The 217,249-nt window shown below is 41.8% G+C and overlaps 3 protein-coding genes across 22 annotated transcripts in view; 2 read left to right on the top strand and 1 right to left on the bottom strand.

The window, feature by feature from the left end:
* Positions 1-10,466, top strand: part of gtf2f1 (general transcription factor IIF, polypeptide 1) — a 12,364-nt gene extending 1,898 nt beyond the window's left edge. The window contains exons 3-15 of the mRNA XM_072694473.1: positions 78-146; positions 578-624; positions 1,838-1,910; positions 2,008-2,201; positions 2,917-3,087; positions 4,015-4,223; positions 5,250-5,406; positions 6,480-6,538; positions 6,908-7,039; positions 7,284-7,357; positions 7,885-8,026; positions 8,525-8,657; positions 9,126-10,466. Coding sequence (XP_072550574.1) covers positions 135-146; positions 578-624; positions 1,838-1,910; positions 2,008-2,201; positions 2,917-3,087; positions 4,015-4,223; positions 5,250-5,406; positions 6,480-6,538; positions 6,908-7,039; positions 7,284-7,357; positions 7,885-8,026; positions 8,525-8,657; positions 9,126-9,330 — 1,608 coding nt within the window. The 5' untranslated portion in view covers positions 78-134 and the 3' untranslated portion in view covers positions 9,331-10,466. The remainder of the gene's footprint in view (positions 1-77; positions 147-577; positions 625-1,837; positions 1,911-2,007; positions 2,202-2,916; positions 3,088-4,014; positions 4,224-5,249; positions 5,407-6,479; positions 6,539-6,907; positions 7,040-7,283; positions 7,358-7,884; positions 8,027-8,524; positions 8,658-9,125) is intronic.
* Positions 10,467-11,542: 1,076 nt separating this feature from the next.
* On the bottom strand, positions 11,543-16,904 carry alkbh7 (alkB homolog 7). The gene is made up of 4 exons (XM_072693666.1): positions 16,490-16,904; positions 15,200-15,373; positions 14,780-14,904; positions 11,543-13,333 (listed from the first exon to the last, which is right to left on the bottom strand). Exons 1-4 carry the CDS (start codon positions 16,817-16,819, stop codon positions 13,213-13,215), a joined length of 750 nt encoding a protein of 249 aa, XP_072549767.1. The 5' UTR covers positions 16,820-16,904; the 3' UTR covers positions 11,543-13,212.
* A 23,243-nt stretch (positions 16,905-40,147) lies between these two features.
* Positions 40,148-212,550, top strand: cacna1aa (calcium channel, voltage-dependent, P/Q type, alpha 1A subunit, a). 20 transcript variants are annotated; one of them, XM_072694455.1, is made up of 49 exons: positions 40,148-41,569; positions 71,323-71,428; positions 72,535-72,674; positions 87,076-87,167; positions 87,461-87,613; positions 89,118-89,305; positions 93,946-94,049; positions 94,813-94,928; positions 95,985-96,038; positions 97,479-97,559; positions 97,695-97,901; positions 99,270-99,382; positions 100,138-100,250; positions 101,940-102,071; positions 102,902-102,974; positions 103,212-103,329; positions 103,640-103,707; positions 105,175-105,281; positions 107,657-107,707; positions 108,482-108,623; positions 109,887-110,374; positions 110,541-110,890; positions 112,387-112,525; positions 114,813-114,942; positions 116,215-116,274; positions 116,596-116,702; positions 131,132-131,231; positions 133,340-133,500; positions 134,215-134,355; positions 134,585-134,786; positions 135,842-136,006; positions 136,624-136,734; positions 138,430-138,513; positions 145,329-145,445; positions 145,791-145,856; positions 146,183-146,280; positions 147,726-147,876; positions 148,910-149,037; positions 153,590-153,686; positions 163,438-163,552; positions 169,315-169,422; positions 173,352-173,455; positions 179,492-179,601; positions 181,749-181,884; positions 187,091-187,204; positions 193,436-193,477; positions 200,691-200,889; positions 202,234-202,484; positions 204,701-212,550. In XM_072694455.1, exons 1-49 carry the CDS (start codon positions 41,223-41,225, stop codon positions 205,310-205,312), a joined length of 7,191 nt encoding a protein of 2,396 aa, XP_072550556.1. In that variant the 5' UTR covers positions 40,148-41,222; the 3' UTR covers positions 205,313-212,550. The 20 variants fall into 20 exon arrangements, with proteins under 20 accessions (XP_072550556.1, XP_072550560.1, XP_072550558.1 ...); XM_072694459.1 differs by having other exon boundaries at positions 95,982-96,038; positions 163,438-163,543; positions 173,355-173,455; XM_072694457.1 differs by having other exon boundaries at positions 95,982-96,038; positions 163,438-163,543.
* The last annotated feature ends 4,699 nt before the right edge of the window (positions 212,551-217,249 follow it).

The raw sequence follows: 217,249 nt of genomic DNA, 5'->3' as shown, positions 1-217,249 counted from the left end.
CTGAATTTGTGAACATTTTAATCAGTGATTCCATACCTTCAAACACTGTAAAATTAAAAAGTTTTGTCTTCCCTCAGCTGTAGGTTACGGACAGCGCTTGCATTTAAGGGAACAACAACAGGAGACCTACAGCTATGACTTCACTGGTAACGTGGAACTTATTATTATTATTATTATTATTATTCAACTTGCGTTGTTGTGAAGTGATGCACTTCTTTACAGTGGCGGTGACGGAAACCAGGGGCCACAATGTCTACAGCACAAACCGAAGCCTTTTTAATTACTGTTTAGAACAGTTATGTGTAATAACTTGTGAGGGACCTTGAAAAGTCATTGGGTTTGAGGTCAAAACTGTAAACTCAATGACCGTCTCAAAGCTAGAAATACTAATTCTTGCATAATACAGTTGTTTTTTTGTTTTGTTTTTTAATAAAAGCGTAGCTTTTCAGGTTTTGTAGGTCACTTCTCTCAGTTTCTCTTCTTTTGTATGTTGGCAAGACGTTGGAAGTTGTTCACTACCTCTTTATACATCTGATTTCGTAATAATCATTGTGTGTGTTTGTATTGCGTATTTTAGGGGAACAGCAGTTCCTCTGGAACGGAATACACTGTCAGAGTTCCCAAGTAAGTTTCTAAGACCCTAAACCTGGCATCCATATGTCCAAATGTTTGTGGGGCAAAGTTGTCAAAAGTATTCCCAAACATTACTCTACATTCTCTCAACTCTACATTACTCTACATTTTACTCATGGAATGTACTGGTTTCAAAACTACTCAAAGTATAAAGTAAAAGTAATCACGTGTCTATAGTGCACTAAAAATATATTTTTCTAAAAGCCATAATAACTATAATGTTCTATTAAAATATTCATGTTGAAAAACGTTGGGATGACCTAGGCTTTGGCATAGACATGTAAACAGTGTACAGATGGAATTTATAGGATGATAGATTTCTAAGGAAGGGCTTCAGGCAAGTTCCTTCTCCCAAAATTCAGTTACTATTTCCTAACACCACTTTGCTAGTTCGGGGCATGCCTTCAGCCTATGATGATTTGGGAGAACACTGTAAAAGAAGGGTAGGAACTGTAGTGAAGAACTTTAGGCTGTAGATCAGGTGGCTTTTGCTTCCAAGGAACAGTTCTGAGGTCTTGGCACATCAGGATTGTACTGTGACCTAAATGTTCATAGGCTGTGAGACATACTGCTTTGACTGAGCACAACGAGGACAGTCTCTACTAGGAAGAGAATTTGACATGAGAGTTGGAGCCCATGTGGTTCGGGAGTAAAATGTCTGGTGAAGGAGAGGTGCATTAGATGAAGGGGCTTGACTAAGTTGGACGGCAATGTGATGGACAAGTTATCTGAGTAGAGAAAGTATTGCCAGTGGAATAGGATTTTCTGGAGGAGATGAACATGAACCTATTGTCACCATGCCTAACGCCAGGTGTTGACTTGAGGGGTATAAAGCCCCCCAGCATTGAGCAGTGGAATGGTGTTCTCTGAAATTACGGTGCTCCGTCCGATATTTTTGGGATGAGTTGGGGTGGTGATTCTCAAACACCCTGACCTCACTCATTGCAATCAAATCCTCACAGCAATGTAGAAAGCCGCCTTCCCTGTACAGTAGAGGCAATTAATCCAACAAAATACTTTTGATTTCAGAAGAGACCCTGAATGAGCCGGTGTCCCAATACTTTTGTCCATTTAGCATATTATTATTATTATTACGTGTCACACGGAGGTCTTACAGCTGGACGGTGATTAAGGCTTTAAGGATAGCCTAACTGCCATCTGATGTGAAGCTGAGAGTGACCCTTCCTTCTTTCTTACTCAACAGGAACACAAGTAAGAGGTACAGCATAATGGCTTTCAATGCAGGAGATAAAGTCAACTGCTCCACATGGACTCAGGTGAGCAGGTTTGGTTTGCTTGGATTGCTTCTGCTTTCGTCTTTACGGCCAACTGTCTCCATGTCTACTGCACTGACACTGGACTTGCCACGGTTAGGCGCGCATGGAGCGAGACATGAGTAACCGGCGGATGTATGGGGAGGAGGAGACCCCTGATGGAGCAGCTGGCAGCGAGTTTGGAAAGAAACAGAGGGAGGAGGCGCGTAGGAAGAAGTTTGGCATCATTACCAAGGAGTTCAAGGTTGAAGACCAGCCTTGGATCCTCAAGGTCAATGGCAAAGCTGGTAGAAGGTACTATCCTTTACTAATGGTTAAGAAAATCAGCCAGAAGGTCTAATTGGGTATCTTGAAAGGGAGGCAGGCCTTATGAATATTATAATAAATATAATAAAACAATTAAACACACAGGAGTAGCTATACAGGTAGACATAATTATATCAGTCATAGCAATTTGGCAGGTAATTGCTTCAGCAGACCAGACCTGACCTTCTCAAGTGTGTTTAGCCCCAGTTTGGTTCAGCTGAGGGAGAAGAGCTGGGAAAAGCTAGCGTCAGCTAGCATTAGCTTTTAGCCTAGTGGGTACCTTTACCTACCCTTCTGCAGACACTGGTATGGGAAACTGTGGTCACAAGGTCTGGTTCCCATAGTATGTCCCTATTCACATAGCTAGCAGAACTACCAGAGACCGGGACTTTCTCTGGTGGGCTTGGGGGTGAACATGTAACTAGTCAGGACAGTTTTGGGGCTTTAGAATTGGCTGAAACAGTTTCGGTTCTGCTGGAGTTTCATATTGAAGGAGAAACCATGTTTGAGGTCTGCAGTTTGTCATGTCCATGTTTCGCACTTTCATTGTTATATATCAAGATAAATACATTTTGAATTCCAGGTGTCTCTTTAAATTACATTTATAACCAGTATTAGTTGAGGACCCGCGCAGACAGCCTGGTAATATAGCAATTTGCTGTGTTGTGTGGACCCTTTCTTGACACTGCTTCTCTGTCTTCAGGTTCAAGGGCTTGAAGAAAGGAGGAGTAACAGAAAATGCTTCCTACTACATCTTTACCCAGTGTGCCGACGGGGCCTTCGAGGCTTTTCCAGTGCACGGCTGGTACAACTTCACACCACAGGCTAAGCACCGCACCCTTACCGCAGAAGAAGCCGAGGAAGAATGGGGCAGGTGAGTACCACTGTTACTCTTTAGCATTATTATTAAGACATTTTCAATAATATGAAATGTACAGTTTACATACAGCTAGACTACAAAAATAAAAAAGGGTTTTCTACAACATTTCTAAAATCATTCATCTCTCCATACCTTTATTTTGGTCATTCGGGGCATCTACTTGTTGATAAAAAATTGGGCCTAAAGTTTACACACATTACTCGTTTTAAAGAATGACAGATTTCAGAAATGGATGCAAAGACTTTTAGAAGCCTCTGGTTGGCCAAATTAATGCACCTCTGATTTTGACCCTGATTTTAAGGACCTACCTTAACAGTCAGAGACTATTCACTCCTAATACAGTGATCAAATCCAATGAACTCGTTCAATACCTTATTGACATCCATAAGTCTGGTTCTTCCTTAAGAGCTTTTTGGAGGAGTATTCTCTTTTACTATAATGATCAGCAGTATGTTTGAAGGAAAAAGTGGTAAGGCTCAAATGCAAAAAACTCTTTTGTAACTGTGAAGCATGGGGGTGACAGCATCATGTTGTGGAGTTGTTTAGCTGGAAAAGACACTGGTGCACTTATAAAGATGGAGGTTTATGAAGTGAAAATACTGAAGTTGAAAGGTCCCACTGTACCAGTGTCTTTTGTATCTAGAATATTCAAGAAACCTAGGACCATTTAGTTACCCTGTTCAGTAATTATTGTTGTATTCAGTTAGATAATGTAGAATTAGTTATAATAATTGACATAACTGCACTATAACTTTTTTTTTTTTTCCTTAATCATTTTTAAAAACTATAAGAGAAAATGTTTGATTTCTGGTCGTTATACATCCTATATGTACAACATAAATTTTGGTATTACTCTTTAAATGGTCTCAGATTTCACGATGCCTTCCCATAACTCAAACACTTTCCTTATGTTATGTTTAGGCGGAATAAAGTAGTGAACCACTTCAGTATCATGCTCCAGCGGCGCCTGAGGGAGCAGGAGCATGGAGAGGAGGACGAGGAGGGAGCAGGAGAGAAGGGCGGGAAGAAAAAGAAAAAGAAAGGAGGCAAAGGAGGAGACCTGCGCATTCACGACCTGGAGGACGATCTGGAGATGAGCAGCGATGAGAGCGACAGCAGCGGAGGAGAGGGTGAGCTCAGATTGAAAGAAATCACAGGCACTAACATATTTGAAATGTTTACCCTACTGAAGTAACAAGGATGAGGATTTTAGTATAGTGTAGTTTTTATAGCTTGACGGTAGAGCTGGGCAATATGACAATGTTATTGTATTGTGATATGTTTTGTTATGATAACAATATGCTTTTCTAAGTATGTCGGATACTGTTAGTGCTTAAACACTAACAGTAATTAGCACTGACACACAGTAATTAGACTGGTTTAATAAGATGAAGTGCAGCAGATGTTGAATATAAATCACTGTATTCAGTACAGGAGAGTCTCTGGATAGTAGTTTATAGGAATCTGTTGCTACTGATGTGTTTAGTTTGTGATTGCATGTATTGTGATGAATATTGTGTATTGCGAAACAAGTCTTTAAATATTGTAATATTTAAGTATTTTTACCATATCGCCCAGTCCTACTTGACGGTAATATTTGGGCTGTGATGACATCTAACTTACCTTTTGATAGCCTGATGGTCGTAATTGTGTCACTTACATCCAGTATGAATTTATAGTGTTTGGAGTTGTTGTAGCTTGGCAGTAATAAATAGGGGGAATTTTAATCCAGTGTGAATCTGCTGGGTGGAGTTTTTAAAGAATGATGTTAATAATTGGGGAATTCTTTATATCCAGTATGAATTTACAGTGATTGAAGTTATTGCTTGACACTAATAATTAGGGAGGTGTTTTGATCCAGTGTGAATGTGCAGTGTGGTGTTTTTAAAGCCTACGAGTCATAACTAGGGAATCATTTGCATCCAGTATAAATTTGCAGTGTGTGGAATTTTAATGGCCTTTACAGTCATAATTGGGAAAGCAACTTGCATCCAGTATGAATTTAGTGTTTGGAGTTGTTATAGCTTGACAATAATAATAGCTTGATAATTGTGGTGGGTGATCTAGTGTGAATCTGCCGGAGGGTGGATGGTCATTGATTGGAGGGGGGTGGTGGTGGTGCTCTGCAAATTGCTATTTTTGTTTCCCGTGTGCAGATGGAGAAGGCAAGTCAAAGAGTAAAAAGGACACAAGTTCGAAGGGCAAGGGTAAAAAGAAGAAGAAGAAGAAGGGAAGTGATCAGGAGGGCCTGGAAGACAGTGATGATGGGGACTTTGAGGGGCTGGAGGTGGACTACATGTCGGATGAAAGCAGGTAACATCACGGCACTCCACATTGAGGATCATGTGGTGATTTTGGGACAGTGTTTTTTACTCACTACTGCAGTATTTACATATTCTACTGTTTATGCTTTTTAACTAATGGCTGATTTCCACTATAATTTTTTCTAATGTTAGCATCATCACATGTTCTAGATGAGTTTGAGACTTTATCATTTGGGTTAACAGAGCTTTTAATGGCTCAAACAGGTTTAAAATAACGCTGGTCGATATTTAATCATATCACCAGGAGTTCACTTGTGTTTAAATGTATAACATGGATGCAAATATATATAATATATATTTATATATAATATATATAAATATATATAAAATGGATGCAGTTTGATATTTTGGACATATAATACAGCTCTGTTGAATATTAATGGAATACAGGCCCTATATTGAGCTAAACTGTCTGAATTATTTCTCCTGGAATACACCATTTCAGTTGCTAGAGTAATAATTTCTTCCATTTGTAGATTTGTTAGTTTCATTGTTCTCTTCTATTTTGAGGGTTTAGCATTAAAAACATCATTAAAATGGACCATTTTGGGAAGCAAGTTGGACAACTAGGTTATTTTTCTCATAAACTCAACAATACTGTCTTAATAATGTCTTAATTCAGTTGACATTGTATATGCAAAGGTAAATAGCAAAACCACAGTATTACAGATACTTCAGTTTAAAAAAATAAACAAATAAAATGATTTATTCATCTACACACTGTCTCACACATACTCCTCGTAGCATTTTGTTAAAAGAAGTTAAAAAAAATTACACTTACTGTTCCAAACCTGGCTAGTGCACCCCAAGTGGTTAAAAATCAAGCTCTGCTACATCTTTTACATGGCAAATGCTACTCTAGAAGCAGAAAAGCCTCTGATTGGCTCCCTTCTGCCCTGTCACATGCTTATCAACCCAAATGTGAAGAGAGGCAGTAGATCGGATGAACTCTTAAGAGTTACCAACTTTTTAAATCTAGTGATCCACAGTTTCTCAGTCCAGTAGTTATGTGTATTTAATTCTCAGACTTTAACTTGGTCCTCTTCATTGATTTTGTTTCAGTTCTGAGGAGGAGGAGCCAGAGAAGGCGAAACCTAACAAAGGCGAAGATGTTCCAAAAGGTTTGGAGTCTCTCTCTTATATAAATGTGTGTGTGTTCACTAAATAATAAATGTCTGTGAACACCCCTTCTAATGAATGCAGTCACCTGCTTTAAGTTGCACTTGTTGCTCACACAGATGTGCATATGCGTGCACACACACACAGCTTGTCTAGTCCCTTTATAGAGGTAATGCCAATACAATAGCACTCTCTGGAGCAGGTAAATCTAAATGCACAGGCACCATGACTAATTCCAGGCCTGGACCCTTGCATTTGGAAGAAACAGTAAATGAGCAGGTGTCCCAATACTTTTGTCCATATAGTGAATATGAAAGCAAATACTTGTGTTCATAAATACACAAGCCTCAGTGATCCTCTGTTCTGTTTAGGGATTGACGAGGCCTCAGAAAGTGAAGAGGAGAGCGAAGAAGAGAACAAGAATGAAGAGGAAACCAAAGAGGAAGAGGAGGAGGATGATGGAAAGAAGACACCGGTGCAAGCAGAGAAAAAGAAAAAGAAAGGTGCAGATTGCTGTGGCTTTGTGGTTGCTTTTATAGGCATTTAACTTTATAGGAGCAGTGAAAACATCATGGCATTCTTGACTTCACTTGTAATTTTATGGTCCCTATATCAAGAAATGCTTATGTAATGTAACAGGCTGGTTACTATGGTGTAGATTAGTATGGGAAGAGGCAAAAAATTAATTAATTAATTAATACATTTTTTGTATTAAATGCTGTACCTGTTCTGTTCCTCTTGTTACAGATAGCAGTGGAGAATCTGACACCTCTGAGGACAGTGACATTGAGGGAGAGACGGCTTCTGCACTTTTCATGGCGGTAGTTATCTTAAGGGGCTGTGATTTGGGCATTTAGACAGTAAAGCAAATGTTCAGGCTTAACTGTAGAAAGGATATTGAGTTTAATATTGACATTAAATATAGTGCCTTTAAAGCAACATCATGTGGCATTTTTACATTAAGATGACAGCTTCAAAATAGTTGTGATGCTCCACTAACTTGTAAAAGGCAGAATAGCGTCTATCGTTGCTACTCCAGGCTCAGCGCTTTAGAGGAGCAGTCAGGAAAATGCTTGAGAGAACTACATAATACTGCATCATCATGTTATGTTAGAGCAATATTACAGGATTGTACGCAAGTTTGACTCAATCACTTCAGTCCACATGCTTCTTTTACTTTCAGTGTTGGTTCTGGACCTCAAAAGCTGAGGGGAGCCTAGGAGCAAGAAATACCAAATTTTGCATAATGCTGCTCTAATTGTCTGACATTTCCAGTGTAAAGCAAGACTACAGCACAGTCAGGCTAAGACTAAAGTGTGTGCCATTTTGTTTCCTTTGGTTATTTCAGCAGAAAAAGCGTACCCCACCTAAGCGAGGAGGCCGAGGGTCCACCGGAAGTTCCAGAACAGGAAGTCGCCCTGGAACTCCTTCTATTGACAATGCTGCCACCTCCAACACACTGCGTGCTGCTGCCAGCAAACTGGAGCAAGGTACACCAGCACACAGATTATGCACAAGCTTATGTATGGAGCTGATGAGATCCACCGTGGTGCCTCTACTGTTGTAGTGATACTGAATCCATAAGTAGTATTGATAAGAGTAATAACAAAATAAATTAGCAAAGGTGATTACACTATGATCTGAGGATTGCTGAATCCTGGGTAATACTGCTTGCCATCAGCAGCCGGAGCCTGAGAGCACAATTGGCCATGCTCCTCACATCACCTCCACTGTGATGCTGGCCAGTACAGGCTGGCCTGTTGGCTGATGTATCTAAGCTTAGTGATGATGCATCAGCAGCAGTTGGAAAAGAGGCGGTGGCTGACTGCACATGTATCGGACGACACTTAAGCTAGTCGTCTCCCTCCCAGTGCTGGAGCATTGCATCTAAACTGGGGAGGGAAATTGGGGTCTGAACGTTTTCTACCTATACCACAATTTATCTTCCAAGTTGAACCACTCCTCTCCTGTGTGTTTTGATGCCTCAGGTAAGCGGCAGGCGACAGTGTCCAGTTCAGACACTCCAGCTGCCAAAAGACTGAAGATGGACCCCAGCTCTCAGAGTCCTTCGGGGAAGAGCACTCCTCAGCCAGCATCTGGCAAATCTACGCCCAGCTCCAGGTAGGTCTGAGTGATAAAACGGTCATTATCTAAACGTCTAGACTCAAAGTCTAGCCGTTCACTCGCTACAGCACAAGCCAGAAGACCAGTCAGGATAAACCATAGCAAGCTAGCTATTTTATTTGCACCAGTGAGTGAAAACATTAATAGCATTCATAGATGAAGCAGATAACGTTGATCTGACATGTCAAGGCCTGGGATGTATGTTGGACAGTAACGGAACAGTTGGTTCTAGTCATCTCTGTTGGATGCCAGAAAAATGGTTAGTTGTGAAAGGGCCAAATTATTATGTCTTGGAGCATCTCTGGAACTGCAAAGCTTTTTGGGTACTCCTGGTGAGTTGAGGTGGTAACTAGGGCAAGAGATCCTCCAAGACCAGGGTTGGGAACCTCTGAGGTGTTTTGGCTTATTGGTCAGAAAAGTCTTACACTAAGTAACTGTGTCTCCTTTTGTTTCACAATCTCTCAGTGATGTGCAGCTGACGGAGGATGCGGTGCGACGGTACCTGATCAGGAAACCTATGACCACAAAAGACCTGCTGAAGAAGTTCCAGACCAAGCGCACAGGCCTGAGCAGCGAGCAGACCGTCAATGTGCTTGCCCAGATCCTCAAGAAGCTCAACCCAGAGAGAAAGAACATCAATGACAAAATGCACTTCTACCTCACGGAGTAATGCAGTTTCACAAAGCCGGATTTCTCAGTTAGCCAGAGGACTTGAGCTCCAATGCCAGTCTTCACGTTGGGCTACAATCATCCAGCTTAACTGAGAAATCCTGCGTTGTGAAATGCACTGCAGAGCACTGACCTGATGTTCTCAAACAACGTAAAAACGAAACCGAACGTTGGGTTAGTGTGCTGTATCTGTGTGTGACTGTTCGGTATGCTGTATGCTAAGATATCCCCCCCCCTCCCCCGTTCCCACTACTCTCCTTTTTCCACTGATCCATCTGACATTCTGGGACAGTATCCACCTAAACACTCGGGTCATCATAAGCCAAATGTGGATAAGGAGGATCATTCTAGAACAGGGTAAATGGGGAAGGGTATTCTAGATCTTCTAGAAGGGCTAATGGGGAGGGGTGTTCTTGAACAGTGGGTGGGTATTCTAGATGTTCTCGTGGTTAAGGGGAGAGGGATCCTAGAACAGTGTGTACGGGTCATTCTAAACCTAGAACAGGGTATTCTAGATCGTCTAGATGAGGGCAAATGGGAAGGGCGTTCTAGATCTGCTTGCATTCTAGATCTTCTAGAAGAAGGCAAATGGGAGGGACATTAGAGAACAGGGTGAATGGACAGGACAGAGGGGTACTCTAGAACATTCTCTCTGCCATGCTTTGCACTCTGTTCTAGACACTCAAATCACACAGGAATATCACACCCAACCCAACGTTTGAGTTTGTCGCAGAACCTTATTCTGGCCTTTAGATCCGCTCTTGCTTTAGTGTTCGTTCACCTACTGATTGAACTGGTCATAAAGGTCCAAGTGGAGAAATGCTAGAGGAGGTTCTGAGAGAAGAATTGGGGGGGGGGGCAGGAGGCAACATGTGTGTTTTTTCAAATGTATGTTGTTTCCATTGAATATTGGTGCATTTCTGGTCCTGAAAGTATCTTTATTAATAGGTGAAGTGTGTTGGGCAGGCCTGTAGAGTGCTGAGATTGACTGAACACAGCAGCTGGAAGGTTTTGGGTTTTTGTTTTATAGGTTTAAACCGGATGCATTTTTAAGCTGATTTGACTGCATTTTTAGTTAAATTGTTTCACAGATACATTTTCACCACACTGTAATAAAATCCTCATTGTTTGAGTGTACATGCTCTTGTCTTGGCTTTGCATTAGAGCTCCCATAGACATGCATTCATTCCGTATATAAAGTAGTTTAATGTATTAATAGTAAGTATGTAACTTACCAACTGGTTGGGGTGGGGAAAAAAGCTTACATGCAGTTTTACAAGACTCTTCACCACCCTGTTATTTCACAAAGAAACACACATTTTGCTGTTATGGAGGACTCCTGGGCAAACCAGGATAAGCTCTGAGGTTTTGTTTACATCTCATTTTATAAGACATGTTTTGTTGTTATTCAGGATGAGACGGCCATATTCACCATTTGTGTTGGACACATGGAATTTGGCTTCCGCTTTTTAAACTGGTGATTTCCCGCAGTCGTCGCTGGGTTTAGCCACAAACAGCATTTCTAACAGTTTGAGGTTTTGGAACTGTACCATTTGTTTTACCTGGGTTTTACTTTTGAAAGAGACACAAGCGTTTGAGGTTTGTCACCTCCATTTACCGTGACTGTGAGCACACATACCCAGAGCGATGCGCAGTCATTGCACAGGCTGTCCAGGAAGCAGAGAGGGCGAAGGGCCTTTGTCAAGGGCCCAAGGGCAGCTTGCTGAGCCTGAGTATTGAACCCACTACCCCGCCATCAATAGCCCAGCACTCTAATCGGAGTCCTCCTGGTGTCCAGTCAGCACAGTGTGCAGTTAGCTAACTAAAGACCTTGCAGTAGGATCTGAAGGGGGTCGCTAGCTTTTAGCCTAGCACATTTGGCTAAAGGTCATCCTGGCCATCTCTGGGCAGCTGTTTAATGGAGAGACACCAAAATACTGAAAACTGAAGCTCACATAACCTCATGAATAGTTTGTAGCTTTTGACTCAAAACTGTCTGAAAAACAGGGGCAGTGGTGGCTTAGCAATTAGAGCTCTGGGCTATTGATGACAGGGTTGTGGGTTCGATACCCAGGCTCAGCAAGCTACCTTATTTGGGCCCTTGAGCAAGGCCCTTTAATGGCTGCCCACCTTCTTCTGCTTGTGACGTAAGTCTCTGATTGCACTTCCCTTATTAAACTATGCTGAGATAAACGCAGTAAATCATTCCAGGATATTCCAGGACTAAGCCACTCTATAGTCCTGAGTCATGAGCTTTTATTTAAATATGTACAGACAAGTACAGATTTGTCTCACAGAAACAAGCGAAACACGTCCCAGCGGCCATTGACTGAAGAGCAACAACTACGCCCCCTTGTGGACACAGTGCACAAATCCTCTCCTTAAGTTAAGGTCAAATATTATTACACTGGAATATCGTTCACAAAAAACCTGCATCAAAACCTTAACCTTTATTGAAAGTAAATTTAAGCAAAGGATATTTTATTATTTTAAACATATTTTAAAGTCATTTTATACCATTTCTGTGGGCCTGATCATCATAAAATGTGTATACAACATGAAGAATAACTTCCAGATTCAAATTATGTCAGAAAAAGAAAAAATGACAAAAAGATTTTTGTGTGATAGTGGGGATATATGGATATCAGAACAGAACAGACCACAGCAGAAAGGGCATCCAGAGTAATTCCAATTCAGCCCTGTAACAAATCTCAAACCTATCTTTAAACAGCACACACTCCCACTGCTGTCGGGTAGCGGAGTGTTTGAGTAGTCTGACCATGATCCATTCAATCCAACAATTTTAGATGCTTATCTAAAGTTAAGTGCTTCAGTTATTAAAATAAGTAGTTCTTACCAAGACCTAGTTCTTAGGTCTTGGTGATGCTTGTTGATATCTGTATCAGTTTAGGAAAAAAGTACCATGCTAATTTTAAGAAATACCATTAATTAAATAGCTCAAGCTGTGTTTCTACTTAGTGACAACCCAAAGTATTGATCCTTTGCTGTATTTAAGTATCAAAAGTAAAAACAGATCTTCAGAGATCAGCAGTCTCTAAAGATCTGAAGTGACCTGTATAGCTGACCACAGTTTTCCACTGCACTCCAGGGTGGAGATTTCTGAAAACTCACTTAGCTTTCCATGTTTTGAGGACACGCAAAAGCGCTGCTTCTTGAAAACACTGAGGTCACTGAGTTTACTCTTCTATTAGATGGCGACAAGAACGCCTGCCTGATCAGGACTGTGTGTGCAAATCAAAGACAGTGGTGTCATCATGGCAACATAAAATACAGAATGAGTTTTTAGCTTGTGGAGGAGATGTTGGATTAAACACCTTGGTCAGCAAGTCCATTCTGACCATATTTTGGCTTTTTGGACATTGTCTTCTAAAAGAATTTAATTGACATCATATTTTGGGAGGTGTTAGCGCCCCCTGCTGGGCTGACATAGTCACACAAGCATTTGAGAGGGCTGTTTGTTGACCAGGGGATTTTCAGGAACGCTGCTGAAGACCTATGAAAGACCTATGTTCTCAAAAATATATAGACACATGTACTGTTGTATTTTATAATATTTTAGAAATACAGCCTGATGACTTCTGCTCTTACTGAAGTCAAATTTTCTCAAACAAGTTACCTACTTCTACTAGTAAAAGTTTTTTATACTTCACCGCTGACTAGTACTTCTCACACATTCAGAAATGTCAACATGACAATGTTTCTGTGAGTGTGTGCTGCCCTGTCATCAAGCATAGCAAATAAAGTGAGAATTTAGCAGCTACATCTGAAACAACTCCCAAACTTCTACACACAAAAGCCAGAGGCTGGGTTTTTGCCGTTCATTCAATATCATCTGAAGTGGTGCAGTCCTCCACCTCGTCATCTAAACAGGAAGGTTCCTGCAAATAACAGAGATGCGTCGATGGCGAGGCACCCTCTGTCCCGAGAAACAAGAATCTGCGTCCTTCAGGATCTCGTGTGTGAACTTAAACCGTGTTTCGTCCCTGTGAGGGTGAGGAGGGAAAATACAACATTCAGAATACGTTTTACGCACTACACACAGTTTAGACCGGTCATCTCCTAAATTTGTAAAAAGTAGTAAAACACAAATGATAAAATATCAAAAATTTTCAGACAGCTTTCAAAGTGGCCTCCAGGATATGTGAACACATGGATAGGCATAATCTTAGAATGCAGTTATCTGATTGGCTCAAAACCGCAGGAAATATGTAATAACAAACACAATACTTGTTTAAGATAACAAGTAAGATTACATACTATTTATTTATAGTAATTTGAGCTCAAAGAAGCTTGAACGTGTGCTTAATGGGTACATGTATTCTACACTTACGTAAAAGGACCCAGATCATGATAAACTGAAGGTTTTGGGGGGGGGTTTGTTTTGGATAGTTAATGTAGTATGTAAACACTGTTACTGTTAAAGCTCAGAAAATATAACTCCTGAGTAGCGGTAAAGAGGAGAAGTTCAGAAACCGAACCCCTGCAGCACATTACCTGTGTACTATTGGAGCCTGAATAGCTCAAAGTGCTTGGACCCCAAATATCGCTCAAACTCTCATCGTGAAATGATCTATCTAACAATCAGCATTTACACAATTTAACAACTTATTTTTTGCTCTTTGTTATTGAGGAAACAAGTGTAATATGAGGAAATTTATGTATTGTATTCAATTATTTTAGTTCAGATTGGCCCATAAAAAAATGAATGAGATATATGCAAGACGGCAGAAGACCCCATCTCCTTGCCAAAATGAAATACTCCTCAAATCTACACAATTCATATGAATTGCTTAGTTATTGTTTAAAATAGAAGGTTCTGCAAAAAGGTGATGAGTTTGCATGTATGAAAGTTTTACATATGTATCAGCCATACAGTTTATATTTAAACAAAGCTGAGTTCCACAACGGCCTGCATGGAAACCACTGTTTCTCTGTTTTTAAACCAGCACTGAGGAGCCCATTCAGAATCGAGTGGAGGCTAACACTAACTCTAATGCTAACACACACACACACACATGCTATAGAAACCCAATCACAGCACATTCACCCACTATAAATCAGTTATTTCACACCAGTAGACCAACAGCAACAGATATCAGTCCAGAGTGTGGACCACTACCCACAGGAAGTGATTAGACTGCAGTTTGGAAAAGGAGCTGGGAGCTGATTGGTTAGCGAGGAGAGTAAACAGTCAATTCAAGAAAAGTCTCGACTAAACTAAATCAATCAGTCCAGAACGTCTGATTATAGAAACTGATACTAAAAGTAAAGGGTAAAGCTCATCTGATCTAAACTGTATGGCTGTGTTACATAAAACACGAAGATCAGATCAGATCAGATAGGTGTAGCTGATTCTCAGCTTTAAGAGACTTGGATTCGATCGGGGGGGGGGGGGACAACTTGGTCGGGACAGGAAGAGTGGTGTTCACCTCAGTATGTAGAGAGAGCGGCGACTTAGAAGCAAATCCACCCAATCTGCTGAGTTATCTTCCAAGACCAACCGCATAACACTGTCAGATAAAAGGCTGAGCCCGGCGATGGTGCTTCCACAAAACTGGAAAGAGATAAATGAGGTGGAAGAAATGTACTGATAAACACCCACACTCCTCGATTGGTTCCTGGCTTGACAATTCTGTAGCACTTCTAGGGTATAAAACACAAGTGGGCAAACTTTCTGTTGTGTGGGGACCAAAATGAAATGTCTGAGGTGGTCTGGAAGTAAAGAGGATACTTTAAATACAAATTTGAGAGGAAAATAAGAATCCTCCATTGGATTGGGTTAGGGGAACCTTTGAAAGGTTCTTCACACTTCTCTTTTTGCCACAGTTGTAGGAGGTTTAGGGGCACACCTTTATACTGTCCACATGAGGTTTGATGTAGCCGGCTTTGTCGAGGTCCAGGACATGCACTGGCCCCAGCAGGGGGCTTCCTTCTGGAAAAGCGACGGCTCTAACACGGCCCAAGACACCAGTGCACACACTCCCCCACTGCAGTCGCTCCGTCTCTCTGTAGCCATGAATGGCCTGAGTGGACAGTTAAAGCAAAGGCATTATTACTAATATTGTATAATAGCATGTTTTTATGATTATTATGATTTAGAAGTATGTTATGATAATAGTCTCAGATTAAGCCTAAGACATATTCCATGCAGGTGGCATGAAGACTGGGCGTGAAGACCAGAGAAAGTCAAGTGCTATGGACATACTAGGCAACCGGCATGACCGGCTTGACCAAACTCGTCCACCAGTATAACCAGCTTTGCCAAACTAGTCAACAAGTATGACCAAACTGACCATACTGGTCCACCAGTAAGACCAGCTTTGCCAAACTAGTCAACCAGTATGAACAGCTTGACCATGCTGATCCACCAGTATGACCAGCTTGACCAAACTAGTCAACCAATATGACCAGCCTGACCATGCTGATCCACCGGTATGACCCGCTGAACCAAACTGGTCAGTCAGCTTTACCAGTCTAGTCAACCCATATGATCAGCCTGACCATGCTGGTCCACCAGTATGACCAGCTTTGCCAAACTAGTCAACCAGTATGACCAGCCTGACCATGCTGGTTCACCAGTATAACCAGCTTGACCAAACTGGTCAACCAGCTTTACGAGCCTGACTACGCTGGTCGATCAGTACCAAACCAGTGAACCAGTATGACCAGCTTGACAACCAACTTGATGACCAGCTCTGGTCATGCTGATGGACCAGCTGGTCCACCAAACTCAACTGAATGCATTCTCTAGGACTGTTAAGAGCTGAGCTGGTCAGGCAGCTTAACCAGGTGGCTTGATTTTAACTGGATGACCAGCTTTTCAGCCAGCTTTGCCAAACTAGTCAACCAGTATGACCAGCATGACCAAACTAGTGAACCAGTATGACCAGCATGACCAAACTAGTCAACCAGTATGACCAGCATGACCAAACTAGTCAACCAGTATGACCAGCTTGACAAGCCTGACTACACTGATCAATCAGTATGACCAGCATGACCAAACTAGTGAACCAGTATGACCAGCATGACCAAACTAGTGAACCAGTATGACCAGCATGACCAAACTAGTCAACCAGTATGACCAGCATGACCATGCTGGTCCACCAGTATAACCAGCTTCACTGTGGTGAAGTACGTACGTCATCCCAGTGGTCAAACTCGTATCTCTTTTTCTTCAGCCCAGGCTCGAGCTCCTGAAGAAGGGCGCTCTCCTCTTCCTCAGTGATGAAGTTCTCCTTCACTTCAACGTGCCCCCGTACTGTCTCTAAAACAGCTGCAGAGGAACCACACAGCCAGCTGTGCTCTCCTTCAACCCCCTTCACAACCCCCTGAACATCAGAGCGCAGAGGGGAACTGTCCGACACTGACCTGACCCAAACTACTGGACCGAGCCGAGGCTTACCCTCAGCCTGTCTCAGGACTCTGGATACCAGCCTGATTCCTCCGCGCACTGACGAAACAACAGCCATGTTTCTGTAGTAAATATGAAGCTACTGAACATCTGCTTTCCTTGCTCTTCTATGAGGCATTTTCCACTATGGTCGGCGCCATACTGGAACTGCTGCGCACTCTGGGAAATGTAGTTCCAGCGTCTCGTTAACGTTGGCGTCTCCACGGAGCGCCCCCTGTGGTGCTGGGGAGGACATGGTCATCTTAATCTTTTGCACGCTTCGTTGTGTGGTTGTACACTCTACGTTATCACACACCTGCTCATCCACGACACTGATAGGCTGACCGCCCACCCAAGTGCTAGAGCAAACAGAGTAGACCCCCATGGGTGACCACCTGGGTGAGCAGCATGGAAATCAGCAGGGCCCTTGGCTGCAGCCTACTCTTTTGGGAATGCCTCACACCTCTATGTATGTATGTATAGATGTATGTATCTGTGTACATTGATGTGAGGATCTGATTGCATTCAGCCACAATAACTTTAGATGATTATCTAATAACCATGACCTGTCGGCTGCTCACTATGGCGTGGAAGCACTAGAGGGCGCTGTTGACTCGTCACAAGCCTGGACAAGGCACTTGCAGGACAATACAGAGCCTCTACGGTGACAAGGTGGGTGTTTTTAGAAAGGTGTGGCCATTAGAAAATATGTTGAGGCCATTAATGAAACTTCTCGTGGGCACAAAATAATATGTTGAGGCCTTGAGATAATATATTAAGGTGATATATTATGTTGTGTTATCAATTTGTTATCTTGAGGCGTCAATATTTCCCCACTGTGGGACTTATCTTATCTTAAATATATATCTTCATGTCCTCAATATAGTATTTCACGGCCTCAAAATATTATCTTGTGTCCTCAAATTATAATTTCATGGGCCTCTTTATATTTTCTCGTGCCTCAATATATTGTCTTGTGTTCTCAATATATAATCTCAAGGCCTCAAAATACTATTTTGCGGACTAAAAATATTATTTAATGGGCCTCACTATATTTTCTCGTGGCCTCAATATATATTTTCATGGCCTAAAAACAATATTTTTAATGGGCCTTAATACATTATCTTGTGGCCTAAAGATATTATTTAATGGGCTTCAATATAATTTACTGTGCCTCAATATAATTTACTGTGCCTCAATATATTATCTTGTGACTTAATTATAACGTATTATCTCATGGCCTCAATATATTATTCTCCCACCAAAAAATATTTTTAATGGGCCTCAATATATTATCTTGTGGCCTAAACATAGTATTTAACAGGCTTCAATGTAATTGATAATTGATATTATCTTGTGTCCCAATGCATTATCTTATGGTCTTAAATTATTATTTCATGGGCCTCAATATAGTTTTTTGTGGCATCAATATATTATTTTGCCACCTAAAAATGTATAGGTATATATATTATTTTGCCATAATAATATTATTTCTTGCCTCAATATATTATCTTGTGGTGTCAATAGATTGTCTCGTGGCCTAAAATATCATCTCATGGTCTCAATATATTATCTAGAGGCCTCAAATGATTATTTCATGGGCCTCCATATACTATCTCATGCCCTCAATATATGATTTAGTTGCCTCTATTTATTATTTTGTGACATCCATATATATTATTTCGTAGCCTGGATACTTTATCTTGTGGCCTCAATATATTATTTTGTTGCCATGAGAAACTTAATTTGTGACTTCAGTATATTAGCTTGAGGTCATGCCGTATTAACAACCACGTGTCATGTTAGGGGCTACACAGGTCTATTGGACAACATAGTTTCTACAACAGTGACCAATTAGTCTACAGGAATAATAAAGAGACTTAGACCAAAGCTTTAGACCAAGCATAGTGAGACAGTAAATCACAATCAATATCACTTCATAAAATCCACTGTTGCCTGTTAGATTGCAGCCCAGTATGACGTCATCTTAGTCATCAAATTTGAGAATTTAGCGAGTTGTCATGACAGTTACACTTATGTTATTTAGCTGACGCTCTTATCCAGAGCGACTTGTTCGTATTACAGAGGTGGGCCAATGTAGTGTTAGGAGTCTTGCCCTGCAGAGCCAAACAGACCAGGAATCGAACCCCAGTCTCCTAGATAGTGTGCCAGCTCACTGCCAGGGAATATGCAATATATAAATAGTGTGAGCTGTGTGCTGCACCAACCACTTAATATAAACAAATATGTACATATGTATACATATATATATATATATATATATATATATATATATATATATATATATACACACACAGACACGCACTATTTCATCTGTGTATATATATTTGTATATTTGTATTTTGTTTTTTTTTTGCTTATATTTCTATATTTCTATATTTTCATTTTTTTATATTTTATTTTTTAACTTAAATGTAACTTATTCTATTTTTATTTATTTTATTTTATTTTTCTTTTGCACTTTTGCACTTTACTTCATTAAGTTAAGGTTTAGTTAAGTTTAAATGTAGATTTTTATTGTATAGCTTGATGTGGGCAGACTGTCATAAAAGCATTTCACTGCAAGTTATACTGTGTATGACTATGTATGTGACAAATAAAATTTAATTTGATTTGAATTTGTTTTGATTTAATACAGCAGCATCATGTTAGCATTGCCAGTAACTGTCAGGGCAGATACTGTAATGTTTGAAAAAATGCCACTAACCCGGCATGTGAAATAAACTGCCATGATATATTTATAGACATAATCAGTTACGCTCTGTTAGTCATGATTAAGGTGTTTTTGTATTTTTGATGTACTCAGAAATGAGGCCGTGAGAAACTACAGGGGTTATATAAATCAACAGCCCCCTCTACGGGTGACCTGCGGCACAATTCAAAACATTGGCCAACCTAATAAACTACACTCCGAAAAATAATGGCGCTTCAAATGGACCTTTGAGTGATGCCATACAAGAACATTTAAGGTCTAAAGAATCATCACTTGATGCGAAGGTTTCTTTACCAATTTTAAGGCTCTTCACACCCACAAATCTCTTTTACAAATAGGGTTCTTTTTTGAAAGCCAGCCAACCATTTTGTTTCCATTTGTTTGTGTCAAAAATACAGAGAAAACTGAACCCTAACAACCATGCAAGACCAGGTAGACCACCAATCCTGCCTCCATCAACATCACTTTGATAAAGAGAAGAACCTCAGTATTCACTCATGCACCAGATCTGAAAACATCTGCAGGTGTCTCTGTCCATGCTGTTACTGTGAGAAGATGTAAAGTTATGTGGAGCTGATTGAGAAGCTCTAACTGAAATAAGATCTTACAGACCAAAAAAGATCATTTGACCAAACTTAAATGACTGAAGCTTCTGGTGTTTTCAGAACAATGGAATGACCACCTCACGGTCTAGACCTTAACATCATTGAATGTGTTTGGGGTGACTTGAACGGTGAGAAGCAGAAAACACTCCAACAGTACTCTACATGTTTTTTACATGTGGAATTGTTTTGTGGCCTCAATATATTATCTTGTGGCCTCAATTAATCATTTTGTGGCCTCAATATATTATCTTGTGGAATATATTATTTTGTGGCTTTAATATATTATCTTGTGGGCTCAATGTATTATATTGTGGCCTCTATATTTTTTGCGGTCTCAATATATTATTTTGTGACCATGCTATATTATCCTGTGGCCTCAATATGTTATCTTGTGGCCTCAATATATTATTTTGTGGCTTTTATATATTATCTTGTGGGCTCAATATATTAGCTCATAGTCTCAGTTTATTAGCTTGTGGCCTTTATATATTTTTGTGTGGCCTCTATACTGTTGTGGCCTCAAAATATATTATCTTGTGGCCTCTATATATTATTTTATTGCTTCAATACATTACCTTGTGGCCTCAATATATTATCTTGTGGCCTCAAAATATATTATCGTGTGGCCTCTATATATTATTTTATAGCTTCAATACATTACCTTGTGGCCTGGATATATTATCTTGTGGCCTCTATATATTATTTTATTGCTTCAATACATTACCTTGTGGCCTTGATATATTATCTTGTGGCCTCAAAATATATTATCTTGTGGCCTCTATATATTATTTTATTTCTTCAATACATTACCTTGTGGCCTTGATATATTATCTTGTGGCCTCTATATATTATTTTATTTCTTCAATACATTACCTTGTGGCCTTGATATATTATCTTGTGGCCTCAAAATATATTATCTTGTGGCCTCTATATATTATTTTATTTCTTCAATACATTACCTTGTGGCCTCTATATATTATCTTGTGGCCTCAAAATATATTATCTTGTGGCCTCTATATATTATTTTATTTCTTCAATACATTACCTTGTGGCCTCTATATATTATCTTGTGGCCTCAAAATATATTATCTTGTGGCCTCTATATATTATTTTATTTCTTCAATACATTACCTTGTGGCCTTGATATATTATCTTGTGGCCTCAAAATATATTATCTTGTGGCCTCTATATATTATTTTATTTCCTCAATACATTACCTTGTGGCCTCGATATATTTTCTTGTGGCCTCAAAATATATTACCTTGTGGCCTCTATATATTATTTTATTGCTTCAATACATTACATTGTGGCCTCTATATATTATTTTATTGCTTCAATACATTACATTGTGGCCTCTATATAATATCTTGTGGCCTCAAAATATATTATCTTGTGGCCTCTATATATTATTTTATTGCTTCAATACATTACCTTGTGGCCTCGATATATTATCTTGTGGCCTCGAAATATATTACCTTGTGGCCTCTATATATTATATTGTGGCCTCATATAAATATGCCACGATTTGAATATATTATTTTGTAGCTACCATATCTTATTTCATGGCCTCCATATATTCTTTTGCCTCAATATATTATTTTTTGTCCTTGGTATACTTTCTCTTCACTTTCCTCACGAGCCCCAGCCAAGCTGCTCTCGACTTTCTGCTTAGCTTAAGAACAAGTAGCTCAAAGGTGTCTACTGTTGCAGTATCAGAAAGTACTTTCTGTCAGCTGAGTGACTGACAGGTGATTCACGACTGGCTGCTTAGCAGCGAACAAACACACACAAGCACAGACTCCACATTGACTGGTTTTCCTCATCAATTAAGGCAACTGGCTGTAATGACTGTAATCACCCTTAATTGTAATGGTCAGACAGGGCTGTTTATAGCAGTAAGAGGGCATTAGGCAGTCTGTAACTCTGAGATTTACAGCCGCTGGAGGCTGAATGCTGACACAGTACAAGGTGCCGGAGAGAGTATATCTAGCCTTGCTTCTTCTTCTGTCTATCCCATCTTCTAACCCACCGGGCCTTGGAGTATACGCCCTGTGGTGTGGCTTGTTGGTTAGGGACGTCGGCCAGTGTTCTGACTCATTTTGATATTCAAGAATCTGATCTGTATCTGATCTGTATCTGAGTTCCTCTGCTTTCGGTGTAACCAGCAAGTTGATTGGCTCCTTTTGTTGAAAGGCTCCTGTTCATATTTCAACCAGTGTCTCTGGGGAAACCAAGGGAGGCTGCCTCTTCAGATGAGCTAATCGGCTAACCATGGGATACAAACTGGATCAATATCGGATGCTGATTTTGAAGTCTAATCCTTCTCCTCAGTGGACAATGTACTAACAAGTCTACACACCAAGCTTGTGACAGAAATACAGCCAGGTTCATAAGTATTTGGACAGTTATTTCTAGACTGTTTTTTTTCACAAGTGATAAAAGTAATTGGACAGGCATAATTAAAATTATACTTGAATATTCAAATCTTTTGCAGCCGATGGTCACCTATAGTCTGGAACCCTAAGACATCACCAAATGCTACGTTTACCTTGAGATACTTTATTAGGCCTTGTTTGTGGGTCTTTGTCTCTTCAGTAAGTCAAAAGCTTCTCAGTTGGGTTGAGGTCAGATTACTGATTCGGCCCTTCGTCTCTTTGCCTTAAGAAGCTCTGTTTTGGGTCATTATCCATATGTTCTGTGAAGCACTGTCCTATCAGTATTGCTGCATTTGACTGAATCCAAGCAGGAAGTAGTGCTCTATACACTTCAGAATTCATCCTGCTACTTCTATCAACTGTCACATCATCAAGTGATGCAATTTTATTGGCAGCATACATGCCCATGCTCACGTAACAGTGCCTCCACCATGTTTGACAGATGATGGAATTCTTAGGCTAATAAGCCCGTTCTTTTCTTCTCCATACCCAAGATAATCTTGGTTTCAGCAGAAAGGGGCAGACTTTTAGGCATTTTCTAAGCAAAGTCTAATCTAACGTTACCATTGGATTCACAATCATGAAGGCATCTCTTGATCTTAGACTTTGACAATGATACTCCTACCTCCATCGAAGTGTTCTTGACTTGACTGTGAATGGCTTTTTCTTTACCAAGGAAAGAATTCTGCTATCATCTGCTTTAGCTGTCTTCCAGTCCTTATTACTACTATTAATTATTTGGCCACGCCTAAAGACGTCCACCCTCATTTGCATCCGGACCACTTTGGACCACATATAGAATATCCATGGAAAACTACCAAATGCAAAATCAATACTTGGAATCAACATCAGACCTTTTACCTCCTTAATTTGTCCTGAAATAATGAGGGAACAGGCCACATTCAGGAACAGGTCAATTATCCAATTACTTCGGAGCCTACAGAGATGGAGGGACTATGTAAAAAAACACAAATTAATGTATTCAGCTATTTTGAGTTGCACCCATTGCTGACACAGATGTGTAAATGCACGTCCAAAGCTTGTCTAGTGCCTGTAGAGAAGAAGTACTGCCAATAGAATAGGACTCAACATGAACGTATTGGCATTGTGCCTATTGCCAGGTGTGAGAATTGTGTTCTCTGGAATTATGGTGCTCCATCCATTTCTTGCAATCAAACCCTCACAACAATGCTCCTCCAAAATCTAGTAGAAAGCCTTTGTCCCTGGACAGTAGAGGCAGTTACTTCTACAAAAGTAGGATACACTTTTGCACTTTTTTAATAGCCTTGATTTTGGAAGAAAGAATGAATGAGCAGGTGTCCCAATACTTCTGTCCATATGGTGTAGGCAAACGGATTTAATTAATCTAATAATAGTCGATTATCATTCTTTATCACAGCTTTACCTGAAAGGGTTAAAAGGGCACGAGTTTCTCTTTGCACACTCATACATGAGAGGGCCTTTTCCCAGTAGAGCTGAAAGACAGCAGCTGCTCTGTGGAACACAGGAAATCACTGGAGCTCCAAGACCGCACGTGTTAGTCATGTGACTGCACCCTGCTGTATTGATTGTAATATAAGTAAAGCTCAGTGTATGATTTCCCACCCCCACTTAGGAGATAACTCGTTCGAAGGGAGTTTTTCTATCTAATCTCCACCAACTGCATCTGTCGCATGCGATCAGCCAGAACATTAAAACCACCTGCCTGACACTGTCTCAAGACGTTAGCAGCAGAACCTTCAAGTCCTGTAATTTGTGAGGTGAGGCCTCCATGGATCTCATCAATGAGACTTGAGCCCCCATGACCTGTCGCCAGTCCACCATTTGTCCTTCCTTGGAGCAAGTACCTTCCTTGGTAGGTACTCACCACTGCATGGCAGGAAGCTAAAATGACCAGAGCCACCAATTGGTCATGGCATTATGGCAGGTTCCTGAATTACTCGTCCAATCATCCAGGCCCAGTGCAACGCTAGGCTCGGGTAATCTTCAGGTATCGGGTAAATCTTCCACAGCATGACTTTTATCTTAGTATGACTTCACCCAGTCGTCTAGCCATCACAATCTGACCCCTGTCAAATTGGCTCAGATCCTAGCTGAACCTAGAAGGTCCTACAGCAACTTTCCAGACCCTACAATACCTCCATGGGAAAACCACTTAATGTGCATAGAAGCTAACATACATTTGCTCTGACCAGCCATAACATTAAAACCACCTGCCTAATATTTTGTGCCAGCAAAACAGCGTTGATCCAACAAGGCATGGTCTCCACAAGGCCTCTGAAGGTATCCTGTGGTATCTGGCACCAAGACGACCAAGACTGAAAATGAACAGAAGGTTATAGAGCACTTTGAAAATCGTTAGTGAGAAATATGCTAAATGAGCAATCTCTGTCATTTGGACTGCAGTGTATTCTGGTGACTGTATACTCTCTCTCTTTCTCTCTCTAGCAAAAAGGCTGGCCTATTTAACTTGGAGAAGATGTTTGCTACAGTTTTCTTTTTTTTTTTTTACCATCCTCAGCATCTCATTCTGTCAGGAGACAGAAGGCAAAGTGGCTCTTATTTTGTAAAAGAGGCTGTATGCTAAGGTTCCTAGCATTTTATTTAGATATTTGTCCATGTATGGCTACGTTTGACCAACATAATTAGGTTGTACATTATAATTGCTGTAACTTTGCCTTTAAGACCAATATACATGCCCATTAAAACTGATCTGATTGGATGTTTTGTACTGTGCCTCATTCAAAAGGTAGTTGAGACTCAAACACTGCTTATATTTTCAGTGAGAATGGGCAGAAATAAACTGCTGTAGGCTTAACAGGCGGGCTTATGTGTAAATAAGTGTGTGTTTTCCCCATCACATGTCCAAAATGGTCCAGATGCCCCGTCTAATTATTCAGTTGAACCAATTTAAGGTGTTTCCATGCTGACACTCCGTGCATACATACAGCATTTCCAATAGATGCTATAGATGCTGGATCCGGGATGCTGTAGAGCTTCCACACGTGGTCCAAGGGCACCATGTCCAGTGCCAAGTGTTGGTTAGGAGGGTGTAAATCTCCCCACATTGGGCGGTGGAGCAGCGTGAGTACTGAGTTCTCAAGAGAGATGGAGCGGAGTTTGGGATCCGGAACTAACCGTCCAACACCAGTACATGACCTCATGTCCTCAATCAAGTCTTCACAGCAATGTTCCAACACTTGGTATAAAGCTTAAATGTTGTAGAGCCCAAGAGTAAAAGCTTTTACTGCAGCAATAGTGGGTCCATTTTTCCAAGAAACGCTGGATGAGCAGGTGTCTATAAACATATGGACACATGGTGTATATGGACTGTAAGCACCATATGTTTTTTGGTCTGTTTGTGCTTCTGTGCCTTTCTTATTGCCTGAATGCGTTCTTTATGGGTAAAGGACTGCATGAGACGGGGCAGAAAAACGACAGGCTTGGAGACAGGTGCAGTGAGGCTGAAGGCTGAATGGTGGCTTTCTTAGCAGCGCTTGGCCTGCTTTGGGGCTCTGAGCGATTCTGTGCTGTTTAAAAATGCATTGTGCTGCGCTTGCATCAGCCCGACCGCTCTAGCTGCCGAGCGAACAGGCCACGTGGCCTTTCCCCAAATAAACTACTCCACACGAAGAGAAATGGCCCAGTTCCCCCTCCTACACACTCACCCTATACACACACACATCAGCCATACTGATACACAGAGTTGGCAACATATTCTCAGTTTAAGACACCAAGGAATGCATGTATAGCCTATTTACCACCCTGTTATGTTGTCTAAAAAATAAAAACATTTATTAACATTTTATGGTTAAGCTGTGAAAAAAAAGAGAAGCTGCTTTATTGGATGGTTTACGTCATCGCAAGGGCCCACAGCAGCATAGTTTAGCTTAGCCTAGCATAGATTAGCACTGTAAGATTACAAAAAACATCGTCATTTTTGTAATTATACACTTTTTGTAATTATTTCGGATAGTGTTGATGTTCTTTTGAAGTCTTAAAGACTCGCTTGCCTCCCCGTTCAACCCTCCGCCCTTCTCCGGTCGACCTAGCATTAGCTTTTAGCCTAGCACCTGCTTGGTTCCACACCTTTCTTGGATCGGCCCTTTTGCAATCTTCAGTCAGCCTTTCAGCCTAACACCCTCTTGCTTTCGTGGCTTCCTCTGATCAGCCCTTCTGCTTTCACCAGTCAGTCTAGTGTTAGCATTTAGCCTTTTAGTCTTTTTAGCCGCTCTTTCAGCTTCCATGTTGTGGTAGCCACAGCAATGCTTTCTCCAGTCGGCCCTTCTCCCTTTTGAGGTTAGCCTAGCATTAGGTTTTAGCCTATTTTGCCTATTTGCATTTGTTTTCTCCTGAAGTAGCTGTTGCATTTAGCCTTGAAAGGCTATTGCTAGCTTAGCCTAGCTTAGCACTGTACCAAGAACAATGAATCTTACCAGATTGTGTCACTGTCTCTTAGGTGTAACCGTGGCACAGTTTGCGGTTATCTAGCTAAAAAGATTGTAGGCAGTCAGCTAGGTTAGTTTTTGGGATACCACTCTCTTGCTTCCTAAGCTTTTCCGGTTCGACCCTTCTGCCTTCTCCACTCAGCCTAGCGTTAGCTTGTATCTGCCTTGCACTCGCTAGCTTCCACAGCTTCTACTTTGTCCAGTCGTTAGCTAGTGTTAGCTTTTAGCCTCCATCCTGGCTTCCCGTGGTGGTGCTTCCTTCAGTCAGCTCGTCTCCCATCACTGGTCGGCCTAGCTTCAGCTTATAGCCATTATATAGCCTCGCTTTCATATTCTCACAAAGTAGCTATTGCATTTAGCCTCAAAAGGCTTTCGCTAGTGGGCTGGGTGTATGTAAATTTGGAGGATCTAAATAAAATGAGTTAAGACAGTTACGTAACAGTTTTGAGGTTTTAGAATTGGCCGTTCCACAGCTCTGTTTTGGGTATGCCAGACAACAGTGGTTTGGGGGAATACGTTTGCATGGCACTGTATATACAGGCACATTTTTTAATGTAATATCAGACCCCAGTAGCCCATCTGTTTTTGCTCAATTTATCAGCTTACTTCCACCCTTGTCAATCAATAAAAAGAGGCCACCGCAGGACCACTGCTGATCAGATTCTATCTGGGCATGGGGCCGCTCTCAGCACAGTGCACACTAGTGACGTCTTTGCTTGTATGTGGCGCTAGTGCAAGTGTATCAGGCACCATATGGGTTCCACCTTTGGCTGGACGTTTTTAGATGGTGGACCCACCCTTAATTTTAGCAGTGACACTACAAGAGTCTCATACTCCCGTAGCAGTAATACTGTATCTGGTCTGCAGTGTTACTATGGTGGTCCCTTTCCGTTGATGGACAGTATAGAGGGTGGGCTGATATACTGTGCAGCAATAGATGTAACTGTAGCTCTAGCTGTGTACAAAGCATATCGATATGGACGGGGTTTCTGATCAAATGGCCAGCGAGTGTAGGTACAAGGTAGGTGGACCTAATGCCGTTATAAGAGCAGTAGGAGTTAAAGAAGATGGCAGAGAGAGGTTAAGTAAGGAGTGCAGAACTCAGTGTGTGTGCTGTTTATGAATTATTCATCTTCATGATTCATTGAGTTGGGCTGCTGCAGCGCTACACAGCTACATAATCTTATTCTTTAAACCGTGTGTTTTCTTTATGGCCATTAGTGTGGCAGCATTACATGCCGTCACCGAGCCAGGATTTCGTAATGCTGCTGTAAGCTTTGATTGAGTGGTGAAGGAACCATCAATTTCGGTAACCCGCCCTCCCCTCTCATATGTACACACACACACACATATGTACATACAGATATATATATATACACTAACACATGACACCTACATGAGTTTTTATGGCATCCCGTATTAAATCCATAGGCATTAATATGGAGTTGGTCCCCCCTTGGCAGCTCTAACAGCAGGTTTGGAAATCCGCATTATTGAGGCAGCAGAGCGCAGGCCACTTTTCTGCACTATGGGCCTCAGCACTCGACGATCCCGCTCTGTAACACTTCAGGGCTGAGTTGCTGTGGTTCCTAAACACTCCCACTTTTCAATAATAACACTCCCAATTGATGGTGGAATATCTAGCTGGGAAGAAATCTTGTTGTTGTAACGATGTCTCCTATAACAGGACCATGCTGAAATTCAGTGAACTCTTTCAGAACCACCTTTTATTTCACTAATGAGGATGTGAAGGCAGGCTGCATGGCTAGGTGCTTAACTGTATACATTTGTGGCAATGAGACTGAATGAAACACCTGAGTCCATTGATTAAAAGGTATGTCCTGATACTTTTGTCCATACAGTATATACACATATTATCTATACAGACTCTTGAAACAGCAGGGCCAATTCAGGTTATATTCAATACAATAAAAGCATTTGGGTTTAAGACCAAGTATGACAATGAGACAGTAGATCACAATGTCATTTTTACAACTAAATGTGTTAATCCACACAGCGGCATCTGTCAGAACCCACTCATTTTTGAAGTTAGCTCAAAAAGTTGGAACTTGGCTGACAGGAGTGCTTTGTCAGAGCTTTAAAAAGCCAATAGCTCTCAATGTCTGCTCTTGGTTTGTTCAATCACTTGTTTCCTAGAGAAAATCCATTTTCAAGCCATTTTCAAGCTGAGAAAGCTGTACAAGATTCACAAGAGCATTCGGTATAGCCGATATAACACATTTAACTGGAGCACTAAAACCCAGATAACGTACTGGTCAACCAAGGAAAACAAATATGTCCTCACCAACAACCTCCACAGTGCAGGGGTGAGATAATCCCCATCCACTCTTGGACTACGACTGTAGAGTGCATCCAATTGAGGCTCTGACTGGTTCAGTGGACTAAGGTGCTGCCACTATGACCAGAGGATCGCTGGTTGAATCCCGGGTCATTCTGCCTGCCATCAGCAGCCGGAGTCTTAGAGAGCACAATTGGACTTGCTCTCTCTCTCTCTCTCTCTCTCCCCACATCACTTCAGTGTGATGTTGGCTGGGACAGGCATCTGCTAGTGCATTGGTTGCCTGATGAGGTTGCATTGGCAGCAGTTCGAAAAGAAGGGGGATGTGTCAGAGGAGGCGTGTGTCAGTCCTCACCACCTGTGTGCCAGAAGCATTACATATGATAGGGTGTACAAACGAGTGAGTTGGGTAACTGGCTAAAAATTGGGGAGGAAAGACAATAATCCAAAGCACATCAAAGTTCTGTTATAGGCTATTGGCCTTCTTCAATGGCCAGAGTGTGGTCATTCACCCTGTATTAGGTCAGGATCGTTTGTTCTCATTCTCTCTCTCTCTCTCTCTCTCTCTTTCTTTCTTTCTTTGGCTTTCTTTTCTTCTCTTTCTTTCTATCTCTATGTATGTGTGTGTGTCTGTGTGTGTGTGCTGCTGTTTAGATTAGTGCTGCTTGCTGTAATGATGTGCTAGGAGAGGGATTTTATTGGTGTAAGGGGGGGGGGGGGGGTTGGGGGGATTTGGCATCCCGGTGCGACTGCCTGCTGAACTCCGGCTGTGTGACAAGGCTGAACACACCAGGACATACACACACCCACCCACACACACACCCATCACACACACACACGCACACCAGCAAGCCTGTGCATGTAGCTTCACTGCACGTTTCACATTCATCAGCACTGCTACAGCAATTTGAACCTTTACCCTGAGTCTGGAGTTACTGCTTTCTTCTAATATTAATAATAACTAATAATTACTAATAATTGTCATGCTCATGTTCATTAAAGTGTTTTCTTTGGTGTGAAGAACTGGTTTTGTCTAAACAGTGGATAAGTGCATGTGTTGAAACCCTTTTTGATCTGCTGAAATTTTGAATCGGCACATGCGGTTGCATGGCTGCCAACCTGTGGATGACAGCTGATGAACTCTAGGCTTTCTACTACATTTTGAAGTAGCACTGCTGTGAGAATTTGGTTGCATTCAGCGACAAGAGCGTTAGTGAGGTGAGGATGTTAGATGATCACCACCCCAACTCATCCCCAACTCTCCAACTCTTCCCAAAAGTACTGGATGGAGCACCTGGTACTTGGTGTGAATAGGCCTTTAATCTACAAGCCGTTAGCCAGCCAGTAACACTTTGCATGGATTTGCATGGTATTGTGGGAACTGTAGTGGATTTACGAGGATTGCTACTGTAAATGTGTGTGGTGCATCTAATCAAACATTCTGTAAATCCGTAATTTGCGTTACGTAAAGCTCGGCCAACCTCACAACAGTAGCTCTTGTGAAAGAGGACATTTGTGGGTGGAGCCTGGAGAGCACTGAGAACTGATCCCATCAGCATTATTGGCTGATAGCCTTGGTTATTTTTAGCTCCTGGTTTTGATAGTGGTCACAAAATGTTCATATGTTCATATATATAAGGTCCAACTATGACTCACCATCATCACCATCATCATCATCCTCTCTCTCTCTCTCTGTAGGGGTTTGTGGTTATTTGGGCAGTGGATCTGTCACCAGATGGGAAACGAAAAATTCCTGCTATTTAGAAAACATTCCAAAATCTGTTTGTGACACATGAGTGCGCACACACACACACCAACACACACACACACACACACACTGCACTGAAGATCTGATGGCAAGTGTGTGTTGCGTGTGTTTTCCCCCATCCTCTGGGGTTTGATTAATGAATTTAGGCCACTGTTTGGAATTCCAGTCTGCTCCTCCTCAAGGTTTTTCATTTGGAAGGGCGAGAGATAATTTCACACATCATCACACTCTGGCATGCACACACACACACACACACACATGCTTTGAGAGGATCACACTATCACACTGCACAGACAACAACACACTGCTTGTTACAGCACAGGCAAACATGCGTGTACAGATCTGCAGGAGCTCCGTTCTCATCCATACACACATGCAAACATCACGCAGAATCTTTGCATCACAGCGTCACACATCGTTACTGAACAACACGATGGAATTAATTAACTATTTATTAATATTAATGTCTGATTGAATCTGACTGGATTATGCCAAATGGCATTTCGTCATTCATTTAATATGTGAAGGTTCTTGCAACCTCCATCAGCTAATACAGACTTCAGGACCTTTGACAGCTACCCACCACAGCTCCCAGGGTTTCAGTGGACATAGTTCAACATTGTAAGCCAAGCAGTAAGTAAGCTCCACTGAATGATTTACGAAGAGTTGGACTTTTGAAGCTCCATTAACCTCCTTTGAGATAAGTCGAAGCCATGAAGGCTTCCATTGGCATGATTTAGTGAGGAGGCTCCATTGAGGAGCTGATAAAGCTTTACTAAACACCTTTGGGATCAGGTGGAGTGATGAAGCTCCATTAAACACCTATGGGATGAGTTAAAGCGATTAAGCTCTATTGAGCACTTTTGGGAAAAGTTAGACCTTTGAAGCTTCACTGACCTTCAATGATCTTATTTTGTGAATAGTTAAAGCTACAAATGTATACTGAACACCTTTGATATGAGTTACTGAAGAAGCATCATTGGCATCATTTAGGAGGAGTTGGAGTGATGAAGCTTCATCCAACACTTTTGGGATGAGTTTTGGGAGTGATCAAGCTCTACTATACTTAGAATGAGTTTGAGCAATAGTAAAAGGAAATTGGAAAGACAAAGCTCTGGAACGATTTGGAGTGATTAAGCTTCATTTAATACATTTAGGATTTGTTTGTGAGTGATGAATCGCCACTGGACACCTTTGGGATTAGTCGGGATGAGCTAGAGCGATGAAACTTCTCTGAATACCTTTGGGATGAGTTGGAGCAATGAAACTGAGTTGATCAGAGGATCACCTTAATGATGAGCTAGAGTGGTGAGACTCCATTCAACACCTTTGGGATGAGTTAGAGTGATGAAGCTCCGTTAAACACCTTTGGGATAAGTCAGACCTATGGGGCTTCACTTACCTCCTATAATTAAAGCTATAAAGCTATACTGAACACCTTTGATATGAGTTAGTGAAGAAGCACTACTGGCATCCTTTAGGAGGAGTTGGAGTGATGAAGCTTCACCAAACACTTTTGGGAGTGATCAAGCTCTACTGGACTCATTCAGAATGAGTGATAAGTTAGAGTGATGAAACTCCTCTGGACATCTTTTGGATGAGGTGGAGCCATGAAGCTGAGTTGACCTCTTTTGAAATGGGTTGGGGTGATGATGCCCCATTGATCACCTTTAGGATGAGTTGGAGTGATGAAACTCCTCTGACCTCCTTTGGGATGAGTTAGAGTAATGAAGATCCATTTAATACCTTTGGAATGGGTTGGAGTGAGGAAGCTCTATCGATCACTGTTAGGATGAGTTGGAGGAATGGAGCTCCATTAACCTCCTTTGGGATTAGTTGGAGTGACTGAGCTCCACTGACCTCTTTTAGTTTAAGTTGGAGTAATAAAGCTCTATTGATCACCTTTAGGATAGGTAGACAGAAAGGGGCTCTATTGACCTCCGTTAGGATGAGTTGGAGCGATAGTGGTTGAGCTCTATCAATCTTCTTTGGGATTAGTTGAAGTCAGGAAGTTCCATTGACCATTCTTGGACAGAGTTGGCGTGATAGTGATGAAGCTTCAGTGAATTACTTTTGGATCATCCAAATTGATGAAGTGCTACTAAACACCTTTTGAGATCAGCTGGAGTGATGAAAATCATCTGAACATATTTGGGATGAGTTGGAGTGATGAGATCCATAGACATCCTTTGGGATGAGCTGGAATGATGAATCTTGACGGCTAATTGCTTTTGAGATGGGCTGACGTGACGAGGATCCATTAAATACTTTGGTTGAGGTTTGTGATCCATGCCTCAACTTTCAAGCTTATGTGAATACCTTTCAATGGAGCTTCAACTGTAGTGATCAAGCTTGGCTGAGGTTTGTGATCCATGCTCTAACATCTACACTCACTAAGGCCACTGGGTGGTTCTTGGCCTGGAGGTCTTTCTAGAAAAAAACTTTAGTAGAACCATTACATCATGTGGAAATTTCTTTAAACTTTAAAAAGATGTTTAAAGCGTAGCCCATCCAATTAAGTAAATTGTGCTTCTGCTAGCGCTTCTCCTAGCCAATAATCCTTTTTGGCACATTTACTTCTAAGGCTGTAGCGAAAAGCCTTTTCAGAAGAGCAGAGGCTGTTAGTGCCGCAAAGTGGCCCAGTACCCATTATGCACCCCTGATTTGGGAAGAAAAGTTATACGAGCAGGTGCCTGGATACCTTTAAACACATGGAGCAAGAAAATGAGCCCAGTAAGTGGCAGGTATCTTGCAATGATGTGTGTTCTTAAAAAACCTGTATCACAGTGACAGAACCTCTCCTCATTCAGGGTTTCTGCAGATGCTGAGTCAATGAGGCACGTTTTGAGAATGGAATTAGTCAGCATTGGTGGACAGAGAGAAAGAAAGACAGACAGAGAGAAAGAGAGAGAGAGATAGAGAGAGAGAAGGAAGGGGCAGACACTGATGGGAAATCTCTATCCATTAATTTTGTGTCTGCTGCTAAAAATAGCACGTAACAGCAACCAAGAAAAGCAACCAAATCGTTAACACGCTCTGCTGTCAGGGTACACCAGGTTTTCATGACACCTTGGCCTGAAACACACACATACACACACGTGTTTGGGGTGTTAAGTTAGGATGACCATATATTACCATAGTTTTCAAAAAAAGAGGACACTGGGGACACAGGGGTGTGCATAGTGGTTAGGATGTTATGGCTGGGGGGCTTCAGGTAGGCCTAGTAAGTTGTAGAACTGTGGCAGTGTGTGTGTGTGAGGGTAGGAGGTAGTTAAAATCAATCTCTAAAATCATGCAACCATGTGAATGAGCATAGTTTATATTAAACCCCCCCACCCCCCACCCCAACCCCCTGCAACACAGGCGATGCCCCCAACACCAGTGATGGTGGACCAACACACGCCCCCTCCAAGGCCTGCACAGTCAAGCCTCTCAGTCTCTCATGACAAAAATGATAATATAATAATAGATAAATGATTTTTTAATGGACAACAACGATATGTTAATATTATTATGGTCTTTAATAGAAACCAAGAGCTAATATTAAGCAATTCATGAGCATTTTAAATTATATGAAGATGTCATGGGAGCTAATCTCTATATCTCTATAATGACAAAACAGAAGGGATTTGAATAGGGTGGAAATGAGGTTCACATTTTAGGTTTAATTGTTAGTAGGGAGAATTGTGTTGATCATTGAAATTACAAGAAAGTACAAGAAATCCAAGCTGAACTTGATCAGAGAAAAGTCTCTAACTATAAAACTAGAATTCAACTGATTAAAACATAAAAATATCTTGGTGACAGTATTTCATCCAAAAGAAAAATGTAATTCGAAATGACATTAAAATGTGTGTACGGTTTATCTGGGCTATTAACAAGAAAGTCATAAAGGTAGTGTTTGAAACTCAAAAACCCCGTTTACACCTGGTCACTTCCTGCGTCTTGAGTATCAGGATTTTATCTGAATAAGGTCGAGCCACATATAATGCAAGTGTAAACACACCCAACAGACTAATCCAATCACTCACTCTGATTCACGTTATCGCAGTGGAAACACAACTGTCTCTCACCAGCATATTAGCATATTCCATCCCACACAACGATCAGATTCCAGTCTGACTAACTGGAGACGCATTAGACTACCAGGTGTAAACACATGTGGCTTAAATCTTCTCAGGATACAATCCAGATACTAGTCACATGAAGTGAGCAGGTGTAAACGGGGTGAAAATGACATATTGCAAAATGGTCGCACATACACTAAAGAAGAACAGGAAGGAAAAAGAAAGGGAAGGGTAGATGACATGTCTCAGAAAGTGTTGTATGGTTATCTCAAAATGTTATCATTTACATAGAGATTGGTCTATTAGATAAAATGAAATTATTTCTAAGATTATACGTTTAAAAATTATAGAGGGTTTTATTAAACAAATATTTTACTGAAACAGAAAGTAAAAGATTAGACATTAAAAACAAACTGTCTAAAGATACTTCAGAAAATGTAGGAGATGTAAGGTGGTTGATAAGCGTGGGTAGGTTAGCACTGAGGTATGTAGTGAAATGGAGTTGTTATGTAACCAAAAAATGATGTCCTTTTCTGGGACGTCAAGAAGATAAAACAATACAGCTATAGATATTGATTGGCTGTCCTAGGTCTGTCGAAGTTTGGAAAAGACTTAAACATGTTGGCAAAACCTTTGACATAAATGTCAGTAATGTCTTGTATGGTATTTTAATACGTTTAAATATTTATTAAAAATTAAATCAACGATTTAAACATGATCAAACACGAATATCTGACAAAAGTACTTTAAAACAAATGTCCTGTGAACACAATTAGGAATTTTGGAATTATCATAATCTATATTTGGTTAGTTTGAAGTATTTAAGTATTAAGGATTATCCTTGATATTTTTTATGTTTTCTATTATGTATTTATGTTTATGTCTTTATAAATAATCTTTAAAAAAAGACAAAAAATTTTGGAAAACTTTCCATTTCGGATGCATTAAGCATGCTAATTTAAGCTAACTGTTATGATAAACAGTAAAAACACAAAGTTAAAAGAACTTAAATACCCGATACTGGCAAGAGCAAACTGCTGAGCCTCCAGTCACAGCAAAACAGCGTCGGTTAGCTTTGTGCTAACTTAGCAATTAGTAGGCCCGACTAACTCAGCTACCATAAACAATAACACCCAAACGTGAACCTAATTCTGCCAGTTCATTATAAATTCACTAATTCATTGTTTTAATAACCATGTATTACAGCTGTGTTTGGCGGCAGTGGAGGGTTTATGTTAAAGTATTTTCCACTCAGCTGAGGAGCTAACTAGCTAACTAGCATGCTAGCTAGCTAACTCAGTTACCACAAAGAATAACAAACAAAACAAACGTGAACATAACCCAATTATACCAGATAACGACATATATAACATATATAACATAAATATGACGACATATATGGTTTGTGTTAGGTATTCTCAACTGAGAAGGTCACTTAGCGGTAAGCATGCTGCTAACTCAGCTACAATAGACAGTAAAATCTCAGAAAGATATGATATGATAAAATACAGTCTCCTATATTTTGTGTTAGGTGGTTTAGAGCCAGTGGGGAAGAAATTCCTCAACATTAGACATGGCTAACATTAGACATGACTAACATTAGACATGACTAACATTAGACGTGGCTAACATTAGACATGGCTAACATTAGACGTGACTAACATTAGACATGACTAACATTAGACGTGGCTAACATTAGACGTGGCTAACATTAGACATGACTAACATTAGACATGGCTAACATTAGACGTGACTAACATTAGACGTGGCTAACATTAGACATGGCTAACATTAGACGTGACTAACATTAGACGTGACTAACATTAGACGTGGCTAACATTAGACGTGACTAACATTAGACGTGGCTAACATTAGACGTGGCTAACATTAGACGTGGCTAACATTAGACGTGGCTAACATTAGACATGACTAACATTAGACATGGCTAACATTAGACATGACTAACATTAGACATGACTAACATTAGACATGGCTAACAGACATGACTAACATTAGACATGACTAACATTAGACATGGCTAACATTAGACGTGACTAACATTAGACATGGCTAACATTAGACATGACTAACATTAGACATGGCTAACATTAGACATGGTTAACATTAGACATGACTAACATTAGACATGGCTAACATTAGACATGACTAACATTAGACATGACTAACATTAGACATGGCTAACATTTGACATGACTAACATTAGACGTGACTAACATTAGACGTGGCTAACATTAGACGTGACTAACATTAGACGTGGCTAACATTAGACGTGACTAACATTAGACGTGGCTAACATTAGACGTGACTAACATTAGACGTGGCTAACATTAGACGTGACTAACATTAGACGTGACTAACATTAGACGTGGCTAACATTAGACGTGGCTAACATTAGACGTGACTAACATTAGACGTGGCTAACATTAGACGTGACTAACATTAGACATGGCTAACATTAGACGTGACTAACATTAGACATGGCTAACATTAGACATGACTAACATTAGCCTTCATCACGCTAGGCTTCTGTCTGAGAAAGTTCACCTCGACTTCAGTGTTTCAGTTGCTGTGATTTCGCCTCTGTTGTGTTAAGTGTAATGTCTGCGACCACTGACACGCAGCTAAAATATATATTTTTTTAACCTCAGCGTCATCTGACAACATTTTTCGTACACACGTTTTAAAGACGTGGAGCGGGATGTTTCTGTGGGGCTGTACTGGTAACTGTCTTGTATGGTAAGCAGCCAATGTTGCCAAAAGTTGCTACATTTGTCACCAGGTTTGTCGCTAACTAAACGCGTCTCAAAAAGCTGCTAAATCTAGTAATAAAGTTGCTAAGTTGTGATGAAGCTGTGATAAACAGTGATAATTGTGTGATAATATGATAAATATGATGATGCGTTGCATTTGAACAGGGATTTTAACTGGAACACCCCACAGATTTCCTACTTGGAAACATCAACAGTAGGAACAATGGCGTCCCCAATGTCGGCCACATCCGTGTATTGCACGTTTCTGCTCTCTCTCTTTGCCAATCGCTTGGATGAAATTCAAAAGACATAAGCTTCCACTTTAGAGAGACAGTTTACTTAATTCTTGCAAAAAAAAAATCATATCTGAAAAACAATTAAACATCGCTTAAAACGGCGTAATCTTGCCCATCTAGAGCGGGAATGCGCAATACATGAAAATGGCGATGACCGTTGTTAGGGGACTAACCTTGGACATACGGTACTGTCCAAACTGTGGACGTGTTTCCATGCTGTTTGATCATGAAAAATACTGTATAATGCACCGTTATCAACCGGTAACGCTAACAATGCTAACAATGCTAACAACGCTAACAACGCTAACCATAAAAAGTGGGACATATTTCGGTTAGATTCGCCACAAAACACCACTCAAAGACTGTCAACCCAGTTGTGGTCATCTCTGAAGTCCTCAGCTACTGTTTTTTGTTAATAGTGTTGGATTATTGGAATGGTAAACTGGAACGTGGTCAACTCAGGTGTGCCGTCATTCCCAGCTCCGACTTCTGAGGTAAGCGGAACACAGCATTAATCCCTCCCTTAAAAAGGATTCTGGCTACAGAGTCAACAATTCGGGACAGTGAAAACCCTGTAAGACCCCTGAGATGGTTTCAGATGGTCTAAGCTGGTCTCTGATGGTCAAGGTGGTTGAAAAGCTCATCATTAGGGCAGAAACACACCCTGTACCCTGGTAAACCAGCTGGATCATGTAGGTTACCAGTTCAGCTCCTGACCAGTATGTGGTCATTAGAATTTGATGGACTAGCTGGACGTCAGGCTGGTCAAACTAGTTGACTAGTTTGGAAAAGCTGGTTGACCAGATTGGTCAGGCTGGTCATAATGGTCTACCAGTGTGGTCATACTGGGTAATGAGCTTGGTCAAACTGGTTGACCAGGTCGGTCAGGCTGGTCAACCAATATGGTCATGCTGGTCAACAAGCTTGGTCATACTGGTGGACCAGGTCGGTCAGGCTGGTCATGCTGGTCTACCAGTGTGGTCATACTGGGTAACGAGCTTGGTCATACTGGTGGACCAGGTCGGTCAGGCTGGTCATGCTGGTCTACCAGTGTGGTCATACTGGGTAACGAGCTTGGTCATACTGGTGGACCAGGTCGGTCAGGCTGGTCATGCTGGTCAACCAATATGGTCATGCTGGTCAACAAGCTTGGTCATACTGGTGGACCAGGTCGGTCAGGCTGGTCATGCTGGTCTACCAATATGGTCATGCTGGTCAACAAGCTTGGTCATACTGGTGGACCAGGTCGGTCAGGCTGGTCATGCTGGTCTACCAGTGTGGTCATACTGGGTAACGAGCTTGGTCAAACTGGTGGACCAGGTCGGTCAGGCTGGTCATGCTGGTCTACCAGTGTGGTCATGCTGGTCAACAAGCTTGGTCACACTGGTGGACCAGTGTGTCATATGTAGACCAGAGCGGTTAAACCAGCGTCACCAGTAGGGTGTAATTCCCAATAGGCTATGTGATGCTAATCGGTGTACATGCACTTCCATTACTTGTTAGCAACATTAGCTCCAGTGCAAAACTCTTGGCTGGTGTGCTACATTTGGGGCAGGTGGGAACGTGGTCGTGCCTGTGATTTTGGTTACCCCACGTCGAAGGTGGCGCGTGCGTGTGTGTGTTTTAGAGAGAGAGAGTGGGGAGTGAGAGTGAGGATCCACGAATCGGTGTCGCTCGCGCGCGTCACGTGCTCCGAAGCCTCCGATTCGGGCACGGCACTCGCGCGGTGCTCAGATATCCCCTTCGTCTCCTTCACCGGAGTTGGACCTAACCTTCATCCTCACCTCCTCCATCCTCCACCTCCTCCTCCTCCTCTTCTTCTTCCTCCTCCTCCTCGCGCAGAATAGAGGAATACCGCGCGAGGGGGATCTAAAGAGACGAGTGTAACCAAAAGGGTCGCCTGTGCACGCGGGGTGTCGGGGGGGGGGGGGGACGACGACGACGACGACTTGAAGGTGTGTGTGTGGGGAGGGAATCTGAGAGGACACGCGCGCACACGCGCGCACGCACGCACGCGCTCTTGCACATACACACACACACACACACACGCAAGCACTCCCTCGCTAGCTCGCTCGCTCTCTCTCTAGCTCTCTAGCTCGCAGCCCCGGTGCACGGGGAGGGGGGAAGAAAGCGCGAGCTGCTGCGATGGGAGGCCAGAACACCTTCGACACCTCCGGAATGGCGCCGAACCGGTGAGGAAAACAACAGGAGACACAACATAGAAAAACAAACAACAATAAGAAGAAAATAAGGCGCGTCCAACTATGTTTTCATCGGAGGAGAGATCTCTTTATTTTTTACTATCCATCCATCTCCGGAGGAAGGGGACTAATAATGCGGGGCGCGCGCGGAAGCCACACCGTCCACACCGTACCCAATATTGCGGATGTTTTGGGGGAAATAAATAAATAAATCGATTTTTTTTTTCTCTCTCAGATTTTTGGCTTGGTATAGGGAAAAAAAACAGGACACGGCACGTGAGTGTTTATTAAAAATGATTTGTTAAAAAAAAATTTTTTTGGTCGTAAAAATGGTGTGAAAGACAACCGTTAGGATTTTGATTGGCTGTAAGGAAGGAAAAGAGAGAGAGAGAGAAAGAGAGAGAGAGAGATATTGAGGAGGAACGGACGGTTAAGATGGAGCTGGAGACGTGAAGGAGGACCTGCTGTAGGAATGGTGAGGATGATGATGATGCTGGGACACGATGCAGCGGGACCGAGAGCTGAGGTGAGGACGGACTGACTGGGTGTGTATAGCGCGAGCGCGAGCGCGGGGACACGAGAATCATCACGCGCTGTTCATTTATATTTATATATATTTTTGGACATTCGTTTGTGTTTTTTATTTTGAACGTTATGGAGACGTGAACGCGCCCCCTCCCTCACTTCCTCTCTCCCTTTCCCCCCCATTAATAACGGGAATGTGATGTGGTTGTGGTGGCGCGGCGAAGCCTCTTTCTTCTTCTTCTCCTCCTCCTCCTCCTCTTCCTCCTTTTTCTTCTTCTTCTTCATCTTCTTCTTCTTCTTCTTGGCCTCTCCACCTCTCGCGCACGGCACGGAATGGCGCGCTTCACGGACGAGCTGCCGTCCCGCTACGGCGGCGCCGGGGGCGGCGGCGGCGGCGTGCACGCGCACGCGCACGGCCATGGGCACGGACACGGGCACGCGCAGGGTGGCCCCGCGCGCGGCGGCGGCGGCGGCCTTGGCGGAGGTGGGCCTGGAAGGCAAGGGGGCCCTCCCGGGGCCCACCGGGTCTACAAGCAGTCCATGGCGCAGCGCGCCCGAACCATGGCCCTCTACAACCCCATCCCGGTTCGGCAGAACTGCTTCACCGTCAACCGCTCGCTGTTCATCTTCAGTGAGGACAACTTCGTGAGGAAGTACGCCAAAAAGATCACCGAGTGGCCATATCCTTTCCCCACCAGACCGCCTGGGCCACTTGGGTATGAGTTGTCTCAAAGCACCTACGCTGGGTCGTGTCTCGAATGCATGCAAGCTCCCTTGCTCCCTACGTAGTAGACTTGGAGGGCAGCATTGTAGAGCAAGCTCTTCTCGCACTCTGCCCAGGTCCGGTTTAGCCTGTCCACCTCAGCCGACAGCATCGCTACGGCTTTTTGCCGTGGCGTAGATTAGCCAAGATGGCCGATCACAGCTAATCTAGCTAGCCGGCTACAATTGCCACCAGATGCTCCGAAGTCTGGTGAAGAAACCAGTGACCCAGGCTACGACAGTGACTAGCACTAGCTGGCTAAGTCATTAAATTGCTTGTTCAGTGTCAGTCACTAGCTTGGCAATGGCACTGTTTTGTCTAGCTAACAGCACCTAGCTAATAACGATCATAGAAAAGTATCTAGCACTAGCTAGCTAGCTATCTGAACCTACCACCATATGCTTATAACTTTGGCTGGTCACCCAAGAATCCAGGGGGCGGCAATGAGCATATTAGCTCACTCAGTGAATTCCTTGTCAGTCATAAGATCAGGACTAGCTAACAAGCTAGATATATAGCTGTTATGACAGTTGCTCATAACACAGCTATCACGGTCCAGGTGACTAGCTAGCTAGCTAAGCCTTGTCAAGTCTAGCAAAGCTTTCCTAGCTAATGACGCTCAAGAGGCTTCTTAGCAATGACCTAGCTTTAGCTCATTAAGCTAACAGAGGCCGTAGAGGTTGCTAGCATGCTAATCTATCAATTTTTGCAATGTTGTAAGAACAGAGAACCCTGATGGGTTCAAGATGGGTCCGCCATCTTGAATTCGGGTTGTTGCCTGTGAGGATTAGGAAGGTAGAACCTAGGGGGCGACGACACAGCTGCCTATGAGGACATGTGGTTCGTACCGTCCGGATGCTGCGAGTGGCCGTGATGCTGCCCTTTGGGGTACGGCTGGATGTGGTGCTGGGTGTGAACCAGGCAGCAGTGCTGTGGGTTTCCCGGTTGCGGCCTCCATGGCATATACGGTAGAACCATTTCATGTTACTTGACCCCTAACCCTTCAAGAACCCATGGTGTACACTCCAAGCAAAAAAGTGTTCTAGATAGTACACACTATCTCAATGCTGGAGACGCTACTTCTACTTTTAAACCTTTAAAAAATGTTTATATAACAGGGTGTTATAACGAAGGACCATTTAACCAGCAGGGTTCTTTCAAAGAAACGTACGTTTTTGGTACTATATAAAAATACATACATAGAACCTTTTTGAAAGGTTCTTCACAGAACCATGTAACCATATACAGCAGATTCTACAACATGGTAGCATTCAAATGGCCCTTGAGTTAATTTTGCTAAGGAACCCTTGAAGAACCTGGTATGTAAGGGTGTAGGGTTTAGATGTCCGTGTAGAAGTGTGTGTGTGTGTGTGTGTGTGTGTGTGTGTGTGTGTGTGTGTGTGTGTGTGTGGGCTTTAGCCGTGCTTTATTAAAGTAAGCTGTACTGTCCACTATAGAAAATGTCCACTATAGAAAATGTCCACTATAGAAAAGGCCCTTGTAGCAGTTAGCAGCTAGGCTGCTAATTACTATACAGATTGGGTTGGTCACTTCTTTTAAACTAGTAATAGAGTGTGTGTGTGTGTGTGTGTGTGTGTGTGTGTAGGCTTTAGCTGTGTTTCATTAACGTAAACTATACCGTTAGAAATGTCCTCTGTAGAAGCCAATCAAGCCTGCTAATTACTATAGGGCTGGTGTTGGCCAACTAGGAATGGTGTGTGTGTGTGTGTGTGTGTGTGTGTGTGTACACATGTGTACATGTATGTGAATGTAGGCTTTCGCTGCGTTTTATTGATGGAAACTGTACCGTTAAAGTGACCTCTACAGGAAAAGCGCATGTAGCAATTAGCAGCTAGGCTGCTAAATACTATAGGGACGGTGTTAGTGATTCTTTTAAACTAGGAATGGTGTGTGTGAGTGTGTGTGTGAGTGTGTGCATGTGTGTATGTTGGCTTTAGCTGTGTATTATTGACGGAAACTGTATTGTTAATATGTCCTCTATAGGAAAAAGCCATGGTTACAATTAGCAGCTAGGCTGCTAATCACTAAAGTGACCGTGTTGGTCGGTCAATTCTTTTACACTAGGAATGGTGTGTGTGTGTGTGTGTATGTACATGTGTGTGTATGTCGGCTTTAGCTGTGTATTATTAACGGAAACTGTACCATTGAAAATGTCCTCTATAGGAAAAAGCCCCTTTTTTAGCAGTTAGCAGCTAGGCTGCTAATTACTGTAGGGATGGTTTTGTTCACCTTGCATTGGTGTGTGTGTGTGTGGGAGGGTGTGGAAGTGTGTGTGTGTGGGAGTGTTTCTGTGCCTATGCATGTAACACATTACGCTCTGTACCGCCGCCGCTGCTGCTCTGCTTTGCCTTGCTGATGTCAGCAAGTGCTATCTGTAACTCAGGTCGAAAACGGAGAAGGAGGGAGGAGAACGGAGGAGAGGGAAAAAAAGGAGGGGGATGGGGGGAACAGGCTGCAGCCACCATTTCCTTTCTCTTTCTTTTTTTCCGGCCTTTCTTTCCTTTTTTTTTGAAATCCCGGAGAGAGAGAAAGAGGGGTGGAATGTGTGGCCTGGTCCTTCATACCTTTGAAAGGACAGAGGGGTTATTTAACACTGCAGGGAAATACGGACCTTCAACCTTCACGTTTTTCTCCCCCTCCCAGCCGTATACGGGTTTGTCATACCCCAATCATATTCGCTATCGTTTCTATGCTGCGGTTATTGTTCTGCTGGGTGCTCCTCGGTGTGTCACGGTTCCGTACGGCATCTTATCCGCTCATAAGGGGTCCAGAAATGCTGAAGCAATGTAAAGGTTGTGCGCCTCACAAAGAAGTGTTTTGCCTAAAATGTTTGTGGACACCCCTTCCAATAAATCCATTCAGGTACTTTAAGTTGCACCCATTGCTGACACAGGTGTGCAAATGCACATACAAACACAGCCTGTGTAGTCCCTGTAGAGAAGAACTGTCAGTAGAGTCGGACTCTGTGGAGCATATTCCAGGGGTGGGCTGGAGGGGTATGAAGCCCCCTAGCATTGAGCAGCAGTGGAGCAGTGGAACTGTGCTCACTGGAATGATGGTTGGTGCTCCTTTCAATGCATTTGAGATGAGTCTGGAAGTTGGAGATGAGGTGGGGTGGCGATCATCAAACATCCTGTCCTTTCTAACACTTTTGTCACTGAATGCAATCAATTCCTCACAGCAATGCCTTCTTCCTTCGAAAGTAGAGACAGCTACTCCAACAAAAAGCAGGATCAATTTTTTTTAAAACCCTGGATTTCGGAAGAAACCATGGATGAGCAGGTGTCCCAAAACTTTTGTCCATATAGTGTAGTTCTTTTCAAAATGGTTTTGTACTATTGTTACAAGTTGGAGAACTCTGACTTGAGTGTACTAAAAACGGAGTGTACCAAAAGAGGTTCAAAAAGGGTTCTGTGTAAGGGTTCTTCAAACGTTCCTTATTAAAGCAGTAGTATTTACGTTATATAGAAACGCAATAGAACTTCTAAACGTTCTTCTCTACACTCTTAACCAAAAAGGGTTCTATGTAGTATTAAAAATTAGGGAAAACTGTTCTAAGAGTGTACCAAGAAATGGCTTATTGACTTACGTGGTTCTAGATAGTACACCTTTTTAAAAGTGGTTCTTCAAGAGTTATTTATATATATATATATATATATATATATGAGAACTGAGAACCCTTTCGGTGTTCATCATGGAACTGGAAAAGTTCTTTATACTACTGAAAAGGTTTTGTTTGATAGTGGAACCCTTTTTGGGTGCTGTTTTATTTAAAATATCACAGAAAGAGAACCCCTAAAGAACCATTTTTAGTAAACATTTGTTAAAGAACCATTTACAACTGGGTCCGAAAATGGGTTCCACTGTTTTTTTTTTTTTTGTGACACTATACACACACACAACACTTTTGCTAAGAGTGTAGCAAAAAAGGGTTCCTTGCCTTATCAGTAGTTTTATGGTTCTACATAGAACCATTTTGAAATCGTTTTGTGCAACGGATTCAACAACATGCCAGAAAACCGTTAAGCTTTGACGTGTTTCTTTAAGTTGTTGTGGCTTTCTATTAAACCATTGCTTTTGTTAAAGAGCCCTTGAAGAACCTTTTGGTTAAAGGAGCTTTATGCGGTTTCAGTCCAGAAAAATCCATTCGTTCGTACTCAGCCCTGGCTCTGTAAATAAGAAACACTATTACTACTAGAACACTATTCCAGCCAATCAGCAACAGGGGGTGTTCCTGCACATGCACAGGATGGGGCAAGGGGAGGGACAAAGTTGACTGTGTATCTGGCACGTGCCACGTGTTGAACTAAACACACTGTCAAGGAGAGACGGCCGAGAAACAGCCAAAAAGGAAAAGATCTGATGAACCAAAACTTGAGCAGATTCTTGGACCAGGCAAGGACGAAGACACGTTTGGACAGCGGAGAAGTGGAGAATGAAAAGGGACGGGAATGTTGGATAGGTGGGTGACGTATTTTTGCTGTTTCACAAAAATAGCTCTGTATAGTTTTGCCCTTTGGGATCGCTAACTCACAACCTAGCTAAAGCTAATTACGCGCCATGACATTATTCTCTCTATATTACAGCATCAGCAAAGCGTTTTCTAGCCATGAAAACAGGGGTGGAGGGGGCTTCTGAAGGAGCACTGAATGGAGGAGGTTGTTTTGCTGTTGAGTTCAGATATCAGCAGTCGTTCTCCAGAATCGCATACAGCTCCTTTAAGGGTATAGGGCTCAGACGTCTGAGTGTGTGTATGCCCACAGGCTTGTTTACACCTGTTCATCCAATATTTCGTAAATCCTCCTAAATCAAGGCTTCTTTCCACTCAATCAAGGCTAACCCCTAAATCAAGGTTTTCCTCGAGATTCTGCACCATTGCTGTGATGATTTGACTGCATTCATTCACGACAACATCAGTGAGGTCAAGTACTGACCTCCCACTCCAGCTCATCCTAAAGGCACTGGATAGAGCTCACTTACTCCAACAATTGCAGTTTTGCCCCCCCCCCCTCCCTCCCCATGGGAAATACTATAAGGTCACTGTAAGGTTCACTGTAAGGCACTTTATACCCCTCAAGCCTACGCTTGCTAACTGGGCATGGCGACCTGAGATTATATATAAGTGCTGTGTCTGCATTTGAACACCGGTGTCAGCAGTTGGTGCAGCTTAAGTAGCTGGGTGTCCACAGATTTCTGGACATTTTGTGAGTGCACAGATGGGAAAACTCACTTTCTCCTTTATGGTTGACATTGGTGTAAACATGGCAACCCAGACAACCTCAAGCCCGCAGACCTTTTTTCTTTCATTTTGTTAAGCTTTTATTTTCGGACAGAAGGCGGACTTTACTACGTAATCCGGTATCTCACTAAAGATGTGTCTAAAAGTGAAGGTAGCTGCCTTGATGCCTTCCTGGCCATGCTGTCTCGTCTGAGTTCAGTGTTTTTTTAGCAGTGTTAGCCTACAAAATATATTTTGGATTGATTGGCTACAGCTATCTATTTCTTTTATTTAAATAAGGGTTCTTTTTGGGTCCTTCAGGAAAGATTTGTGGTTTTATGTAGAACCATGACAGCTCAAAGAACCATCTGGATGCTTAAATGGTTCTTTATCTGCAACCTGCTGAAGGCTGCCTTTCCTTTAGCTTATCAGTCCATCGCTGAAGCCTCATCTAATTGCTTTGTGTACTGTAGGCGGCCGACCACTGTAATAGCGGACTGGGATTTAAATGTAGAGCCTGTTGAACATGAGGCCAGCGTAACTTCTTACTTACAGTGCAATTAATATTACTTTACTGTATTTTTAATATTAATTTCATAGTAATCGTACAGTATGTGTGAGGGAATAAGGTCAATACAAAAGGAGGGTTAATCCAAACCTGTCTTTCCATGTGATCTAGAACGAAATCGGTATTAAAGTGTAAATTAGGACTGTTTCTGAACTTTACATCAAAAGAAGGTTCTTTAGAGCTTAAAAAAGGTTCTTCACATTCTCATTTCCTTTTAACAAACATGGTTACCATGGAACCAAAAGTGGTTCCTCTGTGGCATTCACTCAAAGAACCCTTTGAATCAGCCAAGACACGTTTGGAATCTGAAATTTGTTTCTTTCTTGTAGAACGGGGGACGCTATGCTAACGTTGCTAACATAGACTGAATCTCATTTCTGTGAATACACGCCCCCCAAAATGTTTCTCAGCCCACTTGGTGACAATCCAGATCCAGTGTTTGTTAGCAATGTTAGCCTGGCATCTTCTGCTCTAAACTAAAGAAGCAAACGTCAGACACCAAACATGTCTCGGCTGATCGACTCCATCTAGAGTAAAGTATTAAATCACGTACCTTCAATTTTGACTGAACTACTCCTTTAATCTGCCTCCCTGGCTGGAGCTAAGCCTCTGCATGGTGGTAAGTTTCCAGTAGCAGGGTCCAAAACCCCTGCTGCAAACATAAATTCTGAGTGTTTAGTGGATGCAGAATTGGGACCTGTGGGCCTTTTGATGTGCCCGTGGCCTGTGAGGACAAGGAAGCACTTGGTTAATCATCCCATCTGCACATCAGAGCCAAAGCACTAAGCCAGCAGGCATTAGAACATTGTATACTGAATTAGGTGGTCCGCGTTTGAGGCGGGAGAACAAAAGGACGGCGAGGGAAATGAGTCGCGAGGCAGAGAGAGGTAGAAGTGAAGAGAAAGTGAACACCAGAGGGAGACAGGAGACGACCGAAGAGTGATCCGAGTCGTGAGTCCGTCCAGTGTTTCTTTTTTTTTTTCCTTCTGTGTACAGTGTTCTACATCTATCTGCAGAACCTCAATTATTTATCCTCTTCGGCCCGTCTAGCCTTACGTCTTACCAGCGAAAATAGGGGTTTGGCTACCTTCTTAAGCTGCTTAGCTATTTCTTCATTTCTTCATCTCTTTTTTTGTTGTTCTTTAGGATGGGTTCCACTGTTTTGGAGAATTTGCTCCTCTTGCACTGTCGCCTCTGGGTTGTTCGCTTGGGGCTTGGACCCGGTTCTCTGTAAAGATCTTGGTTTTGTGAGAACGACCGTTGTTGAAAGCGCTATATAAATAGAACTTGACTCAACATCAGTGCATGTTCTATGGACGGCTGATGCATGTGGTATTCCTGGGTATCCTAGTTTTAGGCCTACTGAATCCCTTTCGCTCCCAGATTGCATCTCTCATTTTGCATTTTTGTGTGAAAGAGACATAAAAACAGTCATTTTGGAGCATTTCTATTGGTGCATTTATCATGAAATATTGCTTAACTATATCAAAAAGTGAAAAACACAGCAAAATGGAGATACAAGGTTTTTGGAAAACAACAGTACATTACAGTATACTGTAAACTGAAGCCCTAATGCCCAAAGACAAAGAGCACACCCTACTTTGCTGGATATTCGTCCAAAAACATTTTTAGCAACGTACACCCTCCCTTTGACATTAAAACCACCTGACTATTGTCCAAGTCCTCCTTGTGCTACTAGAACAACACCACAGCAACCACCTAGCAACACACTAGCAGCACAATAGCAATCAACTGAAATAGTATAAGAACTTCTGCAACACAATACAACACACCTACTGACCACTCAGGAATACCATAGCATCCACTTGGGATACCATCAGAACCACCTAGTAACACTAAGCAGTACCATAGGGACCAACAGAAATACTTGAGCACCCACCCTGCAACACTATAGCATCTAGCAACCACTTAGCAACTGCCTAGCAACCATCTGGCAACACATTTGCAACCACCTTGCAACACTGCAACATCTATAGCTAACATTTGCCACTATGAAACACCCTATCAACCAACAGAAATACCATATCAACCACCCTGCAACACTATAGCACCCATCCAACAACCACTTAGCAACACATTAGCAACCACCTATGGGGTGGGGTGGTGGTGCTGCTGGTGTTTTTTTTTAGCATCTTCCTTGCAATCAGAGTCAGCTGCTAATCTGCTGTTGTACACAATTGGTCAACCACCCTCCATCCTATTCATCGTTGGTCAGTCTCTGACCACAGGACTACTGTTAACTCGATATTATATGGCTAGTGGGCCTTTCTCAGGTACAGTAGGGCCATATCACCATTAGTGTATCGGGCAAGTCACTGTTAATGCTCGGCTGGGAGTCCATCATTTAAAAATGTCCAGGGACGACCAGTGAGCTGTGTGGTCAGAAACTGCCCGTTGATGCTAGCCGACACAAACCGTGCATCTCTGCTGTGCTGCTGTACTCCGCACCAGTAAGGGCGAGCTACCCGGGGAGAGCAGCGGGTCAGCAAATGTATACATGTACTGTATATAGCAAATCTAACCTTCGTGGAACTGCATCCAGTTTACCCTTGTAATCAGAGACACACTCCCATCCTCTCTCCGTCCTGCTCTCCTCCTCTCCTGACTCACCCCTCCACCCCCCTCCATTCCAGTCAGGTCTGCTGTACTCTAGCGCTTTCTGTGGGTCCCGTCGGCCTAAAAATAACAGCGGACTGAGAGACCTCTTCTCAATGGCATCTCCTCCTTCTTTCTCTCTCCCTCCCTCCCTCCCTTGCTCCTTGGGCTCCGTTTCCTGCTGTATGAAAGCCACGGGACCAAGGCAGTGTGTTCTGACGCAGGCCTTCATAAGGAGGAGGGTGGTGGGGGGGGTACTGTGAGAGGAGGGAAGCTTACGTAAGAGGGCTGTGGAGAGCACGGTGTTCGAGCCAATGTTTTCTGAAAAGTCGAAAAATGTATGAAATGTATTTACATTTATGTAAAGTCTCACAGAAAGCTTATTAATGCTCGCAATTCCGAAATGGAATAATTTTATGTAGCATGTCGTAAGCAGTATATTGTCATAGGCAAAAACCTTGTACCTCCATTTTTTGCCATTTTTCCTTTTTTTTTTGATTATATGAATCTATTCTTCAGAATTTCTGTCAGAATTTCATTACAAATGGACCAATAGAGATTCTCCAAAATAACAACTGCTTGGGATACCATAGAAAACCATAGCAACACAATAGCAACCACTAAACAACTCCACAGCAAACACCTTGCGTGTCGCACATAGCAACACCATAGCAAATACTAGCAACATCATCATTGCAACCACTTAGCAACACCATAGCAACCACCTAGTAAAAATAGTGATACCTGAGTGACCGCATAGAAACAGCCAAGCAACTGCCTTGAAGTAAGAGCCATTGTGCAGTTGCATGACAACTCAGTAATTCCTTCCGGATTTGAGTACCATAAAGTCTATACTTATATATTTATATATGAATCATTTAAACCTGAATTAATCATTTAAGAATTACAGCCAATTTAGTCTCTGCATAGTCTCTCTGTTTTCACAGGTTCGAAAGTAATTGGACAATTAATTGATAAGCAGTTCCATGTTGATCTAGTAGCTGTACATGGGAACTCTCAATATGCGGGCCAGAGAGGTGTCATTGCAAGTGAAGGAGGCCATCATTAGACTGTGAAAACAGAAGAACCCTATCAGAGAGAAAGCAGAGATCCCCAGATATACTATTTGGTACGACGAAAAGAACAACACAAAAAAAAAAAAAATAAATAAAAAAAAAACCTGGAAGACAGCTACAGTAGATGATCACAGATGATTCTCCTTGGGAAAAAAGATTCTAGTTAACTTAAGAACACTCTCAAGATGCTTCTTCATAAATTAAAATACGGAGGGTTTACTCAAGCCGCAAATCAATGGTAACACTCAAGAACAGAAATTAGACTGATAGAAACCATCTAAAAGAACTTGATCACTTCTGGAACTAGATTCTTTGGGCAGATGAAACTTGATTATGGAGAAGGAAAGGGAAAGGTTGTGACTCAAAGCGTACAACTTCATCTGTCAAGCATGGTGGAGGCACTGTTGTGGCATGGACATGTATGGCTGCCAGTGGGACTGAGTCGCTGGTGTTTATTGATGATGTGACTGCTGATAGATGAAGCAGGATGAGTTCTGAAGTGTTCATAGCTCTACTCTACAGAAAAAGCAAGCCCAGGAGCTTCTTAAGGCAAAACCGAAGGCAGACAGACAAGCAGCCACCGAAGAGGCCAGGCAAAGCATCTGAGGGTAGGATACTCAGCATACAAGTAATGGGAGTGATACTTTTATGGATTTTAGCTTGTCCAGTTACTTTTGAGCCTGTGATAAAGCTGAAAGTCCACACTATACTTTATTGAGGTGGTGTACACAGACAAATTGTGAAGTCTTGACCACTTTGGTCACTGTTTGGTTATGCTTTATACAAGTGGATAGCGGCCAAAATGCACGCAATCCTGTAAATGCTACCATTTAGCATTGCATTCTTCTTAAAGTAGGTTGCTTGCTTAGAAAGCATGCAGTTTGGAGGAGGAGGAGGTGGAGCAGATCAGATCCAGCTTTCATTCTCCCAAACTAGTGACCCTAGAGAGGCTTCCTCCACTGGGGAAAACTCTATGCCAGCTGTGCTCTCAGCCTGTTTTGAGGTGACAAACACTAGACGGTACGGGAGAGTGATGCACAAGCAGACGAGGTGACAGTGGAAGTGTAAACCTGGGAGTCAAATCTGTGAAGCCTGGCTGATGTCTGATGTTATCGACGAGGTCCGTATACATACATCACCAAGGTTTCCAGAAGGTTTTAAATACTAATGAGCACACTGTATTGGTTTGCAGTAATAAAAAGGTGCCAAATCCGATATTTGGGAATTTGGTTTTCACAACCATTTTTTCCAACCTGTATTTTTCCATTAGAAATAAACAGACTATTTATGTTACTGTTGCTGTAAACACAGTATTTTTTGTAGGCTGTATTACTTGTCTATATAACTTAAAGGTGCCAATTCCGACATTCCGATATTTGGGAATTTGGTTTCCACAATCCTTTTTTCCAACCTGTATTTTTCCATTAGAATTAAACAGACTATTTATGTTACTGTTGCTGTAAAAAGGGACCAATTCCGACATTCCAACATTTGGAAACCCGCTTTTTCTAAACTTTTTTCTAGCCTCTCTTTTTTTTCTTTCTGTTACTGTTGCTTTAAACAGACATTTGGGAATTTTGGTTTCCACAAACATTTTTCCAACCTCTGTATTTTTTCCTTTAGAATACAACAGGCTAACAATCCCCAGCATGAATTCCATACTTCTATGGTTTATGCTGCCTTTTTTTTTGGCTTTGTGCTGGTTTTGCTAGTCATGTCCAAATACGTCAATGCTGTTTGGCCAACACACCACAATGTCCAAAACACAACATATGCTGTTTTTACTGGTGATTAGCATACTATGTTATGCTTCCCATGTTGCTGACCACCATACCAGCATCCCAAACACAACATATGCTGGTTTTGCTGAGTGACCATGCTGATTTTTCTAGCAGGCATATTGGAGGCATTTGAGTGATACAGTGGGAGTTTCGCGTAATTTATTCAGCCTGCTTTGCTGGGGGCATACAAACAAACAGATTGGCTTTAATTGGAGAAATTAAAATCAGACAAAAACCCAGTTAAACACCCATAGCTAAGAACTGGTTAACTGATTTTATCCGGGTTTGCTAACTGAGTTGAAATGCTAACTGCACATTAATGTGAACCAACACGCTACTACAAGCTTTGGCCCCAACCCCAAGCTAACATCCTAATCAGAAAGACTGCGATATCTTGTTGTTCTGCGATATGTATTGCAATATTAAAACTTCAATTGTCCAACATGTCATGATATTAGTAATGCACTTAGTGTATCGAAGATTGGACTGAAATAAATTAATGATGTCTGTTCTCTTGTGGATATGTCACTTAAAATGAGACTAGTGCAAATTTATAATGTCCAATTACTTTTGAGCCTATGATAATGGAGGGACTATTTAAAAACGTCTGATGCAGAAGTTTTAGTCAATCCCCTTAAATTAAAGCTGAAAGTCCAAAGTAACAGGAATTGTGCAGTATTGACCACTTTGGTCACTGTTTTGTTAAAGCTTTTTTATATATATATCTTTTTTGCGATATGTATTGCGATGTTAAAAATACATGAATTTTTAATGAACGGGTTTAATGATCCAACATGTCATGATATGAATCTTTAATACGCTCAGTGGACTCATATTGGACTGAAGTAAATGATATTGGGCAAATATAATCTGCCGCTCGTAGATATGTCACTTAAAATTAGAATAGTGCAAATTTATTTAAAATTATCTTATGCCGTCAAATTACTTTTCAGCCTGCAATGAGTACAAAATACAGGAATTTTCAATTCCTACAGAAAAAAACAGCTTAAACCAACATGAATTCCAATAGGGCTGCGATATTTTCTTGTTCTGTGATATGTATTGCAATATTAAAACTGTCATGATATTAATAACGCACTCAGTGTATCGAAGATTGGACTGAAGTAAATGATATTGGGCAAATTTCCCTTCTGTATGAAGCAATGTGATATGAAATAATTTGCCTTACGTGACATTGCACATCCTGCCATGTAACCATTGCCCGTTATACACATTGCGGTGACGTTGCTGAAAGATGTACTGTGCAGCCCTACTTACCACAAGATCATTCGCTAGCCTAGAATGAACATAAATGAATCTCTGAGAAAAACCAGGTGAACATGAATGATCATTGGCCCCAGATGCAGTCGGCCAGCAAAGTGACTCTTTAGTTAGTAAACGGGAGATGCTAAGGCTAACATTACTAATCGTGTGGCAATAACCACCTCTAAAATTGTGTTTGGAGCTTACCTTACTTTGCTACAGACAAAGTATTCCGAAATGCACCACAGAGCGCCACAGGAGGTCATTCCTACCTGTGGCCATACAACTGTATAACTCCTCCCTCAATGTGTGACACTCTGGTTCATCTGTGCAATAATTAAGTTATACTGTTATACTGTAATGTGCAATAATAATAGCACTGTAATTCAGTTTAATATGTGTGCAATAACTTTGGTGCAATAATTTCACATATTTATGATCTCAGGTATTACCATTATGCCACTTTACTATATTCATATAAATTATATACATGTACATATTTCATACTCTCTTTTTTAAATGTATTGTTGAGTGTTTGTTTTAAATGAGTGTTTATTCTTACACAAAAAACCCCAAAAATGTAACTTTTAGTAACTGTTGCAATTCTAGCTTAAATTATTTAAAAAAAAACACATTTCATGCTGTTTAATGAAATTGAAAATTGAAAATAATGAAATTTTTAAGGCAATTTATATTCTCATTAGATTTGGAGAAGAAAAGCTTCTCAATGAAGGATTTTGAGATTTTGACTAGTGAACTTGCACAGGGTTTGTTGCTGCGTTAGCCTAGCATCTCCCATTGTAAACTAAAGAAGCAAACATCACGTATTAAACATGTCTTGGCTGATTGAGAACATCTGGTATAAGTGATAAATTATGGTAATTTGATTTTCTAAATTTGATTGAAGATCTCAGATGATGCAGTATAATACTCTCAGTGTTTACCTCAACACTCAATAATGTGTTAAGCACTGATGTCTCAAACACCATGGATGCAAATTGGCCCGACCAGCATACTAGTATACAGCTGTAGAGCGAAAATTCACATTTTAAAATGAGCAAAGTGTAACCGAACCTTTGACAGAGTGTTAAGCACCTCATTTATTCGGAAAAACAGAAAGCCTAAAAAGGGAAAGGGGAAGATAGAAGGTGTAAACTCTGTATGAAGAAACAGGGAGGATATTAGGAGCCTCTGGAGGGCCGGGGTTTGTCTCATCATTTCACTGGAAGGTTTGAGACGCTCCAGTCGAGTAAGCTGTCACTGCAATGGCAGATATGCACCAGCAGCCAAATTCCAGCAGCCAATTATGCTTCATCCCATAGATAACATCCTGACGCAATTCTGCTGCCTGGCTGCTGCCGTCTTTCCTGTGTTGGAATTGCGGTTTCAAGTGTTGGCTTGTTTTATATATCCGTAAATTAGCCAGTAAACCGCCCTGAATCTCGCAAGCTTTCACTCCAGTCCCGCTCTCGCTAATTCAGTCCAGCACTGTGGAGCAGAGTGGAACATTTGTAAATGTGGGTGACACCAGCGAGCAAGTTAATCAAACTCCTAGCCAATCCAGATGGGAAAAGAGCTGATTTTTTTTTCTGTTATGCCTTCCAGTTCTGATATAACGGAGCTCTGGCATTGGTATGGTTTCTCCCTGGATTTCTGCACCCTTCTCCATTTTCAACATTTGCAGCCCAGTACGCTAGAGCTGGGCAATATGACGATATTTTATGGTGTTGTGATACGTTTTGTTATTGTGAAAACAATATGCTTTTCTGAGCATATCAAGGATACTGTTAGTGTTTAATAAACACTGATCAGCTCCAGGTTTCATTATAATCAGTGTAATTAGACTGCTTTAATTAGATGTTGAATAAAAAAAATCACTGTATTCAGTACGGGAGAGTATCTGAAAAGTAGTTTTTAGAATCTGTTGCTTCTGAATCTGTCGTTTTTCATCTGTAATAAATATTGCGCATCACAAAAAAGTCTTTTAATATTGTGATATAGTATTTTAACTATATCACCCAGCCCTACAGTACACTATTAAAAATAAAAAGTGCCATAGAATAACTATTTTTGGTTCCATAAAGAACCATTTTTTAAAAGAAATGTATGTGTGAAGAACCTAAAGGTTTCAAGAAGTGGATGTAAAGGGTTTTGGCGAGGCATGTCCCGATCTGATCCAGGCATTTTTGACGGATCAGGTATCAGCTTTCCAGGTTCCAATCCACTTCCGATCCTCAGGTTTGCTGTAGCACGGTGCAATCTGCCTTCCTCTAGACGCCATTAATAGACATGATCCTCAGCTGCTGCAGATGAACCTTTGATTTTCATTTGGGAAGATCTAACGTTGCTCCCAGCCCGCCTAAAAATGCTCTGTTCTACCAGCGGGAGAACCACACTCCTGTCTTTGGTTCTAAACCAGCTCTGAGCGGCGTGTTCATAACCGAGGACAAGGCTAATGCTAATGCTAATGCACACACACACACACACACACACACACACACTAAGTGATTAGATTGCAGAGCTGTAAAGGAACTGGGGGCTGAATGGTCAGGTGGGTCAGTCACACTGGACTGTAAGATATTAAACACTATAGAGTTTAAAACAGTCGTTTAAAAAGCTGTTCCAAATAAAGTAGATCAGATTAGAATTTAGTCTGATTACAGAAACTGCTACTAAAAATACAGTGATTTTACTGCTGTTTACTAGCGTGAATTAGCACAGCTTACCTAGTGCTGTATTATTTACCGAAACACAAAGATCAGACTGGATCGGTATCGGCAAATCATCCGCATTAAGAGGATCGGATCAGTTAAAAGGTTCTTCACACCAACATCTCTTTTATAAAAAATGGTTCTTTATGGAACCGGAAATGGTTCTGCTATGGCATCGTTAAAAGACCCATTTGTTGCAGCTTAATTTTTAACAGTATCGGTATCGGCTCAGATACTGGAGATGACACACGGTATCGGTATCGGCAATAGAGAGCACCGAAACCATGAAGCTTATTGACGGCCTACTATTACATTTTTTTACATGGAACATTTTTGTTTGCTTTCTTCATTATAAAACTAAACGTTTAAACAACCACTAAAAGCCAGTCATAAATAGTTATTACCATTAAAAAAAAAAAAAAAACATTTAATGCAACTTTTACATTTTTTTTTACACTATTATGTTACCATGTGTTGCTTGAAACCAAAAGTTGAGTTTCAGCAGCTTGGTTAAAGGAAACACACTGAAGTGTTTCTGCATTGTGGCCATTTACATTTTTTCATAGCTCTGAAACTTTGTCAAATGTGCAGTGATTTGGAATCAGATCTAAAAAAGTACAACCTATAAAAAAGTGGAACACTATAAATATCAGGATTTATAGCCATCTATCCGGTAGGTAAGTCAGGTATCGGTATCGGTACCTGGTATCGGCAAATACTTGAAAATCTGGTATCAGAAAGGTAGCGTATCGGTGCATCCCTAATGAATGTGGTTGTCAGAATTAATGTTCTGGGTACAGGATCTCAGCTTCTCTACCCTAGTTAGCTTAGTGTGTACTGAGAGGTCACGTAGCCCCGCCATTGGTCGTCTTGTGCTGTTGTGCTCAAGTATCCCAGTGATCCCAGTGAGTCAAAATGGGCTGGATACAATCTGAGAGAGTGTGTTTGAGAGTGTAAAAAAAGGCCAAGCCATTTTCTTTTTGCATTGCGCTGCAAAAATCTACAGTTAAGAGACATTTCTGAGCAGGTATTAGCAAAGATGAGATTGGTGACCTTCAAAGTCCTGTGTCTGAGGATGTGTTAGCCTAGCATCTCCTCATCCATACCTTTACAAAGTAGCTCAATTAGAAGGGGGTGTCCGCTTACTTTTGGACATGTTTAACCTAAAGCACACAGTTTTAGGACTACAATCCTGAGGGTCTGAGAGCGTAAATGAAGCCGAAGCAGTTATGTTGTGTGTTGCGCTGCAGGATTGTGCGGTCTGGACAGGTATTAGCGGAGGTAAGATTGGTGACAGCCTAAGTCCAGCATTTGCTAGCAATGTTAGCCTAGCATCTCCTGCTCTGAGCCAAAGAAGGAAACATCAGATACTAAACACATCTTGGCTGATGAAAGCATCTCGGATAAGCGATAAATTCTGCTACTCTGATTTTGTACTGAACAACCCCTTTAAAGTACAGCATATGGACAAAAGTATTGGGACACTTGCTCGTTCAATGTTTCTTTCAAAATTAAGAGTATTAAAAAAGAGTTGATCCTGCTTTGGTTGCAGTAACTGTCTCTGCTGTCCAGGGCAGAAGGCTTTCTACTGGATTTTGAAGCATTGCTGTGAGGATTTGATTGCATTCAGCGACAAGAGTGTTAGTTCAGACTGGAGTATGAACAAAGCTAAAGCAGTGTTCTTGCATATGGATTGTATGGTGGAAGGGTTTTGCCATTTCTTGCAGTCTCTCTCTCTCTCTCTCTCTCTCTCTCTGTCTCTCTCTCTCTCTCTCTCTCTCATCCCTCTTCTCCGTCTGTCTCTCTCTTTGTGTCTTTTTCTGTCTGATAGGATGTGAAAGGCTGTCCCTTCTTCTCACATCCTCCCCTCCCTCTGGGTAACAGGGAGTCCAAACCAGCACATCCTGCACTCATTCACACAACTCTCTCGCTCCTCTCCTCTCTTCTTTTTCTGTGTGTGTGTGTGTGTGTGTGTGTGTGTGGTTTTATACCTGGTAATATCTGCCTCTAAATGAGTGTGTAGTGGTGTGTAATGTTGCAGCCTCACACACAGCTCAGCTGCTGCCGCAGACCCAGTCAACAAAACACACCCGTCAGCAGTCTCTTGTGTCTCACACACACAGCAAGAGAGCGAATGTACACTATTTGGACAAAAGTATTGGGACACCTGCTCTTTCCTTTTTCCTTTTGAAATCAAAGGTAAGAATTAAGAGTTTCTCCTGCTTTTGTTGGAGTAACTGTCCAGGCAAGAAGGCTTTCTGCTAAATTGTGGAGCATTGCTGTGAGGATTTGATTGCATTCAGGGACAAAAGTCTTGGGTGAGGTCAGGATGTTGGATGTTCACCATCCCACCACATCCCCAACTCCCCAACTCATCCCAAAAATATTATATGAAGCACCAGTGAACACAGTGCCACAGCTCCTCAGCTCTGGGGGGCTTTATACCCTTATAGCCCATGCCTGGTGTTAGGCAGCATGATCCCAATACGTTCATGTTTATCTGCTCCAGAGAGTCTTATTCTATTGGCAGTACTTCACTACAGGTACTAGACAATCTGTATGTGCATTCGCACATCTGTGTCAGCTATGGGTTAAACTTCATCAGAAGGGGTGTCCAAAAACTTTTGGACATACAGTGTATTTAGCTGTTGCTGTAGGATAGGATGGATGGCCAATGCTGGCTGGTTAGCTGGGACCAGTTCTGCTATATGTGTGATAGTAATGCGGTCAGTGAAAGCAGCGCAGCTTGGCAGACTGTGTGTGTGTGTGTGTGTGTGTTTAGTGAATTTTCTGCTCTGTCTGTCTGTCTGTCTCTCTCTCTCTTTCTGTCTCTCTCTCTCTTAATTTTTTATATCTCTCGTCCACTCTTTCTTATTCTTCTTATTTACTTTGTTCATCTCTCTCTCTCTTTCTCTCTCTCTCGCTCTCTCTCTCTCTTCTCGCATGTACTTTCTGTATGTCCGCCTGTCTGTCTGTCTCTCTCTCTCCCTTTCTCTTTTATGTATCTCACTTTCACTGTCTCTCTCTCTCCCTCTCTATCTCTCGGCCACTCACTTATTCTTTTCATGTACCTTCTGTATGTCTGTCTGTCTCTCTCTCTCTCTCACCCTCTCTTCCACTTTTTTCCGTGTCACTCTCTCATTTTCTCATCCTTTTCTGATTGTGTCTCATCCTCTCTCTTTCTCTCACTTTCCATCTTTCTCACTTTCTCTCTCTCTTTCTTTCTCTCTCTCTCTCTCTTTCTCCTCTGTCTCTCTGTCTGTCTGTCTTGCATTCTTGTGAATTATTCAGCTCTGGTGGCTGGCTGGGTGGAGTGTGTGTGTGTGTGTGTGTGTGTGTGTGTGTGATGCTGACGTGGGAGAAGGTTATTTTTAGTGTATAGAGTGTGGGGAGAGTGTGTGATGGATTGATTTTTCATGCTCGTGTTCCTGAAGTCACATGCTGCTGTTCCTGCTGCTGCCTTTGCCACCACCAAACCTCTACCTGCCCTAAAACACACACACACACACACACACACACACACACATAGACAGAAAGACACTGCATCCTCGGCCAAACCCCCAACCTGCCACCAGCTGTTTACCACCACACATAGGCCAATTGTCCTGTTCAGGCTCCGCCCACAAATGTGCTCATTCAGAGCTTCTACTGTGAGGTTTTTAGAGATGGCAGCTACAACCTCATTCAGCCTAATGAGAAACTGAGGCAAGATAGACTAGTCAAATTGGAACCCTACAGACGTAGAAGCTTTGAAGAACCCTTACACTGGTAAAGAACCTTTACAGCAAGTTGTGGTGTCCTCACACTCTCTTCACGCATCTCTACTGCAAACATGGTTCTTTAAGGAACCAAAAGTGGTTCTTCTATGGCATCGCTCAAACAACCATTTGAAGGGCCTTTTTTATTTTCAGAGCGTGGTTTGAAGTGCTGTGCTCCTGAGGGGGACTGTGTTGTTGTTATTTAGGCTAAAACTGGAGTGTTTACTCAGGATTGCTGCCTCGCCATTCAGCTCTGCAGAGGGTTTATTTTCGAGAGAGTTTACAGACTAAAGTACGTCACCGCTTCGGTTTGTCTCTGCAAGACCAGGGAAGATCTGGACGCAGGCAGATCAGATATTCAGAGATGTTGCTGTACTTCTGTTGACTGAGATAAGATTGGTGACAGTCTAATTTACAGAGCAACTTACAAGATTACTTGTATTACAGAGCTGGGCCAATGTAGAGTTAGGAGTCTTGCCCAAGGACTCTTATTGGTGTAGCGCAGCAGCAAAGCCACCCAGACTGGGAATCGAACCCCAGTCTCCCAAGTGATGTGGTAGCACACTGGTAGACAGGTAGTGCTGTTATCTCTTGCGCCACACAAACCACGTTCACATAACACTGCGAGTGTAAACACACCCAAGACAAATTTAAAACAGATGCAAATCCGGTCCCTCGAACCTCTTCAGGAGGTGGTCTGATATGAGGTGCATTTGAGCCACATAGCACCATCTACCCACCCTGGAACGAGCAAGGCCTCCTCTCCTCTGATCATAGTGACAGCACCTTAGCCAACTGGCAAACTGCTAACTGCTGTCTGACATGTCTGAGAGAGTGAAGTCGAGTGACTGGTGTTGAAGTGACAGAAAGTTGAAATGCTATAGGTTATGTCGTGTTTGGACACTGAATGGACAAAATTATTGGGACACCTACACATTACACCCACAGGAGCTTTTATTTTACTTAATATGAAGCCGCTTTCTACAAGATTTAGGAGTGTGTCTTTGGGAAGTCTTCCCCTGATTGATCCTGAAGAGCGTTTGTGAAGTCAGACAGTGATGTTGGGCGAGGGAGCCCTGGCTCACAATCTCCGTTCTAGTTTATCCCAGAGGAGTTCGATGGGGTTGAGGTCAGGGCTGTGTGCGAGCCACTAGTTCTTCCATACCAAACTCACCCAATCTCAGCTTTATGTCTTTATGCCTTCACTGGGACTAAGGTGCCTATTGGCCAACTTCTGAAAAACAACCCCATAGCATTATCCCTCCTCCACCAAACTTGGTACAGTTGACACTGTCAGGAGGGTAACGTTCTCCTGGAATTCGCCAAACCCAGACTCGTCCATCAGACTGCCAGATAGAGAAGCGTGATTCTTCACTGCCACTGTCTGTGTGCTCTACACCACTCTATCCGACACTTGGCTCTGTGTTTGATGACGTAAGGCTGGCATGCAGCTGCTCAGCTGCCATATAGCTCCTGGCGCACAGTTTTTGTGCTGAGCACTCGACGATCCTGCTCTGTAACTTTTTACGTGATCTGACACTTCGCGGCTGCGTGGCAGTGCCTTCTTAACACTTCCACATTTCAGTGACACGACTCACACTTAATGGTGGAATATCTAAGAGGGAAGAAATTTCAGCCACGCCTCCTATTACCGGACCACGCTGGAGTTCAGTGAGCTCTTTAGGACCACCCATTCTTTAACTAGTGTGTGAAAGGCCGACTGCGTGGCTAGGGGCTAGATTTGATACACTTGTGGCAATGAGGCTGAATGAAACACCTTAAGTAAATGACTAGAGGTTTGTCCCAATACTTTTGTCCATATAGTGTAAGTTAGCTAGCAGGGTAAACACCACATTACAGACGGTGCTCCAGCTAACCGAGGTTCAAATCACAGAAGTTCAGAGGATGAAACCTCTCGAGTGAGTGATACTGATACGGTCGCTGACCGGTGGCTCGTACCTTAACTAGCATTAGTTTAGCCAGCACAGCGTGGCCATGGGCACCATGTAGGGATAGAGGGTGCAAAGCTTGGGTGCCAGACATGTATTGGCTGATTGACTGTATTTGGAATAAGAAGAGAAAATGTAGAAATTTCCTTCCCAATATCCTTTAAAAAGCTTAATGAGGGTGGCTCGTTTACTGGGTGTAGTCACTGAGATAAAATTGGGCGTGCAGTGAAGTACATGCAAAGAGACAAAGAGAGAGAGAGAGAGAGAGAGAGAGGGAGCAAATTAAAGAAATTATGCTCCTCATGTCATGAGTAAGTAACAGTTGAGAAGTATCAGGCGAGAATACACACACATACACACACACACACTTCTGTGAGTTCTGTCTTTTCTCTTACAGTATACACCATCTGGACAACAGAAAGGCAGACTGCATGGCTAGGTGGCTACATTTACACTGGGGGCCCAGAGGAGCTAGATTCACTTCATTAGAAAGAACGCTCAGATTTAGGTTTCCAGGGGCTTTAAGCAGTAATAAATGTTTGGAGTTTCAGTTTGAAACTTCGGTGGAACTTTCAAGAAGATGAAAAAGTCTCCTTAAGGTTCGTCAAAGCACCTTAAGAGGTTCCTCCACAGTTTCCAACCAAAGATCCTCCAAAAGGTCCTCAAGGATCTTATATATGAAGCCGCCCCACCCTTGCAGCTGTAATAGCGTCCTCTCTTTTGGGAAGGCTTTCTACAAGATTTAGAAGTATGTCTGTGGGAAGTGTCCCCCTGATTGATCCTGAAGAGCGTTTGTGAAGTCAGACAGTGATGTTGGGCGAGGGAGCCCTGGCTCGCAATCTCCGTTCTAGTTTATCCCAGAGGAGTTCGATGGGGTTGAGGTCAGGGCTGTGTGTGGGCCAAACTAGTTCTTCCATACCAAACTCACCCAATCTCAGCTTTATGTCTTTATGCCTTCACTGGAACTAAGGGGCCTATAGGCCAACTTCTGAAAAACAACCCCATAGCATTATCCCTCCTCCACCAAACTTGGTACAGTTGACACTGTCAGGAGGGTAACGTTCTCCTGGAATTCGCCAAACCCAGACTCGTCCATCAGACTGCCAGATAGAGAAGCGTGATTCTTCACTGCCACTGTCTGTGTGTTCTACACCACTCCATCCGACACATGGCTCTGTGTTTGATGACGTAAAAAGGCTCCTTGGAGGTTCGTCAAAGCACCTTAAGAGGTTCCTCCACAGTTTCCAACCAAAGATCCTCCAAAAGGTCCTCAAGGACCTTATACTTTTAACAGTGTACATAAGGGCTGGGTGGTCCAGCGGATCTGATCTACTGTGATCTGAGGATCGCTGGTTCGTATCCCGATCACGCTGCTAGCCTTCAGCAGTCAGGGCCTCGAGAGAGCACAATTGGCCTTGCTCTCTCTAGGGTGGGTAGATGGCGCTATCCCCTCACATCACTCTAGTGCGGTGCTGTCTGTCACTGGCGTCTGCTAGCCAGTGCGTCAGAGCCAGGGATACAGCGTTTTTCTCCAGACACGTTGGTCGCCTGGTGACGTTGCATGGAAAGCAGTCGAAAAAGTTGTTGTGTGTGAGGGGGGGTAAGGTTTCCCATACATGTTGGCTTCGGAACATCAATTATTTGCACCACTGGTGCCACCAGGGGCACTAACGTCTTTCTTTTCAGAAAGTTTTGCAATGCTCAATGTTTCCAAACGGCCGAGGGCCAACGATATTGAGTCGTTCATACAAAAGTTTCCAGTTAAGAGTTAAACTTGAAGAGACTGTTCTGACAAGCAAATTAACCTACCACGTTCTCCCATCACGCCCCCCGAAATATCCCTCAGAGTTAATCCTATCACAGGACGGAATGAACGCTAGAACGAGAAGAGCGAGGCGATATCCAGAGCGTAATGGAGTTTTCGAGTGGAGGCGTTCATTTAGAAGAAGTGGAGAGAAGGAGGAGGAGGAGGGAAGGAAAAAAAATTAAAGTGGGCTCTATCTGGAGTTCATTAATAATGCAGGCCCCTGCTCCAGAATGATGCGGATAGTATTAGGAAAGCAAACAGCCTGGGACCTTAAAGCAAGATGAGGAAATCGATACATATTTACATTCCAGCACAAAGGCCTCTTAGGTCAGCTCGGCCGTCTGCTGCTAATTACGCGCCGGCTGATTTACGCACACTGCGTTACACGGCACACCGAAAGATATAGTTCAGAAAACAAAGCGAATTTACCACGTTTTTTACCCTCTTACCTCAAATGCAGTCCGTCAGCCAGGTCTGTAGTTTGCTTGAACTGCAACTATGAGATGGATGTAGCTAAACAGCAGGGCTGTGTTTTGGCAAGAACCTGCCTACAGAATTAGTCATGCACCAATCCAATACTAAGATCGGATATCAGTCCTGATACTGACAAAATGAGCTGGGTCGAGTATCAGATCAGACCGATCAGAGTAGCATACAGGGTCCTATTTTACACTATGCTCATTGCTATCTTACACCCCACCAACAGTCTATCAACGCCTTCCACCTGCATCGTTTAAATAGCGACTCTGCTTGTGAATATATCTACACTGATGGGCGTGGTGGTCTCAAAATGAGGGGTGTTCAGGTCAATTTCTGGTGTATTGCTGTCTTTGCAACGGAAAACACAGGAGCTCCACTGACTGAAATCTGAAAACCTAGGCAGACGTCAACAGTCAGACGTTCCTTGCTATCTTGGCAGTGAATTGTCAACACAGGCGCGTGCAGCCCAACGCTTGTACCCCCCCCCCACACACTTTACACCACTGAAATAGCAATCCACAAAAGTCAGACCACACCTGGCTCTTAAAGGGAACGGCGAGTGACAAGCTGATTGGTTTATTTTTGCACGTTGCGCCCAAAAACACACCCATGATTCATTAAGAGACTCAGTACATGCCGGATCCCTGTTTGCACCCCACCGGCACAGGAAAACCTGCTGCCACAAGGACCTCTAACCTGGAATGCGGTAACTAGTCTGGAGATGATCAGCTGCTCTCCAGTATTAGCAACACCATATTCTCCCGAACTCGCCGTCAGTTCGCCAGCTTTGACCAGCGCTTTCGTTAGTGGACTGGGTGTATGTTTTTTCCCATAGCTGGCTGCTCAGATGTGCAGTGTCTGTGTGCCTGTATTTGTTACTTAGTGGGGACCAGATCCCTCAAGGATCCCTTCGGTATCTCAGAGCAGTGGCTACACACGCCTGTGATGACCATGAGTAATGTAAACCTCAGTCTACAGGCTGTTGCCACTCCCACATACAGTGGCATGCAGAAGTTTGGGCACTCCTGGTCAAAACATGTGTAAATTTGGGGGTGTAAACCTAACAAATGGAGACTGTTACGGGGTTGTTTGGGGGTTTTTGTTTTGGTTCTGCTGGATTTTCCTTTGAATGAAGAGTGGGTTGTGGGTTTTTGCTCTTTTTACCATTTTCTTGTCCTCCATGCCTTCATTCCCCCAGAAGCGCATGTGTGTGTATGTATGTGTGTGTGTGTGTGTATGTGTGTTTCTTGCTGACGGTGCAGACTGTATTCAGCCTAACGGAGCCGGGGCCCATGGCGAGAGATGATTGATGTGCAGGTTGAGCGAGAGAGCTGGAGCGAGGGACGGAGAGGAGAGATGGAGAGATGGAGGGAAACAAGAGAGCTGGCAGAGCGCTTGGAGAGAGAGCAAGAGCGAGAGACGGAGAGCGAGAGAGGGCGTGCAAGAGAGAGAGATAGAGAGAGTTATGAGGGTTAGTCATCAGAACACAGTCAGAATACATTAGTCAAGCGCTCTCTCTCCTCATGTCATTCTTTTCTGCTGTCATTCGTCTCTCACTCTCTCTTCTGTGTCGCCTCGCTCCTGTGTCTGTTCTCCGATGGCTGGCTGCTCAGAAGTGCCATGTTTGTGTGCCGGTATTTGTTACTCTGTGGGGACCGAATCCCTCTAGGATTCCTTTTGGTATCGCAGACCAATTGCTATTGTAATGTAAACCCCAGCCTACCGGCTGTTGCCCATGCCCAATTCCGGTGGCATGCAAACGTTTGGGCACCCTCTGGTAGTTAAGTAGTTGTGTGAGTTGGGTGAGACTATGAACTGACCTCCAAAAAGCATTGTGAAGTTGAAGGGCCTTTCAATCAGTAAGGAACCTTTACATCCACTTCTTTAAACCTTAAAGAGGTTCTTCAAGCTCTCATGTCTTTTACAGTAAAGGTTCTTCATGGAACCACAAAAAAATTATTCTATGCCATCCCTTAAAGAACCTTAACTGAATGAACTCTAGATTTCAAATTGGTTTTGTTTATGATTCTTAAAACCTTGGTACTCTAGTGAAACGGCTCTAATTTTGCACACCAGATCGGAAGCATGGATGCGTTTTCTACAGGGTGCAAACTTGCACAGCGCTGAAAGGAGGAACAGTAGACCACTGCATGCTCTTTGGGAGGGTGTCGCCATTGTTGCTTTCTCTTTCCTCTACAACTTGAGGTGCCCGAGTTTGTCGTCATGCTGCCGTCATGCTAAAAAACCTGTTCTTTGGTTCCAGCTGGGAACGAACCTTTCGGGTTTAGCTAGCTCAGCTAAGAAGAACGTTGCAGATCAAAACTCCTGTCTGTGAAAGTGAAGTCGAGCGACTGGTGTTGGGAGAAACAGAAAGGCGAAATGGGAGACCGGTTCTACTGTGTTTGGACTCGTAGCCGGCCAGCTAGGCTTAGGGAAGCTAGCTAGCAGTCTAAACACCGCAGCACAGACCGTGTTCCAGCTAACTGTGGCTCAAATCCACTCGTTTAGGTTATAAAGCCTCATATCTGAGAGTGCAGAGTCAAGAGAATGGTCTTAGAGGGGTGATTTTCACTGATTTCAGGCACATTTAGCAGACTGCTTCATCCAGGTTTGCTTGCTCTTCCTTTTAATTGAACTCAGCTTGTCGCCAAACTCTCAACTACAGTGGGCTTCAGTGATCAGTGAGCACCCACAGTGCACCCACCCTGTGTCTCTCCTTAATGTACAATGTGGATTGAGCTTATTTGGCCATGGACTAGGTAGACATGTCGTACTGTTGAAATATGGCCCTCATTTTGAGCTACTGTGCACAAGACAAAGGTTTTTAATGTGTGTGTGTGTGGGGGGGGGTGTTTATGTGCGTGTGCTGTATAATGTGGAGATGAGGGAGATTTATAATTGAAGGCTTTCGGCAGATCACAGCAGCGCCCTTTAAGCACACATCTTTCACATCAGTGGAGAGAGGGGTCCTTTCAAAGCACCTCACGGCGGTCACATCACACCACGGCCATATCACACACTGGCAGCCAGCACGGTCAGACCGGACATTCATTCATCCTACCAGGGAGAAGCGCTCCCTCGTTCTTTTCATCTCTCCATCCTGCCAGGCACTTCTGCTGGGAAAAAAACTGAGCTTAGCTTCCGGTCACACAAAAACACACACACACACACACTGTGGAGTGTGTCGGTGGCTTTGTGTGGTGGTTTCAGGGCCTTCTGTTTGACACAGAAACAGGTAACACACCTTTTTGGTTTTTTATACATGTACAAAAGGTCGTACATACTGTATATGCTATAGGGATCATAGGACAGTACACTGTTTGGACAGAAGTATTGGGACACACCTCTTAAGCAATGAATTCAGGGCTTTCATTTAGTCCCTTTGTCCCATGCCACCTAGTCATGCAGTCTGCCTTTCCACACATTGAATTTCAGCGTGGTCCTGTAACAGGAGCCACCGCTGCAACAACAAGAAGTCAGTTGGTAAAATGTATTCCCTCCTAGATATTCCACCAACCATCAACTGTGAGTGGTGGTAACAGTGCTCGTGGTCGGCGAGTGCTGAGGCACATAGTGCATTAAAAGTCTCCAACGCTCTGCTGACTCAATAACTGCAGAGCTCCAAACCTGCTGTTAGAGCTGCAAAGGAGGGGCCAACTCCATTATTAATGCCCACAGCTTTAGAATGGGGTGTCATGAGTAGGCGTCCCAATACTTTTGTCCATGTTGTGTATATATCGTCCCTGTCCTGGAACAGCACCTTCATTTTTCTTTTTATTTGTACTGTTTGACATCATTGTAGCTCCAGACAGCCTTTATACAATTATTTCAAATAGGGATGCACCGATACCACCTTTTCCTTTCCGATACTGATACCAGATTCTCAAGTACCTGCTGATACCGAGTACCGATACCAGCTCTGACTTACCTACTGGATAGATGGCTTTAAATCCTGATATTTATAGTGTTCCACTCTTTTTATAGGTTGATATAACCCGTAAACCTTTTTGGCTCTTTTTGTTGAAGGGTTGGATTTAATCTATAAACAACAAGATGATTGGCTTGTTTTTGTTAAATGCACTGACCATGGATATAAATATCATGACAATATTGGACCTTCAGTGATTTCTTTGAACCGTTGGAGGACAGAACACTGTACCAACTGTTAAGCATGGTGGTGGCAGCGTCGTACTCTGGGTCTGTTTTGTCCCAGAAACCTCAAACCACAAGGTGATCGACTCTCTCAGCATCGAAAATGCTTGCATGAGCATGCTAGCCCTGTATGGGACGACAGTACCTCATAAAGTGAGACATCAAAATACCATGACGAAAAAAGAAGAAAAGAGAGAGGTTTAATCCCAAATTAGACACTGCTTACAAAATTACACACATACTGAAATTATACATCTATACATACCATTATATATCTGTAATAGACCAATATTTACATATATTAATATGTGGAAATCTGAAATCTAGTGCTGTCTGCGTGTAAATGGTGTAATTTTATGACGTAGTTCACTATATAGGGAGTACGGAGGCATTTGAGATACATCAGCCAGAAACATGCACACTCTATTTTCCCCGTCCACACGACTGAAAACCATGCTCTCCAAATTGAAGAGCATTTTTCGAAAAAAGCTTATTTTCAGAAAGAAAAAAATGCGTTTTCATGTGAACAGGTGGCCAAACAGCAGGCATCCAGCCCAAGAACGTCCGGATACGTATAGACGAGGCCTTACAGCAGGCCTCAATATAACACATACACACACACACAGGCCAGGCTGGTAGAGCCTGCGGCATGGCAAACATGTAACCATGCTGAAGTAATGTGTGCATTTGTGCTGTAGGGTACAGTCTGCGCGTGTAGTGTGTGTGTGTGTGTGTGTAGGCGCGTGTGTGTGAAACAACATGAGTCAGACAGTTTCTGCTAGCTTTAAATGGCTCATCATTAGCCACATGCTCCTCGAGTGGTTAGCATGGCTCTAATCGCCAGTGATGCGATGTGTGTGTGTGCGTTAGTGGATGTGTGTGTGTGGCCGGACTCTGGACAAGCCTGGATCTGTATGTGATTCAAACTGACATGCATCTTTGGCTCACTGTACACAAGCACTTGAGGGTGAGTACGCTATGCATATCGACGGCATTAGACGATTCCCCGAGACACTGTTTGCACACATGTACTGTAGCAGCTGTGTGGAGGCCGCCGCTGTAGCTTTCACAGTTTTCCACCTCAAATGTAGCCGATCGGCCAAGGACGTGACCGGGGTCCGAAGAGTCCGATGAGGCTAATTTAGCTAAGAAATGATGTAATGATCCTGTAATAGAAAGCACATGCCTGCACTTGTTGACCAACATGGATATATAGCTGTTCTGGGGGCAGATATTAAAGCAGCATTATGCATGAATTGGCATTTCTTGCTCCTGGGCTCCCCCTACAGCCGGGAGGTGTAATTCGCGCTTTGAGTCATCACTAGAGGACACGCTTTACACATGCATTTCTGGACGAGATGAAACACCCACAATATCATTGACCCCTCGTAACCAGCAAGCAGATTGGCTCTTTTTGTTGAAGGGCGGGACTTTATACATAACCCGTGAGCTAATTGGCTTGTTTTGTTGAAGGCCGGAATTTATCCATAACCTGTGAGCTAACTGTTTTGTTTTGTTTTTTTTTGTTGGAGGCTTGGACTTTATCCATAATCTGTAAGCTGATGGTCTCTTTTTATTGAAGGGTTAGACTTTATCCAAAACTACAGATATTAAAGCAGCATTATACATAAATAGGCTTTTCTTGCTCCTGGACTCCCCCTACTGTTGGGAGGTGTAATTTGAGCTTTGAGTCATGGACAAAAGGAGACACGCAAAACCATCACTAAATTTCCTACAATATCATTGACCCCTTGTATCCAGCAAGCTGGTTGGCTCTTTTTGTTAAAGAGTGGGACTGTATCCATAACCTATGAGCTGATTGGTTCTGTTTGTTGAAGGGTGGGCCTTTATCTGTAATCAGCAAGCTGATTGGCTTTTTGTTGAAAGGTGGGACTTTATTCGTAACCAGCAATTTCATTGGCCCTTTACATTAAAGGGTGGGACTATATCCATAACACGTAAGTTGATTGGCCCTTTTTGTTGAAGGGCTGGAATAAATCTGTAATCAGCAAGCTGATTGGCCCTTTTTATTAAAGGGTGGGGCTTTTTTCCATAACTGAATGGATTGAACAGAAATTAAAATGAGAGAAGCATGTGGACTGAGGCGGTAGAGTAATACTACAGGATTTTACACAACCATATATTGATCAACTATATTCATATGTCAGATGGAATTATGACATTTATTCACGAGACATGTTTGATGGATATGTTTGATGTTTGTGTCGCTGTGTTGCCTTGTGTCTTGTTCCTTAACTTTTGACCCTCACTCCCTTCGAGTACATGATCCTGGCCACCATTATCGCTAACTGCATCGTCCTCGCACTGGAGCAGCATCTGCCTGACGGGGACAAGACACCTATGTCCGAGCGCCTGGTGAGTTCTGCGTATAAGTGTGTGTTTGTGTGGATGTGAGTGAGTGTGTGTGTGTGTGTGTTGGGGGGGTATATATATGCTGAGAATGCTATTTTCCCCATTGTTAGCTAACTCTGTCACATCTCTCTGTCAGCATTTCATTCATCTATTGTGTCCTGTAAGACAAAGCTTCGGTCTATTATTGGATGTTGTAAATGGATGGCAGGAATCAAGAAATCTGCATTCGATTGAGCTCAATCTACATCTTTAACTTTCTACTCTCTCTCTTTTATTCATATTCTTCTGGTGCCGTTTAACCCTATAAGGCTCTTTCATGTTAAATGTTACATAAATATATGGACGCAGTCTTATTTTCATACTTTGTGTTCATTTCGTCCATTTTTGTGCACGTTCTCTGAATTTGTGCCGAGCATTTTAGCCAATAGTTCAAGCAACTAGCCTCTTTTTCCTAACTGCCGTTAATGTAATGTCACCAGGCAACCAATGCGGATTGTGTCCCCAGCTCCGAAGTATCGGATAGCAGGCGCCAGTGTGTGCCAGCATTTCACTGGAGTGATGTGGGAAAAAAGTGCAGTCTAGGTTGGAAGGAAGGAGGTTGGAAAATGGTTGTGTAAAAAAATGAATTATGGTATGACATAAAAAAGAGACATCAGAAAAAAGGACATCAAAGAAAAATCTAAAATACAAGGCAAACTGACATATGCGCAACCAGCCACCACCTCTTTTAGAACTGCCGGCCAGCACCACACTGTTGAATGATGTGGAGAGAGAGAACCCTCTACCCACCCGGAGAGAGCAAGGCCAGTTGTGCTCTCTCTGTCTCCAGCTGCTGATGGCAGGCAGCATGACCCGAGAATCGAACCAGCAGTTCTCCAGTCATAGTGGCAGAGACTTAGTCTGCTGGACCACTCATAGTCTTCAATGGTCTTCCCAATTCTTAAATGCTTTTGGGAAACTGGGCCTACTGGTCAGCAGAGTTAACAGTGGTTGAGCAAGTTTTGTAGAAGTTATTGAAGATTAGTAAGTGAATTATGACTTAGTTTGGAATGATGAGTTATGGTCAACCTCTCTCTCTCTCTCTCTCTCTCTCTCTCTTTCTCTTTCAGGATGACACAGAACCCTATTTCATTGGCATTTTTTGCTTCGAGTCTGGCATTAAGATCCTGGCTCTAGGCTTTGCTTTTCATAAGGGCTCCTACCTCCGCAACGGCTGGAACGTGATGGACTTTGTAGTGGTGCTTACTGGGTGAGTCTGAAATAAACATTTTTACATACATTTGTCCAGGATGAACTTCAGTGTATGTGATAAACTGACTGTAACATAAAACAATGAATATACACTATATGGACAAAAGTATTGGGACACCTGCTCGTCCTCTGTTTCTTTTGAAATCAGGAGTATTAAAAAAGAGATTATCCTGCTTTTTCGGAGTAACTGTCTCTACTGTCCAGGGAAGGCTATCTACTACATTCTGGAGCATAGATTTCTGTAAGGATTTGATTGCATTCAGTGACAAGAGCGTTAGTGAGGTCAGGATGTTGGATGATCACCACCCCACCTCATCATCCCCAACTCCTCAACTAATCCCAATTAGATGGAGCACCATCTATCATTCTAGAGAACATAGTAGTTCCACTGCTCCACAGCTCAATGCTGGGGGCTTTATACCCTTATAGCCCACACCTGGCATTGGGAGGCATGGTGCCAATAGGTTCATGTTTATCTGCTCCAGAGAGTCCTGTTCTATTGGTAATACTTCTCTACAAGGACTAGGCAGACTGTGTGTGTGTGTGTGTGTGTGTGTGTGTGTGTGCATTTGCATCTGTCAGCAATGGGTGCAACTTGACATAGCTGAATGCTTTCATTAGAAGGGGTGTCCACAAACATTTGGACACATAGTGGATAATCAGCGGATATCTATACAAAAAATATACAGTAAACATTGACAAGTGATTCAGAACTTGAACAGTAGTGTGTGTGTGTGTACGTTGAGTGTGTTCAGTTCAGTATTGTCACAGTGTTTGTATGTACAGCATGTTAAAGTGTGTGTGTGTGTGTGTGTGTGTCTGTGGTTGCTGTTTTGCCCTAATGAGCTCATGGTGAGGCAGGATCAGAGCAGACAAGAAGCCACAGACAGCACAAATGTCACCAATCTCTCTCTCTCTTACACACACACACACACTCAGATGAGAGGAGGCATGGGGTGGCATGTACAGTTCAGGCAGAGATGTCAGCTGGAGAGCTGTCATGGAGGGTTTTTGAGCGGAAACAGGAGATGGAGAAAGAAGAAAAGAGAAATTGAGAGCGACAGTGTTCACTGGAGCTGCAGTTTCCCCACCAGAACCCCACATAGAGAGCTTTGGAGGAACTTTTCAACCCCTTTAAAAAATTCAGCAGATTTGTCTGGGTCGTCCCAGACTGCCCCAGCAAGCATTTCTGTTGCAAATGTTCAAGCCAAAATCAAAAAGCAGGCCATATGCAGAGTTGTTTCTACATACAATCACTCAATTCAACAAAATATGGCACCCTGTATATCAAAAATAAGCATAGCTGAGCTAATGTGAACCCCACATCGAAATCGACTTACGAGACTGCTCAGACTGTGAGAAGAGTGTTCCTCTGCTCACTCTGCGTTCATTTGCAAACCAATATGCTCTTAAAATAAATGTTCAAAGCCAAAATCAAAAAGCAGGCCATATGCAGAGTTGTATATACATACAATCAACAAAATATGGCACCCTGTATATTAAAAATGAGCATAGCTGAGCTAACGTGTGCGATGCTGTGCACTGACATTCCATGAAAAAGGAGGAAAAGTACATGGACTCACAAGTGGCAGTGAAAACAATACATTTTTCCCATTATGCAGAGAGGTTTTGGAGGTAAACTACAACTTGACCGTGTGTGTGTGTGTAAGGGTGTCAAAAACATTTTCAACTCGTTTTGTGTACTCTGTGACTCACGGATGGATTTGGTCAACCTTAAAATGAAATATTTTGGGATTCATTTGTATGGAACTGTCTGTAAGCAATACAGTCTACAACATGCAGCTTCGAAATTGACTCATGAGACTGCTCAGACTGTGAGAAGAGTGTCCAAAATTTCTGAGTGTACCTCTGCTCACTCTGCGTTCATTTGGGCAGTTAACCGTCAGTCAATTGAGCTAAAATTCAGAATTCAGTCGTCTACGACCAAATCGGGCTGACATATTTGTAGAATGAATAAAACTAAAACAGCAATAATAAACCTTCGCCCGAGAAGCAGATTAAAGACTTTTAACACCACTAACCAGATACGCACTGAGAGTACATCACTCAGCCCTGTAAGTATGAACAGAGCTAGCAAAGGTAGCTAACGGCTCTTGGAGCTCAACGTTTCAGTTCTGCATGGGAGTTCACAGGCTCTCGCAGCATTTTTATTGCAGTTTAAATCCCAAAAAGTGAAGTACATTTCATTTCGAGAGACAGCGAACGGATGCACGATGAAGCGTTACCAAGCAATGCCTGGAAAAGTTCATGTTGCCGATCGCGCTGAAAGAAGATGATCAACTCACCTTGCCAGAAAGATTAATTATGGTCACTTCTGAGCTCAGAATTTCATATCAAGGTCCAGATGTGCTTTGTTGTGTATTGTCCTCAGTAAATGACCTCTTTACACCACTCCCATACAGGCTCTTAATATCACTGACTGGTGTATCTTCCTACCAGTCCCAGCTACTATACTCTGTATGCTGCTTCAAAGTCATTGTTTGTTGCTTTCTTCACAAATCCCCTTCTTGCTGGTATGCTGAAATTTGAGGGACGGGCTTGTGTGATTGATAGAACAGTGATAGTCTAGCACTTAAATATCTCGGAATCTGATAAATGTAGAATCTGGAACTAGGCATTTGATGATTTTTTGAAGAAGGTAAGGCATAACTTTGACCAGTGCCATCAGGTAGGGAGGGGCTGGTGCATTTCTGGCTTTGTATTCCAGCATCAGGGATTTAGGCCAGTGAGGAGAACGCAGCAGATGACTTACACGGCTGAGCGTAGGAAGACTGAATACAAGCTTTGCCGCCACATTATGTATCAGTTGGTATAAGGTACACACATATATGGTATACACAAGAAGACCAGCCAGGAGAGAGTCGCAGTAGTTAAGTCCCTGACTCTCCCCTTCCCTTCCCCTGTACACGGGACCTTTTCCTAACATTGTTTCACGATCCAAGCTTCTTCGTTTGTTGCACATTTACGAAACCAGGGCTGAATGCAAACATCAGACTTCTTTTCCAGTGCATAAGCAAACCAGGGAGTTAGCAACACGCTAGCAAACCGCAAGGATACATTTGCTGTATGGGATTAAAATTGTATACAGCTCCTTTAACAGCGCCATATTCTTCGGAAGCAGCCGAAAGTTGCCTTTAGCCATGTCGCAGCTCTACGTGTTGAAAGGCTCTCACTAATGTGGTGTATGTAAATCTTGACTGCATACATACTGTTGCACCATTGTTTTTTGGGTTTTGGAATCAGCCTGTTTTACAGCGCTGTTTTGGTTCTGCAGGATTTCACAGTTTGTCACTTCCATGTACAGAACTCTCATTACTCAGCTATGCCTGCACGTAAATGTAGTTTTCCATTCCAGGACATATTTATTATAGGCCCATTTTCAGCTGCTGTATCTGCTGTATATGAGTTCTATCTATTTTAACACGAGTAACCAGTATCTAATCCAACCATCCAGTATTTCACATCAGGGCTATCTTGTGCCATCCTAAGTCTGCTTGTTTATGTGTGTGTGTGTGTGTGTGTGTGTAAGTGACATTTTGTGCACACTTGTGGACCGGCGTTTGTGTACTGATGCATTATGCATATGTCTGTGCATTTGTATAGGTATAGCTGCTCCACACATGGGCTCCTGAGCTGTGTGTTTGAGGCTCTGTGTGTGTGTAAGTAGGTCAGGCGATACGTGTGTGTGTGTGTGTGTGTGTGTGTGTGAGCATTGCAGGAGAGAGTAGAGCAGCCTCTGCAGGAGTGCTTAGGCTGCTGCTGCTGCAGCCATTTTCTTCACACTGCCTGGCACAGTGTTAAAGTGTCATTGTGCCATCAGCAACGGCTTCTGATCGTAGCTGGCCAGCGTGGGTACCTGTGATTGAAGGTGTAGAGGAAAGGTTCAGCCTAAAATTCCACATTTGAACACTTACAGCCTTCCCATGTACATTAGACCTGCGTTCATCGGTATAGGAGTCATTCTACAAAACGGGTGCCATTTATGGGATGCATGGGATGTTTCCAAAGCTTATAGACGTTCATTCAAGTTATTTGCATCTGAAATATTAAATAATTATATATATATATGTGTGTTTTTTTTAATTTTTTTTATCACACTTTAATAATTTCAGTATTAAATGAGTCTCAGTTGACATGAGATACATTTGTTTTTTTTTATTTGTGTTTCTCTCTTAGCTTAACTTACCACCCCGTCACAACAACTAGTTTTGTCTGTAAAGAAGGTACTGTTGCTTTTGGTGGACATGGCATCATTTGAGCCTTGTTGCTTCTTTTTTTATTATTATTATACTATTTCTTTGAATTTCCTCCATTTTCTGCCCGATTTGTACCTCTCCCCCATCACACACGATGCCCCCGACACAAGTCAGAGTGAAGACCAACACACGCCCCCTCCGACGCGTGCGCAGTCAAGCCACTCGTTTTTTCCAAACTGCCGCCGATGCAAAATCACCGGAAGGGAACCGCCGCATACGTGGCTCCAGCGCACTGCAGACACCAGTGACGGCCAGAACCGCAGCAAAGCGATGTGGGAGATGTGAGAGAGCGCCATCTACCCACCCTGGAGAGAGCCAGGCCAGTTGTGCTCTCTCTGGCCCCGGCTGCCGATGGCTCGCAGCATGACAGGGATTCGAACCGGCGACCCTCTGATCATAGTGACAGCACCTTATTCCAGTATAAATGAGCCTTTCCTGGGGTAGCAGTTCTTGGACAGCTTCATCAGACGTTGGTTGGAACATGAGGATTTGCTGTGAGGATTTGATTGCATTGAGCCATGAACACAATAGCGAGGCCACGCGCTAATGTCGGGTGATCAGTTCCGCTCCAGCTCGTCTCTGAGGTGTTGGATGGGTATTGGAGGACACCCTGTTTTTTGTACACAAGCCCCTATTTTTGGGCCTGTGATGTGCCCTACATAGGGAGGAGGGAGCCATTTGAGATGCAGCCCATCTAAGTAGCAGCAAAAACTGTTGTGGACGTTATTCGGTAAAGGGTGGAAGGGATGGGAATGTGGGATCTAGGAGCACATATGGAAGATGTGGAAAGTGGCATCTGACAAAGGAGCAGGACGGAAGGACGAGGATATGCTGAAAGACGTACGACTGCACATGCTCAGAGCAGGGACTGGCTGGCTGTGTGTCAATGAGCTTCTTCATCAAACCTGAACGAAGTGGGGCGGGGGGTGGTGGTGGTGGTGCGGGGGGGGGGGGGGTGTTACAGTGTCATTAGTGGGAAAACGGGGACAAAACTGTGTGTGTGTGTGTTGACATGGGTGAGAGGGAAAGAAAGGACGAGAGAGGAAAATCAAGAGTGGAAAGGAAAGAGAAAGCGAGTAGGAGAGAGAGAGAGAGAGAGAGAGAGAGAGAGAGAGATTCAGTGTGTATGTGTTTGGAAGCTGCTCTGGATGATTGATCATCTGCAGCAGTGAGAAACAGGGTTACTGCAGCAGCTCCTGCACACTCATTCGCTTGCTCTGTTTCTCCCCCCCCCCTCTCTCTCTCCCCCTTCTCTCTCATGCCACCATTTTTTCCAACCTATTACTTCTCTAGTTGCATCCAACCCTCTCTCCACCCTCCCTCTTCCTCTCTCTCTCTCCCTCTCTCTCCCCCTCCCTCTCTCTCTCTCTCTCTCTCTCTCTATGCTAAGCCCAAGGGAGGGAGCAGTGAGAGATGCACAGCATCACGCGGCATTTCTCTCCACCATGCACCGCAACCTCTCTCTCTCTCTCTCTCTCTTTCTCTCTCTTACTCTCTCTCTCTTTTTCTTTCTCTGTTTATTTCATTTCTTCCCCCCTCTTGTTCTCCTTTTCTGTGTTTCTCTGTATCTCCCTCTTTTTTCCTATTCTCTCTCGCTCTCACGCTCACTTTCTCTCTCTCTCTTTTCTGTCTCTCTCTAAATCCCCCTCACTTTTTTCTTTCTCACATGCTCTCTCTCTTCCATTCTCTCTCTCTTTTTCTCTGACATTTTCTCTCTCTTTACCTTTTACCTTTACCTTTTTTATCTCTCTCTCTCTCTCTCTCTTTTTCTGTCTTTCTCTGCATCTCTCTCTCTTTTACTTATTCTTTCTCGCATGCGCTCGAAATCTCTCCCTCTTCCACTTTCTCTCTCTCTCTCTCTCTCTCTCTCTCTCTCTCTCTCTTCATTCTCACTCTCTATATGTTGTCTCCCACTCACACACACGCACAGCTTTCCTGTACTGCTCTTTTTGGTGTGTGTGTGTGTGTGTGTGTGCATGTGTGTGAATGGCGGATGCGTCTTTCAGCTTCAGATCTCTTTGAAGATGAAATGATTCTGCTCCCTCTCAACACCTCTGGCCCAGTGCTTTGATAGTGCACACAAACACACACACACACACACACAAACATTAAGAGTGGTATGAAGCATCAGTGTGTGTGTGTGTGTGTGTGTGCGTTGTTAGTTTGTTCCGGGTGTGTATGGTGTTTTATTTTGGTGGTTCAGGTTTTGGCCACCTCGCCGTGTCTGAGTGGAAGCAGGCTGAGGTATTTCGGGAAGCAGATCCGTACAGTGGGAATATTTTGCTGCTGCTTCCAAAACAAAGCGCTATTTTTAGGCTGTGATGTCGTTGTGATGTCACCACTCCGGATCAGGGGTCAGAGATTTGTTCATTTCACTGTAATAAAAACATCTCCCCCCTCCACCCCCTCACCTGTCCAACTCGCACCGAGGAGAAGAACTTTGAAGACACCTGCTTATTTATCTGTGGGGAGTTTGAGAGTGAAGAACTGTTTAAAGGTCTAAAGAACCTTCGTTTGATGTATCGATTCTTTACCAATTGAAAGTCACTCATCTTTATTTAGAACCTGGTTCTTTATGGAACCAAAATATGGTTCTTTAATGGCACTGCTCAAAGAACCATTTGAAGGACCTTTTGAGTAAACACCTCTAGCTCTATGCTAACTGATGTTGGCTAGACGTTAACCACATAGCTAGACGTTAACTACTCTAGCTGACGTTAGTCAGATGTTCACTACTCTAGCTGATGTTGGCTAAATGTTAACTACTCTATTTGATGTTAGCTAGATGTAACTACTCTATCTAATGTTGGCTAAATGTTAACTACTCTATCTGATGTTAGCTAGATGTAACTACTCTAGCTGATGTTGGCTAAATGTTAACTACTCTATTTGATGTTAGCTAGATGTAACTACTCTAGCTGATGTTGGCTAAATGTTAACTACTCTATTTGATGTTAGCTAGATGTAACTACTCTATCTGATGTTAGCTAGATGTTCACTATTCTATCTGATGTTGGCTAGATGTTAACTACTCTGTCTGATGTTGGCTAGATGTTCACTATTCTATCTGATGATGGCTAGATGCTAACTACTCTAACTTATGTTGGCTAGATGTTCATTACTCTATCTGAAGTTGGCTAGATGTTAACTACTCTGTCTGATGTTGGCTAGATGTTCACTATTCTATCTGAAGTTGGCTAGATGCTAACTACTCTAACTTATGTTGGCTAGATGTTCACTATTCTATCTGATGATGGTTAGATGCTAACTACTCTAACTTATGTTGGCTAGATGTTCATTACTCTATCTGATGTTGGCTAGATGTTCACTACTCTATCTGATGTTAGTCAGATATTCACTTCTCTAGCTGATGTTAGCTAAATGTGAACTACTGCTGCTGATGGTAGTTAACTACTGTAGCTGATAATGCCTAGATGTTAACCACTCAATCTTACATTAGCTAGATGTTAACTACTCTAGCTGAGGTTGCTTAGATGTTATCTGCTCTGTTTTGTGGCTGTTAGATGTTAAATAATCTAGATGTTAACTACTCTAAATTATGTTATCTAGATGTTAACTACTCTAGTTTCTCGATGGAAATCAGAATAAAAAGATTTAATACCTTATTAAGTCCTTTTGCAGCATTGCTCTTTATCTGTTCATCCAGAACTTTGGACGCAATATAAAGAACAGCTTCAAGATTTACATTAAGGTTAAAAAATGAACATCAGCGAAAATGGAGATAGAAGGTTTTTGCGGGACAGGTACTCCAGCACCATCTACACATAATACCCCTCTGGAGTTTAGTAAATACACCATCAAGTCAGTGTGTCAATCAGAGCTCATCAGCGGTGGATAATATGACAATAGTTTATCGCGTTGTGATACATTTTGTTGTCGTGATGCACAAAAAGCTTAGAAACTTAGAATCACTGTATGGGAGAGTATTTGGATGGTAGTTTTAAAAAATCTGGAACAACTGAAGCATTGTGTCTGTGATCACATTTATTGTGATGAATATCGTGCATTGTGAAAATGTATTTAAATATCATGCTATAACATATTTACACCATATCGCCCAGCTCTAGATCTCATGTAGGTCAAGCAGTTATCCTCTGCTGGAACCAGTATGATACTGATCCCGCTGTACATCCTTAGCTGTCTTTTTGGAACATGATACATTGACAAATTGATCATGTTCTGATTGGGTGTTTAAAGCTAAAATGAAATGTATGTAGAAATTGAAGTGTCTGAAGGTGGGGTTCCTGCTAATACATAGGATACCTTCCAGTGTGTGTGTGCATACATGCATAAGAATGAGTGTGTGTGTGCCTGTTTGCACGTGACGAGCTCTCTAATTCTGGCGCTGCTCGTTCCGAGTATGTGTTTCGGTGAAGCCTCGATGGATGCACACCGTGACTGTGTCAGTCAGCCTGTTTTATATTTAGTTATTCAGAAGAGGGGGGGGTGCTTTGTGTGTGTGTGTGTGTGTGTGTGGGGGGGGGGGGGTGGTAGTGGATGGTTTAAAGCAATAGATCAATCAGGCCCCTCCCCTTGCCTTGCCGAGTGCAGAGATGCTGAGATTCTATCAATGGAGGAAGACGGCTGTTGCCATGGAAACAGTTATGAATGAGAGCGGGGCCGGTAACCGTAGAAACTGTGTGAATGAGGAACTGCTGGTTGCCATAGCGCTGCAGCGTAAAGGTAGATGGGCCTGCGGTCGGCAGCAGCTGCAGAATCGCCAGCGTCTTTCCTCAAAACAAGCTCTGAGAGTTGTTTGTTGAAGCGCGAAGCAGGGATGGAGGGAGCGCTTGGACATTTTAGGGGAACGCTGGGAAAATCATTCCGTTGTATTGGGAACGGTAACATCCGGTGGCATGCAGTGTGGTTTGGACTCTGGGTTCCTCTAGGATTTGTTTCAGCATCGGCGACCAGGCAGTCCCCTCCACTACCCAGGATCGCATCGTATCGACCGATACCCAAAACCGATCCGATACCTTGACTTAAACATTACTGATTTTATAAAACACACTATATCAGATCAACACAGATATAAACGAACATTTATTTCTGTTTATTTCTTATATAGAAGATGAGCTGGATTACTCGCTGAGAGATGACGACAGGTCGAGGGCACCACACTTGCAGTTTGCTATGATATGTGTATAAGTTCCTCTGATCCTACGTTATAAAGCCTAGAACACCGGCGGTGCAAGAATGTGGTTCCGTAAATGGACCTGTCCATTCCTGTCCGTAAGTGGATCAGACTAATTATCCGATACCCGATCGAGCCAATTTTGTTGGTATTGGGACAGATATCCGATCTTACTATCGGATCAGTGCATCCCTACTCAGAACTGGTTGGTTTTTTAGTGTGCTTACAAAGGGCACTATTATCCCACAATGCAATGCGAAACGGAAAGGGAAGAACTACTCACATCAGAAACAGTTATTTTAAAAAAAGCAGATAACGATGCAAGTGCATGTTGGCGTAGCAAAGCTACATCACTTCCTGTAGTACAAAGCACTACAAAGCAGGAGAAAGCTGGGTGGCTTTAGGTGGCTGTTCCTTTGGTTAATGATGGCGTTGAGAAATGACACTTAGCGGGAACGGTGGAGGTCAAGTTGAGGTCGGCGTGGGACCAATTTTTTAAATCCCGCTCCCCCTTGTTCCTGCTAGAATTCGCCCCGCGCCCACCTGCAACATAGACAACATAGGGGAAAAAAAGTCTTGTTTCCATTATTTTGGCCTTATGTGTATGCATAAGGATGCGTCTGCCTTTGTTTCATTCAGCGCTGCTCTGTTTCTCTGTATATACACATACACACTCACACACACACACACACACACACTCATACTCACTCTCAGCATGTGTCCAGGAGTGTGTGTGAGGTGGATTGGCAGGTGATTCCCAGCTGAGCGCCTCCCTGTAAACGGAGTGTAAACACTGGTGTGAGTGTGTGTGAGAGCTCTGTCTTTACCCCCTAATCTCACTGTGCCGGAGTGTGCTCTCCAGGGTCTGCCACGCTTTCTCTCAGCACAAACCCGGAGGCCTATAGCTAGGCCCAGCTAGGCCCAGCCTTGGGCTGCCAGATTGGGCACTCTTCTGCTATGTTGGGCTGAAAAAAGGATGCCTTGGTGGGTTCAAATGTTCTACCAAGGGGTTTATTTTTATTTTTTTTGTAATGATGCCAAAGAAGAACCACTTTTGGTTCTATGAGGAACCATGTTTTTAAAAAAAGAGACATGTAAATATGAAGAACCTTTTTTTAAGGTTTTAAGAATCTTGATGGAAAGGTTCTTTACATACCTCTGTTACAATGGCAGAGGTCTTTAAATTTGGGCCTCGAATCCAGTTTCCAGTCCTGGACTTTGTAAGCCTCGGTAGGTGTGACACGAAGTGGTCAATCAATCACATTAGCTGTTCCCTTAAACAAAATCCAGGACTGGAAACTGAATTTAGGGTCAAGATTTGAAGACCTGGGTTCTCTGGCATCGCTCAATGTGAAGAGTGTACACTTGAGGCTCAGTTTCTTTGACAACTGCAGACATTTCAGGTCATCATACCTGGGTTTTGGTCAATTTTGGTGTCCACTTCGTCCACGGACTGCGTGCTCCTGCGTTGGTAGAGATTCTGTCACCTTTTTAACCTTCGAGCCCTAAAAATGCTGCGGATACCTCGAGTCATTCAAGTCTGCAGCAAACCTCACTCAAATCCAGAGGACAGGACTGTGGGGGCAGTGGTGGCTCAGTGGTTAGAGGTCTGGGCTATTGATGACAGGGTTGTTGGTTCGATACCCGGGCTCGGCAAGCTGCCGCTGTTGGGCTCTTTGGTGTGCGTGTGTGTGTGCTTCCTGTCCCTAGGACACATTTCGCTGTACATAGTACAGTACCCCCCCCCCCCCCCTCCAGAGGCGCAATGCTGCTGGCAGCTTTAGCCTACATGTGTATTCTGAACATTCAGCTGCTAATTTTCACACTAAAATTTCATGTAGTTCAAAGGATTAGTAGATTATCCCCTGCAATGCCTTAGCAGTGGTCACAGGAAGCAATTTGGAGGCGACGGCAGTTTGTAAATAAGTAGCCACTCCCTTCTTACGCCGAGATTTCTTATCCCGTGTGAATCGGTCGTACATTTTAGGGACGTCATCTAGAAACAGCTGAAGCTGAATTAAGACCTTGCAATCTCATCCTCAGCATCCAGACTTGCAGCACATTTGACAGTGTAGGTATCGTTACACGCTCACTAATGCCTCATTTTGTGTGTGTGTGTGTGTTTTTGTGCAAGTGTGTGGTTCAGCATCACAGCCCCCTTTAGCTCGTTTCCTGCCGATCGATACAACACTACTGTTTATAACTCTGCTTCCTGTCTGTCTCCGCCGGCACCTCAGGGACTGATCCCTGCTGGAATAAACTGCAACTCATGCTGTTCACTACTGTCATCATTAAGTTGATTGTTTTTGTATGAGTGTGTGTGTGTGTGTGTGTGTGTGTGCGCGTGTTAGACAGAGAGAAAGCAAGAGAGAGAGAGTGTGTGAAAGAGTGAGGTACATAATGAGTCAGGTAGAGCTGACGGTGGCGGCAGTGGTGTTGGGACCGCAGCTCTATAAATAGAACAAGGGGAAAGATGGGAATAAAAGCAGCCAGTCAGCATCTTCTGCTCTTTTCCATTCACTCCAACCTCCCTGCCTCCTTCCTGTTGTTTGTTTCTCTCTCGGCCTTGCTCCCTCTGTCTTTCTCTTTCCCCACTTTCGCAACTTGTGTTCCATAGACCAGCATGGAGCAGTTGTGCAGCCTTTTACGTATTTATTGGTTTGCATTTCACTCGTTTTTTGTCCACTGCAGTCCACCCGGCTAGGTCGCGGTCACTGAAGGAAATCTATTTACTGACTTTCACAGCTGCGCTAAAGGTCAATTGAATAAAGACACAGCAAGAAGTATCTCTCTGGTCTCTGATAGTGACCCACCACCACTGTCCAGGCCATCAGTGTCTGTCTGTGAAAACATTTTTCCATGTCATTCGATACTGATCATTATAGGCCTGTATCAGTAGTAGGGATGCGCCGATCTGATACTTGGATCAGAATGACAAAATGAGCTGTATCGGGTATCGGATAATTAGTCTGATCCAAAGGACCCAACCCGATTCTCTCACCGCCAGTGTTCTAGGCTTCATGACCCAGGATCAGAGCAATCTACTGGCATCATACACAGATAATAGCAAACTGCAAGACTCCCCCTGTCTAACCAGCATCGTGGCTTAGACCTGTCATCAACAATCAGCGAGTAATCCTGCTTATCTTCCATATAAGGAAAACCGAGAAGGGAGGAGCTGCTAGCTCTGCTTTAGTCTCACAGAGTTTGAATTTCAGAATAAAAGTCCTGAGCCCAGACAGCACTGTGCCATGGTCCAGTATTAATTTTAGTGACCAATAAACAGAAATGGGGTTATAGTTTGCTTTACAAAGGTAGTAAAGTAATGATTACGCCAATCCTGATATAGGTTTTATTAATTCAACAATGGTATTGGCCGATACGGACAATACGAATTCATGTATCGGTATTATCGCCATATTAGGGGCAGATGCTGATTAGCTGATTTTACACAATGGTTTCCAACCCACTAAATGAGAGCTGTGTTTGAGGTCGCTTTCCATCACAGAAATAGTGTGTACATAGTGTGCGACGTATGGGACCTACAGCTAAGTCGTAGCGTTAAAGGAGTTCAGCCATTTAGCCATTCTGTAATCGCTCACCAGCTGAGAAATATGGAAATTGGTGCAAGGCTTTTTGGAGATTCGGTACTTGAGTACTCTGCAGAAGCTCTTGGATTATTCGTAGATTTGACCAACATAGTTGAGGCGGAACAAGTCGTAACTCTAAGAAGCACATTAAGGTCTGAGGCCTTGGTGAAGGTTACTCAAAGCTCAAATCTCTTGGAGTACCCAAACTTTTGCATGGTGCTCCTTTCTTCCCCCCTCCCCCTCACTCTAAACAAAATGAATACATCCAACCCTAGTATACACAAACTGAGGACCAGCCTTGACGAACGGCTCAGCCCAACCTCAGAAATCCATGTTGGAAAAACTGGAGGTACCTCACGCTTCACCTGGGTTTCATCTGCTTAATGGGTGGTCCACTCCGGGACCCCTTGATCTCTCGCGTCACTGGAAGCCTGAAGTTGGTAAAGAGAATCGCATTGTCGACTTGAGAGAAAATCTCCCCGGACACATCCTATCCCCCAATTGTTCCATTGGTTAAAATTGCTCACGTCAAATTGCTCACGTCATCATTTTTTTTTTATTAGCAAGTTCAACGATACAATATTGTTGTTGATACGCTGGCATATGTAGCTGATACCAACAGGTAAAGCTAGCTATCGTGCCTTTGCTATCCGCTATCAAGCTAGTTCCTTTAGCGTGTGTTAGCTTGCTTACAGATATTAGCAACAGTTATATACATCCTATCCCCCCGACATGTCATCTCTCCTGACTGTTCCATTGTGCCCATTCACAATTAAAATCCTATATTTTTGTTACTGTGCTCTTTTCCTGACAGTGTGGCTGTCAAACCACATATTACCAAATTCAGTTGCTCCGTCTGCAAAATACAGCATTAAGTATGTCCTGATAAGCAGTTGCTTTGGGTCGTTGCTCACTGTAATGTCCTAAATGGTCCTCTGTAAGATGACGTCAGAGGGGATAGGATGTGTCTGGGGGGGATGGTATGTGTCACGACACTGGCAGGACCGGAAAACATGGTATGACCAGAAGGCCTACGCCTACGTGTGTTTGAACCTAGTCGGAAGATCCTTTTGCCACTTCCTACCTCCATCAACAAGCTTCTGGCAAAGTGGCAGGGGCCATATGAGATCCTGAAGAAGCGAGGGCCTGTATCCTTAGAAGTGCTTTACCCTGAAAAGGGAACAAAAAAAATACCAAGTTAATCTCATGGAAGGAGAAGATGTGGTTGAAAGCCTTAATTTGAGCCTTAATGGATCAACAAATGAATCTTGCTTAAAATGTCGACAAGAATCTTTTGGGTACCCAAACTTTTGCATGCCACAGATTCTTTGCATCTGATTGTGTTGGTGCTCAATTTCTTTTTAATTTCCTTTGTAGAATTCTCTCCACGGTGGGCTCCCAGTTTGACCTGAGAACGCTACGGGCCGTGAGAGTGCTGAGGCCGCTTAAGCTGGTCTCAGGGATTCCCAGTAAGTATCCCGCACAAATGGACAGCAGTAGGAAGGACAGAGTTATGAGGCCTATGTACAATCATCCATTGCCTTCAATGTTAGGAAAAAAATGACTTATCTTGCATGTAGCTCTTGGCTAATAACGCAAAAGCAGATACATTACTGTTATATATATTATTATATAAGGATCACTGGACTGTTTTTTTTAGTAGTATAAACTAACTGTGACTTCCCACTTTAAATAACAATGAAAATGCATGGATGCAGTAATTAAAGGAAAGCCACCACTAACCCTGCTGTTTCTCCTCTAGGCTTGCAGGTGGTGCTGAAATCCATCATGAAGGCTATGATCCCACTGCTGCAGATTGGTCTGCTGCTCTTCTTCGCTATCCTCATGTTCGCCATCATTGGCCTGGAGTTTTACATTGGAAAATTCCATACCACTTGCTTTGACGAAATTACTAGTAGGTTCCCTTCCGTTCTTGGTCCTAAAACCTAATCCTAACCCTTACCCTGGTCCTAATTCTAATCTCAACCCAAAACCTAATCCTAACCCTCACCCTGACCATAATTACAACTTTAACTTCATCCCAAAACCTAATGCTAACCCTTATCCTGGACCTAACCCTAAACATTACCTTAACCTTAACTAAAAACTTAATCCTAACCCTCATCTCTGCCCTAACCCCGACCAGTAGCCTTAACACAAAATCTATTCTAACCCTCATCCTGGATCTAACCCTAATCCTAACCCTAACCCACCCTTAACCTCAACACAAAACCTATTCCTAACCCTCATCTCTGCCCTAACCCCGACCATTAGCCTTAACACAAAATCTATTCTAACCCTCATCCTGGATCTAACCCTAATCCCAACCCACCCTTAACCTCAACACAAAACCTATTCCTAACCCTCATTCTGACCTAAACCCTTACCTTAACCTTGACCCAAATCCTAATCTTAAACATCAACCTGGCCCTAACCCTAATCTTAACTTTAACCCAAAGCCTAATCCTAATTCTAATCCTGGCCCTATTCCTTACCTTAACCTCAACCAAAAGCCTAATCCTTACCCTAATCCTGGCCCTATTTCTTAACTTAACATCAACCCAAATCCTAACCTTAACCTCAACCCAAATCCTAATCTTAAACAACAACCTGGCCCAAACCCTAGTCTTAACCTCAACCCAAAGCCTAACCCTAACCCTAATCCTGGCCTTATTCCTTACCTTAACCTCAACCAAAAGCCTAATCCTAACCCTAATCCTGGACCTATTTCTTACCTTAACCTCAACCCAAATCCTAATCTTAACCTCAACCCAAAGCCTAATCCTAACCCTAATCCTGGCCCTATTTCATATCTTAACCTCAACCCAAATCCTAACCTTAACCTCAACCCAAATCCTAATGTTGAACATCATCCTGGCCCTACTCCTAATCTTAATTTCAACCTAGAACCTAATTCTAACCCTCACTCTCAAAGGCCTTAGTTAAAGCCTCATTTACAGGTATAGGTTTATGGTAAAGTTCTGGGGGTGTTTTAAACAGGCTCACATACGTTGTTGGGCGTGTATTTCTGAAGATAAGATTGGTGACAGTCTAAGTCCAGTGTTTGTTAGCGATTTAGCCTAGCATGTCTTTTTTGTAAATGAATAAAGCAAAGTTTAGATACCAAACATTCTTTATGGGCTGCATGATGATATCGGGATCATAAAGAACAGATATGACCGACATTTAAATTATGTAAACAAAAAATACTGTCTAATTAGACATCTTACCCACTTTAAGATGGGTTGGTATACTCATGGATGGATTAAAGGCGGAGGCCAAATTCCATCCTGAAGTGATGGAGCGCAGTCCAATTCAGACATTCGTTTCAGAAGGTGTCCCAAAACTTTTGATGGACGTTGTATGCCACATGGGTTTTGTGGTTTGTGGAGTGATTCTGTGTCTTTTGTCTGTTGTAGATGAAATACGGGAGGAGTTTCCTTGTGGAACTGAGCTGCCATCCCGTCTCTGCCCAAACGGGACCAGGTGTAGGGAGTACTGGGTGGGACCCAATTACGGCATCACCCAGTTCGACAACATCCTGTTCGCCGTGCTCACTGTCTTCCAGTGCATCACCATGGAGGGCTGGACTGACCTGCTTTACTATGTGAGTCAATGGCCCTGTTCACCCCTGGGATAAACGTGCGCTGTGTATCCGAATAGTATCCGGATCTACGTTGACTGGATTCTGTTTACACTTGGCGCTAAAATCCGTTTGCACTGTGACCATATAAGATCCAGTTTTACTTACTCGTAGAAAAAGCTCACCAACGAAAGCTGTATTATAACCTATCAGTTTTTTCGTTTTTTTACTGTAGGAAAGTTAGCCAGCATGCTAATTTGTACGGAACTGACAAACCGATCGCCCACTGCCGCGACCACAGCAGTTATATATACACAGTGTTTATACAGTGTCCTACACTGTAGCACTGCAATTATACATACTCACCAACATGCTAACATGCTAATCGCTAAAGTAGCTCTATTGGCTATAGGTAGTTTTACACTGTACTGTGGTGAATATCTAAATAATGAATGGTACAATTATGTGCATTATGTTATTATTTTGGGTCTCACTGTTTATGGTAGCTGAGTTAGCCAGCCTGCCTGTTGTTAATTTAGCTCCGAGCTGAGCACAGCTCAACACAGAGATCCAACGATGTTCTACAGTTCTACACTGTTTACATCAAGTTATCAGATTATTTCTTTTGTGTCGCCACCAGTACCCAACACAGCATCCGGACAACAGTTCGAATTTAAGGACCAAAAGTTGGGCCGACCAAAAGAGGCGGCCTCTCTCCGGATCAAACTGAGCCGTGGTTTGGTTCCTTAGCAGTGTGAAAATACATTTTTTTGGATGGCTTGGACTTTCGGACCACTTCCAGGAAGTGGAGGCCAGCTGTCGACATTGCAGGACAGAGTCTTGCAGAACTAGTGTGGAGGTCTGTGCTTGAAGCTGGTGCTGCCATAACATCAGCAGTATATGAATCTATGAATTATGTTCTGGGAAAGGCGATCCGACTGAAAACACACTGACGTCCGATGCGCACCCCTCTAACAAACCAGTCAGGTACAGGGAGATGCAGCCCAGCGTAGGTGACGAGTTCAGTCTGAGTGCAAGACAGGCTTACAGCTTTCTGATTCAGGTTACAGATGGTGGTGGACCAATCATCAAGGATTTTAAGATGTTTCTCCGAGTAAGATGAACTTCGTTTGCAGGAAAAGTTCTTACCCGCCCCGATCACTCTTCTTTCCCGCTGACAAGGAAATTTTGAAGCGCTGCCGGTGCGGGTTAAGCCGAGGCCCTGTGAAATATCCACGCTGCTGTAAATATCAACACAAAGCCAGTGAAAGGGAGATAGGCAAATGGAACATCAAATTCCCGTCTTAATCCAAGCGCCGTACGCCTCGGGGAGAGGGAGGTAAGCGAAATCTGCGGCTGCAGGTCTATTCAGGGAGCACCAGTGTGCTGGGGTGCGTGTTCTTATCGCTGAGGGCCAGCCTGCCCACTCCAACTCCCACTCTCTCACACTCAGGTGTGTCCACTGCCACGACCACTGGGCTTTCGGCGGAGGAAAGTAGGGCAGTGATGTCAGCAGCGCTGCATAAGGAGTCTTCCACGTGGACTCCTTACTGCACGGTGAACGCACTGCGGCTAGGCTTTTTCTGCTAATACAGTTGTGGTCAGACGTTGAATATGGTGCTGAAAGTCCCATATGCCTTGGAGCACTTGGCCAAGGCCTCTTAACTTCCTGTTAGTGATCATGATTGGCTACAGCTGGTAGCTACTCTGTACCCACATAAAAAAGGGGTTCGCGTCTGCGCGTCCATCCTGGCACCCAGCCACTACATTCTGTAGGAAAGCGAAGAACGGACGGGCACTGGTTTGGCTTTAGCTTTAGTTCTATAGGTTGCTTGGACTCTGGACTCAAAGCCATGTCAGCCTTGTGATTGGTCAGAAGGATGCTGATGTAAGCGTGACCACTTTTAGGACTGCCTATTCCACATGAAGAAGAGGGCAATACTGGGGAAATACAGCAGATGTTTATTAGACTGTGGGAAGATCTTCATAAGACATACTATACTACATACATACTAAAGGGCAGTGGTGGCTCAGCGGTTAGAGCTCCGGGCTGTTGATAACAGGGTTGTGGGTTCGATTCCCGGGCTCGGCAAGCTGCCACTGTTGGGCCCTTGAGCAAGGCCCTTTACCCTCTCTGCTCCCCGGGCGCTGGAGTTGGCTGCCCACCGCTCTGGGTGTGTGTGTGTACTCACTGCCCCTAACACGTGTGTGTGTGTGTGTGTGTGTGTGTGTGAGTGTGTGTTCACTACCAGATGGGTTAAATGTGGAGGACACATTTCGCTGTACACTGTACAGTGAAAAATACGTGCACCTTTACTATGGGCATTTACGCCACGAGGAGCCAGATTCAGGGGCTTTGTCATGATGGTGGTGGTGGCAGTATTATGCTCTGGGACTGTTTTGCTGCAAGACAATGACCAAGGTACGGTTTACAGTGTGGCATTCTAGACCCCCTGCAAAGTAGGACTTTAACACAGTCTATGAATTTCCAGGCGTCAGATCACGCTCTTTACGGAATTAACGGAATTCCGCGCCGTCTTCTCGCCGTCTTCTCTTTGCTCCTGAATCCTCCTCGTCCCCTTTTCTTCCTGCCCGTCTCTTTTCCGTTCCTTTCCTCTCTTCATTTTTCCGACAGGCCCCGTGGACCGGGGCTCTATATTTATCAGGCCCTGTTCAACGGGAGTGATTCGTACAGCTGCTGAGGAAAAGAACGATGAAAATTTAATGGGCGAAAAAGCTGCAAAAGCTGCAGTACATACAAGTGCTCTCAGACATGCAGAGAGAGAGAGAGAGAGAGAGAGAGCTGGGGGGGGGGTGAGCGAGAGAAAGTGAGACAGATAGAGACAACAAATGAGAGATAGAAATGAGGAGAGACGGGAGAAAGGGAGGGAGGGAGAGAGAAATGGGGGCAGAAAGAAAGAGATAAAGTGAGGGAGATAGGGAGCCGAGGAAAAGAGAAGCGGAATAGCTGGAAAGGAAAAGAGGGAAACAGGAATATTTCGGGTTTTGATGGAGGATGAAGGGGTTGAGAACCCAAGAAAAAGATTGAAAGGATATGAAGAAGAAACAGCAAATTTACTGTTAGCCTATTCTGTTAGCCCGCTGTTAGCCTGTGCGGTTTTCCGGTTAATGATGACTAAGCATTCCTAGACCCTTTCCCAGGCAGTGGCTTCAACACTGTTAACTTCTATGCAGCGCTTACCTGACGGCGGAAACTGAAGCCGGAAACTGGGTGTTCTTAATGCTCCATGGAGCAGTCACAGGAAATTCTGTGTTCTGGATGCGGAGCGCTCTAACAGTCACTGCTAAGGGTTAAAGCAGTCGGTTCCTCTCTGGAATCGGAACCCACCGCTCCAGTTCCAGCAGCTTCTGTTTTCTCTCTGCTGCTCTGGGGCTAGTTTTCCTTTTTTTGTTCTTGTAGCTGAGGCCATCTCTCGCCTCCCCGGGGGCGGCCAGTGGAGCTTTGCCACACAAGATGGCCGACTGCTTGCATTACAGTGCAACTGCAGGTTGCAGCACTTCCACAGATGGCCGTGTTCAAAATTGTACTCTGTTCACTAAAGGCTGTGCACTGTCGTGGCCTCTGTCCAAATCGGTGTCCTGTTCAGTGTCCTATATAGTGCTCTATTTTTGATGCCCTGTTCACGATCTATTGCATTGTTTTAGGCTCTGTCCAAAACGATGCCCTGTTTGCTACCTAGTGCACTGGTTAGTGCCCTGTTCACTAAGTATATATAATATAGTACACCGTTTTAGCATCTGTTCAAAACTATCCACTGTTTACTATAAAGTGCACTATTTTGGGCTCTGTTCACTATTTAGTGCATTGTTTTGGCCCTGTCCCAAAATAATGCACTCTCATAAAACCATGCCCTGTTCACTATACAGTGCACTCTTTTGGGCTCTGTCTGAGCGCTTCTTTGATCCATGCTTAAAACTATTGACTATTTACAATTTAGTACACTGTTTTGAGCCATACTGGAAATGGTTCCAGTAAACTATATAAAGTACTATTTGGGGCTCTGTCCAAAACTATGCCCTGATCACAATGTAGTGCACTATTTTGGGCTCTGCTGGAAATTCTGCCCTATTCTATGTAGTGCACTACTTTGGTCCATGCTGGAAACTCTTCACTATATTGTGCACTATTTTCGGCAATGCTGGAAATGGCTCTCTGTTCACTATACAGTGCTCTATTTTGGGGACTCCAAAACTAGACCCTGATCACTAGAGCACTGTTTATGGGACATCCTGGAAACGGTTCCTGTTCACTATGTAGTGCAGTATTTTGGGCAATGCTGGAAACGGTTCCTGTTAACTATTTTGGCCTCTGTTCAAAACTATGCCCTGTTCACAGTATAGTGCACTATTTTGGGCTCTGCTCTAGTGAATTATGCCCTGATCACTAGAACACTTCTTTGGGCCATGCTTGAAACTACTGACTGTTCACTGTATAGTGCACCGTTTTGGGCCATACTGAAAATTCTGCCCTATTCACTGTAGTGCACACAAGCTATGTTGGAACTATGCCCTGTTCACTATCAAGCTCAACTCAACTCTCTACAGTCTGTTTTGTCAGTAGCCACGTATTAATGCAGTGGAATAGAGAGCTGGCCAGACGGAAGATAGCTGCGACTGACCTCTGTGACCTCTGTGTGTTCCAGAGTAACGATGCATCAGGCAGTGCGTGGAACTGGATGTACTTCATCCCGCTCATCATCATTGGATCATTCTTCATGCTTAACTTGGTCCTGGGTGTGCTGTCCGGGTAAGAGCATGAGCATGGTTCATTTGTGTGCAGGTTTAATTTGAATGGTAGCGTTTTAGCTTGTCAATTAGAACTAGATGGTGTATTGCGTGTGTGTGTTTACAGTGAGAGAGAGAGTGTGTGTTTGTATGGAAGAAAAAGAGAGAGATCACAGATTCAGTCAATCAGCCAGGACAGATTTGGAGGTTTGGTGTCTTGACGTTTCATTCTGTAGTTTCAATTGGGAGATGCTAGGCTAACTTTGCTAATGAACACTAAACTTACACACCCCAGAAAAATGTCTCTCAACCTGCTCAAAATGCATCAAGACCTTGGTCTATCCATGATCTTTACTTTTTTGGCAGATTGTCAGAGCAGATTATTACAAATTATTTAATGAGATGAGATTGGTGACAGTCCAGTGTTTGTTAGCAATGTTAGCCTAGCATATCTCATTCTATATGAAAGTAGCACACATCAGCTATCAGGCATATCTTTACTGATTTGCAGCGTCTGAGAAAAAAAATATTTCAGGCTAATTGTATTTCCTGTCAAACTACTTCTTTAATGCCAAGCCCTCATTTGTGAGTGCTAGTTGTTTTCCTCATAGTTAGAATAAAAACAGTATAATACTGTTTATGATATGATGTGTATATTTGTGTTTTTTTGTGCATAAAATCTTCTACTTTTTTATATATTATACAACTAAGTCGCTTTGGACTCTGTACTCGGCTAAATGCTGCAGATGTAAACATAAAGGTTTGTGTGTATGTGTGTGACACAGGGAGTTTGCCAAAGAGAGAGAGCGAGTGGAGAACAGGAGCGAGTTTCTGAAGCTGAGGCGGCAGCAGCAGATCGAGAGAGAGCTGAACGGATATCTGGAGTGGATCTGTAAAGCAGGTAGGCTTCTCACACATCAGTTTCTTTAGAATTTCATCAAAACCTTGCAGCCTTTTCTCATTTATTTGAAAACAAAGCTCTTTATAGTGTGTGAATATTTGATATTTGAAAATTTGCATTTGAAAAAAAGGTATAATACAAGGCGTGTTCGTAAGTAACGTTAATGATTAGACAAGATCACAGACATGTAAACATGTACAAGTATTGTCCAAATGTTTGTGGACACCCATTCTAATGAATGCGTTCAGCTACTTTAAGTTGCTCCCATTGCTGACACAGATGTGCAAATGCACACAAACACACACACACAGCTTGTCTAGTCCCTGTAGAGAAGTGCTGCCAATAGAATAGGACTCTCTGGGGCAGATACACATGAACCTATTGGCACCATGCTACCTAATGCCAGGCGTGGGCTAGAGGGCTATAAAGCCCCCCCCCAGCATTGAGCTGTGGAGCAGTGGAAGAACTGTGTTCTCTGGAATGATGGTTGGTGCTTCATCCACTACTTTTGGGATGAGTCGGGGAGTTAGGGATGAGGTGTGGAACACTCTTGTCACTGAATGCAATCAAATTCTTGTGGAAAGCCTTCTTTCCTGTACAGTACAGGCGGTTACTTCAACAGAAGCAGGATAAACTCTATTTTAATACCATTGATGTTGAAAGAAACAATGAATGAGCAGGTGTCCCAATACTTTTGTCCATATAGTGTCCATATTTTGAGCACAGTTCCTTGAAATACATGGAGCTCAAACAGTCAATTACAATCAATTTACATTGATTAACACAGATTGCAGGTGTCACCGTGTTTGGGTAGCGTTTTAGGGATGCGCTGGATGTTGTGGGAAGACTAATCAGTGTACAGAATTGGTGAATACATGAATGAATCGTCAGTCCATGAGTGGTACTATACTTGCCAAAGGATTAACTAACATTTATATATACCACATTAATTAATAAACCATAGTATATGAAATCACAGTGCTGTTTTCAGATCAGTTGTATGTCCCATTTGCAGACTGCCTGTGTTTAATTCATCTATTTTGTTCCGTTTAGAAGAAGTGATCCTGGCTGATGAGGACAATGACGGGGATGACCGGATACCCTTTGACGGTATTGTTGTCCGGAAGCCTTCCCCTATGCCTCTTTCTCTCCCTGTCTCTTGTTTTCTGCATGGCAAGGCAGAGACATATCCGTAGCATGTTCGACTTTCGGCTTTGCTGAAGGAGTGATATTTCACACCTCTGTGCCTAGCATGCCTGAGATATGTGCCTACAGTACCATGCTAAACTCTCAGGCTATCTAAGAAAATGATGTGTAAAGCTATTAGTCACCCATGACTAATTATGCTGCTGCTGCCCTAGCTGACCTCTAAAGGGCGGCCCAGCTCTAAAGACCCAATACAGGAAATAGAGGCAGTGCTAATGTTAGCTGCATCTAAGAATGGCCATTTCTTTCTAGCAGTGAATACTATATTACTATACTATATTACTACATATTACTGTCTTTACTTCTTTTATTTTACTGTTTATTATTATTAGTTGTCACCATGCTAATTGCTGCGTCCTTAGCTGACAAGAATTGACAAACAAATCACGCACTGCCATGACCTCAGTAGTTTTATACTGAATCTCAGTGTTTTGTCCATATAGTGTCCATATTTTGAGCACAGTCCCTTGAAATACATGGAGCTCAAACAGTCAATTACAATCAATTACATTGATTAACACAGATTGTAGGTGTCACTGTGTTTTGGTAGCGTTTTAGGGATGCGCTGGATGTTGTGGGAAGACTAATCAGTGTACAGAATTGGTGAATACATGAATGAATCGTCATGTTTGAAACGATATATTACTATATGGACTATATAACTATCTTTACTTCTTTAATTTTACTGTTTATTCTAGTTGTGTTAGCCACCATGCTAATCGCTACCTCCTCAGCTGTCAAGAATTGACAAACAAATCCCCCACTGCCCCGACTTCAGCAGTTTTATACTGAATCTCAGTGTGTCACAGTGTAGTGCGTTTGTCATTTTGTGGCATAATTACTCTTAACCTTTGTGGTTAAGAGTGCACTATTCTTGTGCTTATTAGAGACACAATTTTCAGTACTGGAGATATAAAAACCCAGAATCTTGAGGCACAAAGGTGTTGCAAATATGGAGTCAATTAACGGATCCTTATGTCATCAAGCCCTCCCACAAACGGTTCTGTGGCCCCAAGTACAGTGAGCCAAGTACCAGGCTCAGCCCCAGTTTGTAAGCCCTCCATGCCGAACCGTGTTCGTGTGGAAGAGCCACCAGAATGCTCGGAACCGTCCGGCCCTGTTGTGGAAAAGCAGCCAATATATTTTAAATACCTCTTTTTTGGCCATTCTAGCCCCTTTTTACCACCACATCTTTGTCTCTGTCCATCTTGTAACGTATAATCTCTGAGTGACCGGTCCGAATACTGCTTGGGTGAAATTCCACTCATCTATTTGTGCTTATTAATATACTTGTCTACACCCTGGAAATGATTATTTACTCATGCTGTTGTGTGTGACTTGCAGGATCGAGGCGAAGACCCACCATCAAGAAAAGCAAAAACGACCTGCTAAATCCAGAGGAGGGGGACGGAGACCTCACACTGGGTAAGAAACACTAATTTGGCCAAAAATAGAATTGACAGTTTTCCTGGAATTTAAACGGATGTTTTACACCAGAGTAGACGTCCTGAGCTGTGCACTGTATCTACTCATCTGTATACCCTGTCTTTTAACTCTCAGGGTCTCCGTTTGCACGGGCCAGTTTGAAGAGTTCTAAGCTGGAGGGCTCGTCATTCCATAAGAAAGAACGGCGGTTGCGTTTCTTCATTCGCCACATTGTGAAGACACAGGCCTTCTACTGGACGGTGCTGTGCCTGGTGGGCCTGAACACACTGTGTGTGGCGGTGGTTCATTACGACCAGCCAGAACTACTCTCCGACTTTCTCTGTGAGCGTTTCACTTGTCCTACTTGTCTCTCTCTCCATCCCTCATTGCCTGGATGCATGTTAGTGCAGTGATGTAAAGGCTGTACAATGGCTGATAATTAAGCTTGATAATTAAGCCGAAGCCACTTAACTTCCTGTTAGTGATCATGATTGGCTACAGCTGGTAGCTTCTCTGTGCTGTCCAAAAAAGGAGGCCTTTCTGTTTGAAGGATGTTTGAAGGAGTAAAGGTGAGGCATTCAACCCTAAGAACACTGTGCTAAGCATGGTGGTAGTAGCTTTATGGGACTGGGACTGTTTTTGCTGCCAGTGGAGCTGGGACATTACACAAAGTACATCGAATAATGAATTCTTCAGCATAGCCTCAGATGATCACCAGCTAGATGGTTAAAACTTGGACTCGATTGGGGGTTCCAACTAGAAAGGTTAGTTGTAAGGGCTTTAAGTGGCTCAGTGGTCTAATGTGCTGCTGCTGTGGCCCTGGGGGTCGCGAGTTGAAATCCCGTGCCATGCTGCATTAACCGGAGTCTGAGAGAGCATAATTGTCTGTGCTCTCCCCGGGTGGGTAGATGGCACTCTCGCTCCTCCGGCCCAGGCCTCTGTTAGCTGGTGTGGTGGAGCTAAGGAAACCCGTAGCTTTCCTCAGAGCGTGGCGGCTGCCTGACAATGCCACATTGGTGGCGGATGGCTTTGCCTGAATCACAGGAACATGTGTTAGGTCCTTACCCTCCTAGTGTGGGCAGCATTGCTAGTGCTAGGGGGAGCTATGAACGGGTGGGTTAACTGGCAGTACTATATTGGAAGGAAAAATAAATAATCATCTAAGCTCGAAATTATGTGATTATGTTGATGGCTACCACAAGCGCTAAGGTTAAGGTGCAACTTGCTATGGGACAAAAAAATATATAGATTGAAATTGTCCACAATTTTGGATGTTTAGAGTGTTTTGAACGGAACGGAAATGCCTACCACTAGCAGTGGCAGTGTGTGATCATAAATGGAGCGCTCAGCTGGTGTTGTAATATCAGACCAATAATACAGTAGTAATTAGATTTTCCCATACATTTCCCCTCAGTAATTTATGGTGCGATGCTAATGAATACACTTCCCATCTGCCACTATCTTCTGCATGCCGCATGCCATTCCCTCTAGCATTATACTGTCTGTCCTCTACTGCACTTATGTCTTGTTCCCATGCTGTGGACTCCATGATTAAGCGTTAGAGGTTTTATTATTGTATTGAGTTATTACGGTCAGTTTGTAGCACTATTTAGATGTAATTACCACTAATCAATTAGCAGCAGTCAACTTCCTTACTTACTTACTGTTCTCCACTTCCTCTCTTACCTCTTCTTTCTCTCTCCCTTTCAGATTTTGCGGAGTTCATCTTCTTGGGCATCTTCATGTCTGAGATGTGCATTAAGATATATGGACTGGGGACCAGGCCTTACTTTCACTCCTCTTTCAACTGTTTCGACTGCATCGTAAGTCCCCTGCTGTCCTTTCCCACAGTCCAGTGAGGGATTTCCCTTTAGTGAGTGACCCCAAGTGAAAAGCAAGGAGCGTTTTTAGAAGGTGGAGGTGTTTAATCATTTTTCGACTTTGATCCCTATTTGTTCTATATTTTTAGCGTACAGTCGGTTACAGACCATCATTTCACCCAGTGTAGTGTGAATCACCAGGCACTTGCTGAATTCAGTGGTGGGTAGCCACCCTTGTGCCCAGGGAGCAGTTAAGGGTTAGGACCCAGTAGGTAGTTTTTCTCAACGGCACCTCAGCTGTACTGGTCAAAGGGATTGATCCGTTGACCTTCCACTCCCAAGCCCTCAGCCATGATCTCTTCTCTAACCATTAGGCCATGGTTGCCCCATGTTAGGCCATGGCTGCCCCATAACTAGGCCACATATATTCTACATAACACAAATGCAAAGCTGCAACCATTGTACTTTATAAAATAGAAAGTACCACAGCTGTTTATATGAAGTCTTCTTCCACTCGCCAGTACAGCCAAAAAAGTAGTTCCGGTTACTTTTGCGATCCCTCCATTTTTCTGATAAGGTCAGAGCAAAAGCCTGTGTAAACTCCGCCCCCACACTCTTTGTCAGCGTTTTCTCTTACGACGTTCATGCCCTTTGTTCTTGTTGCTTGCTGTTATTGACAAAGCTTTAAATGTATGTGTTCTGTGTGTGTGTGTGTGTGTGTGTGTGTGTGTGCGTCCCTGTGTGTGTGTGTGTGGCAGGTCATATGTGGCAGCATTTTCGAGGTGCTCTGGGCTATGATCCAGCCTGGGACCTCGTTTGGGATCAGTGTATTGCGAGCTCTCAGGTTATTGAGGATCTTCAAGGTGACCAAGTGAGTCTCTCGCGTCTGGTGTTTGTCTCCAGGTCTTTCCCGTCCCCACATTTGTCCATTTCGCATACCCCTCTGTCCATCACCACTGTACATTGAAAGTATATAAACAGAAAGGTGAAATGCACATGGTTTTCCTTCATACTTTAAATGTAGTCAGTAAGCTAAGACATGTTTGTTTGGCTCAAGTTTGCTTCTGTAGTTTTGCGCTGGAACTACAAGGCTGATGTAGCCTAGAAGTAAAGGAGGCTTATGTACAGCAGTGTTGGTGCACTAGTCTTCAATTGTTAAGGCCAGACAATTTGACCAATGGCTGATTTTCTGGGTAGTTGTGTTTAAAGTAACAGGTAACACAGACATTTTTTACTTGTTGTTTAGACTTTCCAGGCCACGGCTATGGTGACCACACAACTGTGACTAGGTAGTTCTAACAGATGTGCGTGAACTTCAGACAGAGCATTCAAAGCGGACTTTGAGTGGTCCAGTGGATTAAGACGCTGACACTGTGATCCGAGGATTGCTGGTTTGAATCCTGGGTCATGTTGCTTGTCATCAGCAGCAAGAATCAAAGGGAGCACAATTGGCCTTGCTGTCTTAGGGGTGGGTTCAGGGCACTTTTTCCCCCTCCACATCACTCAGAGTGTGATGTTGGTTAGTACAGGCATCTGCCACACTCCGAGCTCCTAGCTAGTTTGAAAAGATGCAGTGGCTGGATTCACATATGTCCTAGTGTTGGGATCATTGCTAGTGATAGGGGATTAGGTAATTGGCCTTCAAAATTTTATAGAAAAGGGGGTAAAATTAGAAATACATTTTTAGAAAAACAGACAAAAAAAAAGACAACAAAACTTTAATAACATTTTTCCTACAGCCTTTACAGTTCTAGTAAGGGTCAGCTTACATTGACCCACCGTGCAATGTAGAAGACAACAACAATAACAGAAAAGGCACGAATATTAATTCACAGATCTGAAACCATTGTAAACACACCCTACAATTTAATTTATTTAGAGCCTGCCAGCTTGAACTACAGGCATCTTCACTAGTATTGCGACAGGACGTTAAGTCAAAAGGGTCTACTGAAGGATTCACTGTAAAACTGTATATGAAGCAAAAATGTACAGCATCTTATACAAGTATAAGCAACCTGATTAAAAAAAATAAAATAAACAAACATAATTTTTTTTTATAAACAACGTATCATCACAGTCACGCAAACTTTACAACTTTACAGAAGAAGGAAAAAACCTTTCAATGGAAGCCAATAGAAAATGATTTTCAATCATTTTTAAGCATATTTATTGGTCCTTCATCATGCAGTTGAATAAAAATCTGAAATAATGCAAAGAACAACTGAGAGATTCACATTATGTCAAAAAGGGAAAAGTGAAAAACGGCACAGTGGCCGCCCTGCTAACTAGCACCAGACCAGGACCAGGACCTAATTTGAGATTACATAGCAACTTGGTTTAGCCGTGCAGTTAGCATGATGCTAACTGGTGTACATAGGTTTTTATTACTAATTACCTACACTGGCTTCATAACACTAAATAATCAAACTTTAGGCACCGGACATGTCTTTGCTGATGGACTGCATTTGGGTAAAGGGGAATGCTGCGTAAATCAGAAGGTTAAACATGTCGTCTTATTAGACTGATGCTCTTTCTGATACTCCTCACTTTTCCCCCTCAGGTACTGGGCCTCTCTAAGGAACCTGGTGGTGTCGCTACTGAACTCCATGAAGTCCATCATCAGCTTGCTTTTCCTCCTCTTTCTCTTCATCGTGGTCTTTGCCCTTCTTGGCATGCAGCTTTTCGGAGGACAGTCAGTAGCACGACTTTATGATCTATTTATCTATTAAGAGATAATAACAAACGCTTAGACTATGTGCAGCTGTTGTTTCTCTTTTTCCCTGAAGTACAGACTTTGGTTTCAGCCACTGACTCCAGTAAAATTCAGCGGTTTGAAGATAGCGTATTTTTTTATTGTACTGTTCAGTTAAGTAAGAAACAATACCTGTAAAGGCGCTGTTAGTGTGAAACCACCATGAGCTAATCCATGAGATATGGATTTGGCCAAAAGATTCCTGAGTATATCGTCACTGTCCATTGACAGCATTTAGAGCATTTCTATTGGCCTGTTCAGTCAGAAGTATTTACACATTTTCCAGAGCAGCTGCAGGGTTTAAACCATGGAGAAAACTAAAACCAGACATCAGCGATATGTACCTTCAGCTCTCCTTATGTTCATAATGATTTGATATGTCTGTTTACCAACATATTGATAAAAGCACATCTTGAAACTCCGTTTTTTGTAAATTAGCAAAAAAAAAAAACCTGCGTTTTAGTGCTACAAACAAGGCCTAGATGTTCCCAAACTTTTGATGGGCTGTATATGTACTAATGGACATTTTCGGTTTGCAACACAGTCGTATAGTTAGTAGGCCTGACTGTGACTGAATTTGTATCAAAGGGAAACGGGCCAGAATTAGCCTGTGGATCAGTGTCTAGGCTAGCAGTCAGCATTGATTGAGCACCGCTGGGACTTCCAGTGGTTGTATCATAGATTTGCATAATGCATGCTGGGTATTGTAGTGAGAGAACGCTGATGAATGCAAACATTAACGCTGTTCATTTTTGTCATTTTTCTTCTAGGTTTAATTTTGAAAGCGGCACACCCCCAACAAACTTTGATACCTTTCCAGCAGCAATAATGACAGTGTTTCAGGTCAGTAAAAATGACTCACATAATAATACAACAGTAGTAACAGACACATGCGTCCAAATGTTTGTGGACACCCCTTCTAATGCATGTGCTCCGCTACTTTAAGTTTCAAAAGTTTTACTTTTAAGTGCACACCCACAACACTCTGTGTGAGAAGTATTGCCAATACAATGGGTCCCCTCTGGAGCAGATAAACATGAACCTATTGGTGCCATGCCTAATGCCATTATTTTTCCACAGATTCTGACAGGGGAAGACTGGAACATGGTGATGTATGATGGGATCGAGTCTCAGGGAGGAGTCAACAAGGGCATGGTCTTCTCCATTTTCTTTATCGTTCTCACGCTGTTTGGCAACTGTATCCAAACTCGCATGAAGACACTTTTGCCTTTTTCCTTTTTTTGACATAATGTGAATCTGGCAGTCCTTTACATTATGTCAAAAGTTCATGATAAATGGACCAACAGAAATGCTCCAAATTTATTTTTACTTTGACTTCCATTGAACGTTAAGAAGTTATTTCTTTGTCTGTAAAGTTCTGGACAGTTCCCAGTTGGTCTGTTTTATATGTTGTGTATGCCTGCGAAACTACACACACACACAGTTGTATTAACTTGTATTCATAAGCTAATGCCTATAGTGAATTTGCCCTAACCCTGCGTGTTCAGACACCTTACTGAATGTATTCTTGGCCATCGCTGTGGACAATCTGGCCAATGCACAGGAGTTGACCAAGGTACTGTATACACACACACACACAAACACACAAATATGTAATCAGAAACCACTGTTTTGTGAGTATATATGTACGTATGTATTTATTTATGTGTAAGCTAATGTTAATAATAGAGTAATTGTAGAAGTATAGGTGCACATTTCTGTCATTTCAGACACAACTCAATTTTGTAAATGAAAAACGTTAAGGTACCAAACAGGGTCTTCAGGGTGAATTTACTGCCATTGTTGTGTAGATGCAGATATATGCAGATGAGGATGTTATAAGAACACAAGATCACATTTTTCTTATCCTATGTTTTAGACACAAAAATGTAGCAAAAAAATAGCTGTCACTGTCAATTGTAAATAATATGTATACTAAGAATTGTCACTGTCAGTTCTACATAAACTAAGAGTTTTCACTGTAAATATGTACACTAAGAATTGTCACTATAAATTCTATGTATACTAAGAATTGTTACTGTTAATTCTACATGAACTAAGATTTTTTACTGTGAATTCTACGTATACTAAGAATTTTCACTGTAAATTATATGTATACTAAGGATTGTCACTGTCAGTTCTACATAAACTAAGAACTTTCACTGTAAACTCTACATATACTAAGAATGTTCACTGTAAATCCTACATATACTAAGAATTCCTGCTATAAATTCTACATAAACTAAGATTTTTTCCTGTGAATACTACATACACTAAGAATTGTCACTGTTAGTTCTAGCGCTACGTATACTAAGAAGTTTCACTGTAAAGGATATGCATACTAAGGATTGTCACTGTCAGTTCTACATAAACTAAGAATGTTCACTGTGAATACTACATACACTAAGAATTTTCTATTTAACGTGTTTTTTTTAGTACAGAACTGGAGAGGCTAAGCTAATGTTGCCAACAAACACTGGCCTGTCACCAGCATCTTAATAAATACATGTTCAGTTGGCTTCTTCAAATGTTTGCCGAAAACAAATTGATGTGGTTTGGAACACTTTACGACTTATTAAATCTCTCCCCATAGCTGCAATAGCTGATCGGCCAATTTTTGAAATTGTTTTAATTACAGATTAAATGTTTAAATTAGGTTTATCCATGAAATTTTACTACATTGTTTTGTACTTGTTTATATTGCTTTTCAGCAGATTTGTTAAGCAAACAAATGACAATTTCTAAATACGTATTTATGGCTGTAAGATTGGTGACAGTCCAGATCCATTGTTTGTTAGCAACATTAGCCTAGCATCTCCTATTCTAAACTCAAGAAGCACACATCAGATTTTTAACATGTCTTGGCTGACTGACTGCATCTTGGGTCCGTGATTAATCATGTTCATGTGAATTTTTGCCAAACTTTTCCTCAACGTTAAACATTGAGATAATGAACTTTAACATTAGCATTGCGACTTTTGGAAAACTTGATGTAGCTTAGCTTTGGTTTTCCTCATTACCTGTTCTTGTTTCTTGCATTTAGGATGAACAGGAGGAAGAGGAGGCGGCCAATCAGAAAATTGCTCTTCAGAAGGCTAAAGAGGTGGCTGAAGTGAGTCCACTGTCCGCAGCCAATCTCTCCATTGCAGCGTGAGTATCTTTCATACTTTCTTTCTTCCTCACACTCATTCTTTCTTTCTCCCTCCCTCTTCCTTTCTCCCTGGCTCTTTCTCCGTTACACAGCAGCAATCTTTGATCTCTGACATTTGCCCACCTTCTGTGAGGACTAGACCTCCTTTGATTCCTCTTCTGTGCGAAAGGGCAAACGCTTCCTGTTCTCCCTCAAGGGAACGCTCTAGGAACTCCACATGCTGCCTAATTTACTCAAAGGCCACCATTCTTCATGTGATCATGTATGGAATTAAAGGGCGGGCATGCGTGTACACACATGCACCCATTCACCCACCCATGCAAGCTAGAGAAAGCACCTGACCTATATCAGCACTTTGTGACTGGTACCAAGAAAAGCTTTAAAGGACCCATATGCTAAATTCTTCATTGAGGTTTACTTACAACGTTTGCACAGCTTTATGTTCCAGGAACGTTCAGAATTCATTAACACAACTGTTTTCCAACCTCTCTTAATTCTGCAGAAATTAACATGTTTCTGTTGCTGCAAATTTAAAACTGGTATAAGATCAGTGAGCTCTGATCTGATTGCCTATCCTGTATTGTGCTTCATTCTAAAAGCACTCAGAGCTGAAATACTCATGTGTACTGCAGTATGAATGGGCGGGGCTAAAATGCAGTAGGATGAATCGTTGTGTTTATTTTGAATAGGCCAAAATTTCTTTGCCAAATCCCACCCACTAGTTACACGCCTAAATTGACTAACATAGCAATGAATTTTAAAAGAGCTTCTTAGAAATGACACCTCCTTTAAATCTTAAATATTGTTTATTTATTATCCATTTAATTCTTATTTAAGAAGCAAAAGATTAACCGTGTTAAAGACAACATATAAAACAAATGCATTACAAATAATATATTAACTTTTATTAATGATTTCAAGTTAATATATTGCTACAATGTAGCTTTTTATATCTGACTATGAAATGTAATCTTTTTATTAAGTTATAATAATGTTATAATAAGTACTTCTAATTTCTTTGCATTTGTGTTTGAACTGAATGGATTGTTGCAGTAAATAATCCAGTAAAGGAGTCTTTATATAAGAGGTTTATTTACAGAGATGAGATTTGTGACAGTCCAGGTCCTGTGTTTGTTAGTAACATTTACCAGGCATCTCCTGTTCTCAAATAAAGAAGCAAACGTTACACATCTTACTTGTCTTGCCTGATCGACTACATCTGTGGTCAGTGATCAATTATGTTCATTTGAAATGTTGCCGAGCTATTCCTTTAACCTCAGTAATTACTGTAGTTACAGAGATGATGATAACAATATTAGAAACAGTTTTTCTTCCAATGAACCCTGACCCCTAAAGCGGATCTGCGAGGAAATACAGTGTCTGGAGCTGGAGTTTTATTTTTGTCTGTTTATTAACGGACATAAATTATTTTTCGGTTACTGGTTACGGGTCTGACAGTAATGATACCGTATTGTCATATTGCACACCTATGGAAAACCGTTTTAGCCTACAATTCTACCAGCGATTCAAGCTGTGACTAAATTTGTATTGTAATATTTATAATCTTTATAAACTTTATAATCCAGTACAAACCTTAACGTAATGAATACTAGTGATCCATTGATTTACATGGAGTATCATGCTTTCTATAATTGCAGTTATTACATTATTACATTTAACTTGGACATTTAACTTATACTATACTATACTATACTACTATAAATGTCATAGTATGTACTTGAAAGTGGATTTTTTTACTAGTAAAATCTCATTCGACTATTTTAACAGTTTCAGTGGTAAAAAATAACTATTGATATGGTTATTGAAGGTTTTATTTGTAAAAATGGAATAATGAATATAAATTACATTAATATGAATATGCTGTTCTGACAGAATGACTTGCCATAATGACTTTATAGATCTGTAGATCTGATATTATTACTAATTAAATGGTCATAGTTCACGTTTGACAGTATAACTTCTGCTAGTAAAAACTCATATCTGGAATTACAATTTTACTGGTAAAAAAAGTACTAGTAGCTATCTTTATTTGGACATTTTACTAGTAAAAATTTAATTATTCATTTAAATCTTCACATTAAGAATATGTTGCCCTGGCAATGTGACTAGTCAGAATGGCTTTATATATGTGTACATATATATATACATATACAAATATAGATTTATACATAAATAATGGAGAAGTTCAACTAGTAAAAAAATTTTCTTTATTAACAAACACTAAGATACGACTCAGATCGCTGGTGGCATTTTAGGCTAAAATGGTAGGCCATGCGCACCCCCATGTGTGTATATGTGTATGTGTGTTAGAGACTCTGCTGTTGCGTCTCTGACGTGCTGTTTCCCTCCTCAGCGTGACCGTTCACTCTGAGCGTCTCAACACTTCCGAACCCTTTCTGGACTGGTATTTATGCACTACTCTTTTTTTATTCTTTTCTTCTGCTCGTCCCCTGTTCCCTTCCCGTCTGCTCCCAGCCTCGGTGCTTTTGGTTGGTGTATGAAAACGCTCTTCCCTGCTAACACCCCCCCCAGCCCCCTGCAGTGTGCCTGAGGGATGGGATGGGTCTTCCACTTCATCCTTCTCCCTCTCCCCTCTCTCTATCTTCTTTGCTTTATCTCTGCCGACTCTCTTTTTCATCATCCTGTCCTGTTTTTTTTTTATTTCCTCCCTTTTGTTCTTACTCACTCACTTGCCCAAAGAAGTGAGCCTGTATCCTGTAGACTCTGTAGATCTTTCTTTCCATCTCTATCTCTCTCTCTCTCTCTCTCTATTTATCTTTATGTATCTCTCTCTCTCTCTCTCTCTCTCTCTCTCTCTCTCTCTCTCTCTCTCTGCTCTGTGGGTGCATTTTTCCCAATCTAGCGCCCTCTTGGTGTCACTGCAGTAGCTGTGTGAGTAGAATAGAGGCTCGATGGCGGAAACCCTTCTACATTCCTCTGTTCACATCCGTCACACCTTCAGAACAATTATTACTCTCTCTCTCTCTCTCTCTCTCTCTCTCTCTCTCTCTCTCTCTCTCTCTTGCTGTCATTCTCCCTTTCTTTCTTTCTTTCTTTCTCTGTTGTCTCTCTTGTCCTCTCTCTCTCATTTCTATCTTGTGTTTTTCTGTATCTTATTTGCTCTCTCTCTCTCTCTCTCTCTCTCTCTCTCTCTCTCTCTCTCTCTCTCTCTCTGCAGTAAGGAGCAGCAAAAGAATCAGAAGAACCACAAGGGTTCCAAGTCAATATGGGAGCAGCGCACCAGTGAGCTACGGAGGCAGACGCTAATGACCAGCAGGGAGGCGCTCTACAACGAGCTGGACCCAGAGGACCGCTGGAAGGCAAGTAGAAGGAAAGCTCGGTTACACTCAGCAATGAATTGCGTATATGTATTTACAGTGGCGTGCAACATGTTGATCAACATTTGTATATTATTATTTGTAATTTTTACATTATTTTAGAGTACAAAACTGAAAGGAGCGCCATGCAAAGTTTGGCCCTTCTTATGAGATTGGAGCTCTCAGATACCTTTTACCAAACTTTCAGATCTTAATTTGCTTGTTAGGGCTGTAAACCAGGAAAACAGTTCCTTATAAGAGAGATCTGCTCATTGCTAAAAAGGCAAATCAGAATCCCCTCTGTACCGCAAAAGGGTCTTCAGGAATATTGTGCAGGAAGACTCTGTCGTTGCGGTTCACTATTTTACTGTGCAGCAACTCTTGCACAAATATGACCGTTATGGAAGAGTCATCTGAAGAAAACCTTTCCTGCTTCCAAATTCAGTGTCAGATGTTTTCAAAGTAACATCTAAACAAGCCCTGATGCATTTCTGAAACAAGTCCAGTGGACTAATGAAGGTAAAATAGGGCTTCAAGTAACTCAGCGGTCTAATGTTCTACCACTATTTAGTCCCCCGACCTAAACATTCTCAGGAATCTGTGGATAGAGGCTCCAAGTTGCTTAGTGGCCTAATGTGCTTCCGCTATGGCCCAGGGGTTGCAGGTTCGAGTCCCCAGCCATGCCGCTTTGACATCAGCGGCCGGAGTCTGAGAGAGCACAGTTTACCATGCTCTCTCTCCGGCTGTGTCTGGGTGCTCTTTCCTCTTCAGTCTTAAGCGATGTTGGCTGGCACAGGTTACTGTTATTTGGTGCTTTCGACCGGTAGATGGCGCTCCGGTAGTCCTCACCCTCCTAGTGTTGGAAGCATTGCTAGTGCTAGTAGGGGCTACAAACAGATGGGTTAAGGTTCCCCAAGCAAGAACTGAGCATGCAGGGACCCCAAACATTTGCTTGTCATTTTGAAAAAAAGAAATAAATAAAGAAATAAATTTTATAAAATTGAATAAAAATTTATATATACATTAAAGAAATTGTTAATTTTGTAACATTTCAACATGAATTTAAATTCAGGTAATCTTTTACTTGTTTAACTATTCAAACAGAAATTTTGACCACGGCTGCCCAAACTTTTGCATTCCAACAGAAGCAAACTTCTGTGCTACAGTTTCTAATTCGGTCAGATGTAAAGCTTGTCCAGCTTAGCAACAGTTGCTACGGAACTTTTCTGTGTGGAATCCCCTTTCTAACTCTTTGCGTCTTGTCAGGTGTCTTATTCCCGCCACATCCGCCCCGACATGAAGACCCACTTGGACAGACCGCTAGTTGTGGACCCTCAGGAGAACCGCAACAACAACACCAACAAAACGCAGCCGGGCGAGACCCAGCGGAGCAGTCAGGAGCTTCTGCACAAACCTCAGGCCTTCCATCCCACTGGGCCCGGACGGCCACTGGAGAGAGGAGAGTCCACCGAGTCTAACCGGAGCCGCAGGGACCCAGACAACCAGACCAGCACCCGAACGTCACCGTGTGGCATCGAGGGGCCGGAGGGAGGCACGAAAGAGCCCCACCGCAGACGAGCGGGCCAGGGCGGACAGAGCGGACGCTCGCGCCAGCACCGCAAGGCGGAGGGAGGGACGGAGTGGGAGCACGGTGACGGGGTGGAGCGCAAGCAGAGGCGGCATCGCCACGGTGACAAGGAGGGGAAGCGGGACAGAGGAGAGCAAGGAGAGAGAGTGCGGCATCGAACCCGAAAGTACGTTGAGCAGAGCGCTTATTTTTTAGATGAAGCCCAGCATGTTTAACATGACATTTCTAGCTGGACACACTTGACCACACTTCTTAAAATGAATAGATGTTTAGTTGAATGTTGGTTAAATGTCTCTCTCTCTCTCTCTCTCTCTCTCTCTCTCTCTCTCCAGGGATGGCCCCACTCTGTCCACCACCCGGCCTATTCAGAAGACTCTGTCCAGGCAGAACAGCCAGTACAGCGAGGATCTGGACAACGTCATGAACAGCAAGCTGGCCACTCAGCCACTGGTGCCCTCGTCCACCCGCAAACACTCCACACCCCACAGCAGCCTGCTGAGCCTGACCAACAGCACCCACGGCACCCTCCTGGGCACAGAGAGCAGCCTCATCCTCACCAACCCAGCCTCCACCACCACAAACCTCGCTAACCTCGCCAACCTCGCTAACCTGGATACCAAGCCGGACTACACCTCCATAGACATGCCGCCCATTTTCCCGTCCACCAACGCCATCCTACAGGGTAGGGAAATTATTCAGTATAGGCTTCTGTAATTCTGTACGGTAATATACTGTGGTTATCTATTCAAAGCTTCTGTTAAATGATTTGATTTGATCATCACTTGGATATTAATGTTATTATTCACTCTTGATGTTCTGCAGCTTTCTCAGTCATTTTAGAATCGTCTACAGCTCCGGTCATCATTCTGGACACAGAACTCCTTACGGCTGTTCTTACTGCTCTGCATTTTCCACAGCTTCCTCTTAAATTTTTAAAGCCTTTAAGAAGTTGTATTAGAATTGTCGGGGATGGGGAGTACTTAGGATACATGTATTTGAAGTACCTCTTTCAAATACAAAATAGGAGGTTGATGGAAAGGGCTTTTTTAGTTTGTATTTTTTAGTTTGTATTTTGGAGTCCTCTATATGGTGACATCATAAAAATACCAAACAGTGCATACAACATGTGATTTACTCAGTATCTACTTAGTAATTTGCCCAAGAGATCAGTCACTGAGATTCAGAAAACTGTTCCAACAAAAAGTGAGAAATGTGGAGGTTGGCAGCTTTCTTATGATTTTTAGCATTAATTGCTACAATTCATAAAGACACCATAGAAGGCAAGTTGTGGTTTAATGTGTAAATAGTAAGTATGTGATTTTAGTCGGGGTGAAAAATGCTCAGATGTTGTGTAACAAGCCTGTTTACCACCCTGTTATTTTACCTCAGAAGGAAACAGGCTAATTTTCCTTTACCAAAACATTGTATTCAGAATTATATCTGAATTATATCAAAAATATATTATATCAGAATTAGTGTGGCTGTCCTCTCTTTGTGTCCTCTCAGTGCTGTTAGCAAACTAAAGAGATTGTAGTCTATTAGCCATCTCCCAAACTCACTTCCCCAGGTCTTACATCTCTTTATGATGTGAGTTTAGCTCCCGTTTGGTTCGGCTGAGGTATTCCAGTTTGTTTAGAGGGAGCGGGAGGACAATGGTAGTGGAGTGATGGTATAAGCTACTATTGACTATTAAGCGTTAGCTTTTAGGCTAGGGCAGATCCCTGTTTGGTAGGGAAGACTGTAAGGGACTACAGAGACAAGCCGTTCGTTAATAGGGAAGACTATAAAGAACTACGGCAACAGTCTGCTTTTTAAAAGGGTAGACTAACAAACTTCTGAAGCAAGCTGCTCTTTGGTAGGGAAAACTGTAAGAAATTTCGCAAACAAGGAGCCTTCCAGAAGGGTTAATGAGCGATTTCTTAAGTTCATGAGTGATACCAAAACTTTGAATGTTGCAGGGCAGAGGCAAGTCTCCTGAGGCTTTTTGATCTCTCCAAAACTAAAGATTGAAACGATGTTCGTACAAAAGGCCAGTATTGCTGTGTCAGTGTAGTCCATATGAAGCGCCTTTGAGGGTCTTGTGCTGAACAATTGTTCCGCAGGTTGGTCTGATGTCCTTTGATGTGTGAAAATCTCTGCCTCAGCTTTTTCCTTTGCCGAAACTTTTCCGTCCCACAGTCAATAAGAATGCCAACACAGAGCCACTGCCGAAGAAGGAGGACACAAAATGTGACGACGACGACGATGAGAAAGATGACGGAGGGCCTAAACCAATGCCTCCTTACAGCTCCATGTTCATCCTGTCCACTACCAACCCGTGAGTTCTCAGTGTTTCCAAATAACCTGTGAATCCATAACCATGTTTACACCTGACTAGTATCTCTGGTGTACTCTGATGAGATTTTAGCCACATACATTTACACTGGGTAGTCAAATGCGTCTCAGGTTAATCAAACTGAAATCCGATTGCTGAGTGGGATGGAATTTGCAAATTTGCCCATTTCACTGCAATTATTATTGGTGGTTAAGTTGTACTGGGAGGAGGTTTTGGTTGGCGATCGAGTCTTGGTGAGACGGATATATTTACACTGCTATACCATGTGTCTCAAATGCACCTCAGACCACCTCCTGAAGTGATCAGACTTGTATCTGGTTTAAAAGGCATCCTTGGTGGGTTTACACTTGCATTGATGTGTGTTTTTCGGCCGTATCCAGATATAATCCTAATATTTAAGATACGCATGAAGTGTCCAGGTACAAACGGGTTCCATGAGAGTGTATCTGCCACGCTAAACAGATTACTCTTGAATTAGAATCGATGCAGAGAATGAGAACAAATCCTGAAAATAAAAATAGTTTACAGGATGTAATTGAAAGCAGGAACAAAGTCAAGTACAAACTTGAGCTACTTTGAAAAGTGCTAAACCAGTCATTTAACCAGAAAGTTGTTGGTTTCTGGTACTGTGACTAGTAGTAAATAGTGAGTACAAGAAACACTGATCCCCAAAAGGCTTAAAGCTAATGATGAAAAAAAAAGAATGTCAGCCACTGCTGCGTTCTCTTCACTGGCTTACTGTAGCTGCCCGAATCAGATTCAAAACCCTGACGCTGGCCTACAAAGCCAAGAACGGACCAGCCTCTCCATACTTGATGGCAATGGTCAAAAGCCGGTCTGCACCTAGAGCCCTTCGAGCTTCAAGTACGGCTCGGCTCGACCCGCCATCCCTCAAAATCCGCGGAAGACAAGCGTCCAGGCTCTTTTCTGTCCTGGCACCAAAGTGGTGGAACGAGCTTCCCCTGGGTGTCCGAACGGCCGAGTCGCTCGCTGTCTTCAAACGCAGACTGAAGACCCACCTCTTCCGAGAGTACTTGGGCGAATAGAGTACTATGGTCGCCTTATTGTCTTGTGTTTAGTAATGTCTAAAGCTTAGAGGTTTCTTTTGAATTATTAGTCTATTCTAACTAGCTAAGGTTTTTTCTTGGGTAAACAACAAAGCACTTTGTAAGTCGCTCTGGATAAGAGCGTCTGCTAAATGCCATAAATGTAAATGTAAATGTAAGAAGATTTGTATTTCGTATTATTTGCGCTTTTGCGCTTTGCACAATTTTAGAGTGGGGAAAAAATAAAGGAAAAGTACACCATGCAAAAGTTTGGGTCCCAGACCTTAATTAGCTTGTTAGGGCTGTAGCTTATTCATAGTCATCATTAGGAAAAGCCCAGTGATGCAAATTTCAAAGCTTCATATTTACTATAAATCCCCCTGATTTTGGTTCCATTGCAAATAATGTTGATATGGATACAAAGCAAACCAGAACTAACATCTTACAGTGTATAATTTTTTTGCTTGGTGTAGACCAGGAGAAGCATCTGCTAAATGCCTTAAATGTAACCGAACTACAAGTATAAACACACTCTAAAAAAATAATGCCCACGAAGCAGGAGAACCCTATAAGAAGAAAGCCTTTTCAGGTAACCAAGAAATGGCAGTTAGCAGGAACGATGGAGGTCATGTTGTGGCCTGGAAGACCAAGAAAACTGTGAGAGAATTGCTTGTAGGATCGCTAGAAATGTCAATCAAAGCCCTTGTTTGACTGCAAAAGACCTTCAGAAGGATGCACGAATATAAACCTGCACAAATATGAGCAGAATGGAAGAGTCCATAATCCTTTCTTGCATCCTCACCACAATATCCAGCATCAGGTGCTTTCAAAGGGACACCTTTCGCAAGGAAGTATGGGTCTAAATTCTAGAAAGACTAGAATTGAAAGACTCCTAGCTAGCTGCAAAAAGTGTTTCCAAGCTGTGATACATGTCAAACGGCGCTTTACTCAACAACTGACCTAAACGCTCACTTCTTTTTCCTGTTATTTCTGTTATTGTGACACTATAAACAGACCAGGGGTGCTTCAATTTTTGCATGACACTGTGTCAGATGCTTTGCACCGCTCTGGGTGTTTTATTACACTTATAAATGCCATTATTATATTATATTATAGCACTGTCTAAGCTCTGTAGTTACTGGAGTGAAGGATTAAAGCATCTATCCATACTGTATAAGAGCTGAACAGTTGTTGTTTGTGTTCCTTCAATGTGTGTGTTGTAGGTTTCGGAGGTTGTGTCACTATGTCGTGACTCTGCGGTACTTCGAGATGTGTATTCTGCTAGTCATTGCTATGAGCAGTATAGCTCTGGCTGCTGAAGACCCCGTGTGGCCCGAATCCCCTCGAAATAATGTGAGCCATACGTCTTATTTCCTAACGCTGTGCTTCTGTAATACCTTCCTATATTCACACAAGTTGTTTAACCTTCCTGGCTATATATAAAGTGGCTAGGTAAGTGAACCCTTCAAGATTACCTGGGTTTACTGGAAGTGCTGTTACTGTCTTTTATTGAGCACACAACTATGAGTAAACAACTATAGTGTAGGCTAGAAAAAGTAAGTGAACCTCTGTGTTAAGGAGGAGAAATGGAAACTGTGGGTTCCACAGGTGCTTTGTCCATTAAATAAAGGCACACAAAGGCAAGGTTACTGAAGAAATATTGGTTAGTGTTAACTAATGCCTTAGTGCTAATATAGCACTAGCACCAGATAGCATTTAGCCACCGATTGCTACGGACTGAAACTGCATCGTCTTTAGCAACAAATCCAGGTTCTGTTTGGGATCCGTCGATGGTCAGGTTTAAGTATGGAGGCTTATCCTTTCACTCTAACCACAAAAACACCAAAACCCTATTCCGGATATAAAGCATTAAGGGTTGGGGTCTGCCTTGCTGCATTAGGGCCCGAATCCCTTGCAATCATTAATGGAACATTGAATTCCAAGGCTTTTCAAAACATTAAATTAAATGAGATTGGAAAGGCAGCAGTTCATGAAATCAAGCTGAAAAGACGCTGGGTAATGCAACAGGACAATGACCCAAAACGCACTTAATCCTATGAAGATACAGGACACATATGGTGGTTATTGCTCCTTGAGGGGATCTGAAGGCTATTAAATTCAAGGGTTTACTTACTTTTTCTAGCCTGCACTGTTGATGTTTACTCAGTGTGGATGTTTACTCAGTATGAACAGTGCGACAGTGTTTGTGTGCTAGTCAGGTTGTGTTTGTCTACTACTGTGACATAATTTATTAATAATCTATTCAGAAATCCAGGAAATTTCAGAGGATTCACATATAATGTGCCTTTACACTTTTTTGCGCGATTTCTTTTCCTATGTGGAATGTTTTACACATAAATTATTACAAATCAAATCCTGATATTTGCATCAGTTCACCCATAGGAAATGTCTGGGCCCTCTAGAATAGCTATTGCATCCGTCCAAGAGAACACTTTGTCAGTCCATCAGTTTTTTCTATCCAGTTGCTTATTCATCCATCAGTCCATCTATCCAGTCCTGTGTTCTATGAATCCATCCAGAATACCCATCCGTCCAGCTATTTTTTCAGTGTGCTTTATCCTCAGCTGTGCTTTACTACAACTCCATGTTCCTTGCTGTCTGCAGGTCCTGCGTTACTTTGACTACGTTTTCACTGGTGTGTTCACCTTTGAGATGCTTATAAAGGTAAGACCTCAGAACCTCACAGATGTTTCATAGTGGAGTTTTACAGATGTTTCTAAGACAGGGGGTGTTATATATTATATTCAAATGTTTATATTATATTATTATATGATATTAAATCATTTTTTGACATTTATCCCTTTTTAGCATAACTTGAAACTGGCAGTGGTCTTTCACATTGTGTCCTAATTTCATGATGAATAGACCAACAGAAATAAATAAATCTTTTAAAATTAACTTTCATTAATATATATGTATATATATGTGTGTGTGTGTGTGTGTGTGTGTGTGTATATTCCCACTCACCTTCTTTCTTCCCCTCAGATGGTAGATCTAGGTCTGGTGCTTCATCAGGGCTCTTATTTCCGTGACCTGTGGAACATTCTGGACTTTATTGTGGTTAGTGGTGCCCTGGTGGCCTTCGCCTTCACGTAAGTGTCCTCCAGGATGACCCCCTCCCCTTCCCTCCCCTTTGCTATACCCATCATTCTCCTAGCCCACCCTTACCCCACCCCACGCCTGCTGCCCTGCCCCTTCACCCCCTACCAGCCAAACGACACAGTGCAGCCAGCATAACCCCCGGCACCCTCGAGCGCCAACCTTTCTGCCTGTCTGTCCCTCTCTTCTACTCATTATCACTCTGTCGCTCTCTTTCTCCCTGTTCCTGCCCACTGTCTTATCTCAGCATTCTTACAAATAAAGAAGAACCATGTGTGAAGAATCTTTTAAGGGCTTAAAGAAGTGTATATAAAGGTTCTTTACACTCATGTTGTACAAAAATGGTTCCTTATGGAGCCAAAACATTTTTCTTCCTATGGAACGCTTTTGCCGCATCATTATTTTTACATTAGTGCACAGCCTAAAAGTATAGAAGCAAGCAAATTCCGTTCAAAAAAATAAATTAGTTAGCCCACAACCAGCATAAGACAGCATATTTATATTCATATTTAGTTTACCAACATTATTCTTAGCACTTTTTAAAAAAATAGATTCTGTTCTCTTGTATTGGTATTCTCCTTGATAACATCCCTTATATTGAGCAGTTGTTAATTCCTCACATGCTCCTGATGTAACACACCTGATTGAGTCGATGAAGGCTTCAGGAGCATCTGAATGGGGGAATCAGATGAATCTAATTAGAGCTACAATAAAAACTCTGCAGGAACTTCAACAGGAGCTAAGCCCATTACCAGTCAGTCACTGCTGACTGTTCCTACCCTTCCTTCTAGCGTTTCTTTTAGCCACACTAATTCTGTACGTTTGGCATCTCCTTCCTTCCTCCCTCTCTTCCTCCCTCCCCTCCTCTTCTTCACCCATGAATGCCAGAGCCTCTGCCTGTTGCCAGACTCCCCTGCCGTAACCCCTTTGCCCTCATTTCCGTGGGGGTGGCGACCCCGGGCACCTTTAACCCTTTAGTGCCCAGGACACCATGAACTTCCCAGAACTGGAACCATACCAGATAGTGAAAATGGACCCAGGGAGGTGGGTGGAGAAGTGGAGAAGGTAGTGAGAGGTAAGGAGAGGAGGACTGCAGGATTCAACGTCATGGAAGCAGGTTAGGAGCACTTTCAAATACTTTTGGCAGTCATGGGCTGCTGTAGACGCTGTGAGAGTGGCAATCGCTGGGGTCCAAGCACTCCTCACCATGGTGGAGCCATGACAATTGTGGGCTGTGGTAGATGCTGGGAAGGCTTAACCATAGTTTGCATGTTAGATGGCAAGTGGCAATCGCTGGGGTCCAAGCACTCCTCACCATTAACTAGTCGCAACAGTCATGGGCTAGTGTAGATGCCATGAGAGCTTGGCCATAGTTTACATATTACCTCGTAAGTGGCAATGTAATGTCGCTGGGGTCTAAGCACTCCTTACCAGTGATTATAGAATGGCCTGTATTTATTAGCAAAGTTGGTTCTCAATAGAAGTTTTTCTAACATTGACTCTTTTTTTGGCCATGTTTTTAACACATAACTTAAAGCATATAAATTTTTAGACATGACTTGTATTTGCTAGTTTATTTACTCAATAAACATATGTGTTTTAGTCTCAGACTGCACTTGAGTGCCCAATAATTTCCATAACCTATAAATAGAATGAGTTTATAATGCTTATACTGTGGAAACAAGCTAGATCCACTACTCAGACATTTAGCTACTTTTTAGATTAACGACTGTAATATATCTTAAATACAGGAATACCAGTAACTAAAAAAAAAAGGCTAAAAAGAGTTTGAATCGTAAAAGCTAGATAATCTGCCTTGATGGATTTGTTCTTGATATAGCAATACAGAATTATGAAGAGCTTCTAATTGCCAAACAAATCCACAGAGAATGCTGACATTCCTGTACATTGATCTTTATTGGGTTAGCAATTGCTTAGTGAAAAAGTTTCCTCCCTTTTCAATATTTCTGAATTTATGGACACTAATTCTGGTGTCTGGCTGCACATGGTGGTAACTGGATTAAAAAGTAGGTTTGCCATCATGGTTAGCATACAGGTGAAGAGCAGAATTAGCAAAGACAAGGCTGCTCCAGACCTCTGACCATCAGGGGTAGAGAAAGAGTGGCCGACGACTCCTCACAGTACAGCAAGTCGCTTTGAGAGCGTGACAGAAAGAGAAACAAAGAGAGACTATCTTCAGAGTATGAAATGAATGCCTGGAAGCCCAGGCTTAATACTCCGATGTGGTTGGACTATAGAGGTGAGAAAGCTGAGCATGTTTACATAATGCTAATGCTAAAAGACCGGAATGGAGAAATGCTATTTATACCTATTTGTTTTTTGTTTTTTTTACTAATTCAGATGACACAGAATCTGAATATGAAAAAGCATTGAATGTATGGTCCTGTGTGAGTACATCCTTTTCAGTCCATGTGAGAAATGAATGCAATGCTGATGGATTTAAACCTCCATGTAATTGAAATTACACTCATTTAAATGCCTTAAATGAAGCTCCAAGGACTGTGAAAGGTGCCCACGGCGAATGCATACATCTGGCTTACAGGTCTAGTCCAGTGTATGTAGACTGATCCTGAGGAGCAATAACTGCATAATGAATGTCTAATATTCTAAGCTTTGAGTGCAAAGCTCAACACATGGCTCACAAATTGCAAGTGATTTAACTACTCAACTCTGCATCTGCCTCCGCATGACCCCTCTACAGAAGGGGTGCCAGTTCCAGAGGGCCTTAGTGCAGCACAGTTGGGTTGTTTCACTCCTCAAATGCAAGCGATGTAACGCAGTTAGTGGGTAGGTTTAGTTGGTATGTTTTAACAGGATAAGGATCAAACTGTGCTGAACTAAATGCCTCCAGTACCAGAGTTGGACACTGATTCCCTTAGAATGACCCCCTTCTTCCTCAGAATGACCCCCTACTCCCTTAGAATGACGTCTACTCCCATGGAGTGACCCCTACTTTGTAGGAGCGTAACAATTCACACAATTCTTGATTCTGGTATATCAAATTCGATATGTTTGGCGTTTCAGTAGGAAAACCCAAAAAGTGCATTGTTGGGTCATTTTTGGTTGGTTTGCACATTGTGTAGATATTGCTAAATAAATACTATACAAAGTATTTCATAAAATAATAATTGCAAAATTTTACAATTATTGCTTTGTGAACAAAACAACTTGCAAAAAGTAAGAAAGTAGAAAATTTGAGCCGATGTAGAAAGTTTTGGGGTGATAGAACAACAAATGACTAATTTACTGTGGCCTGTTTGAATATCTTAAAACTGGTAAAATAATTATTAATTGTATGGTAATTGTATGTAATTTGCATTATGTGATGTAGACTGTTATTCCACAACAGTAGTTTATTAAAAAAGTTTAAATATGGGTACCCAAATTAAGAAAAAAACTCAAGACATTGGACATTTCTAAATTACTTATTCACTATGCATTGAGTTTTTTTCAGTATGATCTTTATTAAGTCTAGCATTAGAGGTCTGTTAAGTGAAACTCATTACTGCAAAACTGCATTATTATAATGCACAAAATACACACTTTAAAACTCTAATATGCAGTTCATTCAGTCCTGATTCGTCTCTAATTAGTAGAAACTTTAGCACCTGAAATTCTAAAGGGAGCAAGCTGGACAAGACAATCAAATACTAATAAACCAAACGTTTGTATAGAATGCATACTGACAACAGGGATTGGGGCGTTTTTTTGCAACCAAAGCACCAAAGTAAGTATGATGCAAAATAATTAATTAAATGTTTAGTCTTGATTAAGTGAGAGGTAGAACCTCCTGTTAGAATCAGTTCACAAATCAGTCGAAGTGCTGAAACACTATTAACTCATACATTTGGGTAATAATTTATGCTCAACCTTTTGCATAACAGGGTGGTAACAAAATGTTGATTGTGCTTTACTACAACAAATAATGCAGACTTTATACATTATTTTGACAAACCAGATCCTTCCACAATGTACTAATAAGAGTTTAAGCTTGTGTGTAGTGAATAATTATACTTAGAAATGTCTAATTTGGGCTTTATTGAATAAAGAACAAGACCATAATAAACTTGTTTAAATATAATGCTGAAATTAAAGTGTTATCCAGTTTCTATTTGTAATAATTGTTGTTTTTTATCAACTGCTCTTGTAAATTGTTTTAGGCTAGACATCTTATTAATGACACGACATGACACGAATGAATCCAAATGCATAGTGAATTCAGGCTTTATTGAACAATCAGCAAGAACTGAATCTTTATGACCGAAATACAAATTTTACACTTTAGGAATACTGACAGTTATTGATATCGTTATTGGCCTTAGTGAAGTGCTAATTATTGATTATTTTATTGACCCTAATATTGTTATTTGTCCAATCCCTGAGCATTTCGAATGGAAATTGTTACAACCCTACTAAGTTGTCCCCTAGCACCCTCTTTCCCATGACCCCTTTTCCCTCGCTCCTTTACACTCAAGTGGGTGTCAGGTTGTCTAGCCTGACAGACCCTCCATTCCTTCTCTCCTACGTCCTCCCTCTCTTTCACCCTCTCTTTCTGTTCATGCTAAAAGAACCCCCGGTGCTCCGGGGTGTCGGTGGTGCCCCCTCCTGGCTGCGAGTGTCCATGACTGTTGTGTGTTTTAATCTCCTCTTGCAGGGTGTCTGTGTTTCTGTGCCCTTCTTTGTGTGTTTATCCGTTCAAGTGTTTGCACTAGCTTAGGTGTCCACATATAAAGACGACGTAGGGAAGGGGTACGCCATCGGGTTCTTGGTGGGATTGTTGATGTGTTTTAATCCTCCTCCTCCGACAAAAAAAGTCCATTCTTTCCCTGTCTCAGTCTCTCTGTGTCTTCTTTCCCTTTTCCCTGTGTCTGTGTTTGTGTCTTTTCTATGTGTGTATGTGTGTCTCTCGCTCTCCGTGTCTCTCTCTCTCTCTCCCTCTCTTACTGGCCTGCACACAGTGGAGGAGGTGGTGGAGGAGGAGGAGAGGGGTAATGTCTCTTTCTCTCTGTCTCTGTCTCTCTCTCTTTCTCTCTCTGTCTCGCTCTCTCTCTTTCATTCTGTCTCTCACGGCTGTCACGATTCATCGATTGAGTTAAGGATTTAACGACTAACCGGTTAAAAAGTACCTTCATGATGAATCGGCAAAGACTAGTTGGCAGTTTGCATGACGATAATGCACCTTTAAATGCACCTGTTGCTCTCCTAGAAACAGTGCTTGATGGACACACCCATTTCTTTGAATATTTAGGCCATTTAACCCTTTGACAGGCATTGTAACTGCACAGTCGCACAGTCTTTTATCACGGTTAAGTTGCTATAACAAAAAACATGCAAAACCCATCTTGACCTTATTCCCCTCATTGATTAGAGTGTGCTGTGCCAATTATGCCCACTGGGTGGTACCCAGAGGAACCTGTATAATTGCCTGAAAGCTGAGAAGAAGAAAAAAACGTAAGCATGTTGGCATGATAGATCTCTTCAGACATTTACTACATTTACTGATATATCTCTTCAGACAAGCTCCACAGCAACACAGCAAGCTACCCCGGCAAGTTACCCCAAAAAGCATGTGACCACCTGGTTGAGTTGCCCAGTTAGTGTAAACAGAATTAGAATGCTAATGTTGGCTCAGCATGAACACTTCACATGATCATATTGATAATTTCCTTGCTAGACTGAGTTGTATGTGTTAAACCATCAAGGATTGGCATACCTTTCTTGGCATATATTCTAAAAGATTATAGCTACAGCTGTCTAGATAAATAGGTAGCTATAAACATTACATTTGACTCTAACGTAACGTATATATGAGACTGTAATTGAAGGGATGGACACATTTGTCCATGTTTTTTCAACACAATAAATTTGATTATATTTTAGTTGTATTGTATTTCAGTGACTGCACAGTAATGCTAGGTCCCTAGAATTACCCTAACTGGGCGAGTCAACCAGCTGGTTGACTTGCATATCCGCTTCGTGAATGGGGTATCGAAAAATGAAATAAAATAGAAAAAGTTGCTAAATGAGGATCTAAGAAAATAATTTTGCCAATACATATTTTTTGGCAAATGTATTTACATGTTACTGTTAAAGGGTTGAAGGTCTTTTGTTTGATCAGTCCTCAAGATATGACTCGATTTCTTATCCAGTGTTGATTGTGACAGCCCTACTGCCTTTCTCTGTCTGTCTTGCTCTTCATGCCTGCCCTGCCTGTCACATGGCTGGCCTCTACTCCTTTTTTTCAACTGACCCCTCTCATAATGCCATGCCTTTGCAAGTTCCCCCACACATAGGACACAAAAAAAACCCAACAAGGCTAAGGCCGGCTCGTTTTTGCTCTCTAGCAGTAGCTAGAGCCAGTGGCCTGGCCGAGCAGTTTTGTTTCACGTTGATAGCTAACGATCCAGCTTATCAACTCTTGGTAAACCCAGCAGTATGTGGACACCTAAATGTGTTAACATACGTATTTGTGTCTATGTGTTTGTGTGTAAGTGTGTATGTGTGTGTGTGTGTGTATTTGTGTGTTTGTTTCTGTCCCAGTGATGGATTGTGGTAGATGATAGATCCCAGGCAACCTGCAAGTGCATCCTAACCTGAAAAAGAGGAAATATAAAGGGAAATTAGTAAAATAATGCATGACAATCACAAATTCAGGTTTTTACAGTTTCATCAGAATGCATGTGATGGTCAGAAGCGGTCAGGGCTGACTGGTAGAATGACTGACACATTCATTTATCAATTTAATAGAGACACCTTGAATTATTTGTATAGGTATAGTTCAGCGAAAGGTCAGATTAAAGTGATTCATTATTTACCTCAGATGCAGAGGTCTGAAGTTGAGGATCATTGCTTCTGTAGTTTAGAATAGGTGACGCTAAGCTAATGTTGCTAGCAAGCACTGGCTGTAGACTGTCACCAGTCTCATCTTAGTAAATATAGGCCCAGAAACATCATAGCTGATCGGTGGCAGCACAATTCTTTGTAGATTCTTCGTAGCTAAAATGTTTAAATAATGCTATTTTACTCAAGAAAAAAGGAAAGGATCATGCAAAGGATTGGGCACCCCAGGAGATTGGAGTTACCATGGTCTCAGACCTTATTTAGCTTGTTAGGACTATGTATTGCTTACGGTCATTATAAGGAAAGGCCAGGTGATGCAAATATCAAAGTTTTGTCGAACCGGCAGCCATGGGCTCCTCTAAGCAGCTGCCATCTCCAAAGATCCTCACCAGAACGTTCAGCATCAGAGGTTTTCAAAGGAGCATCTAATCAAGTACAAACAGAATTTGTTACCATAAATAGTTTCAGTTAGTAGAACATCATTATTTCAATCATCTGTCGGAGCAAATAAAAAAAGATTATGTTGTGTATTTACAGAGACAAAATCTAGTATGTGTTAGCAATGTTAGGCCAGAGTCTCCCGTTCTAAACTAAAGAAGCAAACTTCAGAAATCCAGCAAGTCTGGGCTGGTCAGTAATCAATCATGTGATTCAATTATGTGATCAGATCATTTGATTTGAACTGTCCTTTACATTTTCCAGTTGGTGTTAGATGGTCATTGTTGCTTTTTCGATTGCGCTGAGAAGAGGTTCTGTTAGCATATAACAGCTACTTGCCGTTTAGCTTCAACACTAAATGCCTTATATCATCAAGTCTTCCTTAGTATGAAGAGCAGGTTGTGCCCAGATAATTGTATCAATACTTTTTGGGCTCGGAGTTGTTTTAAACAGCTGCAACTTGTGACATCACAACAAGGGAATACAACCTTTGGACTCTTGATACCATGAGGGGCTAAACATCCCCAGACTTTTGATTCGGCGGTGTACGGCCAGGCCGACAGACAAGACCGATGTGCAGAGAAGCAGGCCAGACTCCAGACTGCATTAAAACACTTCAGGCAAGGCCTAGACCAATGCTCGCAGAGATAACGCCCATAACCTGATTACAGCCAATCCAACTGGCCGCTCAGAGTGACTCTGACCACTGGAGATCCATATCGGCTGCTTCGACAAATGCAGAATCCAATCAGCTGGCCATTTATTGTCTGGGGAAGCGAGCGAAGGACGAATAGCTGCAGATTTGTACGATCAGCAAATGCCAGGAGTGCCTGGGACCACTAGAGCTACCGTTTTGTTCCCATAAAGAAGCCATATTTGTAGAGATGTAGAGATGTGCAAGAGGGAAGAACCTTTAAAGTCATGAAGAACCTTTCCATCAAGCGAACCCAGTCCCTCATCTCTATTACACACAGGGTTCTTTATGGAACCAAATGTGGTTCTTCTATGGCATCACTCAGAAGAACCATTTGAAGCCCCTTTATTTGTAAGAGTTTACATTTTAACAGGCTGTTCTCGTAAGTGTGCCTTTTAGACTGATATATGTAAATGAGTGTGTTCCGATTGGCTGTCCTGCAGCGTGCCCTTTTCAGAAAGCACCCGAATACTTCCCAAGATCTGCCGTTCAAAGTGGGCTAAAGTGCTATGGAAGAGATATGGAAAGTTGTTGAATTGGTTCCCATGACAGTGAGTGTGTTATTACAGTGGGATGGAAATGCTCAGGTTTTGTTAACAGTGGTGTACTGGAGCCTCTGATGAACAGTCACAGTTTGAGAGAACTGTTTGAGGAAGACTGCTGGTCTTTTTGATGTCATGGAATTGTAGAGAATTGTTTAAAGAGACTGTGTGAGTGTGTGAGTGTGTGTGTGTGTGTGTGTGTGTGTGTGTGTGTGTGCACTCCAGAACTGCGTCCAAAACCACATACAGAGAATGCCAGGGGTCGGCAACTGGTGGCTTTCGTTCTTGGTCTGCCCTTTAATTGTAGATATTGTGGCCGCTAATCACATAGCGACGTGGACATTAGGACCTAGCTAGTGGTGATGTCGCAATACCAGAAATTTGGTAGTCACTACCAGTGCCGCTGAAATTCTACGATGCTCAATACCAGTGTTGATACCACAACAAAAAATTCTTCATGTTTTAACATGAAGTCCGACCCAAACAATCAACTTTATGGTGGCGCAGCATTTTTTAGCGTAGTGTCCAGATACCTGAAATAGAAAAAGTAATGCATACAGCCTAGGTGTGATAAATAATAAGACTAAATATTGTATTAGGAAACCCACTTTGGTGCCCAGCCTGGACATTGGAACAGGACGAATCCTGACCTGGTCCCTTGTATCGAGTCTAAAAGCATAGAGGGCCCTGTCTTACATCCTACACAAAGCATGTCGCGATGCTCATTGCTATCTTACACCCTGCCAACAGTCTATTTTCACACTTTCCGCCTGCGTCGTTTAAATAGCAACGGTGCTTGCGACTATATCAACGCAGATGGGCACAGTGGTCTTGAAATGAGGTGTGTTTAGGTCCATTTCTGGCGTATTTCTATCCTGGAAAATACAGGAGCTCCACTGACTGAAAACAACCTAGGCAGACGTCAACAGTCAGACATTCGTTGCTATCTTGGCAGTGAATTGTCAACACAGGCGTGTGCAGCCCATCACTCATACACCCCCACTTTACACCACTGAAACAGCAATCAACGAAAGTCAGACCGCACCTGACTCTTAAAGGGAACGGCGAGCGACACTGATTGGTTTATTATTGCACTGATTGGTTTAAACATTGCCATATAGCTCCCATCGTATGTCATAAACAGCTTCCTGCTTTAAAGACTTTAAAAACTAGGTTTTGACCGCCGAACCGAACAGGTCAAACCAACACAGCGCTTCTAATAGCTAATCACAACGGCCAGATAACCAGAGCTCAGTGCTTCTGGGTAGTCACACAGCCTGCCAACATCAGTGGTCATCACGTTTTAACTGAGGACACCGGCTACTGGTTGAAATACGAATGGGAGGTCAACACATTCGCAACAGTGAATCTGTAGTTTACAGATAACGTCCTGCCTTTCAACAGAAAGAGCCACAGTCAGCTTGCTGGTTGTGTCACGAGCAGCCTTGGTGTGGGAATCTGAGCAAGCACAGTATCCAGTACAAGCCCAAGAATCTGGGTTTTTTATGCGTTATTGAGTCAAAGTAGACTCTATTCCTCCCTCTACCAGTAAAATGTTCTCTGTCCCACTGGCTGCACAGCAAGCTCAAAGCCCAAAATAGATATACTGTACCATGATTTCTTCAGATATACCAAAAAGCTATATAACCAACTAGGGTTCCAACGGTATGAGATTTTCACGGTAGGATCACTGCCTCGGAGAATATCACAGTTTTACGGTAACACAGTATACAGTGTTGTACACAGGCTTTTTTTTTATTTACTATAATTAAAGCTTAAAAGTATTTATTAATAATTATGATCCTTTTAAAAAGAAATAAATAAATAAAGCTGCACATCCAGCCAATCATTCTTTTCATTATGAAGGAATCCACTGATTATTGTCATATTTTTTTCCATTATCCTTGGACCATAGTAATGAATGCACTGGTGCCGACGTTCTACTTTTGACTCAGTAAAAAGTGGAGTATGCGGTTCTGGACGCAGCCAGTTCTCTCCATGTAACATCGTTCAGTGTCACATGACGCTGGAACAGGATGTCACAGCGTGAAAAGGAGGCATGGCTAACTAACTCAAACAGCTCAAGCCAGTGAGAGTGAATTTACATGCGGGATGCAGTGCATGTTCGCATTACTTACCTTACCTCATGCCTTAAAGGAGATAAGTGGGATTGTGTGTGTATGTGTGTTCATGGGTGTGTGTGTGAGTGCGGGTGTATTGTAAAAAGAACTCCACAGTGCTGGTAATGAAAGTGTTGCGGGTGGGTTTCCATGCCCTTGTATATTATATTAATATAATAGCGGGATTAATGTCTTGGTAAGTATGTAAGTGTGTGAGGGAGGGAGTGAGTGTGTGTGTGTGAGGGAGGGAGTGAGTGTGTGTGTGTGTGAGGTATTTCCGCAGGCATGCTTAGGTCAGAACAAATGCAGCCTTGCACCTTTTATTTCTCTCTTTCTGCTGTTTGTGTCTCATATGGATGTTTTTTTTCCTCCTGCAAACCTTTTCTCTCCCCCCCATGTCCCTGTCTCTGTGTCTTTCTATGTGTGTGTGTGTGTGTGTGTGTACATATGTGTGTTTCTGTGTGTGTGTGTGTGTGTGTGTGTGTGTACGTCTCTCTATCTGACTGTCTCTGACCCTATCTCATCTCTCCAACCGGCTACATCTCCAGCGGCGGCAGCGGGTAATGTCTCTCTCTCTGTCTCTCTCTCTCTCTCTCTCTCTACCTCTCTATCTCTTTCCCTCTGTCTCTCTCTCTTTCCCTCTGTCTTTCTTTGCTCTTGATGCTTGTCCTGCCAGTTACACAGCTTTCCTCTCTTTCTTTTTTGAATCTGTCCGTTTGTTTGTCAGTCCGTCCGTCCTTCCGTCCGCCTGCGGGTCACCCATCTTTCCCTTTTTGTTTTCTTTCTCTCTCTCTCTCTCTCTCTCTCTCTCTCTCTCTCTCTCTCTCTCTCTCTCTGTCGTCTGACTATCACTGTCTTTCTCTGCCTAAGAAAGTAGCACCAACAGAATTCAGAGTCAAGGCGCCCTGATAGTTAAAGCGATAAGATCCGACTGAAGCGCACAGTCGTGGTCGGATGTTTACACACACTCTCTGTGGACGTGAATCCTGTGGCAATATTGGGCTTTCAGTGATTACTTTAAGTCACTGTCATTTTTAGGGATTTTCTAGCCCCCAGATTAGACAGAGCGATCAGCATTATATATACATCATACGTAGCAGTTGGTTAAATGTCCCTCAGCATGACCACCATGGAAAAGATGAAATGAACAGGGCTTCTGGTAAAATCCTGGATGAATGATGAAGATGAGGCTACCCCCACCATGCTTAACAGCTGGTATTCATTTCAGCCCAAAAATGCGATTGGACGGTAATTCCACCGATCCTAAGATCTGGTCAGATCATATGATCCACGTTTTGCGAGTTGCTGCAGCTTTACGCAAGGTCACATGACACCACAGTTTCTCATTCAACCACTAGATGGCATTACGGCCCTCCCTCACAGCTACAGAAACGTGTTGAAGCCCATTTTGAAATCTGTGTGTTAAAAGATCCAGCCAGTATGGCATAGTTTGCAAACTTAAGTCAAGCTTAAAGGTGTAAAGCTTGATTTTGGAGCCGGGGCAATGGCGATGACAATTTACTTTACAAATTCAAATGTGTTTATGTAGCCCTGACCCTGTGTTGATTTCAGAAAACCTGCAAAAAGTAGAACCTTTTCATTGATTGGCACTCCTTTTAAGAGCGCTTTGGCACCTCAAGACCTTTAAACATCTGCCGATTATCATCTTTTGGCACTTAACATAGAAGCACAGCATTCCGTACAGTAAATCCTGTTCATGGGCTTACCCTTCAGTCCTTCACCCTCATAAATGCAATGCTCCCATAGTTAACATCAATTAAATTGACCCCAAAATAGAACCCTGTGGGACCAATTTTGTGTGATATTTTCTTTTCATTGATTTACACTCATTTTGCCTCAAACAAAGAACAGTTTAAAGAAGTCATTGAAATCCCAATATTGCCATGCTGTTCATCTCCACGATTGCAACCGTATGCACCCTGTAAACCAGTGTGGTCAAACAGCTTTGGAGTCTGAATTTGTGCACTGGAGCTGCGAGGCTAAAGCAGCTAATAGGTCATGGGGGCTTATACCTCACTTATTCCTCAGTTAGCATCACAGAGACCACATGTCTAAAACCGGCCACTTCAGACTCCAAACCTCCTGGCAGGCTGACTAGAGAAGAAGGAGGCGTAGATGAGCAGGAGAAGTACTGCTACCAATTGCCTTCACCAGGGGAGAGGAGATCAGTGCACTGACCTTTCGGCCTACAGCCCGAGGCTGTTTTGCTGTTCGGTGCGGGTCAGGCGGCCAGTACTCAAACACAGCTAGCGGGTCACCAGCAACACAGCTGGATATTACAGCTGCACATCCAGCTGCTGGAGCTGGGAGTGCAAAACCTGCACTAGCAGGTCAGCTTCCAAGCAATCAGCCTTAACATTAAAACCACTGATTGTAAAGGTTCCCCTTGTGCTTGAAAGAAACCCATTTAGCCATGGGGTCCACAAGACTAGAGCTCCAGTAAGTTGTGGGGCTGGGCCTCCATGGATCGCATCAGTGAGCCCATGGTACTGGCTCACCGGTTGCCCTTTCTTTGAGCACATTTGGTTGGTATTGACCAGTGCATACATGGAACACTCCACAAGACACGCCTGATATATTGGAGATGTTCTAATCCTGTACTCTAGCCTATTTGGCTATTCATAAGGTGTCTCAGATTCCCACCCTTGCCCATTTGTCCAGTTTGTGAGCGTAGAGCTGGTTTTAGTGGCGTCTGGACTGTCAGACAGTCAGGTCATTCACACCACCGTAAACCATAGACAGTTCATTTCTGAAAGCTCTTTACTTTGAGTGAGTGAATGTTTTTTTTCTTTATTTTTAAAGATCCTCCATCACCTTCCCCACATGTTTGCCACCTGTTATTATCATGGATTCAAAAAAAAAAAAAAAAAAAAAAAAAAAGAGGGAAAACCAGAAATGAGATGACGAGAATTTAAAAAAAGAAAAAGAGGCTTGGCTGGGCATTCCTGCACCGGGGATGCCTGAGACTGCAGTCTGCCCTGATTGGTGCAGCTCTCATGCTGTTGCCGTGGCAACCCTATGAAACCAGCAGAAGGGGTGGGGAGGGGAGGGAAAGGAGAAGTATGGTGGTGGAAGCAGCATGGATTGGGATTAGCAGTGGATGTTGCATCCACTGGGCTGAGTTTCAAAAACAGCATGAGCCACGTATGTGTGTGGGGTTAGACGACCGTATAACTGAGTGTGTGTGAAGGTGTGTGTGTGTGTGTGTGTGTGTGTGTGTGTGTGCAAAAAAGTGATGTATTGAATTTGCTTGACTCTAATGTGTCTCGACATGAATAAAATACAGAGATCAATCACATTGAACATTGATTTACTATATTTTATTCAGTCGCACAGATTCAAGTAAATTTGGTTCATCACTTTTGTGTGTGTGTGTGTGTGTGTTTGTGTGTGTGTGTGTGTGTATGTATGTATGTACATGCACCACGAGATGGGCTTGCTAGGCTGACTATAGCAGGCTACACTCTCAGTGTGAGCTGTGAGGATGCAGTGCATTCTGCTGTAACTGAACTGCGGACGAATGCGTAGCAGGCATGTTTACTGACCGGTATGAGCTACTAACACACTTACTGAGTTAGTGCCCGCCTGTGCCAGCCATGGGTGTCTACAACCCTATCAAGTCACCCATGTTGGAATCTGGCACCCTCCACATTGTCCAGCTCCTCACTCTAACCATATGTCTTGTTTATGTGTGTGTGTGTCTGTGTGTGTGTGTGTGTTTCTGTGTTGTGTTGGCCATCCTGCAGTGGAAGCAGTAAGGGGAAAGACATCAGTACCATAAAGTCCCTGCGTGTGCTGAGAGTGCTGCGGCCCCTCAAGACCATCAAACGTCTGCCGAAGCTCAAGGTACCGAAACTCAACGTCACCGTCATTGACCCTAAAATTGAACCCTGTGGGACTCACTAAATAAATAGGCCAAACTGTTACCAAACGATTCCTATCAGTTTATGCATTATGATTAATAACAGAACAGTAAAGCCAGGCTTTAAAGGGTTAAACAACAAAGTACTATCAGATCACACACTAAATATAATATGGTGTCATCGTCGTTGTAAAAACGAGCCAACTGGGTGGTCCGGCAGAATAAGGCACTGTCACTATGACCAGAATCACAGAATCAAACCGGGGCCCAGAGACTGCACAATTGGCCTTGCTCTCTCCAGGGTGGGTAGATGGCACTTTCTCTCCCCACATCACTCCAGTGGGGCGCTGGCCGTCACTGGTGTCTGCTGGACGATGCGTCGGAGCTGGGTGTACGACGATTCCCTCCAGTCGATGCAGTTGGAAAAAGAGGCGTTGGCTGGCTGTGCAAACGTGACGGAGTGCAATGTTGGTCTTCACCCTCACTAATGTAGGGAGCATGCAATGGGGAGAATACGTACGGGCCGTGTAATTGCTGATCCAAATTGGGGAGAAAATGTGTTCGGGATACTGATCAAAATGCCAGATATTCCATAGCTCAACCAATCAGTTGACATACAGCCAACTGTATGACTTTGGGTATTTCCGTAATATCCAGTGAAATACGGACACTACCGAAATCGTGTACAGAATACTGTTCTTCATTAGGTTTCAGGGACTTGGGCAGAAGTTAAAGAGATAGAGTGCACACACACTTTCTCTGATTTAACTCGAGTTAGCCAGCATGCTAACAAGTCACCCACTGCCCCGACCCCAGCAGTTATTCAAACAGTCCTACACTAAAGCTCAGTTCAATAAAGCAAGTATGTAGCGCTAATTATCTGGCGCAATTTTGCTCACTTGTTGGTAACATAGTTAGCTAGCATGCTAGTCACTAAAATTTGGCTCCTCATCTTAGCAGAGCTGAACGTATAAGTTAATGTAAATTCCAAATGTGGCCAACCATGACCGCTATACATAGTTTTATAAAACATATAGCAGTGTTAGCAAGCCTGCTAATAGCTAGGTTCGTTTCAAACTGAGCATAGCTCCACAGCCGTCCGTTCTACATGTTATTTTGTTGCTCTTGACGGTGGATCTGGTTTTCAGCTTTTGTTTGCACATATTTGTGAGAGAAATGCCATTAGTGGGATTCGCCACAATGAACAATTTCGCATTCAGCTTTAGAGAACTTCGGAATTGCCCATGTTAGCTGTGTCTTAGCACGGCCGTGTCTTTACCACCGGCTCAAAAGAAACTAATAAAAGAAAGATGTGCACAAGACTGCACAAACCATCAATCAGCAGACTGCGTATTCCCACTTTCTGTAATTTTACTGTTTGTTAGGTGAGTTAGCCAGAATGCTAAATGCTAAGGTATCGCCTCAGTTGAGAGGAGGTAAATTAAATCACCCCCTGTCATGTATTTCTTCTCTCACTTCTGTGGTAACTAAGCTAGTTAGCATGCTAATTATTCGAGTGGAGCTGAACACATAAGTTAACCACTGCTTTTATACATAGTTTTTCGCTAAAATAATCGGTGTTGGTGGTGAATATACAATGGCATGGTGCGTTAATTATGTTCACTTTCACATTTTTACTGTAAATGGTAGCAGCGTTAGCCAGTCTGCTATTAGCTAAGCTAAGCACAGCTCCACACATATAAGTTCTACACTTTGTTTTGCTCCTGGCAGGAATAGATATTCATTTTGTTATAAAATGATTAATTTAATTATTCAACTATGTCTTTACTATTTACCAACTACACTTTTTTTTTCATGAAACTGCATTTCATGCAAAGAACAACTAGCCAACTGTGAAGCATGCAGGTGGATCTGTCATGCTTTGGGGTTGTGTTACTGCCAGTGGCATTGCAGTGGTAATTGCAAGGTTGGAGGGAGGAACGGATTCCACAAAATACATCTCAAACAGTCTTTTAAACAACTGAGACTTAAAGAGGATGGCTTTTACCCTCATAGTATAATTTAATTTATTTATTTAGTAAAATAAACCTTGATTTTAAGATACACTGTGATTGTTTCTATCTGTCCTCAGGCTGTATTCGACTGTGTGGTGAACTCGCTGAAGAACGTGCTGAACATCCTCATCGTCTACATGCTCTTCATGTTCATTTTCGCCGTGGTGGCAGTGCAGCTCTTCAAGGGCAAATTCTTTTACTGCACGGATGAGTCCAAAGAGTTTGAGCGTGACTGCAGGTCAGAACTTACATGTACAAACTCTAGGGGTGTAACCAATTCACATTTTCAACTGCGCTCTTTAATCTGTCCCTAGCGTTTTCCTGTCCTTTGCGGAACCCTCTCATTGTCATTGTTTAACAAAATGTTGGCATCTGGGAGTGTACTATTAAGTGGGCGTGGAGGAGGAGGGGCTTATGCTGTGCACACATCTTAAATTGATTGGCATGTGTAATAGGTCTGAAACTTGACCACATGGAGAACTGCGGACATTTTAGAATGAAATGTACCACCCCATCGCATACCACCCCGTCACGTTTTATTGTGAATATGGCCCTCGAGTCTGAATAAAAGGTTAATATTAAGATAATATTATTTTTTTAAGGATGAGGATGAACATGTTTTAAATTTTAAAAAAATGTGTTCGTTCTTGATGAAAATGTATTGTTTTGTAAAAAGACACACCTACGCTCAAATGTCTAAAGTCAATTCACTTAGCATTTCTTATTTTTAGATTGTAGTATTTGGGGTTTTGGGAATTTGCGATTTGGGAGATTTTTTGTGTGTTTAATGTTCATATATTTAAAGCGAACAAAAATATCCCAAATAAAATCTAGTCTTGGAATGGAAAATCTCACCAAAGCAAATATTGAAAATAGGCTTGTTGTTACACCCCTAACTCAAACTCCCAGTGTGCTAACGATGTGCTGGATAGTAACTGTGTTTTTTGTTCAGAGGTGAATATCTAGTGTACGAACGGGATAACGAAGTGAAGGCGCAGAAGCGGGAGTGGAAGAAGTACGATTTCCACTACGACAACGTGCTTTGGGCCCTGCTCACCCTCTTCACCGTATCTACCGGAGAGGGGTGGCCGCAGTGAGTACACACTTTACCCTCTACCCGAGTCACACAGCATAGTCTGCCTAGTCACGAAGGAACCCCAAATGTAGTCCGACAGCTAGAACATTGGAAATTTGGCGTTGTTAGCTTAGCGCTGGAGCTGTGAAGTAATAATGAGTAATAATGAGTAATAAAAAGCTTATACCGCACTGATTAGCATCATGCAAATTGAACGAGTACATCTCATGTTTCTGTTTTTTTCTAGGGTACTGAAACACTCAGTCGATGCGACTTATGAGAATCAGGGCCCTAGCCCGGGCTACCGGATGGAAATGTCCATCTTTTACGTGGTGTACTTCGTGGTCTTCCCCTTCTTCTTCGTCAACATCTTCGTGGCTCTCATCATCATAACCTTCCAGGAGCAAGGAGACAAGATGATGGAGGATTACAGTCTGGAAAAGAATGAGGTGACCTAGAGTGTTCCGTAAACACATGGTGTCAAATATTTTACATACTTGCAAACCCGTTGTTTTTCAGTGGAGTCTGCTGCCTGCATCATTGTTACTTGCATAACTGAATCATTATGGGCCAGTTGTACGTTAATGTTCCTGTTATATCGTAAGTGTCAATCATTGGGGTCCAAGCACGGGAACATGCAGTTATTGAATGCGCAGAACACAAAGAGTGGGTAATATTTATGGAACAGCATCTGTTTAATATGAATAGTTGCACGTTATGCTGTCCTCGCTAAAAGTTGTTGCAGGCAACTGATTTTCAGCTAAATGCAATCACCACTAGGTATCACTAAAGATCATAAAAAACAAACACTATGCTGAATCCTATACACACGTTGTGCTTAGACCGCAGTGACTGCTGCTGGCAGTTAATGGCTGTCTTTCTTGCTAAGACTTTTGACCACTGCTTGCCAAAAGATGTTGAGGTAAAAAAAAACTTAATAATAATATTATAATATTACTGCTTACATGTTTTTAGAACCTTACCTTACCACTGGCCTATAATAATGAACTACTTTTAAACTGGAGCTATGAGGGGTAATGTAGCGACCAAACACTAGAAGTCAGTAGTCACACAAATCTTTTCTGTAAATCTCAAGCCACTCAAACTGACATTCCTGGTCTTCCTTAAGGTGTGCACAAACTTGTTGATGTGGTTTAGGACACAGTGTGATGTTCTGAACTGTTAACATTCACAAAACGTCTCTGTGTAGCTGATGGTTGGGGAGGGCCATGTTTTAAACATGGTGGAGGTTTGTTCATATGTGTAGTTCACAGTCATACATAAGTTATACTATGTCCTACACCACATATACAGCTCTGCCACACATTAATGAAGTCCTGAAAGTTGTCTAAGCATGTGTATAGGTCTTCTAGTGTTTGTTAGCCTTTCTTGCTTTATAGCTAATATGTCTTTTTTGAATTTTTAATGTTGTTATGGAATGAAAAGGGCACCTGTCATTTTCAGTCGATGTAAAGCTGTCACCTTTCATATCTTGTGTTTACAGAGAGCCTGTATAGACTTTGCCATCAACGCCAAGCCTCTGACACGTCACATGCCTCAGAACAAGCAAACATTCCAGTACCGCATGTGGGAGTTTGTGGTGTCCCCGCCGTTCGAGTATACTATCATGGCCATGATCGCGCTCAACACCATAGTGCTTATGATGAAGGTGGGCCAGCGGGAACGAAAAGTTCCTTTGTTGAAAGTTTGGAGTGTAATGGTTAAGTCAGTGAATTCTAGGATTTCAGTTTTGCAGGCTGGGTAGCTACCATGTTTTACTGCTTGTTTAAAAGACGAATGAGGCTTCAGTTCTTGTTGGATGCGCAGTATTTTTTTCCTAAGCTTATTCAGAGCGTAGTTTAGATCAATAAGCTTATCGTTATTTGTTTTGTGTAATTGAGTAAGAAAAAACATGAGTAATATGTGACAGATGTGTTCTAACTCATGTCTCAACTCAAAATGATTTTAGACAGTTACAAAATAAAACTCTACGAGCTATAAAACACAATTAAAATGCACAGATCGGACCAGTATTGGACAGTACGTAGTGTTAAGGTACTCAGATCAGATTGGAAGGCGGAAAACCTGCATCGGGACATCTCAAGTCTAAAGCTTAGCTTAATCCAGTAGGGACCACAGTATTTATTACAAACATGCAACCTTGCTAATTCTATTTACTTTTGATAGTACGGAGGGCATGTTAGTAAAAACAGTTGATATTGCATCTCTGGAAGCTGCTGTTATCAGATCTGCTGTGATGATGTTTCTGTGTGTGTGTGTTTTCAGTATTATGGAGCTTCAGATACGTATGAGAACATGCTAGCCAACCTGAACATTGTTTTCACCTCGCTGTTCTCCCTGGAGTGTGTGTTGAAGATCATTGCCTTTGGAGCACTGGTGAGTGATCGTGCCTGTGGCCTGGGTGCATTTGGGTGTACGTTCACCCTCAAGACCACTGTACTGTACAATGTGTGTGCGTATGTAGGGCCCTGTGATGTACAACTGTGTACTGTTTGACTTCAAATGGGAAGCGCTGCTCCTATACAATTCCAGTTACATTTTTTTCTGGTGACTCACTTATTAAGGTCATATTTGTGCATGTGTCGCTGTACACTAGAATAGTGCACCATCTTCCCAAGGGTTTTTTTTGCAGTCAGACTTGGGTTGGGCTTGATTTGCCTTTCTAGCAATCCTAAGAACAGCCTTCCAGGAAAGTTTGCTTCTTCTTCCAGATCTCAGTTTGACCTCTGTTCCTGATAACTGCCATTTCTGAATTACATTATAATCAGAGTGCAGAGGCAGCTGTTTAGAGGTGCCCATAGCTGCTGATTGTTGGGACAAGGTTGGAGGGGTCAGAGTATTTATAAAGCTCCTACAATGCTTGTGAACAAGCTATAGCCATAATAAGCTAATTAAGGCCTGAGACCCTAGTTAAACTCGCCTGAGTGTTCAAATCTCTTGGGCGACCAAAAATCCGCATGGTGCTCCTTTAATCGTTGTTAGATTATGGGAAGAATAAGGGATAAAGAATTTGAAAAGGAGAAAGAAAATGACGTCGGTCAGCACAGGCCAGCCTGGAAAGGACAGAAAAACAGATAAGTTGGTGAAGGACGGAGGACAAGCTCAGGTGATGGAGAGACGGAGGTGGAGAAAATCTGCCTTGTCACTAAAGGGGCGAGGATTAAAGAGAATTAAGGAAGGGAGAAAGTGCACACACACACACACACACACACAGGGGCTGGTATATGAGATTTGGCTGTGCAGAAGCACTTAAAGTTCAGTGCGTGGAAGCCACAGTTTTACTGCATCTGCTAGTTAGAGTGGTCTTAATGCACTCTTTTACTGCAGGCCTTCGCAGGACTGCACAAAAAAGACCCATGCACTCAGCATGTGTGCTGCCAAACCCTCTGGCACCTTGTGAAAGAGATCTCAGGACAAAGAGAAACAAGGCTGTGTACATTTTCGGGATGAAGATGGCTTAACTTTGTGGGGAAAACTGGGCTAACCCCAGGGCTACCTGTCAGTCATTAAAAAAATTCACCTTTTCTGGATATACAGTGATAAGCCCGTCATTCCAGTAGCGTTGGCCATACTGTGAATATAAGGGAAATCTCTTGAAATAAAGTCCAAAGAACATTCTATGTATTTTTATATTAAATTTTATTTTTATTATTATTATTTTTTTTATAATTTCTCTTCATCCTAACATCCCAACAGTGAAACATAGAGGTGGCAGCATCATAAAATGGGGAGATTAAACATTAAACAACCACTTTGATCATGAGTCATTGAGGTGAGAGTAAATTACTGATGATTGGGCCAGACCTCATTTTGCAGTGCTTCATTGTATGTCCAAATGTTTGTGGACACCCCTTTTAATGAATGGATTCAGCTACTTTAGATTGCATCCATTTCTGACTCTGTCTATAGCAAGACCCCACAGATTTGGTCTTCATGGACAAGAATCCCTCCTTTACGGCAAGACTCCAGATTCTGTCCAAAACGCATTGTTCCAGAAGTCCTGGTCTTTGTCCTTCGTAATCCTGCTATATACCTCATATGACCCGGACATTTCTTTCCTTTTACCCACAGAACTACTTCAAAGATGCCTGGAACATCTTCGACTGTGTGACTGTCCTCGGCAGCATCACTGACATTTTAGTCACAGAGCTAGGGGTAAGTGTTTTCTGCAGAGGGGCTACCGAGTGTGTGTCTGTGTGTGTGTGTGTGTGTGTGTGTGTGTGTGAGTGAGCGTGCACATGTGTGTGGGTGTGTGTCAGATACAGACAGAAACTCCACAGGATCTTTCCCTGCTCACTGAAGCGCAAGGCTCCTCTGAAGGTTTTATATAATTGTCCCAGTTGGAGTGTGGAGCAGATCAGTGAGACAGCATTGGGACGTCTGGAGCTCACCCAGCTTTCGCTTACATCACTGTAATCCCCCACTGAAATCAAACACTCTGTGTGTTACCATCGCTTAATTAAAGCAATAGTTTGAAAGAAAGTCCAATTTACCTCAGGTACCTCTTCCAGCACCTGCCTCTGTCTCTCTCTACCATGCAAGCCCACTGTAAAATAAAAAAAGACAAAAAAAATTGGAATGCTGGAAAATACAGGGACTATCATTCAGCAAACCTTGCCTGTGTGAGCTAATTCTTTTATTTAGAGATATTTATGTGAGTGTTGAGAGGCTGTCCTGAAGACAAAGTCCCCATGAAAATTCATTTGAATTTGGTGAGACAGACAGATAGTAAAATATCCTCAGAGTGGAGAAATGAATGTATAGACTAATGATGGCTTAAAGGAAGCAGAGCTAAATCTTGCCATTTAAAGTATGCTGAGACAGAGGCTAGTAGTTGCTGAATCACTTATAGTGGCTGATGAGTCATTTATTAGATCCTGAATCATTTACAGTTGTTACTGAATAATTTACAGTAGTCACTGAATTGTTTTAAGTAGTTACTAATGCATTTATATTAGCTACTGATTAGTTATTTACAGTAGTTACTGGATTATTTTTAATCATTAGGAGTAGTTACCGAATCACTTATTACTTACTGAATAATTTATAGCAGTTACTAAAACATTTATATTAGTTACTGAATCATTTATTAGTTAATAAATCATTTATAGCAGTTACTGAATCATTTACAGTTGTTACTAAAACATTTATTAGTTACTGAATCATTTATAGTAGTTACAGAATTATTTATTAGTTATTGAATCATTTATAGTAGTTACTGAATCATTTATAGTTAGTTACAGAATCATTTATTAGTTACAGAATCATTTATAGCAGTTACTGAATCATTTACAGTAGTTACTGAATCATTTGTAATAGAATCTAAATCTTCGAACCTCTCGCACAAGCTGAAAAAATATCAGATCTGCAATTTAGCTCTGTCAAGACTGGTCAGGCAAATCTAGGTCTAGGTGTGTGCATGAGCGTGAGTGTTTAAGTGTGTGTGTGTGTGTGTGTGTGTGTGTGTGTGCGTGTGTATGTAAGTGTGTCCTGAAGAGCCTTTGTCTTTCAGTAAAGCAGCAGCACCTGGTGGCTGATCACTGTACATCATTTTGACTTTTACTTGCTTTTTTAAAAAAATGCTTGCTATCTCAGACTGGGAGATACAGAAATGTTGCACTTCTGTCTTTTTCTTTCTTCTTCTTCTTTTGAATAGACAAGAAAATCATAAAGCAAACATTTCGAAGCATTTAACCTCTATCTTTTTCAGTATGGTTTCATGCGGCTTTCATTCTGATTTTGGGTATCGTTTTCTGATTTCAGTTCCGCTAATGACGATACGCTGAGCTCATGTTGTAGTGACTTGAATATGGCTTTTGAACTGACTGATGTTTTTTGGACTGAAATGTCTGCATATTGATTATTCATTTCTTGTTTTTATTCTTTTTTTCTGTCCTCTTTTTATTCTTTTGTTGTTGTTGTTTTTTTTCCCAACATGCTTTCTTTAATCGCTGCTATATTGGCGGCTACGCCCTCTGACGAATCCATCCAATCAAAATGCACTGTGAAATCTCATATGTCCATCTGTGACCTGGCCTGGCCGATCACACTGGTTGTTGTTATTATCAACCTCCAAAAACCGCTGCTATAAACCATGCATCTGCAACATCTCCATGTAGATGGTTTGTAATTTTTTTGGAAATCTTAATGCATCTGTTTTCCTTTGTGGCTGATGATGATGATGGTGATGATGATGATGATGGTGATGATGATGGTGATGATGATGCATGTGCTTGAAAAGTAATGGACATTGACCCCTGCTCTGTGTGACACTTCAAGGGTCTCACCCCCCACACACCGTATACACACAGCCAGCCCAGATGTAATTAGGTTGTTGGTTCACATGCCTACACACACTGGCAAAAATTTGTAGCTAGCAGAAGTCAGAAGTGTATGGAGTGTACCTGTAGCTTTAGGACGTTTGCATGCTACCTGTCGTATTGCAATTAATTATAGACGTAAGCTGTGATAATATTAATTATAATAAAAGGGGCTCTTTCACAAAGCAGTGTTTTTTAACAGGCTGAATAACTTCAGGTTCATCACCTACATTTTTAAGGTCCATCTGTAATTATTGGGTTCATGTACCAAGAAAACAGCTGTTTTTCCTTTTACCTGAGCATTTTTCAACCTTTCTTTGTTTCTTATAATCAAACAGACTTTTGTTACTATGCCTTTAAGACTACTGATATATGTAAATGAGCTCTGTTGTAATTGGCTTTCCTGTTTAATGCATCATTCCAAAAGCAGTCCGGGCTGAAACACTTGTTGTCAGTGTGAACGGGCATGTTTAAACTGTGTTTATATATAAACACAGTTTTATATATATTATATATAAAAAAAAACTATATATTTTTGTGTTTTAACTAGAATTTAATATAAATTATATATATATGAATTATATATATATATATATATATATATATATACACACACACACACAATTAGATTTATCACTGATCCCAGATGCCATCTGCCATCTGACATGTGTCTCTTCAGTGTAGAATGGGAGATGCTAGGCTAAAGTTGCTAACAAACACTGAAATTAAACTGTCACCAGTGTAATCTCAGTAAATACATGGCATACCTAAACATGCTCAAAAATCTTTCAAAAAGCTCAGTAAGTCCAGCCGACTAAGGCACTGCCACTGTGACCCGAGGATTGCTGGTTTGAAACCCAGGTGATTTGCTGCCTGCCATCAGCAGCTGGAGCCAGAGAGAGCACAATTAGCCTTGCTCTCTCCGGGTGGGTAGATAGAGGCTGGGCTCGCTCTCTCTCCCCACATAACTTCAGTGTGATGGGCGCCTGCTAGCCGATGCATCAGCCAACCTCTGAGAGCGTTGGTTAGCCCGAGGGTGATGCATGGGCGGCAGATCGAAAAGGGGCGGTGCCAGGCTATGCATGTGTCTGAGGAGGCATAGATCAGTCCTTACCCTCCCAGTGTCGGGAACACTGAGAGTGTTTAAAAAAATTAATTCATTAAGAAAAGCTCAGTAAAACATAATGGATAAACCTTATTTACACACGTTTATGCTAAAATTAGAACAGTTACCCAAAATGCCTCATTATTTGTTATATATTATATATAAGTTGTCCCACCTCCCATGAAGATGAAGTTGTTTTGAGCGAGAAATTAGATGCTTTTGAATGTGCATTTGCAAAGCTAAGATTGATGACAGTCTAATTCCACTGTCCGTCAGCAATGTTAGCCCAGCATCTAAACCGAACTAAAGAAGGCACCACTTGATTGACTGAATCTGGGGTCAGTGGTCATCCACGTCCATATGATTTTACACCAAACTACTCCTTTAACTCTTCTCTTGTTGGACAGAGTTATCTGCTTACCTGAGAAATTCTGCTTTGTGAAATGTCCTTCAGAACAGAGTGTATGTATATAAATATACAAACGCCAAACCACTTCCAATGTACGCCACTAAGGGCACAGATGGAGGCAGAGCTGTCCTCCGCTATGGGAAAATTCTGCAGTGCTATTGGTAGAGAAAAGAGAAAAAGATTTGCATGCGCACACTGCATACTCCTGATTCCAGTCCCTATCCCCCATCCCCTCCTATGTCCAGGTTCTGGGTTTAAAGACATGTAATTTATGCATATTCTGTGCTGACAGCTATCTTTATTACCGCCTGGTGACAGATATCTTTATCTTTAAAGAAATGTCAGTCGGTTTCACACAAATGAAATGTGTTGCATCATCACAGTCCATGCCAAAATAATGAATACAGCAGTTGTCTTCATGTGTTTTATGCACTGACCCACTCGAATCATGCAATTTAGTGGAATGCTAAAAGCGTACATGTCAATTTAATCACAACTTGCTTCTAGATCAGTGGTCTGCAAGTAATTGGGCATTTTGGTGCCCATGGGATGTGCTAGCCATACCTGGAAAGTGAATTATCACATTTCTAGAAAGTTAGATTTACTGTGGCAAATATCTAAACAAATAACCTTGAGGAGAACATTGAGTTAGCTACTTATAGTCTTACCCCATAGCTTAGTGCTCAGTGATTATATTAGCAATGTACATTCATGAAATGCTAAGCCACGTTCAGTGATTAGCAAACTGGTATGTCTGAAAATGACTGGCAAATAGTCATGGCAGGGCACTGACCACATTCAGAGTAGCTCCTCCAGAAGTCAGTGCAATCAATGCAACGTACAGCTCTTGAGTGTTTCCACATTTGCCAAAGACTTACGTCATACGTTTGGTGAGTGGTGTGGCACAACGGATAACACCAATACCTGCCATTGTACTACCACACCATGTCATCTTGTGCTACACCAATAAGAGTCCTTGGGCAAGACTCCTAACACTACATTGGCCCACCTCTGTAATACGAGTTGTCGCTCTGGATAAGAGCCGTATCTAATTATTGATCATTATCGATCTAGTTGCTGTAGCTGTGGAAATATGGCACAAACCACTGTTCTAGATGTAAATGTGGTGAAAATATGTACTTCATATGTGACCTAGGCATCTTTAAGCCCAGAACCTTCGACCTTGGACCCTTGCCGGGGCGCAGTGTGAGTGGTCGTTAGCCGTTAGCTGTGGTGTGTTGGGTTTAGCATGCTGTGGGCCATCAGTGCATTTGGTTGACTTTCACATGAGGTTAAGGTTCTTGCACTTTCTTCCCAAATGGATGAGGATTAGACTCTGTCTTTCTGTATAAGTTGCCCCCCCCCCTTTCCTCTCCCTTTTTCTTTTTGTCCTGCTTTACTCCCTCCCTCGGATATGCCGGGCCTGCTCAGTCTTGCCAGTTTGAATTTTATTTTCTAACATTTTTCTCCCTTCCCTGGTTTGTAACACCCCTCTTTGGTTTGCCTACTAATACACAAAGATAATTTAGTAGTCCATCCCCAACTGATGTTTCAGCTGACATCTATCTATCTATCTGTCTATCTATCTGTACATCCATCTATCTATCTGTCTATCTATCTATCTATCTGTCTATCTATCTGTCTATCTATCTGTACATCCATCTATCTATCTGTCTATCTATCTCTCTCTATATCTATCTATCTATCTATCTATCTGTCTATCTATCTGTCTATCTATCTGTACATCCATCTATCTATCTGTCTATCTATCTCTCTCTATATCTATCTATCTATCTATCTGTCTGTACATCCATCTCTCTGCCTGTCTATCTATCTATCTATCTATCTATCTATCTGTCTATCTATCTGTACATCTATCTATCTATCTATCTATCTATCTATCTGTCTATCTATCTATCTATGTATGTATCTATCTATCTATCTATCTATCTATCTATCTATGTATCTATCTATCTATCTATCTATCTATCTGTCTATCTATCTATCTGTACATCCATCTATCTATCTGTCTATCTATCTGTCTATCTATCTATCTATCTATCTATCTATCTATCTATCTGTCTATCTATCTGTCTATCTATCTGTACATCCATCTATCTATCTGTCTATCTATCTCTCTCTATATCTATCTATCTATCTATCTATCTATCTATCTGTCTATCTATCTGTCTATCTATCTGTACATCCATCTATCTATCTGTCTATCTCTCTCTATATCTATCTATCTATCTATCTATCTATCTATCTATCTATCTGTCTGTACATCCATCTCTCTGCCTGTCTATCTATCTATCTATCTATCTATCTATCTATCTATCTATCTGTCTATCTATCTGTACATCTATCTATCTATCTATCTATCTATCTATCTGTCTATCTATCTGTATCTATCTATCTATCTATCTATCTATCTATCTATCTATCTATCTGTACATCCATCTATCTATCTGTACATCCATTTATCTATCTATCTATCTATCTATCTATCTATCTATCTATCTGTCTGTCTATCTGTACATCCATATATCTATCTATCTATCTATCTATCTATCTATGTATCTATCTATCTATCTATCTATCTATCTATCTATCTATCTGTCTATCTATCTATCTGTACATCCATCTATCTATCTGTACATCCATCTATCTATCTATCTATCTATCTATCTATCTGTCTATCTGTACATCCATATATCTATCTATCTATCTATCTATCTATCTATCTATCTATCTATCTATCTATCTGTCTGTCTATCTGTACATCCATATATCTATCTATCTATCTATCTATCTATCTATCTATCTATCTGTGTATCTATCTATCTATCTGTACATCTTTCTATCTATCTATCTATTTATCTGTACATCTATATATCTATCTATCTGTATATCTATCTATCTGTCTATCTGTACATCCATCTATATATCTATCTTTCTATCTGTACATCTATCTATCTATCTATCTATCTATCTATCTGTACATCTATCTATCAATCCATCTATCTATCTATCTGTACATCCGTCTGTACATCCATCTCTATCTATCTATCTATCTATCTATCTATCTATCTATCTATCTTTTCTCCTCCTTCTCTTCTTCTTTCATTCTCTATAGAATAACTTCATCAATCTCAGTTTCCTGAGACTCTTCAGAGCTGCCCGTCTGATCAAGCTGCTCAGGCAGGGTGAGACTATCCGCATCCTTCTCTGGACCTTTGTGCAGTCCTTTAAGGTAAGACACACATATTGCTTGCTTTGGTGAGAACACAGCTGTATTGACTCATTCCCAACAAACAGTCTGGTCCAGAATTATTTAAACAGGGACACAATTTTTCTAAATTTGCATTTGCACACCAACAGTTTCTTCGCCATCATCTGTCAAACATGGCGAAGGCACTGTTATGGCATGGGCATTTATGGCTGCCACCAGAACTAAACACTGACAGCTTTTTTTTCTTCTTTTAAGGTGTTTTAGTAACAATGCAATAAATGATTTTCCAGAAAAAAGCTTACATTTCAACTGACAGACCTCTCACTGTAATCTGACTGATTTTTCTGTTTGTGTGTTAACGTGTAGGCTTTGCCGTACGTGTGCCTACTCATCGCTATGCTGTTCTTCATCTACGCCATCATCGGCATGCAGGTGAGGCTTCGTCTAGTTCTGCCCATCCACAAGATGGGAAGCAAACATTGGCACAACATAGTGTTGCAGTATCTTGGGTGATAAAATAGTATCGACACCAGAGGACAAATCAAAGCTCTTGGGCAAGACTCCTATCAATACATTAACATTGCCCAGCCGACCAGATTTTGATTATTATATTATTGTGTCTTGGGGCAACTAGTGATTCCCACCCAGAATTACAGCACTGAATTACAGAGCAAGTGTCGTGCAAATAATGATTGCAGAACAGTAACTTTGGAGTCTCAGTGATTAAAGAACTGAAGAACTTGTGTGTTGTCTCACAGCTGTTTGGGAACATCGCAATCGAGGAAGAGGGAGACAGCGCCATCAACCAACACAACAACTTCAGGACCTTCTTCCAGGCTCTAATGCTGCTTTTCAGGTGTGTGGCCATGACTCCACACATGAAAGTTTGTTGATTTGCTCTTGTAATATCAGAGCCTACGACAAGCAAGCAAGCTTTCTACCCAATCACAGTGTGGGGATTGACACAATCAAATGCTGCTCATATTTCACCACATGGTAACTACATTACTCAGCTACATTACTCAACTGTACTTGTATTTTGGAACCTATTACATGGTCCTGAAGACTTTCTAAAGGAATAAGAGAGTAAAGAATTTGCGTTAAGTCATTTCTTTTTGGTATCTAGATATGCTAGCATCAATTTAGCCGGGAAGATAACACTTTTATACTTAATATTTATGGGTGCCTTTGTGAGTCGGATGAAAACAAATGTGGTCCTTACTGTAGAGACTTTACTAATGGCTAGTTTGTGTTGGATTGCTACTATTCTATTAATTGAGCTACTTAGAGTGGCAAGTCTACCTCTGCAAGGGTTACATGTCATGTCTTTGTCCATACTTGACTCGCTTGGAGCCACAAGCAAGCAGGTTCTAAAACAGTACCCAGTTCCAGGTACCAGGTACCTAATCTGCCTAATAGTAAAGCTAAAAAGCAGAGCAGAGTCGAGGAAAGTAATGTAGGTACCATTCAGTGAAAAAGTGCCAAAAGGTACAGCTAATTTTGGTCAAAATAATATTTAACAATTTAACAAGCCAGAATTCACCCATGTCACATCAAGGGGTTCACCATATTGCAAGGCAACCAGCAATTACATTAATGGTGCATTATGTGTCCAAAAGTGTCCAGATATACCTTTCTAATTGCTGAATTCAGCATTCAGCATTCACTACCCATTAACCCAGTTACTTAAGTAAAGATGTCACTACTCAGTTCAAGCCAAACTAGATGAACTAGCAGCACAGGAATACTCCAAAGAATTGCCAGAGGACATTATTTTGGCCTAAATAATACATGGCAGTCTTTAACTACAGCACACCAATGGCTTACCAGAAATGGAATAACATTTACACTACAATCCAACCCCGGGTCATGCTGCCTGCCATCAGCAGGCACAGTTGGCCTTGCTCTTTCCGGGTGGAAAAAGGTCTCTCTCCACATCCCTTCTATGTGATACTGGCTGGCATGGCCCTCTACTAGTCGGTGCATGAGAACTGGGAATCTGGTGCTTTCCTCTGAGCACTGTGGTTGCACGGTGGCGTTGCATCAGCACCAGTTCAAAAAGAGGCAGTGGCTGGTTGCATCCTCCCTGTGTCAGGAGCGTCACATGTGATAGTGGGAAAGTACCGCCCATACAAATTATGCCAAAGGTGAACGGGTTTAATGAGTCCGGACTTAAACGGGGAAGGTGTGAAAACGCCCTGAGACTCCCTGCCACAGATGGCTGTGGCATAAACCGGAGTTGAACTGGCAATCTCCTGAATGTAAATGTCTTTGTCTTTGTTTGTGTGTGTGTGTATGCAGGAGTGCAACAGGAGAGGCGTGGCATGACATCATGCTGTCGTGTTTGGGGTCTAAGGAGTGTGATACCCTCTCGGGGAACAACGAGCCGGAGTGTGGCAGCGAGTTTGCGTACCTTTACTTTGTCTCTTTCATCTTCCTCTGCTCCTTCCTGGTGAGAAATCATACTCTTCCTTTGTCTGATCAGAAATCTTAAAATTCGTTGTTGACTCACAATTTTACACAATTTTAAGCAAAATTAGTGTATTATTGATGTTTTGTACAATTTTATAGACAATTAAAAAAAGTAGCACCATTCCAACGTGTGGGCAGCCTAAGAAATTTGACTTCTCGGCTAACTTTTAGATGGTTAGGGCTATGGCTTGTTCATGGTAATCATTAGGAAAGGCCAGCTGATGTGGATTTTTTTAACAAATACTCTGACTCCTCACTCTCAAGACAGCACAGCATTGTCAGGTAGCTGTTTCCTCAGTGCGTAACATTATTAAGAAACTGCAGTCAGCAGGAAGGGTGGTAGGTATATTACTGCCAGTGGCACAGGAACATTTCATTGGTAGAGGAAAGAATGGATTCAGTTTAATCCAGCAAATGTTGGAAACAGACATCACACCATCTGTAAAAGCAGAAACACCTCAAAATCTACAATGGACTATCTCAAAATATGCACGCTGAAGGTTTTGCCATGGCCCTCACAGTCCCCCAACCTGAATATCACTGGAAATTTGTGGACAGACCTCAAAAGAGCAGTGCAGTGAGACAGCCTGAGAATCCCACAGAAGAAGCTATTTGCAAGGCATGACAAGTAGGGGAAACCCCCCCTAATAAGAACTAAAAAGACTCTTAGCTGCTACAAAAAGGGTTTAGAATTTGCTAAGCACTGACCTGTCATTTTAATTTTTTTGAAACTGTAAAAGATGAAAATTAAGGAAGTAAATGAAATCGTTAACGTTGTCTAACTTTGAAATCCGGTCATCTTTCACCTAAATCTGCCTCCAAATGTGGTATGAATTGACGGTTCAGGATCTGTACTTTCCACAAAATATCTTGGCTTATTTTAATGAGCTGTGAGTGAGGACTAATGAAGCTGAAATTGCAGCATGCTTTTAATACTGCCGGTTTGAAATGATTAAAAGAAGCACCACCTTCGCTCTAGAAGAAAAGACGTTCCCTCTCATTTTTGCTTCCAGATGCTGAATCTGTTTGTGGCCGTCATCATGGATAACTTCGAGTACCTGACACGGGACTCCTCCATCCTGGGACCTCATCACCTGGATGAATATGTGAGGATATGGGCCGAGTACGACCCTGCAGCCTGGTGAGTCTCTGTGTGTACTCATACAGCCATGTTAACACACTCACACATACTTGAAAAGCCATACCCACACTAATACCTACGTGTCGTTGTCTAACTGCTGGCATGTGATACTGAATTACACTGTGAACTAAAAGGCTTCAATATTTTAAATAATAAAAGGATCTTTGCTGCCTTAAAATTGTGAAAATAATAAGCGTGAACCATTAAGGCAGCCAGCTGTCTTTTTTTTTACCGCTGTTCCCACCAACAGCAATCCATATGCGTCAAAGTTGTAAATACATCCAAAATTAACATTGATTTTTTTCAATACAGCACTTTGTGGCAATCACTGAAATGGATCCACTGGCAGAATGTGCAGTGCTTTGTAATGCACTGTTTACAAATGCTGACTATGGCAAAAGTTCTTCGGTTGTTTTTCTTCCTATTTGTTTTTCGCTTAATAAATCAAGCAGCATCAAAGGAACTGTTACAATAATCTGTTAGCCCAGTGCCTCTCAAACCAAGTGTCATTTCCTGCTGTAGGAAAACTCAAAAAATGGCATCATCTGGGCATGTTACAAAAGATGAATTACCCAACTAGTCAGGTGTTGTGGTGCTCCAGGACCAGGACTGAGGATGTGTACATGTGCACCAGAACCATTTACCACACATGCTCCATGTGAATCAACTCAGTATACTCTACAACACTGTTTCTGAACATTGCTCATAGCTGAATGGTCCACATTTCTGCTCTAACGCAACACAGGGATGTACAGAGCCCCACTGGTGATGTCCCACATATTTAAAAAAAAATATATATATATATATATGGTCACAACTAAGCAAGGCATGAGGACGAGATAATTAACTGGTGGCCATAAGTAAGCAATTTGTGGGAACAAGATAATTAAGTGGTGACCATGACTTTTCTTCTTTTCTTTTTTATTAGGGGTGGGAAGAAGATCCTAAGTCAGTTATCTCATTCACACACCTTACTAAGTCATGGTCATGACTTACTTATCTTGTTCCCACCCTTTACTAAGTGGTGGCCATATCTTGTTCCCAAGCCTTACTTTATTTATGTGGGAAGTCACCAGCAGAGTTCCGTCAGGGTATGTAACCATTAATCACACAAACAGGTTCATCATAACCAGGGTTGGACAGCAGCAGCATCGCTACAAGCAGCCAAGCAGTCAGTTTAACTGGATTTCTACTGTGTTGCTAAGCAGCTCTAAAGACCTAACACTGAGGAAATGCTAAGTCTGTATAGTCTGCAGAATTACGAGATAGCTAAGCTAGCTAGCTTTGCCACCTTTACTAGCTTAACACTTAATATAAACCAGCTTTAAACAGAGTCAAGTTCTGTTGTTCGGGAGCCGGGTTCAAGTGTAAATGTGGGCCATCTACTAGGTCAGGTGTTAAGAGCATTGCTCCAAAACACAGTTTCCCACCCCTGGTTCTGGAGTACCCCACACTAAATATTTGTAACACTCTCACTTCCTCTCAGGAACAGCTGATGAGTTCCACCAGGTGTCTTGGGAGCGGGGGAAAACGTTAAAAAACACATCTTTAAAACACACAGAACCTACAGCCCATCTTTCTCTCCTTCTGATGGATGCTGTAATTTTTTTTTTTTTGAGCCACTGGTGTGGAGACCCTCTCCAGCCATGCCCCGGGTCCAACCCAACCGCCCAGGCCGCGATGCCCCTTACTGGAGAGAGGGGATCATGGATCTTCTCTGCGATCCATCCATCCCCACCTCCTCTTTTCGTACCCCCCGTCCTGTGAAACAGTGGAGAACCCCTTCTCACCCCCCTTTCGAACCCCCATCCCCATCCCCATCTCTGGAATACTGCATACTGCCAGCTAAACTTACTGTGCCGATCTCCCCACAACTTCCTCCACGGAACACGCTAAGTTTCTTGGTATCTGCATTCCAGTGCCTGTCACCCGCCTGCTGTAGGAGACCAAGACTAAGACCAAGACAAGGATAGCGGAAAAAAGATTACGATAGAGGTGGACAGAAGACAGAAAGAAGATGTAGAGAGAGTAGAAAAAGCAGATTAGTGTTATTACTGTTGTTTTGCAATACGTTTAAAAAAATAATAATAATAAAGTTAGCACTGACCCCAAATGCAGCCGATCAGTCAAGACACGTTTGATATCTGCCGTTTGCTTCTTTAGTTAACACAGGAGATGCTAAGCTAACTTAGCTTACAATGACTGGACTTAAACTGTCACCGATCTCTTCTTGGCTATATAAGAGCTACATAAACGTAATAGATTTATTTGGCATAGATTGACCTGAGCTCATCTTCATGACATCCTGCTAATTTACTGAAACGAAATTGGTGACAGTCTAAGTCCAGGTTTTCTTAGCGGAGTTAGCCTAGCATCTCCTGTTCTAAGCTTAAACTTCAGATCAAACATGTCTTGGCTGATCAACTGCATGTGGAGTGAATGATGATCATGTTTACTTTCATTATATAATTATTTACACGGTTATGCAATGAGTCACATTCTGTAAGGACAGGTTTGAGGTGCTGACTACTCGTCTTTAAAGGTGCCATAGAATGCATTAATTCAGCATTTTAAGTTGTTATTTGACGTATTAATAGTGAGGAACGGACTTTGTTCGGGGTGAAAATTGCTCAGATTTTCAGTTTTACAAGCCTATTTACCACCCTGTTATTTTACCTCAGAATTAAATGCTTATTCGCCTTTCATGGTGGCTGACTATATAATAAATAATAAGCTTTGCTTTTACTAGTTAGTTTACATCGTGATTGCTCACAAAAGCCACATAGCATAGTCTCACGTAGCTTAGCATAGCTGTGTTTTTGACACTATAACAAAAAAAAATTATTATTAAAAAAAGATCTTATCAGTTAGTGTCGCTGTCCTCTCTGTGTCCTCTCTGTGTCTTCTCAGCATGTTGTGTGGTTAGCTTGCTGAAGACATTGTAGGGCTAGGGTTAGATTTTTAGCCTAGCTTGGTAATTGCTCACTTCCCTGGCTTTTCCCTTGTTTGCATCGTGACTAGCATTTCCTTAACTAGCAGAGTCTGAAGTGATGAACTGCAGTTTTGATCTTGAAAATTGATGAAAAGTATCGAAAACAAGTAGCCTTTGCATTTTATTGCCTCGCCAGCTTTAACTAGGGCTTTCACTCATGGGCTGGGTTTGTGTACATTTTGCAGGGGGGCATAAAAATACCAAGTCAAGGCTGTTCTGAACCGTTTTGGGGGTTTAGGAGGTTTGGAAAAGGCCCGAAACCTCATTATTCAGCTATTCCAAGGTTCAGTTTCGCATTCTATGACACCTTTAAATTCAAATCATTGATAAAATACGTCTATCCTTACAAACACGAAAGCAGAGGCATTTTAAGGCAAATACAGCATACAGCATGGAGGAGCTAACAGGGCTAATAGCCAGTCGCCACCAGCAGCTCCAAAGGGTGACTTGCAGACGAGCTTAATGTGTGTTTTAGTGTGTGTAAATCTTGTTTTTTTCCTGTGTGTAAAATATTGTGCTCTTCTTCCTCTCTGACTGTCTCTGTTTCTGCCTTTGCGTGCTCTAACTTCCCTGTATTCTTCTTGCAGCGGGCGCATTCATTATAAGGATATGTACAGTTTATTGCGAGTAATCGACCCCCCTCTGGGCTTAGGAAAGAAATGTCCTCATAGGGTGGCCTGCAAGGTTTGACTTCCACTAAAAACACCTAATAGCACCTGCTATAAGCATCCAGAATGGAATGAATGCCGCTTTTCTTTCTTTTTCTTTTTTCTTTCTTTTTTTCCAGTTTTTTAGTCCCTTTATTTTTACAGCTTTTTTTTTTGTTGGTTTGTTTTTCGTACACTCACCATTTTGACTTGCATTCTGATATGACAAAGAGAATGTGCAGGACAATGCAGACACTCATGAAAGAAGCATGGGGGATAAACAAGGGGGAACAAATACCATAAATCTTAAAGAAAAAGAAAGAAATCTGCCATTTTTGACTCTTTAATTTCGTTTTTTATTTCCACATTTTCTTGGTTTCGCTTTTGCCAGGCCTAGCCGACATGGTAGCGTGCATTGTTCTGGGGGGAGGGGGACAGAAACTGCATTGACAAAGCGCCCACCGTTACCATCCTGCACTTCTATGCAACCTGACCCCTCCCCAACCTCAAAACCCCACCCCCTTAGCCCCACCCGTTTGCATAGAAACGTCGCTGTAGTGCCGAGATTAGCTAGCTAGCGCTCCTTTTCTCCTCCCGTCTTCCTCTTCTTGTCTCCTTCTGTCACTTGACCTGAGCCAAGACTGCCTCTTTCCTTCACTGGCCCAAATAACCTTCTTTTTTTGTTGTTTTTTTACTTTGATTATTTTTTGTTTATTTTATATGTTGTTTTATTTTTATTTTTTTTTGTTCTCCTCTCCCACACCCTTCCCCCACCTTCTCTTCCCTTTCGATTTGTCATCCAACCCATCCCCAAACCCCACCCCACCCCGCCACATGCATCCAATGTGGTTGTTTTTTTTGTTTTGTTTTGTTTTCATTTACTTTTTTTGTTGTTTTTTTTTCGGTTGCCCAGTGGCAGGATCAGTTACAGGGATATGTATGACATGCTCAGGCAAATGTCGCCACCTTTAGGCCTGGGGAAGAAGTGCCCTGCACGGGTTGCCTACAAGGTAGAGGGTCTAACTCCGAGCGGCCAGCGCTGTGTGTCGTAAACCTGTTGGTGTTTCCTTCCTTCCTCCTTCCTCTTTTTTATTTATTTTTTATTTCCCTCGTCTTCCCACTCTCTTTCTTTCTTTTCACCCTCCTTCGTTCTCTCTGATGTGAGGCAACTGCTGTTGTGATTCGATGGTGGTGGTGGTGGTGATGGTGGTGGTGGGGGGAGGGGGTTGTCAGGTGTTAGCCAGGCCGATCCACAGGGAAGCGGGAACGGACGGGCCTTCTCAGCTCTTTTGCACCGCACGAGGACGTACACACACACACACACACATACAGGCAAACACTTACACACATAGACACATATTGTATGTATGTATATATATATATATATATATATATATTGTCGTTGCTGTCACTCCAGAACCTTGTATCTCTATTTTTGTCTTTTTTTTCACTTTTTGGCATCATTCTACCATGATGTCACCAAATTTCATCAACAGAAATGCGGCAAATCTTTTTACATTGACTTCCATAGAAAGTTGCCATTTTGGAGATGCAAGATCTTTGTGCAACAGCGACGATATACAGTACTGTGCAAAGGTTTAGGTAACTGTGATGAATTAATTGCAAAGAAAAAGCTGCTTATCTGGGCAGTCAGTGTTTATTTCCTTAGTAAAACACTAATATAGAATTAATACAAACAACAATCCCTACAGAAAGTAGTGATTTTCCATCACTGTGTTCATTAAAACATCTCCAAAGATCACGTCAGGGGAGTCTAGTATTATTAATAGGCATAATCCAACACCTGGTTTGGTAAATCAGTGCTTAATGATGGTAAATCAGGTCCTGAAGCCAAGCTTTGTTCTTCAGACTCACAAACTCTCAAGATCTTACCTACTTTCTTCAGTCCTTGTTCCTTTTTACTATATTTATATTTACCTGTATCTGTTCTAATGAAATCTGGAGTTTCTACAAGCGGAGTCTGGAGTTTCTAGAAAGCTGAGGTAAATGGGTTCAAATATGTGCTTAGGTGCCTTAAACCTCTGCAGAGTACTGTACTTATGCAGTCAGTCAATAATTTCATAGAAATGGCTGATAAAACCACAATATTCCCAAGACTACCTATGGTAGTGTTAATGGTATTGGAATTTCAGTTACCCTGCAAAGATTCTCATATCGTAGAATCTCCAGCCCTGTATGTTTAATGCATTAAAGCAAACACCAAAGCTTTAATGTAGTTCAATGGCTCCCAGCAAATAGAGGCAATGGGTCGGAAATACAATTTGGAATTCAAGATCTCGTCATTGCTTCGAATATTGTCGCACTGCAGCGCATTACGTGCCGCTGGAGGATATCAACAAAGTCACACACCTATTCACTATACATACAAAGACTGTACTCACATACCATTACCATGTTCACAGTCGTGTGTGCGTGTGCAGCAGTGGTGGGAAGGCCTAAAGGATTCAGTCCTCCGCGTCCCTCAGCCCTGTGGATGATGCTGTCCGAGGAACTCTGGCCTTTTTTTTTTTTTTGTCGGCGGACCAGCTCTCTGTCTCTCTCCTTTCTTTTTACAGACACACATCCACAGCACACACACGACAAAGCATTCCTCTCACTTCACTGGGCAGATGTAGGTCTCAGGAGTCTTAGCGATAGCCTAGCGTTTCAAATATGGTTGAGTTTTGTGGCCAAAAGTCCAACACGAATCCCAAGACCCGACGTTTTCACTCTTTTCCTTCTGTCAATGCAGTTCTAATCTGTTTCCGGCCCCTCCTCTTTGCATTCTGTTTCGCCCTTTTGCATGGCCCACCACTTGGGGCACTGCCATCCCCTTGTGCCCTTCTGCTCTTCACCCCATACACTCATGCACCCTGGCAGGCTCCATCGAACAGGAGCGTGCCTCACCCTCTGTAACTACTAGGGTCCCAAACCTTCCTCTCTCTCTTGCTCTCTCTTTCGTAGGCCTGTCTCACTGCATCCCGTTTTTGTCCGTCTTATATTCGAACACCCAAATCGGTTCCCTACGGGCCAACCAGCTGTGGCAGAATTATTACACATCCAGGAGATTTCCACATAGTCGGTCCTGCATCCAGTTTTTCTCAACTAAAGGAAAATTCAGCCATTTATCTCATTTATCTCATTTATTTCATTTATGACGACATCTTTTCTATGAAAACAGGTCACTTTGGAAAATGGATTAACTACAGTTCGGCAAGCTATGCTAAAACTTAAGATGTGAGCAAGCTGTGTTTATTTGCTGGATGTAACAAAGGTATGCTAACATGACAAGAGCAAGCTTTCCTGAAACATACAACGTGAGAAAGCTGTGCTAAAGCAAAGATGTGAGCAAGGTTTTAAAGCTTAAAACGTAAGATGGGAGAAAGCTGTGCTAAAAAGCAAGTCGAGAAAAAGCTATGCCAAAGCTTAAGATGTGAGCAAGCTATGATATGAATGGAGATGTGAAAAAGCTAGGCTAAAGTATAAGACACGAGAAAGCTATGCCAAAAAAATAACACGTGAGAAAGCTGCTAAAATGCAAGATGTGAGAAAGCTTAGCCAAAAACAAAATAAGCTAAAGCTGTGCTAAAATGTAAGATATGAGAAAGCTATGCTAAAATGTAAGTTGAGAAAAAGCTGTCAAAACTTGAGATGTGATCAAAATATGACCAAGTAATGCTAAAATGTGACAAACATAGCAAAATGTAAGATATGTGAGAAAGCTATGCTAAAATATAAAATGTGTGCAAGGTTTCTTAAAATATAAATTGTGATCAAACTACACTAAAATATAAGCTGTGAGAAATGATATGATAAAATGTAAGTCGAGAAAAAGCCGTGCCAAAACTTGAGAAAGCTAAATGTGAAAGATATGAACGAGCTATAAGAAAGCTATACTAAAATGTGAGACGCGAGAAAGCTACAATAAATCGCAAGTTGTGAGAACGCCAGAAATATTAAACATGAGAAAGCTATACTAAAACATGCTATCCCCAAACATAAGTTGCGGACAACCCTGTTCTAAAACATGACATGTGAACGAGCAATGCTAAAATATGAGATATGAACAGGTTATGCAAATATATAAGATGGGAGAAAGCTGTGCTAAAAAGCAAGTCGAGAAAAAGCTATGCCAAAGCTTAAGATGTGAGCAAGCTATGATATGAATGGAGATGTGAAAAAGCTAGGCTAAAGTATAAGACACGAGAAAGCTATGCCAAAAAAATAACACGTGAGAAAGCTGCTCTAAAACGTAAGATGTGAGAAAGCTGTGCTAAAATGTAAGATGTGAGAAAGCTGCTCTAAAACGTAAGATGTGAGAAAGCTGCTCTAAAACGTAAGATGTGAGAAAGCTGTGCTAAAATGTAAGATGTGAGAAAGCTGCTCTAAAATGTAAGATGTGAGAAAGCTGCTCTAAAACGTAAGATGTGAGAAAGCTGCTCTAAAATGTAAGATGTGAGAAAGCTGCTCTAAAATGTAAGATGTGAGAAAGCTGCTCTAAAACGTAAAATGTGAGAAAGCTGCTCTAAAATGTAAGATGTGAGAAAGCTGTGCTAAAATGTAAGATGTGAGAAAGCTGTGCTAAAATGTAAGATGTGAGAAAGCTGTGCTAAAATGTAAGCAAAACAATGTAAGCAAAGTAATGCTAAGATGTGACAAACTGTAAGATATGTGAGAAAACTATGCTAAAATATAAGATGTGTGCAAGGTTTCTTAAAATATAAATTGTGATCAAACTACACTAAAATATAAGCTGTGAGAAATGATATGATAAAATGTAAGTCGAGAAAAAGCCGTGCCAAAACTTGAGAAAGCTAAATGTGAAAGATATGAACGAGCTATAAGAAAGCTATGCTAAAATGTGAGACGCGAGAAAGCTACAATAAATCGCAAGTTGTGAGAACGCCAGAAATATTAAACATGAGAAAGCTATGCTAAAACATGCTATCTGAGCAATTTGCCCCAAACAACCCTGTGCTAAAACATGACGTGAACGAGCAATGCTAAAACATGAGATATGAGCAGGTTATGCAAATATATAAGATATGAGAAAGCTATGCTAAAATGTAAGATGTGATGAACATAGCAAAATGTAAGTCTAGAAAAAGCTATGCTAAAACTTGAGAAAGCTAAATGTGAAAGATCTGAACAAGCTTTAAGAAAGTTATGCTAAAACATGCTATCTGAGCCAGCTGCCCTAAACATAAGATGTGGACAACCCTGTGCTAAAACATGACATGTGAACGAGCAATGCTAAAATATGAGATATGAACAAGTTATAATAAAGCTGTTAAAACATGTGATGTGAACAAGCTATGCAAATATATAAGACGTGAGAAAGCTGTGCTAAAACATAAGTAGACGCTTTGTTCACGTCTTGTGACGCTGATCCAGAATCGAATATTGAAAGCAATGGGAGCCATTAACCAAACATTCTGCTAAATTACAAAGTTTATGACAGAAACTAGACTTTATCAGTTAAAAGAAGAACTTTTACATAGTTTCCTTCACAAATCAAATACTCCCTTTCTGTTTCTTTAACTGTTCTGTTGTTTTACTTAGTTTTTTTATTGTTGTTTTTTTATCTTCATTTCAATCATTTACTCCACTTACTAATTTTACGTCATTTTCTTTTCATTTTCGATTTCCTCACTACATTTACTTCTATAAACCTTCAAATCTTAAACCTTAAATCTTCCTAATGGAATCAATCTGACGTATCATCTGACTCACTTATGCCAAATGTAAGATGTGACCAAGCTGTACTAAAACATAAGATGTAAAAAGCTATGCTAAAATGTAAGATTTAAACAAGCAATGCTAAAACATATGTGACCAATCAATGCTAAAATGTAAGACGTAAACAGTATACGCTAAAAAGTAAAATGTAACCAATCAATGCTAAAATGTAAGTTGTCAACAAGCTATGCTAAAACATGTGACCAAACTATGCTAAAACATAAGATATAAACAAGCTATGCTAAAATGTTAAATGTGATCAAATTATGTTAAAACGTAAGATGTAAAAAAGCAATGCTAAAACGTAAAATGTGATCAAACTATGCTTAAACGTAAGATGTAAAAAAAGCAATGCTAAAACGTAAGATGTAAAAAAGCAATGCTAAAACATAAGATATAAACAAACTATGCTAAAACATAAAATGTGATCAAACTATGCTAAAACGTAAGATGTAAAAAAGCTATGCTAAAACATAAGATGTGATCAAACTATGCTAAAACGTAAGATGTAAAAAAGCAATGCTAAAACGTAAGATGTGATCAAACTATGCTTAAACGTAAGATGTAAAAAAGCTATGCTAAAACATATGTGACCAATCAATGCTAAAATGTAAGACGTAAACAGTATATGCTAAAAAGTAAAATGTAACCAATCAATGCTAAAATGTAAGTTGTCAACAAGCTATGCTAAAACATGTGACCAAACTATGCTAAAACATAAGATGTAAAAAAGCAATGCTAAAACATAAGATATAAACAAACTATGCTAAAACATAAAATGTGATCAAACTATGCTTAAACGTAAGATGTAAAAAGCAGTGCTAAAACGTAAGATGTAAAAAAGCAATGCTAAAACGTAAGATGTAAAAAAGCAATGCTAAAACGTAAGATGTAAAAAAGCTATGCTAAAACATAAGATGTAAAAAAGCTATGCTAAAACATAAGATGTGATCAAACTATGCTTAAACGTAAGATGTAAAAAAGCTATGCTAAAACGTAAGATGTAAAAAAGCAATGCAAAAACATAAGATGTGATCAAACTATGCTAAAACGTAAGATGTAAAAAAGCTATGCTAAAACGTAATATGTGATCAAACTATGCCAAAACGTAAGATGTAAAAAAGCAATGCTAAAACGTAAGATGTGATCAAACTATGCTTAAACGTAAGATGTAAAAAAGCTATGCTAAAACGTAATATGTGATCAAACTATGCTAAAACATAAGATGTAAAAAAGCTATGCTAAAACGTAAGGTGTAAAAAAGCAATGCTAAAACATAAGGTGTAAAAAAGCAATGCTAAAACGTAATATGTGAGAATGCTGTAGTAAATTAAGTCTCTTGGCTGACCAGCTATCTTCGTAGTAAGGGGAAAAATCAGTAAACGGGAATCGCTCTTCAGACCCACACTTTTAAACCTAAACGTTCACCTTTCTCGGACCCTTCCCCTTCTCCCAACCAGCGCCGGCATTTTCTCTCATTCAGAAGGTAAAACCCACACAGGAGCTCAGCTCAGTCACAGGCGACTGCAGATAGTCTCTTGCGCTACCTCTTATATTCATTAGAACTCAACCTCAGCCTCAGTCGGCCCTTCTCCCCTTTATTGGTCTCATCGTCTCATACATCCGCCTCATCGTCTTTCTTTTCCTCACGTCTCCACCTTCTCCTTCCTCCCTCGTCCTCTACTTCCTGTTCGATCGCTTCCAGCCCTGCTCTTCCACCACTCGTCCTTTTTCCGTGGGCGGTGGCTCTTGTTCCCGTTTCTTCTAAAACATTCAACCATAGCCCTCCAACTTAATCCAAGTCAACCGGACCCTCAATCTTAGCTCATCCGTCTTCACTGAAGCGACTCACGGAGCATTTTCGTGTTTTTAAGTCCTTGGTTTTGTTTTTAGTTTTTTTCTTCTTCTTCTTTTCTTTTCTGGAGAATGCTGCTCTGACCTAACCCAATAGCCTGCACCCATTCTTTTTTTCTTTCTTTTTTCTGCACTGAGAGACCAGAGAATCTGGATCAAGCTTTTCTTTTACCCAGAAGCCCATCTGATTGAGTCTCAAAGACGAGTACTAAAAACGAAATGAATGAGCTAGAATGAACCGAACGGACAATGCTTTCTGTGTTCGGCTGCACTGCTGCTTGCTGTATACGCATGTTGGACACGCTGCATGTTGCATGCTGGGAAGTTGTGTGGGAGGTGCATGTGTGTGTATTGGTGGGTTGGATTGGGTTGGGTTTTGGGGGGGGGGGGCACTGATGCCTGCATGAAAAACAAATAAATGGTGTAGACCCCAAGAGGCTGTGGTCACTACGCCAGCCGGCCTCTTACACTAACGTCAAGACATTATGTGTGTGTGTGTGTGTGTGTAAGTCAGAGCCTTAGGTGGATGGACCATACATCAAAACACTCCCAAACAGACTCCACTCACTGTTTTAATCGGTTGGTTGATCCACGGCTCTGGGTTTCATTGGGTGAACCTCCTACAGGGAAAGCTCTTTGACTGATAGCCGGCCTGTGAGATTAGCAGAAAACTCCTGTGATTTTCAACCTGACCACCCAACCTAGCACCTAGCTGCCTTTCATTTTCTGTTGTTAATTAAACCTTTGAACCCTAGGTTTATTATTGTGTTATTAGTGCTGTTATTAATGCAGAAACTACTTTGAAATGTTTGAGAACACAGTTACGCACATTCTGTGAGTCCCACAGGGTTCTATTCTAGGGTCTGTGTTAGTTCTGAGAATAATGCAGTTATCAGGGTGGAGAACAGAAGAGTTAAGGACTGAAATCATTATCTGTGGTCGTCCACCATGTGCTAACAGTGGTTAGATTGAAACTCTCCGGAGTGATGTAAAAGAAATATGGGTTTTTGAGTATTAAAGAGCTACTTGCAACTGTGAGCATTGCAGCCAACAATTAAGAGGGTTGAATAAATCTGTAATGGATGTCGCAGTACAGCGTGTACTGTAAATACAACCGGGTCTTTTACAAGTTTACAGTTACAGCCTGACTCTCACAGGTATACAGGTCTCTGATTAATCTATTTTTATCAGCATTTTAGGAGACTTAAAGAAGCAGTCAAATGTTTGGACTCTTTAAATGAACCATTTTTCATCTTAAAGACATTTTGACTTAAGCGTTAAAATGTTAAAATGCTTAAATTGCTAAAATTAGTTTCCAAGATAAATATAAATGATGCCTGTGTAATTTTCACATTACATTGCATGTAGATTGTGTCAACAAGTGTAGATTATCAGGGTCCAAGCACAACATGCCATTAGGAAGCCAGTAGAGCACAAAGAACAGCAATGTTAGAATGTATGTAATATTTAATTTAATTTTAATTTAATTTATTTTGGCGTGTAACTTGATGTTTAAGTTAAAGATGAGACATTCTTCTCAAAATTTTGAACAAGATTATTGTTATTTTTGTCTTGCAAAATTTAAAGTTAAAAAAAAAAGTTTGGGCATCCTAAAAGATGTGAGCTCTCTAAACTTTAATCATAGCAAAGCGTTTTCAGGTGGCTAATTTTTTTCTATTTATTTTTTGCTTGAGAAATGCTTGTAATATTGTTTAAAAAAAACCTTTGTTTAACTAGAAAGGACCTTTATGAAGATAAAACTGGGTCTGGAGGGGTGGTGCACTGTTCTACTGTGCAGCAACACCTGCACAAATAAGACCCTGATTAAAAGAAAACGTCCTGCTTCCTCACCTCAAACTTAATAATCAGATAAAATAGAACTTTCTGGCTGCAGTGAGGAAAGGTATGTCGGAGAAAAATGTTTTCATTAATAGAACACCTCTCTAGCTGTTAAGCACAGGAGTGGATTTTGATTATGCTTTGGGCTTGTGTTGCAGCCAGTGGATAATGTAGTCTTGCTTAAAATTGCTTAAAATGCCTTTTGAGTCATAATTTACTCATTACCAGAAAGTTTGAGAGTTTTTTATATTTTTAATTTTTTTTTCTTCCACACAAAGAGAATGCTAAAATAATACTTTAAAGAATTTACTTTCTTTTTTTTTTTTTTTTTACTTTTTTACTGTTTTCCTCTATAGTTTTAATGCCTTACCTAGTATTCCAAAATGTGTGAAAACTAAAGAAGTAAAATAATCAAGTAAATAATCAGCTGTCTTCTATTATAGTAGGTATGTCCATACTTTTGACTGTTGCTTTAAATAAATCACAGATTTTTTTAGAACACTGAAAGCCAAAGCGGTGCTTTTCATACCAGACAGAACAAGTTTATGGGTTTGCAAGTTTATTCGGACCATCACTAACTATTGGCACAGGATCCTTATGAATATAAATTCATAACATATAAAAAAAAGACTTTAAGATCATTGAACGTGATAATATGCCGAATTATTTATCACTATATTAGGCATATGAATGTCTGCCTTCATAACAATGCAATTCTATTGTAATTCTTTACAAAATTGTATTTTTGCTTTAACAGAGCAAATCATTAGGAGTTATTGTGAATAATTGGTTGTAAAATAGTATAATCAGTTGTAACACTCATATTAATATTGTAACATTAACATCATGATGCATTTCCACACCCTGCCAGTATATTAACTGTATATTATTTACAGTATATTTACTGTATACTTTACCTTTTAGTCTGCATTCAGTCGAATGAATTTATGAGTTTAGCATAAGCTTGTTTTAAAACTAATTTGGAACAAATTTACATAGATACTAACATTCTAAAATCAATTTCCACCCTCCTATCAATGCATCATGATGCATTTTTCCACCCCACAGTAAATACTAATAAGGCTGCATTCAACCTAATACATGATACCACTAATGGCCTGGAACAGATGTGATTCTGAAGTAACATAAAGTCATCGAGCTCCCCCTGCCCCTGCCCCTGTCCCACCCCCACTCCTCTACCTTTCCCCTTTAACTTTTCACCTACACACACACACACACACGCACACACACACACACACACATCCCACCTGGAGGTTCAGACAACTTGTGCACTGCTCCCTCTGACCCATTCTGATTGGCTCTCCACAGAGACTGCTTCGTATGGATCTGCCAGTTGCCGATGACAACACAGTGCACTTTAACTCCACCCTCATGGCCTTAATCCGCACCGCTCTGGACATCAAGATCGCCAAGGGTGGGGAAGGTTTGGCAACCCTTTCTTAACCTCCTCTCCTTCTCTCTTCCTCTGCCTCTCTCCGTTGTCTGGAGTCGGCGTCATGCCCAAATTAGGGGTCTCCGGGTCTGAGATGGATTTCTCTATAAGGGAAATTAATATTGAGGGGAAAAAAAGAATGGCAAACAAAGATTTTTCAAAACAAATACAGTCAAAATATGAATGTTGCTACTAAGGCTGTGCACTGATTCAATATTAATATTTAATATAATATATTCAATACAAATTATACTGTTAATACTAATTTCTGATTTTCTCCCTAATCTGGATCGCCAATTACCCAACCCATGCATATTCTCCCCCTATCACATGCAACACTCCCAACACTGGGAGGGTGAAGACCAACACACGCCTCTTCTGACACGTACGCAGTCGGCTAGTGCCTCCTTTTACGAACTGCTGCCGGTGCAACGCGGCAACCAGCCAATCAGCGTTCTCAGATGCTCTGATGCATTGGCCAGCAGATGCCAGAGAGCAAGGCCAATTGTGGTCTCGCGGGGCCCCGGCTGCTGATGGCTAGCACCATTACCAGGATTCGAATTTGTTTTTTTGTTTTTTTTAATCAAATTTTACTGAACCACTGAACACTGACCCAAAGCACGGTACTGTGCTTAGGAATGTAGCAATATTCATATTTTAGCTCCTTTCAATAACCTCATAATCCCAGTGACCTTGGTTAGACAGACAAACCTTTGATGGACAGAAAAATAAGATTTTGCTTTATTTGGGCATGTTGCCAGCTACAAAAAGATGACACGTTCTCAGTGGTCTGAAGGGAAGGAAAGAAATTGCCCTCTGCTGTTTGCTATCAAAACGTAAGTTATTAGTTAATTAGCACAGCATGATGGAATACTCATCCCCCAGTGGACTACAAACTTTGTCACATAGATGATGTCACGATAACATATCCCACAAAGTCATGGATTTTGGAACTCAAAATTACATTTTTGTGTAAAGTTTCAGTTTTAATATGTGCTGCTATGACAAAGTTCCATATAGCGAAATGGATTCCAAGTGTTTTGAACACAACCAGCAGATGGTGCAAGTCTGCGCCTCCCCCCCCTCGTGGGCCCCAGGACTTCATTCCTCATGTCTCTACCTAAAGCTTTTCCTAACCTGTCTGAAAAAAAGAAATTGCTCAATGACGCGGAGTCCAGAGGCATCTAGCTGCAGCTTCAGCGACAAAGCCCCTGGTTGCGCAGAAGTCCTGTGCTGTGCAGATTGATGTAAATTTCATAACAAATTTAAAGCTTCATTTAATAATTACAAAGACCCTGACAAAGGTAGAATACATAAATACATAGTTGTATCTTTAAAGTACCTACATTTTAGCTGCATCATGAAATTAAAACACAATTTATGGAATTGTTGTGTTTATGGCATTTCCTAAAAGAAACACAAGAGCATTTTTAATTAAAATAAAAATCAGTGTGTATGATCTAGATAAATACATGTAGAATCCTAATGGAAATACATTTTTAAAAAAAAGGTGTCTGGCTTAGAAATCCATTTAGTACAATTGCAGAAAGTGTTTGCAAAACGTTTGGCTCAGCACAGGGCATCATTAGATACCAGCAACTGTAGCAGCTGTATTAATAGGTTTTGTGAATGTAATTAGTTTTCTATCTTATTGTAGTTGCTTCATTACTTAGTTTTGTAGATGTAAATTAGCTGGGTATCTAACTGTAGCAGCTGTATTAAAAGGTTTGTAGATTGAGTTAGTTCTCTGTCTAACTGTAGCTGTTATGTTAGTTTCGTAGATGGAGTTAGTTCTCTATCTGTAGCTGTTATATTAATTTTGTAGATTTAATTAGTTCTCTATCTAACTGTAGCTGCTGTATTAGTTTATCGTAGATGGAGTTAGTTCTGTATCTGTAGCTGTTATATATTAATTTCATAGATTGAGTTAGTTCTCTATCTGTAGCTGCTGTATTAGTTTCGTAGATGGAGTTAGTTATCTAACTGTAGCTGCTGTATTAGTTTCGTAGATAAAGTTAGTTCTCTATCTGTAGCTGTTATATATTCATTTCATAGATTGAGTTAGTTCTCTATCTAACTGTAGCTGCTGTATTAGTTTCGTAGATGGAGTTAATTCTCTATCTGTAGCTGGTATATATTAATTTCGTAGATTGAGTTAGTTCTCTATCTAACTGTAGCTGCTGTATTAGTTTCATAGATGGAGTTAGTTCTGTATCTGTAGCTGTTATATATTAATTTCATAGATTGAGTTAGTTCTCTATCTAACTGTAGCTGCTGTATTAGTTTATCGTAGATGGAGTTAGTTATCTAACTGTAGCTGCTGTATTAGTTTCGTAGATGGAGTTAGTTCTCTATCTGTAGCTGTTATATATTAATTTCGTAGATTGAGTTAGTTCTCTATCTAACTGTAGCTGCTGTATTAGTTTCGTAGATGGAGTTAGTAATCTAACTGTATCTGCTGTATTAGTTTCGTAGATGGAGTTAGTTCTCTATCTAACTGTAGCTGTTATATTATTTTCGTAGATGGAGTTAGTTCTCTATCTGTAGCTGTTATATATTAATTTCGTAGATTGAGTTAGTTCTCTATCTAACTGTAGCTGCTGTATTAGTTTCGTAGATGGAGTTAGTTCTCTATCTGTAGCTGTTATATATTAATTTCATAGATTGAGTTAGTTCTCTATCTGTAGCTGCTGTATTAGTTTCGTAGATGGAGTTAGTTATCTAACTGTATCTGCTGTATTAGTTTCGTAGATTGAGTTAGTTCTCTATCTAACTGTAGCTGTTATATTATTTTCGTAGATGGAGTTAGTTCTCTATCTGTAGCTGTTATATATTAATTTCGTAGATTAGGTTAGTTCTCTATCTAACTTTAGCTGCTGTATTAGTTTTGAAGATGTAATTAGCTTTTTTTGCATCTGTAGCAGCTATATTAGTTCTTGTGGATGGTCAGCTACCTAACTGTAGCTGCTATATTAATTTTGTGGCTGGAATTAGGTAGCTATCTATCTAACTGTAGCTGCAATATTAATAGGTTTTGTAGATAGAATTGGTTCTCTATCTAACTGTAGCAGCTGTATTAGTTTGTTTTGTAGATGTAATTAGCTTTCTATGTAACTGTTGCGGGTTACATAGTTACATTAGTTGGTTTGTGGATGACCAGCTACCTAACTGGAGGTGGAATTGGTTATATATATACTAATAGCAGCTGTATTAGTTGGTGGTTAGTTAATTTGTGGATGGAATTAGCTAGCTAATTTGCTGCTGTATTATTTTCTAGCTCAGAACTACATAAAAGTGCTGGCAAACACATTTTATTTTAAACCAGAGGCTTGTCTGCAGCTGGATGCAACTGCCACAGTTTGATTAGTTGAAAATAATGTTGTATTTGATAACAGCATGTTTTTCTTTTTTACTGTACCTGCATCGTTCCATCGTTTGCCAAGTATCAACAGTAGTCATTTTACTCCAAGCTGTGTAAAATTGACAATATTAAGAACACACATGTTTAGAAACAATGTTTAGGGCTTTCATATGTTTACATATGTATACATTATAGGTGGAGGGTGATTTCTGACTTGCAGGGTTGTGCACTGTTGTCTCTGCCATCTGTATTTTCCCTCTTTCGATGATGTAGGGGTATAAAGGTACACAAAAGTCACGGTTCTGCTTCGCAGTTTGGACCTCACGGTAGCTCCCCATGGAGGTAGTTGCTACAGCCTGTAATGTGTTAAGGAATGAATTGTTTGGTTTTTTTAGCACACATACCCTAAAACTGTCCAACAACACTGCGAGAAAGCAGAAAACACTAAAATGTTGGACATACATGTTCATTCGTAGTTGCTGCATGGCAAACACGACAGTGAGTGATAAAGAATAAACATAGCTACTGTTACCAATACTTCTAAATTCAATACGATTCCCACAATCCCATGCAAATCCAAAACTTTACTTGCTGGCAGTTCCCACTTGCAAAATTTTGTTCAATCTGCGAGTGCTTCATCCACAGCTTACCGTGTACTGCATACTCTCTGTACGACTGTGTGCACCAAACAGTGACCTACACTTACCATTACACCCCTAATCTACTCTGGCTACTCTGGTTTCTTAAGGTCTTGTTCTCTGCTCAGTAAAGTCTGAACTAGACATTTCTATTCCCTATGCATTAAGATGTATTAACTATGGCCTTTATTAGTACATAACTGGAGGTCAGTTATGTGAAAATCGCCAAAAATTGCATCATTAATTGTAATAATGCACAATAAACACTTTGTTACCACCCTGTTATGCAAACTATTCAGTGCTCTTTAGTCTGTAATTAGTGATGAGTAGAACATATAAGACTATAAGAATTGTCCATTACACAAAATGCTGGACAGCTGAACAGATATTTAAGCAGCCAAACTCTGATCAACTGAACTTTTGTGCAGAAATTATTCTGACATAATGAAGATTCAGTTTTTTGGAAGAATGTGGAACTTTTTAATAGAACCTACAGGATATGGAACATCGCTTGGTGTATTAGTGCATTCTGGAGTCTACGAACGCCCTGATTGTTGTTTTGATGTTTCTCAATGTTTGTATTAATCCCTTAGCGATAATACAGCGCAGAAAAATGGTTCAAATACTTCCTAAATCTGTAGAGCCCGTCCTTTCCATTGCATCTCACTGCCATACCGAACATGACTGACATCCAGAGTTATGAGGTTATTCATCTCTGCCACCTCTGGATTTGTGCGACCGTCTATGTTTTGTGTAAAACTGACCAATGGACACTCAGAAACTCTTCTTCTGCCTCTCTCTGTTTATAACTAATATACTATACTATAATTTTCTTTACACATTCCACTGCTTTCATGAAACTAAGACTCTGGTAAACCCATTTTATGCACCAAATAAAATCATACACATGAGTAAAGGGATGTTTTAGCAGGAAATATGAAGAATTTCTAAAAATCTGTCAGTTTTTCAGGTTTGTGGTCAGAGTATCTTTTCATGTAGTGCTCTCGGTCACATGGGGTCTCATTACAGAGAGAGTTGAGATTGTTCTGAACAGTTTGATGTAGATTATGTGGGTATCTCATATGCAAATGTTTTAAAGGCCTTTAGACTCCAGAGAGTTCATCTCTTACCAACTCAAAAACCTCACTTAAAGTACTATCTAGAACCTACATGAATTAAGGTGCTGGCAGTTACACTACTAGCATGTGAATTGCGTAAATCATCTGCATAACAGGGTGGTAACAAAGTGTTTATCGTGCATTATTACAAGTAATAATGCTAGTATTCATGATTTTTACATAGTAGACCTCCAGTTATCTACTAATAAAGGCCATAATCAGTATGTTTTAATGCATAGTGAATAATAAAATTCAGGCTTTATTGAACAAAAGTAATATAATTTGTTGCCTGTTTTTATGATGACATGATATTGATAATATTGCTGAGTTGTTTTAGCCCCACAACAGTGTTTGTGTTTTATGGATTTTGTATTATATTGAATGCTTAATAATGATGAAACAATTTCTTGTGTGTGTGTGTGTGCATGCATGTGTTTGCGTGTTCGTCTATGGGCTTGTTTATTGTCTAATCATGGTATCAATATGTTCGTATGGGTATGTATGGGTGGGATTACCTATTTTTTATGTCTTTTTGATTTTGTTGCTCTTTGGACATGTGTGCATGTCTGGGGGTATGTGTGTGTGTGTATGTGAACGGGTGCGTCTGTGTGTGTGGGTGTATTTGTGTGCGTGTAGGCGGTGTTGATAAGCACCAGATGGACGCTGAGCTGAGGAAAGAGATGATGGCAATTTGGCCAAATCTCTCCCAGAAAACGCTGGACCTGCTGGTCACTCCACACAAGTGTAAGTTGCCCAGAGGTTTGTGCGTGTGTGTGTGTGTGTGTTTCCGGATTTCTCTCCACTCTCGCCACCAGAGGAAGCTTCTCTCAGCCCAGTCACCGCTCTGCACCCTCTGATGAGCCACGCTGTCCGGCACAAGCCTCAACACTCTCAGACACACTCCTTCACTGCACTGCGTGTGCCCTACACACTGCTAGGCTACTCTCATTACGCTAGATACATGCTACCGCTTCTCTGCGGACCCCTTGATCTGAAAACCCGTATCACACCCAGGGAAAGTGCAGCCTGCGCCGGTCAATTGGGGACACTTCGCTTTTTTATAAAGTTTTAATGCAAATTATCCTTAAATTCTTGTTTTGGCAGTAACTGTTTTAGATGTGTTTTAAGATGTGTTACATTCAGACACCAAGTTTCCAATCCGATCATTAATACGCTAAATGGACAAAAGTATTGAGACACCTGCTTATTCATTGTTTCTTGAATTAAAAAAAGAGATTATCCAGCTTTTGTTGGTGTAACTGCCTCTACTGTCCAGGGAAGAAGGCTTTCTGCCAGATATTGCTGTTAGGATTTGTTTACATTCAACGACAAGAACAGTGTTAGTGAGGTCAGGATGTTGCATGATGATCACCACCCTACCTCATCTCCAGCTCCCCAGCTCATCCCAAAAGAATCAGAATCAGAAATACTTTATTGATCCCAAGAGAGAAATTACAGTTGTTACAGCTGCAATCATTCATGTAAGACTAAACACTATTAATAAATGCTCAAAAAATAAACACTATTTGAAATGTATATATAAATACACATTATATGAATGAATCCACACAGTGGATATTGGATGATTCCAGAGAACACTGTAGTTCCACTGCTCCACAGCTTAATGCTGGGGAGCTTTGTACCCCTCTAGCCCACGCCTGGCATTAGGCAGCATGGTGCCAATAGCTCCAGAGAGTCTTTATCAGTACTTCTCTAGAGGGGCTAGACAAGCTGTGCGTGCATTTGCATATCTCTGTCAACAATGGGTGCAACTTAAAGTTGCAGTCATTAGAAAGGGTGAATGCAGTCATTAGAAAGGGTGTCCACAAACATTTGGACATGTGTTGTGGCTGTAGAACAGATGCAGGTGAACATAAATATAGTAACATATTTAACAAGAGCTTCTCATTCTGAAGAAATGATTAGTGTTTAGTGTATTAGTGTTATTAGTGTTTATTCTAATATCAGTGTTTTACTGAGCAGATAAGGAGCTAAATTCTAATTTTTCACATGTAAACCCGAAGGATTAGCACATCTTAAACTGTTAGCGTTGTTGTTTTTTTCTTATTTAAGTAAAAAATTTACATTAAAAAAGCAAAGTCTGCCCAAACCTGTGACAGGCAGAATACATTTCCGATACACAGAGGCCCAAGTATTGATATTTCATTAAATTCTATATACTCCTATCTTGCATTAATAGCCTTCGGAAAGACCGAACACAGTGTACAGCCAAACTACACTAAAAATGCTGTCACTTTTTTTCCACCCAAGAATAGTCAGGACTCCCCTATCTCACAATGCCACCCATGCTGGGAGGGGGAAAGCTAGCATGTTCTCCCTCCGTGTCTCATGAAGCGAGTCGCTGCATCTTTTCGGGCTGCTGCTAATGCAACCACATTGGACGGCTGAATGCGCTTGGAGGAGAACACTAAACCCCAGTTCTGTTACATCGGTTAACAGACGCCCCCACTGGCTAGCATTGCACTAATTGATGGGGGAGAGGGAGCCCCCGATCCAAACCGTTCAGAGAGAGAGAGCATGGCTAGCTGTGCTGCAGTCTCAATGATAGGGCCAGTGCTTTCAGGTTACTTAGTCTGTGGACATAGTATGTAGGTATGCTGTCCGTATTTGAACCACGATTGTATCGTACACCAGCACACACCCCTCTTCCACCACTCAGGTTCACGTTCAGACACCCAAACTGACTCTCATCTCCCAGTGCCTCCGATCAGAGGGTGCTTCACTATAGACCAGCTCTCTATAGACGTCTTTTCACTCCAGGGTTTCATTAGCTGACCATTTAACATTTACACTCTGCAATATACTCGGCAAAGCACGAGGCGTTCGGACCATATGACAAAGCCTGTGCAGTCAAAGCATGAGACGACCAAGTGACTTTGTTGTTATGCTAACGCCTGTGGCAAAGTCACAATGATCGTAGTCCTAGTCATGATTGGACAGAGTTTGCACACAGCATGATATAGAATAGATAGCACTGTCGAATGTAAGGCATGGTTATGATATTAAGTCTTTTTTTATCATAACTTTTATGATACTCCACAAAAAAAGCATGATAAGCATAGAGTTTAGCGATAGCACAAATTTGTCCTCCGCTGTTTTTGGGTGTTGAGGATTATAATTTGTCCAAAAAAGCTGCAGTGAACATGGCTTATGAACGTGCCTTTAATTCTCTACTGCATGCCTAAGTAAAGGTAAAGCTGACCTTCCAGGGCTGTTGGACGTTTCACAGTGTGGACACGGTACGGCCGGCTTGTTGTGCTGTTGGACTGTTTTCGCCCTGTTTCATGTTCCGATAAATTGCTAAATTGGCCTAGGCCCCGCCCACAAATGCATGCCAGACTCGGATAGCATTTTATTTACATTTTAAATCAGTGTAACAACATCATTGTAGCAAATTTATTGTTGTTAGCTTAGTTAAGTATAGTAGCATGCTTAAAAAAATAAAGAAAGAAATCATTGAAATATTAAAAGCTGGTGTTTCCTGACCAATGTTGGCGTATATAATAACTGTATAAGTAGTATTAGCTTCATAATGAACTTCTTTTGTAAAATATGTTGTTTTGTCCCCTAATTATATAATTATGTATACGATTTATAAATATTGCAGCATTTTCCGTCCCGTTTAACCCAGTAACACTGTCATTTCTCCCTCTCCCTCTTTTCTCCATGTAGAAAACATGTTAAGTTTCAACCCTGTTCCTGCATAAAATTGTTAACTAATGAAATTTTTACATAAAAACTGTGTATTTGACATAGTGCTGCCGTGAATGCACCGCTTCCTAGCACAAAACGTTGTTAGCCGTTTCAGCACCAAACCGCCAACCTCATCACATTTTTTATGTGACGGGGTGGAATGGTCATAGGGTTAACATAAAGGGCACCCATTTCTGAGAATGCCTCAGTTACTCACTTTCAGAGCTGAAGCAGAGTCCTGTAGAACTTGTCCGGTCTGGCATTAATAGCTACTAAAAAAAACCTTTGTGGGCGGAGCATGGACAATGTCAAACAAATTGACTTTGTTTAGTTCAGAAAATTCAGCATTGGAATGCCAAACGGCAGCGAAACAGTCCGCTTCTCTTTCTCTATGTACCTGATCTACATTATGAAATGGACTTCAGTCCGGATCCCTTAAATATATGCAAAAGAATAACAAAGGATCTGGTGGGTACGAAAGGTAATGAAAAATCAGTAAATAATAATGTAGTAAGTATAGGTAATAATGCAGACAGTAAAGAATGTAAAGATGAACTGTATTATTGAATAACAATAAAAGCACTAAGTATTAATTAATGATTATTAATGAAGTAATTAAGAATAAAAACTGAGAAAGGAAATGTGAGAACGTGTATAATGCTAGCATATATATACGTAATGTAGAATTATAGGAATGATAATGAAGGAATTTTTAACCAGTTTGTGAAAAGACCATTGGCTCTTTGTGTGTCCACGTGTGTGTATTGAGTGTGTGTGTGTGTGTATGTGTGTGAGGGATGTACTGTGTATGTGTGTGTGTGTGTGTGTGTGTGTGTGTGTGTGTGTGCGAGTGTCTTGTGTATGCATGAATGTTGTACACACCCATCCCCTCCCCCCTTCCTCGCTCAGGGTCCATCTCCCCTCGTCTAATCGTGCAGGGTAACTTGTCCTTTTCTCAGCAGCGACAGACCTGACGGTGGGTAAAATCTACGCGGCCATGATGATCATGGAGTATTACCGGCAAAGCAAAGCCAAGCGGACCCAGGCTCTTCGAGATGAGCAGGTATTCTACCCTCAAAGCGCTCGCGCTCTCTGTCTCTCTCTCTCTCTCTCTCTCTCTTTCTTTCTCTGTCTCTGTCGATTGCTCTCACTCTCTTTCTCACCAGTCCGACCCCATACTCTGCATTCGGCATCGTGACTCTCTCTGCTGTGTTTTTATCTGTGTGCCATTCATTCGACAGCTACGCTGTGAAACGAAGAACAGTAACAATTAGTCGGTTTAGCTTAGAAGAGTGTGAGAGTGGGTGTGACCTGGTTGCCTTCACTGTTGTGTTCTAACCTTTTGAAGTTAAAGCCCCCCTGAAAACCAAAATGTGACCTTTAGGTAAGTCCTGCAAGTTACGTAATATCGGAAAATGACCAAATCCTGCACCAATTGAGGATACACATAAGGCCCAGCACATTCCCTTCCACTATACTCTACACACCCACTACATCACAAGCTCCATCAGGTAGGCTCCTCGCTTCTGGGTGGTCTTCCCATGAGCACCATCAGGCCCCTGCAGTTGATCCAGAATGCAGCAGCATGAGTTGTCTTCAGTGTTTCAGCCATGTAACTCCTCTGCTGTGTTCTCTTCACTGGCTTTCTAGTGGTGAGAAAGAAAATATGCAGGGAAAGTAAAAAAAAAAAGCCGCTTGTAATAAGTACTTTCCCAAACAAGAAAAAATTATTAGGATTTATACGTTTTTTTAACAACATTATCTTTTCGAGATTGAAGGTGTTGGACATTGAGCATCTGAGGGTTCTGACACCCCGGACGAGAGCTTGAATAACAATCATTTGATTCAGTGACCATTCTAATAAAGCCTTTCTGAAATGTAAACAGCAATACCCTTTTAAATGTACTGGCCCAGATAATATTAATAAAAGTATTACTCGTAGCTGTAAAATGAAAGAAAGACTTTACTGTAAGGGATGTAATCCAAAGCCATGGTCGAAAAACAAGCAAAGGTCAATTCCTGAAAGTAGAGCATGGTCTACTGAAAACGTAGTTAAGACACAAGTGGTAGGTCGAAATCCGATGATAAAATACAGGAAATAAGTCCAAAAGTCAAGGCAAAAAGTAAAACAAAAGCAAACGTCATACACAGTAAATACGAACACAGAAAAGTCTTAGTAGCTCACCAAAAGGGATACAATACTTTGCAAAGCACTAAAGATAAAGCCTGGGCTTATGTACTAGACTAATCAGATGAAAAACATGGTACAGATGAATAACATCAATACTCGGGTGACTCAGAATGTGGATGGAAATTAAGAGTCATGTGATCGCTCTGGCGATCTCCCCAAGGATTCTAGGATATTGAGTCCAGAACCGCCCAGTCACTCTGTGGTATTGTGGCAGTAGCATCTTTAGCAAGGGACATTAAGATTGTAAATTTCATGAAAACAACACCTCTCCAACTGTTAAGCATGGGGGTGGATTGATCATAATTTGGGCTTGTGTTGCAGCCAGTGGCACGGGTAACATTTCATTGATAGTAAAAAAAATGGATTCAGTCCAATACCCAGTTCATTTTGACTTAATATAAGATTATATAAGATCAGTGTTTGAAGGCATCCTGGTCACATCACTTCTTAAAATTGAATACATTAAATCACGTTTTTTGTACATATAGCGCATTTGAATGGTCCACTCAAACTAATAAACTCGTGCATTTCTGAGGTTGTGAATAGAAGTAAATAAGCCAGGTGCCAGGTTACTCTAGTTTACAAATTGTGCTCTTTCACCAACTGGTACATTGTCTTTCCCCACAGTAACCCAGTATACCAAGCTATGCATTGGTCACCCTATAAACGAATAAACATGTCATTAATGTCATAATTTTGCGAATAGCCGATAACTACCCCAACACAAACAGCTGGGGTTCATGACTTGACTACATTATTAACTGTTGGGGACCATCCAAACACACCATGAATGCAGCGAGGTGAAAATTTAAAATTCAAATGTTATGTTGATATTGAGATGAATTGTCTGTATATTTTGGCTGGGATAAAGCTAGTTTGCCATTCTCACTATTTGCCATGTAAAAATCCTACTAGTAACGTCAATTCTGAATGTTTTGAACAACCAAGCAGATCCTAGGTACCAAGTACAGCACAGTTAAGCCACGTACGGGTCAGTTATGCTAATGGAAAGTGTATTGTAGGCCAAAACTGGCCTAGCTATTGAAGTCAAGCATTCGCTATCTGGGATGGTGCAGACCATCATATGTAGAGATCATGGTTTGAAGATGGTGCACGAAGGTTGGACGGAATTAGATCTTCTGACCGACCTTTGACAGTGGTAAAGTGGAACAGTCACGTGTCAAAAGGTCTAAATCTTACAAAAAAAAACATGAAAAAAACTTTATCATGAAAGCCTTAAAACAGACCAACTACAGTAGAATCAAATACTGTTTATTTGCTTTATATATATATATATATATATATATATATATATATATATATATATATATATAATTACTAATTATAATTATAACTAATACAAGAATAACAGTTCAGTATCTGGAAAAGTGGACTGGAAAATGGTCTAGCCTTTTTGACTGTGTGACTAGTTCCCTTTAGGTATCTACCCCTTAAATGGTATCTCTGCGTTTTACCAAAGATGTGTCAGTGGCAGGTTACATGTTTTAGTGTTAACTTGTGATGCAACATGGGCCTTCAGCACCTCTCCACCTGTTGCTCTCCAATGTGATCTGTTACTATACATTCACTTAAAAGCCCCAGACACCCATGGCCTCAGTAGTTCTCTACATCTGTAGGGCTGTCATCATTTCTTGCTTGCATTCAATTACTGGATTTAATTAAAAAATCAAAGATGACTAGATGCTGATTTTACATGATTGTACATTACTGAGTTCTAATACAGTCAATAATGACAGCTCCATTCTCAGCAAATGAAATCGTGAAATGTAAACTCAGCCCGAGACATGGGTGGCTTGCTCAAGTGTTGGGATTTCTCATCTCATCCCAGCCCAACTCTTGATGTTTTTAAGTGGATGGCATAGAAGGACTTGATGCAAACCAACAAACCTGTCCAGCTTCTTCCAGCTGACCTCCTGTCTTACCCATGGTTATGTATTCCTATTGATACTGAGACATTTTCCTCTTTTGGTTCTGTAATGTTTCCAATGCTCATTCAAGAATTCTGTCTGAGATTTTGCATTTGCTAATTGAATGTTTTAAGGAATGGTTTTAAGGAGTGGTTCAGCGAAGTTCTACAATTTCCCACTTACCCCGGATCTAGTCAGGTCCACAGTCAATGAAGATATGTCTGGGTTCCCAAATGATCTTTAATGTTTTTTAGTTCAGAGCTGGAACTATGAGGCTAACATTCCTAAAGAACACTAGAAGTCAGAATTCGTAACTAATGTAAATTCATGCTCATGCTAAAATATTATTGTGGGAGACGGTATTCCATAAGCTTTGGAAGTAGTGCAGATGGTTCTAGGTTTACATGGCTTCTCTGGCATCTCATCCTTATATTATTTTAAAAATGTTAAACGTCCAAATTCAAAGTTCAGTTTCCTGACAGGGTAAAAAATTCCACACATTTAAATCAGTCAATAATTATTAAACCGTAAGTCTGACAACAACTGCAAATATTAAACTGATTTGAATCAGAAAAGAGAAGCTGGTTAGCATTATCCTAGCTAGCATGATAGCTAAGTTGTTCACCCCAGAGCATTTCTGGCGATTCTGGCTGACTGAAACCCCACTTATAAACGTTCAGATGAGAGTGATTGGTGTTGAATGTACAAAAGCTAAAATCTGAGAGAGAGAGCGAAGTCGATTGTTGGGCGTAACAGAGAGACAAAATGCTAGATGTTCTTCCTTGCTTGGAACCGTAGCCGGCTATGTAGGCTTAAAAAACATAGCTAGATGGCTAATCGCCCCAGCACAGACCATGTTCTAGTTAAGTGAGCCTCATATAGGAGTGTTTTCCATTGTTTTTAGGCACATTTAGTAGACTGGCTCATCCAGGTTTGCTTGCTCTCCTATTTTTATCTGTTGTCAGAGGCTGATATCACCAATCAGTGAGCTCCCACAGCTCTTAAATGTGCATAAATGAATGAGGCCTTTTAGCTGTGTACTAGATAGACACGGAACAGACATTTGACACATTATCAGACATGTCGTAATTTTGAAAAAAACATCTATTTGAAGATCCCGTCATCATACCCATCCCTAGCTCACAGTGGCTCTCAACCTGCTCCAACAGCATCCATGGGTCCTTTAAGGTTGTGAATTGTCTATATGGTGAACTATACAAACTATCAAAACCTCCAGAATAGTTGTCTGAAGTGTATTTGTATGGTCGCACAGTAAGTCATATTGGATGTGGTTTGAGGGGGCTGAGAAATGTTTTATCTACATATTCATAAAAAAGATATGGGTGACCATAGTCCTCTAGTGCTTGTGAGCGACACTAGCCTCATCACTTCAGTTTCAGCAAAAGTAGAATTAGAATTTGGACAACAAACATGTCCTGGCTGGTTGACTATATCTGGAGTGGGTGGGAAATTGTGCTGATGTGATTCATCGCTGTACCATTTGTGGATCTTCTTGATTATTAAGTGACTTGTTCTGTTTATTTTTAACTGAACTAATCAGAGTCTCATTTTGAAGACGTGGAGCCAGTCAGTTGCTTTCCGAATAGTTGGTCATGTTGAGTGACGATGTACATGCAGTAAGATTGGGTGTGTAAGCCACATCTCTTATTTTCATAATCACCTCTGGTTTTTAACAATTATTTGTGTTGCATTCTGCAGCTTATTTTTTGCAGTAAAATAAGGTAAAATTAGTTGTACAGTCAGTAAATGATTTTTTTTTTATATTAAAACCTGAAATCAGTTTTACATCCCCGGCTGTTTTGAAAGAGAATGAACCTTAATGAAATTCCTCCTGGGGTTTTTCATTCTGACTATGCTTTAAGACTCTTTGCCCCTCTTAGCAGCATCTTAGCCCTTAGAAGTCAGACAGTTATTATTGGCAGTAATAAAAGCATTCAGTATTGGGTTCGAGCACTATATATTTTTTAACGGCTAATAGCGATATTTAGGGAGTCTGATGGCTTAAATTTTTATTTAAAAAGACAGACTTTTTTAACTTAAATAGGAACAAAGAAATAAAAACAAAGAAAAGTCATGTGTAATTGTTTTATTTCACGCACATTACAATATAACATGCAGTACACAGTCTTAGTAAGTCAGTAGAGACAATTTTTATTCATTTTTGAAGTAGAAAGTACATTAGGTTATTCTGTAGATTTTAAAACTAAGAGAGTTTTAGAACTAAGAAGCGACATTGTTCAACTGCGTTATTCTTTACATAATATCAAAATATAAACATACGCTAGCCGCTAACAGTTTTAGATTAGATTTGCTGCTGTTAAGGATGGAAGAAACATGTAAACATTATGAAAAGATGATGGTGGCCTAATTAACTTTTTTAATACCTTCCCAATATAATATTTTTCTACAATTTAAATAATGAAATAGTTAATTATGTATTAAATTGCATAACTGTAAAAAGTAAAATAAAAGCAACACATATAAATATGACTTCTAAGGGTTAAGTCACCTCTGAGTTATTGAATATTTTCAATGTATTTATGTATTTTTTGGTTCAAGTGAATTTAACGAAACATTTACCGTCACTCAATTTGAGCAGCTACAGAAATGACTAAAAGTGACTCCAAGACTTGTGCGTTCTTCAGCAGTGCCTCAGCATTTGAGCACTCAACTGGTTACTGGGGCCATTCATTTACTGGGCTGAACCAGAGTAAATGAATTCTCAGCATGGTACCATTGGCATCCTCCCGATAGCTCAGCTCAGAGGATTCACTCATTAACCCACCAGCCTCCAAATCCTGGAATGCCTCCTGGCTGACCGATCTGACTGTCTGCTGTTGCCGATGGAGCCCCTCTCATTTGCACCTGGGATGCTTGGTATCCCGTCCTTTCCCTCCCACCCCCATTTTCCCATCAGCTTGCCTGATATTAGCTGTAGGCCATGTTGTATCTTACACAGAATCGAACGCCATTAATGTTTCAGCGCCTGGACCCGCCGTCCCCAACCCAGGAGGCCGGGCAGGGACTCAACGGCCTTCCTGAACCGCAGTCGGACCCTGCCAACAGCCTGTAAGTGAAACTTCTGATGTCACAATGACCAACTCATTTACATATCCCCGCCTATTCAGCCTACCACAATTTAGGTCCACCCTCTCACATTGCTGTCCTCAGGAGTGTTTCAGCTCTATGGCTGTGACCGAAATGGATCTCTACTCCCTCATTGATATTGCACTATATAGGGAGGGATTGTTTAGTTCACTAAGTGAATTCAGACACTTCCTCATCATCATGATGTGCCAGCTTCGGTCGCAAGTAATTAAAAATCTTACGCTGTTCAGGGGAGATAATATTGACCGTTATGTTGCTTGCAGACATAAGCATCCCATTGACAAACTAGATGAGAAAAGTTCACAGTGTCCAGTTCTTTTGCTCCATTTCTTTCCACTTCGTTCATTTGTTGTCTAGTAACAAGAGAGTCGCAGTGCATTTTGGTATCAGCTGATGTATAAATATAAATTACAAGTATATTTTGGGAGATTATAGTTCCCTCAAAATTATGTTTATTTCACTTTACACTCCGTGAAATCACAACAAATCCCTTTACTACCCTAAAACATAAATAGGGAACCATTTCGGTCACAGCTGCAAACCTTGATATCTGTATTATACTGGAGCAGACAGTGCATGCATAATCCATCACAGATTTTTTGTTTTTGTTTTTGTCAGATTATTGTTATTATGTGGATATTATTTTAAACCATTTTCAGCAATTATTTAACTGATCACACTGATGTTGCAGAGGTTTAAAAAACTCAGATGTGTATCAGATATGATACACTTGGCTTTAAATAAATTGTAATAAATTGTAACATAAAGCCACAGAAATGTTGTGAATGGACCTCAAGGAGAAATATAAAATACAAGAAAAAGTCCAGCTATGTGAAAAAGTTAATAAAACCTTATAAAAATGTATTTTGGAAATATATTTAAACATATGGACCTTCACTTGAACAATATTGAGCGATGGAGATAAAATAACTAAACATCCTCAAAAATCATTTATAAATGTAATTAATAGAAATGCAGTTCTATTCCATGAGGAAAAAGTTAGGACACCCCCCCCCCATTTATTACTACTTTAGATGCCTATAATTAGAATCAGGTACAGCACATCAGCTGCCAATGATTAGAACATGGTTAGAGAGGAGTTTGGAGGAGCTCCTGCTCTTGATTGGTAAAGTGGGTGTTATTATCATGGTGAGATCCAAAGAGTTTTCTGATGCCTTCAGAAAAGAAGGTTGGAGATGCAGCTGAGTCTGGGAAGGGGTTTAAAAAGTAGAAATCAGCCGTTTCACTGACCAATAAATCATTTACAATTGCAAAAACTGCCAACATGGTCAACATGATCAGGCCGTCCTAGCAGTAGCAGTCCAACAGCACACCACAGAGTACCTAAAGGAGTCCTAAAATGTTATTACAGGTAGCTCTTGCTAAAGCTAAAGTTAAAGTACAGCATCACCCATCAGAAAGAGACCAAACATGTTGGATTTTCATAGAAGGTGTGTGAGGAGTAAACCACTAATGTCAAACAAAAAACAGAGCAAGGCTAAAGTTTCCAGAGACCAAGACCAGGACATCTGGAACAGTTGAATTGTTTGGACACAGTATAGACACAGTAGGACATAGGACGCAGAATTTGAGTGCAAGAACCCATGGTTTGGTTGTCATGGTTTGGGGCTGCTTTTCTGTAGTAGGGCCTGGAGAGCTCTCCAACATAGAATCCAGTAGGAATTCTTTATTGTATCAGAGGGAGCTTGAGGTAAACGGGCACCATCTGTCTAATAACTAAAGCTGAAATGTTACACAGCTGAAAGAATTCTGCATGGAGGAGTGGGAGAAAAGCCTCACAGTTGTTGTCAGAGACTGGTAGATCATTAAAGGAAACACAAGAAAAATGCATTTCTATTAAATACATTTTACATATGATTTTGTAAAGCCATTTGTTCAGTTTTATGAGTTACGTTTTACAACCTCCACCTCTTAATATTGTTTAAATAAAGATCAAATGTCTAGATGTTTAAATATATTATGAAAGACAAAGGTTTAATGGGGTGTCTTAACAGTTCTCATATTTGGTTATAAGTTCAGCGGTATAAAGATTGCTTACGAATTAGCTCGTATGCATGTGTGTGTGGGTGTGTGTGTCTGTCTGTCAGGGCGGTGGATGGAGGCATCCCAGAGAGTCAGTCATGGGTGACAGCCAGGGCTCAGGAGATGTCTCAAAAAGCAGGAAGCTGGAGCCCAGAGGGTCCGCCCCCAGATGACTCAAATGAGAACCGCCCCACCTCACAGGTACCAGAGTTTATACACGCTCGGAGACACTCAAGACAACTACGGTAACAAGTAACACTTCACTGTTTTGTTAGATCCAGACTGATACATCATAAAATGGCCAATATATGGCCTTAAGGTTTGAGAGTTCAACAGCAGGTGGGGTATTTAACTCTTCATGTAGGTTTATTTAGATTCTAAAGACAATTTCTGATTCATTTAACATACATAAGAAGCAACTTCTGAGTTATTTGAGCTTAGGTGCGCCCAGTGGCCTAAGCCTCATCTCTTCTTCTTAAGCCTCACTGCACTCCTGCACCTACCCAACCAGCCACATCTTTAGTTTCTTGATTATTTATTTAAGTGTTTAAAGTCTTTTGTATTAATATTATATCAGAGTTAAGACCTTGTCATATAGACAAACATATTCAATTATACACCAATCAGCCAGAACATTAAAACCCCTGACAGGTAACATGAATACCATTGATTATCTGGTTACAGTGTCCCCTGTCAACGGGTGGGATGTACATATTAGGCAGCAAGTGAACAGTCAGTTCTTGAAGTTGATGTGAAAAATGAAAGAATCTGATGCACTTCAAAGAGCCAAATTGTGATGACTAGATGACTGGAGGTCAGAGTATCTCCAAAACCTGGGCCAGGTCTTGTGGGGGGTTCCCGGTATGCAGTGGTCAGTGCCTAGAAAAGTGCTCCAAGAAGGAACAATCAGTGAACAGGAGACAGGATCATGGGCACCTAAGGCTCATTGGTGCGATCCATGGAGGCTCCACCTCACATCTTACAGGATCTACTGCTAACATCTTGGTGCCAGATACCACAGGACACCTTCGGGCTCTTCTAGAGACCATGCCTGGATGGGTCAGGGTTGTTTTGGCGGAACAAGGGAGACCTGCACAGTATTATGCAGGTGTTTTTAATGTTATGGCTGATCAGTGTATGTGTCGTATAGCAAAAAACTTGAACTTGTACGTATAGTACTTATACTTATAGATTGAATATGTGCTGATCATCACCTAAAAAACATCCAAATGCTAGGGTGACCATATTTTTTCTTTTAAAAAATAGGATATTGGGAACACACAGGTGTCCACCATAATTGGGATGTTGTGGCTAGGTGGGTTAAGTTAAGGCCTAAGTTATAGGTTAAACTGAAAGGAGGTCATTTGGTCATATAGGCTATTGGGGCTATGTACTGGTCTTGCTAACTGAGTAAATGTTTATGTATTAATATACATACATTAATTACCATACTGCATTTGCATTGTCACGGTCCTACAACTTAGGCCTACTTGAAACCCCCCATCCACGACACTGCAGTGGATACCTATGTGTCCCCAGTGACTTATTTTCTTGAAAACCAAAATATGGTTACCCTAGCACCCTAGCTATATACACCTCAATACAGATCAATAAGAACTGCATCCCAGTGCATCCAACAATAAGGGTAGCACAGAGCTTCTTTAATACAGTGATAGAACATGAGTGAGTTTCCATGAGTGATAGAAGAATGACACATCTTATTGGGAGTCCTTCACTCTTTTCTTTAACACTCACACAATAGCAGGATTTTTTATAGCGTCCCGCCGGTCCACATGTGTGCATGCACTACAGATTTTGGGACATTAAGAAAAGACAAGAAAATGCTAGCTGCTACCTGCAGCGTTTGCCAACAGAGCTGTTTCCAGTTTGTCTGTGGTGGGTATTATATATTGATGGAGTTACCATAGCCCAGATGGTTAAGTCTGTCTGTCTGCCCTCCATGTGCACTCAGCAGACAGCTACTGAGTCTGGACGCGGTGGACCATCCTCCTCTTGGATACTCGGCCGTTCGCTCTCTTCTGATTCTGATCGTTCCTGTTTTTCTTCCAGTTTCTCTGTGTGTCTGCCTCTGACAGAAAACAAAAGAAAAAGAGACAAACAAAACTCATCCCATCTCATCAGCTCATCCATGCTCGGCTGTCTGGAAGGGGATGTTTGAACCCCACTGGACTTCCAAAGGCACTCCCACCCAGCTCTGCTCTCTATCTTTTAGGACATGTTTTGACAGTGGGACCCTAAGTACCACTTCTCAGTGTGTTTCGGTGTGTGTGTGTGTTTGTTAGGGGTGTAAATCTCATAAATTTGACCTCAACCTGATGCGATGCATTATGAAATTTTAGGTTTCACCAGAATTCAGTTTGATTATTACTGAATACACAGATGTGAACAGATGTACTGCAGTAAATAAGTGCTGTATTTTACATTTTTAGGGCCAAAACAAAATCTAAGACATTGACTTGCTACCTTCAGAGTGATGAAACACGATGCATCTGTGCCTTTTTACACCCTTATAGTGTGTGTAGGTGTCATTGTGAGAGGGGCTGAGTGTTTGCCTGTGAGTGGTTGCAGTGCTAACAGTGTCTTTACACTGCCCTCTTATTTATGAACTGCAGTCTCCCAAATTTGGACCCTTGGATCTGACCGGTCAAGAGCATTCACCTTATTGATATGGAGGCCATATTATATTTCACACAGAATGGGATGTATAGGGTAGTTAGTCACTCAGAAGCTATAAAAAGCAGCCCTGACCTTTCTTGTTACTAAAATACACTATATGTCCAAATGTTTGTGGACACCGCTTCTAATGAATGCATTCAGCTACTTTAAGTGGTACTCATTGTGTTCTCTGGAATGATGGTGCTCCATCCAGTTGATGAGTTGGGGTGATGATCATTCATTGCTAATATTTTTTTCACATGTATAATTTAATGTAATATTATTATATTTTTATGTAATAATTATTACTTATTTTCCCAATTTGGTATGGGGATAGAGCCACCTGGAAAAAGCACGACTAACTGTGCTCTCTTAGACTCCGATGGCAAAACTCTGATGACATGGCTCAGAATTTGAACTTGCAAGCTCCAGGCCGTAGAAGTAGCAAATTAGACTGCTGAGCCAATAGGAGCCCCTTCTCTTGTCACTAAATGCAGTCAGATCCTCCAAAATGTAGTAGAAAGCCTTCCCAGGACAGTAAAAACAATTACTCTAACAGAAGCAGGATAAACTCCTGTTTAATACCCTTGATTTTGGAAGAAACAATGAATGAGCAGGTGTCCCAGTACTTTTGTCCATAGAGTGCAGCATTGAACAGAAACTAGAACTAAATGTCCAAAGGACTGTGGACAGCTCTTTTTTATCAGTGAATTCAGCTGCACCCTTTGCTAACACAGGTGGTCAAATGCACACACAGATCATGTAATCTCCATAGAAAGGCACTGCCAATAGAATGGAAGTGCCCAATGCCCAAGCTTACCATGCCCAGTACGTGCTCCATCCAAGACCTTTGGAATGTGTTGGAATTGCAGTTAAAATGGAACAAATTATCCAACATCAGGACCTGACCTCACTAATGCTCTTATAGCTGAATGCAATCATATCTTCACAGCAAAGTTGAAAGAATCTAGTGAAAAGCCCTCCCCAATGGGTGCCAAGCCTTGGTTTCTCAGCATGGTTAGCTAACCAAACTTAAGGCCACAGAATCGTTTGGTGGGGAAGCTGAATGACGTAGGGATCCATTGATTGGGTCCATATTTTCGTCAACTTTGCCACAAGATCCTAAATTAGTATTCCCAGTACAGAAAATGATGGAGATACTGCATCTAATAAGCACAAGAATAGTGGTTCCAGTTTAGCGCTCCTCCAGTGAACTGGTCCTTGGTGTGGCGACAAGTACACTTCAGTGCACTGTAGCATAATAAAGTTTAGCATACTTGAGCCGGATATGGATTCCAACCAACATTGCTACCACGTCATTAGCAAGCCGGCTACCAAGCTAGCATTACCTTTGTGAAGAAAACACTTAAAAGCGAGTTGCAGGGTTTCTGTATTAAACATTGATTAAACGTTAACAGCAGTGCTGGACTACATTAATGATTTTGTGACTGTATATCGTCTTTTATGCCAGGACTATTATCATAGTAATAACTGCATGCCAAAGTCATCACACACTTCCGTCAAACCTTATTAAGTCTGTTTTGGATTCCAATATTATTTTGCCGGCTTGCTATCCATAAAATGGCCTCCCTGGCCTGGTTTGAGACAAGTGTGATGTATGCATGCAGTTTACACAGTGCTAACAGATGAGTCCCGGCTTTAGTAAGTTAGCTAGCGTTAGGTGGCTACATTAACCTTGTAGTTGTAGTGCAAGACTAAAGAACTTTACTTATATCTATAATTACTATGAGACATTGTGTGTGCACTTCCTGGTCCTGATTTAGCAAGGCAGCAAATGGAAAAAGAGGCGTAACTAGTCTAGCGGCTCCGCACTGGCGTGGAACAGTACTAGCAACGCACATATTAGCAAAGCCACATGACCATAGTGTATTTAACCAAAAGATGTGAACAAGTCATAGTGGGTTGGGCAGGTTTTATGATGTGTATTAATGCAATAATACATGAGAGGGAGTGATTTTTTATGTAGTTTTGATGAAAGACGAAGTGGAGCCGAGTCGCGACTCTTTAAAAATGCAAACAGAGATGTGATCTGCCACAGCTGGCAGCTGGTATACAAAGCTTTGTTGCCCAAAGTGGAAGCCTTTATGCTTGCATGTGCTGCTTGCTGGTAGGACACAGTGATTGGTTATAGTGGCATGTAACCGTTCGAGAACCCAAACTCAGAATTTCTCTTACTGTGAATAGTTATGTAAATCTGGAAGACCAGGACAACTTTCTGAGATGAAGTGCTTGTAGGGTCACTAGAAAGGCTAAACAGGACCCTGGTTGACTGCAAAAAGACCTTCAGATTTAGCAGACTCTTGGGGTGGTGGTGCACTGTTCCACTGTGCAGCGACACCTGTACAAATAAGACCTTCTTATAAGAGAACCGAACAGGGTTCTATTTAGCAGCTGCCCCACACTACACCGCATAAACTCAAAACGCCTCATTTTTCAGACTCAAATGACGCCCTTTTGCTTAAAAACGTCTTCATTCATTGTCTTCCCAGCCTAATCAAGCAACTGCCCTGCATGTGAATAAGGTGAGCTCTTGCTAGAAAGCTGTGCATTGAGGGCTTAGAGCAGAGGCTGGGGCCGGACTGTCCTGCCACATTATACATCTCCTCAGAAAGGTCTCCTTCTGTCTGCGGGGTTCAGGCCTGTCTCCTGGCCTCCCCTCCTGGCTTGCTGTCCTCGGCCAGTCACACATGCTCTCCCTCTGTTTCTGCAGACGGTAGAGATGAGAGAGATGGGGCGGGACGGGTTCTCGGACACTGAGCACTTCCTGCCGATGGAAGGCCACGGCAGGGCTGCTTCCATGCCTCGACTCCCAGCAGACAACCAAGTGAGCACTTTCATCCTGTCACTTTTCCCTGTCTCCCTTTCTCCCTTTCCCCTCCGTCCGCCTTTCTTTCCCACTGTCTGTCACTCCTCTTCTCCCCCTGGACGAGCCACTTTCCCATTTCTGCCTTTGCGTGTGATAAACATGGCCCTTTATTAGAGGAAAACTATACTGGAACATAATACAAGTACAAGCAGTTAGATAATGCTGCAGTTAGTGTAATCGTGATTATTGGATCACATTGAATTAGAATAAAGCAATATTTTGTGTTAATTAAGGACATTACTGTGGAGACGTTTTAGGTGCCTAAGAGCATTATTTAAAACTATTTATCTCGACCATAAGAATGTTTTAACTGGAAAAACACTAGATTTACCAAACCAGGTGTTGAATGATAACAATAGATGCCTATGAGAAAAGCTCTGGAGATGTTTTAATGAACACAGCGATGTAAAACCACAACTTTTTCTATGAATGTTATCAATATATATTCTAATATTAGTGTTTTACTGAGCAAATAAACACATATTGCCCAGATAAGAAGCTTTTTAACACTCATTTTTACAAATGCATAAAACAATTGCACAGTACTTTTATAATATTAAATGTATTATAAAAGACATTAGTCCTACCATAAGTATTAATCCTACAAAACTGGAAATGATATTGGCCCAAGAACGTGGCCTTGTGGGACTCCACAGCAAAACCAATAGAAAAGAAATGAAGAAGAAATCTTCTCTCAAAAAATAAAACAAAAACAAACCCAAGCCCAGGGTAAATATCCATTTTAAGTATATAACAATATGAAAACATATGTGTTTGACAAGATGTATTCCAGAATACATTTTTGCAAGCACTAAAAATGATTCGAATGCTCTAGATATAAAATATCTAGAGTATGCAGTATATGCCTTCATAACTTAAAATGCATATTTGGCACAGGTATAGGGCCCCAGGCCACGAATTGGATACAAGCTGCTGTATGAATTCTACTCTTTCCTCTGTGCCTGCCCCTGGGTAGCTGTAAAATACCCTCCTTCATTCCATAACCACACCATCTTCGCTACGCCATGTGCTCCAGTGATTGTCATGGTGACTCACTCACACATAGGACGCATACACACATGTACAGAACAACACACACACAGGCTGTATACATGTGGATCATGATTTAATACCAACACTAGGTTCTCTTTTTCCCTCATTTATTGCTCCTTTCCCTCTAACTTGGTCAAAGCCTCTTATTTCCAACAAGTCTTTTCTTCCTCTAAATGTCTTCTTGCATGTTTTGTGTGTATTTTGCTCTCAGTTTTTTCTGGTATAGATGATTTACTTTCTTTTTTCCAGCCTGGGATTCTCTTTCTTAGTAAAGCCGTGGTGGAGGGTCTTGAGCTGCGAATGATAGAATAACAATAATAATATAGAATTGCACAGTTTGTTAAACATATTTTAAAGATTTCTTTTCCCCTCAGGAATGCTCAAGTCAACTGTAATTTAGCTTTAGTTCTTTGGGTTTTTTTAGACTAAATTTGAGTCCAGAAGGTCGAATGAATACTGACTAAGAAAGTGTGCACTAAAACCTGTGTGCGTATGTATGTGTTTAGCTGTGCGCATGTTGAGTGGTGGGATTAGCGGGGTGTATGTGTTACACTTGGCCTTTGTGTATGATGTCTCCACATTATGCACTACTTGGGAAACGTTTTGTATAGGGCTGTCACTACCGATTATATTAGCAATGAGAACCATTTAAGTAGGCCCAAATGAACAATAGGAAGTCATGCATGTTTGAGCCATTCAAAGACTTCAAAGTGCTTGGAATATGTATTGGGAAATATTGAAAAATGGGCGTGTCCAGGCTCTGTTTCTTACAGCAATTTTTTTTTCAATAATTCAAATTAGGCATTAATGTATGTAGTAGAATTTTAAATAGTAGGGATGCACCGATATGGGAATTGTGGACTAAAGCCAGTATCCATTGTTTTTCATGTACTGTCGTGGTTGAAGGTTTTCATACACTGATCACGGACATGAATGTCATGGCAATATTTAGCTTACAATGATTTCTTTGAACGGTTCTATTTCTTAGGTAGAATCAATGACAACATAAATCTTTAGTGAATAAAAACTAAGAATTTGGTGCACAGGTTAAAATGTCTAATTCTAACACAAGTTAAATTTGAAAAGGACCAGATGCTTTTAGTAGCCATCAACCAGCTTCTGGCAGAATTCTGATTGGATATTTGAGCACTATTTGAGAGCGTTTGGTATTGGTAGAGTTTTGGAGGATGGGTAGAAGTCGTGTTGGTTTCCTGGCACAAATCTGACTTTTAAGCACTCGTATATTTAAGGTCTGGACTTTGAGAAGACCATTCAAAAAGCCTAATGCTAGCCTGCTTCGTCCGGTTGGGACACCCATTTGTGTTTCAAGTTCTAACCATCTAGCTGATGTCCTCCTTCTTTTCATTACTCCAAACACTGGATGTACCACTACTACTGGCAGCAAAACTCTACTGCTCTACTGCTATTACCACCATGATGTACAGTTGATAAAGTGTTCTTTATCGTTGAATTCCTTACCTTCACTCCTCTAAACATACCTCTTGAGTCAAGCTTGAAGGTCTTGTTTTTCCAGCAGCTTTTAGTTCATGATAGGCCTTTGCTTTGGTGCTTCTTAGGGTATTCCTGACCACCCAAATCTTTTTGACCTTAGCAAAGTGGCTACATCTCCCAATAACATGTAAACACAGTCATTTGAACTGACAATGATGAAATCTGCAGTTTTTCAGAAATGGCTCCAAGAGACATGCCTGACTTGCATAAATGTTCGATCATCCTTCTCAGATCTGCACCATGCTAGTAGGACTTTTCCATTGTAATGTGTGTGTTGGTCAATCCAATGAGTGCTGTCAAACATACCCTATATTATGTGGGGTTACCAGCTGTACTCCCTTATGATCACTAACAAGACATACAAGACATTTTGGAACTTTCAGCACCACTGGATTAATGATCTATGTGAGTATGTGTATATTTTTCACCCTGTATGTACAACCTTGACCCTGTGCTGATTTCAGGAACCCCCAGATATTCTTGTTCAAAAAAATCATTGCCATGACTGTAATGTCTATGATGAATGTATGTTCCAACCACATCTGCTCAGTATTACAAAACTAGCATCGCAGAGAAATATAACAATTACTGTTCATGTCACTGTTAAAGACCCTGTCTACTGGTTTTAAATATCTAAAATGGATTTTAATACTAAAGATATGCTTTAGAATAATCATCTATCAATGTCAGATTTTAGTTTTATATAAATTTAATTGTAGTTAAATGCTCTACAAATTGCGAGCTGCAGCCCACTCAGAACTGCAAGGGCTTGTGCAATGTAAACACCCCAACCCCCATGAGGTATTTCAAATTATTAGAGACATGTTTTGCATGGTTTTATAAAGTGGTGACATTTTATCCACTTCATGTATTTCCTGATTCTGACTGATATAAAGTGTTTTCAAATATAATAAAAAAAAACACAAAAACAGCTTGTCGTGCACTTATCACGCAGCATGGAGCTAAAATTGCACCTTGCAACAGCGCCACAGTTACATTTGGCCTCCTGTAAGTTTAAGCACAATTTAAGGTGGAACAGAAAATTCAAGTAAGAAATTGGGGAATAACTCCAGCCTCATTGGTGCAGTTGTGTTAGTTTACATAAAGCACCAAGTTCAGAATAAAGGGGGGCATGTTATAGATGGTATGGTATAGACATTTCCAGAATAGAAATGATATTTTCATGCTGTTTTGGCAAATAATGTTGAGCACGGAGCTAAAAGAAGCAAGCGTGTAGCCGGTATGACCCTAAGACTTGCATTGGTTAACAGGTGCTGGTGTGTTTTTAGGGACTCGCTGTGTGCTGGGGTAAGCAGGTTAGATGAACTAGTGGGATAGTGGGTTAGTATCCAGTGGAATTGGTGTAGGTGACATATTGCTAACTCTGGTTGTATAATTTATTCCCACCCAAATTCAATCCAATATAAACTACAGGAAAAACAGTTTGAAAAATCTCTCCACAGAAAAGACCAACAATGTATAACAACAGCTATAGAAAATAGTTTGCAGAGAATCATGAAAATGAGTAGACAGGGGCTTTAAAAGGCTGTAAAATGAAAAAACATATCATTTAGTGCAGTAACCCAGCATAGCATATCATTTAAAATCTTAACATCTGTCCAAAGCCAGTCTTTATCTGCCTTTTATCAGCCATTAGTTGCAGATACTGATGATTCCAATATCATTCTGCATCCCTTTAATATTATGTAGAACTCCTATCCACCTTATTTTGCCACGCCCACTTTCAAGAGTTTGTTCCTTCCTCCTTTGTCTTAGATTTTACGATCATTACGTATCCAATGGTTTGTGGACGTCCCGTATTCAAAGTGAATGCAGTCTTGATGCTGGGCACTGCTGTGGATACTGATCCTAAAGTAACTAGCTATGCTAACCCAACATTTTATAAGGCTGTATAATGTTGTTTAGAGCTATTTCAGGCAGAGCTAACTAGCTAACTATCTTTCCAACACAACACAAAAAGATCAGAGTGTTGTGAGGCACCATACAGCTAATATCCACCACCTTCCAAAGAAGAGGACCTGCGTCTGTGGTTGAAGGCTCTAAATGGAAAATATCCATCCAAACGTCTGTACGTCTGCTCATAGCATTTTGTGGAGCCTTACCTAAATCCTAGCCCTAACCCTGGCCCTAATCCTGAGTTTAACCTCAACCAAAAACCTAGTCCTAATCCTCATCCTGGACCTAAATATAATCTTAACCATCATCCTGGCCCTAATCCTAACCTTAACCTCAATCCAAAATATGTCCCTAACCATCATCCTGGCCCTAATCCTAACCCTAACCTCAACCCAAAACCTAATCCTAACCCTGGCCCTAATCCTAATCCTAACCTCAATCCAAACCCTAATCCCCATTCTAGCTCCAACTCTAACCTCAACACAAAACCTAGTCATAATCCTCATTCTAACCCTAACTTCAATCCAAAACCTAATCCTACTATCATCCTGGCACTAACCCAAATCTAACCTCAATCCAAAACTTAATCCTAACCCTAACCTCAATCCAAAACCTAATCATAATCCTCATTCTGGCCCAATCCTAACACTAACCTCAACTCAAAACCTAGTCCTAACCCTCTTCCTGGCCCCTTATTCTCTTAATCTCAGCCTAATCCAGTGAAGCTCCAGTTGCAGACTGGTCTCAGCAGCAGGTCTATATCATCTGGTCGAAGATGTTGAGATGGTCTGTATTAGAGCTGTTAGATGATCAGTGATTCTCAGGTGAACATCTACACATCTGAACTTGGACTCTCCAGCTAAATTCAGTAGATATCAGATCTTCTGGATGTTTAGATGCTTCTCCATCACTGAGATGTTGTTGATATGTTACTGAGAGTCTGAAATAGGACCACTCTGAATAAAGGGTCCCCTCTATGTCAGTGGATCCGCTGTTCCACCAGAAGTTCTAACACAAAGCCAACGAAGATGGCCCCCTCCATTGTTTAATGGAAAATAAGGTGGATATCAGTATCCTGTGATTTAGGTGTAATCGAGGAATCGTGACAGCCCTAGTTTTTATGTAGACTGGTTCCATGGTCCCACGCTTACTGTACATGTCTGCAGCACATTATGTATCGTAGTTCTCTCTCTGTCTCGTGTACTGCACCTCACTTTACCATGTTGTGTGGCGTACTGTGGCGTGGCGTCGATGGTGTTGCCGTGGTGTTTCTAACGCTGCCTCTGGCCCTCAGTGTGTGTGTGCTACTGTGGTAAGTGTCTCTCCTTGTCACCGCAGCTTCTGTTTCTAACCAGATACTCTCTCTCTCTCTCTCTCTTTTTCTTTCTCTTTATCTATCTCTCTCTCTCTCTCATTTCCTTCACTCTCTCTCCCCTTCTTCACTCCCTTTCATTTTGGCCTTTCCCATCCCTCCATTACCCTCCACTTGGTCTTCCTCTTCCTCCTCTAAACGAACTCCCTCACTCTCCTCTCTCCTCCAATCACGCCTTCCTGTGTCCTCTGTCGGCCACGCTTGCCGTTTTGCTGCTGATCGCTTTGTGTGGCCGCTTTCGCGTCTGTGTGTGTGTTTGTGTCTGTGTGTGTTGTGCCATCTGTGCTACTCATGTGGCTGTGTGTGTGTGTGTGTGTGTGTTTATGGCTGAGCAGCAGCCGAGGAGGAGAGGAAGGCACCGGGGGAATAACCTTGGCGTACGTTTTCTTTTTATTTCCATCTGCCGCTCTTCCTTCATCCCTTCTGTTTTCCTCGCTCCAGCTATCGCTCTTTTCCCGTTCTTAAGGCGCGCACTACAAGCCAACATCATCGGAAGCAAGTCGGGTTTCCAAAGTTTCCGAATGTTAGAAAATATAGCTTTAAGGTGATATATAAAATCATAAAGCTCAGAGAAGTCCAAGAGCAACTTGCACAATGCCCCTCCCCTAAATTGACTGGCGGTAAATATAATCTTCCAGGTCTTTGAAAATTTAGTTCCCTGCAGATTTACAGCAGTTAGAAGTCCAAAAACATATGGCCGACCAGCATATTGACCAGCAATCAGTGCGGTTGGTGTGGCACAACTGATAACACCACTATCTGCCAGTAAACTCCCAGTAAGTGTGGGAGATGATTGGGGTTCGATTCCCAATCTGCGCTACACCAGTCCTAGGGCAAGACTCCCAACACTACATTGGTCCACCTCTGTAATATAAGTAGCCTTGTGAGTCGCTGGTCAACAAATTACGGTTTCATTTGATCAAGGATGATTCGAGTCCCTGTTGTCTCATTATAATGGCATTAAAAATCACTTCTGGGAACAGACAGGTGAGGCTGTTTTGATACCTGCGTTTCAACAGCCGGCTGCATCACACCTTTTAAACTGGGATTTTTTTCTGCTTTTCACTACGTTCCATGTTCTGCTCTTTCAGTGCAGCATCAGCATTCAGTACTCAGTACAGTAGGCTGATCGTTCAGTCTTTGGGAAAGTGATGCAAATCGCAAACTAGAACAAAAACACACAGCAGGTTTTAGGCATGGTGTCAGGATTATTTCCCATTGGGCGGTAGCAAAATGACTGGGTTTGTCTGGTTTTCACCAGACAGGGGGCATGGTCGTTCAGACGGCAGGGAAGAGATGCGCGGTTGCTCTCGTCCATAGATATGGACACTATTAGGAAAAGTCAACATGTCAACAACCAACACGTGTATTGACATACAGATGTGCACATTTTAATAAGCTATACAGCAGCCATTTACAAACGTGTACCTGAAACTGCACAATTAAGTTCATCTACCAACAGCCAGCACAGCGTGTGTATTGCCATCTACTTCAGGGTTCTTCAAATTTCTGTCCTGGAGGGCCGGTGTTCAGCACAGTTTGCCAATTTAGACACCTAGACCAACCTGGATCAATAGGCAATGTTATTTGCCAGGTGTAGTGTATGTGTGTGTGTGTGTGTGTGTGTGTGTGTGTGTGTGTGTGTGTGTTTGAGCTGAGAAATCAGCAAACAGACAGTGCCGGACACTGACCCTCCACGACTGAATTTGAAGAACCCTGGTCTAGTTCATCCAAAGCAGTTCTGTCCAGATCGTTCCCATGGTCTGAAGTGCAGTGCTCTTAAGCCTGTTTTACACCAAGCAGGTTACCACACCGCTGGCTGTACTGCACTTGACCCACTTCTCCACAGTCCACACTCAATAAGTATTTGGACAGGCACATCAACTCGCAGTTACACCATCACAATAGATCTGACATGAAGCAATCAAGATGGGATTGAAGTTTTTACATAGTCCCTCCACGTTCACAGGCTCGAAAGTAATTGGACAGTTAACTGATAAGCAGTTTCATGACTAAGTGTGTCCCTCATTATTTCATGACAAGATGGTAAAAGGTCTGGAGTTGATTCCAAGTGTTGAATTTTTTAACATATAAAAATGTAATACCTGGTCATAGGGCCTCTTGGTTGATACAAGTGATGGAAGCCATCACAAGGCTAAGAAAACAAAACAAACCCAAGATGAAAACAAGATGAAATGCACTGGTGAGCTTTTTTTTGGAGAAAACCCCTTCACAATATCTAGTCAATTCAACAACTGAGGTATCATTGTCATTGTCAAAGTCTATAATCAAGCGACGCCTTGCAAAGGGTTTACCTCCAGATGCAAACCAGTGGTAACACTCAGATGAAGGGTTCATGATTCAGAGCAATATCACATCATCTGTCAAACATGGTGGAGGCACAGTTATGGCATGGGCATGTATGGCTGCCAATGGAACTGGGTAACTGGTGTTTATTGATGATGTGACTGCTGATAGAAGTAGCAGGATGAATTCTGACATGTACTGAGCTCTACTTCCTGCTCAGATTCAGTCAAAAGCCGCAATACTTGTAGTAGAGATGCTTCACAGAACATATAATTAATGACCAGAAACATACTGCAAAAGCAGCCCAAGAACTTCTTAAAGCAAAGAAATTGAATGTTCTTAAATGGACCAATGTGAGCAGATAATTTTACTTACTGAAAATACAATTAGGCAAGGCAGAAAACCCACAAACTGATTCTCATATTTATAAGTGTTAGTTTGTCCAATTACTTTTGATGAAATGGCTTAGGTAAAAAAAAATCTGTAATTTCTAAACAGGTAATGCAATTTTTTTGTTAAACTCAGTAAATTAAAGCTTCAGATCTATTGAGGTGAAGACACTGTCCACATGTCCACTGTCCTTATGGACCTGACTGTAGCTTCAAGCAATGTAATCCCTTACTGTGGTCAGCTTTTACACTCCTAATGTAACACACCAGGTTGAGTTGATGAGGTCTTCATTAACAGCTGAATGGGGGAAATCAGAGGGATCTGGTTAAAGCTGCTGGAAAACTCTGCAGGAGAATCTTCAAACACAATATTTATAAACAGGGTTCAGACCGTACCTCAGAGCATAACTGTCTGTAATCTTCTGGGGAAAAAAACACTTCCCTGATTAGTTTTAGAGGCAGTGTTTCCCAATGCTTCCCACCGTTTGGTCTGTAGTGTTGCAGGCAGGACATCATAATTCGCCAAAGAGGAAAACTAATCTGTCCTCATTGTCTGCTGCTCCCTTTTACATATTAGCCATCTGTGCGCTTAGCAACCAGTCTGTCTGTCTGTCTGTCTGCTCGTCTGTCCATGTTTTTAGCTGTCTACTGTACTCTCAGGGCTCACCGTAGCATGTGCATGTGCATGCCTTCCAGCATCTGTTTTTTGTGTGTGTGTGTGTGTGGTAAGGGCTGTTATGGCGGTAAATTGTCAACATCACAATGTTTGGGGCTCCCAGCATGATAAGTCCTTATTACAGATGGGTGGACTGTATGCAAATGAGAAAGACATTCAGATTTTTTCTAATAACATTACTGATAATTTAACTTCAGTACATTGTTTCAGTAGCTAATTTTAAATGAGTAAAATAAAGGGGGCTACAAAGACCGATCCTTGACCAATGCCTGATTCCCTAAAACTTTGGAAAACCTTGAAAGGATTTAAAGAATTCTATATAAATGTCTAAAATCTACCAATGAAACGCCTTAAACCCTTAAACTTGTACATAGTTCCACACTTCAGTCCTTCACCCTCGCAACTGCAGTTCTCTCCAGAGACCCTAAAATAGAACCCTGTGGGACGCCACAAAAAATATGCTAAACCAAAAAGTTAATAAATAATTCTCAGTAGTTTCTGCATTATGATTAATGACAGATTAATAAGCTTAGGGTCCAAAAGGTTAAAGGTTCACACTCATGTCTCTTTTTCAAAACATGGTACTTTATAAAACCTAAAATGGCTCTTGTATGGCATCACTCAAAGAACCCTTTGTAAAGGCCAAAAAATTGGTGTGCGAGGAATTGAAAGTGTGTGAAGCGAGCAGGTATCTATGCTAGACTAAAAGCTAACCTTAGCCTATCAGCATCCCAGGTGAGCTAACAGGCCCACTGGATAGCAACGCTGTCTAAAAATGCTTAGTTATGACTATGCTAATGTTGTAGCTAGACATGTAGTTTCTATATGAGCTGTCCTGAAATGAGTGAATCCATTATACAGCACTTTTTAAGAAAATGGATCAGATTATAGATTAAGATACACAAGATTTCAGTATCAGAATCTGTATGAAAAACATTTGTCAAAACTATGACTATGATTTATTAGAAAGAAAATTATGACATATAATTCTACACACAATTTTTTGCACCAATATAATAATCATGATCTTTTTTTGTTGCAGTTTCTATCTGGTCTAGCACATCGTATGCTTCCCTTAAAGACTTTGTAGTGCAGCGGTGGGCAATTCCAGTCCTGGAGGGCTTTCGGCTTTCTGCACAGTTTTGCCAGCATTAGTCATAGGTCCGGACTCTGCTGTAGTGGAACGCTGCGGTTAATCTGCCGTCTAGTTTTTAGAACAAGCGTGCCTATTAGCTCACTGACCCTGAAACTGGGCGTGGAACAGTGCAACCTTTCTGTCACTGGTGTTGCAGTTGATCGGTACTGAAGATTTCCCCAGTATCAGCATCCAGCCCTACATGCTTGTTAATACAGGTGCTTTAATTGGTTCTTTGAGCAGTGCCATAAAAGAACCAGGTTTGTAAGAAGAAGCAAGTGATGGTTCCTTAGACCTCTGGAATGTTCTTGCACATATGTAATGCACATCTCTATAACCAACATGCTTTTTTGTGGAACCAAATGTAGCTCTTCTATGGCTTCGCTCCACCTTTATTTTAAGAGTGTAGCAGACTGTTGAAATGCGGTGTGGTCAGTGTTCTGCCATGTTGACTGCCCATAGCCCAAGTTTTGCTCTGGACAACTAAACATGCTAAACTTACATTGCAGCGGCACGCCTCTAAACTGAGAGAAACGATTGGCTTCACTGTACTGGAAATGCGGGGGGGCTTTGCTCTTATGCACAAGTGCTTTAAATCAGGAAGGCTGGGGTTTGGGTTTAGGTTTATGTAGTCAGACCTGTAGGATATCTGTAGATCATCTGCGCCACTGATCCTTTATTCTATATTTCTATCCATGCACAAATGCTTCCATCATGGTGTTGTAGTGATCATGGCAGTTCTGGGTGTGTTGCGCAACAGTGTGAGTGTTTGTGGGCCCATGTTTAAGGCAGCAAAATTATAGACAAATTATTATTATTATTATTATTATTATTATTATTATATTTAAGCAAGCTACACATAAATAGGAACTAATGCTACATTCCATTAACCTCGAAAGTCAAATGTCAGAGCTGAATCTGCCCATGTTAGCATTGTTAGCATTGTTCCAGGTTAGCACTGTTAGTAATGCCACTGCTTTTATTACTGCTGATGTACAGTACGGCCATCTTGGATTTTGAGCTCTGGGTTGGTGAGGCTCTCTCGACTTTCCGAGTAGGAAATCCGACTTGTGGAGGTGTTCCAGATAGAATTCCCTTCTTGGAATTCTTAAAATCCGACAAATGGAGTGGAGCAATACTTCAGCCTTCGTCAGGGTTTGACAATAACAGGCCCTTTTTATGAAAACACAGAATTCGAAGCAATATTATCACTCTCCAGTCCAGACAGTCTGTATATTGAAATGAATAAAATCACTGCTTCGCACTGCTGGAGCAGAGTGGGTTAAGGGCCTTGCTTAAGGGCCCAACAGTGGCAGCTTAGTGGACTCAAGTATCGAACCTACAACCCTGTGGTCAATAATCCAACACTTTAACCAGCAAGCCCCTAAACCAGGTATGGGCAATTTCAGTCCTGTAGGGCTGGACTGCTCAAGCACACCTGATCCAACTCACCTGTCGAAATGAAATGAAAGTGGACTGCTATATGAATGGGCGGGGCTAAACTGCAGTAGGAGGAATAGGCAGAGATATCTTAATAGGTTGACTCTTGGTTCTCTCAGGCCAGGCTAAACGTAGCTAATCACATTGCTTGATGGCAGTTGTCCGAATTTCTTTACTGGACGTACCTTTTCTTTGGGGAAATAAAAACGACGCTCTTTCAGTCCACATGCCCGGTCGGGCAAAGGTTGAGGAAAAGGTTAGTATTAAACCCTGCCTTAGTGATGAAGCAAATCAATGACATCATGCTTTCATAGCGATGTGAATTGTATGTTGAATGTGGGTGCATGCTTGCTCAGACATTTAAAGAATCAGTGCATCCAACAATAAAGGCGGCATGGAGCCTCCTTAACTTAGTGACAGAGAACATGGTAGCTCCTAGAAAGCTCCAAATCCACATGCTGATCCACTTTACTAGGACCATGGTGGACATGCAGCACACCCACTACTCTGGGGATACTCGAGGGATAAAGACTGGCTGTTAACATATCAACGCTGATAGAGTTAAAGTCCTAAGACTTTAATGTATTAAGGCTACAGGCCCTGAGCAGACTCCTTTGCCTGCATGAAGTGTGATGGTGCGGAACGGGCTTTGGTCTTCATTGGGCTGGTCCGGGTTTATTCTTCACAGGTCCAATCCTGGACGCATGCAAGGCACGAATGCTCCTCCCCTGTGGCTGCTGTTTTCTCGTTCTCCGTCTTTCTCTCTCTCTCTCTCTTTTTTCCCTTTATCCATGCTAGAGGTTGCATGATGGATGTGTCTGTGGAGCCCGTAGGATTTGACTCAGTGTATGTTTGTGTGCGAGCGTGTGGGGGGGCGTGTGTGTATTCAGGCCAAAGACATTCAACAACCACCAAGCCTCAGACATGTACACAGTCTTGCATACTCTCACACACACTCTTACAGACATACACACACACTGTCTGAGTTGCCTGAGTTTAATTAGGCCCTACCTACCTTGTATCTACACTCATTGAGCTTGGTTTCTATCAGGAGCACCTACCATACAGGTGGACTTTGTAGGTTTACAGTTACTGACTGTAGCCCATCTGTTGAGTCCACTGTGTCTATCAGTGGAAAGGGACCACTGTAGAACCACCACTGACCAGATGTTTGGGTGGTATTGTAGCAAGTGGTCTACCATCAAAAAATATCTAGCCAATACCAGTTGACCAGTGGTCAGAGACTGAACACTACTGCAGGTCTAAAGGAGGATTAACACAAATCACTGTTGTGTGTAAAAACCTCAGCAGTCTGGTCAGTGGTGGTCCTGTGGTGGTCTCTGACAATTAATGTGCATCAACAGAAGGGCTACAGCGTCTAACTGTGCTAAGCTACAAAGGGCGCCTATATAGAAGGAATAATTTGAAGGTGTTTCTGATAAAGTGGCCACGTGTTGGTATAAAGCAGGTGTTTCTAATAAACTTGTGTGGAGATACGATCTTCTCAGACAGTAGATTTTTTAGCTCCCCTCTCAGCGTCTCTTGACCCATTGCTCTTTAATCATTTGGAAACTTCTCTCTTCCTTCGCTCTCTCTCTCTATCTCTCTTTCGCCCTCCTTCCTCTCCCTCCCTCGGTCCACAGACAATCACAGACGGCAACTCAATGAAGCGCTCTGCCTCGTCGCTGGGTCACGGGCGTTTGGGCCGGCCGCCACGAGGCGAGGATTACGTCATGGAGCGGGTGATTCCTGAGGAAGGGCAGAGACACGGGCATCGTCGCCGGGAGCGCAGCCATCGCGCTTCCGAGCGGTCACTCAGCCGCTACACTGACGCTGACACAGGTCAGAAAAACTGTGAAACTGATGGGAGAATTTTGTCTACATGTCATATCCAAGAACGGAGCACAAGCCTAAACATGAATGTGCATGTGAAACACACAGCTTATTCAACTTCCAGTAACCAGGTGCTGGTCCGGTCCATTTCATCAAAGAACGTAGAGGTTGCCAGTAGTAACGAGAGAAACGGGAACATTGTAAATGTAAAAGATGCTGCCTGAAGTTTTGAGGCAATTAATAAGGAGAAGTCTATAAGGAAAGTAGAACACCAAGAGCAGGATTGGTCTAGTACAGGGGTGAACAATTCCAGTCCAGAAGGGCCCGATTCAGAGGATTTGAATGAGTTGAAGACAAGTTTAGTTATGAAGCAGCAGTTCGGACAGCCAGTGGACGTTTGTTCTACCATGGATTAGGCCTGGCCATACGTAGGTCCTCAAAGACCTTTAGCCACAGATTGAGCCCTTTCCTATTAGATAGGGTACTGCAGGCCAGAATCGGTTTTAAATCTCATGTGGGAAGACACTGGAAGCCTGTAAATGGAAACACAGCAGTGAGGTAACATCGCCGAACTTGGTTGAAGACAAGACATTCTGACGCATTCTGGATCATTTGCAGGGGCCTATAGGCATTTGTACGAAGAGCAGACAGTAGTTAGTGGCAGTAGTCATATTTCAAAATGGCAAGAGACTGAGCAAGCACCTGGGTGGCCTACCTAAAGAGAACTTACATCTCTAGAGCTGACACCTTAGAGCTTACAGACTACACCAAGGCTTCATGCTTCTTCAGACAGATCACCAAGGAGTTATGAAATGAGATGGTAAGAACGAGAAGGTCGGAAGGCAAGAATTAGTTGAATGCTATCAGTATAACAGTGAGAAGATGTCACATTGCCTAGAAAACAATTGTAAAATAGAGAGAAAGAGAAGAGGACCCAGCACCAGGCCTTGAGGCACTACATGGAGAGTCAGCATGGAGCAGAAATAGAGCCTCTCCAGGTAGGACAGTAATCATTTCCATGCAGAGCCAATCATTTCAAAGTCAGCGAGAACGAACAGGAGGATCTAGTGATCGATAGTGTCGGAAGCAGCAGAGAGATCAAAAGTGAGGGCATCTTCTGTAGAGTGCACAGAATTGAAGCCAGACTATGTGGGATCTTGAAGAAAGTGAAAGTGAGACTGCACATTTTATACATCTTGAGTCTAAAGATAGGAGCCATACTGTCCTGCAGTTGCTGATGTCGGATGTTCTAGGCTTTTTTGGGATGGGTACAACCCTGGCGGTCTTTAATGTAGATTATACAGTACTGCGGAAAACTTGTAATCACTGGCTATTAATCACTGTGACCTGCAGGTTTGGGCACGGACCTGAGCACCACAACTCAGTCCGGTGACCTCCCGCCCAAAGAGAAGGATCGAGACCGGGGTCGAGCGAAAGACCGCCGGCACCACCACCATCACCACCACCACCATGGCTCCATAGAGAAGGAGCGCTACACGCCTGAGAGAGAGCGGGGGGAGTATGGGCACCGGCCACAGCGGGATAGGGACCGCCGCTGGTCTCGCTCGCCCAGCGAAGGCCGCGAGTGTCTCACTCACAGACAGGTGGGCTAAACACACTCACAAACCAAACGTGCGTACACACACCCTCATCTCACTCCAAAGTGAATCCATCGAAACTGATGGACTTCCAAGCTTTCTTTTCACTGCAGTGCTTTTGTTTTGCCACTGAAACATGTCTATGTGTTTATTTATTGAAACACTGTTGTGTTGTGTACTGTGTAGTATGTGGGTGGGTGATATGATGATTATCGTTATCGGGATAAACTCCATCACAATACACTGCTCTTAGGATAGCTTAGGTCAGTGTTTCCAATTATAGGCTAAATCAGTGCTTGTGGAAAACATTTCCTTCATTTTGTGAGTAAATAATGAAATCCTGAGACAATATGTACCTCTGAATAGTCACATATTGACAGAATAGATGCTTCTCACTAAGGATGTCCTGATACGATCCAGTGACTCAGGATCGGGGGCCGATCCAGGCATTTTTAATGGATCGGGAATCGCCTTCTAAGGTCTTTTAAGGTTCAGATTCCCACCTTCAACAAACAAACTTCTCATTTTTTTTAAACCTACCCTAGACAGTTAATCTGAAGCCAGCTCGGCACATTCAGAACACGAGGAGAAGGCTAATGCTAATGCACACACACTAAATGATCGGACTGCAGAATTGTACAGGAACTGGAAGCTGAATGGTCAGGTGGGTCAGCCAGACTGGACCGGGAGATATAAAACACTATAGAGTTTAATATGTTGCTGCAAACAAAGTAGATGAGAATTTAGAATTTAGTCTGATTTTAGAAACTGGTACTAAAAATACAGTGAATTTACTGGGGTTTACTAGTGTGTGTACGTCTTACCCAAGTTGTGGGCCTGTATTTATTAATAGAAACGCAAAGATCGATTTGGAAACTTATTGAAATGGGGGGGGGGGGAGGTAAAAAACCTTGATTAGGACATCCCTACTTCTCACATCTGTTGTTGATATTGGTGAACCTGGTGCTTTCAGTTTGCCTCACTGGGTTCAGCTGTGCAGGAGCTGGAAATCTGGAAAACTGTAAGGATGTTCCTTGGAGTACATTCGGAATTACTGTCACCAAACCACCACAAAGGAAAATCTTTTATTACACTGTTATGTGGTATTTGTTGGCATATATGTACAGGATGACGCAGACTTGCAACTTTGACAGCTCATTTTACTCCTCAGGCAGGGTATATGCTGAAAGTACTAGCGCCCCCTACAGGGTCTGTCAGGCAATTGAAAAAAAGGTCTGTTGTGAAAATGTGTTCAAGTATTGTGATGCTATGCAGTACTGTACAAAGATCAAGCACTGATAAATTCTTAATGCTGTTTCTCTGGGCAGTATCTGACTAAACTGGGTGACTTTAACGAGGGATTGATTACCTGACTCAAGCATTGGATAGTGAAGTGTATATCTGAGAAGATTTTGGATGTTTATTGAATTATTCTAATTTGGTTTCAGACACATGAAGGCTTACTGCCCAAATAAATAGCTTCACATGTCATTTGTCTTTTGCACAGTACTGCATGTTTGCCATATCGCCCTACCCTTAATACTGAATTCAGGCCACAAGAGCCTGAACGATTGTTGCATGGCTGCTGGTGCTGTTGAATCCGGCACACGGATAGTTCACCAACCTGAGAGAACTGCACACCATAGCTTACCCTTTATGTGTATGAGAAACATGTCGTAATGACTTGAAGCTAGTTTCTTTTTTTCACCGTTCCAATGGAATTCAACTCCTCTTCATTTGTTTTCTCCTTTTTTTGTTTTTTCTGTTTCTCTGTGTCCTCTCTCTGTGACATGTTGCTTCTCAACGTTGGGTCGTTTATTTCTCTCATTGTTTGCGTTTGTTCACGCTGCTCTCCTCCTTCTCGATGTCTTTCTTTAATGCCACTCCACTCTCACTCTCTCCTCTCCTCCCTCGCTCTTTCACAACTTCACTTTTTCCTCCCTTACTGCTGTTGTGTCGGTGTCGTTTTGCTCTTTCTCTCTCTCTCTCTCTCTCTCTCTCTCTCTCTCTCTCTCTCTTTCTCTTTCTCTATGTCTCTCTCTCTCTTTCTCTATGTCTCTCTCTCTCTCTTGCTCTCTTTCTCCCCCTGGTCTCTTTCTCACTCTCTTTCCCTCTCTCTCTTCTTCTCTCTCTTTTATCACCCCTCTCTCTCTCTCTCTCGTGTTGTGGGATAAATTTTGTTGTTCTTTTGTTTTTATTTGCCTTGTTCCATTTTCGTGTAGGGCAGTAGTTCGGTGAGCGGAAGCCCCGCCCCCTCGACGTCCGGGACCAGCACGCCCAGGAGAGGGCGCCGCCAGCTGCCCCAAACCCCCGCCACTCCGCGGCCCCACGTCACCTACTCACCCGTGGTCCGCAAACCCGTGGCCACGCCCCCTCCCGGCCCTCAGACACGCCTCCCCACCCCCACGCCCCCACACCACCCGCCACCCCCGTCCCACCACGGCTCCCCCCGGCATGGCCGCTGGGGCCCGGGCACGTCTGAGGGCACGGTGATGGTGGGCGATGGTGGTTTCTACGACGACCAGGACTACGATTTCGGCCGCCATGAGCCTCCGGCCTATGATCAAAGCCCGCCTGCGCAGGGCAACCCCCACCATGCCCATAACTCTCCACACCCCCGCTCACCCAGGACTTCCCGCCACGCTCCTGTCCAGCAAGGCCAGCCGGTGCCTCCCCCAGCCCGTCGGATGCCCAATGGGTACCGCTCCTCGTCGCCATCCCCACACCACCACCCTCCCACACACCCCGGACCCCACAAACCTCCCCACCCCAGAGGGCCCAGGAAGGGCCTGCACGAACCCTACAGTGAGACTGATGAGGACGACTGGTGCTAGCCTCTGGGGAAAGGGGAGGGAGGGCGGGAATGGGAACAAGCAAGGGAGCACTTCGGCACTCGCCGGAATGGGACGCTGCCACAGACAGAGGCCGCAGCAAAGGCCGCGTCCAAGGCCAACGTGAAGGCCATAATGAAAGGTCATAACGGAGGTCGAAACGAAGGCCGTAGCTAAGGCCAGACGCTTCCCCAAGTCTGCATGCTCCAGGGAAGCACCGAGAAGTGTGCTTGGAGGCTCCAAAGGGGAAAATCAAGGCATGATTCTTTCCTTTCTGTTCTTTGTGTTTTTTCTCTTTTCTCTGACCTTTCCCTGCGAATATTTCAGACTGCATTAAAGTTGAACGTAAAGACAAGGGGAAAAATGTAGGTTAAAAAAAATCCCAACACTGGAAGAAGGGAAAAAAAGGACGTGCATATTATTTTAACAAGGGAGAGTAACGTACTGCACTCTTTTTCCGGACACAGCGTTCATGCAGACAGAAGTAACGTACCACAATCACCACTGACCAGAACTCCCACTCGAGTTGAGACGCTCAAACAACACGGAGAATCGACACTCGCTTTACACAACTTGACCTGGAGCTCCGTCTAATTGCAAAAATCCACCCACATGTTGGGTAATATTGATGAGTTTTATCATCTGTGTTTACTGTTAATAATTATTTCAGTAAGGGTGAGGCCACTGGCTGTGTGAGTGTGTGTTTGCGTGTGTGTGTGTGTGTTTGCGTGTGTGAGGGTGGGTTTTTGCCTAAAAAAAAAAAACTAAACAAAACAGGTAAGGGTCAGGCAGGGGCGCACACACACCCTGACTGAGGTTTTTTTTTGGTTTGTTTTTTTGGTTTTTATTTTGGGAACTGTCATGTCTTGCTATCGACCCCCAGCAAAGTGAAGAGAGAAGAAAATACACAAAGCGAAAAGAGGGGAGGAAAAAAAAATAAGTTAACAAAACGGTCTTCACTCTTTCTTCTTCTACGGCTTCTTCTACTTCTTGTTGGAAACATTGGAGCTTGATTCTTCTGTTGCACTGCTCAGCTTTGTTTGAACTTCTAGAATTTAAAAAAAAAATCCCTCGGAAAAATCCTGCATGATTGAAACAACAGCAAAAGATAAAAAAAGAAACTTTGAATGGATTGGGGAAAGTGGGGAGGGGGGTGGGGGTGGGGTAAACTTCTTGGTCCTTTCTTTATGTCTGTGAAGTTCTCTCTCTCCCCGCTCTCAGGCCTCCCTCCCTTTCACTCCTCTCTGAAATCATCCCTCGTTCTGTTAGGGATGCCACATAGGGGACAAGAGGCCCAACGCCACTTTTGGGAGTTCGGACCAAGCCATCAGCGTATGATAATAAGTGAGGAAATCAGCGGGGGTGGGAATCTGGAAGAACTTTGGGCTGGAGTTGGGGCTGGGGGTGGCTTCTGCTTGTGGTAGAAGACCAGACCCCCCTTTGATAAGTGCAGTTAGGAATCAGAGATATGGCAGGGTTCAAATGAGGTGACGACAGGGGCTCTGCCAGGGATTTCGGGCCCCACGACATGATATTACATCACACTGGACCTCACAACTCTTAACAATTCTGCCAAAATACTCAATTAATCCATTTTTCAGCCCCTGTCAGTCACAGGCCTGTAGAATCGCCCTAACTTCCCCCTTCCCAAACAGCATCCCTACGTGACGGGGTGGTAGCAGGTTGCCAAGACTTTGTGAAGGTGCATTGAGGCATGTTTCTCCTCCCAAAACTCATTCAGCTACTTTATAACACCACTTTAAAATCGTCAGATTTCTTCTCACCGTGGGTTCCAGAACAAATGCTCTGTTGAACGACTCAGACGACTCCTAAATACCATAATAATCATGATACTACAATAATACAGCAAGAACTTGATAGCACAATGATTATGACACTAGTGAGACCTCTCCTTGTTACTTTCCCACCGTATTAGTAGTTTGCTTGCTGCTGTCTTGCGCAAAGTTAACAGGCACACCGACCCGCCCATGCGTCCATAAGCACACACAAACGCACACTAGAATATGTGTATATACACTCTACCTGAGCTCTTTTCCCCTTACTTCAGTCTTCCAGGGTGTGATGGAGTGAGAGGAGGGTGGAGGCTTTGAGAAAAGAGAGGGAGAGAACCGACCACGTCATCTTTCTACTAGATTTGTTCTTAACAATGTTGTTTATACATACAGAAGATTACCAGAATGCTTATAACGACAATGATGGTGATGATGACATAGATGATGGCAGCGGCGATGACGATGATGATGATAATGATGATGATGATGTCAATGCTTTGATTTCGTATCTAGTTTTGGTTCTTTGACTCAGCTGTGCTCTTTGTACTTCCATATATTGTTTCGGTGTGGTTCTGTTTGTGTGGTACGTGGAGCTCTGTAGCAGCACCGGACCGTTCTGGACTATGGTAGACTCTCCTCATAACCTCCGGCTGATCCAGGCCCGACCTAGTGGCCTGGCAGTGTGGAGACACGTCCGTGACTTACTCGTCAAAACAAACTGAGCCTCGACTGTAAAGACAGCTATTTTCCTAGATGTGAGAAGAAGATATAAGATATGCGGAGTAATTTATGATGTAATTTATGGATTTATGGATCAACGCAAATGTACATAGTCCGTTTCAAAGTAACCTGCGCTAAAAAAAAATCTACGGGAATAAGATATTTTTTGATGAGATCATACAGAAATGACCAATATCGGTACCTATATCAGAGCTGATGAAGATATGTATATGTATATCCTAAGGGTTCCCAGATTGACTCAAGTACGGACAACCTGACTGAGCTCAGATAGGTTAGTATTCACAGTGGGAAGGCCCACCAATCTGTTCAGTGCAATGTAACCTTCTTAGGTTCCCTAAGAACGTTCCTTTTTGTAGAAAGGAACGCAGTATTTTACCATTTACGCCCATAACCGGCCTTTTCAATGGACACAAACATTAGGAGGTGGTTGTGAGCGTAATGGGACTAAGCCAGCAGCATAAAGCGGCCGACGTGACGTTGTTTGCGTTAGCGTAATCGTGTGTGGAAATGTACATGTTGGAAGAAAGGAACAGAGCTCCACTACCTCTAGCATATCAATAGATGGCACTGTGCTCCACACAGTTGTAGCCTGTAGTCCTGACGCGCACTCTTGTCACCATGTCTTTCTGTTCCATGTCGATTTATGTCGATGATCTGTAACACTGGGAGTAGGACTTTAATGTCTGTCACCGATGGTGCACCATTCTGTGTTCAGGACATGTAACACAGCCGATCCAACTGCACAGGAACATGTAACACAGCCAATCAAATTGCATGGGTGAAAAACAATGACCGGGCCTTTTCTGCCAAAAAAAAAAAACTAACTCTTGTCTCTTGTGTCTCCCGCTGATCTTTGTGTCCCTTTTCACGGCCCGAAAAGTAACCATCGTCCTCCGATCCACACGGATACACTGCCAAATAATAACCGTCCTAAAGGAAGGACACAGCGATCATTCTATATGTAGCATTTCGAGACTGACAAGCATAGCCGCTCATGGTCACATCATTTTGCACTGATTATGCCTCTTTGTGAGCCAGGGAACGCAAGCTTTTATTTTTAACAGTACTTTGTCTGTTAATCACTGGTGTGGGGAGGGAGGGCCGGGCTGAGAGGCAGCGGGGAGGTGGGGGGGCATCCATTAGTAGGAGAAGTGATTAGTCATTTTCAGGCACTTTCAGACATTAGGAAGGCATGAAGGCTCCCCTTGCTAGTTTGACACTCTTAAGCTGGAAAGGTTTGTGGGTCTGGGAATGTATCACTGACTTAGTTGCTCAGTGCCTTATTCACCATGCATTCAACATGCACTACTGCTGTCTGTCCATCTGTCTGTCCGTCCTTCTTTCTATTGGGAGTGCACAAAATAATGTGAAAGAACTCAGAATAAGAATGTTGACGTGACCAAATTACACCTCAAAAGTGACACCTCGAAAATCTATTTGTATTTCTGTGAGTTCCTGTTGATTTTTTCCTATGGGCTGTGTTTTAATACCAGTAGTTTTTTCTAGAACAGTATAACATATTAAGAAGAGTCAAAAGAGGTTCTGGGAAGATTGCTCTCGACTGCTTTTTTCGTGGAAAATGCAGTAGACCCTGAGGCAGGTTGAAATTTGTGGAGCTTTGCTTAACACTTGAATACAACAGCTGCTAAAACCCACCAAGCACGGCCTTAGAATGGCTGCAGAATGCAATTGCAACTTTTCTGACCCATTTCAACCAAATCTGTGTCAAAAGCTTTTGCAAAGCCCAGGTCGGAAACTGCTTAATCCAAAGCCGGTGGCCGAGAACGCGTCATCTGACCTGTTTGGCATGAACTTTGGGTCTTGGATCACTGGGGAAAAGTAGTTGAGAATGGTGGCGGTGAGGAAGCCACCATTCTGTTTTGCTTCTGTTCGTCACTTAAAACCACAGCCCAAACTCTTGGCAAATATTCATGTACAGTGTTTCCGTTATTTTGTCTACCCCATATTTATTAATCTACCGCTTCTCTCCTGGCTTTTCGTACTTCATACTTCATACTCATCGTATGACGATTTTCTTATAGGCTAAAGGAGGTTAAATGGTTTAGTGGGGGTTATATTACTTGTCAGCCTTGCATCAAGAGACATATACCTAAATATGCAATATTCAACGTCATAGGTAGATAGGCAAGTGGGAGCCAACATTTGTAGCAAGGAAGAGTGTGTGAGGAGCGAGAGAGAGAGAGAGAGGGGGGGGAGAAAGGTGGAGAGGAGGAGAGGCCAAATTCACTGTGTTGGTGGTTTTTTGTTTTGTTCTTTTTTTTATTAGGTGCTTGTTTGCATGCAGGCTCTGATTGCACGCTTGTACAGTAATGGCACAAAAGTATGGAAACGCTCCATCAGTGGTAGTACTGTATGGTGCAAAACAGGTGCAATCCCAGTGGCTTTTACTGGGAAATTGGAAGTGCACATCAAACCAACGATGACAATAATAATATGACAATATTACTAAATGGTCCAAGACTTGGCTTTGCATGTCTTGCAAGTCCTCCTAGCGTTAACCTACAGACGGGTGTTAATTGGCAGCTCCAAATGGGAAAAGGGAAAAAATTGGGGGGGGAGGGAAAGAAATTGGGAGCTGAGCACCAGCTCAATGGAACCTATACAAACAGTCCAAGAAGATGAAGAAATCTGATGTCCAACACCTAAAGACATTTACCATCTACAAGTTCAAGCGGATCCTTATTTGCCCCCTGGAGGAGCGCTGATTGGCAATTTTAGCCTGTATTGTCATAATGATCCTGAACAAACAGCCAGAATAGCTATATTTAGAGAATGTGATGGAAAGTCCAGACATGTAAATCAATTAAATGTGGCGAGGAAAGGTTGAGATCCTTCAAACCTGTAAGAACCATCAATCGCCATCAGTTACACTCACCAAGCAGTATCTTAGGAATGCAGCACTAATACCGGGTAGACTCCTCCTTTAGCTCTTAAAACAGCTTAACGTCTTTGTTGTTCATGGCATGGATTCCCCAAGATCCACGGGCAACTTTCCTTGGAGCTTCTGGTCCTTGTTGACGTGATTGCATCACGCAATTCCTGCAGATCTTTCTGGAGTACTTTCATGGTGCAACTCTCCTGTTCTGCCACATCCCAAACGAGCTGTAATGGGTTCAGATCTGGTGACTGGCAAGGCCACTGAAGAACACTGAACTCTGATCTTTGTCATGTTCATGAAACCATGAAACCCACCTTGAGACGACCTTAATGGGCCCAAAGTGAGAAAACATTCCCCTCATCATTACACCACCTCCACCAGCCTGGATTGTTGATTGTTGGCAGCCAATTCTGACCCTACAATTCGTGTGCCTCAGCGGACATCCGGGTTCATCACACCAGTGGTGTCTCAGCGGTTAGAGCGCCGGGCTATTGATAAGAGGGTTGTGGGTTCGATACCCGGGCTCGGCAAGCTGCCACTGTTGGGCCCTTTACCCTCTCTGCTCCCCGGGCGCTGGCGTTGGCTGCCCACCGCTCTAGGTGTGTGTATACTCACTGCCCCTAGTTCACTAGTGTGTGTGTGTGTGTGTGTGTGTGTGTGTGTGTGTGTGTTCACTACCACAGATGGGTTAAATGCGGAGGACACATTTCACTGTACAGTGTACTTTACCTGGCTACTTTTCTCCGGTCTTCAGCTGTCCACTCTTGGTGAGCTTGTGCCAACTGCAGCCTCCACTTTCTGTTCTTGGCTGACAAAGGTGGAACCCTACATGCCTCATGCCTCAGCATTTGACATGTTGTTCAGAGATGCTTTTCTGCTCACCACATTACCTGAAGCTGACCTGTGTACCTGGGTGGCTTTATGCATTGCACATCCGCCACAGGATTGGAGTATTAAATAATGACATGAATGAATGAGTAGGTGTACAGTAGTGTGTTCCTAATAAATTGCTTTGTGAGTGATTGAAATATCGTCCCAAATTTGATACTGGGAATTCTCAATTTCATTGTTCAGCAACAATAAAGATGTCCCATTGCTTGTATTATTAAAATGATGACGAGGGCGTTTCCATATTTTGTGCCAGTGCTGCATATTTGCGGCTTTCGTCTGTAATTCATTCCGTGTGTGTGGATGTAGGGGTGCGTGGGTGTATGCAGTCAGTCCGGACAGGCGTTTTTCCTTCCTAACCCTCGTCAAAACACACCACCACCAAACACCTCAGCCCCCGTTTTAGCTGACATCAGACAAATTTACCTACACAATGGTAACCAGCAATGTAGGAGCCACTATGGAAAAAAGAAAAATACAAAATGCACCAAAAAAAAAAAAGGGGGAAAAATGTTTTCAGAACAAATAAGTGAAAATATTTACTACTTCCAGAACTGCATGTGCTATGTGCATGCCACACCGTGGAACTTCATCTTCAGGAATTTAAAAAAAAAGAAGAAAAAAAAGAACAGTATTATTGAAGAACATGAGTATAGATCAATGTTTTTAAAAGCAACATGTTCCTTTTCTTTCTATTTTTTAAAGCAAAACAAATAAATAAAAACACTGAAAAATTACCAAAAAAAAAAAAACAAAAAAAAAAACCTAAAGAGCCAAACGACTTTGGTGGAGATTGTTTTGTTTGTTTCTTTTCTTTTTTTTCTGCAAACTTGAAGGTGAGACACTCCGACACTATGTTCAGGACACTTCAGAATAACTGTCAAAAAAAAAAAGAAATAAAAAAGGTGTGGAAAACACAACTGTTGTTGAGTTCGACCAGGAGACCTGACCTCAATGTTATACCTACTTACCATCCAGTGTGTCTTCCAGTTTATCCATCTATACGTGTATCCCTCAATCCATCCATCACTCTCACTCTTTTCTCTGTCTTTTCCTTTCTGCAACACATCTGAGATGTTTTAGCTAGCTAGCAGTTCATCTACCTTGCTGTCTATCCACATGATTATCAAGCCAACTAGCTACCTAGCTATCCTGCTAGCTGTCTTTCTATTTATGTCATTATTTATTTATCTAGCTTAGCAAATAGCTATCTATCTGTTTAGCTAGCTAGCCAGTTGACTTTACATTTTCCTGTCTATCTGTTTATCAGGCTAGATGGCTAGCTATTTATCCACCTTGCTGTCTATCCATATGGTTATCAAGCTAACTAGCTATCTATATCATTTGCTAGCTGTTGTTCTGTTTATATATTTAGCTAGTCATCTTTAAATCTCTGTGTATTTATTTAGCTCTCTTTCTGTTTACCTGTCTGTCTGTCTGTCTGTCTATCTCTTTATCTAGCTAGATATATGTTTATCTGTATAGCTATATTTTAGCTAGTAAGCTTTATCTCGCTGTTCAGCTAGTTATCTTCAGTTATGTGTTTAGCTAGCTATCGTTATCTAGCAATGTATGTCGGCCTGTCTGTTTATCTACCTGTTAAGCTAGCTAGCCATTTATGTCTTTTGCTGTCTATCCATATGGTTATCAAGCCAACTACCTTCTACTGATCTATCTGTTTATCTAGCTAGCCATCTTTACTTAGCAGTCTAGCTATCTTTCTGTCTGTCTGTTTATCTCTCGGTTTAGCTATCGGTCTACATATACTATTCATCCAAACGTTTGCATTCCCCTTTCTTCAATCAAGAATATTAAAAGGGAGTTTGTCAACCCTTAGCTGCACTAAGATGCTCTACTCTTTGAGAATGACCTTACACTTGACCTTGAACATTACACTTGACCTTGGAACATTGCTGTAAGGATTTGATTACATTCTGGCACAAGAGTATTAGTGAGACCAGACACTGATGTTGGATGATAAGTTGTGGCTCACAAATGCCTCTACAACTCATCCCCAAAGCACTGGATGGAGCTCCATCACACAACCTTTATATCCTTCTTGTCCACAAGTGGCACTGGGCATGGTGGCCTTAGGCTCAAGGGAGGCTCCTCCAGATCACCCCCTTCTATTGCCAGTGCTTTTGTATAAGTGGACGCCTGTGTCCGCAGTGGGTGACCCTTAAAGTAGTTCACCGATTACAGTCTATCTGGACATCCATCCAAACCTCTGGAATATCTGTCTATATGCGTATTTATCCCTCTGTCGATCTGCTTACATTCATGACACACTTTTACTGTCTCTGCTCTGTCTCTTCTTTCTCATTTATTTATCACTGAAAAGCAGCTTTTAAGGATTATGAATAAAGTAAGGAGTAAGGCCCTTCATTTTTTCCTCTGTATGCTCCATTTGCGCTGTTGCATTGACACACACACCATGGTTAAATGATTGTGTGTGTGAATGCATGTCGATTGGCCCTACTTCACCGTATTGATCAGTAGATTTTGGCAAACTCATGGCCTATTCTACTGCTCACACAGTAGAGGTTATCAGGCAATAAAATAAAGAGAGGGTAGCAGGAGAAGTAACCCAAGCAATTCAAGCGCACTGTAGATGATAATAGCATATTTCTGCCATATTTATGGCATTTGGCTGACAATTCTATCCAAAGCGACCTATCCAGAGCTTGAATGATGTTATACAGGTATGTAGAGTTAGGAGTATTGCCTAATTCTAACCACACTCTTAAAAATTAAGTTCCTACAAATTGTAAGTAGCCATAGAAGATCCAAGATCCAGAACGGCTTTTACCAAATTAAAGGTTCTGCACACACCGTTTTCCATAAGAATCATGGACAGTGATATGCACCGTTTCGTGTTGGACGCAGATAGGTTTTGAGCAAACGTGGTTCTTAAATGGCATGCTTCATAGAACCCATTGTAGCACTCTTTATTTTTAAGAGTGCAGTATAAATCAGTATAGGTTGCATAGGTTTATATACTGTCATTTAGTAAGAAAGCTAATTTGCAATAACAACACCATCAAGTGAGGCTTAATGTAAGACTGCAGATTTGGACAACAGTAAGGGTGTAATCATGACTAAATGTAACAAAAGTACAAAAAGTCAATTACTTTCCTTACTTTTCACTAATATACTTGAGTGCTAGGGAACTTTCCACCTTCGGGTGATAACTGCAACTCATGCCGAATTGTTTAAATTAGCCAACTTCAAAGCCCCAGAACTGCCATTATTGACTCATTTTATTTACACTTCCAAAATTGTCATAAATCCAGCCCACTACAGAAAACAGAAAAAGGCTGACTGGGTTCTAGGTGAGCTGGTGCTACGCTGAAATCCAACTGGTTACGATCTCTTTATCTCTTTAGCTAGCTTACTGCACACCACGCTGAGAGGACATTGAAAGGACAGCAGCGCACTAACGTAAAAAAGCAGAGCTTTTTTCACTCCCAGGAGGCCACCATTAAAAAATGTGTGTTTCATTCTGAGTCAAAACTAACAGGGTTATAATTATAGGCCTGTATAACAGCATCTGAAACACTAATCACAAGCTAATATTACTCACATTCTTACACATTAATCACAAGCTAATATTACTCACATGCTTACACATTAATCACAAGCTAATATTACTCACATACTTACAAACTAATCACAAGTTATTAGTCACATGCTTACACACTAATCACAAGCTAATACTCACATGCTTACACATTAATCACAAGCTAATATTAGTCACATTCTTACACACTAATCACAAGCTAATATTACTCACATTCTTACACACTAATCACAAGCTAATACTCACATGCTTACACATTAATCACAAGCTAATATTACTCACATGCTTACACATTAATCACAAGCTAATATTAGTCACATTCTTACACACTAATCACAAGCTAATATTAGTCACATTCTTACACACTAATCACAAGCTAATATTACTCACATGCTTACACACTAATTACAAGCTAATATTACTCACATGCTTACACACTAATCACAAGCTAATATTAGTCACATGCTTACACACTAATCACAAGCTAATATTACTCACATGCTTACACACTAATCACAAGCTAATATTAGTCACATGCTTACACACTAATCACAAGCTAATATTACTCACATACTTACACACTAATCACAAGCTAATATTAGTCACATGCTTACACACTAATCACAGGCTAATATTACTCACATGCTTACACACTAATCACAAGCTAATATGTTAGCCCCATGCACACACTAATCACAAGTTAATATTAGTCACATTCTTACACACTAATCACAAGCTAATATTATTCACATACTTACACACTAATCACAAGCTAATATTACTCACATGCTTACACACTAATCACAAGCTAATATTACTCACATGCTTACACACTAATCACAAGCTAATATTACTCACATTCTTACACACTAATCACAAGCTAATATTATTCACATACTTACACACTAATCACAAGTTATTAGTCACATGCTTACACACTAATCACAAGCTAATATTACTCACATTCTTACACACTAATCACAAGCTAATATTATTCACATACTTACACACTAATCACAAGTTATTAGTCACATGCTTACACACTAATCACAAGCTAATACTCACATGCTTACACACTAATCACAAGCTAATATTACTCACATGCTTACACACTAATCACAGGCTAATATGACCAGCATCACCAAGTTTGACCAAAATCAAATGCAACACACTATGCAGGTCAAGAGCTGGTTAATCAGATTTGTTCATCAGATTAGTTTTTGTTTGGATGTCCAGCTTTTCAACCACTCTGACCAGCAAAGACCAGCTTAGACCACCCGAAACCAGCTAACCAGCTTCTTGAGCTGGATTCTTCAGCAGGGATATTAATCCCATGCACAGATTAATCACAAGCTAATATGTTAGCCTCACAATAATACTCATCAGGAGATAATATATTAGCCCCATGATAACATGAATCACAAAAACTTCACAATAACACTAATCAGAAGCTAATGTTAGCCCCACGTTAACACTGATTCCAAGCTCATATCTTAGCCCTGCCATAACACTAATCACTAGCTAATATGTTAGCCCCATGATAACACACCAACCACAAGTTACTGTATTAGTCCTATATTAACAAAACAAGCTAATATTCCTGTCTCACATCAACACACTAATCACAAGCTAATATGTTAGCCCCATGATAACACTAATGAAGAGCTAATATGTTAGCCCCATGATAACACTAATGAAGAGCTAATATGTTAGCCCCATGATAACACTAATGAAGAGCTAATATGTTAGCCTGCGATAATAATGACAAGCTAATATGTTACCTTTACAATAACACTTATTACAATTTCATTTGTTAGGCCCACAATAACACTAATCACAACTTAATATGTTAGCCCCATGCTAACACTAATGAAGAGCAGAATGTGGACCTAACGCATAACGGAGTGGTGTTACTAATGGAGCCGACAACGTTTGCTCATATACGAAATGGATAGTTACGAGCCACTGGACGCCATGAATTTCAGATATTTTCCCATGCACTTCGTTAACAGTGGGTTCAGGTTGCTAAGCAACATAGC

Source organism: Salminus brasiliensis, chromosome 12 (genome assembly GCF_030463535.1).
Source record: "Salminus brasiliensis chromosome 12, fSalBra1.hap2, whole genome shotgun sequence".
Taxonomy (NCBI): domain Eukaryota; kingdom Metazoa; phylum Chordata; class Actinopteri; order Characiformes; family Bryconidae; genus Salminus; species Salminus brasiliensis.
The sequence above is the reverse complement of the archived record's forward strand: the minus strand, read 5'-3'. Positions and strand labels throughout refer to the sequence as shown.

What these genes read in the sequence shown, in the direction of transcription:
- cacna1aa (XM_072694453.1), top strand. Translation starts at nt 41,223, where the DNA reads ATGGCGCGCTTCACGGACGAGCTGCCGTCCCGCTACGGCGGCGCCGGG. An exon ending in ATCCTGTCCACTACCAACCC is followed by an intron (nt 112,526 to 114,812) that starts GTGAGTTCTCAG and finishes TGTGTGTTGTAG; the next exon opens with GTTTCGGAGGTTGTGTCACT. An exon ending in GATCGCCAAGGGTGGGGAAG is followed by an intron (nt 163,553 to 169,314) that starts GTTTGGCAACCC and finishes GTGTGCGTGTAG; the next exon opens with GCGGTGTTGATAAGCACCAG.
- alkbh7 (XM_072693666.1), bottom strand. Translation starts at nt 16,819, where the DNA reads ATGGCTGTTGTTTCGTCAGTGCGCGGAGGAATCAGGCTGGTATCCAGA. An exon ending in AGTTTGACCACTGGGATGAC is followed by an intron (nt 15,374 to 16,489) that starts GTACGTACTTCA and finishes CTGTCCACTCAG; the next exon opens with GCCATTCATGGCTACAGAGA. An exon ending in CTCATGTGGACAGTATAAAG is followed by an intron (nt 14,905 to 15,199) that starts GTGTGCCCCTAA and finishes ATCTCTTTCCAG; the next exon opens with TTTTGTGGAAGCACCATCGC.